Source organism: Crotalus tigris, unplaced genomic scaffold (assembly GCF_016545835.1).
Source record: "Crotalus tigris isolate CLP2741 ecotype Arizona unplaced genomic scaffold, ASM1654583v1 scf7180000019563.1149672, whole genome shotgun sequence".
Taxonomy (NCBI): domain Eukaryota; kingdom Metazoa; phylum Chordata; class Lepidosauria; order Squamata; family Viperidae; genus Crotalus; species Crotalus tigris.
In genome coordinates this window covers 476,028-703,351 of record NW_024097595.1, presented here as the reverse complement: position 1 = coordinate 703,351, position 227,324 = coordinate 476,028, and the positions used below count along the sequence as shown (strand labels likewise).

Genomic DNA, 227,324 nt, shown 5'->3' with positions numbered 1-227,324 from the left:
TTAGAATGAGTATCCCTATTTGTAGTCTCTGCTAATTAAAGGATGGCCAATGTCCACTGTGACTTAGGCAGTTTGCCTTGCCTATTTAAAGTTTTAAAAATGCAAATACGTAAAGCAATATTTGGGAGGTAGGGGATTTTGCAATCATATTGTTTTGTTGAGTTTTTAATGCATTGTTTAATCCAGTGATTACCTTGAAATACACAATTTCTATACCACTTGCCGTTATTGTAAATCTTGAAAAGGATTCCAGTCAGTTAAAATAACCATAAGAACAACTATGTCCACTACAGAACCCATGCTACTGGAAAAAAAAAGTGGCAACTGGCTAGGATGTCTGGCTAGGAACAACAGTTCTAATAGATAAAGAATAACCAGCCTATCAGTATTGAAACTGCAGACGGGAACAACAACATTCACATGTTCTGAACAACAGGCTAGGCAATCTTTCTATAGGAGACATGTTTGGAATATTGGAGATCTGGTTACACTCACAAAATGGCAGCCAGGAGAGTCTTGACTATCTACTAAATGACTTCAGGAAGTCTTCGACTTATGACTGATTGCTTAGCAACCGTTTGAAGTTACAACACCCTCCCCACAAAACTACTCATGATCCACTTTCCAAGTTAAAGTTCCAGTCCTGTGCGGTCACATGCAGAAAACCTGGGTGGATTTGCTGTTATAACTGACCGTAAGGATGCTATCTCCCTCCGTCCTGCCCTGCGAGGTCCCTACAGGATTGTTTCCTATCCCACTGGCTCTGACCCCCTCCTCCCTCCCCATCCACCGTCACCAGTCATGCACCATTTATTGCAACCAAAAGCATTGTTGCAGAGTGTTTCTTTGCAATACGCCATCTATTTAATAATTTTAATTTTAAAAAATCTTTTTAAAAATGAGGCAAAGAACCTGGCAAGCCCCAATGTGGTTTTGGGCGGCATATTAGCACCCCTAAATGATTCAGTAATATCAGCCAGCTATATAGGCATCCTTAGTTAAATATTGTAAATATTTAGTATAGTTTCATCATATGAATCACAATTTATTTGTGAATTTTTGTTTAGGTTAAATAACATGCTATGGCTGTCTCAGCATTTGTAGTACATGTACTACATCTAATTCCTAGGTATATAGCTTTTTTGTAATTATGAAATGAAGATATCATTACTAATTTAAAAATGCTGTGTTTCAGTCTTCTTGAAAACATCACAATCCACCCCCATTATTGCTATCTGGAGATTAAAGCAGAGTTCTATACATGAAAAACCAATGAAACTTAGTTATGAAAGATGGCCAGCTGTACATTCTTGGTACTTTTAATTACCTTCATATGTTCCCAGAACAGTCAGTTGACACGTACCAAACAATGCTTAAGGCCCAGAACTAAAAGCATAAATACAGTACATACTTTTATTTATTTTTTAAAACTTGAAAGTAGCCCAAACAAACATACGCAAAGTTTATTCTTAAAGCTGCCCCCAACCCCAATGTTTGCAACGGTGCCTTTTAACTTGCTTAATCACGTAGGGTTTTGTGACATGAATCTCTGGACTCCAGTATAAAACTGAATGGTTCAAAGTTCCTTTCTTATAAAAGATTAAAAAAGAGATATTTTCTCAAATGAATGGCTTTACCGTGGGAATTTATCAAATGGAAAAATGACTTCAAAACAACAGCAGCTTGATGTAGACAGATCTTTTAAAAGTTGTTCTTTTTGGGGGGACTATCCTTTTGGATTTGTTCTAATACAGCTATTATCCACTGTTATATTAAATGTTTAAAAAAGGCAATACCATTAAAAAAACACTTTTTATGACATGGATGTTACAGGACTGACCTTTCTCTTTCTCAGAATTATTAATGAAACTGTAATTAAAGTTACTTGATTCCACTAATGGCTGAACAGATTGCCAAAAGGACACAGTTACTAGAAATCTGGAGTAAAATTCCATCAACTCTCTTGATTCCACCCCCCAGGGTCTGCCTGTCTTTCTCCTATAATACCAGCCATAACTATTATCAATAGCGCCTTTGCCTGGATCATGTGAAGTTTCCTGGAGCCACTCAGAAGCCATAAAAAGAACAGCACTTCCTGATCTTGTTTGCTTCTGTAATTCCAGACTGCCTAGGATACTATTGAATTTGACTATGAATACAAAGCCTATCATGATCAGTAAAGGAACTGGTGTTTTCTATTGGTGGCAAATATGAAACTATAGTAGGAGATTCTTTTCTCTTTTCTAGTTTGAGTTCCATTCTTTACGTTTCAGTCATTATCTATCTAGGGAAATTGATTTGACTTATAGAGGAATACATGTGAATAAATAGGACACATGCAAGCAAATATAATAGGGCCATAATCAGGGAATGGAACTGTAAGATCCCAGTCCCTTACTTCAACTTGAGATACCATATCAATCTAATCAGATAACCCAAGCGGAGACTTCTTGATCAAGCAGCATTTTATTTGATCAAATTAAGCAGCTGGGTGGCCAACAATCTGGAACGCTGGCAGAGTTACATCCAGAAGTGCCACGCATTAAGAAAATTGGTAGCATTGCTTTATAAACTTTGTTAGCCAATGAAAATCAGACAACAGAGCCATTACATCATAAGAAAGACATCAATCATTCCTGTACACTCCCTTATTCCCTTCTTCAGTATATCCCATCCATGTACGTGTTTCCCAAGCTTGCATGAAATTTCTCTGGTGCAAAAGCTGATTACAAAAAGCAAGAAAGCAACAGTTAGACTAAACAATTTCCCTTTGTTCCAGAACCCTTCAGAACAAAACATACATTTTTCTTTTACATTTGAATTGTTGTATGGATAGAATGGAATCCTAGCATATATACAGGAAGAAGATTTTTTTCCTATTTCTACTGAACCCCCCAAATGTTGCTTGAACCCTGAATAAAGAATGCCTTTTTGGTGCTGCCTGATGTGATAGTTTCTAATGCATCAAGGAACTGACTCTCCCACTTATTACTAGTGGAATGGCTGCCAATAAGCAAAAGGAATATTTTAAATTAATATTTCAGAGCCTATGAATAGGTTCTTGTCAAAATGGCACAGGCCCACATAAGAGTCTTCACTCCGCTGCCTTACGGTAAGAAAGCAGCTTATTTAAGCATAGAAACCCATCATTCATATTATATTCTACAGGCTGGTCAAATATTTACCTGGATTTCATTTTTAAGCACTAGGTTTTGCTATTCCTTTTGCCAATTTCATTAAAATCAGATTATAAACCCACTCAGTGCCAAATGCTCAGCATCCCACTAGTAACTCAATCTGTGCTTCATTTCAGAAATTATTGGACCTTTTTTGGCAATATACAACATAAATATTAATTGATACTTTAAATGAGATGCACTGTGTTTTTCTAAGTACCTCACTTCTGTTAGTAAGAATAACCTGCATTATCTCAATCTTACACCAAAAGCACAGAACTTTTCAGAGTTGCTGGAAGTAATCTTGTGGATAATTAGCATGGACACTGCCCCACAGAAACCTTTGATTATTCCAACTTTAACCCTCTTGTGTCCATAATGGCAGCAGAATAGATGGAAAGTAGGACACCAGTGATCCCGCCTCTGTTCCACAACATGAAAGAAACAATTTGATAAATGAGGATCATCTGAGGGAAAAACTATTTCCAAATAGTTTCTGGAAACTGCGCTGAGAACCAAACAACTACTACAGACAGACTTCAGCAAGGAGATGGTATCTCTTGCGGTAAGTTGCCCATGTTCTAACTCAGTGGTGGTGAACCTATGGCACGCGTGCCAGAGGCGGCACTCAGAGCCCTCTCTGTGGGCATGTGCGCCATGCCCCAAAGATGGCAACTGTCCCTCTTCAACCAGCCGCCCGCTAAATGGCCAAGGTCCCACATGGCCCGATGCATTCCAGCACCCATGCGCTCGCTGGCCTCTGTGTGCAGGGGCTGATGTTGTCAGGCAGCAACTGCCCTGGCCTCTGCCTAACCTTTCTCTGTGACAATGGCACCCCCACCCTGCCTTGTATTGCCTCACCTCACCCCACAGGATGAGCCTCCTGCCCACCGCCCCACCTGCCAAAAATCCCCTGGATCTCCCCCAACCCTGCCCGGCCCCCACAGACGTCCCTCCCCACAAACAACATCGAGGTGATCACACCCACATTGGCCACACCCACCCAATCTGTCATGACCACCACAGCCACGCCCATCCAGTGGGCCACGCCCACCTGGCACCTGGTGATAAATAAGTGGGTTTGGGGTTGCAGTTTGGGCATTCGGTCTCTAAAAGGTTCGCCATCACTGTTCTAACCCATCCACAGGGACTATGGAAACACCAGTGATACTATCATTGTCTACAGTCTGCAGCTATTTCCACATATAAGGCAAGGTTGACCTTCCAGGACATCAAGGCAGAAGAAGTAGCTAAGTGCATAAAATGAACCTTATTGACCTGACTAGATCCGAAATGGATCAAGAACATGAAGAACAAGATGCCTGTTTCGCTGGATCAACAAAAGAAAAGGGAGAAAAGGAAAAGAAAAGGAAAACATAATTTAAAACAGGGGTAGTCAACCTTGGCTCTTTTATGACTCGTGGACTTCAACTCCCAGAATTCCTGAGCCATAAAAGAGCCAAGGTTGACTACCCCTGATTTAAAACATCAGATGCACCATTTCTTTTGTGGGCTTTTAAAAACTTGTTGCCCTAAATGTTATTCAGCCAGACTCCTCTTGACAATTTTTTAAAAGTTTCTAAATCAAGTTCTATTATTTCAAGAAAAAAATTGAAATATTGTTTTGGGGCCCATTGGGAACTGGGCCGCCCAAGTGGTGGGTGAGCACGTGAATCTCTATTTGGACCAGCGGCAATTGCGTGCACGAAACCATCCCCTCCCCCTTCCCTCCCCTACTGCTGCTGCTGCTGCTGGTCTGCAGAGCTAGAAAGATTAGGGACTGCTAGGCTATGGGACTGAATATTGTTAATTTGCCTATTTTTTTATCTTCCTTCTCTCTTATATCACAGGGAGTTGGAGGAAGCCAAATTGAGTCTTTTTTGAATACTTTCCTGGTCCCCCGGACTTAAAGCAATGTCTGCACTTGCTTGTTGTTTTAGTGGCTTTTGATGATTTTTCCAATATGATTTCTATGACTCCCTTTATATGACCAAATAATTCTCTCTCACACACATAAATATACAACAAGGAGGAAAAAAGATGGCCACATTGAGAAGGAGAAGAGAGGGAAGGCAAGGGGAGGAGGGAAGGGAAGGAAACAGGTGTTTGGGTCAGAAGGTTAAGTGACAGTTGGTTAAAATTGTTCTATATAAATTGGGGGGAGTTGGTTTTAACCAGTGCTTTTTTTATAAGAAAAGAGGTGCCGGAACTCACATCTTGTTAATCTTTTATTTAAAAAATTATATATTCAGTTCTTAGCAGGACCGGTGGTTGAAAAGTAATTAGTAATTTTTTTTTTGATTTGGGATCACACTTTTACACTAAAAATTTTAAAAAGATTTTCAATTCACCAATTTTTCTAAATAAAGAAATTATTTACCTTTTGCACGCAGTCAATTACCGTATTTTCTGGCGTATAAGGCAACCCGGCGTATAAGACGACCCCCGACTTCAGCACCGATTTCAACGCTTTCAAAAGTCGTCTTATACGCCGGAAAGTACGGTACTGTACACATACCCACACGTCAGTTGTGTAACAAAACATAATGGTCGCTGCCCACAGTAAGCACTCAGCATGCGACCACACGACCAATCACAAGCCGAGCAGCACCATCACAACCAAGGTGGACGAAGTACACATGCATCGGACTCGACACACAAGCAACCCGCATGCACCGTTTTAATTATTTTGCTGCTGACCTGCTACACTCGACAGGGCGATTCAAGTCCACGTGGACCAAACATCAAATTTTCAAAAGTAATTTTTAAAACTTGGAAAATCCATCGAAAAAAGGTGCCAGAACTACCTTCTGGTGTGTTCTATGACAAAAAAGCACTGGTTTTAACTTTGGTGATCAACTACCGGTATGTATCAGTCAGAGATCTCTAAATTGCTCTTCTGCCATCTCTAAGGTAACTAGCCATGAAACTATCAGCACTGTCAAATGACAGTTGAAGTCAATACAATTTAAATCAAGAAACTCCTTAGGAAATATAGATTGTTGCATTCATTAATACACTGGAGGAATTGAGACGATCATAAGCCACTTAAAAACAAATAATGCTGATTTTGTTTGCTAAAGTTTCCATGAAACTATCCAGAGGTTATGAAGAATGTAAACATCCGTTTCTGCTCAGGCTAATCAAAGTGAAGCTGATGGAAACCATCTGCCACACCAAATAAGATTAAGAAAGGCAAACTAACTCTTGCCTGCTCCAAATCTAAAGGCACTTGGATATCTTTATTTACAGTGCACATCACTCTGATTTTGAAGGAAGTGAGATAAAGTGGAGAATTAAGAAATATTATTAAATGGCTCAAGTAAGAATCTTGAAACTTTTATCAAAGGGATTACTTGCAAAATTGTAAAAAGGGATGGAATTTTGGAATGGTAAATATTTGCTCACTATAATATGATTGGTAAAACAAGATTGTCCTTAAGACAGACAGAGAACTGCTGGATGCAGAGATCAGTCTTACTGTCAAGCTATGAACCCTATTGCCTTTAGGACCACTGTGTGCTTCTAGCTTGCCAACAGAGTGGGGAGGGAAATGGGAAGAGCTTTGGATCCACAGGTGTTCTTATCATCGTGAGAAAGCCAGAGCTGTGGAAGAGTTGTTTTGGTTGTTTCTTCTTCTTGGGAGACATATTGGACAATGTGACTTGAACTGTCAAAAAGGAGAGGAGGAGATTCGTTCTTTTAATTACTTCTTTCCCACTTTTTCTTCAGAGCTAGCTTTCACTTTGAACCTACCAAAATGATTCTGCTCAATAAAATTACATTAGAAGGACTTAATGGTTCTGGTGTTTTTCTTAGTTGGGTATTTCAGCCGAAGGTTGACACATACAGTGGAAGAATCATAGAGTTGGTAGAAGCCCAATAAGCCAGGGAAATGCAAGAGATGGCATTGCTGTAAAATATTTACCAATAAAACATTCCAGCTGTTAATGTTAAAGCCCAGAGTCCCTTTGGATAGTGAGATGGGCAACATAGAAATTTAATAAATAAATAAATAGATCCAGGAAAAGAAGTTGGGTCCTAAGATCTTATAGGAAGAAATTCTTAGGGGAATAATGCTCAGCTTATAAAAAATTTACATTGCAAAAGAAATAAAGACACTGAATTCACAGATCCATTTTACTTTTATAGAACATTACAGAGCTTGAAGTTATTTTAACATTATAAATAAGAGTTTTTTTATCAGTCTCCTCTGGATTCCTAGTTCCATGAGCAACTTGATATAGTTCTGTCAAAGACTAAAACAAAAAAAAACACCACCCCTGAAATATCCATTATATAATATCATGTGCTATTGTATGATATAATGCTGATAGAAATGTTTAGCCCCCTCCCTTGTCAGTAATTTTAATTATTCCTGTGATTATGAGGTTAATCTGCTTTTCTTTTAGGAAAGCAGATTAGGAACTGGTTTTAGGGGATCAATTGCCAGAAACCTCTAAGAAGATTGCAGTAATACAGCCTTCAGCTATCATGTGATACTTCTCTATTAATTGGGGGATGGATTTTCATGTAATTTTAACTTTTGTATTTATGATACCTGCTGTATTTCTTTTTTATGAGTGTTTTTGATTGTAATTAAATACTCATCTACAATCTGCAGTAGGAATATTGTAATCACTTAGTGAAGATATCATTCATATAACCAAATCCTACAAATATTTCAGCATGGCATCTTGTTTCCCCTAAAATATGGATGGGCAATCCAGAGGCAGAATATTCTCCTCCTCTAAGGCAATGATGGTGAAACTTTTAGAGACCGAGTGCTCAAATTGCAACCCAAAACCCACTTATTTATCGCCGGGTGCCAGGTGGGTGTGGCCCATTGGGTGGGCATGGCTGTGGTGGTCATGGCAGATTGGGTGGGAGTGGCCAAGGTGGGTGTGATCACCTCAATGTTGCTTGTGGGGAGGGACGTCTGTGGGGGCTGGGCAGGGTTGGGGGAGATCCAGGGGGTCTCTGCCAGGTGGGGCGGTGAGCAGGAGGCTCATCCTGTGGGGTGAGGCAAGCAAGGCAAGGCAGGGTGGGGGTGCCATTGTCACAGGGAAAGGTGAGGCAGGGGCCGGGGTGGCTGCTGCCTGACAACATTGCCCCCTGTACACAGAGGCCAGCAAGCGCATGGGTGCTGGGATGCATCCGGCCATGTGGGACCTTGGCGAGTTAGCGGGTGGCTGGTTGAAGAGGGACGGTTGCCATCTCCGGGGCATGGCCTGTGTGCCCACGGAGAGGGCTCTGAGTGCTGCCTCTGGCACACGTGCCATAGGTTCGCCACCACTGCTCCAAGGTATTGGGGAGAAAAGTGCAACCTCCTTCATTTGCCTTTTACAGTCTGGAAGCAAAGAGAATGATGAAATTTAGATATCAATTTGCTTGCCACCAAAGATCTATTTATTTAATAGAGTTAAGATTTCGTAAAGCAAATAGAAAAATGAAATATATTAAAATATATGGCATTTTGTGTTCAATACAAAAAAGGTACTTAAGAACACAAAAATATGGCCCTTGATTGCAACTTTTTAAAGCAGCTTTGCTTTTCCCTTTAACTGTTGTGTGATCCTGGGAACAGATGTAGATCTTCAGTTGTGAATCCATGCTACAATCATACTCCTATGTACTCTGGAGCAGGTTTTTAGAAATCACATCCAAAGCACTGCAGAGACTCAGGTGGTTTACTTAGTTTACTTAGATTTAAGCATAATTTTGAAATTCAGCTATCTACCTTTTAAAATTACATCTTTTTCATTTTGATTAATACATGATTTGATGACATAATGGTTGAATGAGTTCGTGGGTGTGTTATTATACATACTATAAACATCTGTGCAGACAGCAACAGGAACATGTTTCTAAATAGTTTAAGTTAAAAAATACTGGGCAATACTTTAAAACAGGGGTGTCAAACTGCCGGCCCACGGGTCGGATGTATCACACTATAGCCGCGCCCACCCCATTGCCGGCAATGGCAAAACTGTCCCGATACGTTGCGCGATGTCATGTGACATCGCGAGTTTGACATATCTGCTGTAAAATTCTATAAATTACAGCTTCTGCATCTTTTATTTCTTGGAAGGAGACATACATACAATGAATAATATGTTTATGGTTATATATATATATATATATATATATATATATATATATATATATATAATTTTCTGACTTCATCTATGTTTATCCTGTGGCCATGACCACACATATGGAATTTGTCAAGCCATATAAAATAACATGAATCCCTAGGGCCAAAAAATGCTATAACAATTTCAATGGAGGTAATAGACAGACTAAAGATAAGGAAGTAAAATTAATTACATTTGTTTGACAGGATTAGGACCAAAGAAGTAAGTATTTTAGTCTCATTTGTAAGACCCTAAGAAAAAGATGCAGGCATGTCTTGATCAGAGGTTTGAAGCTGCAGGACACAGCTTGACAAACTCTGAGTTTATTGCTTCTTATATACTTGTTACATACATAGGCTTTACCATTAAATGCTGACATTTTACATTCATAAGTTTAACCATTAGATGCTGGCATAAAGTTTCTTCATTGGAAAATGTCTTCATGTAAGCAACTATTTTCTAGTAACACATTATATGGTCAAAGACCAGGTAAGAACAAATACAGGTAGATCAAAAGGAGAAAGAACTGACAAAGACAGGAAGAGATAGGAAGGAACTTAAGCATATTATCTGTTTAAGTAGGTGAGGCATTAAATCAAAAATAGATGACCTTCTGGCTGCTTCATTGGGACAAAGGGTATCAAAAGGTTATGAGGTTTGTGTGTGGGGGGGGGAAGCACGGCAGTTTGCTGCGCATGCATTTTTCCCCACACTCATTGCTAATTTTTGTGAAACAAGCTAAACAAATCTAATAAAAAAGTACATAGAGCAAGCCCCCAATTTATGAAATGCTGTAAAACTGTATAAAAATCTTTGTACTCATCAGATTAGGTGGTCAGCTGCTCCAGAGCCACATGCTGTTGTGGTTCTGCTCTTCAATAAACTAGAACCTTCTTTCTAAAGCAGTCTCCATTTTGTTTATTCCTGGCTTGGACTGGACCCTAAAGATTTTTTTTTTTAACTACCAAAAGTTGTATGTTAAAATCATACCCATTCCCACATATAAGAAGCCTTGGAGACTGTATAATTGTCTTGAGGATAATTAAACCAATAATTTCAAAGGATCAAACTACAGTCTGTAGATAGATTCTTAATAAAAGTGTTATTGTCTAGATTAGAGTGAATTAATGCGACTGGCTTGGGGGCTGAACAATGGCTACATTATGGGAATATAAGTTTTTGGGCAGACGCTTTATATGTTAACAGCAGGTATTAATTCTGCAGACATAATTCAGATCTGAGCTGCAGAAATCTTGACAACTTTTAGGTGACTACAGCAGGTTATTTTCTATGTCTCTTTGCTGCCATCTAATGCAGCGGTCCCCAACCCCCAGTCCATGGACCAGTACTGGGCTGTGGCATGCCAGCAACTGGTCCCCACAAACAAGCAAAGTTCCATCCATGAGATGCAGGCAGCATACAAAACCACGCCCCCTCCGCTCCACGGAAAAACTTCTCTCCACAGAACCGGTCCCTGGTGCCCAAAAGATTGGGGACCTCTGATCTAATGGATTCCTGAATGTTTGTAGCCTAGGTATGGAGGAAAGATAATGTACCCTTGAGTAAAATGTAAAACAGCTGAATAAGCTTCTTGGATGAGAAGCGAAACGTCTTCAAAGAAATACAAAAAAGTCCAGTTGCCTCTTGAAAAAGCGTCTTTGGGACCTTGAGTAAACTATTCCTGGCATTCATGTGGATATCTTGTATGATGGCCTGTACAAACTTTTAAGAACTAGAATGAGTTATGATTGCACTGACTGAGATGTTAGTGTTTGTTGCAATAGAAGGTTTCACCTCATATTTCTGAGCTCCCATTACTAGTGCAATACTGGGAAAGGTCTCATGCAGGCCAGAGGCTGGTCCACTTAGAGCAGTCTTTGTATCAAAAGAAAATTTTGCTGGTTCATTTAGGATAGCCTTTCCCACTGGGATATCCTTCAGATATGTAGATTTCAATTCCTAGAGCTCTTAGTCAATGGAATTTTGGATGTTGAAGGAAGAAAGCTTCCCATTATGTTCATATTTCCCAGAGATTAAAATTCATTAAAAATATTTTTCTAATTAAATATGTATATAGAATCATTTACATGCTGACTTGGGAAGTAGACCTCACTGAAATCAATGGCATTTTTGAGAAGATTACTAGTTGAAAAAGTTCTATTTCTTTCAAAAACAATTTTGCTGGAGTATTTAGAGTTCCATCTAAATACAGATCCTCTCTGCTAATCATTAAATAGTTGCTTTTTTCAAGCTTCCATGAGGCCAGGAGAAAAAGGTGATGCCACTTTAACAGTTGCTATTAATAAATGAATTTCTAAAAGTAGTGGCACTTTTTCTTTTGTCCCAAAATAAGGATTTAAGAGAAAGATTTATTGTCTTTTAGCCATCCTATGTTTTGAGAGAGAAACAGACTTAAGCATCCAAATAAATCAGGTACATTTGGACTGCTGTTGTATAGATAGTCCTTGACTTACAACTGTGATTGAGCTTGCAATTTCAGTCGTAAGTCATGATAGTCATTAATCATGTGACCCTGCTTGATTTTATTACCTTTTTTGTGGCAGTTGTTAAGTGAACACCATGGTCATTGAACAAACCATTGTTTGTTACGGGGTGGTTTTTTACTGGAAACAGGAAGTATGCTGGTTTATAGCAAAACATCGAAAATTGCAGTCATATGACTACAGGCCCTGCTAATGAACAGAAATGTGGGTCAGATGCCTACTACCAAAATGTGGTCACATGACAAAATGTGATAAAGGTGCTTACAAAATGCACCTTTATCATCCTGCATCTCATTATTTTCTCTGTGTGGGGAATAGAAATCTACACTTGAAGACTGGTGCTAGATTTTACAATATTAAAAGTTCACAAAAATAGCTGTGCTTATACTGTGCCAAGGAATACATTTCTTTGATTCGCTATTGATCTTACTCTCAACATTTTGCAATTTTACAAAGCAATGAACTCTTCTTCTTCCTGGCTTGGCAACACTTTCAGGCAACGGAATTTTATTTCCACGCTATTGTCAATAACTGGTGTTGAAGACAATCTGGCTGTAAATCTTCCTGGAAAAGGCATTTCTAAACTCAGCAGACTAATGTTGTTGAATCTCTTTGAAAACAAAGGAGTAGCTGGATCTGTTTAATGACTTGCTTTTCTTTCATACTCCTTAGTGCACAAAGCATATCGGCCTCAGGCAGTTTGCCTGTAAGGTGGAAATAGATTTTTCAGCATTCAGAAAGAGTTTTGTAGGACATGCACATACTATGTAGGGCTTCTTCAGCAAGTATTTAAATAGGGACTAATTTATCAATGGGAATCAAGCATGAAAAAAAGGATGATTATATACATGTTCATTCTTCACATAGCAGGAGAATGAAACCTATGATCACAGATGGCTCAAAACTCAACAAGAGCTACAATATTTACATTCTATTTGCTGCTCCTCTTCTTTGTTCTGAGGAACGGAATTCTTAAAAAAATTCTTATTCTGTATCATCCTTTCTGTCCACATTTTCATTTGATCAGTTGTATGTTGATTGTAAAAGCCTAAATCATCATAATTTAACATCATAGATGTTCAAGGATATATCCTGTATAAGTACTGCATATTTCTTGCTCTAGATACAGACAATATTTTGTACAAATTCATTGTTTCTTTTATTCACTTTAGATAAAATTTGTGGAAGCAAAAAAAACCTACCTTATTTTCCGGTGTATAAGGCGACTGGGCGTATAAGATGATCCCCGACTTTGGCGCCGATTTCCACGCTTTAGAAAGTCGTCTTATATGCCGGAAAATACGGTACTTAACTGTTTATTTGAATCTTGCATATTTTCAATTTCTAGTCAAAGCTTTGATGGAATACAGTATTCTGGCCTAGCTGTGCAGCCTGAGATGGAATTTTAGATATGGAATCCACCCCACCCTTCCTTTTTCTGAGAAGGATCAAGAACGTTACAATTGATTTTTTTTTAATTAAAGCAATAAGCTACCAGAAGAGCCTGAAATAAGAAGTTCAATTTTTAGTGCAATAATTTGACCCAGATTATTGAAACAGCTTTTTTCCAGCATTTTATATATTTGTGTATTTTGTTTTATGTTGGAGCATGTCATTAAATAATTTTAAAGGATTTTTGTAATGTTTATACCAACTATTTTTAAAACACACATTATCAAATGTATTTCTAAGATATTGGATATTTTAAAAAAACAGTTAATTCTGGAACTTCTTGCAAATCTTTTTAAACTGATGAATGTGAAGCATTTTGAGAGGATTAAATAATGTAGCAGAAAATACTTAACCAAACTGATTTATAGATATTATGTGCCTGCCATTTTTTAATCTTGGTGTTGAACCCATTTCTCATCTTTTATCCTGATGGCAAATTTTAACCTTTTGCCCAGATAAAGGTATATTTGAGGGTGAGAGTTCCTTCCCACTCTGCATTGCCAAAAAGATTATTTTAAAGGATGAGAAGACACCTCTGCCAAGAAAGTTGGAAAATAAATTTAATAAAAATAAACAATAAACTACCTTAGATTTAATTTCTTTTACATCTGTTATTTCTTTGCATCTGATCTGATGTTATCACGTGAAAATTCAAATATCAAAATAAGAAAACTTGTTCTGCTCTTAAACTGTTTTCCATAGAATTGTTGATTTTTTTTCCAGATGCAAAACTTGACTTCTAACAATCTGGATAAAAGTTATCTATTTAGTGCCAGAAGATTAAAAAAAGATGTCCGAGGAGTTTTTCAGCTTTAGAAGTAGATTTTTTTTTAGTCTTCACAACCTTTCATGACTCAATTTACCTACTCTTCAAGATTTCAGATCTAGAATTAATAACAAAATTTAGGCTACTGAGATGTAAGGGCAGCAAATTATGGTTTTCGAATACCGTATTTTCTGGTGTATAAGGCGACCTCCGACTTCGGTGCCGAGTTGCATGCCTAGAAAGTCATCTTATACGCTGGAAACTACCATAATTTCCGGCGTATAAGATGACTCGGTGTATAAGACGACCCCCGACTTCGGAGCCGATTTCAACGCTTTGGAAAGTCATCTTATACACCAGAAAATAACTTATCATTTCTCAGCTAGGATAGAGATCTTTCATTCTCTATAAAAGAGAGAGTTTCTCTTTTGAAATTTGCTGCTAAATCAAGAAATAAAATATCAGGGGCAACTGCTAGACAGCAATTGACTGAACTGTTGAACGTCTGGAATGGGGTGGTGGAGATGGGGTGGAGGAAGGCTATGCATTTGAAGGGTGTATGGCTGGAAATAAGGGAGGGAACGAACAGGAAGGCCCCAAGGCTTTTTGCCAAAAAATAATTGCTCATTATGAATATTTGAATGCATCTTTAGAACATCCTTATCATGAAGCTTTTATATTCTTGACATTTTCAAGCCAGCAGCTGCCTCGGAGGCAGCTTTGCCAGCGGAGACTTTTAATGTGGATGTTTCTTGCAAGGAAAAATACAAGCTGACCAGAAAGACTGGAATTTCAGCTTCCCCCTCCCCATTTCCTTGGATTTCTTCTCCCCCCCCTCCTGCTGCTGCAACTCTTTTAAACAAGACATTATTGGGTCAGTGCCTCATTTTACCCTTCCCAAGCCAGTGGCTTCTTTGGCTAGAGCAAGAAAAGGACACAGTTATCTGTAAGTACTATTTTTGGTTCTTTCTCTTTCTGATTCAGTAGCTTTGTCTAATAAATACAGTGGTGCAATGTCATATTTGGAGAACAACATAATGTCTTGTAAATGCTCAAGTTTCATAGAAGGCAGGAAGTTTTCCTAAACCAGATGCATGTTAACAGTATTTGGGATGGATGTAAAAATCTAATGGTGAGTGAGGAAAAACAATGTTCTAACATAATGCCATGAAAGTTGTGGCATCAATTCTCTTGCCTTAGTAGCTTGTGTTGTACAGTGAAACTCTATACACAACATGTTTTAAACCACCTACGTTTTGCCCTGACCCTGCCTCAAATTCTGTCTTTATAAAACTTGAAAAAAGGAAGTTTCTGATTTTTTTGGCTGTTCTCAGCATGGGAGAAACTGAGAAACATATTTTACACAATATGTTTAACATGCTGAGCAGTGCAGTATCTCATGCTTTTGATTAAAAATAGATTGCAAATCTTTTAGAGCCTTGGCAGTATATTTACTAGGAACAGTTTAATTTCCTAAGCAAATAAGCATGCTTCAAAAGGACGAATTTTGAATCCCAATCAAAAATATTTTTTGCAACTTATATAATAAAGGAAAGATTCAGTAATAACTGGCAAATAAATAGAATACTTCTCATTGAATTGACTGGCTTATACAATTAGCATAAGGTTATAAAAGAAAAATACCGTGAGTGGGGTTATAAATTGAATAAATAAATAAATAAGATGATGTTATATTTTTAAGATGCCAACTAAATCCAAGGTTTTAGGAAATAGCTTCCTACTCATTATTGAAATGAGCATGGTCTACAATCCAGCACACATGCTGCTTAATATATTAATGATTTTAATGAGATTTAGGTTGCAATCTTAAATTCGCTGATTAAAGAATAAATCTCATCAAACTCAGCAGGATCTACTTCTAACTTGCTTAGAACTGAATTACCCAATATCCCAACTGTGCAAAGGATTTCCCCCCGGATTGTAAAAAATTCTTTGTCTGTTTGAAGACCATTTTCGTCTATCATGGTGTTAACTTTTCATTCTTTATTTTCCAACCAAAAAAATCCTTGTTCTGAAAGGATTTTTTAAAATCTAGAAAATTAAAATATGTCCTTGGTATATTTAGTCAGCAGTGAGATATACAGTACCTTGTAGAATCCATCTGTAAGACCTGGAGTCTTCTGCTTAATCCATTTTTCTCTGTAAAGTGTTAACTAGCTTTTAGATTTGTGATTCTGTTTTAATGTTCCTCTACACTCATAAAGAAGACAGTAAATAAAGAAGTTGTAAGATCAAGTTGCCTTTGTCTTTGGGGAAGATATTTGGAAATAATGTTCAGTGTCCAGAATTCTTACAGAAGGAAAATAGTGATAAAACTTTTTGAGAGTGTGATTCACATTTTTTTCTGAGTGCCTTTCCAGAAATATTAAATTAGTTTTATCTCTGCAAATTTATCTGCTTTTCCAATAGTGGTACATATCAATAATTTTAAATTGTCAGTTTGACTGTCTTTTTCTCAGATGTGAGGAGGGATAGTTTCTTTTACCTCCCTCTTTGAATATTAAAAGAAAAAAAATTCTACCTCCAACAGAGAAGTGAAATATGCAGTTTTGCAGTTGCACCACCATAGTTACAGGGATAAAATGAAAATTGCTACTTGCTGCCCTGATATGGAACACATTCATTGGAATCAAGCAGCACATTTTTGCTTAAGTAAATAAATATTTAAACAAGAAGGGTAACGAAGTGAATATATATACAGCTAGCTGCCCTGAAATATTTTTTTAAAAAATATGTAAAAGGAAAAGGACAAAGAAGCCTAAGCCAAAATGCCGATGATAGTTCTATTTGTCTACTCCCCCCCATTATATCCTTTGTACTAGGAATCTGTGGGGAAGGGAGGGCAAGTGGCAGAAATGATGAATTCTGCATTGTGGTCTTGTGATACAAACTCACCTCAATAATGTCATGATGAAAATTTCATCATTTTGCTATACTTCTAGTTAGGAATGGATGCCTCAGGTGGGTGGGCTTCCAGGCTCAGCTCCTTCAAGGCTTTGGTTTTCAGCCCAGAGATCTCTCAGCCAGAACTAAGTTAGATAAGACAACAAAGCTGTGACTGAATCTGGATGTTCTGCTTCGGATACCACGAAGCATCCCCCCAGAAGGTAACAAGGAAAATAGGTTGTGAAGAGGATGTGTAGCATCCCAGACAATCCTGCGGACCTTGCTCAAGCATCACTTATATGCTATGTCCTGGATAGAAGGAAGTGAACTACCAATATTTTTTTCTGCCATCCTCATCACTCTGCACCGCCTTCCTGTCTGAAGCAGTAATACTTCCAAACTGATAGTAATGTAATATGACAGGATGCTCTTGATCGTCCCTCTATAGAAAGTGATAAGGACAGGAGAAGGAAGATGTACTTTTCTCATGTCGTGCAGAAAATGCAGGCAGTTACTGTGCCCGCTTCACCAGTGTCTCACTGTTGAGCGACCAAGCTACCCTACTCGTTCACTGCACACCCAGAAACATTCTTCTAACCACCACCATAGGTGAATCATTAATACACAGAGGTGTGTGGTTCAAGTCATAATATTGACCAGACAGGTTTCATTTTGTCTGGATGTAATAGGCTGCGAGAATGACCTTGGGAGACAGGAGAAGGGGTCACAACTAGACACTGATTAGACAAAAGAAATCTCAGCCCAAGGAATGAAGATAAGGAAGCTATTTCAGAAGGGACCTTCCCTAGTTATGTAGGAACTAAAGGCAGGGGGGGGGGAGTGCTTTCAGACTTGCAAGATTCTGTTACTTGTAACCTTATAATAAATTTTGTAAGTACTTAAGTTTTTGATTTTCTGACTATCTCAAAAAGCTGACAATAAGGTAAAAAAAAAAATCCTTGTCCTTTCTAGCCAGGTGTTAGTAATTCTCTTTTCACTTCCTATTAAACCCAATGTTAAGCCTTTATTCATGACAGTAGGCATGTCTGCAAAGATTCAGTGGCCTGTTGTTTGACAATGAGGGAGGAAGACTTCCAATGTTTTTTTAAAAACCTTCCTAATGAAATGTTTTGCTTAGATTACAACAGTCATAGTCATGCCTGTGGCAGGTTTTCAAAGGCTTCAGAAAAATTGGCTGAGAAGATGAATTGTCAGCTGTGTTTTTCTGATTTTTAGATAAACATTCACAGGTAAGATAAGAGGACGGATTTTTTTTTTAAAGAGAGTCTTGTATTTCAAAGAAGGCAAAACAACCTTTATAAAATGCTTTGGAAGTCATCTTGTTGCTCACTTTGTTCTTTTAAAGTTATGTTACACGATTGGTCTAAAGTTGTCTTTTTTAAAATGGTTTGCATCAAAGAAAAATAGCCCCTGTACAGGCTCATTCCTGTCTCTTCATCATACACTTTTTCAGCTGGGAGATCTGAGGAGATCTTTGCTTAGATTTCCTTGATTACAAATGCAATCCTCAAACTCTTGCTTGACCTGTTTCAATTCCTCATTAAATAAAAACCTGAACAGGCCCAAAGCTTGCCTTTTATACAGGAGCTCCAAAGGATTACTGTGAGAGTCACACAAAGCTCCTTTTCTTGTATGCTGAATGCTCAGCTTATGGCAATGGGAAAAGCATTGGGGTATGGCATGAAATGGAATGGGACCTCCATACCTGTAGCCTGGTAGATCGGGCAACTCAACAGGCAGTTCAACTCTTGTTCAAAGACTACATATACCCTGATGTAGGTTAAAAAGACAACATTAAGGAGAGTGATTAATGATTGGTAAATGAAGCTCTGCATCTGGAGAAACAGGGAAATCCTCCAATTGCTTTCCTTAACTTGTCCTTCACCAAATCTGAAAGGACATCATCACTTGATGTTCTTTCTTGAGGCGTAATACAGTTTGGGAGTCACATGAATGCAATTGATGATAGTATATATTTCTGCTGACTCAAGGATTAAATTATGGATTGGATTAAGGACTTTTAAATTCTATAGCTCTCAGTAGTATAAAAGGAGCATTTTTCATAAACAACACTGTTTTGTGCCCTTTAACGAAATGAAAAGTATTTCATAAACTGCATCAAATAAAACTCAAATTGTATTTGTGTATTGGACCATGCATATCTCTGATTCTATGCAGGGAAATGGTTATGAATAATTATTGCTTTATTATTTTTAAATCTTCACTTTATGTGGCACTTTGAAGTGTAAAACATATAGATCCCTGCTCTGCTCTGCTTGTACTGAAATCAGTTGACTGAAAACTGTGAAGGATAGGATAGTGATATTATGTTTATTGGTATTTCATTTCAACAAGAGTTTATTGTAACTCTTTCATTTTTCTTTTTAACTTTTTTTAAAAGAAAATTTCCAAAGAAGCAATGAGACAAAATAGGATGAGACAAAATTCCAGATTGTACAGTAACAACCTGCAAGCCTGGAACTACCTACACAATTAATAATTATGTTCAGGCAACAGTTAGTCATTAGAGTGTTTAATTGATTGATGATTGATTGATTTTCTGCCGTCAAGTTGTTTTCAACTCCTGGTGACTACATACTTTTTGTCCATGTTGATCCATTTCTAACATGGTTTTTCAGATCTTCCAACAATGTCATCGTCATTACTATAAAACTAAGTCCATCTAACCTTCTCTTTCCTTCCATCTTTCCCAACATTAGAGCCTTCTCTAGAGAGCTAGCTAGGTTTTTGTATAATGAGTTCAGGGTAGGATAAATTGATGCTAGCCATTTGTGTTTCAGGTGCAAACTCTGGATTGATCTGTTTTCTTCGCTGTTTATAGCATTCTCTGGATTTCAGAAGTGTCAGTATTCTTCCTATCTAGATATATCGATTTTGTTATTAGACAGACATTAAAGTGTTTCAAAGTCCATTTTATTCTGCTGGAATTTTAGGATGCACATAGCTTTTTGGAGGACAAACATGCTTTTTTCCCCTCTAAGGCACTCACCCTACCAAAAAATGGTTTCAACGGGCAGAATACCTGCACCAAATAATGGCTGAGAAGATAGGTACTTTCTTAAAGAAAAATGAAATATGCAATGTTGTGGGGAAACAATAATGAAACTTCTAGCTTCACTAAGTATAAAAACTTAGAATTGTTATTTTTTTCTTATGGTTGCCAACAAAAACATTTTAATTCTTTGATTTTCCCCCCCAAAGCGTGAGAAAGCTTATTCCTTAAAATCATATTTTCTATGCAGAACTGCTCATGTGGTATTATAACAGTAATTATAAATCACCTCATAAACCTAAACAAAATTTAAGAAATGCCCAGTTGCCAATTTACGATTTTATAAGATGCTATGTTGTTTTTTTCTTAAAATGAAAAAGGACTTTGCTTGAACTGAATATAAACATCTGTGTGCCATCAGAATAGTTTGGCTCCCTCATCATTATATAATTAAAAGATATCCCAAGGGTTCTGAAAAGTAGAAGCCAAAGATTAAATGAGAAAGGAGTATTAGGTATGTTTACCACCCTGAGTTACTGTATAAAAATAATAAAGATACTACATAAATAAAACAATATTTAACTGTTTCAGAAAATACTCATCTCTTCGTGTGTGCATTTTTTTCTCTTCCCATCTAGATTTTGGAAAAATACATTCACCATTCTGAAGGTTGGAATAGATCCAGACATTTATTAACCCGAGGATACTTTCAAAGACCTCCTGGTTTCGTTATGCAGAACATATCCTTAATAAAAACATACCAGACCCTGTAACCTGGAATGCTTGACTAAGTGTTGAAGTTTTTGCGTTGTTTAGGTTTTTGGAAAGGATTAAGAAAACACTTCATTGCACAAGGTGCTTTTTCTTTGGAAACACTATGGAAAACATTTGGGTTCTGTTGCTCTTTGCGCTGAATCTGAAAACCACCCGCTCCACCTTTGTCAGCATCAACCAGGGACTAAAAGTGATGAGAGGTCAGTCCGTCTTCCTGTCACAAAAGGACTTGCAGTTCTCTATCCCCAGAGAGAAGGATGCATGTAAAATAGAAGTGGTAATGAATGAGCCAATCACCCAGAGAGTTGGGAAACTGACCCCCCAGGTATGTGGATTTCATCTATAATTATGTGGCAATTATTTGATGAGATGAAATCTATTTGAAGCTGCTGTTATTTGAAAAGGTGGAATGCTGAGCTCTATCTAAATTCCTGTCTGGGAAGGACTTATATGGCTAATGAAAAGTGCAGGAAAACTTGAGAATGATAGCCATCCAGTAAAAACAACTATTAATCTAAAAAAGCATTCTACTTACATAATGAAATGTGTGGAGAAAGAGGTGCTGCCTAGGAAACCACAAGATAAGTTTCAGTATGGTCTTTGAGTATTCCAGATATAACACAGTCCAACTTAATGTACAGATCCAACATGAGATCCAGAAAAAGCAGAAATTCCTTCTTCTGTAGCCTAACATGGGAAAAATACAAAAGCATGTTAACATTTATCTCTATGAAAGGACATTTTATTTATTTATTTATTTATTTATTTATTTATTTATTTATTTATTTATTTTCCAAAGGACTCAGGGCGGCGTACAAAGTTAAAACAATGATAAAACAATATTCTCCCATTCTCCCATTTCAGGAATGGGAGAATATTATGAAGAGTTATTGCCACTTTAAAAGAAACCAGTAGAGGATTTGGGGGAGACAGTCAGATGGTATTTACAGTGATAAAGCTCCATGGAATTCAGAACTGAAACAGACTAAATTCAGAGCTATCTATTCTACTCTAAGTACTATAAATGAACATCACTTCCAAATGAAACTGTTTTGCAAGCTTTAGAAAGAGTCCTATGTTTATCCAAATGCTCTTCTCAGAACTCTAATGGAGGGAAGGAAAAGGATTCCCAGGGGACCACATGCTGGTAAAACAAACAAACTGTACGTGGGATATGCAGGAAAGCAAACACACTGAGCCACAGTGCTACAAATTTAAATCACATGTGGTCTTTTGCGATCTTTCAGCATTTATTTCTTCTATACTTACCACACACACACACACACACACACACACAGCTACATACCCAAGATGCAAGCATAGTAAGTATTGCGTTGTATTCATTGTAATGTCACCCATGAGCAACAATTCAAAAATTCTAGTGTGGATCCAGTGCTTTTTGTGAACAACTTATAGTAGGACTTTGATTTGATTTAATCCAGAAGTATATCCCTTAATCACAAACTTCATGTTTAATAAACAATGGCACCTAGAAGTATGACATCCTGCTCCCATATCCAATCCTGGCCATGCAATACTGTTCTGTTGTGAGTGGATTTATGTGCATCTATGCGTTATCTGTTTTTACAGATATTTGTTCATTATTGCACCTTGCTCATATCTGTTGGAAAAATAAGATGTGTGTGTGTGTGTGTGTGTGTGTGTGTGTATCATATTTCTTAATCTCTCATCTTCATCATAAAGTTGTTCCATTCTAGCAGCTGTCGCTATATAAAGAGACATTCTTGCAGTTCTCAATGAGTCACTCAGATTATTATTTGTTGCATGTTTGAAATGGTTAAAAAAAATAATAAATAGATCATGTGCTGAATTGAAAAGGAAAGACACATATTTGGGGAATCATCATGTGCTGTTATTTAAATGTGCCTATGTATTGCCATTGTTAAGGCCACACTTTCCTTACCAGGAAATCTGTGTTTGAATACAGGTAGTCCTCAACTTACAATAATGTGTTTAGTGACTGTTTGAAGTTACAATGACACTGAAGAAAAATGACCATTTTTCACACAACTGTCGCAGCATCCCCATGGTCCCATGGTCAGAATTCAGACGCATGGCAACTGGCTCATATCTATGACAGTTGCAGTGTCCCATGCATCATGTGATCACCTTTTGTGACTTTCTGACAAGCAAAGTCAATGGGAAAAGCCAGGTTCACTTAACAACGGGGTTTTGAACTTAACAACTGCAGTGCTTCGCTTAACAGCTGTGGCAAGAAAGGTCATAAAATGGGGCAAAACTCACCTAGCAACTATTTTACTTAGCAACAGAAATGTTGGGCTCAATTGTGGTCATAGGTCGAGGACCAACTGTATGTATATGTGTTTCAGGGATTTATATTTTGATTTTGAGATTTTAATTTTCCCAAGGCAACTCAAAAACATAACACAGACATGTCAAACACAAGGCCTGGGGGCCAGATGCGGCCTGCAAAGTGGTTTCATATGGCCCGTGAAGCCATCCTGGAAATAGTGAGGGAATGGCCCCCGCTGCCTTGGCCCTGGCCCAGGCCAGCCAGGAGGGAGCCAATGTACAATTTTGTGATGGCCATCTATGCTGAAAAGCATTCAGTCTTAGCTCCACAAGGCCGTCTGGAAACAGCGAGGAACCAGCCCCTGCCGTGTCGGCCCCGTCCCCTGGGTGCATGCTGGGGAGGTGTCACCCTTTGTGAGGAATGAAGAAATGCATCATCACCTGGAAGTGGTCCTGATCCCACCCCCTTCTGCCAGAGACCCTCAGATCTGTCCCACTCTTGCCCAGGCCCCCATAGGCACCATTGAAGCGAACGATGTAGAGCTGACCACGCCCACCGAGTAGGCCACACCCACTCCATTCACACCCACTCAGTAGGCCGCACCCACCCTGGCCACACCCATCCAGCCCCCCGAGGGCAACCACAATGCTGATGCGGCCCTCAATGAAATTGAGTTTGACACCCCTGACAACATTTGAATATAACCATGAAAATCAAGCAATATCACATATTTATATTTATTTATATAGGGAAAATCTTACCCTAAAAAACCTATTAATTTAAAAAGAAACCTTCTGACATCACATAATTTGAAGAAGGAAAGGTCTACTAGATCTCTGCAAGTTTAACATTTTATAGCTGTACTGCCTTTCATGCTGTAATACAAATAAATGTTACATTAAATATGAGTCCAGGATAAGACAGACTCTCTCTCTCTCTCTCTTTCTCTCTCTCTCTCTCTCTCTCTCTCTCTCTCTCTCTCTCTGTGTGTGTGTGTAAGCAAAATTAGATATTAATGCCTGAATTAGATATTAATGACTTTCCCAGCAGGTTTTTGGAAGCAGATGTCATCCAGGAAAGTTAATATTTATTTATCTCTAACATCCTAGTTGCCTTCATGTCACATGGGATTGCATGAAAAGCATGATTTATTTGCTTGACAGACAAATCTTTTTTTAAATAGAAAATTCTATGGGGTTCTTGTTTTAGAAAGGAACTCTTAAAGATGGTATACTTGAAGCAAGGCTAGCACCACAGTTTAATGGATGTCAACTGGTTTCCTACCTTCAGTTGGCCTGTTGCCCTCAGCACCTCAACAAACTCCTCTTCTATGGCACCAAAATTCTGTTCCTGCCCACTGATTCATCATTCACCAATCAGGTCTTGTGCTTGCAAGTGGCAGTGCTTATCAATATCAACAATGCTCGCTGCTGTAATACATGAGATTGGTCTTGGATAAAGCCAAGGTAGCCCTTGGTTTTTGACTGTACTAAACACTGACTATTTTTGATGACCTCAAAATAATATCAAATGAAGGTTATTCAACGAGAATTGAAACTGAACACACCTGATGGGCATCAGGCTGATGAAGGCAATGGAAGAAATTGTTCTTTTAACTAGTAAAAGCTGCATTGTAGAAGAGCCTTTCCTATGATCTCATTTCTGTCATTAAAGTGAGTAATGTGCTAGGGATGTGTGACAATTTAATTACATATTGTAATTGAAAAGTAGTTGAACTGGAAATAAAAGCATAGGCAGACATTAATTAAGAAAAGATTTAGCTGTCCTTTGTTTTACTTGTTAAATATATAGACAATTATGGATGCCTGTTTGTATAAAAGGAAAACATATTAGGTGGCATAAAACAGATGTTTCTTTTTAACAAAGCAGATTGTGTCTATTTTATAATTGCTGTCTGTTTTTGGTAACAGTCCTGTTGAGAAGAAAGCTTTCATTATTTAGCTCCCTTGTTATCAATTAAGAGGAAGAAGCAACGATGTCTGATAGAAAAAAATTATAATTTATGAATATCATGACTGTTATTCTCTGATGGATAAGCAAAAGCTGTATGGATGTAGCTTTTTGCATTAGAAGAGGCTGCATTCTCAAAGCTAGAAGTGGTTTGAAACAGGAGACTTTAATTGCTTTTATCTTTTCCCATCTTTCTGAAGTCATTTTCACACACCAGCTTTTAATATGGCTTTTTAAAAACCCTCTAAAAGTAATGTACGCTTATATTGATTGAGGTGCACATCTGGTTTCTTTCTATGATTTCCTGCATTAGCTTGAGGACACAGATGTATTTCTCAATGTCATGCATAGAGAGAAAAGGCATTGTTAATGGCTGGTTCTACCATTAAGCAGCATAAAGTTTGATGTCTTAGAGGAGAAATTTTGGAGCACCTTTAAATGGTAGTAAATAAGAGTTCAGTCTTAATTTGTATTAAGGATTTCAGTTTTTTTTATCTTAGGCACAAAAATGTTTGAGAGCCACACTTGAGTGTAGAAGACATAATAAGAAACGTCCAACATTCCAATTTAAGGTGACATCATTTTTAGAGCAACTATTACAATGTAGTTTATAAAAGCTTAGAGAAAAGATTTTGGATGCTCAAAGGCTTATTCTAGATTTCCCAACCTTCATTTTAATATGAATCTACGTAGTTTCCCCTCCCCCCCTCATCATTGTCAAGATGGCTACTTTTGCTTTTTCTAGTCTAAGAGAGGAATTCATTTATCAATCTTCAGATGTTTTGTGACTTTGCTGGCATTTGGGAGTCCTTAATTTGAATGAGTGAGGTTCTTTTTCTCCACCATCCACATAATTGGCAGAGCACCACATAATTTCAGAGCATTTTCGATAAGTCTTGATAGACATGATGGCGTAAAAAGCAAATGACCTAAACATGTTTGTAATTAATCAAAGTAAATTAAACATTAAAAGAAAAGCATGGAGAAGCAAAAGGAAAAACGTTCAACAATATTTTTATCAATATCAATATCTTTTAAATATCTTTAGCATAAGACCTTGCGGTAGTAAGTGAATTTTATATGTAAAATGTTGGGTTTGGTAATTATATTATTTCTCGAATATCTATATATTTGGAGGACTCAAAGTTCACCCCTTTAAGATTACAGTACTCTTTAGAAGGAATGCCTTTAAGTCGGTGTTGACTCCTGTTACTACAGTATTCTTCGCAAGATTTCAGAAGGGGTTTGCCATTGCCTGCTTCCTAAGGCTGAAAGGAAATGACTGGCCAAAGGTCAACCAGTTGTCTCTGTATCTAAGATGGGACTAGAACTCATAGTCACTGAGTTTCTAGCCTTTTGCCTTAATTACTACACCAAAATGGCTCTCCATTATGACATAAGGCAGGGGTAGGCAACCTTGGCTCTTTTATGACTTTTATAGCTGGCTCAGGAATTCTGGGAGTTGAAGTCCACGGAGTCATAAAAGAGCCAAGGTTGCCTACCCCTGACATAAGGAATGATAACCTACCTCCTTCAAGATGTTTATAAATTATAAAGGGGACAAACAGTTACTTGAAAAATGTTCACACATTCAGTGGGGAGCCACACTCACTTTTTTCCCTCACCAAATATACACAGTTTTAAAACATGTCTCTTTCTCCTATGACATGGAACTTACTAGAGGATTGATGGGATTTTCCTAAAACACGAATAAGTGATTTTTAAAATATCTGATTTCAAATTAGATTGGGATAATCTGACCATGAAAGAGAAATAGCTGAATTCAGGAGAATATTTTTTCTGTGACAAAGCAAAAGAAGTAATCTATAGTAGTCCTTCCACAATGACCAGTTATTAAAGTTCTGATTTTACAACTTTCTAAATAATACAACAAAATCAATATTCATTTTTGTACCTCAATTATATTGCTAGGTTCCTATCTTTGTCACACATGATTTAATTCTGAAAATCTCATCTATGTTGTAATACATCCTTCTCCGGATATGAATGCATAATGATAAAACAGAAATGTCTATAATACTATGTTCCTTCTTTAAACATATGCTTTATGTAACAGGTGTTTGATTGCCATTTTCTTCCCAATGAAGTCAAGTACACTCACAACGGATGCCCAATTCTTGATGAAGACTTTATCATGCTAAGGCTATATAGGTAAGCAACACCTGAGTAGTATATGAGTCAAGGATACATGAAATATATCTCCATCCTTCTGTAGAATTAATAAGGAAAATTAATATTATTCATAAGAAATCTGCTACTTTTCCCTCTACGTTCCAAAAAGATAAAATCTAAAGTTTTCATTTAATTTATTCTCACAATTTGGTCAACATTTATTTGGTTTTTGTCACTATTGATCAATCATTAGTTATTGTACATTTCACCTTTTGTACAGATGTTTCACTATTGCTTCCTGAATTCTGATTGTATGGTTTCCTTATCCTTTGCAGATTTACAGAAACTGAAACTTTCACAGAAACAGTCACTCTTCTTGTAAAGATTCTTGAACCAGATTGTAACATTATCAAGATGAGGTCCAGTGCTTTGGAAGTTCCTGACTTTCATGGCCTGTCTAACATAATTAATAAAAACACAATCACTTTGGATTACAACAGGAAGATAAACTTGGAATGCACTATAAGCTTGAATTCTTTAGAGACATTTCTGCCAGCCCACGGGCAACTTGTTCTTGGAGAAACCAAAGAAGAAGAACCTAGAGGAGATCAGCCACAGAGTTCCTCCCATACAACCAGTACGTCCTGCTTTAAAAATATATTGATTATCTCAATACTATCTGAATAGTATTGAGACCAAGTTGGTCTTATACCTCTGGTTAGTGCTTCCCTGAAAGCCACATTAAGTGCCAGATTGGGTCTTTGGAGTCTGCATGTGCCAGCATGTTTACATATACATGCATACGCTCAGATACAAACCTATCTCTCATGCATACACACATGCACTTTAACCAGCCCTCTATCCAGTCAAACCATGTTTGCCTTTCAAGCACAGAGATCTTCACACATACACAGCTACCCATAGTTTCTTTTCTTTTAGAAGTGAGAAGGCTTTTTGTCTTCTCTTCGCCCAGCATTTCAATACCCTGTGAAGTCTGGAACCATCAGTGGAGCTGCAGTGGGTCCACATCTGGATCTTTAGGGCTGTATATGAGCTGTAGCCACTTCTGTTATTGCTGTCTGAGGGTAGCCCTTTATTCAAAGGCGTCCTCCATTAAAAGGGTTATTTATTTTAAGTCCATTCAGAGTGAGAGGGAAAAGTAGTTTGCTCATTGATGGCATGTATTTCGATAATAAACAGAAGTTGTGAAAAGGTTGTTTTTTGTTTTAATTAAAATCCAAATCATCAATATTTTAGTCATTGCCTACCCACTGCAGGATGAAGGCCTCTTCCACATGTTTCCAACCAATATGGTCCTGAGCTTTCTTTGGCCAATTGGGCCTGCAATACTTGCTGATGTCATCGATCCATCTTGTTTTAGGTCTCTTTCGTGGACGCTTTTTATTCAAGTGGGATCCATTCTATGACTGCCTTGGTCCACCTGCCATCAGTTCTTGCTATGTGACCAGCCCATTTCCATTTCAATTCTTTCACTTTCTTGATGATATATACTTTCGTTCGTTCTCTAATCCACGTGCAGGTTTTTCTATGTTGTGTTATGATGCCAAGCATGTATCTTTCCATAGCTCTTTGCACCACTCGTAGCTTTTGGATCAATTGTGATTAAAGTCACTCATTAATTTAAAAATGTCCTGCTGCCTAAAGTTAATGCTGTGTGCACTAGACCACCTTTCTTTGGGAGAGAGGTCCATAATTAATGTACTTATAAATGAGTAGGGTACTCTAATATCATTTTCTCAATCAACCAATATGTTAATTAGATAGTGTACAGTTTATTTTCTTTTTAAAAGCAAAAATCCCTAAGTCTACTTCTTTGCACCAAGGCTGTGACAACCAAGGGAAACTAGGAAAGGCTAATATTCCTCTCCTAGCTGCATCCTTTAGATATATATTGACCCACAAAAAAGTAGAATAAACAAAAACTAGGGCCAAATAAGAATTTGAAAAATGAAGTGTTTAAGAGAGAATAAGACTATTCTCCCAATCTGCATACTGCCCAGATCAAGACTTTACTAGTTTACCCTAAAATCAATATAAAGGGGGAGTTTATCTGCGTATCACATAACATATGGTTTTAGTGTGATTTGGTTATTTAATAATTATGGAAACTACAAATGCTCAATGTACATGAAACATGAATAGAAATTGGCTCTTTTGACCTTGTGCCCAGCTTTGTTTTGCCAGACTTTGTAGCAATTGAAAGAGTCCCATGAACACTGCCCTGGAAGTGTGCCTGATAACAGTTCAGAGATATATATCCTATGGATAAACGAAAAAGGGTGGCGTTGTTGATTTAGACCTGTATTCCCAAGCTCAGAATTCTGTTCCTTAGACATATCTACACTGATTTTCAACCATAGGATGGATGAAACTGTCTGATTAAGATTTCTATTTCAGACCTGAAGCGTGTTCAGAATATCAGAGTGAGCTGTGATGAGTTTCTTCTGATGGGACTTAGATACCAACATTTGGACCCTCCTTCACCTAATATTGATTACATTCCCATCAGGCTGGATCTCACTGATACCAGAAGCAAGATTTTGTATAAGGTAAATGTCTCAGACGAAAGACCAAAATCAGACTTCTTACTTGTTCTGGCTCTCATAATTTAAAGCAGTCTCAAATCGTCTTCCACAAATGGCCTGGATTTTGGCTACTTAAAAAAAAATCATCTTAAATGATGATCTAGTATGTGTTATGATCTTAGCGGACATTATGGGTTAGGTAAAAGTAATTGTTCTCCCATATCGGAACCCAGCCCAACTTGGTTTTGGCCGAAAACCCCGTAAACCTGAAAAATCAGGATATCTCTGTCCAGCCCAGCAGCTTCTTTGATTTCTCTTGAGCTGTGCTACGCTCTGCAATTCTCTTTCTTTATTATATGGTTTTGTTGAGCATAGGCAAGAGACCAAATGAGTGAACATAAGATTATTCAGTGATCGTTATAAAGTTTTGTCCTGAAACATCTGATTGGCATGATGAGCCTATTTGGGAATAAAGAAAAAAAGTTAGTTTCAATCAGTGAAACAGCAGAAGGTCAGAGTGAAGAGAATGAGTTGGTAGTTTAGATTTAAACTCTTTAGAATATACATGTCAAACTTGCGACGTCATGTGATGTCGCGCAACGTATCGGAGCTTTCTCCCCATTGCCAGCAATGGGGTGGGTGCGGTTTCCTGGTGACATGTCCAGCCTGCGGGCCAGCAGTTTGACACCCCTACTTTAGACCTTTCCTGGCTCTGTGGACCATTATGTAGCTTCTTCCCCTAATGTGAGTCATGGAACCATCAGCTTTAGCCACTCACTTTTTAAATAGCAAAGGTAATACTAAATACAAATACGGTATCAATTAGCTGGTTTTGTTAGGACACAGCCTCTCTCTATAACTGTACATTTTCAGCAATGAAAAGATGGAAATATGTTTTTTAAAATCTCCTGGAGATCAGTGAGTGCTGTTGCTTGTTTGTTTTTACTATTGTCAATTTTTATTCCACAGATGGAAATAAACCAATTAGACAAGCTCATAAGAAATGCAAGAAATGCCTATTAATAATATTTTTTTAAAAAAAGTCATAAGCCCTAAATATAGAAACAATGTTTAAACCCTCTTAAGGGTATTTTTAAGTAGTGGACTACTGATCTTCTTTTTACGGTGGGCCTGTCTCCATCTGTCTCTTTGTTTCTATAATAGTCAGATCTGTTTATCATATTATTTTTCAATGACTGTGTGAGAATTCTTTCACTATTATATGACTGTGTTAATATATTGTGTTGATATTCAGTGTTTCCCTTCAGTTTGATCTCATCTAAATAAACGTTACATTTCTGCATTGAATAAACAATAGTCAGAATTGGAGATTTCTTATATTATTTAATGTTAAAAGAGTTATAAATATGAGGATTTCCTTTCTCACAAAGGAGGAATCTAATTTGTTGCTTCTTTTTTATTCCACAGTCTGAGTATGCTTGGATTCCTGTTCAGCTAAAAAATGCAGTTTCTAACCAGCCCCCACAACCTGCCTTTATGGCCATGCTCATCTTAGAAGCAGATCAGTTCATCCTGAGTCCTCTATCCACAGCCATATTGGATGCTGAAGACAGTGAAACACCCAAATCTTTGCTAGTTTTTAATATCACCAAGCCACCCCAGGAAGGTTTCATTACACACCTACAAGACCACACTAAAACTGTCTCGTCCTTCACGTGGGCCAGCCTGGATAATATGCTTATTGCATATCAACCTCCAAACAGCAGCCATACAGAGAGAAGAAACTATGAGGTAATTGAAAGGAAGCTGATGCTCCAGTGTGGCACCTTCCTTTGTATATTAAATCTTCCCTGTTCCTGAGTAAATAGTATAATATGTACAATAAAAGGAATCTATGAGGATTTCACTGTTTAGTACTGTTGTTCTGGGTAGCTAGGAGGCAAAGAAAGCATTTCATATAATAATGATAATAGTAGTAGTAGTAGTAATAGTAATAATAGTAATAGTAATAATAATAAAGTTGGAAGGGACCTTGGAGGTCATCTAGTCCAACTCCCTGCTCAGGCAGGTAACCCTATACCATTTCGGACAAATGGCTGTCCATTCTCTTCTTAAAATTTTCCAGTTTTGGAGCATTCACCGCTTCTGGAGGCAGGTTGTTCCATTGGTTAATTGTTCTAACTATCAGGAAGTTTCTCCTTAGTTCTAGGTTGCTTCTCTCCTTGATTAGTTTCCATCCGTTGCTTCTTGTCTTGCCTTCTGATGCTTTGTAGAATAGCTTGACTCCCTCTTCTTTGTGGCAGCCCCTGAGATATTGGAACACTGCTATCATGTCCCCCCTCGTCCTTCTCTTCATTAAACTAGACATACCTTCATTAAACTAGACATATCTTTTGCTCACAATGACTTTTAAGAGTTGCAAGTTGACAAATGTTAAATGATTATATTATGAAAAATCAGATGAACATCATGCATGTCTTTTGCGCCAACTCTGTATTTCACTGTCCCCCCCCCCTGATTTTTAACCAATAAACTAGAAGTATTATTTGCCTTTCTTCAGCAGCGTCCGGGTCTGCAGAAAAATCACGGCTCCCTCTTGTGGAAGTTAAAATTAACAACTTACACCTGAAACCTTAAATCTGGGTCTCCAAACCTGGCAACTACAAGACTTGTGGACTTCAACTCCCAGAATTTCCCAGGCAGTTGACGTCCACAAGTCTTAAAGTTGCCAAGTTTGGGAGACCCCTGCCTTAAATCATTGTGCTGATTTAGTAGAAAGAAAATAAAGGTACACTACTCTTTTCTTCCATTCAAAATGAGAGGCTGAAAGCTGCCGTTTGAAAGAATTTGGTCCCAAATTATTGGTGCCATAAATGTTACTGATTGTAAATTATTATATCTCTCTGTCTAGAATATTATTTAGCAGTTGTTAGATCTGCTCTCATCTTGAAGCCCATTTCTGTATATGGTCACTGAGAGTTGACACCTGATCAACAATCAGATCTGCCCAGCAGTAATGAGCCATGACCAATTTTGGTAATCTTAAAAAAGATTAGGCAAATTCATAGAGGAAATGCTCTTACTTGTACTAAACATAATTGCTGTAGATTGCTGTGGATTGCCTCTAGTATCAAAATCATAGACCTCAGCTGTATTTTCTTCAGGAAGGAGAATGGGATGGCATTATTTTGCTCTTGTCCTGACTACACAATTCCCATAACGTCCCATTAGCTGCTGTGGGGATAAAATTCTGAACTATCGTTTGCAGAGTGGAAAATAGCGTTTAGTAAACAGTTTATGTCTGTTTTATTTCATAGGTGGAATTTGAAGTTTATGATTTGTACTTTGAAAGAAGTGTGCCAATTACTCTTTACATCTCCGTGAGAACAGCAGACACAAATGCACCAAGGGTTTCATGGAACATGGGTGAGAATTATTTTTTTATGTCATAATATCTTTGATTTAAATGCAAAGAACACTTACAAGATCAAATTAAATAAACCATGGAGATTTCTAGCAGATCTAATCTCTCTTGGCTTTAGGGCAGGGGTGTCAAACTCAATTTCATTAAGGGCCGCATCAACATTGCGGTTGCCCTCGGGGGGGCGGGGGTGTGTGGCCAGGGTGGGTGCGGCCTACTGGTTGGGTGTGGATGGAGTGGGTGTGGCCTACTGGGTGGGCGTGGCCAGTTCTACATCATTCGCATCAAGGGTGCCTGTGGGGGCCTGGGCAGGAGTGGGACAGATCTGCGGGTCTCTAGCAGAAGCGGGTGGGACCAGGGCAAGCGCCAAGGCATGGTGCATTTCTTCATTCCTCACAAAGGGTGACACCTCCCCAGCATGCACTCAGGGGGTGAGGTCAACACGGCAGGGGCTGGTTCCTCGCTGTTTCTAGATGGCCTTGTGGAGCTAAGACTGAATGCGTTTCAGCATAGATGGCCACCACAAAATTGTACATTGGTTGCCAGCCGGCCTGGGCCAGGGTCAAGGCAGCGGGGGCCGTTCCCTCACTTTTTCCAAGATGTATTCACGGGCCACATGTAACCACTTCGCGGGCCGCATTCAGTCCCCGGGCCTTGTGTTTGACATATCTGCTTTAGGGGAAAGTAGTAAAATATACAGAAAAAAAAATGTGGTTTTAAGCAAATAATTAGCACTGAACACAAGGGAGTGAAAATATCTATGGAACAAGTCTGCTTGCTGTTCTACGTTAATATGTATTCCTAAGAAATCATATAGTCACAAAGGTGGAAAGTTGTTCAGGTAACTTCCTACTTAGCACAGGAAAGCATCCATAACAGATGACTGCCTAAGGATTCATTTGCACCTGGTGCTTAACTTGATAGAGATGTGCCCCACTGACCATTTACTAAGGGCATGTCCTCACAACGGCTCCTCCATCATGTGGGCAACTGCCACTGAAGTGAACTGAAGCTGGTCCAAGATTTTCTGGCATGAAAATAGTGTTTTCCACATTATCAGCATAAGACCTCCCATTGGGGCAATCCCAAGGGGGATGGAGAAGCAGAAGTAGTGATGAAAGAAAAAAATTCTATTTACATTTAATGGAACCCCATCATATTGATCTACTTTCTTTCTGTAACTGTCTGCCCTAGTGTAGGGGTAGACAACCTTGGCTCTTTTATGACTCATGGACTTCAACTGCCAGAATTCCTGAGCCAGTTGAAGTCCATGAGTCATAAAAGAGCCAAGGTTGTCTACCCCTGCCCTAGTGTATGCCTGATATCCAATGAAAGGGACCTGATCATCTCTCAGAGAAGTTAGTTTTATTGTCAAGCTATTTGTTAATAGTTTTTCCTGATATGCAATTAGAATCCAAGATCCACTTTGGTGTAATGGTTAAGGTTCTGGACTGCAGCAGCCCTGAGTTCTAATTTCCCTAATTCTGGGAGTTGAAGTTCATGCGCCTTAGAGTTGTCAAGATTGGAGACCTCTGTTTCACAATAAAGCACAGTGAAATCAAGTGATGTGGAATGTAAAACAGAGAAATGTTTCTTTAAATAGTAGTTTATAAATGTTTTTTTACGTTCCTATAAACAAATTATACTATGCATAAAAATATGGCCTATATTTTTGTTATACATCTATATACCTGTACCTGTTATTTTCTCATGTTAAATATTTCTCATGTTTGGTGCATATTAATTAACTCTGGCTGTATCATTGTTTCCCTTGTCTTTTTAAGGTCTTGATCTCCTGGAAGGTCAGTCTCGCCCCATAACATGGGAGCAGCTTCAGATTGTAGACAACGATGATATCAGCGGAGTTCGTTTAGTTCCTGTGGATGGGTTACAACATGGGCAGCTTACTGTAAGAGGTATCATCTTTTTTGTAAAGTCTGATTGCAGTAGTTGCAATCTGGTTCTCAGCACAGCCTCTGAAACAGGAAAAACCTATTTTTTTCCCTTGGGTCATCCTTGTTCACCCAAATGTTACTTTCACGGTGTGGACCAGAGAAGGGATCACCTTGTGTCCTACTTTCCATTTCTATTCTGTTGTCGTTATGGACACAAGAGGGCTAAAGCTGGAATAACCAAAGGCCCCTTCCTATGAGGCTGACCATGCTAATTATCCACAAGACTGCTTCTAGCAACTCTGAAACATTCTGTACTTTTGGTACAAGATGGAGATAATATAGATTATTCTAGTTAAGCTCTCTGCCCTTTTTATCTCTTGCCTGTTGTTCATTCTTTTTCCTGCTTTTTGTCCTGTTTTTGCCAGTTAACTGTTTTGGATGTTTCTGATGTTTCATAAATATATGTCCAGCTATATATTCTACTAGCTGAACTGAGTGGCTTCTGTGCTTGCTCTGATTTGAATGTGCAGAGTGAAACAAAATTGGAAAATGTGCATTAAAATTTTGCAGCATTTAGTATCGCCTCTTAAACGTGAGGTTTTGGAAATACCTTTCCTTCTGCCCCCTGGTTTTGCATTGTGACTAGTTATATTGGATAAGGAGCAAAAATCAGAAAAGGCTTGCCTTATTTCTATTTGTCCTTTTCTGCATTTATATTCTTGTTGTTGGTTGAACTTTTTTGCTTGCTCCATAGTGTAAGATTTCAATTTGGTTCTGTTCTCTTTGCCTCAATTTCCTACTTCCTGTTGGACTTCTGCTAGTGGTTGCTAGTGAGCTTAAATGGAAAGTGTTATTCTTTGCAGATGGGAGGGAGGGAGAGATTTTGCCTAAAAGGCAGAGATGTTGATGTGTATTGGGAGCAAAGAAGCAGAGTTCTCGGAATGTATGTATGTGTATGCCTATGTGTATATAGAAAGGAATGTATATAACCAGTGGTGGGATTCAGCCAGTTCGCACCACTTCAGCAGAACCGGTAGCTAACTTTTTGCTGCCCAGGCCCAGATATGGACTTCCGGAAGCAGTATCCACACAGAGAACCAGTTGTTCACATATTTGAATCCCACCACTGTATATAACATATACACTGCAGAGATAAACTGCAATGTAGATTGTCTACATTTGAAGTATGTTAGTTGAGACTAATTCAAAAGTAATACTAACAATATTTATTTAGTTGAAAAGCATTTGACATCAAACCCATTTTTGCCCCATTTTATGACCTTTCTTGCCACATTTGTTAAACGAATCAATGCAGTTGTTTAGTTAATAACAAGGTTGTTAAGTGAAACTGGCTTCCCCATTGACTTTGCTTATCAGAAGGTCGCAAAAGCTGATGGCATAACCCTGGGACACTGCAACTATCATAAATATGAGTTAGCTGCTAAGCATCTGAATTTTAATCACATGACCGTGGGGATGCTGGGGGGGGGATGATCATGTGAAAAAGGTCATAAGTCCCTTTTTTCAGTGCTGTTGTAACTTTAGTGTAACTGTCACTAAAGGAACTGCTGTAAATCGAGGACTACTGTACTATCTCTCTGCTGTAATGCACAGGCCTTACATTTGCATTCTAAAACTTCTAGGTTTGGTCCCCTAATAATTTTGTTTGTATTACTTGAAACATTTTAAACTGTTCATCAGCAAAATGTGAAAGCTTCCCTAGTTTCACTCACTCTTCTGAATCCATGTGGAAATAAGAGATGGATCCTTCCATATTCCCCGAATTCTAAGCAATTCAGTAGGATCTCATGAGCAAATTTTTGGAACACAGATGCTATTTTTCTCATTTCAGTAGCTATCGCACCATCTTTATAAAAAGGAGTGCATTTCCCAATGCAGATTCTAATATGAATTGTTCACTTTCTATTGCCTAACAGGAGGGAAAGGATTCATGTTCAATGTCTTGGATCTTAAGACTGGAGTGGTTCGTTACCATCATGATGACAGCGATTCCACCAAAGACTCCATTGTCTTTAGGATCTTTGATGGCCACCACAGTAGCCGCCACAGGTTTCCAATCAATATTCTGCCCAAAGATGACAGCCCCCCTTTTCTCATTAGTAATGTTGAAATAGAGGTCCGTGAAGGAGAAACGATCCTGATTCAAAGCTCAATGCTTCATGCATCTGATATGGACTCTAGCGATGACTACATACTCTTCAATATCACTAGATCACCACAAGCTGGAGAAATAATGAAAAAACCTAAAACAGATTTTGTTGGTAATATGCTCAGTGTATATGGGGTCTTTATTCCTTTTTCCTTTTCTTTACACAATATTTGAGTTCTGTTTTCATATATGTCTGGAAATTATTTTCAGCTACACATGAGAGTTCACACTTGTCCACCTTATTAGCTTTGGTGCTTATATTAGCTACTCTTGCTTAGAACTGTACAAATGCACTCTGAATCATAACTTCTATTATCAAAAAACCACCAACAGTAAATAACTTGAAATTTCAGGACCACATGCTTCTAAATGTCTTGGCTATGGGTTTATATTGTCACAAAATTATAACTTTCACTGAGATAGAATATGAATGAGAATTTGTGAAAAACAAGTGGTGCAATCTTATCAATTATTATCAGTTAATATTTGATTGAATTGACTTTATATTTAAATTTACCCATGGTTATAAATTCAGTCAAATTTTATTTTCATTTGATTCCATCTTTTTTTTTTTGTCCTAGTCCCATCTGGTTTTTTGGCATATTGCCTTTGGCATGCCATTCAAATTTTAAACGAATTCCTCAATAATAAAGGTGTGATATAAACAAACAAACAACCAAATTCGCCCCAGAAGTTCTATACTCATATATCTGTAGGGAGGAATAGAAAAGTTAAGATAGTGGCTATGACTGTGTGATCAAAGACCTACCCTTTTTTATGTGCAAACAATTGACTGCACAACTGAGTCACCATCTTTACTGTTTTGTCTCCTATCACTAAGAATGCCCCTGCATGAGGAACAAAGTAATTGATGTGTAAAGTTTAACACAAGAAATTTCTCCTAGAATATCAGCATGATGTTTACTTACAACAAATATCAGTTATATCCTTCCTGAATAAGTGGGAACAGTAATCAAATGATGGTTTAGAAGGCATTTTAATACCATTTAATACTATTTTAACACCAAAGAAATGTAAAGTCTTCCCTTGTGTACCTCAAAAAGTATTAAAGAAATTACCGTACTAATTTCAGAATTAATACAGAATTACTATGTCTAAGAGTTCATGCCAAAAATATTATAATATTAGTGATCTCTGCTAATCTAAGCTACAGACTTCTTTCTGTTATTTAATAGGTTATCCAGTCACTAAATTCCTTCAGAAAGATCTGTTTAATGGGATAATTTATTACCATCACTTAGGAGGAGAAATATTTGAAGATTCAGTTGAGTTGGTTCTGTGTGATAGCCATGATCCTCCCAATCTTTCAGAAATTCAGGTAAGATTTAGAATTTATTTTAAGGAATGAGAGAATGCAGTGACATTTCTCTATAATCAAAACACGTAGTGTTAAATTCACTTACAAATAAGCATGTTCCATTTGTAGAATGGAAATATACCTTGAGCTTTTTCTTACCCAGATAGATCAAATTCATGATTACATATTAATGTTGTTAGGTCCTTCCTTAGCTGTCTTGATAGACATGGCAAGGATAGATAAATACCTTTATTTCATACAATAATGACATTATTCCTTCTCCCCAGCTTTTGAATGTTTAATCTACAGTTTGTTTTGCATGTCTCACATTTTTTGCTGAATGCTAATTGGTTGTTTACCTAATCAGAATTCCTATCCTGGAAAAGACTAATTTCCAATATACTTCCCGCAGCATTATTTACTATTGATAGAAGGCGATGATGGAAGCTGTAACTCAGGCTTCAGTTAGATGCAATAGTAGTAATATATAGTATAGCAATACTAGTAGAGTATATAGCTGTCTTAGTGGCTGTTTCTTCTAGAACAGTGTTTCTCAACCTTGACAATTTTAAGGCATGTGGACTTCAACTCCCAGAATTCCACAGCCAGCAATGCTGGCTGTGGAATTCTGGGAGTTGAAGTCCACATGCCTTAAAATTGTCAAGGTTGAGAAACACTGTTCTAGAAGATGCCAGAACAAAAGTCTGAAAAAACATTTCAGAAAATGTCCTTGGACTTCTAAAATATAACACAGATTAACTTAAGCAAAATGTAAAGACTGACATTTCACAAGATTGCCAGCTCTTGCAAGATTTCAACCTGCCCATGTGATAATTTATGAGACCATGTGTAAAAATGCTGAAATCTCATTATATGTATATATATTTTAAAAAAATAGAGATAGTATCTAGGTAAATGCAGGATCTGATCATGCTTGAAAAATTTGACAATTCTTGTCCTTGAGGTGTGTGGTCCAACAAGTTGCTTAGATTCGTTTTAAATGCCATAATTATTTAATTGTAGTATTTTGGATGATCTCTCTTTAAAAAAAATCAGGGTATAGTAATTTTTCTCATTGTTATCCTAGATAATAAGAGTACACATAATTCCAGTGAATGATCAGCTGCCAAAAGAATCTCCAGGAGCAAACCGTCATTTGACTGTCAAGGAAACAGAGATTGTTTATTTAACAAAGAAACACCTTCATTACATAGACATGGAAACCCAGGACAGTGAGCTAATATACACCATAACATCTCCCCCATTCTTCTCCTTCGCACATTAGTAAGTCTCAGGGGATATACATTTAGTGACCATTTAAAGCAGTGGTTCTCAACCTTTTTAATGCCGCGACCCCCCAACCGGTCGTAAGTCGAGGACTACTCAACCGGTCGTAAGTCGAGGATTACTCAACTGGTGCAGCACCGTTTGCAGAATGGGACTTTTGGCGGGCTCAGCAGGCAGAGACAGCCTGGACAATTCCTATTGGCTTTTGAAAGCCAATAGAATTAGACTCTATTCAAGAGAGTCTATTCTATTGGCTTTCAAAAGCCAATAGAATAAAAGGGAGGAGCACAGCTAAAGAAAAGGGGGAAAAAATGGCGGACTGCATTGTTTGGCGACCCCCGTGAAATGGTCGTTCGACCCCAAATGGGGTCCCGACCCACAGGTTGAGAACCACTGATTTAAAGTTACAATGATACTGAAAAAAGTGACTTATGACCATCCCCACGGTCACGTAATCAAAATTCGGATGCATGTATTTATGATGGTCGCAGTGTTGCATGTGACCACCTTTTGCGACAAGCAAAGTCAGTAGGGGAAGCCAGATTCACTTAACAACTGTGTTATGAACTTAACAACTGCAGTGATTCACTTAACAACTGTGACAAGAAAGATCATAAAATGGGGCAAAACTCACTTATCAAGTGTCTTGCTTAGCAATAGAAATTTTGGACTCAGTTGTGGTTATGAGTTGAGGACTATCCGCACACATGTGTCTTTTCAGGCTTAGCTAGCTTTTGATGGCCAGCTGCGAGTATTGTCAAGGAAAGATTGGAAAGACTCCTGTTTCTCTGTTTCTTTTATATTATGTGTACCTTGACTGATGAGTTTCTCCATTTTTTTACATTTATTCAGGCCCTCCCTGCAGTCACTTATTCTACTTGCTTGGATGTGTGGAGATAGGGCTACATTACGCACACAATACTAGAGGCAGACTTCAATTTATATCTAAGCAGAAATTTGAAGACACTTCGAATATCTTTGACATGTATATGACAAAATATGACAAGCTGATCGATGACAATGAATATGGATCCAACAGGAATAAGTAGGAATAAATAAACAAACCTAAAATGGCCTCAGGGGGGCCACTTGAAAACACAATTCTGATTATTTGAATTGGGAAGCTTCAGATTATGCATATGGCTTTAAGAACTACTAAGTACTATAGGTAGCTTGCCATAACATCTCAGTATTATGGACATTATGCAGTTGTGGTTACATGTAGTCCTCGACTTATGCCTGGTCACTTAGTGGACCCCCTCCAAAACTACGTATGACCCAGTTCTAGTGTTCTGATAGCTGCCTACATCCCTACAGTTACATGACTGAATTTTGGATGCTTGACAATTGACTTACCTTTATGGACAACTGTTGCATTCCACGGTCACATGACCACGGTTTATTATAACCTTTTGTGAGTTTCTAGTCTTTTGGGCTGGTTTTTGGCAAAAAAAATACCCATAGGAATACAGTGAAATACTGTTGGCATTTGCTTATAAATCTGTTATAAAATCAGCTCTATATGTTATCCACGTACAAGTACTTACACAGACGTTCTATGGTCACAATGATTTTGCTATCAATTATAACAAGTAAAGAGGCAATTATAATGAATTTTCTGTCCTGTTTTGGACTAATTGTATTTCTTCTTTTGCTTTGCAAAACATTCTATGATTTTGTACACGCATATGACAGTACTTTTTTCTGCAGTCATACAGATGCTGGAAAATTATTCATGGTGGAGAGTATTCCTAAGCTCATCAAGGATCCTTCTATTCTATCACTAAGATCATTCACTCAGGTTTGTCATTAAATTTAAACTTTACCTGAAAATGTCTCGTCATGCATTACACCTACCTTATTTTAAAAGAGTCAATTGAAAACCAAGGTGCTCTGTGCATGATTAGAAACAGTTTTCACTATGTGGAAACTATGAAGGAAAAAACAGCCCAAAGTTAATTCTAGTTTTAAAGAATTCCCATGAGGTCAATCTTAATTTGAGCTAGGATGATTTAATGGGGTTTTTTTTCCTGCAGTCTGCAATGTTTTTAATAAAAATTTTGAAATCTATAATTTAAGGGTCTTTTATCTTCATTTCCTCATTCCTTTTTAATAATCAGCTTTCACAGCTGTATAATGATTGAAATATAAAACATGAATGTGGCTTATTGTAAAAATGTATGCACAAATAGATCAAAGCAGGGGTGAGCAACTATAGCAACTTTACGACCTGTGGATTTCAACTCCCAGAATTCCTAAGTCAGCATGGTTGCCTACCCGTGGATTACAGTGTAGTAAGATTGAAAGTATTTCCTTATTTAAAAAGCTAGTAGTGATGTAGATACAAAATGAAAGATTTTTAGGATATATAACAGATATTTATTTAACTATTTTGCATCTGTAGCATGCCATAAACCACATGAAAGTTGCCTATGTGCCACCCATGGAAGATATTGGTCCTGAACCTCAATATATCCAGTTTGCGTTTTCCATCAGCAGTCAACATGGCGGAACTTTGTATGGCAACTGTTTTAACATTACTGTTCTTCCAGTCGACAATCAGCCTCCAGAGGTATGTTTCTGATGCTAAAAAAAATAGAAGAAAATAGAGACTATAGGTAAGCCTCAACTTATAATCGGCCACTTAGTGATCATTTGAAGTTAGAATGGCCTTCTCAAGGAGTACTTGTAACCTGGTTCTGAAGTACTGACAGCCATGGCATCCTGGTGGTCACATGATCGCATGCTGGGCACTTAGCAACTAGCCTGCACATAGAGCCATTTGCAGCACTGTCACATGACACCAAAAAGATTATAAAGGGTCAGTCGGGTGGGTGATTTGATTTACGTCTATCATGACATCTGACCATGATGAGCAGACTTCATTAGGGTCATAAGTTGAGGCCTACCTGTGTATCACTTAGGTCTGAGTTTCAGTAGGTGTAGAAGCCAGGCATAGATTTTGTTCATTTATTTTCAGATGTGGATATTTTTTTTTCAAAACCATTTGCTCAGTGGTATTTTTGGTCTGATTTTAAAACTATAACTGTAATAGTAATAGTGATATTTCAGAATGGAATCACATTTTACAAAACATGCTATTCCCAGAGAAGGTGGGTGGGCAAAACATGTTTAGGAAAGGGAATAATGAATAGAAATAGGAAGCTTTAATACTTTCTGATGCTGTCAATCCTTCTTTGGAATTGTCAATTTTCCAATTTCTGAGCTAGGACAAAAAAAAAAACCTGTGAGAAAAGTCAGCAGGATTGTAAACGATTAAACTTTCCTTGTTCTATATTCTGCTTTTCAAGTTTCTTTATTGGTGTCAAGGGATGGAAAGCTTTTGTAAAATATAAACCTGCCTATGTTGTAGACCAGCGGTCTCCAACCTTTCCGTCTTGGTGAACTGGCAGAGATGGTGGCAATGGGGAGAGGGGATTGTTTCGCGGGCACGCATGCCACTTTCACAAATGCAGCTTCGTGTGAATGTGCGTGCTCGCTCACTACTTCTGTAGCCTGGTTTTGAATGGGCTGCAGCTCGGCATCGGGTCATGAACCAGCAGTTGGGGACCCTTGTTGTAGGCTATTGGGATTACATTATTTTTTTACTTTTCATATGATCTGATTTTTTTCCTCACTTAGAAACATTCACAATCTGTTAAAACAAGCATGCTTGAGGTGTAAATGGATAGAATTCATAATTCTCATTCACTTTCTTATGTGGAAATAAAGCTTTATTGGATTGAAAAGGATTAGTACAAGAAATAAGTAAAGCCCAAATGATGATTTGCTGGTTTCTTTACATTTTCAGAATTAGCATTGTCTTTCTCTGATTTTATGATGTCTGTATTTGGAAACAGAGAAATTATTCAGTGTATCTGGAATCAGAACAAAACAAATTTGAATCACAGAGCAATTGAGTTTGGAAGTGGCTTTTGCCCACTTCTGGGAATTTTTTGCTTTAAACTTCCCCAATGTCCTTGCTAAAACCAGCCATTATTTTTTAGAGTATTAGAATACTGCAAAACATTTCGAATTTTTAAGTTTTTGAGGACAAACAGAATATCTGTTTTGATTTCAGTGGGCTGTTCTTACTTCACTGGAAATGTTCTGATGCTCTTCTTGTGCTGTCAGGAGTATCCTGAGTTAAAAACAGCCCTGTTTCTAGCTCAGAAAATTTCAAATTTGAAAATCGCCTCTACTCAGCATCATTGGGGAAAAACACAGGCTATAAAACTGTTAACATATGCTCATAAGAATTATATTGCTGTAGAATGATTTAAATCAGTGGGTCAGGACCCCATTTGGGGTCGAACGACCATTTCACGGGGGTCGCCAAACAACGCAGTCTGCCATTTTTCCCCCCTTTTCCTTGGCTGTGCTACTCCCTTTTATTCTATTGGCTTTTGAAAGCCAATAGAATAGATTCTCTTGAATAGAGTCTAATTCTATTGGCTTTCAAAAGCCAATAGAAATTGTCCAGGCTGTCTCTGCCCTGCTGAGCCCGCCAAAAGTCCCATTCTGCAAACAGTGCTACACCAGTTGAGTAGTCCTCGACTTACGACCGGTTGAGTAGTCCTCGACTTACCACCGGTTGGGGGTCGCGGCATTAAAAAGGTTGAGAACCACTGATTTAAATGGAATAAAAATGATGGTTTGTGGAAGAGGAAGATTAATTGCACAAATCAAACACTCTTACCTTATAATTTTGTGCAATGGAGATAAAAGTTTTGTTAACTGAAAATAAATATAGTGGGTGCTGACTGGCTCATAGTGTTCATAGTTGTTGGGGTTTTTTTTTGCCTTTTGAGGGTGGTAGTAGTGAAGATGATAATGGGATCAGTTTCAGACATGGGAGGATTTGTGAATGGAACCAGCAGAAATGGAACTGACTTACCGTATGATTTTGAAATCCCAATAAATCTAGCCAAAGACAAGCACTCCTCGTGACAGGAATGTCACTTCCACGAGATAGATCATTTCCACAGGAGGGCTAAAACAACTTTAATTGAGTTTGGCTGTAGTAACAGAAAGTTGATAGTCTGATTGTATTGTAGTTCCTCCCCTTACTTATTAGGGAGGCATCTCTGTGAATTAAGAAGGCATCTGTCTGAACCACTTCCAAATGCTAACTGGATGTTCTGGGCTTAGAAATTGTTTCATTCTTTCTCACCATGTTAATGGAGCTTGCATATCTCCCTCAAGGCCATCTACCTCATCTCCTTCAATAAGAAAATATAATTTCAGAAAATTACGGTTTTTCATTTTGGGTACAAAGGCTGACCTTCTTCAAGTCTGACTTTGGCCAATTGAGAAAATATCGTGGAAAGTCTCTCCAGAATGTAAAACTTCTTCTTCTTTTTTTTTTTAGATGAGAGATTTCGAAGTCTGCAGAACTGGGTGCTATGAAAAAAAATACGCCTTAGTATTAAAGCATCAGCAAAAATATTGTTCTGAGAGGAAATGGCAACTCTTGTGTCTTTTCTTTTGTTTAGGTGCTTACACACAGCTTGAGAGTAGAAGAAGGGGGCCAGAGTACCATTACCAAAGGCCATATTTTGATTTCAGATGTGGACACCAAACTGGAAAACATACGTATACATCTCCTTAAGCTTCCCCTTCATGGAACTGTTGAATTAGATGAGAATCCCATGAATCAAAGAGATTGGCTGACCTATGAAGATTTACAGATGTCCAAAGTCAGGTGAGAGAACAAATGGCTTTTCTGCAAAGCTATCAGCCTGATTTCAAAATGATCTAATTTTGATGAAAAGTCACCTGTTATATTTGCTGGGAAGCAAATGTGTTTCAAGTCTTTCCCATCCTCTTCATATTAACTCTTTGCAAAATTAACTAGCATGTCTGAGAAAATGGATTCAGAATTGTCTCTTTCAATTCTATTTCGAATAGTTGATTCTGTATATATAACTGGAAGCCCAACCTTCCTATGGAGAGATATGAAGACGTATCGGAGTACAATCTCCATAATCTTCAGGGCAGCATGATCAATGTCCAATGAGAAAACATCAGTTATAATTGACCACAATTATAAAATAGTTTTGTTTGTGTGTGTGTGTGAGAGAGAGAGAGAGAGAGAGACAGAGAGAGAAAGACAGAGACACAGACAGACACACACACACGCGCGCACACACACACACACACACACAGAGGGAGGGAGGGAGGGAGAGAGAGAGAGAGAGAGAGAGAGAGATGTCAATATGGTGGGTTTGGCCATGTCATTAAAGTTCTATTCCTAAAAAAAAAATGGGGAGGCTTTGATTTTTACAGCTGTATCTGATATTTTTACTTTTTTGACATGCCTCCTCATGGATGCCTCTTAGTGAAGAATGGGATATATTAGCTCTTTTTAGAAATCACTGAATTTAGTGAAGTGTGCAGAATCTAGTGCATTACTGAAGCAGTTGGAGTGCCAATAGTTGCAGTAGCAACCTTCCAAATCTGGGTTTATCATTTGATTCCCATAGGTACCATCATAATGGTTCAGAGTTTCCACATGATCGTATTCTTTTTGAGGCTACAGATGGCATCAATTCCTTCGAATTCATCCTCCATGTGAAGGTCAGTGTAAGATTCCTCAAAACACCCGCCCAGTGGAAAAGTGAAATTGTCAGAGGGATTTTGCACTTGGTTTCAGCCACTGGGAATTCATAGACAGGAAGAGTTTTGTTCTTCACTTTAGAGGTTTATGTGACAGTATTTGTTAGGCAATAGATTTGATATGTAGGAATTGATAGACATCTGCACCTGTTCATCTTATCCCCTATTGTCAGGAATGAATTTCATTTAGAGTTAAATGATGAAGAAAATGCAATGTGTCAGAAAAAGTGATTTCAGCAAAAGCCCCTTAAGAAAACCAAGCCTGTACTGCATTTTATTTGGGTTAACATCCCTAGATTATTTACAGATTATCAGATTTTTCAAAAAGTTTGCTTTTTGTTGTAATATCAGGAAAATGTCAGGCCAAATATGTAGATTATGCTTTTTTTAGAGGTATGAATAAAAAATTCTACATACAGGTTAGTCCTCAACTTACAACCATTTGCTTAGTGACCATTCAAAGTTGCACAGTGCTTAAAAAAAAAGTGACTTACCACCAGTCATCAAAAATGGAATTGTTACAGCATCCCCATAATCGCACAATCAAAATTTGGACACTTTGGCAACAGGCATGTATTTACAATGGTTGCAGCATCCTGGGTCATGTGATTGCCGCTTGCGACCTTCCTAACCAACTTTCAACAACAAAGTCAGTGGGGGAAGCTGGATTCACTTAATCACTGTGTGATTCCTTTAACTTCAATGATCCACTTAACAACAGTGGCAAGAAAATCAGGAACAACTCACTTCACCATCTTGCCTAGCAACGAAAATTCTGGTCCCAATTATAAGTTGAGAACTAACTGTACCGTGGTGCAACCACATGTACTGTCCATCTAGGTGCTGTTCTTTTCTTCAGGTTGTTTTAATAAAAACACTTCAGGAGTAGATCGGTTTTCAAGTAGGAAGCAGGTAGTCTACCTCCTGGCTTGTGGGGACTTGCATCTTTGTAATACATGAATTGCACTGCACAGAGATCTGAGTTACAAAGATGAAGGAGAAGAGGCATTTCATTTGAGGTGCTCTTCACAGGGCCTATGTGCATACCCATCGTCACACCACATTGCTTTTGCCCTTTAAATCTGTGATCACTCATATATTTTGTTGTTGTTAGTTGCGAAGTCGTGTCTGACCCATCGCGACCCCATGGACAACGTTCCTCCAGGCCTTCCTGTCCTCTAGCATCTTCTGGAGTCCATTTAAGCTCACTCCTACTGCTTCAGTGACTCCATCCAGCCACCTCATTCTCTGTTGTCCCTTTCTTCTATTGCCCTCAATCTTTCCCAGCATTAGACTCTTCTCCAGTGAGTCCTTCCTTCTCATTAGGTGGCCAAAGTACTTGTATTTCACCTTTAGGATCTGGCCTTCTAAAGAGCAGTCAGGGCTGATCTCCTCTAGGATTGACCGGTTTGATTGCCTTGCAGTCCAGGAGACTCGCAGGAGTCTTCTCCAGCACCATAGTTCAAAGGCCTCAATTCTTGTGCTCAGCCTTTCTTATGGTCCAACTTTCACATCCATTCATTCATATATAGTATGTGGAAAATGCAATGAGTGGAGTAACAACGAACTGGAAAAAGAGGAAGGAACTACTTATCTTTTTATTGCTTTTCTTCCTCTCTTCCATTCTTAAAGCTTCTTTCTTTAGAGGGATTTTTTTTTAATTGCTAACATGTATGGATGACAAACAGTTATCCCATGGAATGCAATCTGCAAATTGTTTGGAAAACTTCAGATACTTTTACCCGAGAAGCTGATTGTTGCTTTCCACCTTGAGGTTTTGATTCTAGGATTGTTCATGTGTGAAGCATGTGATTCGCTCTTTATAATCACAACAGATGTGCTAGCTAAGTAATCTGAAAATTTCTTCCTCCTCTTTCTGCCCATTTCTTTCCATATTTTAAGAGGAATTAGTAGGAACATTAATAGGAATTTTTCAGATATTTGCCATAGCTGAGGCATGCTTGCTCACAGAGATTCGCTATAGGCCGACTTCTGCTTATGCATTGGACACTGCTTTTTCTTTCCTTCCTTCTCTTGAAACTCCCATTTATCTCTCAGAACTATACTTTGTTTCCCCCAATGTTCTAAAGTAGATCTCTAGACTGTACAGGGAGACAGGGAGGAATGACAAAGAGAGTCAGTTTGGTCTAGTACAGGGATAGGCAACCTTGGCTTTTTATGACTCGTGGACTTCAACTCCCAGAATTCCTGAGCCAGCTATGCTGGCTCAGTAATTCTGGGAGTTGAAGTCCACGAGTCATAAAAGAGCCAAGGTTGCCTACCCCTGGTCTAGTAGTTAAGGCATCAGGCTAAACTGTGAGTTTTAGTCTAGCCAGCTGGATGACTTTGGGCCAATCCATTTTTCTCAGCCCAACTCACCTCATAGGGTTGTTGTTCTGGGGAAAGTGGTAGGATGAAGATGTATTGGATATGTTCACTGCCTTGAGGTTTTTATAAAACTAATAAAGGTGGGATATAAAATGAATACATGATAACCTAACTAACTAGAAATTCCGTGGCACGTGATATAACTGGAAGCAACCCTCTGTTCATGCATAGGGGTGCTAGGAGTTTTAAATTGTGGATTTTTAATGTTGCAATCTGCCTGGAATCACTGTGTATGAGTTGGATGACTATATACATTTGTTTAAACAAATAAATAAATATTTTTTTCTAGGTAATTCCTGTAAATGATGAACCTCCGGTGATGAATGCTGACCTCATTCCCTTCATGCAGTGTCCAGAAGGACAGGCGGTGCCCATCACTTCAGAGAACCTCTATGCAACTGATAAAGATAGCGAAGACATGCAGCTGATGGTCATAGTTGCCCGATCTTCTAAGTATGGGGTTGTGAAGAGAGGCGGACTTATGATAGATCGCTTTCTCCAAGCTGATGTTGTTTCTGGAACAGTGACATATGAACATACAAGTAAGTACAAACTTGGGACTAATTGTAGAAGGCACAGAGAATGGCCTTGAATTACAATGGGAAGATCCATTACCAAGCCAATGATCAGACAAACATGGCTTGAGCACATTCCACAAGACAGACAGAAAATGCTTCAAACAGGATCTTCCCTAATTCACACAAAGATAAAGTGAAGGAGGAGGGAAGCATATTCAGGCATGCAAGATTCTGTTACTATAGCTGTTCTAATAAAAGTAATTTATTGGCATTGGTTTCTTAGCCTTGTCTATCCAATAGGACTGATACTATAAAGAGACCTGAATTTTACTGGTATCCTGAAAATTATTCCCCCTTGTGATTCCTTTTGAGTGGCACAAAAATGGCTGTGCTATGTCTGGAAATGGCCTTTCTCTGATTTCTTTTTGTTTTTATATAACGTTGCTACACTATAACTGAAAATCAATATATTGTGTTTTCCAAGGGGAAAAAAACCACAGAAAAACAAAGAAGACATTGAATGCTAAGCAAGACTGAACTGTGCTCAAGAAATATTTAATAGATTTATCTAGTGTCCAATTTATTACCTGTTAGCAGATTTTACCGCTAATTTACTTCTTCAAGAAAGTTTGCTTCTCTTATCAAAAGATGAACTTTTCCCTTAAAATATACTCTCTTTCACCAGAGGGATAGTTAGCAAAGAAATTTTTAAAAGTCTCTCCTTCATAATGATTGCCCCTGAAGAAGAAATTTAATCCCATAAGACAATAGGCAGAAATAAATTGAATAGTAACTATCTTTTTTGGCAGTTCTTGCTTATTCTTCCAGATGAAAGTTGCATGTAATCAATAATGGCTTAAAATATTGGTCAGGATGCACATGGCTTCTTTGGATTAATATGGCTAGACTTCAGGTGACAGATGCTGTAATTGATGCTGAATGATCATTAATTTTATTAACTAGAGTAATAATTTATTAAATTTATAGCTTCCAAAATATGACAGTCCCGTTTCACAATGAACTGCAGCATATATGGCCATTACATAATGTTCATGTGACGGATACCAGATATTTCTGTTATTGAAAATACAAGATACTTGAAATGAAAAGTATCAGACAATAGCAGTTAGGTGCAAAAAACATTTGATTTATATAAATAAATCTTCCATTTTGCTGGTGTATCACCTTTTTGAGCTATCAATATTATAACACAGAGAGAGTTTATGATACCTGTCTCCATGACATAAAAGCGGATGATATTAAATAATCAGACTTGTACATTCACTGATGACAAATGCTGGTGGGAGATAGTTGACCAAGAAGGTGATTTTGTATCTGGAGAAAGCATCCATATTTGCCACCAAATAACTCCTGTGAGTGGAGTTTTTCTCTCACATTTTAGAATTCTAATTCGCCTTGGGAATATGCATAAAGGGAAAAACTTGAAATCATTTGTGAAAGTGCCAGTTTAATTCAGTTGACAAGTTTCTTGTCTGACGTTCTTCCCTCATGAGTCCTGTTGAAGAATTGTTGGGTAAAAATCTCTCCAAATCACCCATCATGTATAAAGCTGACTGATCTGATTTAGTTCTCTCTACAACTGCTTTGTAACCATTCTGTTTAACAGTCGGAAGGGGTGTAGTTCACTAAAAAGAGTATTTCAGATCAGAAACTGCACTACTGAATCAGGCCTAGGAACTCAACAATGAAATTTGCTAATGAATTTAGATACAAACTTTCTCATGTATATAAGAGATTTGTTAAGTAGAATATTAACTCAAGAACTGAAGTGCTTTTCAAATCTATTTTTTTCTCTCCAAAGGATTGATGGAACATGTCTATAACGATACAATGGGACATCCAAAGTTTTTAAGTTTGACTATCTTTTGTTACAATAGCCCTTAGGAAAATGCTGAAATATTAAATTACTTTATACTCTTATATGAGACAACAATTGGTTACTCTCCAATTTCTCACCCCCAGAATATTTATTCTGTTTGTGTTAGATGGAAAAGATGTGTGCAGAATCTTTTGATAGTTTAGTGATTGTTAGATTCAGCACAAAAAATATAGATACTACACTATTGCTGCATCACAATTTTAGACATTTTTCTTAAACTTCTTTTCATTATTCATGATTTCATAATTATTGCTGAAAATAATTTTCATACATCCTCTTGATAGCCAATGCTGCAAAATATCATATACTTCATTTATATATCTTGTTTTTCCAGGTGGTGAGATTGGCCTAACTCCTATCTTTGATGTTCTTACATTTATTGTGTTGGATGATGAAATTGGTCCTGATGTAAAGGCCTGTTGTGATGATAAACCTCCATTTTTTCCTGTACCATATCATAAATCCTTTCCATTATATGATATTAATATTACAATATTTCCAGTTGACAACCAGCCACCATCCATTGCCACTGGTAAAATTTGTATTGCTTTTTATGTCTGTCTAATTGGGCATGATGATTGTGTAAACATGCGTAAAATTTAAGAGATAGTAAAATAGATAAACATTTTCTTCTTTCCACATTCATATTGCCACATTCTATCATTTAAAACTTAGACAGAATGTAGAAGATGGAGGACATCTTCATTTGTACTGTACCACTGGAGCAATAAAGCTTATGTAGAGTACCATTAATACAGGTAATCCTCGATTTACAACAGTTCACTTAGTGACTGTTCGGAGTTACAAAGGCACTAAAAAAGTGACTTATGACCACTTTTCACACTTATGACCATTTCAGCATCTCCAAAATCATTTGATCAAAATTCAGATCCTTGGTAACTGACTCATATTTATGACGGTTGCACTGTCCCAGGGTCATGTGATCACCTTTTGCAAACTTCTAACAAGCAAAGTCAATGGGGAAGCCAAATTCACTTAACAACCATATTACTAACTTAATAATTGCAGTGATTTACTTAACAACTATGGCAAGAAAGATCGTAAAATGGAGAAAAATTCAATTAACCACTGCCTTACTTAGCAACACAAATTTTGGGCTCCATTGTGATTGTAAGTCGAGGACTACCTATAAAAGCATTGTCCTCTTAGATAATGATATCATTAGTGATATGCCTAATAGGTGACTGAGCTACAGGACCTAGAAGGATACCAATAGTCAGTTATTCATTTCATAACACAATCCATATTTCTTATGCCACTGCAAGGCTGACCAATAGCCAGAATTACTGTACAATAAATGTGGGTTGTATTACAAGTTACAAAGAAAAATAATCATGACTCTACTCTAGGATTTGCTAAAATCTTTGGGGTTTTGCTTAGTGTACTGTCATTAAATTCCAATATGATTGTATGAATTGCATTTGAATGCAATTTTTTACAATAAATTTTTATTGAGTTTGTCCAAGATGGACTTCAGTTCCAGCAGATACTACAGGGATGTGATTTCTATTATAAAGTAGACCATCAATTCAGTTACTATGTAATCCAGATATAAATATAAATGCAACTCCTAGATCAGTGGTTCTCAACCTGTGGGTCGGGACCCCATTTGGGGTCGAACGACCATTTCATGGGGGTCGCCAAACAACGCAGTCCGCCATTTTTTCCCCCTTTTCCTTAGCTGTGCTACTCCCTTTTATTCTATTGGCTTTTGAAAGCCAATAGAATAGACTCTCTTGAATAAAGTCTAATTCTATTGGCTTTCAAAAGCCAATAGGAATTGTCCAGGCTGTCTTTGCCCTGCTGAGCCCACCAAAAGTCCCATTCTGCAAACGGTGCTGCACTAATTGAGTAGTCCTCAACTTACGACCGGTTGAGTAGTGCTCGACTTACGACCGGTTGGGGGGTCGCAGCATTAAAAAGGTTGAGAACCACTGTCCTAGATGAAAGTAAATTGACTTAGCCCTTCTCATGCAAATGTTGCAGAACTTTTTCAGTGCACATTCTGTTCTGCTTTCAGCACTCTTTTATTTAAGCGACTTAATGGAATTACGTGAAATTGCAAGCCTTGGTCTTTTCGGGATGGAGAAAACTAACTACAAAGAAGAACAAACAGCAGCCCAGAGTTGTAGGAATCAATCCCAGTTGCTATTTTTGTTGTTCAAAGTCTGTGTTCAAGTCAGTTTTGAAATGTGAGGTATGATATATAACCACAGTTGGAAGGGTAACATAAAAAACACAAGTTGGCAAGATAGGAAGCAGGAGGTTTGCAGACACCAGATAACTTTTATGTTTACACATCCCAGCTGCCTCCCCTAGCGTTGAAGAATGGCTTTCTGTTGTATTGGAAAAGTAGTAAGAAGTCCAGGATTTAAATGCTGTTTCACAGGGCAGATCTTCCTTCTGCTGCGTATGAACTTTCTTCTGTCCTGCTGAGTTACAACTCAGAAGCCAATTCCTAACAAAGGTTCAGTGTTTGGAGAGCTGAGATTTCTAACTATGCTGGACAAAACCCAAATAACAGAAAGAACTTTACTATTTCAGTTTGCAGGTGAGGCTACTTTTAAAAAATGCTTTCTGGGTAATGAAACTTCTCTACAATAATTAAGTTGCAAAAATAAAGGGGAAACATATTCCAAGAAGGTTGTTTTTTTTTTTTTTTAAAAAAAATTCAGTGTGGTTTTCACACAGACACAGATATAGACACACAAATATATTTAGAATATAAATAATCTGGAAAAAAAGCATTAAAAGTACATGAATCGCTTTTTGTTCTCTGAAATTAAATAGCCTATTACATATATTTAATATAGCAATTAAATGTAAAAAGATTAAACATTGGTTTAATTTTAACAACCAACTTTTAAATCAGTAAATGAAAACTGAACATATTTAGGATTTTACTTTAGAATCTATAGGGATAAAACTGAATTATACATATTGTTTTATTTTTAATAATTGTTTATTAAGTACCTAAACTTTACTAGGCATTAATTATAAATTCAAGACAAGATTCCCTACACAGGTTTCTCATTAAAAGTTTTTATATTGGGCATCTTAACTGGACTTTGAACAAAAATTGCATTTAAAAACAAAAGTTCTCTTGTGAACGAAATTATATGTGAGTCTTAAATACTATGACTATTTTTGCCGGAATGAGCTCTAGTGTTATGTAGTGGTCCCAATTAATATTTCTTTATTGCTCTTCCACATCTTGCAAAATAAAGCTGGTTTGCCAGTATTGTGCGCAAGCACACCACATTTCAACAACTCATGTATGGGCAAATTTGTGATTTGCTGTCTATCATCCAGGCAATGTTCTGAAAATGAAGGATTGTCCCAGCAGAGAAATTAAGCACTGATGCATGAAAAATGGTTCATTATGAGCAATTCATAATAGCTTTCAGGCAATTAATGCTGTGACAAACAGGGGTAACAACCCATCTTGAGCAACCCATAAACCATTCTGAATAGCTTATCAGCAAAATTGTTTTGTAAGTGTGTTTTTTTCTCTCCTTCCTTCTTCTCTTGCTGAGAAAGAAGAGTCATTGGTCTGACTGGAAAACAATGGTACCAAGTGGTTGAAGGAGAATTTTCCTCATTAATTACTAGTTATATTTTTTTTTTAGCCTAGAGTACCATGGGGATTTAATATGTTTAAATAACAGCAATCATCTCTTTTTTTCTTGGTCTCTCCTTCTCTTTTTTTTCAGGACTTGTGTTTGCTGTGCAGGAGGGTGCCTCAGCAGCTATTACAAGTAAACACTTGTATGCCACTGATCTAGACACCAATTCAGATGACTTACAGTTTGTTTTAACATCCCCTCCCCAGTTTGGGTACATAGAAAATATATTGCCATCGCCTGGTTTTGAGAAAAGCAATGCAGGAATAAGTATAGGTAGGTCTGTGCTACAGAGAAGGGCCACTTGTCTTTAAGTACAGGAAAGTTGGTACCTTCTTTGGGGTGTCATGCCATTATTGTATATGCTGATAGGTGCCTGTTGGGCTTGTTATCTATCATGTTCTTGTTAGTGGATTTCATTGTATTGTGCGGTGCGACTAATTGAAGGTGACTTCCCATGTTTATCTGATATTAATATTGGCTCCAGTAAATATAAAGAATTTTCTCTTATTTCTCTGTAACCTTTTCTTTGCATTGAATATGTTTTGTTTAGTTATCTGTACTGTTATTTTCGCTAAGGGTAGAAATATGCATTTTCATTACTTTTCATTTCCTCTCCAACATGCCTAGCTTCATTTCAAATGGAAAATGTGAGGAAGATGCATATTAACTATGTTCAGACCAGGCACAAGAGAATTGAACCAACTACAGACCAATTTATGCTGTATGTCACTGATGGAAAGCATCATTCAGTGGAGACTCCATTTTATGTGTTAATTCACCCAACCAATGATGAAGAACCGAAATTCATGGCAAGGAATTTTACAGTAAGGAAGGAAATGGTGTCCCAAGGACCATTTTTAACAAGGCAATATAGTGATCTTTGCTTTTACTGTCTCCTGTCAAATTTTTTCCATCTCTGATCTTATGTGCATGTATATGCAACCACGTCGAGCAAAATATTGTGTTATGTTTATCTTCACAATAATTTATTTATACCTCTTGCCTTTTTACCATCCTACATTTTGAGTTGTATCATTCACCTGCATCCAACACTTGCAGAGCTCTTTTATTTCTTGGTCCTTTTGCTACCCTGTGTGCACTTAAACTTCTATGAAGCGTTGTTCGTGTTGCTTTAATTTTGGGGAGGAGAGTATGGAAGACTAAATATTGCATCTCTACAACCTTCCTAATTGGCTGAGTTACAGAGGTTCAGTTATGTCGTGGGAACCCAGAAGTATGACACCAATCCCAGATGAGTGTAGATATTGCAGATGAGTTGTGAATGAAAATGTACTTTGTCAGTCTTTCCTTGCTTTTCTCATTCTTGTGCCAATTTCCACTTTCTCTTTCCTTTTACCTGTTTCAAGTCTGTTCTGTTAGTACATTTCTTTTTCTTTCTCTTTGTGTGTACGTGAAATGACATACAAAAAATGCTCAGGGGCGGGCAACCCTTTATGAAAAGTGCATTTTGTTCTTTTTCTAAATCTTGGAGCTCACTTGTATTAATTAAAAAGAAGAAAGCCTTTGTCACACTGAACAGTCTAATGGTAATTTACTGAGTGATATTTGATTGATCGGTAGACCTGAGAGTTTTATTTCTTCTCATTCATTTTGTGAAAGAGTTGACTTTTATCTTCTGTTGACTATTCAGGTGCAAGAGGGACAGATGAAAGAGCTGGATGCATCTTTAATCAATGCTGTTGATTTGGATGTACCAGAAGATATCCTCATGTTTACTGTCCTTCAACAGCCCCACCATGGGTTTCTTGTTAAGGGAGTATATGGCAACAATATTTTCCATTACAGGCAGGCAATTATTAGTCAACAGTATCATGAGATTCAGGTGGATGGTTTCTCCATGGAGGTTTTAAAAAATGGTAAGGGTTGGCCATGTTGGTTCTTTGAAACAATTTCCAAATAATGGGCAATAGAATACTAAATTAAAAATTAATAGATGAAACAGAATTCTATTAATAAAAGATTCGTCAGTTCATTAATTAAAATAGTCTATAAATAAAATAAATAGAGATCAAATCAGAATAAACCGTATGAAGGATTTTCAAGATTTTATCTATTGTGTAAATATTTAAGTCAAGCCAATTTTCTGTATTTTCAAACACAGTTGACTTAAGGAATGTTGGGTTCTAATTTGACAATATTTTGCCATTTAGTTGCCATATCGCCATATTGCAATATTAATTACAATAATTAATTTAGTAGCAGCAACAAATATGGCAATTTATTATGTGAGGCACTTATAAATTTATAAATCTAAATAAATTTCTCCTTTTCCTTTCTCCCCTCCTTTTCCTTGTTACCCGCTTATATTCTCTACCTTTTAGGGTTGAAGCTTGTGTATCTACACGATGACTCTGACAGCTTAGTTGATGACTTTTCAATCCAGCTGTCGGATGGGAAACATAAAGTGTCAAAAACCATTTCAGTTAAGGTTAACCCAGTTAATGACGAGAAGCCAGTGCTGAGCAGGTAAGCTACAGATACCTCTTCCAAACTGCTAAGTTTATACTGACCAAATGATTTCGGCACTGACCACATTTGGGATTAAAAGCTCATCTTTGGTAAATGCCCACATTAATGCTAGCAATGTTTTCCATGAAGTATTCCTCCTCACTGAAGAATATTTTGTAATGACTAGTATATCCAAGCAGGCAATTGTTACATATTATTCCAATGAAATAATATTGTTTGGACGGTTTTTGGGAAGCTGTTAAAAAAGCAATAACAATAAGGTGACCAACTTTTTTACAATGAAAAGGACACAAAAAAATTGAAGAAAAAAATATTGTAAATAAAAGAAACATTTTATTCATTGCAACAATAATACAGACAACTTGCATGTGCAAAGTTTGCCAGCCGGGTATTTTGGCGTGCTCAGCAGCAATTCCTATTGGCTTTCGAAAGCCAATAGCGGGAGTAGCACAGCTCATGCAAAAGTTGAAAACAAAACATCAAAAAAAGGTGCTGGAACGCCCTTTTGAGCGTTCTATGAGGGGGAAAAAAAAGCCCTGCAGATTAGTCTTCAAATATCGAAAAGGAGGACATGAAGGAGGACACTTTTTGAGGGAGGACAGAACTTACAAAAGGAGGACTGTCCTCCCTAAAGGAGGATGGCTGGTCACCTTAATAACAATGTTAGCATACCCTCTATTGGTCAGTCTATTCTTGGGCCAAGAATAGCTTTTTTTCCCCCCTGTTCATCCAAGGAGACAAAACGTACTTATATTGCTGTCTATACCAATCCTTCTTCAGCCTATTTGCAAAAAGATACTATAAATTGTGGAGAGGATGCAAATCAAACTTCTCCCCAACAAACCTTCAAAATCCTGCACTCTGGGTCATGTCTTCAGATGTAAATGCAGGAAGTTCCCCAAATCACTGACAGGAGAAGAGAATGGAAAGAAAGGATTGTGCAATTTCCCCCCCCCCCTTGGAGGTGAATGTGTTGGGCATTTCGAATAATGCCAGGCTGAAGCAGAGAACCAGGGCATTTATGAGAGATCTTCTCCCCCCCCCCCCCCCCCCCCGTTGCTTTCAAAGGCAAACATTTTGCTTGGGATTTGAGAGGGAAGGTGTGGTTGTTTTCCATACATTGCCTCTAATTGTTTTTTTTCTTTTATGTCATTCTCCTGACAAAAGAACAGTGTCCTTTATAATACAAAAGAGAAAGGATAATAACTGAACTTTTTGCATTAGTAGGAAGTTCACCAAGGGGTTGGTTTGAAATTTGAGGTAGTAGGTTTTTTTTTAAAAAAACAAAACTTCAAAACAATCTCCTTGTGTGCTTGCTACTGGCACAAAGGATCCCATTGTATCCTTGCTCCAACTGCCTCCTTCTTTTTATAATGTGGCGTGGTCACTACAAACAGAAGAGAGAAGGAAGAACAGGTGTCCTTCCACTGCTAACACAGATGGACACAGACTATATTGCATTAAAAAAAAAAAACTATTAGAAAACTAGGATGGCTCTCTGCCAAATTCCAAAGGGAGTTCAGATTCTATTTACCAACTGTTCTCTGTGCTTTATGTTTAGCCATGATAACTTGGGATGAATTCAAGGGACAACAAAAACCCTCTGCAGCTCTAATGTTGACTATTCCATCAGAACACCTAAAAAGGCCTTAGGGGAGCTTCCAACATTAAATCTGTACCTTTAAGCATTCATTGTGAATGGGCTCTTCTTATTGCCCCTTTCTTTCCAACTCCCTGTGTTACTTTCTTCACGCAGCAGAGGAATACCACTCACAGAGAAAAGAAAAGAGTATTTTCTAGACTGAACCCAACAGATAAAATGATACTAGTCCCTGATTAAGTTGGAAAAGTCACCTTATTGGAAAGATAGTTTTTTTTACTAGAAAGTACCTGATAGAATTTTGAGGGGGCTCCATGTAGAAAGAACCTCATGTTGAGATAGGAATCATATAATATTTTGGTCAGAATAGAGCTGGAAGAGACCTTGAAGGTCTTCTAGTACAACCCCCTGTTCCAGCAGGAGACCCTATACCTAATAATAATAATAATAATAATAATAATAATAATAATAATAATAATAATAATAATAATAATAATAAATAATGTTGGAAGGGACCTTGGAGGTCATCGAATCCAACCCCCTGCTCAGGCAGGAAACCCTACCATTTCAGACAAATGGCCATCCAGTCTCTTAAAAACTTCCAGTGTTGGAGCATTCACCACTTCTGGAGGCAGGTTGTTCCACTGGTTAATTGTTCTAACTGCCAGGAAGTTTCTCCTTAGTTCTAGGTTGCTTCTCTATTTGGTTAGTTTCCCTCTATTGCTTCTTGTTCTGCGTTCAGGTGCTTTGGAGAATAGCTTGACTCCCTCTTCTTTGTGGCAGCCCCTGAGATATTGGAACACTGCTATCATGTCCCCCTTGTCCTTCTCTTCGTTAAACTAGACATACCCAATTCCAGCAACCGTTCCTCATATGTTTTAGCCTCCAGTCCCCTAATCATCTTTGTTGCTCTTCTCTGTACTCTTTCTAGAGCAGTGATGGCGAACCTTTTAGAGATTGAGTGCCCAAACTGCAACCCAAAACCCGCTTATGCATCGTCGAGTGCCGGGTGGGTGTGGCCCATTGGCTGGGTATGGCCCATTGGCTGGGCATGGCTGCGGTGGTAATGGCAGACTGGGTGGGACTAAAAAGTTCAATCAATCAATTTCAACTTTGCAAGATCTTTTTTTTTCCCCACGAGAAGTTGAAATTGACTGATTGAACCTTTTTTTTTTGTACATGGTGGCGGAGGCCTAAAGCAAAAAAGTTTTATAAAACCCAGCTGAAGGCCTAGGACTGGAGCGATGATGCGTGTGCCCACAGAGAGGGCTTTGAGTGCTGCTTCTGGCACCCGTGCCATAGGTTTGCCACCACTGTTCTAGAGTCTCAGCATCTTTTTTACATCGTGGTGACCAAAACTGGATGCAGTATTCCAAGTGTGGCCTTACCAAGGCATTGTAAAGTGGTATTAATACTTCACGTGATCTTGATTCTTTCCCTCTGATAATTCAGCCCAGCACTGTGTTGGCTTTTTTGGCAGCTGCAGCACACTGCTGGCTCATATTTAAGTGATTGTCCACTAAGACTCTGAGATCCGTCTCACAGTTACTACTATTGAGCAAGGTACCCCCTTTCAGACAGGTGGCTGTCCAGTCTTTTCTTAAAAACCTCTAATGATGAAGCACCCACAACTTCAGAAGGCAAGTTGTTCCACTGGTCAATTGTTCTCACTGTTAGGAAGTTTCTCCTTAATTCCAGATTGCTTCTCTTCTTGATTAGTTTCCATCCACTGTTTCTTATCTTGCCTTCTGGTGCTTTGGAGAATAAGTTGACATCCCCCCCCCCTTCTTTGTGGCAACTCCTCATTAATTTTATAATATTAGATTTCTCAAATGGTGCTCAGAAGATGCATGACAAACACTACAATGCAATATTTGTGATGTTGAGCATGAAGTACCAACCTCATCATTAATAGAGAGGTATGACGTGATGAACTTTTATTTGACAATCTAAATGCTGGTGCTGCAGGCTTCAGTTGCTGGTTTGCAGGGATTTTTGTGTGTGTATGGGACTGCTAGTCTAGGTGCATCTGTCTATGAGCACAGTTGTGAGCCATCCTTCCAGTACATTTGATGGAGCTTAAAAAAAAAAATAGTCTTTTCCTTCCCCCAAACAAATAATGAAGCAGAAACGGGAGGCTTACCCTCTCCATCATTCATTTGATGGAGATCATCCATGGTAAATGTCATAATCCGATTTTATCGGATGATCTACCTCTTTATGATTGCAGGCCAAAAACAACACTGTGCCAAGCAAGCTTCAGCCTTGGGAAAAATCCCATTGGAAAAGCTGTAGCTAATGCATTCCTGTCTTAATGTAATAGAGTCTTAAAGGTGCAGACCCTTAGCAACATGTGGCAAGACATGGGAAATGCTGTAGTCCTTGAAGACTAATTAGCATAGGATACATATGCTTTTTTTCTTAAACAACAGATGCAGGAGGTTATTCAAGCTCACGAGCAATAAAATGTCCTATTCCGTTTATAATATGTATGGGACTTCCATCTTCCTTCTGGCCTCTCTCCTGGTCTTTTAACAGCAAACTAAAGCATAGAAAAACAGTAAAAAAAAATCTTCCCAGTATTTATCTCCATCTCTGAGCAATTTCATCAATTTTGTTTCTGTCTTGGGTACAGAGAAAAACACTGCCAATGCTGCAGTCCTATTGACATGCTAGCTCACTTGCTAACGTGGTTGCAGTTTTGCACTTGATTAGCTTGACTTGAAGGGGATGGAAGCTCTTTGTGAACAGGTTTGCCACCATCAATCTTTTCCGAAGCTTTTTCAAGCTAGAGCTAGAAAATAATCAGTTCTCCTAGCAGGCGAAATGTATGGATTTGTTTTCAAAATTAAGCCTTTTCAAATTCACAGAAGTACTTGTGACCCATAAGTACACAAATATGTTTATTTTTTTTATACCATGTGGCAGCACTTAATCAAATGAACTTGAATGAGAAATGCACCCATCTCCGTTGTAACTGAGTCCAAGCCACCACCTCTTGGCTTTTGTTTTGCCTGTCCCATCATCACAGCCTTTTCCAGAGAGCTGGTTCATCACATAATTTGTCCAAAGCACGATAATTTGATCTGTTTATATACTGTGTGTGTGTGTGTATATGTAAGTATTTCTGTATACCCCTCCCTACAAATATAGTCAGTATACAAAGAATAAAGAAAGCTACAGAATTGAAGCACAAAAAGATAAACTAATCAGAAAAAAGAAAAATTCATACAATGTCCTTTATTTATTTATTTAGTGTATGGCATATCATACATGGACTGTCAATATAAATTAACATACATTGTTATGAACATTTACATTATTCAGGCAAAACTAATTTAACCCTCAAGCTTACCACTAAATCTAGACTATATAAAAGCATAGTGTTTCATTTTTTTTCATTTTTAGAACAAGAAGAGTTCTCATCTTTTTTACCATTTATATAAGATTTCCTCCTTACCGTGCAACAGATCTACTAGAGCCGTGGTGGCGAACCTATGGCACGCGTGCCACAGGCGGCACACGGAGCCGTCTCTGGTGGCATGCGAGCCATTGCTGGGCCAAGCTGTTCCCACCTCCTCTCTGTGCATGTGCAGTTCTCCAGCACTGGAGATGGATAATCCACGCAGTGGGTTGAGACTGTATTCCTGGCCAATCAGATCAGTCAGCCAAAGTTGCCACGCCCCGTCTTGGACCATGATCCTTCAGTCTTGACTGATCTGGCCATGCAGAGACATCTACAACGTTTTGGCTCCTGGGCAGGTATAGTTCCTTTCCATTAGGGGGGATTTTTTCTAGTAGCTGAAATTGCTTAGTTTAAAAGTTAATTAGAGATAATTTAATTCTATTTAATTGACCACTCAAAAATTTCCTTGCTAAATTGTAAAACTCAGGAAGTCAGATTCCTACAGGGGAAACCACCCCCACTTAAAAGGGGGAAATCCCTAACTCCCCTCCCTAACCAACCCCAGCCACCTTTCAGCAGCCGGCAGCCGCCTTAAACAAACGGGGAGGCTCGGGCAACCCCTCGCGTTTAAAACAAACAAACAAACAAAAAAAAGACAGAAAGGCAAGCAGTTAGCGAGGGAAGCGGAGGACAAAGGGGACGCATGCTGGGAGGGAGATTGATTAAGGGAAACAGCTGGCGTGCGAAGGAGCAGTCTTTTCACTCCAGGCTGCTCAGGATTTTTTAAACGAGGCGCCATTGTCTGCACAGCTGGAAGCACGCGCAGCTCTTTGTTACAACCGCACGTGGCATAGGCAGCCTTGTTAACACATGCGCAGTAGTTTCCTGGCAGCGGCGGCCATATTTTTTGTCCAAACAGGGGAGTTAAAGTTCCTTAAGAAAGCTAGGTTCAGCCGCTGGAGTGAATTAATAGGCAAGCAGTACTGGGGTACTAAAGCATCTATTATTCATTCAGAGACATTCAAATCAGACACATAGCTACTGGTTCCAGGACTTGGTGTCTTCTACCTAAAGTAAATAAGAACCTTTCATAACTAACTGTGTTTAGTTGCCTTTGGCTCCTTCCAGACTTCGGGTCCCCCATTAGTGGCCCGTACGCCTCTGGATTTAGTGGTGGGTCCCAGGCATCCCCAGTCGCGTGCCTGTCCTTACCCACCATAGTCAAGCCGGGTTCCAGGCATTCCCATTAGCGTGCCTGTTCTTATCCGTGCACAGTGACTAACTCTGACAATTTGGCAGAGTCTGCTCCTGAGTTCCAGACGCCCCCAGTAGTGCGCCTGTCCTTACTCAAAGTTGGAGCTCTCCTACTACCTGGGTCCCCCCTATCGCGGCCCAGCGTTAGTGGAGAATGGAGGAAGCAATCATTCCCTCCACTGGAGCCCCGCCTTCATCCTCTGGAGCACCTGCTTCAGAGGATTCGGAATCCTCTGCAGCCCCTAGAAAGGCTGCAAGGAAGTCATCAAAGAAGGCTGACAAACAGGCAATCAGAAGACACCAAGCCCTAGAAAAAGAGTTCGACAGAGCCCAGAAAAGGGCCAGAATTGAAAATAGGCAGAATGGGGGAATAGGTCCTGATCTACCGCTGGGTCTCCCTTCATCCCCACGGGCCATTTGGTCATTAGGGAGCTCATCACAGTCCCAAACAGAGGGTGGGATAGGCGAATTCTCATCGCTCTCCCGATCCCCCTCCCCACGGAGGTTACAGGAAACCCCGAGGACCATGCTAACCACAGCACCTGCAGGGTCGCAGGCAATGGTCACTCCTCCTGCATTGACGGGGGATCTGCTAGCTACCCTAATAGCACAGGCAGTGGACCGTGCATTTGAGGCCAGGGCTCAAACTTCAAAAGCCAAGTCTCTAGGACTTAGAACGAGGCATCGGGAGGAAACGGAGGACCATCAGGACCTCTCCTCCGTCTCAGACTCGTCGGTCTCTGAGGAAGCTTACCTGGACCAGCCAGGTACGTCACAAGGGATTCAAATGTCTGAGGAGGAGGAGGACACCTCACCTCAAGGGCCGTCCTTCAGCGGCCTGTTTAACCCTTCTCTTTTTGTTACTATTCTGCGCAAGGCTGAGGCCACAGCCCATCTGGGGCATGGGACACCAGCGGAGCCTGTCACAGTTGACACGGAGGCTGAGCCGACGTTCGCCGAAAAGGTAACCACTCAACACCGCATACCATGCCCGACCATGTTCCTAAACACAATAAGGAAACAGTGGGCAGCGCCAACCTCCCTACCGCTTCCTAGCAATGCGGAGAGGAAGCTATTTAACGTAGCAAGGGAGCTAGAGGGAACATTGGAGGTGCCGGTGGTGGACGAACCCATAGGTCCCCTGATATCGGACACGGCCATATCAGGAGATTTTGCTGAGGCTCTTAAAGCCGAGGACCGAAAGAGTGAGTCCAACTACAGGAGAACGCACCAGGCAATAGCTTGGGCTACCAGGGCGTCTACCTCCGCGTCCTTTTTCACCAGAGCCACACTTTGTTGGCTCCGTGAGCTACAGGGCCGGGTTCCCATGGAAGATATACGCACTCATCAGGAACTCAGCAAAATGGTAGCGGCCACGGAATATGCGTCGGACGCAACACTTTTAGCGACCAAGTTTTCAGCCAAGGCAATGGCGGCAAACAACACGAGCAGGCGCATCCTCTGGCTAAAGAACTGGCAGGCGGATACCAAATCCAAGTGGAAATTGGCTTCGGCTCCGTACCAAGGGGCAAAGCTGTTTGGTGAGGCACTAACGCCATACCTGACAGAGAACAAGGACAAGCGCAAGGTCCTTAAACACATGCTTAAAAGGCAGGACAAGAGACCCGGCTCCTGGGGAAGGAAACAATCCTTTCGTACGGAAGCCAGGGTCAACTACTTTCAAAATTCCCAACCCTTCCAAGCTAGACAGGATAGGGAAAGACAGGGGGACAGACAGAACACAAGACATAGGCAAACACAGGGAAGACGGCCCTTTCGGGGGAACAACCGCCCCTTCCGCCGTACCAGATGACTCCCGCCCAGACCTTCCCATAGGGGGCAGACTAGCAGGGTTTGCTCCCCAGTGGGAAGAGACCACCACGGACGTATGGGTCAGGAACACCATACGTCATGGTCTATCTCTAGAATTTCTCTCAAAGCCCCCGAACCGCTTCCGCCCGTGCCCCTGTCCCACAAACCCAACAAAGAGAAGGCTCATGAACGAGGCCGTTCAGCACCTTCTAAACATACGGGCCGTAGAGCCGGTGCCTATGAACCAGAGAGACCAGGGGTTTTATTCTATCCTCTTCGTGGTCCCAAAACCCTCGGGGGGTTGGAGAGCCGTTTTGGATTTGAAAAGGCTAAATTTCTACATAAAATACCGCAAATTCAAAATGCAGACACTACGCTCCATCCTTGGAAGCGTAAGGAAAGGGGATTTTCTGGCATCGATCGACCTCACGGAGGCATACTTGCACATCCCTATCTCTCTGGCTCACCGCCGCTTTCTACGGTTTGCCTACAGGGGACACCATTTTCAATACAGGGCACTTCCATTTGGCCTGTCATCAGCGCCCAGGGTGTTCACCAAGATTCTGGCGGTTCTGGCAGCACAACTAAGAAACGTACCAGTCAGAGTCCAGTGCTACCTGGACGATATTCTAATCCAGTCATCGTCCGCCCAGCAGTCTCGGGCGGACCTAAAGTTAGTGATAAAAATGCTGCAGGACCACGGCTTCTCGGTGAACTTTCCAAAGAGCCATCTAACCCCAACTACGAGAATACTCCACCTGGGAGCGGTCATAGACACAAAGGAATGCAAGGTGTACCTATCACAGGAACGCCTCAGCAGCATAAAGAAAGCCGTAAAACAGGTAAGCCGCGGTCAGTCAGTGACGCTGGTCTGCCTCTCCCAGCTGCTAGGGAAGATGATATCGACCATAGCAATAGTTCCTTGGGCAAGGCTGCACTCAAGAGAACTGCAATGGTTCATGCTCCCGTTTCAGAGACAACAAATCAGTGCATCCCGGAAGAGGGTAGGCATACCTCTGAGAGTACGACACTCCCTCAGGTGGTGGCTATCTCCAGCTCTCCTCAGGGGGTCCCTCTTCAGGGAACCAGACAGAGTAGTAGTCACAACAGATGCGAGCTTATTCGGCTGGGGAGGCCACTTGGGGACCAAGTGGACACAGGGCCGCTGGTCAGCGGTGGATCTCCGACACAACATAAACTGGCTCGAGCTGCGGGCTATTCACCTAGCGTTAAGGCATTTTCACAGCAGCATAAAAGGCAGGCACGTACTGGTCCTGACGGACAACGTGACAGCCAAGGCCCACATAAACCGTCAGGGGGGCACACACTCTCGCTCGCTCTCGGCCGAGGCCCTCCTACTGGGGGCCTGGGCGGAACAAAATCTGGCCTCCATAAAGGCCGACCACATATCGGGGGAGGCAAACATCCAAGCAGATCTGTTGAGCAGATCAACAATAGATCACTCGGAGTGGCAACTACACCCGAGGATCTTCAGGGAGATCTGTCACCGCTTCGGGCTTCCCCAGGTGGACCTTTTTGCCTCTCCTTCCAATGCCCACCTAACTCGCTTCTTCTCCCGATTCCCATCCAAGGGAGCAGAGCAGACAGACGCGTTATGGAGCCCATGGCCAAGGGGGCTCCTGTACGCGTTTCCACCCTTACCTCTCCTTCCGGCGGTAGTATGCAAGATTCTGCGGGAAAGGGCCGAGGTAATCCTTGTGGCCCCTTATTGGCCAAGGAGACCTTGGTTTGCAGACTTGAGGAGTCTCTCCCGCACGAATCCATGGCGGATTCCTCCGGAGAGGATCTCCCTCAAGCAGGGGGAGATCTCCCACCCAGAGCCACAATGGCTACAACTAGCCGTCTGGCTCTTGAACGGTCAATTTTAGCCAAGGGGGCTTGCTCACAGGGTGTAATTAGGGTCATACAGGCATCAAGGCGCCCCTCCACGAACCATATCTACGAGGCCACGTGGAGAAGCTTCCAATCATGGTGCTCTAAACAGGAATTGTTACTCGAAGGGATCACAATTCCCAAGATCCTAGAATTTTTACTAGATGGCCTAGAGAGGGACCTCTCGCCAAACACACTGCGCAGGCAAATCGCCGCCCTCTCAACTATACTTTCTGCCAGCCCCGGTGAATCCTTGGGCAAGCATCCCTTAATACGATCCTTCCTCAAGGGGGCTGCAAACATCAGACCGCCAACCGTGCACAGGTATCCATCGTGGGAACTACCACGAGTACTACAAGCTCTTACCAGAGCGCCCTTCGAACCACTCAAAACATGTGACATTCGCTATCTGACCCATAAGGTAGCATTCTTGGTAGCCATCACGTCAGCTCGGCGGATATCCGAGTTAGCTTCTCTCTCAATGAGGAAGGACCTGTGCCATTTTCACAGGGACAAGGTAGTCCTAAGAATAGACCCTTCATTCATTCCAAAGGTCAACTCCCTTTTTCACAGATCACAGGAAATAGTCCTACCAGACTTCTGTCCAAACCCAGCTCATCCCCTGGACCAACAATGGCACACCTTGGACGTACGCAGGGCACTAAGACATTACATTTCACGCACAGCGGAATTCCGACGCTCAGAAGCGCTTTTCATATCCTTCCACCCTGCTACTAGGGGCCGGAAGGTCTCGTCCTCTACCATCGGTAGGTGGATTAGGGCATGCATCACGGGGGCATACCAGGCGGAGTCCTTGCAAGTCCCCAAGCATATCACAGCCCATTCCACAAGGAGTGCTGCCACCTCAGCAGCATGGGCCATGCAGGCTTCTATTGAAGAGGTATGCAGGGCAGCCACTTGGGCCTCGCCCTCTCCATTCATTCGTCATTACAAAATCGACAGGTACTCCTCTGCAGAGGCCTCCTTCGGTAGGAGGGTTCTCCAGCAGGTGCTAGACCAAAGTTGCACACGGGACCAGTCTATTCCCCAACCCAAGGGACAATAGGCTTTGGTATGTCCCACTGCGTGGATTATCCATCTCCAGTGCTGGAGAAGGGGCGTTGACTTACCTGAACGCCTTTTCTCAGCACGGAGATGGATAATCCACACCCGCCCTTATAGACTAGAATAATAGGGTATATTTAGTGGAGCCAAAACGTCTTATTGTCAGTCAATGGCTGCGCTCGAGTCAAGACTAAAGGATCATGGTCCAAGACGGGGCGTGGCAACTTTGGCTGACTGATCTGATTGGCCAGGAATACAGTCTCAACCCACTGCGTGGATTATCCATCTCCGTGCTGAGAAAAGGCGTTCAGGTAAGTCAATGCCCCCTTTCTGTGCATGCGCAGTCTGGGAATAGGGGAGAGGCTATAAAAAGAGCAACTTTTGGCAGAAGCAGCATTTGCTGCAGACAGCGAGAGAGTGAGCACAACTCAGAGCGGACAGCGAGCAAGCGAGTGAGTGAGCACAAGCCGACAGCTCGGTGGCCATGGCCACTTGGTGGCCACGCCCACCGGCACCCGGCAATGCATAAGTGGGTTTTGGGTTGCAGTTTGGGCACTCGGTCTCTAAAAGTTTCGCCACCACTGTACTAGAGCTAAAGCATTTCATGAAATGACAAATTCCATATTTTAGAAGCATAGTTAAACATCACATGTGCATTTTTGGTTATTACATTTTTCTTAAAAATTATATTAAAGTATACTCTGATTTCAAACCAAAATATATGAATTAAAGTATCCTAAAATTTCTTATACAGCTGGGGCAAAAAATAAATCTCACATCCTATCTGTTTAAAATATTATTTGAGCAGTCCACTAGATACGAAACAATACTTTCTAATTAATTTCATTCTTAAATCATAAGAACTATGTTTTACTTTAAATAGATTGAGATGATAATTTATTTAAAAAAATCACAAAAGAAACAGAAAAAGGCATGATTTAGTATGCCTCTATTTGTCTTCATAATTTTTGTGAATCAGTTCATAATTTAAAATCTCAATACATATCATGGAACCACAATACCACCACGGAGCCTTCTCTACTTATGCTGAAATTTTGTGCACATAGATATGTGTTCTCTTGAACATTTCAGTGATTATTTTCATTTTAAGCACACTTCCAAAGAATCTTTGTTTCTCTGTTGCAGAAAGGGTAAGATAGAGGTGAATATGGGGGAAGCACAGATAATTTCCAGTGCTGTTTTGTCAGCTGAAGATAAAGATACTCCTCGGGAACAAATTTATTATCTATTTGAAAGAATTCCAGAAAATGGACATCTTCAGCTCAAGGTTAGTTTTTCCTTTTCAACAAAAGCAAACAAAGTGTTGGAAAAAGAGATTCAAGTCTTCACTAAGAATGGGAGAGAGTGTAATCCTTCTGTTTCTTAAATATCTGTCATGGGACTAAAATACACTGCAGCGACTAATAGAATTTACAGGTTTTTTTTAAAAAAATAATCCATTGAAGGGTTCCCTGTTTATATTGGAAACGTGAGCATGAGATAATTTTGAAAATCCATCACAGCTTTAACATTTTTTTAATGATCAAAATGCTACTAATGTTGAATTTGAACAATGTTATACACTGCCAAGGAATATGGCAGGTTTTCTCAACCATCACTATTCTAAGAGTTTCCGTTCAAAAATTCAGGGGCGGCTCTAACCTGGAGCCACTTCAGCCTAGGAGACACAGCAGTTGTAGAGACACAGGACAAGCTTGGCAGCTGCTGTATATAGAAAGGAAATATAAGGCACCCTGATTTAATTAGGGAGAAGTGGGAAGTCTTAGAAAAGGAAAGAAAATTTGGCAGCCAATGATATTACAGTTGCAGCTTGACTTGTACCTTATTTCTTTTTTATATTATTCCAGTTATCTGCCTGCAGATATGCATAGGATGGGGTCATCATCCCTTTGTATACCTTTGAAACAAATATTGTTTTTTAAAAGACGAAATTTGCCCTTCTCTGCCTTCCAAGACTTTAGCAGAAGTAGAGATTATAGTTTACCCCTCCACCCTTGGCACTTATCACATTCTTGTCTCAGCTTCACAAGTTGATTTTACATAACCCAGTCTTCCAAAGTTCATACGGTAATCCCATAGTCAGTTTCGCAATGTTTATTGAATTGCACAGCATATTTAGCAGGCATGTCTGATTAGTTATGTCCTACAAATAAAGTTCTTAGTGCTGCCACTCTGATACAAATGGTAGTCATTGATGTATAAAAGCTAGACCTGCATAAAGCAGTCAGGAAAAAAGTGAATTTTTGAGAAATTTTGGTAGCCAGGGGATAAGCGTGTGTTTTGTGTGTTGGCTGACTTGTTGATGGGATAAGTGCCAAGTCGAAGAAGACTGGAGTTTGTTTTAGAGCAGTGGTTCTCAACCTTTTTAATGCCGCGACCCCCCAACCGGTCGTAAGTCGAGGACTACTCAACCGGTCGTAAGTCGAGGACTACTCAACTGGTGCATCACCGTTTGCAGAATGGGACTTTTGGCGGGCTCAGCAGGGCAGAGACAGCCTGGACAATTCCTATTGGCTTTTGAAAGCCAATAGAATTAGACTCTATTCAAAATGGCGGACTGCGTTGTTTGGCGACCCCTGTGAAATGGTCATTCGACCCCAAATGGGGTCCCAACCCACAGGTTGAGAACCACTGTTTTAGAGCTTGTGTTCAGCAGTAAAATCTTTTTAACAACTGCATCAATAATATAATACCAGAATTACTAGGAGATGGACAGCATATAATGTTAATAATAATACTCTAATATTGATGATGATAATAATAATAATACACCACATAATATCTCAAAGTCATGATTCAATTTTCCGTCCTAGGTAGATCATGATTGGGTGACACTGTACAAAGGGATGAAATGCAACCAGGAGAATATAGACATGAACACTGTGAGGTATATACACACTGGAGCTCTTGGAACAAACAGTGAAGACAGCTTCTCCTTTCATCTTTGGGATGGAAGCAACAGATCTCCAGAAGTGGTTTTTCCTGTTGCTGTTAAGGATGTGGAAAAGGGTAATTTTATTTTAGATCTTCACATAGTATATACAGTATTGACCTGGATAGACAGCAGGGGTTCTCAACCTTGGCAACTTTAAGACTTGTGGACTTCAACTTCCTCAGCCAGCTTTGCTGGCTGAGGAATTCTGGAAGTTGAAGTCCACAAGTCTTAAAGTTGCCAAGGTTGAGAACCCCTGAATAGAGGGTGGGAGTTGAAATGTAGTATATCTGGATGTTCCCCGGTGGGCAAAACTAACACATATGCATGTGCAATAAAACACTATCCTGATTGAGGAGGAGAGAAAGGATGTAGTCCAAGATATCTAGAAAGCATCAAATTGGGATAGGCCTGTGCATATGAATGTGTGGCAGAATATAGCAGATTTTATGCCCTAGTGAGCGGGTGATAAAAATTGTAACCTGATTCATGATATTGAGAAAGGCTGATACAAAATATTTGATAATGGTCCATATTTAAAATGTCTTATAGGAAACATTGCGCTGATTATGAGACCCCTCACTGTGTGGATGGGTGACAAAGGCCTCCTGATGACTGATGTCCTCCTTGCAGTTGATGGTACCAAGAAGCCAGAGGAGCTACACTATGTGATTACTTCCCCACCACAGTATGGACAGATAGAATATGTCAGCTATCCTGGAATTCCCATTACAAGTTTCAGCCAAATGGATATAGCAGGGCAGAAGGTCTGCTATGTCCACAGTAATAAAGCATCTTCCTCTAGAGATACATTCAGGTAAGCAGAGAAGAGTCTTGCTTTATAGAAAGTGTATTTAATTAGGCAGTATAAATGGTTGAGCAACAGAGGAAATTCAGATCCAGGTTGCAGAAATCCCAACAACCGTCCAATAGCAGCAGAGTATGAGTTTTCTGTATCTCTTTGCTGTCATCTGTTAATCATTCAAATTAGGACTAGTTCATCTTTACATAGCCATAAACAAAGCAATATGTTGGACTAGCAATGCAGTGCCTTCCAAATATCTTAGACCCCAGCTCCCATAATTCTTTGACGTAAACTCTGACAACTGTGTTTCATAGGAGTCTGGAGTCCAATACTGGAACAAAGTGATGCTTAAGAATCATATAAGCTGCTGCTGAATGCTCTTGGTCCTATACTTCATAGGCAGTTCTGCAAATATAGAATTCAGCTATTACAGACTCATTTCTGCACCATGCCGGTTGCTCTTACTGGTGACGTATTTCTGAGCTCAGATTAAAATATTGCTGTCTCGGGAGGCAGCACCACCAGCATCCTGGAAGATGGCAATGGGAAACCATTTCCATCCTGCTGGCAGAGAAATTACACGAAAATACCCTTTAAATTACTATGAGTTAAGTTTAACTTGAAAGAGACTTTGCACTGGGGAAAAAAAAACCTTTACAGCCTTAATCTTCAAAGGCTTAAAAGGCTTGGCTCTGAGTTACTTGACCTTCTTTCATCCATATCGCTTTAAATTCATAATCCAAAGCCCCACTTGTATCTCCATCTCTGTAAATTGGCAGTCATAGGATAACAACTATAATCCTATACCTGTCGGACTGATTATCACCTTATCGTGTGTGTTTGCATATTTGATTTCATCAAAACGTTGACAGTCATGGTGGGATTGGTGTCAGTTCATCACAAAAGGCCTGGATCTTGCACCGCAATGGTATAATCAGATTGTCCTCTTTGAATTCCCCTGTGGCTGGTCCAATCCTTTGAGTCTTTTACAAAAAACCTTGAAATCACATTATTGTTGATTACAGGCAGTCCTCAACTTACAACAGTTCGTTTAATGACTTTTCAAAGTTACAACAGGACTGAAAAAAAGTGACTTATGACCATTGTAGCATCGCCATGGTTATGTGAATAAAATTTGGATACTGGGCACCTGACTCGTATTTATGACGGTTGCAGTGTCCCAGGATCATGTCTGCGACCTTCTGACAAGCAAAATCAGTGGAGAAACCAGATTCACGTAACTGCATTACTAATTTAACAACTGTGGTGATTCACTTAACAAATGTGGCAAGAAAAATCATAAAATGGGGCAAAATTCACTTAACAAATTTCTTACTTAACAACATAAACTTTGGGCTCAATTGTGGTGGTAAGTCAAGAACCACCTGTACTTTCTCTTAAAAGTTTTATTCAGCTATTAAATGGAGTTTGTTTTAGCTTAGCATTGAACTAAACATTTAAAGTTGTTTTAATTTTACAGCTGCCTTTTATTGGGTATTCATTCTGAGGTTAATTTAATTTTGATGTTCCCTTGTTGTCATTGGTGTAAGCTTCATGGTGTAAGCTTCATGCTATCTTTGAAGCCAGTCTATACTCTAATTTTATTTAAATGAATACAAATTAGCTCCAAGTGTTAAATAACCCATGAAATAAGCTGTTGAGGGCAAGTTAAATGCACAAATGTTCAAATGTAAATCAAACATGAGTGTGAATAACTTTTAAATATATACTTTGAAAGTTTAAAAAAATATTTCTTTGGAACATTCTTTTTTTCCTCTATTCTTGCTTCTTATTATTTGCATTCTTCTAATAAGCATTCCCAGTATTCATCAGCATTCTTGGCCACACCTATATACCTTAAGTCTGGGTTTTCCTGAGGCTAGACATTGTATATTTCCTATAGGTCTCTCTTCCTGTGAGTTTTAAGAACAGCTTCTACTTTCTTCTCTACTCTGATAATATGTAAAGAGGGTAAGACTCTGCTAGCTTCTTATAAGGGCCATTAGGAAAGGAAGGTGACATAAATATAGAAAAGGAATAAAATTGCTCAAACAAAAGAAGACCGTTTAACTTCAGTTTAGTTCAATTGTCAGTATTTTCCATGTGCTGGTGGCAGTGAGGAAGATAATTATCCTTCCTTTTCGCCAAGAATTCAAGTTGCTGTCCCTCATATAGGGATCTCCCTTCCTGTTATCCCTGAACAAATCTGTGAGATTGGTTCTGCTGATAGCAAGTAACCATCTCATACCTCCCAGTAGGGTTCCCTGGCTGCAGATGGTCTTGACCCTGCATTCATCAGTTCCAGTCCTACACCATAACCCAGGGGTCTTCAAACTGGCCCTTTTATGACTTGTGGAATTCAACTCCCAGAATTCCTCAGCCAGCATGCCTGGCTGAGGAATCCTGGGAGTTGAAGTCCACAAGTCATAAAAGGGCCAAGTTTGAAGACCCCTGCCATAACCACATATAGTTTGATTCTCTCACTGAAGTCTGCAGGGTTTCTCAACCTTAGCAGCTTGAAAATGTGTGGACTTCAATTCCCAGAATTCCCCAGAATGTGTGATATATGAAAAAAAAGTAGGCAAATGTATTTGAGCATAGGTTTACCTTGCAGATGCAAGTGTTAGCTCAGTGTTTACAACCAGAAGAAAAATTGGAATAAAAAAGTGTAAAATTCAAAATGTTTGAACAATAAAATGTTATGAGGAAATGACATCCTGTGTTTCAGGGGTATATTGGGGCATGCATGACCTGCAGTAATGGATGGGGAAAAATGGCAACATAATGTTACTTGCAGATTGAAAAATCTAAATTATATGCTCAGGGTTTGTCAAAACATACTTTATTTAAGATTGTTCAATAGTTTTCAAAGACTGAGATTGAAATATTAATTGATTATTAACATATCAATCAGGTGTAGGTTTTGTGGTTAAAGCAGAATTGACCCTTGTTAAATACCTTTGTTGCATCTTAATTCAGGTGACACAATTAAGATGACATTTCTCAAATGCTAAAATTGTTTTTACATTGTTGTGAGACATATTCTCATTAACATGTTCAAAATATTCTAATATATTTGCAGTTGTGTATCTCATTGCCTAGCTGATTAAAAAGCATGGCAGCTAATTAATAAAACAAATCTGTATCTATTAACACTTTGGTATAAGTTTGCTCTTCTCAATTTTGATTTTTCTCTTTTTCATTAATTGGAAAACCTGATCTTATTCATATTCAAAATGCCAATTAAACACCTCCCCATTTAATTGAAATGGTAGATATTACATTTGTTTGCTTGAATACAGAAATGGGTTCCATACTGACCACAGATATGGATAGATATAGGCATATAGTTAAATTGTAGTGACATCATGTAGATTATATGCCTAGTGTATTAAAATCCAGGCCAGTTTAATTTTAACAAGACAATTTTAAGGAAAAGAAGATATAGATTCCATTTTAATCACTGTAAATGATGTTCCTGCCTGCTAGAATTTGGCGAGGTATTTGGTTATACGGTGAAATATAAATACCTCAATGGATTATTAAAAACTAAAACATCAAGAGCTGGTGATATTTAATTAAATGGGGGGATTAAATGATTAGATTTTTACCGTCCGTTAAGGCACTTTATTCCATCATAAACTTACAACATTGTCTGTTGCTGCTGGCCTGGAAGAAGGATTTGGCAGTGCTTGTTTAGGACAGATGACTTCAAGTGATTAGCAATCTGACATCAGATGCTGGCAGCAGGATGCTAAAAGAACATGCTAATGTCCTCCATTTTGACACGGTGGATCAGTTTTGTAATGAGCTGGCACCATCACTCCATTTTTCTGTTGTAAATACCACGGCAGATGGCAGGTTCTGTAGCCAACTCAATTGCCATGAACTCCAAAAGCATGATAATGGTGAAATCAGATCATACAACTTGCCTTCCCAACTAAGCTGGAGAGTTATTTTTCCTAAATTTCATCAGAATTATGAGAAGGTTGGTTGTTCCCTATTCCAGGGGGAAACACAGAGAAGACTCAGCATGAAATAAACAACATGTAGTAGATAGGAACCCAGCACATCCTTCAAAACCAACAACCTTGTTGTCTCGAAGAACCTAGCACAGATTGTTGTTTGCTTGGTATTTATTAATCTACTAAAATAGCAAAGCCCTTCATCTAGTCTCATATCGAAATTGCTCACTAAATCTCCTTCACTTTCTTAGGTTTGAACCCGGCACCTTTGTTGGCCTTTTCAAAGTACCAATAATAATTTAATATTAATATTTTTATTCTACTGGCTGGTTTTAACCCAAGAGACATTAAGGTAGCAGAAATTCCAGAGTCTGTGTAGAGAACTTGTGTCCACAGAAATGCATCCCACCAGACGGGATGGTCTTGAGGAATAATATACATTCCTGGAGCTATTATAGGGGCACTTCTGTTCTGTATTCTTATAGTTCTTTAATTTTAAGCAGGAGTTGAAGCAGACCGGAGATAGATTGTTTTTTTCATGGCACATCACTGATATATCCTTCAAATTTTCTTGGCAGCAATGTGAGGATGGTTTGCCATTTCTGTTTTATGTTTTTGCTTCTTCTTTTTTTTTTTAAACTTCTTTCTCTCTCTGGAGTTCTCCTGAAGTTCCTAGCCAGGCCTCATCCTGTTTAGTTTTCCAGGCTAAACAAAGTTAGCCAATTCCTGTTGCCTTCTAAAACAACTAAGGATACCTTCAATCAGAAAACCATTGCCAGTGAAGGAGAACGTTTGGTCTACTTGGTGTCGGTGGTCTTTGCTCTGAAACCCCCAACTATGCTTATAATCTTTATTATTCCAGATGAAAATCTGGTGTAACTAAACTGATTACAGAGAATCAGTTTTCGTCTTGGCACAAATACTAGGTCAGTGTGGGCAGCTGCTGTTTGATGGCACAGAGCCTACACACACGTTGGTCAATTCTTAAGCAGCAGTAAAAGTGCCAGTAGCTTTGATATCAGTATTGCTCTCATCGATAGATTCCAAACTCTTATTTAGTGGAACCACTCGACTGTAGGCATGTAAACTTAATGTATTGGCATATTCCTGACACAGGTGTTCAAGGATAGGCCTTCAGATTAAGAAACTTGAATTACATTTTTTCAAATATTTATTATTTTATGCGTGGCCTATGCTTGTGATATGATGATTTCCTGGCACTCTGATTCTGTTGTAGCGAGCTAAATGTACCAGCGATTGAATTTAGAATCAGCAACATATCTACAGTAGATTTAGAATTAACACATCTAATGGATTTTCTTATTTTTATTGTTATAAAAAACAGATTTATTTATTTAAATGTCCATCCTGATTTCTCTTTGTCTCATTATGGGGAATCTGTTGTTTCATCAAATGTTAGTATTCTTTTTAAGCCTACACTAAATGTAATACATATTTAACTATATATTTCTACAAACCTAAGGATTGTACTCTTTGTGTATGCACCGAGTCTGTGATATTTGAAAATTTACAATTTTTTAAATACATTTTTGTACATTACTTTAATGAATATGTGCAGATTTGATATTTTCCTAAAAATACCTTTTCCTATTTTTTAAAATTGACAATGCTGAAAAATTTGAAAAAGTGTGGATTTGGAATAGGTAGGTTGCAATTAAATATTCGTTGGAAAACATAAAGTTAGACCAATTTCCATTCAGGTGGGAATAAATACATTTATTCTGCCATTCTTACTTGGAACCAGTTTCCCAGACAATTAAAGGACTGTTACTTTATCAATGCTCAGAGAAGACATTTTGATTTTTCAGCAGAGTTTTTGGAATGTTAAATTGTACAGATAGTCCTTGACTTACAACAGTTTGCTTACCGACCATTCAAAGTGTGTGGTTTTGTGTGCTGCCTGCATTCCCACAGATGGGGCATTGCTTGTTTGTGTGGACCGGTTGCTGGCATGCTACGGCCCAGTCCCAGTCCATGGACTGGGGGCTGGGGACCCCTGGTTTATAACATAGTTCCATGAATTTTGTTTTGAACATTCAGAAGGCAGCCTAATAACATGAAGCAATTGCTAAATAAAATATTTAATAAAAATGTATAAATCAAATATTTAATAATTTACTACATTTACTAAAATTAGTAAAACATACATGCCATTGTAGCCCATTTCTACAACTTGTAGCCTGTTTCTAGAGTTTGAGTTTCAAATGTTGCGCTTGAAACGTGCCACAAGAGCCGTTCAGCCAGAAACTGGGACTTAGTAGACAGTAAGAGACAAGCTTTTCAGTAAAGGTGTCTGTTTCATTTCAGTAGATGGTGCAACAGGAACACATGCTGAAGGATGCCTTGCCTCTTTTTGCCAGATTCATCATCAGCAATGGGCTAAGAACTAAACATGGAGAATTTGAGATCATCTTGGGGACAGTGGATCGAAGTTTACCCAGCGTGGTCAAGAACAAGGGCCTGAGACTCTTTGAAGGCAGCACGGCAGTTCTTTCTCCAGATATTCTCCAACTTTCAGACCCAGATACACCACCACAAAATCTTTCTTTTCTCCTAACACAGTTCCCACAATACGGTCAAATCTATAACAGGGAAACTGGATTATGGCAGAAAAACTTCAGCCAACGAGATGTGGACAATCTGAATGTAGCCTATAAACATGGAGGAGGTGGTTCACAGATGGACAGGTTTTCATTTATGGCAACAGACGGAATAAATCAAGGATTTCTTGTAAATAACAAGCTGCAAGTAGACCCCTTGCCATTTATTATTCAGGCAAGTTCTACATAAACGTCTACATTCATGCATACAAACTTAATTCAATATACAGAAAGTGTGCAAACATAAGGTTTTTGCATTTATTTATTTAATAATGCTACAATGCAGCCCGTAGCAGTCAAGAGATACTAAGACTGAATATGCTTATGTTTAAAATAAAACAAGATTAATTTCAGTATGTTTTTTTCTCCGGTGCATTCAGACATTTTCAGAATCTTCAAATATAATTTGGATTACATGTGCTCGATTCCCTATATAATATTAAGTCTAATTCACAGCATGGATGTTGATTTTGATTATACAAGTGTTCAGTTTCACAAAGTAGTATTTACACATTACTTTTATTACAAACTAACCTTTGAACAGTAATAGAAATTATTTTTTTCCTACAGGTGGATAGCCCAGCAAACACAGCACCAGAAATTGTTCATCTTCATACAGCTTCGGATGTGGAACTTTTGCAGAATGGCAGCTATGGAATTTACATTACAATGCGGTCCTTGAAAGCAGCAGATTGTGATACTGAAGATGATCAAATTGTTTTTAAAATTTTACGAGGACCTCGGTATGGCTCCTTGCAAAATATAACAACAGGTATTGTGTCCTAATAACCTGTCTTATATCATCTCACTTGCGGGTATTACAGCTTATGTTTCATAAGGATGTAAGATTTTTTAAAAATGTTTTTATTCCACATTTTTTTAATATGAATAACTTAAGGTGGCAAACACACGCAGTACTCCTTTCTCATCCTATTGTGTTGTTCCCACAGCAACAATCCTGTGAGGTAAATAGGGCTGTGAGAGGGTGGCTGGCCCAGCTATCTTTCATGCCTAAGATGGGACTAGAAATCACAGTCTCCTGGTTTCTAGCCTAGTACCTTATCCTCTGGATCAAACTGGCTCTCTTATTCCTTCCCAGAATGTTAATATTATTTCCCTTCCCAGAAGGATAGTCTTACTGTGACTAATTAAAAACCATTTCACCATTCTTCCACTTCTTTTTACATAACTGATGTATTGTGAGAAGAAGAATGATAGAAGAAGCCTGGGAAAAATTAGAATTTGAGGATTGCTTCTGGATGCCAATAACATTCTTTGAATGAGTAATAATATAGCCACAAAAGCCAAGTCTGAGCGTGCTCATTGTAGATTTATTATGGAATGTGAAAGAAATAGACATCTTGGTCAGTAAAATATAGTTAAGATTCTACAGAAATGTATAACTCCAAGTTGTGTATCTATTTAGATTTTTTTAAAAAATAATTGGTGGGGTTTTTTCCCCCTATGGTTCTGTGCTATTTTGTAAATTGACAATATGTCTTATAAATGAGAGCTATTTTCCCCTACATACTTGCTTTTCCCCATTAATTCTCCTGGTCCCTTTATCCGTTCCATATTTGTTGTTCATGTTTACTGGAAAGAATCTCCTTCAACAGCAGCGGTGGTAGCACTAGCAATGGGATAGGTGGAGATAGAGTAGAAGCAAAGAGGCAAATCTGGGAAGGCAGGACAGATTTGATCATAACAGTTCCTACTTCTGCCAGGATTCCTGCCTCTCTGGGCTCTGTACAGAAGTGGCTTTGGGAACACCTTGGTCAATTCCTAGGAAAGTATTTTGAGAGGTCTTGCAAGAGTCCATCTACAGGTAGTCCTCAGTTAAAGACCATTCATTCAGCAACAATTCCAAGTTATGACAATGCCAAACATTGTCCTGGTCCTCAAACATCTGCCCATCCCAGCACCCCTGCAATTACATGATCATGATCCGATGGTTGGCAACCAGATTGCACTTACGACGGTTGCAATGTCCCGTGATCATGTGATTGCCATTTGTAACTTTCTCTGCCAGCCTCTCACAAGCAAAGTTAATGGAGAAGCCAGCAGTGAAGGCTGCACATCACTCTTGTAAGTTAGAGAGAGAGAGAGAGAGAGAGAGAGAGGGAGGGAGGGAGGGAGGGAGGGAGGGAGGGAGGGAGAGAGAGAGAGAGAGAGAGAGAGAGAGAGAGAGAGAGAGAGACAGAGAGAGAGAGAGAGAGAGAATCAGGAGGTTGTTGGTGTTTTAAGACAAAACATCCAGGCTAACTCCTTCCAGTTTGAAAGAAGTAATTGAAATATTGGTCAAATCCTTTAAGCCATTCTTTTCTGCTATTGACATTAAATTAACAACATCACATCATCCCCATCCTAGTGAATTGTATTTATTTCCTGATACGTTGGCAGCCACGACACATTTTTCAGTGATTTTTCAATTACCTGACCAAGTAACAATTGTCATCTCTAACAATTGACTGCACCAGGGTTGTTCAAACTGTGTTCTGTGGAAGCCTATAGTATGTTCCATAAGTGACTGGGGTGGGTGGGAGGGGGGAAGCAATTTTCTATCAGCAAACTTTAGTCTTTTGATCATGGTTTCTGGGATTTGTTTTGATTTTTGTCTTTTAACTAGCAATTTCCAGGGCTTGAAAATATTTGAAAACGCCTGGTCTAGACAAGTGTGGACACAACTTATTTTTAAAAGAATATTTTGATTTTTCTATATCTTCTTTATTTTATCAGGAGAAATTATTCAAGAACAATTCAGCCAGAAAGATTTAAATAGCAAAATAATATTTTATGTCATTGATCCTTACTGGGAGGAAAATTCAGATGACCTGGAATTTCAGGTTGCGGATCCTGAAGGACATTCTTCTCTCCCCCAAATGTAAGCTAAGATTTCCTTTCTCTAAACACTTACATCATTCCCAATAAGTACTGCTTGCTTCCTTAAGTCAGGTCGTGTAGGATCAGCTTTGAAACTGAACTAATGGAATTGCTGAGCCTTGCAGGTTTATACTGCAAAATCCACCACGAAAGCAGTGTTGTTGTTTTTTAAAATATCTGTTGTTGTTTTGTTGAAAGAAAACATTTAGTCCAGGAAATTGCTGCCATGTTGACTCTTAAATGATAGTAATACTTCAAATCCATTTAGATTTCACAGTGCACCCATATGCTTTGCCTGGGTTTACCCACTGCATTAAGGCATAATGTTGTTAACTTGGTTTGGCTTAATGCAATATGAACCTAGCTGCTGGGTTTATGACTTAATGTGATGTATGAACTTAGTCATTATCCTTAGGCATAAAGTTAGGCAAAGCTAAGAAATTGCCCTGTTCAAGATCTCCTGGCAGAGGTGAAATTCAGGCTGAGAAGTTCCTATTGCACAGATAAGGGTGCCTCTGCCCTGCTAGATGGCCCCAAATGATGAGTACGGACCACCAATAGCTTCTGGGTTGGCAGGAATAAATATTGCTTTCTATTCACTCCCTACCTACTGTGAATGAGACGTCTATTTTCATGGTCTATGTTGAAAGCAGAGTTTTGCCAGTCAAGTATTGTTCTTCAATTTTTCTCCTGTGTTTTGCTGTAGACCAGGGCTTTTCAACCTTTTCACCCATTGTACCACTTTTAGGATATGGCAACATCCGAGTACCACCAGTCACCTAGCAAGGTATCAAAAACTTGATGACCACAAAAAAAAAAAAAAAAGGAAAAAGGAAAAAAGTGATAAAGTACAGGTAGTCCTCGACTTACAACAGTTCGTCTAGTGACTGTTCAAAGTTACAATGGCATTGAAAAAAGTGCCCCCTAAGCCACAGCCGAGCAAGACACCTGCCTGCCCGCTTGCCTATCTGAGGTTTTCATTGTTGTGAGCATTTCTGTTCAGGATTGGCAGCGGGGGTGGGGTGGTTTTTGGTTTTTATTCCCCCCGTCTGCTGGGTGGTTGCAGCAGGTTTTGGTCACTTCACGTGACCCTGGGACACTGTGACCGTCATAAATATGAATCAGTTGCCAAGCATCTGAATGTAAATTACAACACCCTGGAGATGCTGCAACATTCCAGCTGATCAGTGCGCCTTCTGGGCTCAGCAGAAGTGCCAGGATCAGTGCTGCTTTCCAGTTGATTGGTGCTTCTTCAGGGCTCAGCAGAAGCGTCAGGATCAGCACCGAGCTCCAGCTGGAGCCTGGCGCTGATCCTGGCACTTCCGCTGAGCCCTGACACCCCTGCAGCTCCAGCCATCTCTTGCTCAGGCTTGTGCGGTGCTGCCACTGGGTCAGCTCATTCCCCTCCCCTGCTACCACTTTTCTAGGATGGTCGCGTACCACCTGCCAAGTGCCAATGTACCACTGGTTGAAAAGCCCTGCTATAGACAACCCTCTGCATTTGGATTGGCTACTGCACGGAGACCGGAATGCACTTGACCCTTATTTTCCCAGCTTTTCTTCGGGAAATTCTGCTGCAGCTTCTGTTGCAAGTTCTTCTGAGTGACACAGGGCTTCCTCCTTCTTCAATATGTAGGGTTGAAAGCGTATGGGGGGGGGGGAGTGTCTATTTCTCCCCAATCTTAGGAGCGCTGAGGACAATTCATCTCCTGAACTCAAGGCCATCATCTCTTTCTCTTATAAATATGCATTGAATTGGGGAAAAGTATCCACGTTTTTTTCATTATGTTTTCTTAGTGAAGGATTGACAGGCATTATGCTCATTGTGACGCAGAACAGCACAACTTTAATGATGACACTATGACACTGATAAACAGCGTTTCTACTTGTGAGGGGAACTTTGGCTGTAAATCACTCCTCAAAGGAAACATCCACTTGAAAATGGGGAAAAAACCATCTTTTGATGTACTTTCTGACAGCTAGAGGTCACTATAGTTCTGGGATTGTAACATGTCGCAAATCTATGCAACAATCCTTAGTAAGATTTTTCAAAATGACAAAGAGTGTAATTATATTTTGAAAGCTTCCCCCAGACCTGACCTTTTTCTCAACAGTGTTTCAATAACAGCTGTCAGCACATGCTCTTTCTTTTATCTAGCACTGAAATCTGCCTCCTGCACAAAATGATGTCTCTGAAGGTAGAAACAGTATTTTTTGGGAAATGTACCAGGGTCATTTACAGGTACCCCAGTTGCATTCTTCTATTCACATCAGCTGTGATGGACAATAGGTAGCCCTATAATGTTGTTTGAATCAATAGCTCACTTCATCAAATGCACAGAGTGACTAAACAGATGTAGCTCAATTTTAGCCGCTCCATGCATTTGATAAAGCAGGCAGTAGTATTTCACAAAGCCCATACTTTTCAATAAAAAGTAACAGACTCTTTTTAAAATCCTGCCTAATGTGACCAGCTTTTTTTCATTATTCTTTTTTTTTTTGCTTGTTAAAGTTTAAAATAATATGGGAAAAGCTCTGTAGGGTGTTACTTTTAATATAATTGGAACAGATTCCTTGGAGGGACAAAAATAGGTGACTTTAACTGAAACCTCTCTTCTATTTCTTTGCTATTTTGGTTTTGAGTGTAAAAAAGAACACCGTGGAATGGTAACAGTTGCTTCAGTGCCATTATACCTCTTTTCCAGCATTAATTATATTTATTTTTAAATAGAAGGTACTGTGGTACTTTCCCACTGAATTTCTGAAATCCTCCGATATGCTAGATGTAGAATGGACAAGTGGTTCAAATTGCAGCCTTTATATGAGGATAAAAATGACCTAGAACAGCATGTGGATTTCACTTTAATTATATTTAATGAGGGTACTTATATATGACATGTATCTCCATCATCTGTATTCTGTCCTTAGTCAAAAAAGTAAAATCCAATAAAAATTAGACATTCATTTTTTGCTGTTTTCTTCTTATGATCATATTGTACGATAGATTAGACTTAAACCACAGCAATAGTTGTCCTATGTACTTCATGACTCACAAGGATTTGGCCATACTGAGAGGAATTGCAGACCATGAACATCTGCAGGACATCAGGCTATGGAACACTTAAGCTACACATTCGGTTCTGCAAAAAGTAGTTACCTGCATTGTACTCGAAATGTCTAACAAGAGTCCTAAAGTTTCCCTCTGTTCTTACAGAATTGTAGACATTATGAAATGAAATTATGGATGGGAACAGAAGGAGAATTATTTTGTAACTTTAAAAAAGAAAAATGAAACTCACTGAGGATATCCTATTCCTCTGCCCCTTTATGTTGTATCTCCATCTTACTGGATTTTTACCCCACCTTTATTACTTTATAAATAACTCAATGCAGTGAACATACATAATGCTCCTTCTTCCTACTTTTCGCTATGACAACAACCCTGTGTGGTGGGTTGGGCCCAAAATCACCTAGCTGGCTTCCATGCCTAAGGTGGGACTAGAACTCACAGTCTCCTACTGTAGTTTCTAGACTAGCATCTTTAGCACTATATCAAATATGAGCCAGCAGTGTGCTGCAGCTGCCAAAAAGGCCAACACAGTGCTAGGCTGCATTAACAGAGGGATAGAATCAAGATCACGTGAATATTAATACCACTCTTCAATGTCTTGGTAAGGCCACACTTGGAATACTGCATCCAATTTTGGTCACCACAATGTAAAAAAGACATTGAGATTCTAGAAAGAGTACAGAGAAGAGCAACAAAGATGATTAGGGGACTGGAGGCTAAAACATATAAGGAACGGTTGCTAGAATTGGGTATGTCTAGTTTAACGAAGAAAAGGACAAGGGGGGACATGATAGCAGTATTCCAATATCTCAGGGGCTGCCACAAAGAAGAGGGAATTAAGCTATTTTCCAAAGCACCTGAAGGCAGGACAGGAAGCAACGGGTGGAAACTAATCAAGGAGAGAAGCAACCTAGAACTAAGGAGAAACTTCCTGACAGTGAGAACAAATAACAAGTGGGACAGCCTGCCTCCAGAAGCAGTAAATGCTCCAACACTGGAAGTTTTTAAGAAGAGACTGGACAGCCATTTGTCCGAAATGGTGTAGGGTTTCCTGCCTGAGCAGGGGGTTGGACTAGATGACCTCCAAGGTCCCTTCCAACTTTACTACTATTACTATTACTTTTGATTTACTCTTACTGAACTTTTGCCTTTCTGTCATTTTCCATATCTGTCAACCTAATACCAGATTAGGGAAGTCCTTCCAGATTGTTCCGAAGTCTTGCTATAAAAACCTGCAAGCCAGAAATTAATCATTTCTATTTGCACGTCATTAAACCACTAATCCTAAAATCATAGAAATAGCTGTCATCAGTCCAGGCAAAAGCACGTTTTTTTTCCTGCATGGTGTGATCCAGGTATAAAACTACAGTTAAAAACACAAACAAAGCTTAATTTTGATTAGTTCAACTATTTACCTCTCTTAAGACCAATCTTCTCTTTAAAACAGTGACACACAGCTAGAAAAAAATAAATTTGCATTAACAACAGAGACAAACAGCAGGGATTTGGGGGGGATTTTTATGAGATTTCCTTGTTATGTTTTCTTCCTCTCTTTTCCAATAGGTTGGAACTAAAATGGTGTAAAATTGCACTGCTGCAGGATGAGTATGAAGTGTGCGAAAATGAGGAGATGCTGTCTTTAAAAATTACACGATCAGGATACAAAGGAGATTCTGCTTTTGTGGCAGTGAAGGTAATTCATCACAAAGGATAATCATATTTAGGTTCAAAAGGACATGCAAATTAAGAATATGGCTGCTGGCTGGGATATTCTGGGACCTAAAGTCCACAAATCTTAAAGTTGTAAAGGTTGAACACTCCTGGCCTAAATATTTTCACAGGGGTGATTTTTTTTCCCAGAAAAAGAGCTGGAAGCCTAACATATCCCATGTGCCTCAACCTATCCCCTATTTCCCTGGTTCTCAACCTGTGATCTGAAGACCCCTGGAGGGGGCCGCCATGTCATCACAGAGGGTCTGCGAAGGCTTGAGGAAATGTTATGATTTAAATCTTGAGTTAAATTTTGGGTGTCTGTATCCATGAACCATGGCCACAAAAGATATTTAAAGGGGGTCCATGGTGAAGAAAAGCTTGAGAACTACTGCCCTATTTTAACAAAGAAACATAAAAGAAGACTGAAAAGTTCAACCCCCATTTTCGCCAATGACATCATCACCATTCCTTTGGTGTCCCATTATAATTTAAAAAAAATATGAAATAGATTGTGCCACTTCCTCCACCACCACCCCCTCACTCCCATCTCTCCTCTCTCTCTCCTTTTTGCCATGTGTCCTATCTTATACAAGACAAAAGGCTGGTATTTGAAGACCTCATACATTTGAAGGGCTGTCCAAGCTAAGAGATTGCTTGCTTATTTATTTGTTTGTTTGTGTTCATTCATTCATTCATTCATTCATTCAATTTATTTGCTAATCATCCGACTATTAAGCGACTCTGGGAGGCAGACTGCCATATCCACACTGTGTACTGTTCAGCAGCTCCTATCCTGAGTTCATGCCAATGGACAAAAGATAATTGAAGAAAATTTTATCCAGACCGAGATGAGGGCAAGCACTTGCATGATATTCAGTGTAGGCTACAGGCTATTTCATCCTCTTGGTAAGACCAAAAGGAAGACTTTGCTTTCAGTAGGAATCAGCGCAGTATCACTGATTTGCACATCTTCTTGCATCTCTTTCTTCAGCACAGGGGTATATACTGTTCTCTTCCAGTTTCTAAATTGTACAAATTTGTGTCCCATATTAATATGAGACTGCAAGCATTTTCATTGTACTGCAGAAGCAGCTTTCAACAATCACATGTGTATTTCATTCGCTTTTATGTTTGGTAGCTGATCTATTGCCTTAATCAGTGGAGTGGCTTGCCTCCAGAGGTTGTGAGTGCTTCAGCACTGGAGGTTTTTAAGAAGACATTGGACAACCATTTGTCTGAAATGGTATAGATCCCTTCCAGCTCTGTTATTCTGTTACAGTTCTAATAGAGTTGATTCCACTAGAACAGGGGTCTTCAAACTTGACCATTTTATGACTTGTGACTTCAACTCCCAGAATTCCTCAGCCAGGCACGCTGGCTGAGGAATTCTGGGAGTTGAAGTCCACAAGTCATAAAAGGGCCAAGTTTGAAAACCCCTGCACTAGAAAGTAATTGAACAGAATTCTATCTCTTCAAACTTTCTATTATTATGTTATTCTACTTGAGAAAAGTTATAGCATTTGTTTTCTTCTTTCTTAAGAACATTTATTTTTTCTATTACATTTTACTGTACTCTTGAGTATACTTAGGCTATTAAGATTTCTCTGATCCTCTTAAAAGTGTCTGTCCTTTACTTGTTGTTTTCTTCTATTAACATTCTTAATATTTCATCATCCTTTGCTGCTTAGTGTTGGAAGTCTAAATTCAGGCATCATGTCTTTCTGGTTACCTTCATTCTTTAATTGCATCGGAAAGCTACTTGAATATTTTCCTCCTTGGGAATTTTTTTTTCTACTTTAGTTTTCCCTTTGCTTCTTTCACATAGGTTAAATATACTGACTTTATTCCTTATATTGGATTTTATTTGTTGACTGTAACTCTTTTTGATCACATCTACTTCTTTTATTTTTTATTTTTACCAGACTGTTTAATAGCAGTAATTTATAATCTGATACACATGAAAATATCTTGGCTAGTTGGATTATGTTTCCTATTATATAGTTGATTTGATTCTGATGTTGCACATCCAGGTGTAGATTCTGCATTTATGTTGGATAAAGAAGGTGTTTGCAATAATGAAAGAATTCTATTTGCAAAATTATGTGATTCCAGGTTCTTCAGTTTACCAACTTTTACATTCAAGTCATCGGTTATTAGTGCTATATCCTTTTTTCTATTTTGCTTCTAACATCTACTGAATTTGCCATAGAATTCCTCAATGCCTTTTTTCATTGCATTGGAATAGCTACCTTTATTTGTATAACATAGATGCTCATGAAAATCCACTCATTCTATTATACATTATCATGACTGGATTACAGCCAAGCACATACCTAGCAATGCCCTTTTGTAGTATCAATATCACTATCACATGTACAAGGTAAGATCTGATTTAAAGTGCTCATTCTGAAGCTGTGCACTAATTCCTAATACGTCCAATATATTACATTTCAGATGCATGTTGATGATTTTAATACTGCTACCATCAGTGACCAGATTTTCCTGTGGCTTTTGTGTGTTCATTTCATCTCCTCCTTTAACCTAAGACTCTCATCTTCAGACATACCCATACAGTTCAGATCTATTTTTGCATAATGCAGAAGTGTTTGGCCATTGCCTTCATCTGCATTTAAGTTTCATGTTCTTGGTTTCAGGAAGTTTGGTGCCCCACATCTGCCTTTATCCCCTTGTGTATTACTCATAGAGTCTTTTTTAACATTGGAAAGAGTGACCCTACCACAACCTAGTACTTCCCTACCACAACCTACTACTTCCACTTGCATTTGTTTTAGGATCATCTGGTGTGCTTCCACCACATCAGATTGGTTATTTCTTGGGAAAGTAGAGTCTAGTAACCAAACTGCATACAAATCCTACATCTTTTTGTATTTTGCGTCAACATCATCATATGCATGTACAGAGGAACATGGCTTCGATTGCATGGCCACAATTGCCCTTTGGACTTTTTTGAATTCCACCGCACACACAACTGTTCTCAGTCTCTTATATTTATATACGTGAATCCCTGGTGTGTTAACATAATTGTTAACTTGCAGCAAATATTGCCCTATGCAGATTTCAGCCTAGAGCAAATATCTTCAAGGGCAGAAATTAGGCAGAAGGTTTTTTGATACAAGCTTTTATGACAAAAGGTCTAGCTCAGTGGTTCTCAACATGTGGGTCGGGACCCCATTTGGGGTCGAACGACCATTTCACGGGGGTCGCCAAACAACGCAGTCCGCCATTTTTCCCCCTTTTCCTTGGCTGTGCTACTCCCTTTTATTCTATTGGCTTTTGAAAGCCAATAGAATAGACTCTCTTGAATAGAGTCTAATTCTATTGCTTTCAAAAGCCAATAGGAATTGTCCAGGCTGTCTCTGCCCTGCTGAGCCCGCCAAAAGTCCCATTCTGCAAACGGTGCTGCACCAGTTGAGTAGTCCTCGACTTACGACCGGTTGAGTAGTCCTCAACTTACGACCGGTTGGGGGTCGCGGCATTAAAAAGGTTGAGAACCACTGGTCTAGCTCATTCTATTAAATGGAATAACCTTATTTTATACAAAGTATAACTATATTTTGTAGTTGGCTTTAATAATTCCCTATGAATCATCCATCCATGCATATTCTCTTATACAGAGCCGTAGCAGCACAATCGCTATGGGAATTGATGATATTTGCCAAAGCTGTCTTTTTTTGAAATCATGCACTTAAAGCAAAGGCTTCATTAAGTAAAATGCATTTTTCTCTCTCTCAATAAATTTAAATACACTAGGGATAGTTCTTTACAAATAGAATTCTTAATACTTTAAATTCCCATTTGTTTATTTATTTTGGCTCTACTCTATTCTTTCATTTGACTGCAGCTCATTTGACTCTCTGTAGTGAAAGATAACTGTTCCTTTTTCTTTCACTTGTGTCCCTATTCAAGGATTTAAACTAGAAATATCATGCTCAGACCTTGTGTACTAATTTGGTTGGTTGCTGAGAGCTAGCTACACATTCAGGCACAGAAGCTGATAATTAGTTAAATCCTAATGGCAGAAAACGTGGAATGATTATCGGACTTAGAGCTGCTCTTTTACAACTATGTTTTTCTGTCTTAGGTTAATGAACTGACTGCTTTATCAGGAAAGGATTTCATCCTGCCTCCTTCCAGACTTATTCAGTTTGATCCAGGTGAGATTTCATCACTGATTAAGCTGGTGGCCTAAAACCAAAGGCGGTAAATCAGGGGTCTTCAAACTTGGCCCTTTTATAACTCCCAGAATTCCTCAGCCATTTAAGTTCATTTAAAAAATATCTCATCCGGATCATAGAACCAAAACCCCAAATAAAAGGAACTGATGTGCTTTCTTTGCTTTCTTTTGCCTGTGTGCAAAAATGGTTACAGAGTGACTGAAAAATCACTTCTCTCATGACTGCTCTATTAGAGATAAGTGTTGGACTACGTCAGTCAACTCTGTGACAAGGAAATTGTCGCTCTAGGACGCTCTTTTCTGGAGGACTGCTACTGGCATGCGGGCTTTCCATACAAGAGGGGCATTTTGATTCAATAATGGCAGCCTTGGGAAACTGCAGTTCAAGTACTTACATCCCAATAGAAGAAGGAGATCTTAAAGATCTTAAGAAGGAAGCATCGTTCTTACTCCTTGGGCCAAAACTGTTGTCACCCTCGTCAATCCGAAGAAGCACAGATGTGGAAAAGAGTCATTTAGGCCATCCAGTCCAACCACTTAAGCACTGCAAGAGCTCAATGCCCTCGACAAATGTTTGAACAAATCCAGTCAGTTATTCTGGTACTTTGGTTCACTATTAAGCTGCTCTTACTCTTAGGAACGTATTTTAAAAGGCATTGACCAGAATTTGCCTTCCATATTCTTATCCTATCCTGTTGGCAAATCCCCTGTTCTTTTCCTAGATGAGAATCTGCAAATATATAACTCAGTAGCAATTAAGAGACTGCAGTGCATATTCCTTCTTTTCAAGACTTCTTAGACTTTCTGACCAAGTCTTTGGTAGAAGTAGCAACTCTTTGTATGTTTTAGTTTTTCTCAGACATTCTTTTGAGTGTGTGTATGTGTGTGTGTGTGTGTGTGTGTGTGTGTGTGTGTGTGTGTGCGTGCGTTGTATGGGATACTTATTGCTACTTACAGCTGAACAGATTACTTGGACTTTGCAATCAAGATACTGGCTTTGGTTCAAGGTGTTGACAGACATACCTGGAACTTGGAACAGAGCTCCTTGTGGTGGGTGATTGAAAATGACAATATTTCAAAACACGGCTTGGCTCCTTGCAATTAAGATTTCAAAATGAAGAGTTCTCTTAATTTCTTTTTAAAAATTTACATGAAGAGCCAATCCTCCCCTCCTGAACTACATGCTATTATCCCCCATCCATTTACCCTGTAGGAAACCAATCTTTGTTACTGTTTGAATGGAATCATCAGCACTTAGGAACAAATTTGATCTCTAGCGAGTGTTATTTCGGGAAGCCACAGGAGTCCAATCAATGGGCAGAAGCACAATAGAATTATACAAGCCAGTCTGTTATAGCTGTAGACATGTTAATTAATATATTTCTTCGACACCTAGGTTGATTGAAAAAGCAATTAAAGTGTAATTAAAATGTTTACTTCTGGTAGGAATGTCAACCAAGATGTGGAATATAGCAATTACCTATGATGGATTAGAGGAAGAGGATGAGGTCTTTGAAGTGACTCTGATCTCCCCTGTGAACGCTGTTCTTGGCACTCGGACAAAAGCAGTAGTGAGAATTTTGGACTCGGAAGGAGGTATTTTCTTTTGATCTTCCTAATGAAATCTGGGACAATCTTGGCTGAGTGAACTGCTTATTTTTCAACACACAAATGTTGCTGCTAGCACCTTTGGATCAAAATGCTTCGTTTTTGTTTTTTTTTTTCCTTAAAAGAAAGACAATAGCTTTGACAGTTACAGACCCCTTCTCTTCTGCTGAGGGAGGACAGCATGGGGGAATCAACAAACAACCAGAAAGAGCAGACACCACTATCATCCACCAAAAGATCTGGAATCTGACTGATAAACAGACGGAAGTTGTGGCTTATGGCTCCTTTTGCGGGACTTGCAATACCCTTTCCTCTCGTTCCCCCGTTAATCATAGGGCAGTTATGGGGTAATTCTGAGCGTGCCATTTTGGAAGGAAACGGCTAAATACCATTAAATAAATTGATTGACTGATTGATTTGTCAATCATACTTGGAACCCCCCATTATATAAACCACCCAGCATATAAATTTTAAAAGGGGCAAGCAATTTTAAAAAGTAATTCAAAAGCAGGGAAGAGCTTTCAGGGTATTAACCTGCCCCAGGGCTGTGTGTTCCTCTGGGCGCCTCAGAACCATTTTTTCACACCTTTCTGGAAGGCCAGGAGAGTTAGGGTCCACCTCACTTCGGGGGGGGGGGGGAGCGTTTCACAGGGCAGAGGCAAGGATAGAGAAGGCTCTTTTCCTGCACCCCACCATTCAGGATTCTTTGGCTGATGGGGGGAGGGGGGCAGTCCACAACATTCCTTCTCTGCCTGACTGGGTAGGACAGGCTAATGTAATGGGACAAAGATGGTTCTGTAGATAACATGCCATGTAGAGCTTTAAAAGTTTAACCAATACCTTGAATTGGACCCAGAAGCCAACTGGCACCCAATGGAGCTACACAGTAGAGGTGCCACGTGCACTATTCTTTGGGCACCCAAAATTGCTCCCATTTGGACTATTGCAATGTGGTCTACATAGGGCTACTTTTGAAAAGTGTCCAGAAACTTCAGCTGGTACAAATTGCTGCATTTTTGTACCAGCTAAAGCTTCTGGATACATTTCAAAGGTAGCCCCATGTAGCGCACATTGCAATAGTTCAAACGGGAGATGAGTGGAGCACAAATGACTGAGTGGAGAACTTCCCTCCCCAGGAAAGGGCGTCACTAGCTCAGAATATCAGTTGAGCAAAGGTCCTGGCAACAAAGTTTTAAACAATGTTGAGTTTAGATGTACTGCTCTATCACAGTATATATCTTGATATCATACATCCACCGAGATTAATTTTTGAACCACTCTGCATGGCTGCCTAGCTAGAGAAGCATGCCTACCCTTCTATCTTCAAAAGCATTAATAAGCACTATCAAAAAAAGAGCAAATGCAGCATTTAAAACTGATACAGATAGGTTCTCCCAATTCAAATAAATATATATTGTCTGTATAGAGGTGTGTTTAGAAATGATAAACATTTCAGCGCAGTGGGGGGAGCCTGTAACATTTAGTTGGGTATCCTGATATGGGTACCTGTTTTCCCCCCAACCTTTTCATTCCTTTTATACTAGTTTTAATTTTGTACACTGCCTCAGGCTGTTTGTGGCTTGAAAGTAATTTAAAATATTTAGATAAATAAAATCAAAACATAGTCCAACAATGATTTGGCAAGCCAATGTGAACAAGCACGGCTGACATCAAGAGTCAAACTTCCAAAGTTGTGAAGTTCTGTGACTCAAACAGATGGGAAGAATAGAACTGAGACTCCAGGAGGAAAGGCAAGATTAAAAAAGAAATTAAAAAGAGGTACGGTATTTGTGTGATTATACTGTTGCTAAAGTAGGATACGTTTTAATGTGGAATTTATGTGCACCAGCAGTTTTATCACTTTTTTTTTAATTTTGAGAAATTATATTTTCATCTCTCACATCAAACTTCTAAAATTGTTTTTCAGTTTTCAAATTAAGTAGAGAAATAAGGATTATTTAAAAGAACTAAGTGAATATCAGATGAACTATCACCCCGTTTTTAATGACAAGCTGGTCAACCATATCAATGTGACCAACTCTGCTTTTATTTATTATTTTTAAAAAAAGAAAGAAAGACTAACCATCTGCCATCTTGTTTTAGGTCAGTGCAATTCATTCCGTTCCACAAGCCAAAATCTTCAGAACTTATGGATGAAAGAAAGGCTGCTTCCAGGTTCCCCTTCATCTTCCAGGCACAGCACTGTTACTTTGGAAGAAATTCTGCTGCCCTCTTCCAAAGTGATGATAGCACAGAGACGGGACAAGCCACCCAAATTCAGCTCAGTGAATCCTGCAAGGAACTGGCTACGTGTCATCGGAAATAGCAAAATAGTAAGTGTGGCCTCATGAACAGAGGGGAAAGAAGCATTGATCCAAAGTTATATGCATTTTTTTCATGAAAAACCTCACCTGAGTTCATAACAATGAGACTGACTGCTGATCAGGCTGAAAAAAGGCATTTAAGATATGATGTAAGGTTAAAGTTACAGTTATAATGGACTCAACTGTCAGGACTTTGAATCTGGCTCATAAGTACTCTTTTGAGGGTCAGTTGTAACTTCAGATGCTTGCCAAGTAACTAGTGGTAAATCAAGGACTATATTGTCACTAGTGTGCAGGACCACCTATAGACATTTTGATGCCCTAAGCAAGTCATATCCTGGCACCTCCTGTGGTTTAACTCATTGCCTGAGTTTGCCCTCTTGTTTCTTTTTTTTCTTTGACTTAGGAGCCTTATGCTTAAGATTTTCCAGTCCCAATTTGTTTCTCAGATATTTTTACACCATGGCAGCTTAAATTCTCCATCTTCATTATGTATGTGTGTTTTTTTTCTGTAGAGTCAAGAGAGAAATTCTCCCTAGGAGTCAAAAATTCAGAGAATGATAATGCACAGATAAACTAAAGAAATCTTTTTTAAAAAATGTTCCATTCTGTTCGGATTGCAAAATATTTCCCCTTTTATATATTGATGTATTATGGCAAGAAAACATTCTTCAGATATAGGTATAAAGCTGATTTGTTTGCTTTTTATTGCTTCTTTTGGAATGGGAAATTGCTCCAACAATTGTAGAATGGAAAGCCAAGAGTACAAAAGAGATAAATTAGAATCAGGGAAAGAAAGTTAGGTAAAGTTGACTAATGTCAATTTGTTTATAATAAAAGATTTTAACTTTTGTGAGTGGATTTTGTATTTGTAATTCAAAAGATCTCTCCCTTTTCCCCAATTATTCAGCTGATAGGTATAGACTAAAGTTTTTTCTTATGTTCTAACTATGGTCAATACCACTAACTACCTTGGGAAAATATACAAATTACATTTTGCTTCTGTTATTCTGCTATATTTCTCCCTTTCCTTTCAGATTCATTCCTCTTCTATCTTTCGGAATGAGACAGATGAGTTTTTTAAAGTAAGAGCATTATTGAGTAATAGGTTCCTTATTTGTAATATTTATTTATAGTGCTGTTACATAGAATACTTGATGAATTCAGGATACACATCATTTTCTGTGATGTAAAAAGTGTTTAGTACAGATTTAATTCCATTTATTTTCAGGTTAGTTGGGTTAGAATTGGTGATGGAGACTATTTGAACTGTGTTAGTCAATGTTAGGTGTGAAATAGGGTGGAGTTGAACATGTAGGCCAGGGGTCTTCAAACCTGGCCCTTTTATGACTTGTGGACTTCAACTCCTGGTGAGTCCCTGGCTGAGGAATTCTGGGAGTTGAAGTCCACAAGTCATAAAAGGGCCAAGTTTGAAGATCCCTGATGTAGGCTGAATCTTAAGAGCAAAAATAAACAGAACTAAGTAAACAGAACTGCTGTTTTAATGCAAAATATGTTTGTGAGTGATGAGTGCAAGAATGCTCTCCATGCTCATTTTTCTATTTACCGTCATATATATAAACCTAATTCCCCAATAGGTTTCCCTAGCCAGAATATATTATTGGAAACAAATCATGTAAAAATAGAGAAAAAGAGACTGTGAGAATAGGAGGATCTATCAATTCACTTCGCATGCCTTGTTTGTTCTCAAAAATTACTGTCCATTTTATATAGGATTGGAGCAGCTCTATTTTAAATATTATTCCCACAGATATTGGGTCCTTTATATCTTTGACATCTGTATATCAAAACCATCTCTCTCTTTTTTTTTTTAGTTCTGTGAATTAAATGCCTTTGGAATTAACTGATATGAGACTCTCTTTTCTATCTCTTACAAAGTATCATGGGATGACAGGGCTGAAAATAGATGAAGGCAATTCATTGCCTAGAAAAACCAAGATGGGAACTGTATCTTTAAGAAGCCAAAGAGAGCCAAGAAAAAATGTACCTTCCTCCAAGAAAATGGAAGTTCTGCAAGCAGACTCCAGTATTTTGGTATGTTCCTGTTGAATTTGCACTTCTAATGGGGAAGATGTCACCGTCCAGAATTAAAGTTCCCAGCAGCTTTAGATTAGACCAGGGGTCTCCAAACTTGGCTGCTTTAAGACTTGTGGACTGAGGAATTCTGGGAGTTGAAGTCCACAAGTCTTAAAGCAGCTACCTTTGAAGAACCCTGGATTAGACTATCCAATGGTGAGGGATGGTGATACAGCTAGAGGAAGGTAGGGTTCCATCTCTAGCTTAAAGTTTAATTTCAGGTGAATTTTGAAACATTTTTAAAACCAGAAGTTTGAGCATTTCAGATTTATTGGATGTTTATTATTGTTAGTTACTTTATGACAGCAATAAAAATAGTAAAGCTATAGGAAATATTTGTGATGGAATGTAGTAAGCAAGTGGATCCCAGGAGGGAGGGGGTATATTCCTAAGAGGCAACTCAGCCCAGATCTTATGTGTGAAAAAAAGAGGGTAAAGACAGCCCTTCCCTAATAACTCCCAGAGTATATGGTATATATATGTAGATAGTAGAGTACTCAGTCTGGCAAGATTCTGTCTACAGATGTGAAAGCAATAAAGAACTCAGCTGGGAGAAATCACCATGTGCTATTCTTGGTTTGGGGGCCTGACAATAATGTGCATTTAATTCTGAAAGAGGTTTTTAAATGATGCATTTCTTCAATGATGTCCACTGATTTAACATCTATCAACAAAAATACATAAACAATAAGCAATAAACAATATAGAACGTTAATATTTCAAGTGTTTGTTTTCAGGACGACAGCCTTTCCTTTCCAAATAGATGCACACCAAACTTGAAGGGTCTCTTGTATTTTGAAGAAAACATACAGAAGATGTTTCTGTGCAATGGTACCGCTTGGACATCATGGAACTACTCAAACAAGGCAGGGATCTCTTTTTCCTGTGTGTGCATGGTTTTTTTTTTTAATTCACGACTGGCAAAAAAAAATTGGTTTATAGCTGATAAGGAATACAGAAAAGGGCAGAAAGAAATCTGGTTGTCCCTATGTTGGAAAGGGAACACCTTGTACTCAGGGCGCTTAACGTTTGAGAAGTGTAAATACCAGCAAAGCCAAATGGTATTGTAACAATTTGATCCCCACATCTGACTTTGAAGGGAGAAAAATGTAAACACACTCATTATCAGCATGCTTGAGAATGCTGCAATTTATGGAAACATGCAGTTTGTGGATCGAAGGCCATTCATTGAGACAACAAAAGTTATAACTCCAGGAAGATATATGTCATGAGGGAGCAGTTGTGGCACGCTATAAGGAAGATGGTCTAGCGCAGGGGTAGGCAACCTTTTGAGAAAAGATTACTACATACTTCAACTCTGTAACTCCAAATTTACATATTTTTTTAACCTTGCCTTTATTACTTTTTATAAATAATTCAAGGTGACAGACATACCTAATACTCCTTTTTCTTCCTATTTTCCCCACAACAACCCTGTGAAGTGTCTTAAGCCAAGAGACAGTGACTGACCAAAAGTTACCCAACCAACTTTCATGCCTAAACTTGGATTAGAACTCATAATCTCCTGTTTTCTAGCCTGGTTTCCTAACCGCTGGACCAGGGGTAGGCAACCTTGGCTCTTTTATGACTCGTGGACTTCAACTCCCAGAATTCCTAAGCCAGCCATGGTGAAGTCCACGAGTCATAAAAGAGCCAAGGTTGCCTACCCCTGGTCTAGCAAGTAAGGTTATTGTGGTAAGATATATTGAATGTACATTATGAGAACAAGCAAAGGCAGAAATAGTCGGGTATCTCCAGTGACTTAGTTATGAGCAGGTAGAAGGCATACATTATAATAAAAAAATCCTTCCCCACATGGTACAGGAAGGAAAATAAAAAATTGAGCTTTTGGATGGTATTGTACTGTATTCAGGAATACTTATTACTGCCAAGCAATAGGCAGCATTTGTGTTTCGTTTATATCCTGATGCCCTCAGAAATTCAAATAGTAGCCAAATTCATAATTTAGAAAAGAAATGACCCAATTTACCAACGTTCCTATCTTTCCCAAGTCCAGTTCTAAAAGGAGTCAAACATTTCCTTCAAGGTGGACAATTTAGCAAGTCATTCTGAACTAAAAAATGCTTTATTCTAGGATATTAAAATGAAAACCTGTCAGTCAGGATGGACCTATCATGATGGAAGATGCTATATCCTAATCACTGACCCAAAAGCCACATGGGCAATTGCTGCCCAAACGTGCAAGAAAAGGTAAGGAGAGCCTCATTTGTACATAGCTTTATTTATTTATTTGACATTTATCCCGCCTTTATTACTTTATTAGTAACTCAAGGCGGTGAACATACATAATGCTCCTTCCTTCCCTTATTTTGCCCACAACAACAAACAGTGAGGTGGGTTGGGCTGAGAGAGAATGACTGGCCCAAGGTTACCCAGCTGGTTATTCATGGCTAAGGCAGGACTAGAACTCATAGTTGCCTGGCTTCTAGACTTTTCATAATGACTAAAAGCAGTCAGCCCACTTTTTAAACTAACCATGGTTCGGCTTATCATTATTGGAAAACAGGATAAAACAATGGGGCATTTGGCAGTAGAATGTTTCAGAGGTATGTCTGAATCATCCAGGTCAGGGTTGAAGTGAAGAAGCTTCCTGGATGAGAAGCAAAATGTTTTCAAAGAAAAAAAGAAAGTTCAGTTGCCTTTTAGGATTTCAGAAGTATGTCAAATCTAAGTCTTCTAGCTGGAAGAAATGTTCTTGGGAGACTAGCTCAGTAAACTCTATTTTATTAGTGTATTAAACAAATAAGAAGAATCATTCCAGTTCAAAGTAAATGGATTTATGAGGAGATATTTTAAGGCAATAAAGTTTAGTCCTATCTATAAACTTTTCCTGTAGAAGAGGCATTTATAGACATATTACACACGCGCGCACACACAAACACACACATTTATACCTGCAAACAAAAATATTTTTCTTTTTAAATAATTACTTACTGAAGAGTTAAAAAAAAAACATAACCAAGCAAGAAAAATACGTATTCTAATCGCCTGAAAGTATTCAGCCAACTTGGGCTGAATTTATGGAAATTAAGTTTGAAACAGTGCAAACATCTTTGTACATGATTTAGACACTGTACAGTTAATCTTCACTTAACAACTGCTTGGAGTTACAGTGGACTCCCCAAAAGGTATTTATGACCTGGGTTTGAAGTTCTGATGGCCACATCCCTCCTTCACTCCTTCACACATACTTGGGTCCTTGGCAACTGGTCCATCTGTACACCTGTTTTCAGTGACCTGTGAACACATGATTACGTTTTTTTTTAATTTTTGCTGACTTCTGACATTTACTTCTGGTTTTTTTTGGGGGGGGAAATGTATTGGATAAAACATATTTACTTAATGACCACTGCATCTGCTTAACAATTGCCAAGAAAAGGTCATACAATTGGGCCTGGTCACATGCTGGCCTGCTTAACCAGTGCAATGACTTATGGCCATAATCCCAGGCGCAATTATGGTCCTAAGTCGAAGGCTATCTGTAGAACATGTTAAAATTTCAGCATGTTTAGATGAAATAAACTGTTGGTGCTTATATATAAAATGTATTTGTAGAGAGAGGGGCATGCAGAAAGCTTTTTCAAGATGCCCTTTCGAAAAGAATTCCTAAAACTCTTTTTAATGACTCCCAGTCTTGGTGTCTATGGTTAAACTGCAAGTAATTATTATATCTTGATGTGATGAGTGAGTGGTGTCAGGACATAGTGTTGAAGATGCTCTCCTCCTACTATGAAGGTTGAGAGTTCAATCCTAAGTAGCGACAGATGTTTCTCTATCAGGATGCAAAGAGAAAATATCTGTTCTGAACTCCTCATAGGCATCAGGAAGGGCATCTGGCTAGTAAAATCTCAACTCCATTTGGTTACCCTGACTCTATCCAAAATTAAAGGATTACAGGATTGTATAAAAATAATAATAATTGATGAGTAGCAGGTACTGTATCTCCCTTGAGTCTAAAAAAATGTCTTATTTCTAGGTACCATGGCCATTTAATTAGTGTGGCTTCCAAATCACACATGCACTGGCTCTGGAACTTCAGTGGAAAAAGACCTTTTTGGATAGGTATGTATTCTTACAACTGTCCGAAATTTCTCTTTGAAAGATGCAGAATTCTACAATACAAGGAATCCACCAGAGATAGTCCTTACCTCACAACCATTCATTTAGTGACCCTCACAAAGCTACACTTCCCAAAAAGGGATGTACAACTGGTCCTTGCACTTTACGACCAATGCAGCATTTCCCATGATTATGTGATCAACTCCCTTGCCTAGCCACAGAAATTCTGGTGTCAGTTGTGATCATAAGTCGAGGACTACCTGTAAGCATCCCTCACAGATGGCCATTTAGCGTCTAGCAAAGGAGAATGCACTACCTCCCTAGGCCATCTGTCCCATTGTGGGATAGCTCTTACCATTAGGGTTTTTTCATGAAGTTCAAGGAAAATCCGCTTCCTAGTCACTTAAATCCATTGTTTCTCTGTATCAACGCTGAACAATTTTGCCCATCTTCTAAACCAGAAGTCACCAACCTTTCTCAGTTGGCTTACCAGAAGGAAAGAGAGGGGGAAGCATTTTACACACACGCATGTGGGCACGGGGCCGTGAGCACACGTGTGACACAAACAGGGTGGGGCTAGTGCCTGCGTGACACTTGCTAACCCTGCCCTGTTCTTGTGCAGTGCAGTGCCCTGTTTCCACACCCTGGTGGAGTTCCATTTTTGCGTGGCGCGGCAGCATCCTGTTTTCACGCACCAAGGCACAGCAGCAGCCCATTTTTGCGCCCCGCATCCACAGCACTAGCACTGTGGGGGGGGATGTGCGCACACACATGCATGCACTGGCCAGCCTGTCCAGTGGCCAGCAGGCCATGGCCCACTACTGGGCCGCGGCCCACAGGTTGGGGACCCCTGTTTTCTCTCTGTAACCTTTTTTTTCAAATTACAGATATCCAATACACTAACCATTATTGGTATGTTTTTCCTTTCACGACTCTTATCATCTTGGTTGTTTTGCTTTGAACGTGCTCCAATAGCCTTCCTAAAAGCAGCGTGCATAATTTGGTATAGCATTTTAGGTGTGGTCTGACCAATGGACCATAAATTGTGACTAAATTCTATTGATACAGTAACAAGGATTAAATATTATTGTAATGTTTAGGTGTGTGATACTGCACATGCAAGTACACTTACAATAAAACATTTTCATAAGCAATACCTCTCAGTCCATCTAAGTCTTCCTGAGAGGTCGGGGAATGTAAATTCCTGGCTGTTCGGTTTTTTGACTTACACTTCTATCCTTGGGACACTTGGTAATTTGACCAAATCTACCAACTACTTCCATACTCCCACCAACACTGACAGGGCAAACCACTAGTATATAAAATGAGAGCAAACTCCCACTCCCTTCTAGCACTGATGATGTTACCTATTTTGGTAATGAAACATCTGCAAGAAAACCACCAAGGATCCCATACTTCAGTTTTTCTGGTGTTTTTCCTTTGTGTCCTAAAACAAGGGTCCCCAACCCCTGGTCCGTGGACCAGTACCGGGCCACGGCATGCCAGCAACCGGTCCACACAAACAAGCAAAGCCCCATCCATTGGATGCAGGCAGCTCACAAACCCACACACTCTCCAGTCCACAGAAAAAGTATTCTCCACAGAACTGGTCCCTGGTGCCCAAAAGATTGGGGACCTCTGTCCTAAAAGCTAATGGAAAGATGGCTGTCAGTTAGATGGTAGAAAAGCACCAATCAGAAAATAGGTATGATCACTTGCAGCAGTTCCTTGCAATTAAATCCTCAGACATTTCTCTAGTCTGAATACCAGCAGAATCTATTTTCACCACAAAATGTAATCTTCCTTGTTCATGGAACAAATTTATTGTCGGAAGAGAAAAAAAAAACATCTGGAAATTATTCGAAAATCTGTGACATGGAAGATCAGATAGAACCCCCCCCCCCAAAAAAAAACTTGGTTAAAATGCTTGAATCAGTTGTTCTCAGACGGTCTGCTTATACATGTAATGCATTATAGGTTTGAATGATCAACGAAACCCAGGTCAGCTGGAATGGATCAACAGAGAACGTGTTGCCTTCACAAACTGGAGAAGAGGCCCGCCTCGTCTTTCAAAGCAAAGGAGGAACTGCATTTTAGTACAACAGCAGGGAAAATGGCAAAGAAAAGAGTGCAGGAAGGGCAAAGCGTACAGTTACATGTGTTCCACAAAACTGTAAACAAAACGGATAGCTAGACCCCTTACTTGGCTTTCTATACGATAAAACTTTTATTTTCAGTCAGTCGGAAGTGTTGATGGAACTTATAAATGGGCAGTTGCTTGGCCCATTTGAAAAAAATCCCTACTTGAGAAAAGGGTTCAAATGGGATGCAGAAATTTTTTTTTTCTGCTTGCCGTCCTATCTGCTCTTGTTCTCCCGTGGTTTGTGATACAATGGCTATGTGTCAAGAATCAAATTCATTAGTTCCAGAACTCATTTCTGTCTCTTTCGAGAGATCCTGTATATGAAGAGGCTAAAAGGTTAATTGGAAAAAGCTCTGAATTGAGCATAGACGCTATATCATATGCTATTCACCATCTTTCTCAGATAAGACATGTCATCCCCCACAACTGTTACGGTTATTTAGGAATGCAGGCAAAATCCTGCTCTTCGTTTGGTCAAAGGAGGCTGGTTGCAGATACACTGAGCAAAAAAGTGAACATTGTGCCACTCCACAATGCTCATGCCCATTTTATAATATACCCGGATGTAAACTTCCAACAAATGTCAAACATTCCCTTAACAAAATTGCATTACGTTATTCTGTGATAAATTTCTATATGTCTATATTTGGGGCAAATGTAGGAGCCATTGTGGCACAATGGTTAGAATGCAGTATTGCAGGTGAACTCTGCCCACAACCAGGAGTTTGTTCCTGACCAGCTCAAGGTTGACTCGGCCTTCCATCCTTCCAAGGTTGGTAAAATGAGGATCCAGATGGCTGAGGGCAACATGCTGACATTTGTAAACCACTCAGGGAGTGCTGTAAAGCACTGTGGAATACAAGACTAAGTGCTATTGCTAAATGTCAAGTGAACTTTCCAATTCTCACGGTAACAAATTCAAATGTGTTCCCTTCAAAATTGACTATGAGTTATGAATATAAATTCTGAAGCATTATAAGATCTCCCTAGCCATCATTGCTAGCTGATTTCCCAACAGAAGCATTTTAACTTTTGCTACCATCCCTGATAAGCTCTAAGTTTTATTTGCATGTAAATTTCTCTGGCCTCTCTTTGATAATTTTCTTTCCTTCCCTCCATTAACATTGGAGACATTCTGAATGTCCATTCAACTTTTTGTGACTTTGTGATGTGTTGAGACTACAACCAACCTAGACAGGAATTCTGGATGCTGCAGTCCAACACCTTTTGAAGGTGCTAGACTGGGCCAGACAAACCTGAGAATTTATACACATTTCCCAATCCTCTTGTGTGGATGCTTGCTGGGAAGAACTGTACTGCAAATGGGAGGTAGAATTTGAAAATAAAATCCACTTGCACACAAAAAATATATAGGAAGAATATATGTGAAATTCGTACAGACTGGAATGTGCAAAGTACACTGGGTAATCTATTTGAGTTATTATAAAAGCCTGGAATTGAATAAATATTCTGACAAATTCTGAAAGGGGAAAATGAGATGTACTAACAAAAACAATTTTAAAAAACTCACTGCAGTTCACTTTGACACGCCAATAATCTCCTAATACACTCTTGTATGTAAATCTGAGACTGCTCGTTGGAAAACTAATGTTATTTTTCAAAGTCATGTTTTACCTTCCATTATTCCATATTGATAAATAAGTGAAAATATTTATAAGTATACCGATCCTTTATGGGCACATAGTTCCCCTTCCCCTTTTTAGTGGCACTGAAAATAGATTTTTTTCCTGTGCAATGTGTATTTGGAGGGATAGAATGAATCTAGATAAAATAATACCTTTACTGCTGTAGGTTTAGTTTTATTTGAACTTGAAGGATGCTGATCTACTTTTGTACCTTAAATGGCATGCATTATGTGCTGTTTTCTACTGTAATATCTAAATACAATGTATTAATAAAAATAGCATTGGAGATTGCTGAGAATGTATAATCAATTTTCCAGAAAAAACTTGGTGCTGTGATAATTGATCAAAGTATATCGCATCAAAACCTCAAGCTACCCATAGAAAAGGGAGGAGAGGCAATTTGCAACATAGGCATCATTGCTCCTATCTTTGCCTGGTCTCCTCCCACACACATTACACACACACACACTATGTGGCTTTTCCAGCATTGATTGTCCAGGTGCACGATTGCCATATTCAGTGACCCAAACAATTGCATAGAGTTGTTCTGTTTGTTTAAAAAAAAAAGGAGAAAAGGAAGTGTGGGGGGGGGGCGCGCAAGTGGGGAGGAATGAGAAGAAAGAAGACTGAGGACATTTCAAGTCATTACCATTTTTCTTCTGTAAATCAGTTCCAACATTTACAAGAGAGAACCAACAGAGGAGTTCTCTGCCTTAAATTTACAAGAATGCTTTTTCTTCCAGAATCCCGAAAATGCTTCCTTTCTGGGGCAGTGCAAGTCTCTCTTTTTGTTTTGCTGCTTGATTGTTTTGGGCTACAAGGGAACTTATTTACCTCTTTAATTCTTGAAGACAAGAAAAACAGTCTCTTCAACCATTACACCATCTCCTTGCAATGGGACAAGAGCAGTAAGCCTCATAGGATGGGTTTTTTGTAGGGATGAGAGTAGCAACATTTGTAAAACCTTCATCCTTTGCATCCTGAGTCTCAATGCAGACCAGTCTCCTCCCTCTCAGGATGGCTATTCAACAAAGAAAACAACAACTATGCAAATATATATTATGTTGGTTTATGTCTTCCAAGGATGTTTATTCATTTCAGTCCACATCCAGCAGAACCAGTTGCAGCAACTTAAATATCCAGATTGAAATCTATAACAAGGACTGAGACAGTCTTGTAAAACAATGCAATAGCTTTCTTTGAACTCACTGCTTACCAAGATTGTTATTATCTCTGTTTCCATGCCTGTATGTTTTATGTGTCCATGAGAATGGAGACGATCTCTTCTTGCATCCAGCTGTTGAAAAATATCATAATAAAATGAAGCATTTAAAGTGACTTTTTTTTAGCTTGTTAAAACCATGTGGTGTCCGACCTTCCCACTTTTAGAAAAAACAGTTATGTTTTTTACTTGCCATTATAGAACACGATGCATTTATTTTTTAAAGATGTAGGTTATAGGTCAAGCAACTAGGGGACTGATGGCCATTGCTGTTTTTAGTGTTTTAAATTGAGAAGAGTTATGAAATTATTAAAAATTACACCATAATATGGAAAGACATAGGATCCAATCCTTTCTGGTGAGGTTGTGATTTCAGCTTGAACAGCAATAACTTACAGCCAAACAATCATTGAAAGTTCATATATGAAGATACCATTGAGGCAGTGGTGGGATTCAAATATGTGAACAGCCAGTTCTCTGTGTGGATGCCGCTTCTGGAAGTCCATTCTGGGCCTGGACAACAAAAAAATTAGCTACTGGTTCTGCCGAACTGGTGCGAACTGGCTGAATCCCACCACTGCATTGAGGTCTATAAACATTCTGGATGCTGTTAGTGCAGCATGAGTAAGATACTTTTATCAGTGCTCTTTTCACTTATAAACAAAGTGAGATTTGAAAGGCACTCCTGCCAGATAGTTAACTTTCCTATTATACATGTCTAGTTGTTAACTTTGGCTTTCTAGAAAAGATGGAATATGAATACTCAGATTTTATTTTACAGAACCTTCATGGCAAACCCATTTCTACAGAAATGGATAAAATGAATTACTACAACTATGGTACACATGGAGTGCCATAGTAGTAGTACCATGTATAATACCAAGAGTTGACATGGATCTTTCCCTTTTAAACACAGTGTAAGATGGTTGACCCAAACCAATGGGAACATTTTTCTGGGAGTTATCTATGATTTACAAACAGTTCATGTGCAAACAAAGTTGAGAATAATACCTGCTTATCAGAAGGAAGACAATACTTAAAGTCTACACTCTGGGGACCTGCATGAACTAATATTTTCCCAATTTTTGTTACCTATTGTAAGACTTAAAAAGATCTACATATTAAAGAGTCTTGCAATAAGTACAGGTTGAACTAGAACATTTCCAAAATCCTAAGTGTTTTAATCATCTGAGTAGTGAGAAACTGGCTCATTATTTTATTTAATATTTGCATTTTTCAAAAGGTGCATCCTCTATTAGTTTTTACACTCTGTATTTTTTTTTTTTTTTAATCTATTTGGGTCCATTCCAAATGGCATATAACCTGACCAGATATAATCCAGCTGTTATTTTCAAATGATAAACTTTCATCTTACTAAGACATGAAATTTAATTCAAAGCTGTAATGTGTACCTACAAATATAGCATTCTCCATGTTATTGTATTGAATCCTTAATGCCCTATGCCGTGACTTGGGACCAAATGCATTAGCTAAATTAATGTCTATGAACTTTCCTCAATACTTAGACAACAACTAAACTTCTAATCCAAAAAATTCAAAATGACTCCTACTAGAGAAAACAGATGTAACTAGAAATACACATACCACAGCAGGACAAGTTAACTTTATCATTGTTAGAGGCTGTAGTTAATGAATGTTAATGGTGTCACTGATTAGCCGTCCTCTCTGCCTCTTCCCCCCTCCCCTACTCAACAGCTGGAAACAAGTATTTTAGGCTTCCTTTATAAATACAACAATCTTCCTGCTGCCTTTTTTTTTTAACAGAAGGGAGTTGAAGGAGAAAGGCAACCACGATGTTTTTACTATTGTTTCAGATATTGTTGGTTTCATGGCTTGGAAAAGCAGAGCAAAGAGAAGAAATGCAACAGAAAAACTCCCTACATATGCTCACTAAGTATTTAGGGGAATTTGAAAGAACTGTGAGGAAACCTGAGGGGCTAATGGTATCATTGGCAGAAATGAAAATCAAACAACAGGACTTGTCACAAGGACCTCCTTTTATTTCCCCAGATACAGTTAAGCAAGAAGTGGCTGATGATTTGGGAGGCTGGGCTTCTGCAAACATAACCCCATCCTCTGGGTATCCAAAACATCCACCTTCTCGCCCACAGACTAAGAGAGACGCAGCAGCAGCCTTCAGAAAAGATGCCAAAAAATTCTGGGACCTTTTTAAATTGAAGAGCAAGTCAAAATCTGAAGAGGTGATCCTTCCAATCAAGATGAGTGAGATTTACCAGGAGGTTTGCAACATGCTTCCTTTCTCTCAGGTAAATGTCACAAATATAATACTTTCCTACATTTTAATTAGAAATAGGCCCTGCTATACTGCTCAAGAGTTCAAGCTTAGAATAGCCCTACAAGATAAGCTATCTCCCCCAATTTATAGAAGAAAAGCTAAAATAAGGGCTGTAAAAATTTACACAGCCCCTATGTGAAAAAAATGTGGGTTTTTAATATATATATTTGTTGGTATCTGATAGCAAATGGATTTTTGCAGCCAAAACCTTGGAGTTTAATTGCAGTGAAAAGTGGTTTGCTGGTGTTCTTAGAAATTGTCTTATATTTGAAATATTACAAGTGTATTAAAAAAAACCAGAATATTGATAACTTTGGGCTGGAAATTTCTGTTAGAGGAGACTTCCAGTTTGTTCTACTGAAATTGCAAAAAGCTGAACATAGGTGTTTGACTCACATTCTGCTGGGGAAAATTTTCAGGGAATTCTTAGGCAATAACCTTGAGTAATTGGTAGAAATCTCTATATTTCAAAGAGCCTGCAAACAGATTTCCCCTTTAAATCTTTCTGCATTTCTAATAATCGTTAAAGCAGTAAAGTTGCGATTTATTAGTATCTAAAACACTTCTCAGACAATATTACCAGCTTGCACCTAAAGGTTGCAGGGACACATTAGTTTTTATATATCTGGCTATCTTATTCTACTATGGCAATTGTTTTAATAACAGTGTGTTTCCTTTCAGAGCATTACACATGAAAATTGTGACAAAGTGGTGATACAAAACAACCTGTGCTTTGGGAAATGCAGTTCTTTCCATGTTCCTGGTGCTGATGATCGCATGTATAGCTTTTGTTCCCACTGCTTGCCCACCAAATTCTCCATGAAGCAACTGAAGATGAACTGCACCATGGTTAACCTAGTAACCAAGAGGGTTATGATTATTGAAGAATGCAAGTGTGTAGTTCAGAATACAGAAGAAATGGAAGCAGGGTTTCTACACCCACCCCTGCATTCGAATGAGCCTTAGCACATATGAACCATCTGAAATAACTTGACTTTCAATTGAATCTATACTTGCTCAGAGCCAAGAATGCTGATAAATCCTTTTGTAATAGTTAGCATCTGCCTTGATAAAGACTGTTGTAGCTTATAGGAAACAGCACACTCCAAACATAATTGCAGCTTGAGAAGTCCATTAGCAACAATAATTTGAATAGGCTTCATCTTTTTTTAGGGGTATATTTGGGTATGTGTTTTATGTACATTTTAAAACAAAAGTATGATTCTGATAAATGTGGAACACACGACAGGACAGTAATAGACCTATTGGAGTGAACATTGAATAGTATGTTGCTTCTGCACCATAGGATTAAATGTGTAATATGAGTACTCTGTTTATCATCCACAATAAAACTGGAATTACTGCCTGCCTTATATACTTTGAATAAAAATGTTTTTCAATTTATGGACTGAAATTAGTGATCTCTTACAAAGTATGCAAAACATGTTTAGCTTCAAGGCTCAACATGTATTTTTCAAAATCAGTTTCACTAAATCATGTGCCTTTCTCATTTTTGAAGCTTTTTGGATATAACCTCACCTGCATTTTTGCTATAATAGGGAAATAGGGATGCCATAAGCAGTACAGTATGTCCTATAAAGCTTAAATTGTCTTTACCTCTCCATCTTTGTATATGCTGCCTCATATTTGAATTTCAAAGAGGCAAAAAAAAAAAAAAAATCCTTTGGGCTGCAGACTTCCATATTTTGTAGCCCAGCATTGATGGTTCCAAATGTGACATCAAGTTGATTAGAGATCTGAACAGCTCATTTAAAACAAAAAAACAAACACAATGACAATATTCTAGTATGTGGTGGTATTATAACCAAAAGAAAGTATGATATAATTATTAAATTTATATGCTGTCCAACTCTCAATAGTATTAAATATGTTGGAATTCAAGACCTATTAGAATTTTAATTTCCATCAATTCCTTTCTAATAGTTGATGTATACAATTAAACTTTAAATCTTTTTTTTCCAGCCTATTTAGTTCAGTAGAACTTTGAGCACAAAACTCTACAGTATTGCTGTACATCAATTCCAGTTCTAAGGAGAACTGTGAGTTTAAGGTTGCTGCCAATACTTTTTAAGGAGTACTGTAAAATTGCTACAATGTTCAAACTTCAACAGTTAAAAGGGTATATCAAATAAGAAAATATAAACATATTTTAGTTCGGTCTTTAGCAAACACCATACATGTTCAAGAATATCAAATTATTTCTCAGGTATTCAGTTCTCTGAGTACTGACCACAATTTCTAACCTCTTTCTGCCATCTACCTCAAAGGAAATTCTTTAGAGGAAGAATTTGCTGGATTAGGACTGAAGTGTGAATATGCACCATTTAGAAAGCAAGTGTAAAGAGAAAACAGCAGCTGTAGTAATTGTTAATTAGATTAATGCCTTAGCTGGGGGGGGGGTGAGTGTTTAATTAACCCAGCAATGATCAGCTGCATGTAATTAACACTGTATTCTGTTATATCAAGGATGTGTTAATTGGATCCGATTTTAAGAGTCAACTCCCATATTCAGAGCAAGTTGAGCCCAGGTGCTAACAAACCAAAAAAAAAAAAAAAAAAGGAAAGGCAAAAGATTGCTGCCCAGGGTTTCTGTACAATCCACATTTCACTTTACATAGGACACAGGCTGTTCTCAAAAGTAGCTTATGTATTTTGAGTTTTTAAAATTCAGTTTAAATATTCTGGATTTTCAAAGGTATTTCCTGCTGGAGGAGAAATAATTAACAGTTATTGCTATACTTACCTTACTTAAGTATAACTAATTGTCAGTCTCCAGAGTACTTTTTTTTCTGTTTTAAAAATCAGGTTAACTAACATAAATAGCTATTCTGGATCACAAATATCTCAGTAATGCCTCTAACAATTAACAAAGGATTGCATATTTATTGTTAGTACAGATTTTAGGGAGGGAGGGAGATGCAAAAACTTGAAAATACTGTGAGCAATATTTAAAATATCTGAAATGTTAATAAAGGCTAAAACACATTCTTGTAAGAAAATAAGAACGGGCTACCAATGGTTACAAAATACTCCATACAATGGAAGATCAGTTTCTAGCATCCAGGACAATTACGTAGGCTGTTTGTGTAAGATCAAAAGCTAAAATATTTACCTAATATTTAAAGTCCACATTGAATTGGGTTAATTGGTGAGGATTTCATGTGTGATGTGAACATGCTTTTTTTTGTCAAACTATTCATTTTATGCTTTAGTCTCTTTATTAGTTGTAAGTTATTCATATATGTGTGTGTACTCAGAAGTAACCCTTACTAGCTCAACAGTATTGGGAATTGAATTATAGCTTGACCACGGTCCTATAGATACCTTCTTCAAAGTACTTCATCTTTAAATAAACAGAATTCATTTCTAAGTAGACATGTACTGTCATACAACTGCAATATAAAATAACACCCAGTTTAGTGTAGGAGTTAAGGTGCTGAACTAGAGACCACAAAATCATGAGTTGTAGTCTTTGTTTAGATGTGAAAACCAACTGGATGACGTTGGCTTAGTTATTTCCTCACAGCTTAGCCCCACAGAGTTGTCATGAGGAAAATAGGAGAGGTGAGCATTATGTTCGCTTTCTGTTGCACAAATCCCAGGTAGAAGTAAAATAAAGATGCTAAAGTATTTGCTGTCAAACTTCCTACAGTATATAAGAAGCTAGCCAATTCAGAGCTAGTAGTTTTCGTTGAATGAATGAGTGAATGAATACATAGATATATTATCCTTTGTGAAGGTTTGTATTTCTCATACATCTTATTACCTAATAACCCAGGCTTGCTCTCCAAACTGATAAACCTGTATCAAGCCTATATTGCTAGAGATTGTGAGACCATGTAGCACAATGCTTTTTTTTCTCCCAATAAAAGGGTCCTGAATGCAATGAAAACCAGCAGGAAGAAATTTAAGATAGAACTTGTTTTCTCTTGTGTGTGTGTTTGTTTTACCTACAGTACATGCAATATTCCATTTGTATCAATGAACCCTACCTACCTACAAATTGCAGTGGTATAATTAAGTTATCGTCTTACTATAAGTTGTCATCTTACTATTCTGAGTACAAACTAGGCCTTTCAAGGAGGATTAAACACTACTGTTGGGCTGTTCAAAGGTAGCTTATTCTAAATCCAGAGGAACAAAATGTAAGCTGAAGCACCATTGGTGTGTGTGTTTTAAAGTATGAGGGTGTAGATCTGTGCCTTTCCCACTCATTTAATGTTGAAAATGAGGTTCAGTTCTCATCTCTGGAGTAGGAAGCTCATATATTTAGCCAAGGTAATCCATTGCTGTTAATCTTAAAACATTTGTGACGGATGTGAAGGAAAGGTGCAGCTTCTGGTTCAAGATGATGCTTAGAGGGTGACCCTGCCAGAATTTCTCATGAAGAATCAGGCTTGTAGACAACACCGTGTATCCTCTTCTCTGGTTGGCTGCATCCACAAGAGAGCATCAGCTGCTCAGGCACATGGCATGATTTTAGCCTGCTGATTTAATATTTACAGAGTGCCAATAAAAATTTTATGATGACAGCTGGTGATTCCTGTGGTAATTTATAAACAACAACATAACACAGACATCGGGGAGCCCCAAGAAAGATTTCTGCATGGCTGTGCAATATTTAGGAACCTCAGATGCAAGGATATTTATTTGCTGGTAAGATTTTTGAGTGAAGCAGTACAGAACCACTGCTGAAAGACAGCCCTTTGATACGATTCAAATTAAGGTTATAGAAATCAGTTCCAGTTATTCATATTCTCACATTTTCAGGATGATGTTCCAGATGGCTTGCAAATTATATAAACTGTAAATAAAATAGCCAAAACATTGAAAACAAAGACTTTTCTAGGATTAATCTCAAAAGAGCAGGCAGGTGACAGAAGATGGAAAGTCTGGGTTGGATAAGCTTTGAGGATTGTCTGCAAGGGCTTGGTAGAATTTGTATAGCTGATATATCTTGAAAAACCAGCTTTCTCAGCATTACAACTGTACTCAATTGTATTACCTTTGAACATGGCAGTCATTAAGCAAATGCATTGTTTTCTATTGTTTCTTCCTGTAAACTGGAAGTAAATGCAGGTTTCCACCAAACTGGAACTATTGTAAACTGCGGTCATGTGACCCCAGGGAGCTGCAAATGGCTGTAAATGTGTGATTGTGGAGTGCCCAAAATATGGTCACCTGACTGCATGGGGGAGGCTCAGGTATTATAATTTAGGAATAAGATTGTAAATTGCTTTGGGAAAGGAGGTCCATCATAATTTCAAACAGTCACTAAGTGATCAGTCATTAGTCAAGGACTTCATGAATAGGAGAAAGAAGCTAGGAATAAAACAGCTGATTAGTTGGAAAGGACAGATAATCCGTGACATCTTGGAGGCTATTTAATTTGAATAAAAAAAACCCCCAACCTATGACAATTTTGTTACAGGTAATCCACCATTTACTTAGTGACCAAATTTACAATGGCACTGAAAAATGTGATTTATGCATGTTTTTCATACTTTCAACCATTGCAGAATCTCCATGGTCACATGATCATTTGGACACTTGGCAACTGGCATGTATTTATGACGGTTGCAGTGTCCTGGGGTCATGTTGTCACCTTTTTGCAATCTTCTGACAAGCAGTCAATGGGAAAGCCAGATTTACTTAACAACCATGTTACTAACAACTTGACAAGAAAGGTCATAAAATGGGGCAAAACTCACTTAACAACTGTCTTGCTTAGCAATGGAAATTGCTAAGCAAACTGGATATACGTGTTATATTCAGTTTAGATTTTATTTCTTTAAAAATATTTCATAGTTGTATAATTCTTTTCCAAATATGATGCAAGCTGATAATCTTTAAGCTGTCTATTTCACCTATAACTTTTAGAATGTTAATGCAGAGCAGAAAAATCAGACTAGCTCAGAATGGGCATCCTGCCACTCTGACAGATTGGGGGGGGGGGTGTCTTCACAGCCAGGAGACTGAGTATGTGCATCAGTTGTGGGTGCTCAAGGCAGAATTCCCAGCTGATAGCGATGAAGCTGCCATCCATCCTGATCTGCCTATGGCAATTAACCATAATTGATTTTGCTCTGGGCAGAATTTGCTTCAAATATTTCCTTTTATAGAATCCAAACAAGATAATTTTTATAGAAGCCACACAAGATAATTCATTGGACTTGGACAATGTGCTAGAAATTATACTTGATGTAATTTTTACTTAAATGAAATCAAAATTAAGTCAAAAGTAATCCAACGTCTGCCAAGAAAACCAGAGAGCACCAAGGACCTCCCAATTTTGACTTTTGCTGTTTTTTGATATATTTTGATTTTGGTGTATGTACTTCTGTGTGTGTATATAATGTACATATGAGCTCTTTGTATCTTTGTATGTATCTATCAACTATCATATATATAGGTCTTTGGTTGTTCGGGTTTTCTCCCGCGTAAAATTGGAAGTGTCTTGGCAACGTTTCGACGAAGTCACATTCGTCATCTTTGCTGCTCAAAGCAAGAAGCTAAAAACACCAGCCTGAAGATGACGAATGTGACTTCGTCGAAACGTTGCCAAGACACTTCCAATTTTACGCGGGAGAAAACCCGAACAACCAAAGACCTATATACAAATACCCGCGAAAACCTCAGAAAAATATATATATATATATATATATATATATATATATATATATATATATATATATATATACACACACACACACACACACACACACACACACACACACACACACAATTATCTGAAGGTAGGCAATTTTCTTCCATTCTTTCAATATCTCTGTACATATGTGAATGGAGAAGAGTTGTAGGTTGTATTCATTGTGACTATTCCCAGAAGCATCTGTAGTAAACTGCAATGACAGCAAAATGGCTACATATACAGCGTCACCACAATGACACACAATGCCTCAATTACATGCTTGCATTCCAATGCCTAATGTATGCATGCAAATTGCAACATTGCTTGATGATGTTGTCACACATTACCATAATTTCACCCCTTCTCTTGTATGCCCATGACTTTCCAGGTAAACACTCTCTAGAGCTAAATCTGGTTCAAACTTCAAGGAAAAATCTATGTAATTTCCGTAGCAACAATATGGCTTGCCATTGACTATGCTCTGGGATTATCTGTTAGATAGATTTGGCTGAACCCTGCTTGGCTTTTTCTAGTTCAGATAAAATCATAGTTAAGTGCTATGACTTACTTTGAACAAATAATAAGCTACCTACCTTGCCTTTATTGTTGACATCCTGTTGCACCCATAATCAAAGTTATCAGTTTCTTCATTATTCAAATGGATTCTTAATTGTTGACTCAACCTTAAGTATGTTTACTCAGAAATAAGTCTTACTCACTTCAGAAAAGCATATTACCTGGTCATTTTGTTTGTGACTGAAGCGAGGATTTCATCTAGTGGTCATCTGGATTTTTTCGAGCCCAAATCTGGTAACTCTAATGAAGTAGACTTCTAGTTTGCAATAACACACTTGTTTAAAATTTTGAAATAGATCTTATTTAAATTTAATGTAATACTGTAGCTAAAATTCCACATAAAAATACCAATGCTTCTGCAGGAATTTTTTCCTAGATTTGCAACCTAAGAAGCGACAGCAAGTTCCATGCATAGCTTACTGACACCTTTATATCCTTTAACAGAGTAATGTATCGCCCCAAACATTCTGTATGTCTAGGACATCATTTTACTAAAACAGGTAAATAATAAGGAACCCAATTTCTGCACCACAAAGTTAATTCTAGTTTATGACTTATGACAACTCAGAGTAAAGGTAAAGCATGGAAGTATGTTCAACTTTTCATACCAAGAATTTATTTTACCGTTCCATATGGTTTTGTCCTTGAAGGCCATTCAGAAGTTTCAACTGGCCAGAATGCAGTGGCAGGAGTAGAGATAGGCATGCTTTAGCATGCTTATGTGACAACTCGGCTTTGTGAGTTGCACTAGCTGCCAGTTTGCTTTCAGATGCAATTCAGGATGCTGTTGATTGGTTGGCTATTTATTTTTCTTTGTATCCCACCTTTATTATGTTTACAAATAACTCAAGGCAGCAAATGTACTTAAAACCGCTTCATCATCTTATTTCCCCTACAACAGTGGTTCTCAACCTTTTTAATGCCGCGACCTCCAACCGGTCGTAAATCGAGGACTACCCAACCGGTCATAAGTCGAGGACTTTCCCTGCCCGGGAGCGCCGCACATGCGTGGTGCCGCCCTCTGCGCCAGCCGAGGCGTAGCTGGCAAGCGGCAGAGACGGCGCAGGCCAACCACCGGCTGGGCCACCAGCTGGCCCAGCCCAAGGGAGGTAAAGCACCCGTCAGGTCCCACGCGCGCCAGCAACCCTCCCTGCGCCCGCCGGCCTCCCACCTCCCACCCCTGGCTCTCTTTTACTTACATTTTTAGTAGCTGCTCAGCAGAGAGGGGTGGAAACTTCCAGACAGCTCGCCTTTGCTGCAGACAACTTGTAGTACCGTTTGCAGAATGGGACTTTTGGCGGGCTCAGCAGGGCAGAGACAGCCTGGACAATTCCTATTGGCTTTTAAAAGCCAATAGAATTAGACTCTATTCAAGAGAGTCTATTCTATTGGCTTTCAAAAGCCAATAGAATAAAAGGGAGTAGCACAGCTAAGGAAAAGGGCGAAAAAATGGCGAACTGCGTTGTTTGGCGACCCCCGTGAAATGGTCGTTCGACCCCAAATGGGGTCCCGACCCACAGGTTGAGAACCACTGCCCTACAATAACCTGAAGAGATGGATTGGGTTGAAAGAGAGTGACTGCCCAAAATCACCCAGCTGGCTTTCATGGCTAAGGGGATTTGAACTCACAGTGTCCAAGGTTTCTAACCTGGTGCCTTAACCACTAGATCAGTGGTTCTCAACCTGTGGGTCGGGACCCCATTTGGGGTCGAACGACCATTTCACGGGGGTCGCCAAACAACGCAGTCTGCCATTTTTTCCCCCTTTCCTTAGCTGTGCTACTCCCTTTTATTCTATTGGCTTTTGAAAGCCAATAGAATAGACTCTCTTGAATAGAGTCTAATTCTATTGGCTTTCAAAAGCCAATAGGAATTGTCCAGGCTGTCTCTGCCCTGCTGACCCGCCAAAAGTCCCATTCTGCAAACGGTGCTGCACCAGTTGAGTAGTCCTTGACTTACGACCGGTTGAGTAGTCCTCGACTTACGACCAGTTGGGGGTCGCGGCATTAAAAAGGTTGAGAACCACTGCACTAGATCAAACTGGCTGTCACCTATAAAGTTCTTCAGAACATGGGATCTGGCTATTTGAAAGATTATGTATCTCCAGTGGTACAGGTAGTCCTCAGTTTACAACAATTCATTTATTGACTGTTCAAAGTTACAATGGCACTGAAAAAAAGTGAATTATGACTGTTTTCACACTTATGACCGTTACAGTATCCCCATGGCCATGTGATCAAAATTCAGATGCTTAGTAACTAACTCATACAGTATTTATGATGGTTGTAATGTCCTGGAGTCATATGATCATTTTCTGCAACCTTTTGACAAGCAGCCAATGGGGAAGCCAGGTTCACTTAACTATGTTACAACTGCAGTGATTCATTTAGCAACTGTGGCAAGGTCGTAAAATGAATGGTTCAAGACCAACAGGGTTGATGTGCTCTGGTTCCCTCCAATTAAACACTGTCATCTTTCAGGATCTATATAGCTTCCCTTCTCTGTTGCAGCACCTGATCTCCAGATTGAGGTTCCCCCTGAAATCTGGGTGGCTTTGTTCCAGATGATATTCTGGATGGCCGTAAAGACATGACTTTTCTCCTGGAATCTGGAAACACCTGCTGGGTGCAGATACTAGGTTTGTGTGTTGGTCAGATTTTTTTTTTATGCAGTTCAGACCAGCCTGTTTTACTCAAGATTGTTATTTTGGTATTGTCGTGTTATGTTGAGCCACCCTCAGTCAGTCTGGCATTGGGTAATGCCCCAATTGAATACATTATTATTTCAGATCTACTACTTTAGAATTATACTGATGGCCACTGAGCAAAATTAATAAGGTATACCTATTCTGTTTGTTCTACCTTGAAAGGCAAAACATTGCAATTACATAGACATATATGATACAAGGCAGCCCTAAGCTGAATTTGTTAAAGTATTATATAAACTTGAGACTTCTGTTCAGTTTACTAAGCTATATGAACTCATACTGAAAGAATTGGTACCCAACTTCCGAAGTTCATATTCTATATATCTTTTGCCTGCTCAACTGGATGGCTGCCAGCAGAAACTCGTATTTCCCCTTTTTATTTTATGCAATGCTTTTTACTTAATACTGTATTGTAAAGCTTGTATTTCATGGCACTATATTAGGTAAAAAAAAAGATTTAGGTACATTGTTCTTTGATAGTACAGGTAGTCCTCGACTTACAACAATTCATTTAGTGATCGTTCAAAGTTACAACAGCACTGAAAAAAGTGACTTATATCTGTTTTCACACTTACGACCACGGCAGCATTCCCATGATCACGTGATCCAAATTCAGATGCTTGGCAACTGGCATGCATTTATGACAGTTGCAGTGTCCTGGGGACGTGCGATCAGCTTTTGTGAGGTTATGACAATCAAAACCAATGGGGAAGCCAGATTCACTTAATAACCGTTACTAACTTAACAACTGCCATGATTTACTTAACAACCATGGCAAGAAAGGTCGTAAAATGGGACAATACTCACTTAACAAATGTTTCACTTATAACAACAGACATTTTTGGGCTTAATTGTGGTCGTGAGCCTAGGACTACCTTGTAGAGGCTTTGGCTCTACTATCAACGCCCATACGCCTTTGCCACGAAGCGGCGCTTCCTTCCTCCTTTAGGCTCTAGACCGCGACTAAGAAAGCCGCAAGGTTTCCCACCCAACTCACTCTCGTCTGGGCGGAAATTAAGCGAAAGCAACAGGAAGCCGCCGGCTTTTATATATATATATATATATATATTAAAAAAAAAAAAAAGCACGGAAAAGCGAGCCGGGTACGAAGAGCCGAGCCGGCCTTTTTTTTTTTTCCAGCCGACCGGCGCGAGCCGTTGGCCGGACCTCTTGTTGCGCGTGCGCAGGACGGTAGCGGAAGCTGGCGGTGCGGCGCTGAATCTCGCGCGCGGAGTCCGCGGGGCCTCCCGTCGGTGAGTAAGCGACGCGAGAGTGACGCCAAGCGCCGGGAGGCAACGCGGTCGCTCGGATGGGGCTGGTGGGCAGCGGGAGGGACGGTGGGCGGCGGTGTGGAAAAGGAGGGAGCCGAATGAGCCAGGACCCTGCCTGTCTTGTCCGTTTCCCTTCCGCCTTTCCTGGCAGGAACGCTCCGCGCCTACTTTCCCTTGTCGCGAGGTGCTTCGGCGCAGCTCCTTGCAAAAAGCTTGGGGTTGCGGAGTGCTGGAGGAACAGCGGCTCCCTTCTATGGCCTGGCTTGCCTGCCAAGACTTTTCTTGCTTAGAAATGAGCAAGCGGGCGGTTCAGAAGGATGGTCCAGTTTGGAAGAGGTTCTTCGCAAAATGTGTGTGTGGGGGTGTATGTGTATGAAGGTACTGTAGTATTTGCCTGTGGCTCCTTAAAATGCCCCTATCCAGAATCGCAGGGATGTGATGAAAGCCTTGCCTGGTAGCTGTGAGATCTTGTCCAGCGGCATAGCTGCTTTAATGAGACAGTCCACATCCCCACACATGCATTGCCATTCTCTTCTGCTGTCCTTGATCCAACCAAGAAATCAGTCTGTTTGCGATAGTGGAGAATATCTGTAGCTGGGATGGAGGGTTAGGATGGAAGTTTGTTCTCTGACCCACAAGCTCGGAGAATGAACCCCCACTCTCAAATCAATCTGTCCTAAAATATGCAGATTGCCCCCCCCCCAAAGCACCCAGAAAGGGTCAACGTTGCTGTCAATACAGCTTACATGCATAAATTCCTAAGGGCTGTAAATGGGTTGCTTGACTTGACTGGAATTCCAGTCATGAACATCATTCACCACATGAAAAGCCTCTGCTGGTTCTATTAGTTTAATTTGGTTTTCCCCATAGACTGATTAAATTTTTATTTCTTGAAATGATGGGGCAACCAGTTCAACCTGTCAACCATTTAAGAAGAAGCAAAAAGAGTATTTTAATTTGGTGTTTAAAAAAGGATTTACCTGAAAAAGCCGAAAACTACCCAAGAACATTAAGTGAGGAACCATGGTTCCTCCCAGCGGTGGCCACCAGGAAAGAAATTCCCTGCGAGGCAGGGTATGGATGTACCATGGACAAATCCTTCCAGCTTTACTTCCAGTTATATATCTAAAGCCAGTATCAGCCCTTTAAGGTAGCCCAGCTTAGGAAACAGATTCCACAAGGACTACTAGAACCTTACTTTATTGTTGCAAAATATAATAACAGAATCTTGACAGCCTGATGAAGATTCTCTCTCCCTGCTCTTATACCAAAGTAAGGCAAGGCGACCTTGAAGTTTTTTTTCTCACTCCTTCCAGAGGGCTAAGCTAGTGTTTGCGTAACTGCTGTTGAATTTCTTCTTCAAGGGCAACTCCATGTTCCTCTTCACCAATGGCTAATCAGTTGGGCTTTGCACTCTATGTCAACTGGTGGATCTATGGCATGATTTTAAAAATTGACTATGAAAGTCAGGATCTGGTCCCCTTCATAGCCAAAAGAGGATCAAGAGGACAAGAGAATAAGTCAGGAGCTGGATGAAAAGGGGTAGTCTAACAGGAAACTGGCAGGATCAATTGGAGCCACAAGTTTGCCTACTCATCATTCAAATCTCCTCCTCCATGCATATCAACATAACCAGCATTGCTGTCATGCCATATCTGGAGGGAAGAGGGGAAACGCAGCTTCCAAAGCAGAACACCTAAAGCTGTCTCCAGGCTGCCTGGCTTGTGAGTGGAGAAAAAGGCAATGGCTTGTAGATTTCTAGTTTGGAAAGAGTTAGTGAATCTTTTTCATAGCAGGCATATTAAGCCAAAATTAATAGACATTTTGTCATGCAATCTTTAACCTTTTTCTTCTGTTTCAGATCTTAACAAAAGTTTATCATTTGTACATAATTCAATGTCAGTTTCTGTTTGGTTTTTCAATTCCAATTATCTTTTTATCCACATCAAACCTTTCTTTTAACTGAATGTATGAAAACGGTTGAAAACAATACTTCTTCAGTCAATTGTTGTCTTGACTTTATATAAAATTATCCCTCCTCCTGTATTAATAAGTCTTGATATGATAGGCAGGTTTCCTATCTGCTGTTTCGGATCTGGATGCTTTTAATAGAACCTTTGTATCAAAGAGTTGTTCTGCAAAGTCTAATTATATAAATTCCTAGATAGATATTGATTAGAATTATGGATCAGATAATGCCAGCCTGGCTTATTCTATAGCTTCCAAGAGCCAAGGATGTTAGTGGCTGATAGTTATATATATTAATCTTCCCATGTTTACTCTAGGAGTAACTAGATCATTTACTGATCATTTTATTGCAGAAAACTTGCTCCAGTTCTTAGCTATTGCCTCTCTAATAGCAAAGTGAAACTTTTGATAATTAAGTACAAAAATGCTGCATGACCACTAGATATGGCTAGATACACCCTCAGTGAAGTAATTTTTCTTCTCTTGGATGTTTTCAGAATGTTACTTGTTTTTATGCAATTTCTCATTTATTTGCTGAACTTTTCTTGACAAACAAAAACTTGCCTTATCTTTTTTGAATTTGAACATTTCCCATAGAGCGTTCTGTATCTGTACATGGAAATCAGAGCTTCAGTTAACACATTTTCTATAACTATGCATTTTTTGTTGGAGCAGATTCTGTAAAAAAAAAAACAACTATGCAGGAGTTGAGAATAAATATTTTGCACTACAGTTAATGTTTGCAATTTAACTAAATTTCTGAGCTGCTAAGAATCTCAGGCAAGAAGTGAAAAGCAAAAGGGGGAGAAGTAGAGGGAAAAAATAACTGATGTTCAAGCTAGTTTGCATATAATTTCAATTTTGAATAGAATATGGAGCAAACTGCCGACAAGCAGTGAGTCCTGTGATGTGCAGAGTATCATTGTGAAAATACTGTCAATTCAAATAAGAAATTATAACCATTCCTACATTATTTTGTTCTGATTACTTTGACAGATTAGGTGGAAATCAAGATAGTTACTCTCCTACAGAATGTTGCATTAGCTAAATTCTCTGCAAGTCATTTCTATAATACCCAGAATTCCCAGCCAGCAAGGTTAATATTTTTCTGGTTGAGAGTTATGGGAGATGTCATTTCAGCACATCCAGAACTCTAGAGTAGTTTTATTATAGAATGATTGGAATTACAACTGCACAGTAATTGTAATCGGTTATTTTCTGTTACCGATGAAAAATGGAAGAGTTCAGAAGAGTAAAAACAATATTTTGAAGGACTCTATCTCAAGGCTTTGAATACTTTTCAGCTGTTATTCAGCATGTACATCAGACCATTGAGTAAAATTATCAAAGATTAATTATTATTAATTTTCTTTCAAAATTGTTTCTTTTTTACATGTCACTTAGATGAGTCTGTAAAAGTGCTGAATCAGTACCTGGAACCAGTAATGGGCTGGATGAGAGCCAGGAGATTAAAGTTTAATTTCAACACATTGAAGATTCTGTAGGTAAGTGGCTTCTCTATTCGGAGAATTGAAATTTAACCTATTTTTTGTTGGGATCCATTTCATAGTTTTCAGGGAGGCACACTGTTCCAGTTTTGACCAATATTGTCTTATGACAGTGATGGCGAACCTTTTAGAGCAGTGGTTCTCAACCTGTGGGTCGGGACCCCATTTGGGGTCGAACGACCATTTCACAGGGGTCGCCAAACAAGGCTGTCCGCCATTTTTTCCCCCTTTTCTTTGGCCACACCTCTGGCACCTGGTGATGTATAAGTGGTTGGGGGTCACCACAACATGGGGAACTGTATTATGGGGTCGTGGCATTAGAAAGGTTGAGAACCACTGTTTTAGAGGCCAAGTGCCCAAACCACAATCCAAAACCCACTTATTTATCGTAAAGTGCCAGGGCATTGTGGTGCCCTCAGAGGGCATGGGGGTGGGGCCCACTGGATGGGCATGGCTGTGATTGTCATGGCAGACTGGGTGGGCATGGCTGTGATTGTCATGGCAGACTGGGTGGGCATGGCTGGGGTGGGCATGGCCACCTCGATGCTCATGGGGGAGATGCCTGTGGGGGCCAGGCAGGGTTGAGAGAGATCCAGGGGGTCTCTGGTGGGTGGGGCAGTGGGCAGGAAGCCCAGCATAGATGGGGAGGCATGCAATCCTAGCTGGGACTGGGGGGGCATGGTGCCGATGGGGATCCGGCTTTCCCTGCTCTGGGTGGCCTTTGGCTTGCTGGGTGTGGGCATGCTCTACCACCTCTACTCGAGCTTGCTAGCTTGCCGCTTTGCCTTCTTTGTGCTGGATGCAGCTGCCACCCCAGGTGGCAGCGGCAGCCTAACGGACCTGCACAAGTTGCTGGCAGCGGCAGTACACGTGCCGAAAGAGAGGGCTCCGAGTGCCGCCTCTGGCACGCGTGCCGTAGGTTCGCCACCACCGTCTTATGACATCCTGTCATGTACCTCTTAGGATAGTGGATCAATTACCTTCTCTTTTGGCTGGAAATGGGTTGACTGTGGTTATCCACAGCTTCAAAATAAACAGGACATGTCTTATGTGATATACAAAGCATGTGAAGCTCTCTTTGAAGATTTTGAAATTACACTTTATAGCTGAGCTGTTCCATTGCCTACTAAAATGTTGATTTCTGCACATAATTTAGAGTCTTTGTGTGGTTTTGAATTTGTTAATTTGAAAGACCGTACATTGAAGTAACAGATGGAATCTTATCAAAGAGCAATCCAATGGAATTAAGGAGAAATTTCTTGTCAGAGAGAACGGTCAGAGAAATGACTTGCCTCCATAAGATGTAGATGCTCCATCATGGAAGTTTTTAAGAAGAGCCTGGACAGCCATTTGTTTGGAATGGTATAGGGCAGTGTTTCTCAACCTTGGCAATTTTACGATGTGTGGACTTCAACTCCCAGAATTCTCTAGCTAGCGTTACTAGCTGGAGAATTTTGGGAGTCGAAATCCACACATCGTAAAGTTGCCAAGGTTGAGAAACACTGGTATAGGGTCTCCTGCTTGACCAGGGAGTTGCTCAAGGTCCCTTCCAACTGTTTTGTAATTCTGAAGTCATATTGGAGGAAGCCACACCATGAATGGCAGGACTGGGGATTTTAAAGACTTGGTCTTGTTGATAGAAATGCCCCATCTTTAAAACTGTTGTCTGAGAAAGGTTTGTCTGCATCTACCCTGTTGTCTTTCTGGGAACAAGACATCATTCTTCCCTCCTTCTGCCTGCTGCTTTTTTAATTATTTAATTATATGGTTTTCATTTTTGTGGAAGCAAATCTGGATTGAAAGGTTGCATAGATTTCCCTAAATATAAAAAGAAAAATCAAAGAAGTATAAAGTTACGGGTAGATTAGAAGTGGAGGCTTGAAAATCATTTAAATAAAGGATAAGAATTACAGTTTGGGTTGGGCCTGTGATTACAGATAGTCCTTGACTTACAACCGGTTGCTTAACAACTGTTTGAATTTATGACAGTTATGAAAAAAGTTACAACTTATACTCAAATATATGACTGCTATACCACATGATTGCATTTCAGATACGTGGCAACTGGCTTGCATTTATGACTGGTTGCCACATCCCACAGAACGTGTGATCAGCAAAAAATGTCAAAAAATGCCCATTGGATAAGCTGGAATTGGACTTAAGACCACATGCTTTGCTTAATGATAGTAGTGACTTGCTTTACAACCAGTCTCAGTTGTGATCGTGAGTCGAGGACTACCTGTATTTCAGTCCAACATAACTCCAGATTGGAGGCACTTCAAAAAATTCATAAATTTGCAGATATTATGATTAGGTGTTTTGATTGTTCACATTGCTAATCTAATTCTAATTGCAATTCTTTTCTTTAGGCTGATTTTCCCCTTCTAGTGTGGGACAAACTCATCAGATTATGTACAATGGGACTACGAATTCATTTTGTTGTTGACCCTCAGGGCTGGTTCTGTATGGGCCTAATAATCTTTGTCTGGTCTTACCATATTCTCTTCATTCCAAAAGTTATCCTTTTTCCACATTATGAAGAAGGACATATATCTGCAGCTGCTATACTATGTAAGTTAAGCTTGTCATTTTCTTCATTCTATCCAATTCTTACATAGAAATAGAGTAGGCATCTAGATACTTTCCGTGCGATTCTGCTTGATGGTTTGGTATTGCTTCTTCTTTAATATTTGTCTTTTATATGACAAGCATGAGGTAGAGTACCTTTGAACTTTCAAAAATGTATATACAATTCTTCTCCGTAAATTCCATAATACTGTTAATTAAAGTTTTTTGAATGGAAATGTATCTGTTTTTCAGGTTACTATCTAATTGCATTGTTCTGTATTGTCACATTGTTAAGAGCTTCAGTAGCAGATCCAGGGAGATTACCTGAAAGCCCAAAGATACCAATTACAGGTAAAGCTTATATCAACATGACTGAAGTTGTATGCTTTAAATTAAGTCACATGCCCAAAATCATGATCCATGTTTTGATCTGTTTCGTGGTTGGAAACTGTCTTGGCTGCCTAAGTCTATAAGGAATTGATACCATTGATCCTCTGAATCTCTCAGCATCTTTTCATATCCTCAGTCGTTTTATGCATTTTGACTTATATGCAGGTAGCCCTTGATTTACAACCTTTCCTTAATGACTGTTCAAAGTTACAACAGCACTGAAAAAAAGATGACTGGTTTTGACATGACTGTTGCAGCATCCCTATCATCACATGATCAAAATTTGGGCACTTAGAAACTGCATGTATTTATATTAGGTGCCCTGTCCTGGGATCACGTGATCACTATTTGTAACCTTTCCAGCGGGCTTCGGACAAGCAAAATCATTGAGGGAAGCCAGATTTGCTTAATGATGGCACGATTCACTTAACGGCTACAGTGATTTGCTCAACAGCTCTGGCAAAAGAAGATTGTAAACTGGGACAAAACTCATTTTAAAAACTGCCTTGCTTAGCAACAGAAATTTGGGATTGTGGTCGTACGTCAAGGACTACTATATACGCCATCCAGCGAATAACTGGCTGCTTTCAAGAAAGAGCTGAGTGAAGAACTTGATGGGATTCTAGAAAAGACCTTGAAAGGATATTGCTGAAATTGGAGCTTGCAAATGAGGCTGGGGGTAGTGGGGTGGGCAAGGTAGTTACATGCCGGCCAAGAATTCCCCAGCCCTGATTCCTATTTAGGGGATTGTGAAAAGATTTGGAGTGCTATGCAACTGTAATGTTTATCAATAATTTCCTTTGTTTATCTGTCTCCTGTTTTTTCTGTCAATGTTGATATTCAAGAAAGTAAGATAACCTTATGAAATAGTTCTAAAAATGAGGTCTTTTAAAAAACCAGAACATCCTAATAGTCTCAAAGCCCCTTGTAACAATTAGCCTAGAGAACAGCCATCTAAAGGGACAACATCTTCCTGTCACGCAAAAGCCACCTTCCAACTACAAAGAGAAGAAGTCGTCTTTAAAACGTAATTGCCGATACTATATTATAAAGTTGACTAGATGTCCCAGCACATGGGAATGAGAAAGCTAACCATTCCTTCTTGCTTTTCTCCATGCAGTGGAAGTTTCATTGCTGGATGATTGGGAAGTGGGGGAAAAAATGAGGAAAAGATGGTTAATTCTTTCTTCTATTGGCAACAGTGGACACTCATAACTATGGACAATATATTTGATGCAGGAGGGAGGGAGGGGGAGAGAGAGAGAGGGAGAGAGAGAGAGAGGGGGGGAGAGAGAGAGAGAGAGAGAGAGAGAGAGAGAGAGAGAGAGAAAGAATTAGGACTGAGATCCCTAGAGATATTTGAATCAAGTGTTGAAGCAACATTAAACAGAAGAGGCAGTATGTTATAATTAAGATAAATGTCTAGAGAAATTCCATGTGTTTATTGCATGCAAATGGAAGAAGCTTAGATTATATTGTTGAATTATATTAATATGATCTGGGGAAGGTTCCTTTTTTTGGGAGGGGGGAGTGCAAATATACCCAATACTCCAGAAGCAAAGATATCTCTTTGCTTCTTTAGCATTATACACACTTGTATGGTCAGATGCATTTATTCCCTGCTTTTAAATTACATTGTGGAACTCTCCTTCTGTTACTGGTGGATCTCTTATTAAAGAGTAACACCTTTGTGACATAGGCTTTATGAGAACAGACTGAAAATCAGTTTCCCATCTGGCATTATTGCTAGTTTAATGATCTCGAATATTAGATTTCCAAACTGCCAATGTGCAAGTATGTCATTTTTCACCAAGTTGAGAAATATGGCAACTCACAGAAAACTTAAAATCAATCTGTATAAATAAAATTAAAAAAATGGATTATTCACGATAAACGTAATTTTATGGAAGTACTAGGTATAACATACATATAAGAAATATTTGGCCACGTCAGTGTCATTTTGTTTAAATTTCTGTTTCAAAAATAGCTTTAACATTATTTTAGTGTGCTCAGCCTATCAAAATAAAACCATGCTGTTTTTTTTCATAAAGCAAATATGAATATCATAGCTTGCCTCTAAAGGGTTTTTTTGTGCGGAATTAAATGCATCCTTAAAAATAAAATTAATTTTAAAATATCTGCACAGATAAATATTGGGAGCAGTTAGACGCCCCTAAATACATTTGAATTTGAATGGGCTACGTACAAGTTCTAAAGATTTAATTTAAATTCTGAGGTTTACTTGGATATTATTTTCAGTGTACTTTTATTATGGCCCGTGATTCCAGTTTCAATCTCTAGATGGGAACATCCAATGGTTTTGATTTATTGCAGTAAGGGACATTTTTATATGCTTTCTTCTAAAATCCTGAACATTAGTCCCCACAAATACCACAAGTCTGTGGTTGCTCTTGAAGAGAAACAACTACTTAGCAACAGTTCCGTATTTCTGTTAATGTTATCTTTGTGTCTCTCTTTAGAAAAAAACTCTTGGGAATTATGTAACAAGTGTAACATGATGAGACCAAAGCGTTCCCATCACTGCAGTCGATGTGGGCACTGTGTTAGGAGAATGGATCATCACTGTCCATGGTAAGATGACTTGTCAAGTATGTCATCTAATGTCATCTTTTTTTAACTTCTAATTTAATTACAGTGACTCTGCAAGCTTTTCTAATAATCATAGACTTCTTAATTCTGTAGCATTATGATGTTTCAGGAACCAAAACGATATTAAAGTGAACGCTTAGTGACAGTTCAAAGTTACAGCGCAACTGAAAAAAAGTGACTTGACCATTTTTCACACTTATGACCTTTGCAGCATCCCCATGGTCACATGATTTATATTTGGATGCTTGACAATCGTGTTTATGACGATTGCAGTGTCCCGGGGGTCACGTGATCACCTTTTGCGACCTTCTGAAAAGCAAAGTCAATGGGGAAGCCAGATTCACTTAACAACCAAGTTACTAATTTAACAACTGCCGTGGTTCACATAACGCCTGTGGCAAGAAAAGTCATAAAATAGGGCAAAAATCACTTCACAAATTTCTCACTTAGCAATATAAATGTTGGGCTCACTTGGGGTCATAAATTGAGGACCGCCTGTACTAATTTTGTTTTTAAAAATATGAAATATTAATGTAGCACTGTAAAACCAAGGAACATTCCTATTATATTTCAAAAATAGTTCAGAAGCAAAAGAGTTCTTAACCTTACAAGTGCAACATTGGGACTTCTGAGAAAGAAATGGTGAACTGACTGAAGTTACGACAGTCTGAAAAAAGTGGTTTACGATCAGTCCTGGCACTTAGGATTGTCCCAGCATCCATGTGGTCATGGGTTCAGAATTTGGGTACTTGGCAACTGGCATGTATTTACAATGATTGCAGCATCCTGAGATCATGTGATCAACATTTACGATCTTCTCTTCCAGCAGGCAAACCCAGTTGGGGAAGCTGCAATTTGCTTAAAAGGTCTTGGCAAAAAAGATTGGAAAGTGAGGCACGACTTACTTAACAACCGCATTGCTTAGCACTAGAGTAGTTCCAATTGTGGTTGTGAGTTAAAGAGTGCTGGCGTGTGCTGTATAATCATCCTCTGACCTGATTACAAGAAAGATACTCATTCAAGAGCAAAAAGATGCAACTCTATAAAGATTCCCTGTGTGGTAAATTACTTTATCTTTGTGAAAGGTTATAGCTGGTAGAACTAGACCAATACAAATGATAAAGGCAAAGAGGAAAAATGCAAAGGAAAGTAATGGTAAATGTTTTTCTGTTGCCTTAGTTCTTTCGGTTACCATGGGAAACACGCTTCTCTCCTTGGAGGCCGCCAGGATTTTTGCCTCAACAGCTTTAGTGTGAATGTTACTCACTGTTAACATTCCTCTCTCTGTGTTTACACTGTTTTCTGCAGGATTAACAATTGTGTAGGTGAAGATAATCATTGGCTATTTTTGCAGTTATGCTTCTACACAGAACTTCTGAGTTCTTACACACTGCTACTTGATTTCTGCCACTATTACTACTTCGAACCACTAAGAAAAATTAATGCGGTAAGAGAATCTTCTGCTTGTCAGAGTAGGATAAAAATTGTGTGTTTACATATTTTGATAATTGAAATAATTGCTTTTGGAGCAGGGAGTCCACTATCTTACTTCCCTCCACCGATAGAACACTATTGCTACACTCTCAAATCTGGTGAGCATTTGGGAGGACAGGATAAGAGTCTGTGGGAATTATAGGATGGTTTGGAGCAGGGCTTGTCAAATTGTGGCCTTTAGGCCACACCCTGCCTGCCATCTGTATAAAAACAAGAATGGGTGGGTGGTAGGTGGCAGATTGCCAGGTCTGAGTCTCAGCTGAGCTTCCAGGTTAGTCCTGGGCAGCAGTAGCAGCCTATCAGCAGCCTCCTTGCTCTGGAGTCAGTGCTATCCTGTGGCTGCCATGCTCCTTGGCCTGCAGATCTTCCAACAGCACCCAGAGAGGTGGGGCAGCATCTGACCCTTTACAAAAACAATCCCCTACTGACCCCCGGAAAGTCTGCACAGAAGACAGTGGGAGGAAATGGGGAGGAAGCAGGCCAAGAGAGAAAAAAGTGAGTGCGTGGAGAAGAAGGGAGGTCTTGAGAAAGCTGCAAGAGAGGAAGAGAGGCAGTGAAAGGGTAGAAGAAAAGAGAAAATAAACTTTAGGAATTCAGCTTCAAAAATACTAGGTAGTCCTCGTTTAGCGATTGCCTCATTTAGCAATTGTTTGCAGTTATAACAGAGATGACAAAGTAACTTGTTTAGTGAGCACTTTGCTTAATAATCAAGTTGCCAGTCCCAGTTGAAGTCACTAAACAAGGTCAGTTGTGATGTCAGCTAAATTTGGGGGTGATCATTAATGTATAGAGTTGAGATTTTGATGTTCAGCATAACTGCATCATCCCGTTCTTTACTCTGTCCTTTGGTAACAAGTAACAGAAATAGTGAGGAAAACCTGTTTTATCAAGACAGAAATTCAGTATAGTCAATATTTCATCTTACACAATGTCAACTGCAGTAATAAATGCCCTGTCACATTTCATTCTTTCTCATTCTCTTTACACTAAGTGGTCTGAAGCATTATTACCTTCCTGATTGATTACAGGACCAGTTCAGCTTTTCTGTGATGCATCACAGCCACAACATCTCCATCATGCAACAATTGTCACAACTCTTGTTCGTTAGGCTGCACTGCAGATAGAATCAAACTATCGATTATTCTTTTGTCAGATTTTAAAATCTAAATAAAAGTAATATCTACCAGATGGTGACTCAGAAGATTTGTTTATGACAAACTTCAGCAAGATCCAGCCTGTAAAAACATTTAATGTGTTTAATGTATAAATATTAAAAATGAACTTCAGTATGCCCACATTACATTCAAAAGCTTGAATACTATAAAAGCTTTTCTTACTTATGAACTAAGAAATATTAGCTTAGTAGAATTGACTATAATTTGCACATTCTGCAGCAAAGAAGTATTCGGTAAAGGAGTAAAATAATATATCATTTGAAAGTCTGCAGATACTGCAGCTGTTTGTCCAGTAGGAGGAGTATTATCTCAAGATCTCTCTGGAAAGTAATTGTGTACAACATACAGATCTCTTGGTAATTGTTGGAATTCATTGCAAATGTCAAAATTTCATAAGCTTTCATAGGAAAACGCAAGAGTTGTTGAAAGACTTAGTTTTTGCAATTATTTTTGCTCAGTTTGTATTTTTAAAATGTATCAGTAGGAGAGGTTCAGGGTATGCATTGCGGTCTCCTGTAGTAAACAATCTGCAGTGGTAAAAAAAAATGAGCAGCAAAAAAAAAAAAAGTGTGAGAGAACAATCCACAATTGGCCAAAGAACCTTCAGTTTTGAATTTTGGAGGTACCCCTTTGTGTTTCCTGCTTATCAGAATAACAAGATTAAACTGTTATGTTTTCTTTTACAGGATGTCTTTGTGTTTAGACATGAGCTTGCCCTAACAAGAATATCAACATTCATGGGTTTAATTATGTTAGTTGGAATGACTGGACTCTTTTATACTCAGCTAACTGGTGTATTTAATGTAAGTGATTAATTCCTTTGAAATATTTTAATGCGTATATTTATGCAGTGCTGAAAGTATATAATCTGTTGTTGTTCTTTAGCTGTTCAGTTGTTTTCAAAACTTTGTAACCCAAAGCTTATCAATTTGTCTGTCAATAGCACCTTCTTTTGAGTTCTTGTGAAGCTCCCACTTGTGTTGTTATTATGCAACAGTATTATCTAAAACAGATATGTCAAACACAAGGCCCGGGGGCCGGATGCAGCCCGCGAAGTGGTTTCATGTGGCCCACGAAGCCATCCTGGAAACAGTGAGGGAACGGCCCTCCGCTGCCTTGGCCCTGGCCCAGGCCGGCCGGGAGCCAGTGTACAATTTTGTGGTGACCATCTATGCTGAAATGCATTCAGTCTTAGCTCCACAAGGCATCTGGAAACAGCGAGGAACCAGTCCCTGCCATGGCCCCGCCCCCTGGGTGCGTGCTGGGGAGGTGTCACCCTTTGTGAGGAATGAAGAAATGCACCATCGCCTGGAAGTGGCCAGCAAATGGCCCTCGCCTACTTCACATATCCGGCTTGATGGGCTCTGCCCTGGTCCCAACCCCTTTCTGCCAGAGACCCTCAGATCTGTCCCACTCCTGCCCAGGCCCCCACAGGCACCCTTGACACGAATGATGTAGAGCTGGCCATGCCCACCCAGTAGGCCACACCCACTCCATCCAGGCCCAACCAGTAGGCCACACCCACCCTGCTCCCCCCAACTGCCCCCCCCAGGGCAACCACAATGCTGATGTGGCCCTCAATGAAATTGAGTTTGACACCCCTGATCTAAAACATCTTGTTCTGGCCTTTAACTTTTCTAAGCATCAGGGTCTTCTCTAATAACTCTTGCCTACAATAAGTACTATAATCTTTACGTTTTTGCTTCATTGTAAGTGCTTCCCGGAAACAGTTTAGTTGAATTTCATTTTGTTAGATAGCACCCAATGTTCAAGTCTGTCAAGATCCTTCTGTATCTTAAGCCTATCTTCTGGAGTGTTGGCTATTCCTGCCAGCTTGGTGTCTGCAAATTTGATGAGTTCCCCATCTATCCCCTCGCCCAAATCAGCAAATGCTTATAAAAATAAAAACAATTGCTAAAACTAGTTGGATGGTCATATCTCTGAGCTCATACTGCGTAATTGGGTGGTAGTATTAAAAATCTCCTTCACTTGCAAGTATCATACATCTCTTGATACAGGCACCAAAAGAACTCAGGGATGTATGTAGTAAATACATGTTTGAAGATTTCATCTGTTAGTACCTTGGGCCCAAATTAGGTTGATGTTAAAGGGTCAAAACAGAGTTGGAAACCAAATAACAGTCATTTTGTTGGCAGTAATATGTTCATAGTGCTGAGTTCCAGTTATCAATCTCAGAACTTTAATATCGTTTGAAGTTTCTGGACCATTTTCAGAGGCAGCACTGCATTAATAGTAATTCAAATGTAAGTTTCCCAGAGGATGTATCATTGAAGCAGGATGATCCCCATCTAATTAAGATTGTGGCTGGCACAGAAGCTTATGCTAGAAGAAGCCATACTAATCTATAGGGGCATTTGTGCTCCTAATGATAATTATGGATCATGAGCACTTTTAAATTAAGAGCCCAGGCTTTGAGGAAGACGTTTTTCCTTGCAGGACAGGATGGACCATCTCAGTTCAAAATTAACTACCTAGTAATACTGTGTTGTCATAATTTAGTTTCAATTTATTAACATTTATGTAGTCTTATTATATGTGACAAAAAAATCAGTGTAGCTCATCCAGTGCGTTTTAGGAGTTTGATGCAAAGGATAAATAGTTGGCTACGCTGAAGGCATAATCTTAAATCTCTAGATCAGAAGATATCAAATTTGGTGGCCATTAACTTGTGCGCATCCTCCAGCCAAATAAAACTTTTTCACTATGCTCTGATATGGTTCCCTCTCTCTTTTTCCAGTCAGAATGGGAGTGTGATTTGGCAGTATTCCTGCTATCTTTCTCAAGCCAGACTAGTATACCCAAAACTGGACTGTTTCTAGAAGTACTGTAGTGTCTGGGATTCTGGCCTAACCCTAGTCCTAACACTTTTATACTTCCAGCAGCTGTTCCTGAAATATCCCCAACCTATTCTTGATTGCCACTCAAGTGAGTTAATCAGGATTAAAGCTATCTTGTCTAGTCTAACATTCTTTCCCATCCTAGTGTAAGTATGGCTGATTTGGTTTTCTTTTGGGGGAGCCACCATCACACTACAGTAGATTATGGCCCTGAGGCTGAGCTCCAGATAACCTAAGCACTGCATCTTTTTCTTTTTTCTTTTTTTTCTTTTGGTTAATCTGTGCCCATTGAGACCCCCCTGCCAAGTTTTAAGTGAAATGATTGGGGAAGCACTGATTGTGTTGAAAATTTGGTTGAGTGAAGTAATTTAACTCAAAGATTGTACAATAATACAACTAAGATCAACTAGCAGATTAACTATTAGGGTAATCAGACTAGTACCAATACCAGTGTTATAGTTAATATACACACTGTTTCCTTATTGATCTTTTATCTTGTGTTTCCTTGAACTTTTAATTACTATGTCATATCTGTTGAAGTTCCTTAATCTCTGTAACCATTTTTAGTCCTAATAAATAAGTATTTGTGCAAGATTTTTGGCCTGTGATAACTCCACATCTATGAAGTTCTATTTAAAATGGAACTTGTTCCCTAATAGAGAGAATTATAATTAGCTATCTAAGGATTACCTAGTTCAGCAGGAGTTGTTGAAAAAAGTAGATTACATATCTACAGTATGTAATCTGAATTTCATGTCTTGATCCTTTCCAAAGAAATCTTGTTTGAAAACTGGCCAGAACCAGTGGATGGAAGATGAAAGTATCTACAGCACTCATGATAGTTATGACTGGGCAATATTTCAAATTCAAAGGGGCATAGGTCTTTGGAATAGACTATGCAAAGACATTCAGGCATCATCTCCTTAAATGAACTTGGTCCTTCCCAGGATCACACACCTGCCCTTTGCAAATGCAAAGGTTTCCGAGAAAAGACATTTCAGTTGAAGATGTTGCTAACAGGTGCTTCATATGCATACAGAAGCCCTAGAGCAGGGGTAGGCTACCTCGGCTCTTTTATGACTCATGGACTTCAACTCCTAGAATTCCTGAGCCAGCCATGCTGAGGGGAAAGGGAGAGGTTTCCAAGCTGAGCCATACTGGCTCAGGAATTCTGGGAGTTGGTCCACAAGTCATAAAAGAGCCGAGGTTGCCTACCCCTTCCCTAGAGGATAAAGGAAGTTTAGCAAAGAGAAGAAATCCTGATCTTGTTATGAGGACATTTTGCTGTTTTTCTAGATGTACTTTTAAGAAAGGGAGTTTGGCCTGTCTGATCCATCCCTCTCACTGATAAGGTGATTCTGGGCAGATAAAACAAGCAGTAAAAAGATAACTATAGAAACAATTACAATTATGCTATATAAAAATTAGAACGAAGGAGACGAATGGCATGGGATTCCAGCGGTGAATGCCCCCCTCGGAGCCCCAAGCCAGTCAGCAAAACCAAGTTTTGATACCCATCCAGAAAGCCAGAAGGGTAGCAGCAGTTCTCATTTCTGGTGGTAGAATGTTCCGCAGGTCTGGGGTCACAGAGGAAAATGCTCTTCTTCACCCCACTAGCTGGAAATCCTTGGCCGACAAAGTCTGCAGCTGAAGTAGCCTTATGGCTACATATCACCTATCATTAGCCTGCATCCAGAGTTTAAAAATGCTGTATTCCTGATTTCTTTAAGCGTATTAGAAAGAAAATTAAGTCTTTAACATTTTAAAGCATTAACTAAAAAAGCCCCCCCCCTTCCTTCTTTGCCTCCATAACTTTTGTTAAAAATTTTTTTTCACTATTTGCCTGTGAGAAGATACTGTATATTTTAATGGAAAAAATAACATGCTTCATTGCTACATGCAAGGAGGCTTTTGGGGGGGGGGGTATTTCTGATTTATACTAAAAGACTTCTATGGAAGGAAAAAAAAAACACATGTTGTATTTGAAAGGAATCAGCCTTTCCCTGATAATCAGATCTGTGAAACACAGATCTGTAACTTGTAGGAAACTCTTCTCACCTTGTTTATAAAACAGTAATCATTTTCCCACTAAGACACTACTTGTGATCCCTAGTTGTGATCTGAACTTGGTTCTGGCAGTATATACATGTATAGTACATGTATATTTCCTATGATTGGGGTTGGTATTGTTAACCTCCTGTGACCTGTATTGTATGTATGCGGTGTCTTGTTGAAGGAGTGGTGGATTCTTTTTCAGTTGTTATAGCAGTGAGAAATTTGAAATGAGCTCATTTGCTTTTACATGAGTTAAACAGCTGTTACTGCAATGGTAATTTCTTGATATACTTATTTCCACAATTCCTATACAAAGCTTATCAGCATGGTTCTAATCACTTAGCTGCCAAATTAATTCTAATCACATATCTGCTGATTTTTTTTTTAAAATACAAATCAGTATTTTTAGGTTCTGTTGTTCTTTCACCCGCTTTTAGAGCTTAACTTATCCAAAGTCAACAATAATAAATTAATCTGAATTTAATGATAATTTAACATGCTAAACATGTATTTAATGTATTGTGCAATCAATTTGTATGGTTTATACAATATACTTTTTTTACTTAAAATGAATAAAATATTTAGTATTTTTCCTTTCCTTTTTATTTTCTGGCAATTTTGGAGGCAGAAACATTTTGGGTCAATTTATTTTTTTGACTAAATTTTACATTAGATTTTCATCTGGTAAGTCACTTATCTGGAGTGTTTTATATAAATGAAAAATCCAGGTTATCAGTAACTGCTGAAAATAACAGGATAATCGCTTAAGCAGTGATTCTCTGATGTCATTGTGGGAGGTTAGTAAAAGAGGATTACCATGACCCAGATAAAATAATTAGAAATTACTTGGACACTTACAAATGAATGATTTACTGTTCTAATCTCATTTCCAAAGTTAGAAAAGATCTGTCTCTCAGTATAATACTGCCAGATGTTTTTAGTTGAAATGCATCCTTTGAAGAGACTAATCTGAAGCCTAATTTTAAGGATTATCTTTGATTATTTTTATTTAAAATCTTAAAGAGGATCTGTTTTTATTTTCCATATGTTATTGCAAATAATTAACAGAGTTAACAGATTTTTTTTTTAAAAAAGAATGATAGTCTGGAGTGCATTGTATTTCAGATGTAGATCGTGATGTCTAGTTTGGTATTGTTTTTGGGTGCCTTTGAATTAGTCTTTTGGAATTCTTGAATGGCTCAACCAAAGCAAATTGATTTCTTTACACATTTTTATTAAAATAATGGTCAGTTGTACAAGTGTTCTATACAATGTTATACTTTCAAAATAGAAGGGTAGATCTGCATATGGGACATTTGCAGGCACTGCTGTAATTAGTGAATCCAATCTCCCTGTTATCCTTGGAAAAAGGAAAAGAATATTGTATTGTCTGACACCAGCCATTTTACAGCTGAATTTTGACAAGGCAAACTTGAAGTATGGGCTGGGGGTTGCATTTGCAGCCCACAGGTGGCCGATCTGTGAATGGTTACAATTATATGTCATTTGTACTATGATTACACTCTGGCCATAATTTTTCAGATATCCTAAAAATAAATACAATTTGTACTCTGAGGCTATCAGCAAACCTCATTTATGCTCTATTAATCCTCTAAGAATAAAGGAGGGCCTAGTAGAGGAAGCTTCTGAGAGACAAATTAAATAGGCCGCCAGGAAACTATTTTGTCACTGAATGGCAGCAACATGATTTCCTCCTCTTTAGGGAGAGAAGGATTAAACAGGGTCTAAAATAGATTCGGGAGCAGCCTCAGAAGTCTTCCATTTTCATTTCCTTTCTTAAACTCAACCCCTGTAAACCCAAATTGGGCTGAATAAGTGAGCTTTCTAGCTGATAAGGAGCAAATGGTAGTCTAGAGCAGAGATCCCCAACCTTTTGGGCACCAAGGACCGGTTCCGTGGAGAGAGGTTTTTCCGCGGACCGGAGGATGCATGTTTTGTGTGCTGTCTGCGTCCTGCAGATGAGGCTTTGCTTGTTTGTGTGGACCGGTTGCTGGCATGCCGTGGCCAGGTACTGGTCCAGAGACCGGGGGCTGCGGACCTTGGTCTAAAGGCCAATAAAATATTTCCCAACCTGTACCAGTAGCTATATGGTTTTCTCATATTGGAAAATTTAGTCTGTCCTTGCACCTGAATTGGTTGGTTGATTACTTTTACCTACTGCAATTGAGAGACCCATCAGGTGACAGTCATGCCATTAAAAAGCCAAAAGTAAGCGATCAGAAAAAGCTGTTACATATAGAATAGCCATCGTAGAAATGAGAAAAGGCAAAGGGGGTGATTTAAGAATGAAGGACCTCTTAATTCTATTTCATCTTATTTTCTGAAACCTAATAAAGTAGGAACTGAATGGATGTCAAAGGGAAAAGAATTGCCTAATATTGGTCCTGCAACAGAAAAACATTGTTGGGACTCAAACCACCTTCCCTACAGCTTCTCCTGCACATGAGATGGGTTAAAATTGATCAGGGAAGCTGGTTCTAGACTAATTTTTCTGCCTGTGTTATAAATTTGAAACTGTTGGTAAATTTTTCAGATGTCTCATTTTTTTTCTGACCTGAAGATACTATGGATTTGTTAGCATTCTTGTTATTTCATATGAGCTACTTTTATGAGTTATTTAAGATGCCCCTGAGCTACGATGCCTCCAGCTGTGATCTCCTTAGATGTACTGAGCTAAGTAGGGTCATTCCCGGTCAGTAGCTAGATGTACAGCTATGGGAGAAAGCTTAAACACTACAGGAAATGTTGGCAATTCAGAAAGTGAAACATTTCTTCTGAAGTGTTATTGAATCAATCAATGCCCTGAATAAGGCCTGCTGTTGCTTCCTCAGGTCAGGTCAGGTCAGGGTGGCAAATGTATGCATTTGTCCCTTCTTACAAGAACAGTTTTGACATCTAGATCTAGTCTGAAGGCAATTTTACAATAATGCTCTTTTCTTACTGGGTCAATTAATTTTTGTACAATTCTGAAGAATTGTGTTCTTTCCTAAAGTTTGTATTTTTTTTAATTGATTCACTTGATGCTTTGTTCTTCCCATAGGTTATGTCATACATGTGGAAAAAGCCATTCCATTCTTAAGAATCTAGACATCATAAGTAGAAATTTTCATTTTTTTGAGAATTTTTCCTTACCATTCATGATCAGCATTATGGTACATATTCATTCTAGAATTCTCACAATCCAGTGAAGGATGTAAACTGAAGAGGTAGTAAAAAGAACATTTGGTGTTTGTGAGATGTTCTTTGGGTGAATTTGGATGTTAAATGTTTGATATTGAAAACTTTTGACTTCAGGCTAGATGTCTAAGATACTTAAGGTTTGTTACACAAATATTTGAATATGCCCATGTTTGAATTGTAAGCCCAGTAAAAGATGCCTTGTGATTACGTTTCTTATGATTATGTGGACACAACCGAGCAGTTTACTTGGCAGTTTTAGAGAAGTGCTTTGCCATTGCCTTAATCTGAGGTATGTCTTTAAATTTTCTTGTCTAGATTATAGTCATACTGGTTCTCATTCAAATACAAAGTAATCCTATCCTGCTTAGTTTCCAAGTTGACACAGACAACCAGATGGCCATGGTTAAAAGACAGGGTTTTGTTTTTTTTTTTAAAAAAAGATAATGAAAATTCTTGAAATAAGAAACAGAGAAAACAATTTTGGTTGTTAATGCTGTATTAATATGATTATAGCATTCTGTATAAAGGAATATTTATACTGAAAGCAAGTCAACAATATTTATTTATTTATTTATTTATGAGACTTATATACAGCTTTAAGTGCAAGCACTCTCTAAGCGGTGTACACTAGTAAGCAATGTATATATCTGCAGTCTGCTTAAATTTTGTTTCTTTAAATAAATACTTTATTTTTATAAACATGAAAATAAAATAAGAATGTCTTTGTAAGTTCATTCATATTCAGCCTTTTCTGGATTTTTTTTACCATAGACATTTTTTGTGTTGTTTCTAAATTTATTTTCTCTTTAGCCTTCAGGTTATTTGAATTTAAATGATTATTTAAATTAATCAAATAATGTAACTTTCATGACTTTGTATGCTGAATCTTTAACAAAGCCCACTTCAAAATGAATGTTAGATTTCCCTTCTGCCTGGTAGGATATTTTGAATGTACTCTGACATAACCTTGACTTGGGGAGGTCATCCACAAGCCCATTTTCATTACCTAAGACACAAAGACAAGTATCTTGTTTCCTTGATGTGGCTGTATTGCTCAGGTTGAGGTTGCCGAACTGCATTCTTTCAAATCGAGGAGATTTTTAATTTAATTTAATTGTCCAGTTCAAATAATTAAATGAAGGAAGGATGAGATTAAATGGATTTGCTCTTATTTCGGTCTGACTTACAGTTCCCCCAAAAGGCATATGTGCTATATTATGCAAATTGATCTTTAAAAAAAAATACAGAATTATTTCTTTATTCAAAGTTTAAATTTAGGATATTTCTAAATTACGGAAAATACCTGAACTAACCCAGTCAAGGACTCACTATTCTCAATATAATATTTGCTAAAATAATGCATGGCACGCTATTTTGATAAAGTACAATAAATAAAAGAAATTATTTTGGCCACAGCTCTAAAGATCCTTTATAGTCAGACATTTGGAATATTGGATTTCATCATCTGACTAAGTAAGAAACTCACATGGAAACAGATTTGTACTTCTCTTGGGTGGTAAGATTACAGTAAAATTGTAGGAAAAATGTCAGCTTTGTTATCTATATTTGTACTTGTGTCTGTATGTGTGTGGATTACAGTTAAACTGTACAAACAGTGTTACCTTTGTTATCTTTATTTATGTCTGTGTGTGTAGGCACAGATAGAGAAATAAAGTACCTCACTGTCAATGATACATCAAAAAATATATATTGTAACATACATGCTCCTTCTATAGACTTTTGGAAAATAACAGCCTTTGTATGTTTATGATAAGAAATATTTAAGCTATTTTTTTTTCTTAAAATAGGACATTACAGGTATAGAAAAACTGGCCAACTGTTGTGAAGAAATGTGAGTATCATTTTGTTTTGTTAAAATCTTTATGGAGCTTGGCAGTAAAATGCACGTATGAGAAACACTTAAGGCACTAACGAGAGCTTAGCATACCTTGTTCACAGTGATTCACATGGTGCTTTAATTAAAAAAAAAAAAAAGAGGAAGTTCTATCTAGTTCAATCAAAACAATGCTTTCAAAGCATGGTCCAGAAAGGGGATTTGTTTTGTTTTGCTCTCTTTTGTTGGCAAACAGTCTGTTGACTATGAGGAACATCTTAGTTCTGCAAGTGCAAATGCAGTTTGTGTTTCTTAAAGTCTCAGCTGCTGCTGCTGCTGCTGCTGAAGGAAAAGGAAAGCTTTGCTTATGGCGGCTCAGATGCAATTCATCAGAGTCAAGTGATGGATCCCCAGCCAACCTGTATTGTTCTAGCTGACTGAAGTGCACCATGGGAGTGCTGTCTTTCACTAATAATGCTGTCGTCTGTAGATCAAGACCTCGAAAGCCATGGCAGCAGACCTTCTCAGAAGTTTTTGGCACTCGCTGGAAGATCCTGTGGTTTATTCCTTTCAGGCGAAGGCGTCCACTGCGCATTCCCTACCACTTTGCCAATCACGTCTAAACAGATGGAGGGTAGGCACAGATGGGTTCTCCATGCTGGATGTGTGTTGCAGGTTTTGTGATAATAGAACGATGGCACTCCTAAAGTCAATTAAAATCTACCCACCAATCTTAGACATCGCAACGTGCCCCAGGTCTTTTTTTTTTAAAAAAAAAATAATAATGAAGATTTTCATTCTGCCTAGGGATTAAGGCACACTTCTCTGTTTATGTTCAAAGTGTACTTACATTCAGATTAGCATCGCAGAGAAACCACTGCAGGTTCATAATAAAAAACAATGATTGATGTGCAAACGTTACTTTTGTTTTGATAATACAGTTGATTTTGATAGAAATTCTGTCATCTACACAGATCAACAGGTTTGGAAGTATCTTGACTGGTTTGAATTTCTTAATTTTTTAATTAGTCATACTAGCTGGATTATGTAGAAATGTCTGTTCTCCTATTCATCGGTTTTTAATGCCTCCAATGCCTTTTTATTTATGATGCATGATATTAAAATGCAGCTCGTCTCTAGAGAAGACTGGCGTTTTAACAGTGTATTTTTAAAAGAAAGAATCATGTTTGTTTCTGTCCTCATGTTTAAAAAAATATGTTGTGTAAAAACAAAACATAAAATCCATTGCTTTTTGAAAGAAAAATAGGTTATAAAATGTGCAATTCTCTCTTCTTTGTACATGCAATAATTAGCCTTAAGTGCTAGCTAGATGTGTCTTAGAAGTATATACTAAGTTTAAAAAAGCAAAGTTTATGCCATGATCCAGCCAAAGTTAAGCACCTTTTAAATCCTACTTATATTAGTGATACATTTAGTATTTTTTTTCATTCTCTCCCAAAAGAACAGGCAAACTGCTGTGTTGCAATTGGAATAATTGGCAGATCTGTTTTTCTGGGCTTAAGCTGCAGTCCTATACCTATATGTGATTTATTTTGAATAGATATGCATAGGATTCTACTAAGTGCCTAATTTTGGTACGATTGTGCCTATAAAATTTATCAACATTTACTATATCATATCTACTGAAAACATAATACAGTACTGTGTTGTTGTTTCTGTGTACTATGTTTCTTGTTTTGTACTGTCACCACTAGAAGGATTTAAAATTTAAAATTCATGCGTTCATAGATCGGGTAATATATGTTGGAGATATTTTAACAATAGTATTTATATAGTAAATATAGTTGTTACATTTAGCGTTATCTACTCTGCATTTCATTTGCTTGTCAGAAGGTTGCAAAAGGTGATCACATGAACCCGGGACCCTGAAACCGTCATAAATATGAACCAGTTGTCAAGCATCCAAATGTAAATCACATGACCATGGGGATGCTGCAACGGTCCCAAGTGTGAAAAAATGGTCATAATTCACTTTTTCAGTGCCATTGTAACTTTGAACTGTCACTAAATGAACTGTTGTAAATCGAGGACTACCTTTATTTGGAGCAGATACATTCTGGCTAGTGAGGCAGCCTCAGGAATAGATGCAGTTTCTTTTTTTTTTTTTTTTATTGAAATTTTTCAAAAGTTTTACAAATAAAAATCCACCCCCCCCTCCCCAACCACCCCACCCCCCCCCGACTTCCCAGAACTGAATATAGGATTATTTAACAAATATTTTAAAAATAACATTTGCAATTTATAAAATAATTAATAATAATAATAAAAATCACAGTAATAATATATATAATAATAATATACATAACATAAACTTTAAAATGAATAATATATACTAAAAAAGAAAAAAAAATAAAAAAAGAAGAGAGAGAGAGAAAGAAGAAAGAAGAAAGTAGACGAAGAATAAAGCATATATATATAAAAAAAAAAGAAAAAAATATATGAATAATAATACGTAAAAAATGTATATATATAAAAAAGAAAAAGAAGAAAGAAAGAAAGAAAAAACAATCATTACAAATTATAAAAAGGCTAAATAATATTTTTCCATATCCAGATTTTGTTGTATAAAATTTATCCATTTTTCCCATACCGCAAAAAATTTTTCTTGAGATTGCTCCTTTAAGAAAGCCGAAATCTTTGCCATTTCTGCCAAATACGAAACTTTATGAAACCATTCTTGTAAAGTAGGCAAAGATTCCTTCTTCCAATATTGTCCTATTAACAACCTAGCGGCTGTAATCAAATTTAACATCAATATAACCTCCTTAGCATCACAGTCAATAACAATACCTAGTAAAAATAATTGCGGAGTAAATTTTACCCTCCTTTTAAAAATTCTTTGAATATTCCACCATATCTTAATCCAAAAAGCTTTTATATGCTTACACGTCCACCAAATATGGTAATAGGTAGCATCCAAATATCCACATCTCCAGCATTTCGGCTGTAGATTAGGGTACATAATGGACATTTTCTTTGGGTCAAGGTGCCATCTATAAAACATCTTATAAAAATTCTCTCTTAAATTTTGCGCTTGTGTGAATTTAACATTTCTTATCCAAATAAGTTCCCAAGTATCCATTGAAATCGTTTCACCAATATTCTGTGCCCATTTAATCATACAATCTTTAACTAGTTCAAGTTCTGAATCTAATTCCACTAAAACCCCATAAACTCTCTTAATATGGGTTGGCCTTTGATCTCTTACTTGTTTTAAAAAAATTTCATCTTCTCTAAGCCAGCCCATTTTACAATCCATCTTCCATCTATCCACTATTTGTCTATATTGGAACCATGAATAAGTTAAGTTTTCATGTGTTAATTCTTCCAAAGATTTTAACTGCCAGTCTTGGCCATCCCATCTTAGTAACTGTACGTAAGAGACCTTGTCCATATTTACCCCTTTCCTTATACCTTCTATGGCATGCCGAGGTATAGCCCATAATGGTATTTTGAAGTCACTTTTATAATACTTTCTCCACACTCTTAGCAAAGAGTTTCTTATAATATGAGACTTAAAAACCCAATCCACTTTTTTATTAAATATTAAATAGGCATGCCATCCAAAAAGTAGGTCCCAGCCTTCCAAATGAAGTATTTCTGTATTTGTTAAATTCACCCAGTCGCTAATCAATGTCAATACTACAGCATCATAATACAATTTCATATTTGGTACCTTGAGTCCACCTCTCTCACGAAAATCTTGCATTATTTTAAGTTTCACCCTTGGTTTTTTCCCTGCCCAAACAAATTTATTAATACCTTTTTGCCATTCATCTAAATTACGTTCATTCTTTAAAATAGGTAACATTTGAAACAAAAAAATAAACTTTGGCAGGACATTCATTTTAATAACTGCAATTCTGCCCATAAGGGATAACTGTAAATTATTCCAGTTTTTTAAATCCTTCTGTACCTCCATCCACAGCTTTTCATAATTATTTTTATACAATTTTACATTAGAAGCAGATAATGTAACCCCCAAATATTTTACCTTATCAACAATTTCAAAGTCTGTTAAGTTAACTAGAGCCTGTTTATCACCATTAGTCATGTTTTTAGCTAATATTTTGGTCTTATTATTATTAATTTTAAAGCCAGAAACACGTCCATATTGTTGAATCAATTGTAATAATTTCACCACCGAAGAAACAGGTTGAGACAAAGTAACAACCAAGTCATCTGCAAAGGCTCTTAATTTATATTCTTTTTTATTAATTTCTATTCCTTTTATTTCTTGAGACTCCCGAATTTTAATCAACAAAATTTCCAGTGTTAAAACAAACAATAACGGAGACAACGGGCATCCCTGTCTTGTTCCTTTTTCTATTACAAAAGCCTCTGACAAACCCCCATTTACAATAATTTGAGCAGTCTGTTTTTGATATATATTGGATAATACTTGTAATATATTTTGTCCAAAATTCATCTCCTTGATTAAACACAGCATAAACTGCCAATTCACTTGGTCAAAGGCTTTTTCAGCATCCAAAAATATCAAGCCTGCAGAGACTTGGTTATTCTTTTCTAAATACTCTAATAAATTAATAATTTGTCTAACGTTATTCTTCATATACCTTCCAGTTATAAAACCCGATTGATCCCTATGTATAAACTGCTGCAAGATCCCCATAAGCCTGTTAGCTAAAATTTTTGCAAAAATTTTATAATCCACATTTAAAAGAGATATAGGCCTATAATTTTTAGGCAAAGTAAGATCTTGACTATCTTTTGGAATCAATGATATAAATGCATTACGCCAGGATGGAGGGATCTCTAACCCCTGTAATAAATTATTAAACAGTTCACACAACGGTTGAATCATCTCTTCTACTAAAGCTTTATAATAAATAGATGTCAACCCATCCGTACCCGGCGCTTTGCCCAATTTCAATTGTTTAATAGCTGTAACAATTTCTTCCTTAGTAATTAAACCGTTAATCTTTTTTTCCTGATCTTCTGTTAATTTAGGAAAGTTAACTTTGCCTAAATAATTATTTATATCTGTAATTTGAATATTAGTACCCTTATATAATTTTTGATAGTATTCTAAAAAAGATTTCTTAATCAATTCTTTCTGATAAACCAATTTACCATTATAATTTATTTTATCTATGTTCCTCTGTTTCTGTTTTTTTCTTAACTGATAAGCCAACCATCTCCCTGGTTTATTAGCATTACAAAATGTATTTTGTTTCATAAATAGCAAATTAGTTGCAGCTTGATCAGCCATCAGCATGTTAAATTGTGTTTTTAACAATTTTAAAGCTCCTTTAACCTTTTCATCTAAGGGATTTAAAATTAAAAGTTTCTCTTTTAATTTAATCTCCTCTTCCAAGTCTTTCCGTTTCTGAGTCTGTTTCTGTCTATGCAAATTATTCATTTTTATCAAAATACCACGCATGAAAGCTTTACTTGCATCCCAGACCATTGACATTGATGTTCCCTTGTTCATATTTAAAGTAAAATATTCCTTTAAACATTCCTTTAATTTATGAACATAGATGCAGTTTCTTTTGAGTTGCTAAGGAGTGTGTCCAGGTATGCTTCAAATCACCTTTTCCCTACAGATCTGGACTGGTGCATAGTTCTGTTCTAGAGCAGGGGTCTCCAATCCCCAATCCGTGGACCGGTACCGGGCCGCGGCATGCCAGCGTCCAGTCTGCACAAACAAGCAAAGCTCCATAAGCAAGATGCAGGCAGCACACAAAACCACACCTCCGCGGAAAAAGCTTTCTCCGTGTAACCAGTCCCTGATGCCCCAAAAGTTGGGGACCTCTGTTCTAGAGCATCAATATCAGTTTATGAGTAATAGCACACAGAATAATGATTGATGACAGATGTTAGTTCACATCATATATAAAACCAGAACAAATTATACTAAACCATTTCTGACAGATGTTGACACTGATTATACATGCATCTGTTAATATAACATTCTGTTCACTTGTTTCAAACAGCTCCCATATCCTCTTTGCTTATGTCTACTTTCCATTCATTCTGATTGGAGATTATCTTGTCTTCTAACACTTTTTCATAAAAGATAGGTCATCTTTCTGAAATTGGCTAACTTTTATTTCTTTCTGAAGATCCATTCTTTTTTTTTTATTGAAAGTTTTTTGAAATTTTACAGAAGAAAAAAAAAATCCCCTCCCCAAACCCTCCCAACCCACCCCCCCCAACCTTCCCAGAGCTGAATACAGGCTTAATTAAAACTTAAAAGAAAAAAATTTAAACACATGTAAACCATAAGCAATTAATTACAATAATTAAACAAATTATAAAATATTTTAAGACCAATATATAAAAAACAAAAAAAAATTTATATCTAAACGTACACTACCTATGTAAAATTTTCATTCAATCTCCATAATATCATACTTATATTATATAAAATCTATCCCTCTTTCTTTGTCACCAAACTCAAAAATACACATATAAACATTGATTATACCATTAAAACAGAATATTCTTTTAAATACTCCTTAAATTATTAAACTTAAACTTCTTATCTAGAATTTTCATTCAATCTCCATAATCTTCTCTCCTCTTTATAAATTATTCAGAAACTTTAAGACCAATATATAAAAAGCAAAAAAAAAAATTATGATTACAATCATTAAACAAATTATAAAATACTCAAAATGGTATCAAAAATGGTTTGTTCCACATTCGGAGCCTCTTTTATCATGCCTCTATCCCTCTCAAGCTTCCATCATCAATGATCAAGTCAGTCAGGCAACGTAAATGGGCATCTATCATCAACTTACAGATTCATACATTTATATGCACAAATAATACCAGTTCATATTTTCTGGCATATATTTTGCCTCATTCATTATTGGAACTACATCTTTTTTTTTTAACATATTCTTTAACTCAACGAGTATAAACCTCCTATATTCCCATCTGTTACCTCTTCTTCAGTGTTTCACAGACATACGACATATTTAGTTTTCTTTCTTATGTTTCAGTTGTTAATCCATGCATTTGGGCTTTTATTTCTTTAATGCTCCACATTGTGCTCCTCATCTTCTATTTGTCAAGATTATCCCCTGATGGGCCTAATAGGTAATCTCTGTTGTCCAACTTCGCTTTGCTTAGCTACTCTTTCACCCATCACCTTTTAATAAGAGAAGGCGTAAACTGTATTACTAGCTGTAATTTACCTATGCCACATGCAGCATTCCCTGCTAATGGAGTGTACAATTCTAGTCATGACCAGCCTGACCCAAGTCCAGCCAAAGTATTGTCTACGTCAGTGTTTCTCAACTTTGACAATTTTAAGGCATGTGGACTTCAACTCCCAGAATTCCACAGCCAGCAATGCTGGCTGTGGAATTCTGGGAGTTGAAGGCCACATGCCTTAAAATTGTCAAGGTTGAGAAACAGTGGTCTATGTATTCTGCGCAAGTTTCAATCTCTAATATAGAGACTTCCTTGGAACCAAGCACACAAAACCACACCTCCGCGGAAGGATGGGAGTCATGTATTATATAGTGAGACATACCGAGGATGTTATTAATTATAATAGCTGGGAAATATGTTTATTAACAAATAATTCACAGAGGGAACGTGAAATTCATTAATCTGAAGGGTATAATTATTTTGATGAAACTATTACAGCCCTCTAGACAACCAGTTTTGTCAAGAGACTGTGAGTTCTAGTCCTGCCCTAGGGCCAGTCTTTCTCTCTCAGCCAAGCTCATCTCAAAGGTGGTTGTTGTGGGGAGAATACAGTAGGACGAGGAAGGAATATTAGGTGTGTTCACTGCCTTGAATTATTTATAAAAATAATAAAGATGGGATATAAATAAATAAATACCACTTTATGTTTTACATAAACTCTGGAGCAGCCTTTGTTACATTTCACCTTGAGAACTTTGGCACATAGTGGGATATTGACTGAACTGAGTTTTAGGAAAATGTAAATAATTTATAGATAGAACCTTTCAGATTCATTCGAGATGACTTCATTGTCTCCCAAATGTCTTAAAAGTCACTCAGATATCTGGATCCATTTACAGCTTTTTAGTTTAATGACTCTTGAATGCATTCTTTTATGAACTGTTTCTACAGCTCCAATAAAACTTAACTCAGAAAAGCTAGTCTGTGGAGAATGTTCACTGATAATATTTATCTCGAAACTAAAATTGAAAACCGAGAAAGTATTGAAAGCTAAACATATATAAACAGACTATTTGTACTCTCTCATGCATTCTATACTGCATTGTTGTTTAAATGAGGCAAGAAAGGGTTACGAATATGTGTCTTTTCCAAAATCTAAAATTAATGCTATCTAGAATAAAATAAAGCTTCGTCCCATATTGTTTGTATAGTACTTGAGATATCTATCCTTATTTTGTTCTTGAACTGCCCTCTCTTGGTTGATTTGTGCAATTTCATTACTATTAAGAAAAGTAAGTAGTTGTATGCCTTATCTTTTCATACACACATAATGAGATTTGTAGGAGAAAAAAGTCAGTAGATCATGTGTGAGGGATGCAGCAAAATTATATACCACATTCTTTCCATATAGAAAAAGAGAAGATAATACAATAAGATTCTGTACTCTTAATCTGCCAATTAGCTGCTTGACTACTCATATTAAAATGGATCATAAAAATAATTATGTTCCTGTCTCCAAAAAAGCCTACATACTAAGGTGTGTCAGGGAAATAGATTTTTGTGCCTGTTAGGATAAACATCTAATGGTTGAATGGTTACATATATACTGTTTAAAAAGTTCAGTAAAATATTTTCATTGTAAATATTCTACATATTCTTTGAAATATTGACTGTCACATAATGCATGTAATATTGGTGGTTTAAAAAGAGTGTCAAAAATATCTTTTGATATATTGGCTTTTTTAATATCGATAGTACTGGGGATTTTCATAAACATTAAAATCCAGATTTAGGAAAATGTTTTCCCTAAACATATAAAATATAATGTTAGGATAATAAATTGAGAGATTAGTTGGGACTAAATATGTTTTAATATGAGTAGGACAGCTGCTTAATTTTCTTTCTTATTTTGCATCTGTTATATTTGTTCATAATCTCTTGATTTTGATGCATGAATTTAAACAACTGTTCAGAGAGATATTGTTCACAAAATGCTAAGTATTATCTGAGCAAATTATACAGTGTTTGGACATGTATTTTGCACCTAAATTATTTATAGATATTTCAGACTGCATTATTTGCTTAGATATATATTTTAGCATCTTAATTTAGGATCCCATCAAAATAGTTTGGAATAATTAGCAATAGTTTTGTTTCCTAAGGACTTAACTTGTAACTGCAATTCATCTCTTCATAAAAAGTTCTTAACCAGTGTTCTTATAAGATAACCATATAGCTATTAATATCTATAGTAAATACAGTATGTTAGAATCTCCATTGTTCAGAACTATTATTAAAAATCACAGTTTTAATTCACTGTTGCCCTTTCAAAAGATGGATTATAATTCTGCCTCTTGTGTGCTAAGTGGAGTATATTACCAAGATGTCAGTGAATAATCCACAAATAAAAAGAATGCTTAGAGGCTTTTTAATAACAACCGAATAATTATGAAGGCAAATTGGTAGGCTGATGGCAAAGTTCCCAGTGATCAGAGTGATATGGTTGGGTTTTATTGACTGATGGAGGTTTTAAGGACTAGCATACCGTTCTCCTCCTCGATTCCCACGTATATGGCTTACAATGTTCAGTCAACTATGGAGGTCAAAAGCATTCCAATCCTTAATGGGACCCACAGCCCATCTCGGCTGAACTTTCTGTGCATTCTGGCAGCCATCTGTGCAGCACAGGTGACTTGGCTCAGTTAGTCTACTGCCACTTCTGCCTGAATTGCAGTGTGTGTTGGGTGTATGTGTAGCCTCCATACTGTGCCATCTGCAAAGTTTCTTGGGATAAGTAGTTCCATTGTAATCCATCCATTGAATTTGTTTCTGAGATTCCAATGACAAAAAGTATTTGTTGAGCTATAATATTATTAATGTAAAATATAGAAAAAATGGTTGTGAGTGAAATGTGCAAGACGTTTGGACTTAAAATTCACGCTGATAACAGCTGTCGTTTTCCTAAATCATGGGACATATTTGTAAATAATAGAATCCTATTCTAACTTTGAAGGTTTAATGCTCTGTGCCAAGTGTAATTCTTATAAATAAAAGTCACTTGTTTATAGACCTATTCCCATATTTGTTCCTGCCATTTAGTAGACATCTTACTGTTAAAACTGAGAATTTTGCAAATTGACTTTGACCCCCCAAAATTAACCATTTATTTTTATCAACTAGGGAGCTTTGTATTAGGGTAACTTTTAACAACAGGATTTTCGTTTTGTATCACCAGTGTTCCCAGTGCAATTCTTGCATTTCTGGTTCAGTACAAGAATATGTTTAAAACTTCTGAGCAAACTCAAGACTTGATGCTGTGGCTATCAAAAGTCAGCTTAGCTGTGCTCTATTTTCCAAGGCATCCTGATCCTCCCTTACCTCTGCATAACGAGTACAACTTTACAAAGCCTCTATAGCAGGGGTCCTCAAACTTGGCCACTTGAAGACTTGTGGACATGGCTGGCTGGGGAATTCTGGGAGTTGAAGTCCACAAGTCTTCGAGTGGCCAAGTTTGAGGACCCCCTGCTCTATAGGTTACTATCAATTCAGTGATAGGATTTGAATTCTGTTAGGATACAACCTTTCCTTTATAATATGTCTTCAATCTGGTTTGGGCTGTTCAAAAGCCAACTCATCTATTTTATGGGGAGCTACTATTGACCACCTAAGGACGACATGTTTATTGAACGTGCAAGTCGATGCTGCTGTACCATCAGAAGACCTTTATGCTTAGGTTGCTACCCCATTTAAACAGCTTCCATCCAGGAGCTCTGGAGCAGACTTTTTCAAACTGTATTCCATGGAAACTTAATGAATTCCACGAGAGACTAAAAAACCCCACACTTGTACAAGGCCAATTTTCTATCACTAAGAGATTTGCCTAAGCCAGTGGTTCTCAACCTTTTTAATGCCGTGGCCCCCAACCGGTCATAAGTCGAGGACTACTCAACTGGTGCAGCAGGGCAGAGACAGCCTGGACAGTTCCTATTGGCTTTTGAAAGCCAATAGAATTAGACTCCATTCAAGAGAGTCTATTCTGTTGGCTTTCAAAAGCCAATAGAATAAAAGGGAGTAGCACAGCTAAGGAAAAGGGGAAAAAAATGGCAGACTGCGTTGTTTGGCGACCCCCATGAAATGGTCGTTCAAACCCAAATCGGGTCCCGACCCACAGGTTGAGAACCACTGGCCTAAGCCTACCAGAGGCACCTTTTTTGGGGGGTGGGTAATGATATCGGGAGTGAAAAGGCGATGTAATTATTCACCCATTTCCTGCAATAATTAGAAGTGGAAAATAGGAGTTGTGAACAGGATGCTTTATTTGCATTGTACTTCTGACGTTTGCCTTAGTTGCTGATCCCTTGTAACAGTAAAGCAAGAATAGTGTCCTTCAGTCTGATAAAAGTAAAATTTATAGGCGTTTCCTGAAATGTCATAGTTTAAAGGAAATGTGGATAGCAATAATTAAGATGATGAATGATTATTTTCAAAATAAATGTCTTTTTAAAATCTGGTAAGAATAATTATGTATTAAAAAATAAAAATAAAAAATCACCACCATCAGAACGTTCCACTGGCAAATGCTGCATCTGTGGAAGCAGGTACAGTAACAACTTTCCACTGTTAATATGGTAATATGTGATAGTATCCATTCCTTGAGTTCTAGGAGCTTTTAGACCTAGATATATTTCAGAAGACACATTTTCTTATGTGATCACTGCAAGTCGAATATAATCTACCAAATAAATTGCTTTTTATAATCATCATTCACTTAACCTTAATAAATGCAAGTTTCTTTAGAAAAGTTTCCTAAAGCAGTGGTTCTCAACCTTTCTAATGCCGCAACCCCATAATACAGTTCCCCATGTTGTGGTGACCCCCAACCACTTATACATCACCGGGTGCCAGGGGCGTGGCCAAAGAAAAGGGGAAAAAATGGCAGACAGCCTTGTTTGGTGACCCCTGTGAAATGGTCATTCGACCCCAAATGGGGTCCCGACCCACAGGTTGAGAACCACTGTCCTAAAGCATATATATATATATATATATCAGATAACAGTAGAAATTGCCTAAAAATACTGAGGTAAGGATATCCTTCCAATCACGACTCAGGTTTAGAAAGTCCAGCTCCCTGGTATTTATTTTTACACAATTCCTTGGACTTCTGTTTAATAATTTCTGAACATTAGAATATGGAGAGCTACTGACAGCTGTATATTGAGAAATGGAGGGGCATCAGTTGCACCATTACTTGAAGTATATTTTTTTATTTGCTATTCTAAAAAGCTTAACAGTTCTTCTGAACAATTTGCAGCCTAAATGCCATGATAACTATTGTTCTGTGATGACATATAAAAGATAAAGTTTTGTAACAGGAAGTTCAAATTTTTACTCCTCATCTAATTCCTCTACTATGTGATTTACACCTGTTGTATTTAGACTGTTTCTGAAATCATCAAAACTGTTTATATTCAACATTGTAAGGAAATTTGCTGCTTTCATTTAACTGTTGAACTATTGTGCGCAGACATGATTAGGAGAAGGGGAATTCTGGATAATAGATTATAAGGTTACTGTAATTATTATACAGTAATATCCTGAACAAAAATGTGTTTATTTTATAGATCTTATTTTTGTATTGGTGGTTATATTTAGATTACATTTATGATTTTTTTTAAAAAAATGGGTGATTTAATTTACTTCTGTACTGTATTTTTTGAAATCTTATTTATAAATAAAGTATTATGTGCTTGTATTCCCTTGAAGAGATATAATGCTGCTTACAAAATGTGTATATTTGAACAGTTTTCTAATATTTGAATTCAAATCTTAAATTCCTTACAAAATTCCTTATATAGTAAAACATGTTACACATTGGTTTTTATAGTTTAAATTAAAAAACCCTCTAAACAAAGTTGTAGTTCCATATGCAGAATATCATGAAATAAATCATCAGAACAATGATTTGTCACTTCTGTTTTTCATTATTGTTATAATTTTATTGGATGTAATAGATACTTCACAGATGATTAATATAAGTTTTTTCCCCCTCAATAACATGTGACTAACCAGTTTTGGGATCAAATACTAAAATAGAAAAATCTGCTGTGATCCAGCAAGGTTCATATATATGTTTTACTATATGTGGTATATTGTCTAGTGTGATAGCAAAGGTTTACTTAAGAAATGTGCACATCACTTTCAATAATGAAAAGTGGTTTCTTATGGAAGAGATTAAGTTAGAATATCTGATCTCTATTAATGGACATAACTTATTTTTATTATTTTTAGGTATTAAATGAGTGTGGATATATTCACTATTCCCATTTGTCTTTCTGAACCACATTTATGATTAATAATAATAATGATGATGATGATGGTGGTGGTGGTGGAACGGACCTTGGAGGTCATCTAGTCCAACCCCCTGCTCAGGCAGGAAACCCTATACCATTTCGGACAAATGGCTGTCCAGTTTCTTCTTAAAAACTTCCAGTGTTGGAGCATTCACCGCTTCTGGAGGCAGGTTATTCCACTGGTTAATTGTCCTAACTGTCAGGAGTGATCCTAGTTAACAGAATTGGGAGGCTGAAAATTAATTTTGAGGCGTTGTCTGATACCACATATGAGCAAAAGCATGATAACAGCATGGTAGGTTAGCCAGTTACTGATATGAATGGCAATTATATGAGCGTTCAAGGATCAGTGCAAAGAAAATTGGACTCTGTGGGCATCCAGCTGAGTAAACAGGCTTGAGGAGAGATAGAGGATATGTTGGTTTGAATTAAATACAAGGTGAATTTTAAAGCACACAGTTTTGATAATAAAAGCAATACATTTTCTGAGATCTTATTGTGTTCATTTTTATTTCTCTAAATAACTCCTTTGCTAAAATTTGATCTGTAATTAGATGTGACCTTAGGTTCAAGTCACACATACAATTCCACACATATATATATATATATATATATGTCAGGAGATTACAAAATCTCAGAGGCAACTATCTAATATCCTTTGATTTTTAGATTTTTGAAATGAAAATAAAGAAGCATTTGCTTTAATTATTTGTGCATTCAGGCATATACCCACAGAGAAGAGTCATGTCAATTTAATACCTTTGACATGACAGCCTATGAAACTTTCTATATTAGAAACATAGAACTTGGCAAATAATGAACAGAAGTGTCCTTTTAATTTAAGTAGCAATAACATAACATTGTAGAACGCTATGTCAATAAAGTAAAATGTTTATTTCAGCTCATATTCAATTTAATTTTGCTATGGACTTGAGTAAATATGTTTAGAATTGTGTGGAAAATTTCCAATCCTATGTATACTTTTGAGTATACCGTATTGGGGGTTAAATTGTTAGCATCTATAAATTGTTCTTTCATAGAACTTGGTCTATTAATGGGACCCCTTCTCAATGAATCTTCTGTATAGATTTTGAAATGAACATAAATTGGTTTTTATTCTACAGACTGACATACACCCATTGTGCTGTAATATTACTTACATAGCACTACTGACATAGAACTGTATGTGTTTATAAAGAACTCATGAAAACTATTAGGGCATTTTTATTGATTTGTTAGTTGCATGCTTTGGATTCACACCAACTCAGTATGTAACAGTAAGACAACAGAGAAGTAAAATTTCCAATCTAGTTCATTGAAGTTAAAATTCACCAATTGTTAGGTCTCTACATTATATCAGAGAAATGTTGTAAGTTAACTCTTGATCCAAGTTTGTTACCTCTGAAATTACTGATGAGAAATTTGTTTACACTAGACATTGTAGGAGGACAGTCATGCTTGTCTGTGGTAGAAGCCCATAGTGGAGAATGACACTGCATTTCCTCAGGTCATGTATGGGAAGCCCATATCTGCATACAAATAACACCCAATCTTATTTACCCAAGCAACAAAAAAATTACAGGGACAATGATATTTAATGGGAACAGACCTTACAACAAACCTATTTTGCCATCACATCTATACCAATAGCACCATCACAGGTCCCGACACATACATTAAATGATGACATATGGCATCATTGCCAGCAATATCCCTCTGAATTTTGGGTACTGCAAAGACAGAGGAGATAAACTTTGTGCAAAGATAAGTACGGTAATGGACCCAAGTTAGATGTAAAGGCAAAGTTTGACCAAAGAATTAAAGACAAAAGTAAAATCTGAGCATTTCAACCTTCTAAATCATAACTGAATACAACTATTGTGGATCTTAAAAATGACCATTTTGGGAAAATAACTTTTTTTTTTTTTATTGAATTTTTTCAGAAATTTTACAGATAAACATCCACCCCCCCTCCAAACCACCCCACCCTCCCCCCCCGACTTCCCAGAACTGAATATAGGATTATTTAACAAATTTTAAAAATAACGTTTACAATTTATAAGATAATTAATAATAATAATAAAAATCGTAATCATAATATATATAATAATAATATACATAACATAAGCTTTAAAGTGAATAATATATACTAAAAAAAAAAGAAAAAAAGAGGAAAAAAGGAAAAAGAAGAGAGAAAGAAAAAAAGAAAAAGGTAGACGAAAAATAAAACATATATAAAAAAGTATATGAATAATAATACATAAAGCGTAAAAAAAAAAAAGGAAGAAAGAAAGAAAAAAAAACCAATCATTACAAGTTATAGAAAAGCTAAATAATATTTTTCCATATCCAAATTATGTTGTATAAAATTTATCCATTTTTCCCATAAAAATGGGAAAATAACTTTTTATCGGCACCGCTGAGTGGGAAACTGCTGAACTTGCATACATCAGATTTCAGGCTCCCACCAAAAATCTCAATGGGCTATGAACACATTACAATTGCTAATTGTGAGGTGCCTTTAATCTGCTTTACATGTTATCTGCATAAATAAACTGTGCTTGCCTTTCCTGCCCTATACCAATTTAAAACCTACATTAGTCCAGCTATGTGCGTTGATCATGTGAGCTGCAGCTCATGAAAGCTTACGTCTTTTAGTTTAATAAAATTTGTTAGATGGAAAAGTTGCTACCAAACTCTTGATATTTAGTACACACTAAATCCCTTTGAGCTGCATAAATCTTAAGCCTGCTGTACATTTAAAGAGAACTCACCAACATATGAGAAAATTGGAGACTGTTTTTTTAAAAATAAAAATGGTTAAGCTAATTAACATTTGTAAAGTGAAAGGATTTAGATTATAAGGTTTGGAAATGGCTATGTGAATAGTTAAAAGGTGCAAAGATAAGTATGGTAATGGACACAAATTTGCAACTAATGATAAAAGACTTGCAACTAAAGCTTGAAATAATCTCAGTCATTATAGTGGAGTTGTATCAAATAAAGTTTAAAAAAGTTTTTAAAAAACCCTGCTTCTAATGGAAAGCCCTATTCTATTTCTTTTAAACTTATACTGCTGAAAAATAATAGGATCCTCTTCTGAGATATGTAATGATAGGTGGTTTTCCTAAACTTGCTTGAACAATGTAAGAGCAAGCTATGTAATGAAGTTAAAATTGAGAAGCCCTTAATGAATTTTATTACTTCCAGCTTAACTGGCTGGCCATATGTTTGAATACATCTTGAGGCCAATTACCTCCCCGAGTGTAGAAAATAACATGGTAGGGGAGATTTTCTTTGTCTCTTAAGTGCTCCCCTTAACATCAAAAAATAGTGTTCCAATTTGTGTCTTTCTCATATACGAAATATGGTATAATTATATGAACTGTATGTAATGCAATCCTGTGCATAATTACTGGGAATAAACATTGCATGGGATTGCATTGTAAATTAGAAAATAGTTTTATTGTTCAAAGAAGTTTCAAAGAGCTTTAGACTATCGACTAATTATTACTACCACATTTTCAACTTGCTTCTATTGCTAACATCACTGTTTGGTATCCCGTCCATCATGGCAGAGAAATAGAAGAACTCCTGATAATGATAATAATCTTTTACATACTGCTCCTTGGTATCTTGGGGGTAAGATGGACAGTTTGTTTCTGCCAGTGTTTAATGTTCTGGAGCAGTGTTTCTCAACCTTGACAATTTTAAGGCATGTGGACTTCAATTCCCAAAATTGTTCTGGAGGGTTAGTATGGTCAATTCTGGCATCAAGCCTCAAATGAAATCGGGATCAGGCTGGTAGTCTTGCGAGAGAACCAGCTAGCATTCTGAAACCAAGAGAAGATGCCTTTAGGACAGTAGCCATCTTACCTTCCTTATGTTCCAATGCCTGGAAGGAGAGACCAGCCATCTCAACTGCTTCAAGTCCTGAAGGGACCTGTAGGTGCACAAGCAGTCAAAATGAGTTCTCCTGGAGTTGTAGCCCTTTTTGAAAAGTAGGTGACAATTATGTTCAGGAAGGCCTTTGCACAAATTTATCCTGAGTGCTAAATCTACCTATTCCTGGTTTGAAAGGCTCTGCTGGGCTGTCCCTCAATAGTCCTACTTGGGCTATTGCAACATACTCCACTGTCCTTGAAGATCACCTGAAAGCTACAAACTGGTCCAGGATGCAGCAGCATTGCTAGTTACAGGTACGTCTATCTGATACCTCCACTCTGTGAGCTGCATTGGTTTCCTACAGGCTTTTGTGTGCCATTCAAGGTACTGGTTATCATTTATAAAGCCCTGCATAGCACAGGGAAGATAATCTATGGGACTGCCTTGCTCCGATGCTATCTGCATGTCCCAGATGTTCCAATAAGGTGGGTTTGCTTTGGGTCCTTTCCTTGAAGCAATGTTATTCCTGTGTTCCCTACTGCTGACATAGAGTAGCCCTTAAATTGGATCTTGGCTGCTTGCTTTGGTGTTTGGGCCAGGATGCTTGGAGTTTCCATCCAGAATAACAAAATAGGAGTTCCTGATTGCTGATCGGTTACTGTTTTTCACTTTTTGCAGGAATTATTTGGTTCTTTTACTTACTAAGGTGCCCATAATCACAATGTTTGAACTGGAGAGAAATATAAATGCGATAGAAGATGATGAGATAGATCAAAACATGTCAAACACAAGGCCCGGGGGCTGGATGCGGCCCGCAAAGTGGTTTCATGTGGCCTGCAAAGCCATCTTGGAAACAGTGAGGGATCGGCCCCCACTGCCTTGGCCCTGGCCCAGGCCAGCCGGGAGCTAATGTACAATTTTGTGGTGGCCATCTTGGCACTTGCCCTGATAGACCATACCTTGGCACTTGCCCAGTTCCACCCCCTTCTGCCAGAGACCCTCAGATCTGTCCCACTCCTGCCCAGGCCCCCACAGGCACCCTTGACGCGAATGATGTGGCCCACCCAGTAGGCCACACCCACTCCATCCACGCCCACCCACTAGGCTGCACCCACTCTGGCCACACCCACCCAGTCCTCCAAGGGCAATCGCAATGCTGATGCGGCCCTCAGTGAAATTGAGTTTGACACCCCTGAGATAGATAGATAGATAGATAGATAGATAGATAGATAGATAGATAGATAGATAGATAGATAGATAGATAGATAGATAGATAGATAGATAGTCACCTTACTCTCCTTTAAAGCAATATCTAGCAATTTTGGATCTGATTAGATTATTCAGGTTGCCTCAATCAGCATTACAATATTGACAACAATGAACTTGTCCAAAATGTTAATGTTCTTTTGCTGATCAGAGCTGCCTTTAGAAAACTGAGAAAAGAGAACATGACTATTTTTGTCAAGTTGCCTCGTAATCTCCCGTGTTTTACCTTCCAGAGATGTGGACTGAGAGGTGGGATCAGCTGCAGAAAATTACATTTCCCTGTCATAATTAAAAATAAAAGACAGGTTTAGAACCCTTAAACATTCTTCAAAAACAGAAATGGGAGAGTTTGTGTTTTCTACTTTTTAGATGTCCATGTAAATCATAGTTAGCGCCCTAGGTCACTGGAGAATTTATGATTATTTGTTTTTCAAAGAAGAAAAGCACATGCAGACCCCTAGCACATGCTGAATGATGTCCATTGCATAGGAAAGGAGGGAAATACTGATGAGGGGGGGGAAGATAAATGTTACTTTGATGAAGAGAAAGACAAGACTTTTATCTTAAGAAGGGGCATTGTGTTCTTCCAAACACAGGAACAATAGAGGCCTTATTCCCTTCACCCATGCACTGCCCTAACACTAAAGGTTCTGTAAAAGGAGTAGAGGAAGAGAGCTTTTGTACAGGAGAAATAAAGAACAATTCATAAGCACCGGGGACAGGAAGATTTGTTGGTTGACTGGAATTTGCCTTTCATTAAGGAAATGCAACCTGTTGGATTGGAGGTGATGAGGCACTAGGGTTGACTTTTGATGTAGAGTAGTTGTAGAAAGTAGAATTGTACATAGACATTAGCTTTAGCAGCCTACAATTCTATAGAAAAGATTGCCTATATTTACATAAAGGACAGAGTGAACAATTACTTAGGGCATGATTTCTTGAATGTTCAGGCATGAACTTTATGAAATTGGTTGTTCCCTGAATAGAATAGTTAATGCATGGAACGCTGCTTATAAAAACAAAGAGAGAGAAAAGCAAAGAATCATTTCGTTTGCAGATATTTCTGTAATTCAAGGAAAAAGAAGAGATGATTTCTTCTAGTTGCCTCTTCCTGGGAGTTTCTCCAACATTATCTCTTTTACAAGTCTGAAGCACTGGTAATCCTCTGGACCAATGTTTCTCAACCTGGACAATTTTAAGGCATGTGGACTTCAATTCCCAGAATTCCATAGCCAGCATTGCTGGCTGTGGAATTCTGGGAGTTGAAGTCCACATGCCTTAAAATTGTCGAGGTTGAGAAACACTGCCTGGACCAAATTTCTAAGAGTCAGAGAATCATAGGACTTGGAAGTGTTCTAGTTCAATACCCTGGCCAGGGCATGAGTTTATTCCATCCTGGACAATCTTTTCTTGAAAACCTCCAGCGATGGAGCACCAACAACTTTTGGAGGCAAGCTGTTCCACTGACTAATTGTCCTTACTGTCAGGAAATTTCTCTTTAGTCCCAGGTTGGATTGTCCTCTGATGAACTTCCATCCATTGCTGCCTCGGGTACTTCGGAGAATAAATTGACTCCCTCTTCTCTGTAACAGTCCTCCAAGTATTGGAAGATGGTTATCATGTCACTCCTAAGCCTTCTCCTTGTTGGGCTAAACATACTTAGTTTTATGGTTTAGTCTCCAGTCCCCTTACCATCTTTGTTGCTCTTCTCTGCATTCTTTTTAGGGCTTTAGCAACTTTTATGTATTGTAGTGATGGGAACTGGATGTAGTATTCCAAATGTGGTCTTATTAGTGCAATATAGAGAAGTACTATTGCTTCATATGAACTTGATGCTATACTTCTTTTGATGCAGCTTAGGACAATGTTGGCCTTTTTGGCAGCTGCAGCACATTGCTGATTCACACTTAAGCAATTACCTACCAGGACACCTCATCCCTCTCACAAGTACTATGACTGAGCCACAGACTGCAAAGAAAAAGAGGAATACTATAAAATTTCTTTCTCTTTTGACTAGGCAAAAGCCAACAGCTTTTGAACGCATTTGTGTCCAAAAAGCATGAGAACAGCAATACATAGTCTAATCAGTGAGTTAAAAACCAACAGTTAAAATAAAATAATGAATTTCTAGAGTCACAGGAAAAGATTAATTTCGTGTAATACATTTCTGAATAAACACTATGTCTAGACCCTGAAGATATGTAATATAAAACCATGTTATATCTAAGAACAATAATATCATGACACATTTAGATAAAATCTTCCTTAAACTGAGCTCAGCTCTTGGTAACTACATGAACATGATAATTTTATTTTTGCTTTCCTGGCAACAACTTGAGATTTTCTGATGGTGTCTTGTCAAAATAATATCAAGTACGTTCCTGTCTAGATTTTTTGAGGTCATCTACAGCCAGCTCACAAAATATTAACAACAACCCAAAAGGACCCAACAATTTTTAAGAAGCAAAAGATAATACCAGATAGTCCTAAACATACAACAGTTCATTTAGTGACTGTTTGAAGTTGCAAAGGCACTGAAAAAAAGTGACTTATTGTTGTTTTTCACATTTATAACGTCCCCATAGTCATGCGATCAAAATTTAGACACTTGGCAACTGGCATGTACCTATGACGGTTGCAGTGTCCCAGGGGCATGTGACCTTTTGTGACCTTCTGACAAATCAATGGGAAAGCCAGATTCACTTAACAACTGTGTTGCTAATTTAACAACTGCAGTGATTCACTTAACAACTGTGGCAAGAAAGGGCATAACATGGGGTAAAATTCACTTAATAACTGTTTCACTTAGCAACAGAAATTTTGGGCTCAGTTGTGATTGTAAGTTGAGGGCTACCTGTCTCTCTTCAACATGGCTTATAAAAAAAGTAAAGCAAACTGAACTATAAAACAGGTTCTACTCCCCAAAACTATTTAAAAGGGTCACTGTGTAACTCAAGAACACAGAATTTAAAATGTTTCTTGATAGCAATAATTGTACCAAAGATAGAATGTGGATCATATCCTATGAAAATGTTCGTGTATGTCTGTGTATGTATGCTCGTGTGTGTATGTATGTATACGCCGTTAGTCCTTGACTTTTTTTAGTGACCATTCAACATTACAACAGCGCTGAAAAAAGTGATTTAACAAATGGTCCTTGCATTAACAGCCGTCGTAATATCTCCATAACGGTTGCAGCATCCCAGGTTCATGTAATTGCCATTTGCAACCTTTCCAGCTGGCTTCTGACAAGCAAAGTCTGGGGGGGGGGGACCTGGGTTTGCTTAACAAATGTGTGATTCACTTAATTGCAGTGATTTATTTAACAATTTTGTCCAAAAAATTTATAAAATTGGACACAATTGACTTAATCATAGCCTTGCTTAGCAATGGAAATTCTGGTCCCAATTGTCATCATAAATCAAAGTGTTTGTGTCTGTCTGTGTGTTTGGTATACCTAGATATGTTGTGATGGGTATGTGTATGTGTAAAATCTCTCTTGTTGATCTTGACTCCTGGCGACTACATGGATACGCTGGTGTTAGTGTCTTCATAACCACATAGAAATGGTTTGCCACTGTCCCTTTCTTAGCCATTTTTTTCATCTTCCCACTCTAGTTCATCGCCCTGGGATTTTCAGACCAGTGTGACATCGAAATAGGAACTAGGCCAGGCTTGGTTTAGTTTTTTTGAGATCAGCCATGGTTGCCATCTATGGTGATAAGCTCTTGAAAAAGAGGGAAAGAAGTTACGCTTCAGCCAGTTGGTTGGATCAGGAGGAAGAGAAAAAGAATTAAGGAAGAAAAGCTTAGGAGTGACATTCAGAGATATACACCTAGAGTGGACATTTGAAAAATACACTCCAGTAGCTGAATTAGAAACCCAGTTACCTCCTGTAATGCAATCCACTTCTGGGTATCTATTCCCTAAGAAGCATTCTTATTTATGAACTTCAAAAATATTTGACCCTCGGTTTGGTTTAGATATTTTAATTTTATATTATGATAACTGGGAGGATTATATATTTCATTACATTTCCACCACTGCCACTGTCTTAATACGGTAAGTAATACTTTAAAGGGTTGCCTATTATTTAATTAATTTGGAAGGATGCCAACCATTATAAAGCACCTGCGATATTCAATCCTGCAGTGCATAGACACCATTTAGGAGTGATGTATGGTCTCTGTATCCAGGGTTTCCTGTTATGGAAATCATATTTCAGTTTGTAGGATGTTTTGGCATTCCAGCCCTGTGTTGTGATGACCTGTGTTGGTGTGTTGGCATAATCTGAGGTGGCAGGAGGGATTTAGCATGCAGTAATACCGGAAGGCTTGAGAAAAGTTCTTTTCTGTGTTGCTTGTCAGCAGTGTTGAAAAACTACATAATTGTCATTTTGTACTCAGAAGACTTAACCATAAAAAAAAAGAACAAAGTGGCATTCATTTAGTCCCACTTCCTTCCCCCGTCTCCCGACATAACTGCTTCGAAATATTTATGAAATGAGGCTTGCAAAATAAGCTGAGCTTTGTACTGCTTCCACTTAGAAGAATGTCCTTTTTTAACCAAGAAAACAAATTCTCATTCAAATAACTTGCCAAAAAAGAACAGCACTTATAACTCACCTCATGTCATGGCTCTTGGTTTCCAGCAGAATTTATTGCCATTCAGCTGAATGGATTGAGATGTTAATACGCAAATCTCAGCTTTGGTTGAAGCAGAGCAGAATAGAAAGCATAGTAACACCACTCATGTTATTATATACATATAAGGTGCATATAATCCTTGACTTCCCAACCTTAGTGAGGATTCAAGGTTACGATGGACCTGGGGCTACTTTTGACCTGGATTTTAAGTTCGTTGGTCCCCCTCCCTGTGATCATGTGACTGAACTTCTGGTGTGCAATGGCACGACTGCATTTATAGCAATTTGCAGTGTTTTGTGGTCATCTGATCGTGTTTTTACAATGGTTTTGCCCAAACCCAACACTTCCTTTTTCAGCAAAAGCATGCCCAAAGTGAACCATTGGTTTGCTTAACCACCACTACAAAAAAGCTCATAAAACCAGATTGGTCACGTAACTGACCCATTATACAACGGTCACAACTTAGGATTGTGATGGGCAGACCCCGTTAGGGTCATAACCCAAGAACGACCTGTACTTCAGGTGGGGCTGTCCTTGATATTAATCCCAAAAATATTGACTAATAAAGAATGCAGTGGCTAACTACTTAATGGAACTCCTTACAAACCTATCTTAGATACTGTATGTATAAAAGATCTCCACTGTCTACAAGGGGAAATTCCTCTGAAAAGGGCCCCAGTGGCATCAACATACCAAACACCAATGATCTTTGGAGGAGTCCTGCTTTGTATTTGCAACTGATGTTTACATAAATGGACTTTCCATGAGGTGGCATGTATTGAGGAAAGACATCTCCCACATGTTAGCCAAGCCCCACGACTAATGTACTTTAAGTGGTATTAGTTAGGAGGTCTAAAAAAACTAAAACCACTGCAAGACTCCTTTGAATAATATTTAATAGATGATAGTTACAGTAGGCTGCAATCTATCTGACAGAATTTCCTAAGAGACTACTAGTCTGTTCAGCTGTGACTGTCTAGGGCAGGGGCAGGCAACCTTGGCTCTTTTATGACTTGTGGACTTCAACTCCCAGAATTCCTCAGACAGCAAAGCGGTGGAGTTGTGGACTTCAACTTGTGGACTTCAACACCCCTCAGCTGGCTGAGGAATTCTGGGAGTCCACAAGTCATAAAAGAGCCAAGATTGCCTGATCTAGGGAAGAGTCAATAGGAAGTTTTTATGGATCTTCCTACCCAGGTTTTGAACTTAATAAAACGTTACGAACATCCCAGAGATACCAAGAAGTCTACAGCCATGCAGTTCTGATGGTGGGAAAATTGTTAAAGAGAAATTCCCTTTTTAAATTACAGGTAGTCCTCGATGTACGACAACTTATTTAGTGACTGTTCGAAGTTACAACAGCACTGAAAAAATGAATTATGACCATTTTTCACACTTACGACTGTTGTAGCATCTTCATGGTCATGTGATCCTAATTCAGACACTTGGGAACTGACTCACATTTATGACCACCACAGTGTCCAGGGGTCACATGATCCTCTTTTGCAACCTTCTGACTAGCAAAGTCAAAGGGGAAGCCAGATTCACTTAACAACTGTGTTACTAAATTAACAATTGCAGTGATTCACTTAACAACTGCGGCAAGAAAGGGCATAAAGCGTGGCAATGTTCACTGAACAACTGTTTCATTTAGCAATGAAAATTTTGGACTGAATTGTGGTCGTAAGTCAAGGACTCCCTACAGTGAAGCCAAATTGTATGAAAGGAGAAGTTCACATATTGAAAATAAGGACTTACATTTATTACATATAATCTGCCTTGGTGCAGTAAATTGCCTAGAGGTGGTTTGAAACAGATTATCTGGGCCAATTACTTCATTTGATAAAATAGGATTACATGTCCTATTACATGGTTGTAGGGGTGGTAGGGTGTCTCACCAGCAAATAGAAGATTGTCAATGTGTCTTTTAAAAATCTACCCTTTTATGTTGACTTTCCTGAGCTACTAACATTCTTTAATATTTTTATTTTAATATTTTTTATTTTTTTATAAATTCGAATGAATGTACGCTATTGTAAACTGTTTTGGAAATTTATCTAAGGATGGCAGCAAATTAATGCACTGCATTCAAAGTAAAAAAAAAAGCAGGCCACTATTGTGACTAACCCATGATTCGATCATTAAAATTGAGGCTGGAAGCAAGGAGGCTGTGAGTCCTGGCTTAGGGACAAAGTTAGTTGGGTAATCTTGGGCCAGACACGCTCTCTCAGCCCCAGGGAACAGGCAATGACAAACCATTTCTGAAATCTTGCCAAGAAAACTGTAAGGACTTGTCCAGGTAGTTGCCAGGACTCGTTGCAGCTTGAAGAGATGCAAAAAAAAAAAATGTTCTTGCATACATTCTTTCCTTCCCTGCCTCTTCATATTCCGTTATGACTCCAGCAAGCCATCATTTCTTGTTGCTTGTAATAGGGCTTACCTGCATACAATGGAACACCAATACAATATCTAGAAAAAGAGAAAACAAGCATAAAAATTGAGGGGAACAACATGCCTTTATTCAGGCAAAAAATAACATGCCTTTATTCAGGCACTTTGCTCTAGTGCAGTGTTTCCCAAACTTGACAATTTTAAGACATGTGGACTTCAACTCCCAGAATTCCACAGCCAGCGTTGCTGGCTGTGGAATTCTGGGAGTTGAAGTCCTCATGCCTTAAAATTATCAAGTTTGGGAAACACTGCTCTAGTGGTTAAGGTGGCAAGCTAAAAAGTAAGAGATTGTGACTTCAAGTCCTGCCTTAGCTATCAAAGCCAGCTCGGTGACTTTGGGCCAGTCACTCTCTCAGCCCAACTCACCTCACAGAGTTTTTGTTGTGAAGAAAATTGGAGGAGGAAGGTATGATGGATATGTTTGCTGCCTTGAGTTATTTGTAAAAAATAATAAAGGCGGGATATAAATAAATAAATGCCAAATGGATACATCAGCAATCTATACAAGAGTCTGGGGGAAGGATGGGTTTTTCAAGATTGTCTAAAGGCTTGCAGGGTTGAGGCAGTCTGACTGTCTGGGTAGGTACCATAGTGGATAAAGTACGCTTTCTAGTTCCTGTTAGAAGACACTGCACAACAGAGAGGATAGCCAGTGGATTTGGGACACATTCTGTAAGTTAGCCCATCTGAGGTAACTTGGTTCAAAAATTGTTGCCCTATGGTGCACACTTCCCGCCCGGTTAAAGGTCAGGACAACAAGAATTTTAGTAATGTATAGATAAGCATTTATCAGCATTTTCTTAACTAAATCTTACTTTAGCTCATTATGAAAGAGACAAAAAGATTCTAGCATAATAACATAGATCTGCGATACATATATAAAACGTGAACAGTGCTGACTAATTTACAATAATTTAAGTATTATCTATTATAAGCTTCCTTGGGTCTCTCTGTTTTTATTTCTGTTTGGAAAACAGTCTTTGAATGGGTGCATTGGGTTGATCTGATGTAACCAGTACGTGCTTACTTTTCATTTAATTTACTACTGTATCATTGAATATAGCGAGGCAAGTCATAACAAATCTTGGAAATAATTCATGCGTGTTAGAAAAGGGAGATTATATAATTTCCTCTTATTATGTCCTCCACTAAAATAAGATACATTTAGAATGAATTTGGGAAACCTTATTGGGGGGAAAATGGACACAAATGACTTACAGCCGTTTTCTGTCCTGTTCCTTCTTTACCTCAATATACCGGCCACACCTCCATTGTTCATGCCAATTTATTTCCTTCCATCCTACTATTTTTCCTGTCAGACAGTATGTGTTAAATTGTTCCCATATGTCCGGTATGTTAGTAAGGCGTGTAATCCTTGGCATCTTTATCTACAGCTGCTACCTATGTGTTTCTGTCTGTCCATATATTTTTATGTGTGCCTGTGGGTGTCTGTAAGAGAGAAAGGCGGGGGGGGCATATGTACACGGAGTGACATTTGAATGGTGAGGTCTAAAATTGTGTAAATTAAACATTTGCACCTATTCTGGAGTAAACCTTAATTTGGATCATTTTATAATGCCCCCTCCCTGTTTCTTCTCCTCTCTGAACTAATCACAGAGCATGTCAAACAATATACAAAGGAAAAGAAGGGCTGCATAACCCAGCAAAGCATTTAGCCACCCACTTGAAAAATGCTTAACTCTTGTACACATGATACGGAAAGAATGCTAGGGAGTTGTACCAATCCCTTCGGCTTCGTATGCATACTCTACCGTCAACACACACAACCTGAGCCTTGTCTTTGTAGCTGTGAGGATGGAGTTCTTACAAATAAAGGAGCTTTTCCCATGATGCTGTGTAATAAGGATTGGTGGCCAGCAAGCTACTAGGATGTTTTCTTGATTAGGTGTCTTATCTTGCATTGAGCTGCATCAGATGAAGGTCGCTGACAGCGTAATGGCAGGGAAAGCGTCGGACAGCTCCATAAAATGGCAGCTATGTTATGACATGTCAGCCAGGACGTGGTGGATGGTAAGTTGGCGCAATAACAGGAGTTTTTTTTCTTTCTTTCTCTGAAGATTTTTTTTAACTCCTCCTTCACTGCCGAAGTACACGTGCTATGAAGTTCACAGCCGGGCAAAAACTTTGAAGTGGCAGTTCAGCGACTCTGTGACTCGTTAAGCATTACAATATGTTAGATAAGGTTTCTCTTGTAGGGTAGAGGGGTCACAGACAGTCATATTAGACCTGCCACAACGACCGGGTTTAGACTCTTTTTGTTTTATTTAAACAAATTAGCATAAATTGTCGGTTTTACCCGATGCACAGACCATTGAGAAATTAGATCTAGAAGCAATCATGGGAAGTAGTGGCGTTGTCATAATAATTTTGACTGATTGTTCTTGAACTGATCCTAAAACAATCTACTTATTTCAATTTCAATTATATCTATATCTATATCTATATCTATCTATCTATCTATCTATCTATCTATCTATCTATCTATCTATCTATCTATCTATCTATCTGTCTATCTATCTCATCACATTGCAAACAGCCTATTAATCAGTGTTCCATTCTCCCCTATGCTTTCTTTAATTTGGAACCATTCTTCTTTTCAATGAATATGGTAACTGGAACAACTACTGATTAATATGCTGCTTGGCATAATTAAATTTAGTTAATGAGGGCTGTGCATGGTAAGTCAAATTCTTCTTTGTTTAGGCAAGTATGATGAAAATAAAAACAGAGACAAGGCTGAACCTAGATAAGCAGAACTTTTATGATGTTGTTCAAGTTTTCTTGAACAAAATCCTACGATTGAGAGCCAGCTGCTGAAGAAGAGAAGCTTGTTGTCTGTTTCTTCAGGGTTTTCGTGAAATTTTATTCATGCGTTCATTTTATTATCTAGACAATAGCCCCTCGTATGAAATAATTTTGCCTTAAATGAGGACATTTGGCTGGCAAATCTTCCATTGCAAATATTAATTTCATTTCTGGTCTGCTTTCTCTGTTCATTTATTTTTAACTCCTTTCATTTGTTCCTTGATTGCCTTTGCTTGTTTGTCTAGATAATTATTATGCTTGGTGCACAGGCTGCTTTTTTTTTTCCAGAATTAGTACAGGGCAGAGACAATAGGGACTTTATTCATGGCCGGTGGGTATGAGGAACACCACTGCATAGCTCGTCCCATTGCCAGTACGGGAGGCAGCTTCCTAATTCTTGGGTTATTCCTACACCACCCCACTTTCCAAGGACTTTATTCTTGTTTTATTTATTTTTCTTCCCAACGTGGATGTGACTCTGTGCTTTCTGAGTAGGTCATTTCTTAAGGGAGTATTTTCCTCCAAAGGATGCTTGGGTCATTTGTGTTGTGAATCTTTCATGCAAGGAGAGAAACTATTTCTACTTGTTGAACACTTGTTGGCTGAGTGATCTCATTAGTCGAGTTACACAAAGAGAGTCGGTGATTAAAAAGTGGCTTGGCTGAATCTGGGTTTTCAATTTGGCATTAGTGTTTGGTGAGAACAGATTGCTGTTTAGCGCTTGCAACAAAATTTGGTGCTTGGGGTGTGCATGGCTGCTAGTTAAATAAGCTGTTAAAGTAAGGAAACATTGTGTAGAGGCTAGTTTAGAAAATGTATGTTGTGACAGATTTAATTAAATTATTGCATCTTTATAGAGGTTTTTTTTTCCTTTTGAAGTAATATGCCTGAGTTTTACCAAAGGTTTTTAAGGACAGCTTTCCAGTAAGCTGGCATTGTTAAAAGAAAATCAATACTTTCACTGATGAGTGTTTTATTGAGAAGCATTCTTTAAAATACAGGCAATTAATGTAATCATACTACCATATTAAAATGATATTGAACAAAAGTGTTACTGAAAACTACAGCTTTTGTCTTTTCTTGATAAAAGATAGTGGTAAAATGCATAACAAATAAGTAATAAAGTGTATTTCAGAGATTTATTTACTAATTTCAGGAAAAAAATGTATGTATGCTAAGTTCTTCCTTCAGGAACTATTATTAATGTACTAAATTTTAGGTACTAAATATTTACTGTTTGGGGAATATAAATTAATGCCCTAGATTTTTTCAAAACAAACTCAAAAGTGCCCTAATTTTGTTTAGTATGTTTGATAGTTTGATTATTTATCTTTCAGGTAATGAACACTTTTATAAAAACTGAAATATTAAGTATACTATGTTGAAAGTAAACCTCATTTATTACTTCTGAGCATGGTGAAAATTAGATTGTAAAGCTGTGATTGTAATTTTAATTAAGTTCCATTCCATTTTAACTTATGTTAGATATTTAGAAACTCTAAATATGTTTAAAATAAGATGATGGAAGAGATTTGCTGTTTTGGTGCAATCCAATTGTATGGAGGAAAATTATAATTTAAATGTCTTTAAAGAGATGTTATGTATATTTGGGAATGTTGCATTAATAGATGTTTTAGTCATGTTCATTGTGTATTAATTGCACTTAATTAGCATTTAAGATTTTTAATGTTTTCATTCTTCTAATATGTTATGAACATTTACGTATTTTCCAAGATTACTAGGCATTTTTAGATAAGAACTGTATAATTTAGAAATATAGATTTCCTGTTTCTGTCTTTCCCCAGGCAGTCTTATTTCTCATGTTAGTCTTAATTTTAAAAGTTTATTGAAAAATTAAAATGAGCATTTACATAGAAAAGTTGCCTTCTGTGTAATTTCAGATTCATTAATTTATTTTCAGACTTCCAGTTTTACTAAATCTTTTTACTAAACTTTTGTTTACAATAATTTTATATTTATTTATAAAATAAAATTTATTTATGATAAATGCAATTAGAAATAAATGCATATATATAACAATAGACAGGTTGAATAAATGATTTTTGTTCATGCTTTCTTCATACAGGGAATTGATGGCATTATATTTGCATTTTTGAACCATTTTTAGTAACCCAGGATTTAAATGGTTGGGAGAAATTATTTGTTATCCCATTTAGTATGGTAGTCATTGGGTTGATGTACATTGTAATATAGAAAATTTTGAAGTTGCTTCTCCCTTAACTAGTGTGACAAATATGCTGGTTCAAATGAAAGGTAAATGCTTGATAATTATAGTTGTTTAAATACATAGCCTTTGGATGAAATCATGCAATTGTCTATAATAGCTGAGATCAACTTTAATACTTTTTGATTTTATAGACATATGCCTCTTACTTTGTTTTGCCCTGCTAATGCTATGCTATGATTTGATATGGTTGTTTGACTAATCAATGAACAATAAATAAACAATAGACTTGCCTTTGCCCATGCTTTCTAAATTGCTCTGCAATAAATGGCAGAGCAACTTGTTTTAGCTTTATTTCTTTTTTTGCTTTAAGTAACGGAGTATAAAATTATATTGGGATATTTGTATAACTTTAATATTGTATATATGGATATAATCCTTCCAAAGATCATCCTTGTTTGTCAGCAGTATAAATTAGAGAAGAAAATAATAATACACATGAATGTTCATTGCAGAATGCCTAAATCATGCTTCGCGATTTCAAAAATGGAGGTAAATCTTCTCTTCTTTCAGAGAAGATAAATTTATGATGCGACTTTTTGCAATTGTAACAAAGTTTTGCTTTGTTTTTCATTGTTTGTTGATCACCTCAATTATTAAATAAATCTTCAACTTTGTCTTCAAGTTATTTTATATTTGATATAAAATATTATTCTTAATTAAAAATATATATTTCCTTCTAGTTTCAAGGTATTTGGTGGGATGCAGAAGGTTGCATTGGATATGCATATTCCTTTCTGCAGAAAATTATAAATTCCTGCCAGAATTTCTTGGGATATATTACTGCCAGGAGAACCAAATTCAAGATTCAGGCCAGCATCATTTGTTGTCATGTAGTTCAAATACAGCTAAAGGACATATAGCATGTGACTCTAGCATTATAATTTACTGCTAATAACAACGAATATGATTTTTTCTTACGTTAATTATTGAAGAATTCCTGTATTTGGTCTCCTTGGGATTCAGTACAAATTGTCCATTCAAAAGGTAATTTATAGCTTGAAGAGTACATGTATAAATATGTTCACAAGCTCCTTGAACATATTCTCTTAGGCATCCTCATTTTGTAAGCAAAATGTTGTGTCACAAGGGAAACAATTCCTCCTTTTAAGATCATGGCACTATAGCCGTGCTGCATTTACATGCTACTATCAGAGTAGAAATAGACAACATTTGGAGGATAATAGCTACGTTGGAATATCAAGATCATCATGGCTAATAGCCAGGATGGACTGTCCAGATAAGGGAGAACATCAAAAGGTGGTTTGTCCATTCCTGGTCAATCCAAAGCACCAATTCTCCCAAAGGCAAGTTGGTGACGTTACTTCCTGCCATCTTCTCCAGCTTCAGGAGAGCCACCCCCCACTTCAGCTTATATTTTTATTGCTCAGGTGAGTACACGTGTAAACCCATAGTGAACTCTAGACACAGACCATTTTTATTCTTTAACAAAGACAGTGGGGTTTAGTTGAGGCCCAGAAATATTCTTGTTGATAAAAGACATATTGACAATTGGTTTGTTTTTGTGGTATCTCAGTATTAAGTTCATTTTTTTTTTAAAAAATGAACCCTATGGTTTTAAACCAATTCTTGTTGGACAGAGCAGGGTGCCTGTTGGGGCATAGAAAGATCTGCTCTGTTACTGCTAGAAAATATTGCATGACCTTTCCTACTTTAAACACAACTTTATATTCGGTAGTAGCTCTAAAATCACACTAGTGACAGTTGGACTGAGATGAAGTTGGGATTGATTTCATAAAAATATTGTGCACTTTGTGCAGCAGGTATCTATTGAATCAATAGTGTCGATGAAGATGTTAGCACGCTAGCATTGGGTGAAATGAAATGCCTTTGATGTTCATTATAAGGGTAATATGAAACCATGACTTTGAATTGAACTACTGTGAATTCGAGCAGAAGATTGTGTTGGTGTGCAAACAAGCACTCTAAATGTTTCTTTTTAGAGAACATCCTGGGGGAAAATGACTCAGAGATTATATATTATCACATAGACCAATGATTTTTTTTAAAGGTTTAAAGGTAATGCTCTTTGTGGATATTTTATGGTGAAAAGATTTGGCAGATGCACCATATTAGTTGCATATATTTGTAAAGTTTTTCAGAGCAATGAATATATTTTTCAGGCCTGAATAAAAGCAGCTTAATCATGAACCTTTTAAAAACCGTGTAATTAATAAGATAATAGTAATTTGTTCCCATTAGATACCATGTAATTTAGACACAATCCAGTGAATGACTCCATATTTTAAACTTTGCATTGCTTTCAAACGGCTCAAGTGCCATCACTGCACAACAGCCACCATTTTTGTTGATGAGATCTTTTTACTCCCACCATTACAAAGAAGGTTGTACGTAGTTGTCCATGTGCATCTTGTGGCCTTTCTCTCAAGACGGTTTCAGATGTCATCTCTGTGGCTTGCTTCTGAGGATCCTTTCTGCAGAGATTATTTATAACAGAGTTGGTGGAAGGATGCGATGTGGGAAAATTGGAATTCACACCCGTCAAATGGAAATCTTTTCTATTCTAAGTTGTGGTGCTATCAATCATTTGGGATAATGCCCCAAATATCAGCAAACATGACCAATTCTATGCCATATAGATTTTTATACAGTATAGAATGCAATAATGGCCTAAAATCTAGACTTTTCATACTTATTTCATCTGAATGAAAAATATTAGGTGAAAGTATTCAGGTAATTTAATAACCAAATTAAGTTATCTTTCTAAAAACACATTTTATTGCAACTTGGTGCAATCTCTCTGGCACTACCCTGAAGTTACTAATACATAGTAAGATATACAGTGCCAACAAGAGGCAACAACTTCCCTGTCTAAATCTGATCTGCACTAACCTTTCTCCATGCTGTTTAGACTCCTCTATTTTCTTATTTGCAACAGAAACACTTTTTTATATTTATTTATTTATTTATGAGACTTATATACCGCTTTAAGTGCAAGCACTCTCTAAGCGGTGTACACCAGTAAGCAATGTGTATATATATATATATATATATATATTTACATTGCCCCCAACAATCTGGGTCCTCATTTTACCTACCCCGGAAGGATGGAAGGCTGAGTCAACCTTGAGCCGGTGAGATTTGAACCGCTGACCTGCTGAACACAGTCAGCTAAAGTGGCCTGCAGTACTGCACTCTAACTGCTGCGCCACCTCGGCTCATATCCGAAATGTTTTTATTATTTGAGTTATAAATTTCAGTGGGCTGTCACTAATATCTGCTATACTGTATGTACCTTAGAACTGATTCATATTGTTAATTTTAACTCTAGAATTCTAAAGTTCTAGATCTATCATCCAGAAGGAAGAAAGTTGAGAATAAGCACATTGGATTTGCTGTTGTCTCCGATTTTGCCATTTTTTTTTTTTTTTTTTTGGAATGCAAAACAATTTTTTGGAACGTGGAGGATGTTCCAGTTATAAAGTGTGTCTACACAATTTCAAAAAGCAAGGTTTTGTGAAACAAGCAGAACATCAAAGAATAGAGTACTCTTTTTCAAAAATGTATTTTGTTCATAAGAAAAGTGACAAGAATAATGCCTGGAACTCATTAGCCACATTGCTATGACCAATAATTTAATATATAATTTATAATGACCAATAAGAAATTGACATACATTTTTTGGGATTTCACATTTTTATTTTGCAATCATTGGGAAGGATACCAGCTCTCTGAATTTATAGTCAGATTTTGACCATATAGTGAGGCACATACAATGTATACATGAATGTGTAATGGAATCTGATGGAGTGTATTACATTTTAATGTCTTGCTGTATTCACTTATGGAATATATTGCAGCGGAATCATTAAAACAAATTCTGCTCCATTTTTTTCCTAACATTTTAGTTGTTTCCAATTTGATAGCAAAATTCGGTCAAATGCCCTGCATTTGTAACTGTATAATTTTTGTCCACAGTGGTTTTAATTTTAAAGAAAGGATTTAAAATATAAGTACCACTTTACTTTTGAATATGCAGCCTTCATTCTTTCCTTCAAGGAAGTTCAATAGAAAATACTTTGTACAAGAAAACTTTAATGTGCCCACAACCTAAGATATTTCTCACATTTGAATATCTCCATTCATATATAATAGCCAAGGGAACTTTTTTGCCTGAAATTGATTGTTTAGTTTATTAGCATAATAATCTATATAGAAAATAACTATTGGAACATTTATCCTTAGAGCTTAGATTATTTAAACATGCTACTAACAGCCATGCACTGTTGCAAATTATGTTTTAGAAATACTGACTATATATTCATACAAGTCTTAAAACCACAGGTTAAGTTTGTGTTGCCAATTAAAATTATACATACTAGGAATATCAATGATATAAATGATGAGGATGTATGTTAGTTGTTCATGTATGTAAACTCCAAAGGGAATTTATTATTCCACAGATTTTTGAACTCCAGATTAGACATGAGGGATATAATCCTTCTTTGTGCTGGGTTATTAACAAAAAAGTAGATTAGTATATATCATTATGAGTTCTGCAAATAAATAGATGCTTGACTTTTAAATAGCACCACCTTTATTCTCAGCATGTAGAACGCAGTTCAAAAATTGGAAAGAAGTCAGGAATAAACTGCTGTTTAATTGAGACTGGCCAACAGTGAAGAAGAAGCAAACATCTGTTTTCTTCCTTCATAAACAATATTATAAAAATGCTTGTCAAAACCTGAGAAAGTAATATTTTTTCCCAGTAACTTGAATTGTAACGGCACCCTGCATGACCTATTGCTTTTTCTACACTGTATTTGTTATTAAATTTTGCAGGACTCATATTTCTTTATACCCTCGTCAGGCAAGATTCCCATTTCATGGGACAATTTTGAGTGAATGATACATTTAAGAGCAAAGGGATTGCTTTTTTAATAGAAGTTGGCACACAAAAATATGTCCTAATGTTACATTCTCATTTTCCTTACGGCGCTTAATATGTGGTTGATAATTTAGCAGCCTTTTATGATGATACACAGTACAGATTGATTTGCAATTTCAGTTTTCACTTGGACCTTGTAAGTCTAGACATACAATTCAGATGTATGTAGATGCACAATGGCTGCCTATTGGGTTGGGAGAGCATTTCATGTACTATTAGTGTCCTACATTTTCCTCATAATAATGAGCTGTCACGGTGCGCATTCTGGAGATGGGATTAGTGCATAGATGAATAAATAAACCTGTCCAGAAGAAAAATAATTAAATCAAGCAGAAAAATATTAACAAGTATGTTAATGAGCATCTAACATGAAACCAGGTCAGGATTCAACCAAGCTGTTGCACTGGCAAACAGCATGTGAAATTGTATTAAATAAATTGACAGACTTTTAAAATGACTATTCACTGAGATTACCTAAAGAATTATACTCACACATGAATACAAACATACACACACACACACACACACACACACACACCTCATATGGTTATGGAGAAATAATATTTTATCTAATGCTATTTTATACAAAATGCTTTTCAAAGAGCCAGTTTGATCTAGTGGTTAAAGCAACAGGCTAGAAAGCCAGAGACTGTGAGATTTGGTTCCGCCTTAGCCATGAAAGCCAGCTAGGTGATCTTGGCCAGGTTCGCTCTCTCAGCCCAACCCACCTAGCTGTTGTGGGGAAAATATGAGGAAGGTATGTTGGGCATTTTATTTATTTTAAAGTATTTGTTAAATTGATTGGTCATCCATCTTACCATAGGATAATTCTGCGTGGCTTAGTATACAAGTAAAATATTACAAAAATACAGTACATAACACTAGCTAAAAGATGGGGAGGCAGTAGGATGAACAGGGAGGGAGGGAGGATCTGTTATTAATTTATCAACCACCCCCAATGTGAAGCCCCCTCCCTTTGGAGCCCCAGGGCAACTGGCAGAGATCTTTACGGTCTTGTGGAAAGTCAGGAGAATTGGAGCTCTGGGAGGGGGAGGGGAAGATGTTCCAAAGGGCAGGCACAATGGCAGTGATGGCTCTTCTCTTGGATCCCCACCAGCTGGAATAGCCTGGCCGGAGGGGCCTGCAGAAGGCTCCTCTGGCGGCATGGGTGGGGCGAGTTAATCCAGGGGGATGAGACAGTGCTTAAAGTAAACCTGGACCCATGCCATGAAAGGTTTTAAAGGAGATCACCAACATTCTTGAACTGAACCCACTGGCAGCCAGTGCAGCTCACAAAGCAGTGGTGTTACATGGACCACTGCCTTGAGGCCACAAAAACTGCCAGCACCATCTCTAGCTTCTAAATGCTCTTCAAGGCTATCTCCATGTAGAGCATTTTGCAATAGTCCAAACATGAGATGACCAGGACTTGAATGATTGAGTGCAGGGATTCTAGGAGAGTTGCAACTGGCATACAACCCGAAGTTGTGAAAAGGCTCTCCTAGCCATAACTGCCACCTGCTCTTTGAGCAGGAGTCGCGAGTCCAGGAGAACCCCCAAGTTGTGGACTAAATCTGTCTGGGGTAGTGCCACCTCATCCTGTCTGGGGTAGTGCCACTAAAGATGTCAAAGTCCCAGATCTAGAGGACTTAAAGCCATTTGGTCTTGACGGAATTCAGTCAAAGCCTTTTGTCCCCCATCCAGGAACCATGAGAGGGCAGCTACAGCATCATTTAGGTCACCAGGAGTGGAAATATTGTTGAGTTGAGTATTATCTATGTACTGCAGTTACCTCAGCCCATGGTGATGAATGATCTCACCTTGCGGTTTCATGGAGATGTTAAAAAGGAGTGGAGAGAATACCAAGCTCCGCAACATGCCACAAACTAGCGGCTGTGAGCTGGATCTTATTAACCAGGGGTCTTCAAACTTGGCCCTTTTATGACTTGTGGACTTCAGCTCCCAGAATTCCTCAGCCAGCGTGCCTCTCCCTCCCAGAGTGAGGTCAGCTCCAATTCTCCTTTCCACAAGACCGTAAAGATCTCTGCCAGTTGCCCTGGGGCTCCAAAGGGAGGGGGCTTCACATTGGGGGTGGTTGATAAATTAATAACAGATCCTCCCTCCCTCCCTGTTCATTCAAGATCTCTGCCAGTTAGCCACAAGTCATAACAGATCCTCCCTCCCTCCCTGTTCATTCAAGATCTCTTCCAGTTAGCCACAAGTCATAAAAGGGCCAAGTTTGAAGAGCCCTCCTATTAACATTGATGGGGACTGGAGAAAAGAGAAAGGAGAAAGGACCCAACCAGTGCAAACCATACTGCTCAGCCAGATGAGTTCTCCGGCTCAAGTTTTTTATAAAAATAATGAAGGCCAGATACAAATAAATAACATAAACAAAAAATAAAAATAGATCCTAGAATGGGAGTCGAATGTATCCTGTATAATCTATATCGATGACATCCATTACTGACAAATATGAGGATTCTCATGACCGTGGCTGAATGGTCAATATTGTAGATATGGGCTAAGCTGTGTGATTTCTTTCCATGCAATAAGAGGAAATCAGTGTGCCTTTCCTAAAATGTTCACTACTACAACCTCTGCATTCCACAGAACAGTTGTAGGAAGAAATTTAAGATTTAGTAGTGGACCATCGAGTGATTATTGCTTTGTAACGGAAACAAAATTCAATTACATGAAATATTATACCCTCCCCTCATTGCCTTAGCCCACTTCAATCTATTTGTGGAAGTTATAAAAAGAAGAAGAAGCCTATTAGCAGAGGATCAACTCCCTTAGTAGGGGGAAGAAAGCATAATTTGTCTTAAATCCCTAATACAGGCCTTTTTTATAATTCATAAAAAAAGCCAAAACTAATGTAATCTTGATTATTTGGTTTCCATGCTCTGTCATGGAATTTTGTACAGCTGGCGCCTAAGAAACATCAGCGATCTGAATCTCAGGCCACTTCATGCAGATTTAAGTAAATTCAGAAGTCAAATTGGCATAATATTAACCGATCATGAATACCACTTGCATTATCACTTGCTGGGATGGTGCAGTGATTAGAATACAATATTGTAGGTTAACTCTGTTCACTGTAAGGAGTTCGATCCTGACAGGAGTCAAGGTTGACTCAGCCTTCCATCCTTCCGAGGTCAGTAAAAATGAGGACTCAGCTTGTTGGGGGCAAAATGCTGACTCTGTAAATTACTTAGAGAGAGCTGTAAAGCACTATTAAATGGTATATAAATCTAAGTACTATTGCTATTAATTAGAACATTGGGGCAAAATTGTTTTTCATACGGAAGAAAATTGAAAGATTAAGGATACAAGTTCTAGTTTTCTGAATGAAGGTGTCTAATAATATTGAAATAATAGAAAATGCTTCTAGCTCGGGTTTTAGATTTTGGCAGTGGTTTGCTCTCCAAACTTGTTTCATTTTAGTTTCTGAACGTTTCATTACCTGACTAGGTAAGATCATCAGCAGTATTTTCTTGTCCCATTTTCTTTAGCTTATAAAAATCTATTTATTATATTTACATTTATAAGCTAAGGAAAATAAAACAAGAAAATCTTGCTGATGGTGTTACCTAGTCTGGTAACAAAACATTCAGAAACTAAATTGAAACAAACTTGGAGAGGCAACCACTTCCAGTACCTAATAATAACCCCTTTTCAATCATTATTTTTTTGGGGGGGGGGGCTGAAAAATTGCACAGTAGCTGATTGAAAAGAACTGATGATACTACTCAAAGAATACCCTTATGAAAAACGGGAAAATTGAATTGGTCCTAATGATGGCTGTGATCTCCATGTCCATCTCCCACTACTTCCTTTGAGAATTCTTGGCTGCTTTCCTAAATTCCTTTGCAGACTTAATTATTGGGGTAGAGACAGTGCATCACCTGTTCGCTTACAGTAGCTTGGCAACACAAATAGGAAGGGGGGGGAATCTTTATTCTGCTTGCGGTGAATCAAAGCTATCCTGTGATTCTAAGACGGATGTTAACTCTCAAGTGTGAAAAAAAAATCTTCAAAATTCTCTCCCCTCTGATGTTGGGATGATAAAAGGCATGTGTGTATTTGTATTATTATTTACAGTCACCTCACCAATCTCTATGTAAATATATGCCACCATTCTTTGCCTTATTAGTGAGCTTAATTTATAAGCTTCTAACAAAGCATTGTATGGGAGGTTTTATCCATCCATTTCTATAACAGGATCAAGAAATCCACAACGTTTGTATACCCATTAGTTCCATTCTTCAAACCAACATATCCAGAAAAAAGCCTCTTATATCTTAATTTATTCCCAGTTGTCCAGCTGTAAGCCTTGCTATATGCAGAGATGTTCCTGTTAGGCGCACGCACACACACATATACAACCTCCCCCCACCTGCTTTGTACCAACTCCACTAGCAAACCACCGCCTCCTTTTAAAGCAGGGGTGTCAAACTCAATTTCATTGAGGGCCGCATCAGCATTGCAGTTGCCCTCAGGGGGCCAAGTGAGTGTGGCCAGGGTGGGTGCAGCCTACTGGGTGGGCATGGATGGAGTGGGTGTGGCCTACTGGGTGGGTGTGGCCAGTTCTACATCGTTCACGTCAAGGATTGGTTGGTTCTTTCCTGTTCCTTTCAGTTACGTGCCTCTCTTCATCCGTCCTACCTTCCTTTGGGGTGGATGGATAAGGGTCTCTATTGTTTCGGTAGTCTCTATGCTTCAATTCCTTCCCCCCGGGTTCGGGTAGCAGTATGCATTTCATATTCCTTTCACAATCATCGTTTACTTGATTGCTCCTTTTACGGTGGCTTTCTCTGCTTTCACTTTCTACACAACTCTCATCCGGATAATCTTGTAAGTTGTTGCGAATTGGTTGTGATCTAATGCTGGTCTGGGGTTGGGAAGTAAGTTGTTTAGTTACGGGGGGGGGTTGTCTAGCTGTCGTTGTGCTTAATTGTTTTGCGTAAGTCATACTGCGGGTAATTGGTCTGGAGGGGGGGTGGTAAGATCACATTCCCTTTGATTGCTCCAGTGTTTTTCTCCCGTTTTCTTTCTCTCTCCTACGTTGCTGGTGTCTGTGCATGTCCCACAGGGATCCTCAGGATTTACATCGTGAATCTCCCCCCTCCGTCTTCCCCTTCGTTCCAGTCTATTCTTTTCTTTCTCCCCAAAGACATTCACGGGTCCATCGTTAGTTGCACTTTGTAATTCACACTGTTTTATGCACGACATGCTACGGGTAACTAGTCCGGGGGGGGGCAGCAATAGTGAGACTACATTCCCCTTGGTTATTATAGCACTTTTCTCCCATTTTCATTTTCTTTCTTACGTTGCTGGTGTCTGCGCAAGTCTCATGGAGGTCTTCGGAGTTCGTAGGTGGGGGGTGTGATGATCCGGTCTTTTGCGCTCCGTCGTCCTCACGAGTCTCCCCCCTCCGTATTCCCCTCCATTCCAATCTATTCTTTTCTTTCTCCCTAGTGGCATTCCTGGATCTATCGTTAGTTACGCCTTGCAGCTCCCACTCCCCCCCCAGTATGGTTATCTCGGCTGGGCGAGGGGATCTTTCCTCTCTTTCCGAATCGGCTAGTGCGTTCCTTTCTATATGCGGATAGATCGTCGTATTCAGGAATTCCTCTCCCCTTTCACTGGCTGTATCTTCCTTTGCATTAGTCACAGTGCCTCGGATGTTCGTAGTATCGGGGTTCCAGATCTTAATTTTCACCATTTCTTTGGTTCTTTGGGGCTGCGGCAACCTTGCTGGTGTCACCGGGATATTCCACGATTGGCTTTCCTCCTTTGGATTGATCTGGATCAATTGGGGTATCTGCTCTTTCTCTTTGATGTTATTAAGGTTGTTACTGGGTCATCGGGGGTGTTGCCGTTGATTGCTTGCACTCCATGATCTTAAGGCTACATATGCTGGGCACAGGTCAACATGTCGGTTGATGGAATTACTATCTGAAAGCCATGCCTCCTTAAGTAGGCGGCCTCCCTTGGTGTTGTCACTCGCCAATATGCTAATCTCATTAAAGTTGAATCTATGGTCCCATTCAGCCATGTGTGCCCATATCTGGGAGTACTGATCTCCCCTTCTCACTGCTAGCTTATGCTCATGGACCCTGGTCTTAATTCGTTTAGCTGTCTCCCCAACATAATTGCACTGGCAGTCCATACAGTCGATCTTATAGACGGCTGCCGATCTTTCAATGTTGGGGAACGGGTCCTTAGGGCGCATTATAGCCGCTCGCAGTGTTTGATTTGGTCTATGGGCCACTTGGATTTGATATGGTGCCAAGATCCTTGCTGTGGCTTCTGAGACATTATGGATATAGGGGAGGGTAATCCGTGTAGTTGTCTGAGGTGTAGGTTCTTGGGGTGTGGGGTTACTCCGGGTTCCAGATGGTTTGCCAACTCGATTAACAAACTGGGCCGGGTACCCGTTACATTTACACACCTGGAAGAGATGATTTCTCTCTTCCCTCTTAGCTTTGGCGGTGCTGCAGTGTGACTCCACACGTTTAAACAGGGTCCTGACACAGCTGACTTTATGGGCTGTCGGATGGTTACTCTCGAAATGCAGGATCCTATCCGTGTATGTTGGTTTCCGGTACACCTTAGTAGTCAGACATCCGTCCAATTGGCGCTGTACCAGTACATCCAGAAACGCTAGACTGCCCTGATTTTCCTCTTCCATAGTGAACTGGATGTCTGGGTCCGAAACAATAGAGACCCTTATCCATCCACCCCAAAGGAAGGTAGGACGGATGAAGAGAGGCACGTAACTGAAAGGAACAGGAAAGAACCAACCAATCCTATGCAATTGAATCAAGCCGGCCCGGTAACGAGGTCGAAGAGCCGTGCGCAGGCTTTGATACACCTATAAAAGACTCTCACACTTCCTGACACATTAGCCCTGAGGATGCCGGCAGGTGACGGCGAAAGCTTGGTGCTTTTTAATTAAACTTTTATAGTTTTACCTTTACCCTGGTGGTCATTTTATTCTTTGCCATGAATATTCCCAGGGTTCATGTTTTTAATTTTCTTAATCATATATATATATATATATATATATATATATATATATATATATATATATATATATAAATAGTACAAAATGTTTACTTGGATCTTTAGTTATTAAAGCAGACAACATTTTCCAAGACTAGAAATGAATCACTTAAAATTGATGTTGATAAATGATAACAGGTTAAGAAAACTCCTTTTAAAATTCTTTTTAAAAACATTTAGATATAGGTAAATAATTTGAAAACTTAAAATTATGTTATGTTTTTTCCACTTCTAGCCTTTTACTTTTCAATAAACATTAACAAAACCTTATTTCCAGGTAGGAAATATTTTTATGGCATCCTTGCTGTTCTTTGTTTGCTTGCAGATGTTTTATTACCCAACTTGGTAACTTCATCACTGCAAGTGGGTGAAGGGTTTTCTCCCTGTTTATATACAGTAGCTTGCCTTATCAATATAGTTTTCTCCTTGGTTGTTTCTTTTAGCTTTCAGTTTTAGTCAGTGCTTTTTTTCTAAAAAAAAAAAAAAGGTGCCAGAACTCACACATGTCATACAACCCACCTTGCCTACCCTACAAGGTTCCATCCAAAAAAGGTGCCGGAATTCAGTTCTGGGCATTCTATGAGGGAAAAAAGCTCTGGTTTTAGTGCTAAAAATACCTTTAGTGGAAGTCCAGTGTAATTACTCCTCTAATTAATATGAAACCTGAACTAGCATCAGGTAAGCAGAGTAAAAACCTGCACAGTCAATTCTTCTCAGATTCCAATTCATGTAAAGGTCAGTCACAGTAATCAAATACTATAGTATGTTTTACTCTTCCATTCTCTTTAAAATGCTATTGATAATGCTCAGTGCTTTTTTTGTAAAAAAAAAAAAAAAAAAGTGCCGGAACTCACACACGTCATACAGTCCACCTTGCCTACCCTACAAGGTTCCATCCAAAAAAGGTGCCGGAACTCCATTCTGGGCATTCTATGACAAAAAAAAGCCCTGATAATGCTTAATGTTGTTCATAATGCTCAAATGTTAAACATGATGTATTTTAAAAACTGGTTTTTAAAATATTTATCTTTTTTTCAATGAACAGACCACTACAGCTGATCATTAATTAGCTTGAGCATGCCTGGCTGAGGAATTCTGGGAGTTGAAGTCCACAAGTCATAAAAGGGCCAAGTTTGAAGACCCCTGATCTAGAGGATAAATACATTTTGAAAATATGCTAGTCCCTTGCGTATAGTTCTTTACACCAAAACCTCGCATTTAAACTGAGAAGACCTCGAGAAAGATTTTGCACAGTGATTTTTAATATGATAGCAGAACTGTTGGCAAGAACTATATTCCTTCCATCTTAAGATTTCCCCACTGTTTGATCATGGAGGTGGCGCCTTTAGCGAAGTAAAACAGTTTTTCAGGAGTTAAGCACAGAATTACAGTTCTGTGTATTCACCATTTTTAATAATTTAAAAAAATGCGTGCAGATGAAAAATACAAGATTATACAGGGACCAGGGAAGTAAGTGGCAAATAAGAAATCTTAAATATGGTTATTTAGGGAAGAAACTAATAATTGGACACAGTGGGATTTCATCTCACAGAAATCTGTTTAGGATTACACTGTAAAGAATGCTGGTCTGGATTCATCCTTATTAAACCTATTTCTTATACTGATAAGATGATAATCTTCATCTTGTCTTTTTTTTTAAGAAAAAAAGAGAACAATTAGATCTTGCAGTAAGTATTATTCTATATCTGGTATTTAAATACTTAAGTAAATCTTAATGTTATGAGACTGGGTTTAATGAACTTTAAGGTCCTGTGGCTTAAATCTCAGGAATCTGAAGGAGCTTTGCGTGCTAAAAAAATATAATCTGCATGAAAAAAAATTGTTTATATTGATGGATTATACTTTTCAATGTCCATAGTTCCCAATGTATTAATTTTTTATTTATGATAGATCTTGACACCATGGTTAAATTTTTTTGAATGGGCAACTTTTGTTCGCTATGGTACTCCACAGGCAGAATGCCTACAACATGCTCTCAAAATTATAAAAATGCCTCCTGACCAAACATATTAATAATCTCTTGCTTATATCAATCAACTATTTAACAGAATCTCAGAAACAAGAACAACTGATTCAAAGTTTGCAGAATCAGATATAGATTAAACCTAGTTTCTCAGTTTATGATATGAATTCAACTGTTGTTTTACGCAATTGCTGAACAACTTGATGAAACTATTCTATCAAAAATGGTTGAAAAGGTTTCTTGTCAAATGCTTTACATAAAGATCCTCTCTTATGAAATGCCATCATTGTGACATCTCATCAAAGAAGTTCAATAGGCTTTTAGTGGGAAATTGTTAGGGAGTTTGATAATGAACATTCCAGGTAGTATTTGCCTATAAAAATATAAGTAATTAATTATGTACACAATACACATACACTTCCATACTTCAAGGATAGGAGGAAATACATGCTTATTAAAAGTATGCAAGAACCCATCTTACATCTGAAGTGAATTTAGATCTTCAGGGCCAGACATAACACATACCATAGTTTGCTAGTCTATCTGTTATCTTTCTGCACTGGGAAATCTTTCTGGAATCAAGGAGATACAAGGGAACTTTTGGTAACTATCTCATTACTAATTTAGTTAACCCTGCTTACATTTTAGTTGGGAAAATCATGTTGATTAGTGATGCATACTTTTAATTAGGTGTCTGGAACTGAGAAATGTGCTAAAGGAGCAACTATAGTCAAGCTGTGATTCAGTAAAGCTACACAATTGTTGTATTCTGTCCTGTTGCCTTCTGTCATGGTCCTGCCCAGAGGGAAACTTTCTCTCTGCCCCTCCTCCCTCAAGGGTACAATGTTTAGAAAAGCTTAGGACATCATATAATAAAAATAATCTTCATCAGGGACATTAAACAGAGAACAATTATCTCTGCTTTGGAAACTTAAAACATCTCATCCTTTCTGAAATTTCTAGTGTTCATTGTTAAAGCAATTCAGGGCTTTCTTTGGAGATCACTATCTCCCTTGAGAAAAAGCTATTCATACAGCAAGAGAAAAGAGGAACTGCAAGAAACAAAGGTATTAGTCATTACTGCTAATATATCACATGCCTCCTAGTTCAGATATCAGTCGATTTCGTAAGCAAGTTGTTCTGTGATAAAAATTGAAAGGGGTTCTTATTATTTGCCACAATGCTTTCTTATCCACATACTAGACAGCATGTAATTATCTTGTCCCTTCTTTATAATACAACAGGGCAAATGTGTAGTCATTGTCTGCATATATGTTCATATATATGCACACAATATAAACTGAAATATAGGTGTGAATTGTGACCTATTCTTCAAACAGGAAGTGGCAAAACTTAGCCTCCATAGATTCGTAACATTGGCCAGCTAGACCTGAAGTAGAATTTATGGAAAGGAACATTTAACCTCTTCATTTTGGGGGATGCAGTAGTGTGTCTTTCCAATGCCTGCAGAAGGGAAGACATAAAGCAGCTATGATATCATGAATGAGGAAATTCAGGCAGAATTTCTTTTGTACCCCAAAGTTTGCACATATATTTTTATTGCTTCTTCACAGATGAGGTAAATGCAACCCTTGGATGTTATTTATGGAGGTTTCTAGTAACTGGTATTATCTATTTTTCTTTCTTTCTTTCTTTCTTTCTTTCCTTCCTTCCTTCCTTCCTTCCTTCCTTCCGTCTTTCTTTCTTTCTTTCTTTCTTTCTTTCTTTTGTCATCTATCATCTATCTACCTATCTATCTTCTGTCATGTATCATCTATCACCTTTCTATGTAATCTGTCTTTCATAATTCTGAGCATTTATTTTTTCTTAGGTAGTTTCCCAACAACGTGGAAGATATGAGTCATAATGAACAAGTATTTGAGACTAGTATTCGCCTCTGAAGTATTTTGTGTATTTATAAAGCAGAATATATTTTCCAAAATGAAGCCCAAATACTGAATTCTCATCTTTGGTTGATTCAATTTGCATCGACATTACAATTTTTATGATGCAGTTTAAGAATTTCCTTGGCATTTTTTTTTTTTAAATCATTCTGTTTATTTTGATACGGGTGGATGAAATTCTGAGATTGAAGAAGTACTGCAAATGGTGACAATCAAATTCTTTGTGTCCTGTTTCTTCCCCTGATTTACTTTCCTTATATAGAATAGGATGCTGAGCTTTATAATAATTTACTAAATTTGATAGTCAGTTTTCTAATTATTAAAATTTAATTTAAAAAACATAGAAAAACCCTTATCCAGTCTGATTTTTAAATGCATACTACATGATTGAAAAAGTGACATTGAAAAAAAAATCTCCTCTTTGGGATATTCTCCCAGAAGTTAGAGAATGGTGGCCAGGGGGAAACCAGAGATTTTAATTCCAAACAGGAATTTAGTAGTGTACACCTCCTTCTGATATTACAGTTTAAATCAGAGTTTGAACAAGATGTTCTCCTGCACCTTCAAGATACTAGGTAGGATCTGGTCACATACGCAAAATGTATTAATTGGTTTAGTTCATCCAATCGGAATGTTTTTCTGACCGATCTAGTTTCTAGTCCTGCACATTTATTCTATTTATTCTGCCTTTGAAATCTGCCCTTCATTTCACCTAAATTGAAGAGGTGGTAAATGCAATATTTAGCAAGGTCATAGTGCTGTTAATGAGGGCTTGTAATACAAAAGTTAGAAAAATAAAAGAACACGGAATTACAATAACATTTGGTCTGGAAAATGCAGAAATTCATAGTAGGCCCATCAATATTGGTGAAGAGAAATGTTTTTTTATTGCTACCACCTGCTTTATGAAACAGGAATAGAGATTATACACATAATATATGTTACAGAATATACAATATTGGAAACAAACTTGCTACCTACTAAGAAAAAGATGATAGAGAAATGCAGTCAGCCAGGACATTTTTAGCTGCAGATTATATACAACTAATTAAAATTTATAGGTGTCAATTATACAGATTAAAATTAAAGAAAGATGATCGATGTGAATAAATCCAGAGGGTTAACTTATGGAAATACAAATGAGTAGTTATGGGAAGAAAGAAGAAAGATTGTGAAAACCAAAATGGGGGTAAAATCCCAAATTTTTGAACAGGAAAAAAAAAACCAGTTAAATTTCAGAATACAAAAACATGAGAGAAAAATTAGGTAAAATGATGGCAAATGCAGACTTCCACTTCAAACAAGAACAAGAACATAGAACAATATCTCAAATAAAAATGTTAAAAAATAGAATTAGATTAAAATGTGTATATCAGTGACAATAATATATAAATAACATTATATTAGGAAAATTGCTTGAAAAATTGTTCCTATTGGCCACTTTTATATCCTAAAAGCCATATGTATTCAGATTTTTTAAAAGGCTAGTAACAGACACAGAAATAAGTCAAACCTAAGATGAAAAACATTAAAAACAAGAAAGCATAATTAATTGGTTCATCTGTTCCTTTATTAGGGGAAGCTACGGTATCACCAATTAACAAGCCAACTTTCAAAGTCTAAATTTATCATTATTATTTTTCAGGCTCAAGTTGTTTGTCTTGATCTTTAAAATGGTAATAAGTTCAGGTCATATCTGAGGGATTAGCATGTCTTGAGATGAATTTCTTTGGATGCTAAGATCTCAAAGAAGACATAGAGGAAAATATGTTTTCCTGTGTCACATCTGAATGATAAAATGAACTTCCTTTAGAGCTGTGATTTGTATCATTCTCTCTGTTGTCAAAAATGAGAGCAAGTTAGAATTTAGAATTTTAATTGTTTTATTTAAAAACGAGTAATATGATTAACAGTATTATTGTAAGAGAAGAACAAGGAGAGCTGGGGGTGGAGTTAAGCATGTCATCAACTTAGACACATTACGTTAGGTCCAAATCTAACCATTCTTGAATTCCGTTGACCCCTATCTAGTGCCAATTTATTGTTGAACTTTAGTTAACTAGATTCGTGTATATATGAACAGGATTGTATCCTGTATGTTTTGTCTTATTAGAATTTTACTATTGATCTGGAGATAGGTGGCAGAAATAAACATGAAATGTACTGGCTTTCTTTTTTTTTTTTTTTTTAATTGAAAATTTTTAAGAGTTTTACAAATACACAACCCAAAAAAAAAATCAACCCTCACCCCGTCCCTCCCGAACCCACCCCTCCCTCCCCCCTCCCCGAACTTCCCAGAACTGAATATAGGCTTATCTAAAATTTTAAAATATCTAAACAAATTTTACATCTTATAATAATAGAATATATATAAACATTAATAAAAAAAAATACTTAAAAAAGAAAAAAAAGAAAGAAAGAAAAGAGAGAGAGAAAGAGAAAGAGAAGAAAGAAAAAAAAAGATAAAAAAAGAAAGAACAAGAAATGGAAAAAGAAAAGAAGAAACAATCTATACAAATTATAAAAAAGCTAAATGATATTTTTCCATATCCAAATTATATTGTATAAAATTTATCCATTTTTCCCATACAACAAAAAATTTCTCTTGAGATTGCTCCTTTAAAAAAGCAGAAATCTTTGCCATTTCCGCCAAATAAGAAACTTTATAAAACCACTCTTGCAAAGTAGGCAAAGAATCCTTCTTCCAATATTGTCCAACTAACAGCCTAGCGGCTGTAATCAAATTTAACATCAATATAACTTCCTTAGCATCACAATCAGTAATAATACCTAATAAAAATAATTGCAGGGTAAATTTTACCCTCCTTCTAAAAATTCTTTGAATATTCCACCATATCTTAATCCAAAAGGCTTTTATATTTTTACACGACCACCAGATATGAAAATAAGTAGCATCCAAACAACCACATCTCCAACATTTAGGCTGTAGATCAGGGTACATAATGGACATTTTCTTTGGATCAAGGTGCCATCTGTAAAACATTTTATAAAAATTCTCTCTTAAATTCTGTGCTTGTGTGAATTTAACATTCCTCACCCAAATGAGTTCCCAAGTATCCAGTGAAATTGATTCACCAATATTTTGAGCCCATTTAATCATACAATCTTTAATTAATTCAGATTCTGAGTCCATTTCCACTAAAACCCCATAAACCCTCTTAATATGGGTTGGTCTTTGATCCCTTACTTGTTTAATAAGATTTTCATCTTCTCTAAGCCATCCCATATTACAATCCGTCTTCCATCTATCCACTATTTGTCTATATTGAAACCATGAATAAGTAAAATTTTCATGTGTTAAATCTTCCAAAGATTTTAACTGCCAATTTTGACCATCCCATCTAAGTAGTTGTATATAAGAAACCGTATCCATCTTGACCCCTTTCTTTATTCCCTCTATCGCATGCCAAGGTATGGCCCATAATGGTATTTTAAAATCACTTCTATAATATTTCTTCCACACCCTAAGCAAAGAATACTGGCTTTCAATATAGACCATCTTTGATACCTAATGGCCTCCATTAGACAACTTTGAGAAAGAGGTTTTGTGACCTAAAGATCAGCCAATTTAAGCTGTTTGAGGCTATGCTGTGAGTCTTCCTCAATAGACTTTGCTTTTCTAAAACTAAATCAAGGAAGGTAAAATGCAGAGAGTAGTCAGGGCTGTGTTGTTGTTTTTTAAAGTTTTGCCACAAGTACACAGATTTATAAGAAATGAAGGATAGTGGTAAAGCTTTTGTGGTCCCTGTGTGCTTTGTTCGTGTGTATTCAACCTCTATTGTACACACAGCAAACTCTTCAGAAGATGGGGGAATGCCACAAAAGGGAGATATCTTTGTTTACTAAGTGAAAGATTAACAAGCAAATACTTTGGCTGAGATCACTCTTCTGAATTCCCTTAGAATAACTCCAGACAGTTTTATTTCATATTAGGAACAGTTATTATGTGGCAGCTTGGGAACAGCAGCTTGTTTCCAGAACTTAAGTAATAAGGAAAAAAGAAAGACATTTGATGATGATGATGATGACACTGCAATTCATGTAAAGTTATTTTCTATTTTCTAAGTATAGAAAGTGATAAAGTCTTCCTACTTAATATGTCTACTTTTCGTTATCCATGGTACCATGGATGGATGGATGGATGGAGAGAGAGGGAGAGAGAGAGAGAGAGAGAGAGTGTGCTCCAATAATTCCCTGCAAAGAAAGAACTGCAAAAAAAACCCCACAAAATACAAACATCTGCAAATAGAAGTAGAATGATTGTGGCAAAAGAGAGCAAAAGTAATACCAGTAATCCCACTTGAACACCGTCAACGTTGACAAACACTCCACCAGTCAATTGTAAAAGGCAGCTTTACTTTGAATAATTTACATCCTGCAAAGACACCATTGAACGTCAACATCCACCTATCCCTGGGCCTTGGGAAGAAATCTATATAAATACTTAAAAATGCCAGATCCAGTATAAACATCTGGCTCACTGTGCAACTGACAATAAAAAAAATAATTCATAATAAAAAGTAGTCACTATACCAATTAGATCTAACTTCCTACTTCTCTGAACATTGAGCAAAAAAGGCATTGAGCCTTCAGAATTTACCAGCTAGTAAATAGAGAGAGGGATCATATCAGTAAAAGATTTTGCTACTGTATAGTCCTCAGTTTGCTCTGTTTACTTGATCGGGTTCTTTGAGGCAAACTGAAATGGCTGAGACCAAAATAATGAGGCATATTTGAAAAGACCAAAGGAATTTTGCCTTCCCAGAAAAAAAAATAAGGGTATTACCAGAGTTTGATGAATTTCATATATAATTTTTAGAGAACGTAACTCAGAAAGGAGGGAACCAGACATATTTTGGTCACCAAGCTATTGAGCAAGACCAAATTAGAGATTGAGCATGGTTTGCATACAATGCTGAATAAAAGAGGAGAAGGATTTAATTAGGCCTTTCAGAATCAGGAGAGGAGCCATCTGTTTGTTACCTATCATCCACATGCTACTGATGGAGAAGAACAAAACAGTAGAGTGCTGTGGTCTTCTCAGATTATTTCCTAAAAAGATCTGGTTACCTATTTTTTTTTTCAAACAGGGTGCTGAATTAGAATGACTTTTGACCCGATGCAACAAAGATCTCTTTATACTCTTATCTTTACAGTGTTTTCCTAGTCTGCACGGAGGATGTTAGGTCAGAGATTTACAGTTTCTGGGGTCTGGTAGGCATCAATGAAATGTTGAGAACATGGAATTTTATCTCCTCTTATCAAATGGGAGATTTGCAAACTTTTGAACTGGTGGCCAAGAGTTGACATAGCCTGGGACAAAATTGTATGGGGCAGGAAGCTATCAAGGCTGTAGTGACATTGGAAAAACAGCTTTAAAAGGAAGATAGGTGAATTGAACTGCTGGGCCTTTGGCTGAAATAAAGTTTCTCTCCCTATTTCTTTGGATAGTATGATTTTTCTGTGGAAACTAGAGTTTATTACAGCTTGTTCTAACACTGCCAATTAGTCCTTGAAGCTTCTTTTCTTTGCAAAGAGTTCAACATATAAGTTGACCTTGCACATTCCAGGAAGGAAGCATGAAGCACCTTCATCTGGTGTCATTTCATCAAATTATCTTTCCGTATGAGAAGCAAAGGACAGAAGCAGCTGAGGGGCCCTCAGCTGGTATCTTTTAGTATTGCAAAAGATTCCAACCTGAATATAGAGTGGATTTATTGAAACATAACAAAGCAAAGTTATGCTAACCTACATTCTATATTTAAACTATTCTTTTACAGAGTATAAAAAAGAGCAGTTGAATTATGGTCTTCATTTTAGATTTCTCTACCACGGCAAAATACAGATGGCTCAAATACATAAAAATGAAATGTTCTTTTGCTTGTTCTCTTATGCTACTGAAATATTACCTCCTCTTAATTTTTAAAAGATGCAGCCTAAATGTATAGCCCTGTGCATCCTTCCAAAAAGTATTCACAGAATTGTTCCTTCAAAGACTTTTTATTAAGGCAGTTTCTTGTACAATTAAACAGGAATACAGGAGGGATTTTTTTCTTCTAATATGTTGTTTTAAAGAGGAAAAAAACCCCTCTTACTGATTTGGTTATTATTGTACAAATTTCCAAAGTCTTCATTTCACACATAACATGTATCCTTGACTTCTCCCATGTTTTCGTCATCTTCAGGCTGGTGTTTTCAGCTTCGTGCTTCGAGCAGCAATGTGCTTCGAGCAGCAATGTGCTTCGAGCAATGTGCTTCGAGCAGCAATGTGCTTCGAGCAGCACCATTGCTGCTAGAAGCACGAAGCTGAAAACACCAGCCTGAAGATGACGAATGGGACTTCGTTGAAACGTCGCCAAGACACTTCCAATTTTACGCGGGAGAAAACCCGAACAACCAAAGACCTACATACAAACACCGGCGAAAACCTCAGAATATATATATATATATATATATATATATATATATATATATATATACACACACACTTTAGATTTTTGTGGTATTACCTATACTTATGCAAATTAATGAATAGATTAAAACCTGCTGTATGATACATTTAATGCAGTTGTTAAAACAATGGAGCCTTTTTTCAAACAGCCTATTTTCCATGTGCGATTTCCATGGTTCATTATACTACTAGTCCCCTCCTTGTATCATTGTTCCTTTGTTTCATCTGGCACATTCTCACTATTACAACAACTCATACGTAGAATGTGATAAAAGAATGTTTATTTAGATACAAAAATCATACACCAAAATGGAAAATGAAATCTATGACAAAGGAATAGTTATAGTTGTCCAAATAAACTAGAAAAGATCTTATTTTCCATTGTATGCTTTACAAATACAGGAGTAAACTAATAATAGTGTTTCCACGGTAGGTGGCTTAGAAGAGAGCTTTTATAATTAAGTCTCCGGACCATATGTTTCTGTTGAAATTAAAGTGCTTAGTTCCAAATGAGTCAGCTTCATTCAAGCATCTTAGTTCAAGAGTAGGTGATTAGATCTTAAGCTGAAAACCTATTAGTAGGTAAGCATTTACATGGCAATATTAAAGGAATACTGCAATTATAGTGCAATTGCGGACAGATACTTTATATCCGGGCCTAGAAACCTCATTATTGTTTCATATTTTGGACACTGAAAATCTAAGATAACTTTTCAGGCCTGATCACATTCTTAATCGTTTGAATTGGATTATCACTCTGCTCATAAATCATTCTGATAATAAGAACCAAGGATCAAACTGTATACTACAGAGTAATATGAGAGATATAGCAAAATGTTTTTCAAGGAAGGCATTATTCTGCACCCCTTAGTCATCTAACATGGGTATTACTTCCAGAGGAAAACAATTATCTGCAGCCATAAGTTGGATTTAGAGGGTCATGATTTGTTCTAACAATTAGGTAAGATTACATCTTTGGAGTTAATGGCTTTTTGATGCATTGCTCCATCTAAAACCCTATTCCCAGTTTGGTTACAAAAACTCCAACAGAGTTTTCTTTATTTTAATTTCCTGCTAGGCCAGAAGTCTGCTTTTATCCCAGTAGAAGCAAATTGGAAAGTCGGGCTTTGCATTTTCAGAACTGAGGAAAGATGGGAGGGTTACATTTGAGGTCTTTCCTTGAAGTATCTGATACTTCAAAATCTACTGGGCATTAATACAGCCTGTAATCTGTGTCTTGCTGCATATTCTAATTTACAAATTGCATAGCCATGCAAGACCTAATTTTGGGATTCTTTCCAAGTCCCCTTCTGTTTGTACCATTTTAGCATATAAATAGTTTTAGAAAAATCAATAGCTTCCATGAATTTTTATGTTATTTTGTTTAATCTTATTAAAGAGTCTAGCTAGGAATCATTTTAACAAAGATAGGCAGACAATCCAGCCAAGTCCATGGATGATGCTAAATTATTCAGGGTGGTTGAAGCCAAAAGTCATTGTGAAATGTTCTAGAAGGATCTCCCTAAATTGGATGAATGATCAACCAAATTTAAATAAGTGTAAAGTGAGTGCATTGGGGCAAAAGCCTTCATGTATACTCCAATGGGGTCTAAGCTGCCTGTAACTAAGCAAGAAAAAGAACTTGACATCGTAATCGATCACTCAATTAAGATGTGAACTCACTGTGCATTAGTTGTGAAGAGGCAAATTCCATGCTAAGGATCATTAGCAAAGGGAATGAAAGCGACAACACTACATAGTAATGCCCCTTATAAAACTTTGTTGTTTGTCCACATCAGGAATACTGTGTGAAGCTTTAGCTGTTGTATAATAGAAGTTTAAAAGAGCAGAAAAAGAACAACCAAGATGACCAGGAGCTTAAACACTTTTCTTATGAGACAAGATGAAATTTGGGGTTCTTTAGATTAGAAAAAAAAATGTTTAGGAAAACCATGATAGAGGTGTATTATTTCATGCATAGCAGGGAGAATGTAGACAGAAAAAGGTTTTCTTCTCAAAACATGAATGGAAGGAGATTTAGAACAGAAAAAATAAAACACTTCTTCACAGAGTGCAACTTGGATAGCTTTAAAAGGAGACTGAATTTATTTATGGAGGGCAATTCTGTTAAGGCCTACAGGTCTTGAATATCAATGTTATTTCAAGTGAGGGGTCCTTGGTGCTCTCTGAGCTTGGTTGTTTTCTTGTAGATGTTTCATTACCCAAACTAGGTAACATCATCAGTGCTACTAACTTTTGAATGCTACTAGCACTGATGATGTTATCAAGTTTGGCTAATGCAACATCTGTAAGAAAATAACCAAGCTCAGAGAACACCAAGGACCATTCATTTCAACCCTGGGCTATACATACAGTAGTGGCCAAAATTGTGGAAACCTTTTGGGAAAAGTGCATTTTTGAGGTTTGATGGCTAATAACACCACTTATTTTGGAGTAGTACCATAAAATTATATGTCGATGGAAAGATAATTTAATCAAGAATGTAATGCAACATAGTTTGTTCAATTATCTGTACTGTATTCTATGAAAAGTTATAGCCAAATAACCAGAAAAAGGAAGCACAACTTGCTTAGGTTGATATCAGGTAGCTTTCCTTCATCTGATTGTAGCCAATGAGCATGAGTGTTTAGAGAGCCAATCAGGTGTCATCTTGTGTTTGGCAATGAGCCAATCAGATCACAGTAGGATTCAGTTATTGATGCCATGTATTGAAGCTCAGAGGAGGACATTTGTCAGTGTGTTATGTGATTGCTATCAATTTGGTTGGGTTTTTTTTTCTTTCATTTAGTGAGCTTGTAAAACATAATAAAATTAAAGTAATGGTGCAAAGAGTTGACTGGTTGCCCAGAAAGCAATGTAAAATAGTATTATTAAGTGAACAGGGCTACAGTTATAAAGAAATTAGAAGAAAAATTGGTGGAAACTTAACCAAAGGTGGCATTTCTCCTGTACGCTTTTCCCAAAAGGTTTCCACAATTTTGGCCACTACTGTATTCTCCTTTATTGGTTATTTCAAGTCTCAAGGCAGTGTGCCTCCATGTTACAAAGAATAGTGGTGGAAGCCATGCAAGATCTCCATCTCTTGCTTCCAAGCATCCCCATACACATCACAGATTTTTTTTTTTTTTTTGCTCTTAAACTTTTAAATTATGTGGGTCCTTCCTTCTTTTTTGATGGACTGATATAACTTTTTGGATTTGTTATATATGTATGTGGTTTTTTTTTTAAATTAAATTAGTCTAGCCAGCATATTATAATCAGGCTTAAGTTTTGGTCCAAAACCACCAGTGCATATGCATTCAATTTAATGTATACATACATAATCAGAAAATACATGAGATCACTGTTTTTTAACCTTGGCAATTTTAAAAGAGATGGACTTTAACTCCCAGGATTCTCCGGCCTGTTAAGCTGGCTGGGGAATTCGGGTAGATGAAGTCTGCATCTCTTAAAGTTGGCAAGATTGAGAAACACTGCATTGGATTATTCATTAAAGGTCCTAGATCAGCAACCCTATTATATTTCAAAGCAGCATTCAGGGCTCTCTGAAAAACTAAATGTTCTATAGCTTGACGTGTATGTAAGAGTTATTCTACTTAAAGGCAGGGCTGGTTCTACTATCTTATATCATTAATGCAGCAGATGCCATACTAAATAAAGGTTACTAATATAGTAATGGAAAAAAGCATACAGTGCTCTGTGTTGTTTTAAATAATTCAATAAAATCTGATATTCCAAGATAAACATTATGTTGGGAAAGCAGGATTTTCACGCTTTCATGCCCATCAAATATTTTGATCATTTTGCTGAGGAGGTTTGAAAATGGATTCTTAAGAGTAAGAGTTGAGCAAGGCTACTACACTTAATAGCTGAATGCTGCATAATGGATCAGATGTGTTTAAGAGACGCTCTCTGTAAATACAACTTGATGTAACATATGTATTATTAATGGGCTTTTGAAAAGCGCTGCCAAGATACAGGTCTGATGACACAAAGGAAGAGTTAAAAAAAACCATGACTCTTTGCTTCCTCTGTACTTAGTGATAGCAATAGTCCGACACTTATGTGGTATCCAACACTTGTGTGGTATAACCGAGTCCTGTCTTCCTAGTCTGCCATTCAGTGTCATCTTAAGTGTCTCAATTTCTGTCTTCCTGTCATATAGCATCACAGTCTGGTTTAGAAGTATCACTGCTTCAGACAGGAAGGCGGTGCAGAGAGTGGTGATGATGGCAGAAAAGATTATTGGCAGTTCCCTCCCTCCCATCCAGGACATAGCACATAAGCGTTGCTTGAGCAGGGCCCGTAAAATTGTCTGGAACACTATACATCCTCTTCACGACCTGTTTTCCTTGTTACCTTCTGGGAGGAGGCTCCGTGGTATACAAAGCAGAACATCCAGATTCAGTCACAGTTTTGTTCCATACAGTATTAACCTTGTGAACTCTAAAGTTTCCTCCTGCCGTTACGTATTCAAGATGGACAGTGATTAATATTCATATGTTACTTGTATGTAAGGGTGTAGGGCTATACATATGTTGTATATAGGATGTTTAAATGTGTGTTTGAGAGCAAGCAACTAAATTGTGCCATTGTGTCCACAGTAAAAAATGACAATAAAGTTTATCTATCTAATTTAAATATTTCTTCTTCTTCTTCTTCTTCTTCTTCTTCTTCTTCTTCTTCTTCTTCTTCTTCTTCTTCTTCTTCTACTACTACTACTACTACTACTACTACTACTACTACTACTACTACTTCTACTTCTACTTCTACTTCTCCTCCTCCTCCTCCTTCTTCTTCTTCCTCTTCTCCTTTTTCTTCTCCTTCTCCTTCTCCTTCTTGTTTCCTCCTCCTCCTCTTCCTTCTTCTTCTTTCACGTTTTTCCCACACTATGGCAGGATCCACTGTTGGCAAAGCCATCTCCATTTGGTTCAATCCAGAGTGTCTTGAGGGATTACACCCATGCATTTCATGTCACATTAATCTAGAGTTAAATGTATATGCTTTTGAATTAAACTGAACTTATTCTCAATGATGTTTGCTCAGTATGTAAATTCTCCCCATCCATGATCCATTTTAGTACTTTGGATAACAGGAGATGTAATATTTCAAAAGCAGGATGGAAGATTTCTTAAATTTAGATACTGTGCATCTTTTTCTGTTCAGAGTGGTTTAAGTTTGTGACAGAAGCTAGCTACAGATGTAGGTTTAATTGATTTTTTTTTTGCTGAATGCATAAGTCACCCTGTAGCATAGTGCAGAAGTTACTAACCGCTTATTATATTAAGATGACCTCATACTACCATACTATACTTTTAAAAGGTATTCCATGTTTTAAGGCATTTATATCTTCACTAGAGAAATGGATCACAAGCTGTCCCAAACAACATATTGGATCTTGCTTGGGGCTTGAAATGGTTCTACAATATATTTACAAGATGCTCGTCTGGGTAGCTTATTTTTGGATGTGGTTTATTTGTTTGCTCCCATCCAATCTTGATTAAGCTCCTCTATGGCTCTGTGGCTTCATCTAGGTCTAAGAGAATAAGAAACAGGTCCATAACATTCTATACTGATGATTGCATCTAAATCCCTGGGTGAACTCAGTGAACTATCGAACATATATTAAATAGGAATAAGATAGACCAGGGGTCTCCAACCTTGGCAACTTTAAGACTTGTGGACTTCAACCCCCAGAATTCCTCAGCCAGCCATTCTGGCTGGGGAATTCTGAGAACTAAAGTCAAGTCTTAAAATTGCCAAAGTTGGACATTCCTGAGATAGACCATTGTGGGGTCTTACAGCATAAATGCCCATAAATCAACTAGAAATCTCCTAACAGTATTATGAAAACACTTATAGAGAGATGAAGTTAGATACAGAGGTCATGCAGATCACGTGAGCAGCGTCAGCTGACGGATGCCATTGCCACGGCTTTTGAGAGGGCGCTTGTTCGGAACCGGGATGTCTTCTGCCACCTCATCCTCTTCCGCCTCTGATGACACAGAGGTTTTCTCCAGAGCCAGAGTGACCAAGGCAGTGGCGATACTGCTGCTTTGGGAGCGCGTCTGCTCCCTTGAAGAGATTCACTCCACTGCTCTGGACTATAATCGTCTTAGGCCAATGCATTGTAAAGGCCAACTGTCAGATTTGTACTGTTGGCTGTGATATCAAGTTATAGCAGTTTTCAAAATAGCCCATAATTGTTGCAGGCCTGTTTGAAACTTGCATGATTGATGCTACACTAAATTAAATTGAAGGGCATTATTTGTTTTAATAAAATGGTATGGTTTCACTTCATTATAGTTGGCTATTATTGCAAATCAATTTTGTTATACCCCAAATCATCTCTGTTGGAATCTTTGTGAAACATTTAGCATGTTTCCTGGTTCAATTTGACATTTATTCTTGCTACGTCTTTATTTTACAATGGCCCATTTTCTTCTCTGAAACATATGTAGAATTCTCATTAGCAAAACTGACACATTCCTATCAAAACTTCTAAAAGGGAAACAGTGATTGCTGTAATTGTGAAATGTGTGAGACTCATATAGCATAATTAAGAGAGTGCACTGTTATTATCTAGTCTCTATCTGTGAAGTGTTTCTCTGGGTTAAAACCATTTCTAGTTTTAAATAAAGCATCGGGTTTGATATACTGTATAGTCCCTACATCTTAATTAGAACAGTTGTGTTGGTTGATCATCTTTTTGCGGCTGTTGTTAAAAAGATGTTTCAACAAGCACTTTGTTGGATCAGCTGACACTACAGTGCAGTTATGATAACCTGCATCTCCAAGACTCTTGGCTGGCTGAGGAATTCTGGGAGTTGGAGTCCACAAGTCATAAAGTGGCCAAGGTGAGGAACCTCTGGCTTAGCATATCTCTAGATTTAGAAAACAATGGATCAAAACATGCTCAGTTCCTAAGAGCGGACCTCGATCATCCCAAAGTGGTTCCACATTTCGTGAATGTTTAAAGTTCTTCTCATAACTGGGAAGAAGGATGTTTTCTGGAGCTCCTTCAGCTAGCGGGAAAGGACTTGTTCACTTCAAGATTTGAGGAAAAGTTACGAAGGCAGCATTGAATTGGCTGAAAGAAGAGTCACCTTAAGGCAGACATGTCAAACACAAAGCCCAGGGGCCGGATGCGGCCCGCAAAGTGGTTTCATGTGGCCTGCGAAGCCATCCTGGAAACAATGAGGAAACGGCCCCCACTGCCTTGGCCCTGGCCCAGGCCGGCCGGGAGCCAATGTACAATTTTGTGGTAGCCATCTATGCTGAAACGCATTCAATCTTAGCTCCAGAAGGCTGTCTAGAAACAGTGAGGAGCCAGCCTCTGCTGTGTCAGTCCCGCCCCCTGGGTGCATGCTGGGGAGGTGTCACCCTTTGTGAGGAATGAAGAAATGGACCACGCCTTGGCGCTTGCCCCGATCCCAGCCCCTTCTGCCAGAGACCCTCAGATCTGTCCCACTCCTTCCCAGGCCCCCACAGGCACCCTTGACGCAAATGATGTAGAGCTGGCCATGCCCATCCAGTAGGCCACACCCACTCCATCCACGCCCACCCAGTAGGCCGCACCCACCCTGGCCACACCCACCTGGCTCCCTGAGGGCAACCTCAATGAAATTGAGTTTGACACCCCTGCATTAAGGTGCAAGGAGAGTTTGGATGCCAAGTAAAAGCCAAGTAAGAGAACAGCTCTATATTTTGCCTGAATAATTATAATTATATATAATCTCATTATGCCTATATAATTATTATTAGACACCAAACTTTCTCATCTGAAGGAAACCAAATGCTCCTTTGATATGTTGACCGTATCTCACTGATCACTTAAGACTGTTAATGCTCCATGTGTGACAGAGTATTACTGTCACTGTTACTCTTTAGCAGGAATGTCAAATGTCCATACAATTTTATTTATTTTTATTAATTTTATATACCATCCATCTCACTGTCAAGCTACTCTTTAGAGTTAGAGTTGTCTTTGTAATGTCAAAAAGAATGAAAGGCTAGAACAGGAATCTTCAAACTTGGCCCTTTTATGACTTGTGGACTTCAACTCCCAGAATTCCTCAGCCAGCGTGCCCTTGGTGCCCTCTGAACTTGGTTGTTTTGTTGCAGAGGTTTCATTTTTCCAAACTAGATAGCATTGACAGTGCTCTTATTAATTTGCTTCCTTATTTCCCATGGGTTTTCCTCCAAATCTATTTTTTGTATTTTTGCCCTTTTTATTTCATGCAAAGATTTTATTTATTTTTATATAATTGCCCACCTTGGGTGGCAATTAAAGGAACAAATACCAGATAATCAAAATAATTAAGAACAAAATGTTGTGTATAGGTTTAATATTAATATATTATTATATATTAATATATTAATTTATTAGTGTGTTCAACATGTAACCTATTATTTAAAATAATAGTTTTAAAATAGTCAAAAGAATAACATTCCTTACCTACCTTTTTCTATTGAGAGTTGTTACTAAACAGTTATTAAAACAGTTTTTCTCAATCATCAATGTTATGTTTTTCTTAAAACTGTAAAGTCGCAAAGATTGTGTTTCAGTTTCATATTTTTTCTTAGTCTACTCATGGGGTCAAACCTGTTCTTAGCATAATGCCCTGCACATTTTTGTATCCCTGGGAAGCCTTAACAATTTTGCTCCCTTCCTTATTGCTCATTGGTTCCTCTAAAATTTAAAAAAACAACAATCCAGGGAAATGAAGTCAATCTCATTTGGAGCTGAGAAGATATTCAAAGACAAATTTGCATATGCTTTCGCCAGTAGGTGGCACTAACAACATAGACGTCATCATTTAGTCTACATGAGAAAAAAAGTGATAGGGTTCTCAGCTCTGGTATAGCTCGCCGTGATCGTATAGTGGTTAGTACTCTGCGTTGTGGCCGCAGCAACCTCGGTTCGAATCCGAGTCACGGCAGATGGTGACGAGGAGTGAGGAGCAAGTTTTTAATCCTACTTTGTTAGTTTAAGAGTTTCCTAATTTTAAAAAGTTATTAAAAAAGAAAGTTACAGAAATTGTTTCAGAGAATGTGGAGAAGGGTGAGACATGAATATTTGTAACTATCTCTGGTTACAAAATAGCAACAGTTCTGCAAATATTCAGTCAAATTGTTTATTATTCACGTGTAAAATAATTGCTGATTTCAAAAAATTTACTTTTACCGGGTGCATTATGGTCTACTTCTAATATGCCTATTAACTCCCAAGTGTTTCTGAAGAGATCAACGGAGCACGTGGGTTTTGAAATACACAAAATAAACCTTTTGAATTTCGTCGGTTTTTGCTTTAACCGCTTTGAGATAGTTGTAGGCTATTTTGTAACCAGAGATAGTAACTTTTAAGTGCGCAGGAAGGGGATGGTATGACTCACCCTTCTCCGAACCCCGTTCTCTGAAATACTTTTTGTATCTTTCTTTTTTAATAACTTTTTAAAATTAGGAAACTCTTAAACAAGCTATGGAAAGGCACATATGTGTTGCAGACAACATCTGTGTGTGTGTGTGTGTGTGTGTGGGTGAGAGAGAGAGAGAGAGAGAGAGAGAGAGAGAAAGACTTGCAAATTTAGAGGTGAAATTATTTGCTCCAGAAGATAGTTTAGAAAAACAAAGGCAGGAAAAATAAAATGTCTTATTTTTTTAAAAAAAAAAGAAAAATAAAAGCTCTCCTTCTGGTTCCTTTTGCCGTGACTCGGATTCGAACCGAGGTTGCTGCGGCCACAACGCAGAGTACTAACCACTATACGATCACGGCAAGCTATTGGAGAAACTGCTTGCATGTGTTTGATTTGCACCCCCTCTCTAGCAGAGCTGTGAGACTACTGCCCTCTAGCGTCAACCAATATGACTGAAACATCATCCCAATTGTTCACTTGTTTTTATTTTATTTCATTTTTTATTACTTTCATTACTTTTATCTTACTATAAGGATTTTTTGACACATATTGACACATATTACAGTGCACACGAATATAACTTTGTTATTATTATTTTTTAATAAAATGCATTACATTATAATTCTATATGATTTTCATTTGCTCTTTCAGAGGGAGATTGGGAATAGGGCTTTAAAATATGAATTCCATAACATCAGACATCTACAAATGGATTTTTTAAAAAAAACAGGGCGTGCATAGTGCAAATAAAAATAATTAAAGGAAGAACAGGGACGCTCCTTTAGGTCTTGGAGATATTAAGAAAGGTTCCATTTCAATAGTTCAGGAAGGTTTCAAAGGACAAGGTTCTGAGTTTTTAAATCTGGTGAGGCAAGTTTGCTAGTAAATTTACATTTAGAAAGAAATGTAAGTCTAGAAAGTTAAATACAAAAAAAAAGTTCAATTCAAGTCATGATCACATCAAGTGTGCTTATCTATGTAATAATATTCTTCCCTGACCAAATCAGAGAATGCCTGGACAAGTCCCTGCAGTTTTCTTGGCAAGGTGTTTCAAAGGCGTTTTTTGCCATTGCCTCCTCCCCAGGGCTGTGAGAAAGTGACTGGCCCAAGGCCACCCAACTGGCTTTGTGCCTAAGATGGGACAAGAACTCACTGTCTCCCAATTACCAGCCTGGTGCAATTTCTAGCCTCCAGCCCAGTGGTTCTCAACCTTTCTAATTCCGCGACCCCACAACCGGCCATAAGTCGAGGACTACCTGTATTTCCCTGCCTGGGAGCGCCACGCATGCATGGTGCCACCCCCTGCGCCGGTCGAGGCATAGCTGGCAAGGGGCAGCGATGGTGCAGGGCGACCACCAGCTGGGCCACCAGCTGGCCAAGCCCAGGGAGGTAAAGCACCAGCCGGGCCCCATGCACGCCAGCAACCCTCCCTGCACTCGCCGGCCTCTCACCTCCCACCCCTGGCCCTCTTTTACTTACTTTTAGTAGTTCCTCAGCAGGGAAGGAAGCTTTTCTTGCAGCACCGTTTGCAGACTGAGGCTTTTGGCGGTCTCAGCAGGGCAGAGACAGCCTGGACAATTCCTATTGGCTTTTGAAAGCCAATAGAATTAGACTCTATTCAAGAGAGTCTATTCTATTGGCTTTCGAACACCAATAGAATAGAGTCTCTTGAATAGAGTCTATTCTATTGGCTTTCAAAAGCCAATAGAATAAGAGGGAGTAGCACAGCTAAAGAAAAGGGGAAAAATGGGGGAAAAAATGGCAGACAGCCTTGTTTGGCGACCCCCGTGAAATGGTCGTTCGACCCCAAATGGGGTCGCGACCCATAGGTTGAGAACCGCTGCTCCAGCCTAAATATAATTTATTATATCATTGTTGTATTATATACATTGTATTATATATTATAGAAGAACTGATGGCAGGTGAACCAAGGCAGTCATAAAATGGATCCCACTTGACTAAAAAGCGTCCACAAAAGAGATCTAAAACAAGATGGACTGATGACATCAGCAAGTATTGTGGGCCCAATTGGCAAAAGAAAACTCGGGACCTTCATCTTGCAGTGGACAGACAATGGCTAGAATGGTGATGATGATGATGACGACACACACACACACACACACATACACACACACAAACAGAGGGAGCAAATCCAGACTCTGGGTGTCAGATTCAGCTGCAGATTTAATATCTGGAACATGGTCACTTATGGAGACTTATCACCTTAGCATCGTTTTATTCTTCATGTCAAGGAGACTGGGAAGCACTGATAAAACATTTCAGAACTTTTCTCCCTACATCTCCTTTTACACTCACTTCTAAAATTGGTAAGGCAAAGGAGATGTTCTCCTTTCATGTTCTCCATACTAGAGAGGATCAAATCAACTGGGCCAACTGGATTAGCAGCCTCGTCATACAATTATTCGGGAACTACAGGAAAACCTAAAAGATTCAGAGAGCTTTATTTCTGAGGATCTGTTCATGGCTAGGAAAAAAGGGGGAAAAAAGGAATAAGTGGAGAACGGAAATAGAAACCACAGGCAGGCTAAGTCACCATGTTTTTCAACAAAAAGAAAGGGAAGCTGAAAATAATGTTTTGATTTCAATCAAGAAAATACTGACAAGTAGATAAAGAGGGGAAAGAGGGCAGAAGAGTTTAAAGGGCTATCAAAAACCACAGCCGAGAAAATAAAGAATAAGTGGAATGCAGAAAGAAAGGATGCCAGGTAGAAAATATCAGAAAAGGATCAGAAAAGGAAAGTGATCCTGAAGGAAAACATAAGCAAAGGGAAGGAAGGGCAAAGAATATAATTTCCTGCATTTTTTCAGCAAACCAAGGATCATCATCTGTCTGTATTCAGGTTGCCAGAAACTGTAATGTGTGGGGAAAAGGTTGACGTTTAAGGGGCTTAATGTCATAATCGGTACAAAATACACATAGTCCTCAATTTACAACCATTTGTTTAGTGACCAAAGTTATAACAGCACTGACAAAAAGTGACTTATGACTATCTTATACACTCATGATCATTGCAGTGCCGCATGGTCACGTGATCAGAATTAGGACACTTGGCATAACTAGGCCTGTATTTATGAGGGTTGCAGAGTCCCAGGGTCACATGTGACCTTCTAACAAGCCAAGGCAGTGGGAGGAAGCCAGGTTCACTTAACAATCGTGACAAGCTGCAGTAATTCACTTAACAACGATGACAAGAAAGGCTGTGAAATGGGCAAAATTCATTTAACAAGTGTCTCGCTTAGTAATGGAAATTTTGGCCTCAATTGGGGTTATTAGTCAAGGACTATCTGTATATCCCAGGGGTAGGCAACCTTGGCTCTTTTATGACTCGTGGACTTCAACTCCCAGAATTCCTGAGCCAGCCATGCTGAAGGGAAAGGGAGAGGTTTCTAAGCTGAGCCATGCTGGCTCAGGAATTCTGGGAGTTGAAGTCCACGAGTCATAAAAGAGCCAAGGTTGCCTACCCCTGGAATTTCCTTATACGCATATGCCCACGGTGAGTAGCAAAATGCTTCATGAATGCCACTGCTTACCTAAAATTCAGATTCCTGTGTTCTGCCTTTGGGTGAATTTATAGACCCGTGAGATGTTGTATTTATTTATTTATTTTGGCAGAAATCAAAGTCAAATCCATGACTTTCATTTTTCAAATCCAGCTCAAAACTGACTGCTAACATGCCAGCTTTGTTTATTCTTTCCTTAGATGCAGCAACTATAGTGGTGTACCCTTTTGAATGTTCAATATTTATGCATAAATATGATAAAAACATGATCTGTTCTCCACACACATCCTAAGAAAATAAAGACAGCCCCACTTAAGCTTTGGATCATTTTCTTCAATAAATAAATGAACAAGTATAATGTGTTTGGCTTATTTGCTTAATTGGGCTCTCTTCATTTAGTTTTAGGACCTGAGTGGAGAATAGATCATGGTTAGTTTGTATTTATGCAGAATTGCTGAAAATTTAAAAGGGCTCACAAACTTTTAAGCATCCATCCATCCATCTGCTAGACTGCAACAGTTTAAAAACTTTTGGTAACATGCAAAACATCAGTACAATATAATAAACACATGGAGAAAATATGTAATCAAAACATCCACAGTAATAATAATAATAGTAGTTCAGAATAAAAGTCCATTCTAAAGACAACTGCAACTGACATAAAATCATCATAATAGCCTCCACCCATTAAACTACAAAAGGTGTCTGGAATAGTTCCATTTTTAACATATCCTTAAATCCATCAATCTATGGACAAGTCTAATCTCTCTGAGGAGACTGTTTGGGGCACAAGACCCAAGGAGTACAGTCTCCATTTATAAAGCAATTAGGAATGAGCACTACCAGGATTAACATGACTGTCATCATGTTTATGGGAAAGGGAAAAGTGTCTTTTCATAGGCCCAAAAGTAGCTGGCCTAAACTTGCCATTATCCATTTTAGCAGTTCCTTTACACAACAATAAACTCACAACTTGGGAGCTCTCTGAGAGATCACTCAGAGTAGTCTTTTCCAAATCTCAATATAGGTAGTCCTCTATTTAAGACTACAACTGAGGCAAACATTTCCGTTGATAAGCAAATTTTGCCTTATTTTATTACCTTTCTTTTGCCACAATTGTTAAGCATCTTGTCTGCTAGTATTCTAATTTCTTTTTGCATTTTATAAGTAACTGATCTGGTCAAATCTATATTTTCTCCAACATTGATTTTTTTTTTTTTGTATTTTACAATTTATATTGTCTTTTTTTAAAAAAAGGAAAGTTTGATTTTGTTGACCTCTTGTGAGATTGAGAAAAAAAAGCTGGAACCTCTAAAATGTATGCATGTGTGCTACCTGATCAAAGTATTATAGTATTGAAAATATTTCTACTTTTTCTTTGCATTTTGATATTTTAACCACCAACAGGCAATATAATGTGTGAGAACTATACAGTATCTCTTTCATACATTAGGCTTCTAGAAAGCTGTCAGGTGGGCCACTCCCTGGAACATAGATTATAGCAGCAGGAATTAAGTAGTCATTACTTCACAATAGGCTAGAGCAGGGCTTTTCATAAAAGCCATGGTACATTGGCACCTGGCAGGTGGTACGCAGCCCTGCCCAGCCCAGCCAAGTGTAGCAAGGGAAGGAACAAGCCAAAGTGGTGCAGTGCAGGACTTGCCATGAGAGAGTCCTCAGGAGCTGCAGGTGGCTGGGGCGAGGCAAAGAGCCCAGGATTGGCACTTCTGGCTCACCCGAAAGAGAAAGGAAGAGGAGGGGGGCAGAGGCAGGATAGGCTATAAAAGGAGGCAGTTTGAGTGGGAGAGGGAGAAAAAAAAGACACAGCCTTGGGAAGATGAGTCAGCTGGAGCTGCACCAAAGGGAAAAGAAGGAGGAGGGGGGGAAAGAGGAGAGGAGACCAAAAAGGCTGGCCAGGAGCCAATCTACAACTTCTGTGGCAGCCTCCATGCCGGGCATGTACATAGGTGGCAGTAACAAACAGGCAAGAAACGCAGCAAGGGAGGAGTCGCCCTCCACGAGGAATGAAGAAAGGCAGCATTGACTGGAGGTGAGACACAGATGAAGAAAGGAGATGGCAATGAGAAAGAGGGAGGTAGAAAGCAGAAGGGAGAGAGGGAAATGGAAAGGAAGGAAGTATTGGAAGAAAAAGCTGGGGGCTTGCTTTCCAGCCGGGAGGCTGTACCTTTAAGAGAAAAGAAAAAAAAAATGAAGCGCCGCCATTTGAAATAGGTGAGAGGAAATCAGCTGCTCCGGCAGCTCAAGAGGATATTGGCAGAAGCGAAGTGCCATTTCAGCAGTTCAGTTCTGGAACAGCTGAACAACAAACCGGGAGAATGGAAGGATTCTTGTGATTTTGTGACTTTGAATTGGCTGATGTCTGATGTCCTGTGTTGGATTTTGGGTTCTAATTCTATTGCTCTGCTATTGTTAGCTGTACGTTTTGCTGCAAGGGATTTTGAAATATTTTTGTCCTGAATGGATTTTGCCTGTAGCATTCGTTTACTTATGAATGGAGCCATTTGGGGAGGCTGCCTTAGCCAGCAGCCAGTACTTGCTACATTTTTTCCCCTTAAGTACGGCTGCCTGCTCCTTAACTTTCTAGCCAGCAGCTAATTCTTAAAGGGTAATGCCCCTTTTTAAGCTAGTTCCTCAACGGCTTGTCTTTTCTGTCTCTGGAGGTTTTTCCTTGTTTGATAAATATACGGAAGAGGGAAAATATGGGGGGAGGTGTCAAATTCTTCCTTCAGAAGGAAGGAGATGGGAATGAGAAAGAGGGAGGCAGGGAATGAGGAAGGGAGGGAAACAGGAAGGAAGAGAGGAGGGAGAGAGATTGGAATGAAAGGGAGGGAGGATCTGAAGGAAGTCCCGCCTTAGCACTTGGCCACCAGCAGCCCTGCCATTGACTTTGCTTGTCAAAAGGTTGCAAAAGGGGATCAACATGACCCTTGGACATGTGACCATCATAAATATGAATCAGTCACCAAGCATCCAAATATAAATCACATGACCCTGGGGATGTTGCAATGGTCGTAAGTGTGAAAAATGGTCATAAGTCAATTCAGTGCCATTGTAACTTTGAACAATCACTAAGCCAATTGTTGTAAGTCGAGGATTACCTGTACTTTATCACTTTTTTCCTTTCCTTTTCTTTTCTTTTGTCATCACATTTTTGACACCTTGCTAGTTGGCACTCGAATATTGCCATATCCTAAAAGGGGTAGTACAATCGGTGAAAAGGTTGAAAAGACCTGGGACAGAGGACCTGCATGTGAAGACTCAGAGGACTTTAGAGAGAAGAGGATTGATTCCAGTTTTCCAGCTACATGGGCTTAGCCTTCTGCTATGTTATGCTGGTTGTGAACTGTGACATTTACTAGCCCTACATACCAAAATAGAAAAAGCTATCCTCAAGCTAATCCTGATGGGAGATGTTACCGTTTTCAAGATAGCATTGTGAACTTACCCTAAAGAGGGCAATGACATTTGAAAAGAATGATCATACCATCAGTGTAAAACATTTTTACACTAATCAGACTAATTTCATTTCCTCTTTTTAATAAGAATTTTTAAAATATAGCATGCAGATACTATAAATTAGTGGGCTGGGTAAAAGTGGTCTTTCTTTGGGTAATGACATATGAACCCATTACCCAATCACAACAGGGATATTTAAATCAGTTTTTTTTCCCTAATAAACAGTAAAAAGGAGTTTCTGATAAGCTGTTTGGGATAATGAAGGAAAAAGTTGGGGAAGCACTGCTATAAATGATGGCTGTTTTCATTAGCACTTAAATAGTTCTCCTTTTTAACAGTGAAAATTGAAAAGGTGATAAAACTTGAGAATATATTATGTGATACATTATGCGATAAATCTGAGAGTATATTATGTGAATATAATTCAAAGAGCAAGCTGTATAAATAACGCAGTTCTCTCATTTTATATCATACCCAAATTAGCTGCATCTCAAATATACCGTATATGCCAGCCTACAAGGCGACCCGACGTATAAGACGACCCCCGTCTTTATCGCCGGGCCGCATTCCTAGAACGTTGTCTTATACACTGGAAACTACCAGTATTTCCGGCGTATAAAACGACTCGGCGTATAAGACGACCCCCGTCTTTGGCGCCAATTTCAGCGCTCACGGAAGTCGCCTTATATGCCGGCATTTACGGTACATGAACTGGAAAGCCTCGACACCTGATTTTGGTTTCTTTGTCTCCTGATTTTTGGGGAGGTGCTCAGCAAGCTGCAAAAAGTCTCTTTCTGCTATTTAAATGAAACTGGGAGTAAAGATTTGAATGCCAATTTTTATTCTGCTCGTTTTTTTGTACATCCATTTTCTCAGTATTAAAAAATAAATAGCATGATTTCTTCACAAGGGTGGAAGTTGTCAGTGGAAAAATAAATCAGCTCAAAACTGGATTAGAGATGGCACATCCTTCAACAACAGGCATGTAGGATTAAAGCAGACAGCCATTCTACTCTGGCTGGAAATCTTGTACTTTATACATAGATCTGATTCATATCACGGTTGGCCAAAATCACAGGCATCTGTTTCAAATTAAAAACAGTTAAGCCATCTTAAGTTAATCATACCTTGAAGAAACATTGTAGAATAAGTGAATCAAATGAGCTTGGGTTTTGTTTGGCCTTATACATTTTTCTTTGGAAACTTAAAACTCACATTTGAACAACGCTGAGGGTTCTTTTTTCACTATATCTGAATAAAAATTATGAGTGCATTTCATAAGACAGGAGAAGATTGAACTCAGGTTATTAGATCTGGTTTGAAGAGTTCAAGATAATATTAGGATGTTTCATGGCTAGGCCAAATGAAGAGGTTTGGTTTTAGCATTTTTATGACGGGGTCCTTCAACGGTTAAAGACGCTGAGCTTTAAGTGGACAGCTGAAAGCATGGGTTTGAAGTCATGCACCCCACGCTATGGGGTGAGCTCCCGTTCCTTGCCCCAGCTCCTGCCCACCTAACAGTTTGAAAGCATGCAAATGCAAGTAGATCAATAGGTACCACTTTCATGGGAAGATAGCAGTGTTCCATGCACCTTTGCCGTATAGCCACCTTGGCCACAGAACCATGGAAATTGTCTTTGGACAATTCTGGATCCCTCAGGCAAAAAACAGAGAGGAGCACCGTGCCTTATAATTAAGGTGACCATCTTTTTTTACAATGAAAAGGAGGACACAAATAAATTGAAGAAAAAAATATTGTAAATAAAAGAAACATTTTATTCATTGCAACAATAATACAGAATACACTATAATATGATAAATGCATAATAAAAACATTTGTTACAATAACATTTTATATTGTAATTATGCTTACATGCCGCGCCCCCGCCCGTAGCTGCTCCACCAATATTGCTGTTCCGCCATGTAGAGTGGGCCCCGTAGCTCCCAAAGCACCAGCTGCGCCGGCTCCGGTCCCGAGGGGCAGCCTGCCGTCAACACACCCCACCTGCAGCCGCCCTGCCAGCACCACTGCCCACCATGCGCAGCCCTGTGTAGAGCGGCTCTCACAGCACAGGGGACAGCTGGCCACCATCGCCCCTCACACCCCCGCCTGCAGCAGCCCTGCCGTCCCTGCCTCTTGTGCCCACAGCCATTATTGTCCTAGCAGGGCTGAAGATCAAGAGAAAGTTACTGTGGCATCGCCGCTCCAGTCTCCTCCAGGTATCTTCGGGACTAACTAGGAGATGGTGTAGTTGGGTAGCAGGGAGGGATGCAAAATTCCTGCTAATTTGCCTTTGCTGCAGACAACTTACATATGCAAAATTTGCCGGCCGGGTGTTTTGGTGCGCTCAGCAGCAATTCCTATTGGCTTTCAAAAGCCAATAGAGGGAGTAGCACAGCTCATGCAAAAGTTGAAAAGAAAACCATCAGAAAAAGGTGCAGAACGCCATTCTGAGTGTTCTATGAGAAAAAAAAAGCCCTGCTGATTAGTCTTCAAATATCGAAAAGGAGGACATGTAGGAGGACGGTTGGTCACCTTATATAATTGGACATGACGGACAGGGAAACCTTTCCCTTTACACTTCAGATGACCAATTTTGACATGGCTAGTTTTCTGACAATTATATTTCACAACACTGTGTTAATGCTCATGTGCACAAATAGCAGATCCAAAATATGTGTTTCAATCCCAATAAAAGAGTACTGGGAATCATAGACCCACAAGCTTTCCTCTGCTGTTTTAACTGAGCGTGCACAGGCTGTACTATGAACACAATTGCTGGGACAAGGTCCGTTTTCATATGAAGAGAGAAAATATCAAATAAATAACTGACACGTTATTTTATTTTATTAAATAAAAACAAGCAGCATCACTACTGATTCTGCTCCAAATATCCAATGGCCACACTACATCGTTGGAGTTGCAGCACAGTTCTAGTTTACATTGTTACTGCTTATTCTGCCTCTTTCTAAGGTCATATTCCCATGATCTTCCCTGTAGTGATTATAGCATTTCACTTATTGACCTAAAGATCATTAAGGTCTTGTCTACTTCAGATAAGAAGCAACAATAACAAAAACCGTCTTAGAAGTTATTCCTATTTGCATGAAAACTAGAACCAGATGATAAATTAGATTAGCATTCTACTCGTTACCAAGTCTGAAAGCTACAGCAATTTATGGAATATTTATTAAATATGACAACAGAAGGAGAATCACTAAAAGTTCTAACTAAACTATGTCATCAAATCTGGAGAACTGACATAGTGGCCATCTGTCTGGAAAAAACTTTATTTATATATCAGTACCCAAGAAAGAGGAACTCATAGATTGTGCAAACTATACCCCAATATTCTGAATTTCACATGCTGGTAAAATAAATAATGCTTAGGATCATCCCACAGAAATTAGATCCCTACAAGAAAGGGAAATACCAGATGCTCAGGCTGATTTTAAAAAGAAAAAAAAAAGGGAGTATTGTTGATATACTGTGGAGAATTAAGACAAGCCAAGGAATGCCAAAAAGAGGTCAACATTGGCTATAGGAAAGTCTTAAATTGTAGTGACCATGTCAAGTTATGGAACATCCATAAACTGATGTCAATCCCAGAATATCTCATTGTCTTCATGCAAAATCTAAACAGAGAATTGGAAGTCAGAGATCCCATTATAATGAGAATATGAGAATAACTTTGGAAGGAGGGGGTGGGTTGGGAAGAGATGTTGCCTAAGGAACAACCAGACAGAAGGAGAAGAAGCACAAATCTGAGTAATAGGCAGAAAAAGAAAATTAAACAAGGATCCACCCTAACATATCAGGTGATTAAAAAGAGACAGTGGGAGATTTGTATTTTCAGACTGTGTTTCCTATCTGGTCTATTTTGGAGACTGACACACAAAGAATATGGCTAAAACAGTCTGGCTCCAGGTTGACAATGGCCTAAGGCAATACTCTATACTCTCTCCATACTGATTCAATCTGTATGCTTCATATAAAATGAAGGAAGCTAGACTGGGAAAAGATGAACATGATTTTAAATTGGAAGAAGAAATATCAATAATGCGCATTGCGCCAGTAACACTAATCAGATATCTGAAAATGCAAATGATCCAGGCATGAAATTCAAGGAGCACTGTGCAAAAAAAAAAAAGAAGATTAAATATAAAGAAAACCAACCTAAGGACAACAGATATAGGAACCAGATTGGAAATGTAATGAAGATATTGAACAGATAGGTAACTTCTGCCTTTTAGGATCAATAATCAACTCTAGAGAAACCAACAGTCAAAAAAATACACCATTGAGCAGCACTTGATAGACGAGCAATGAAGACCTTAGAAAAGATGTAGTGATATGTCTATGCCTACAAAAATCAGAACTGTGCAGGTAATTATTTTCCTTGGGACACTGTTATGGATATGAACACCAGACTCGTGGTTCTATGTTCTGAGACAAACTTTTGTATCTGGGAAAGAGTTTTGTTTCAAGCTGGGAACAAATCAAATCCAAATGATGAGTATTCCATCAGAATATTCTAAGTTGATTGCATTCTGACAGAATAAAACTTGACCCAATGATAGGAAACTGTAGGATTTCCCTATGTGTTTCTTATTATTTTATTTATTTTTTATTTTTAAAATTTATAAGCCGCCCCACTCCCGAAGGACTCTGGGCGGCTAACAATAAAAAACACATAAAACATAACAACAATACAAAAACAATCATCCAGGGGTAAGGTTTTATAAACCCCAGGCCTGCCGGAAAAGCCAGGTCTTAAGTAGCTTACAGAAGACCAACAGGATGGGAGCGGTCCTAATCTCCGGGGGGAGCTGATTCCAAAGCGTGGGCGCCATCACAGAGAAGGCCCTCCTCCACGGCCCCGCCAAATGGCACTGCTTGGCTGACGGGGCCTGAAGGAGGCCCAGCCTGTGGGATCTAACCGGACGTAGGGAACTATGAGGTAGTAGGCGATCTCGCAAATAGCCTGGCCCTGAGCCATATAGGGCTTTAAAGGTAATGACCAACACCTTGAATTGGACCTGGAGACCAATAGGCAATCAGTGCAGCTCACGGAGAATAGGTGTAACGTGGGTGTATCGAGGAACACCCACTATCACTCGCGCGGCTGCATTCTGGACCAACTGTAGTCTCTGAATACTTTTCAAGGGTAGCCCCATGTACAGCGCGTTCCAGTAGTCCAAACGTGAGGTGACAAGGGCGTGAGTGACTGTAAGGAGAGCCTCCCGGTCCAGGTAGGGTCGCAACTGGTGCAACAGGCGAACTTGTGCAAAGGTCCTCCCAGCCACAGCCATTAATTGATGTTCCAAATTCAGCTGTGGATCAAGGAGGACACCCAAGTTGTGAACCTGCTCCGAAGGGGGTATATTTTCCCCCGCAAGAGTCAACACTGGACAGTCGACATGATCCTTGGGAGGCAACATCCAACATCTTGATTCCTCCCCCCCCTCGCCGCCAAAAAAAGTTCTACAAGAGTAAATGAAGTAGCTGCCCAAGTGGACTGCTGTCAGCTTGTCAACATGGAGAAAAAACAGGCAAACAGCTTATTTTGAACACATATTTGATGTTTTTTAACAAAATTAAAACATCAAATTGAAGCACACTGAACCAGAATAACCTTTCCCATTCCTTCAGTCCTCATTGAAGTAAACTCCTTGCAGATTCATCCAACACACAAAGGATGCAAAAGAGCTAATCATACTCACCTATGTTTCCCTTACTGCTTATTAAAGCAATTAGCATGCAGAGCAAATTTAAAAGCTACAGACACTATAAGGGTAGTTCTTGACTCACAACCACAATTAGGACCAGAATTTCTGTTGCTAAGCAGTGCAGTTGTTAAGTGAGTCACACTTGATTTTATGTCCTTTTTTGCCATAGTTAAGCAAATCACAGCAGTTAAGTGAACTATTCAGTCATTAAGCAAATCCAGCTTCCCCTCATTGATTTTGCTTTGTTGGAAGCGGGCTGGGGAGATTGCAAATGGTGATCATGTGATCCAGGATTCTGTGATCCAGGATTCTGCAATCATCCCAATGATGCCAGTTGTCAAGTGTCTGAATTTTAATTATATGACCTTAGGGTTCTTGTGATGGTCATAAGCAGGGGTCTTCAAACTTGGCCCTTTTATGACTTGTGGGTTTTAACTCCCAGAATTCCTCAGCCGGGCATGCCGGCTGAGGAATTCTGGGAGTTGAAGTCCACAAGTCATAAAAGGGCCAAGTTTGAAGACCCCTGGTCATAAGTGAAAGAATGGGTTGTAAGTCTTTTTTTTTTCCCCAGAGCTGTTGTAACTTTGAACAATCACTAAATGAATGTTTGTAAGTCAAGGACAAGCTATATATCCGAAAAGAACAAGAGAAGTACAAACTCTTTTCTTTTTTCTTTTCTTTTCTTAACAAGAGACCTTGCTAATGATAACACATTTGGAAGCCAAAACTGGAGAATATGCACCAAGGGCAACATTGATAGTATATCTCCATAATAGGAGTTTAACCAAATTTAAGCAGGATTGACTCTCTTACATGCAGCACATTACACACCAAGGCAAACTTAGACATTTGGAACAAGGTTTCTAGAAGAAAAGTTCTGAGACCAATTAAAAATAACAGCTGATAACAGTTAAATGGTAACTAGCAACAATCCTTAATGTTCATTATAAAAGTATAAATATATAAATTGTGGTTCGTGGTTGGGGATGCAAATGGAAGGGAAAGAGAAAAATACGTCATTTAAAAGTTTTCCCACAATACTTTTTATTTACACTTAGTAGTAAATTTATTTTTGTTCTTTTAGCTTTATATTTAATTATCTTAATAATTAAAAACTTTAAAAAAAATCTAAAGACATATGAGAATCATGGCATGGTGTACACTACCGCCACAAACCCCAGTACGAACAAACTGTCCAACAGAGCAGAAAACCTAAGAGGAATCATGCAGAAAGACTCAAGAGAATAAAATGTCATGGCCCTCATCCGAACCCAGTTTGAAGGAGGAAGAGTTGGAGCCAGGGCCATCTGACAGAGATGGCACATCTCCTTTGGCATGTTTGGAGAGGTCAGGGGCTGAGGGCAATGCTTCCCAGCCCCCCCCCCAGGCATTGGGGGAGGCGGAGAGCTGCCTGCCTTCACAGACACAGGGGAGGATCGGCTACTGCCAGGCAGTGGTGCTGATAGGCAGCAGATCCCCTCTGATGAGGAACAGCTGCCTTCTTCACTTGATCCAAAGGCATGGAGAGTAGAGAAGGGCTGCAAGGCTACTCGGGAGAAAGTTGCCCCAAGTCTCCTCATAAGGAACACCTGGAGTGGAAAGAGTTAAGGAGAAACCGTGGGGAGTTAGTCTTTGCCAGGAACAATTGCTTGTTTTAGCTTACACTCCTCCAGCTTTGATTTATGCCTTTTGCCTTGCCTTGCCTTGCCTTAGCCTTGCCTTGCCTTAGCCATAGCCTTAGCCTTGCCTTAGCCTTGCCTTAACCTTAGCCTTGCCTTAGCCTTGCCTTAGCCTTGCTCTTAGTCTTAGCCTTAGCCTTTGCTTTGCCTTGCCTTGCCTTGCCTTTGCCTTAGCCTTCACCTTTGCCTTCGTCTTCGCCTTCGCCTTCGCCTTCGCCTTCGCCTTAGGCTTGCTTTAGCCTTAGCCTTGCTTTAGCTTTGCCTTCACTTAGCCTCAGCCTAGCCTTAGCCTTGCCTTAGCCTTAGCCTTAGCCTTAGCCTTTGCTTTGCTTTACCTTTGCCTTAGCCTTAGCCTTAGCCTTAGCCTTAGCTTTGCCTTGCCTTAGCCTTGCCTTAACCTTAGCCTTAACCTTAGCCTTAGTCTTAGCCTTGCCTGAGCCTGAGCCTGAGCCTGAGCCTGAGCCTGAGCCTGAGCCTGAGCCTGAGCCTGAGCCTGAGCCTTAGTCTTGCCCTTAGCCTTGCCTTAGCCTTAGCCTTCGCCTTAGGCTTGCTTTAGCCTTAGCCTTGCCTTAGCTTTGCCTTGCCTTAGCCTTGCCTTGCCTTAGCCTTAGCCTTAGCCTTAGCCTCGCCTTAGCCTTAGCCTTAGCCTTCGCCTTCGCCTTCGTCTTAGCCTTGCCTTAGTCTTAGCCTTGCCTTAGCTTTGCCTTGCCTTAGCCTTAGCCTTGCCTTAGCCTTAGCCTTAGCCTTAGCCTTGCCTTGCCTTGCCTTGCCTTAGCCTTAGCCTTAGCCTTGCCTTAGCCTTAACCTTAGTCTTAGTCTTAGCCTTAGTCTTAGCCTTGCCTTCGCCTTGCCTTGCATTAGCCTTCGCCTTGCCTTGCATTAGCCTTCGCCTTGCCTTAGCCTTAGCCTTAGCCTTAGCCTTGCCTTAGCCTTAGCTTTAGCCTTAGCCTTGTCTTAGCCTTGCCTTAGCTTTGTCTTGCCTTAGCCTTGCCTTAACCTTGCCTTAGCCTTAGCCTTAGCCTTGCCTTGCATTAGCCTTGTCTTGCCTTGCCTTAGCCTTCGCCTTGCCTTAGCCTTAGCCTTAGCCTTAGCTTTAGCCTTGTCTTAGCCTTAGCCTTGCCTTAGCTTTGTCTTGCCTTAGCCTTGCCTTAGTCTTAGCCTTAGCCTTAGCTTCAGCCTTAGCCTTGCCTTAGCCTTAGCCTTGGCTTAGCTTTCCCTTGCATTAGCCTTGCCTTGCCTTAGCCTTAGCCTTAGCCTTGCCTTAACCTTAGCCTTAGCCTTAGCCTTAGCATTGCCTTAACCTTAGCCTTAGCCTTAGCCTTAGCCTTAGCTTTAGCCTTGCCCTTAGCCTTAGCCTTAGCCTTAGCTTTAGCCTTGCCCTTAGCCTTGCCCTTGCCTTAGCCTTAGCCTTAGCTTTAGCTTTAGCCTTCGCCTTCGCCTTAGCTTTACCCTTAGCCTTGCCTTAGCCTTAGCCTTAGCCTTAGCCTTGTCTTGCATTAGCCTTGCCTTGCCTTAGCCTTAGCCTTAGCCTTAGCCTTAGCCTTGCCTTAGCCTTAGCCTTAGCCTTAGCTTTAGCCTTAGCCTTGCCTTAGCCTTAGCCTTAATCTTAGCCTTAGCCATAGCCTTGCCTTAGCCTTGCCTTGCCTTAGCCTTGCCTTGCCTTAGCCTTAGCCTTGCCTTAGCCTTAGCCTTAGCCTTAGCCTTGCCTTAGCCTTAGCCTTAGCCTTAGCCTTGCCTGAGCCTTAGCCTTAGCCTTTGCCCTGCCTTACCTTTGCCTTTGCCTTAGCCTTTGCCTTAGCCTTAGCCTTGCCTTAGTTTTTCCTTGCCTTAGCCTTGCCTTGCCTTAGTCTTAGCCTTAGCCTTGCCTTGCCTTAGCCTTAGCCTTGCCTTAGCCTTGCCTTGCCTTAGCCTTTGCCTTGCCTTAGCCTTAGCTTTAGCCTTAGCCTTGCCTTGCATTAGCCTTGCCTTAGCCTTAGCCTTAGCCTTGCCTTAACCTTAGCCTTGCCTTAGCCTTGCCTTGCCTTGCCTTAGCCTTAGCCTTGCCTTGCATTAGCCTTGCCTTTTCTTAGCCTTAGCCTTGCCTTAGCCTTAGCCTTGCCTTAGCCTTGCCTTAGCCTTGCCTTGCCCTAGCCTTTGCCTTGCCTTAGCCTTAGCCTTAGCCTTAGCCTTTGCTTTAGCCTTAGCCTTGCCTTAGCCTTGCCTTGCCTTGCCTTAGCCTTGCCTTGCATTAGCCTTGCCTTTTCTTAGCCTTAGCCTTGCCTTAGCCTTGCCTTGCCTTAGCCTTAGCCTTAGCCTTAGCCTTTGCTTTGCCTTGCCTTAGCCTTAGCCTTGCCTTGCCTTGCCTTGCCTTGTCTTAGCCTTAGCCTTGCCTTAGCCTTAGCCTTAGCCTTAGCCTTTCCTTAGCCTTAGCCTTGCCTTGCCTTAGCCTTAACCTTAGCCTTAATGACTGCTTATCGCCTTTTGCTTTGTCTAGCCATGCGGACTGCCTTTTGTCTTGGATCTTCCCCTTGTCTTATGGACTCCTCTTTGCCTTTTGCTTTGCCTTTAGAACTGCCTTGGCTTTGCCTTGAGGACTGCCTTTTGTCTTGTGCCTGAACGTTACCTTTTGAACTATAGTTTGCCCAGTGGACTCGCTTAGCCGGGTGGACTGAACTTGGAACCCTGGACCTTGCCCTGAGAGCATGCCCTGAGCGCATCCTTCTTTGTAATATAGGGGCTGTTTGGAGACCTGAGGGTGGCTGCCTCCAGGCTAACATGGGGTGTTACAGATTGTTGGAGGGCTGTAAGAGCAATAAAGCTCTTCCACCTGTTTCCCAAGGTCATTCCAATGTACATCAAAACCTGGACATATTGCTTAACTGCTCATATTCTCTGCTCAACATTTCCTCCTCATTCCATCTAGTACCAAGAAATATAATTAGGATCAGATGCTAGATTGAATAAGCTGGGGAAAAAAAACTTTTCTAAAAGCAACTCAACCATAAGCTAGAAAAGAACAACCCGATGTTAAAATCCAGAATAGTCAAACAGGTCAGTTTGGATCCAAGGCTGGAAGAAAAGTGTTTCCTTTCTCACCTAGGACCCTGGGAAACAGCAGGTTGTAGGTAGATCTTCTGCTTTCTTAGATTTATTTTTGATTTCGTGTATTTACAATGTTAATCCATTTCTTTCATATGTAACTATTTCATGCATCGTTTGATGTCAGCACACCAAGAGATATTTTATAACTTTTTTTCCTCTTTTTTTTTTTAGAGAAAAACTAATTTGGGAAACCACAGAAATATTTTTTTTATTTTATTTTTTGTCTCTCTCTAGGCCAGGGGTAGGCAACCTTGGCTCTTTTATGACTTGTGGACCAACTCCCAGAATTCCTGAACCAGCATGGCTCAGCTTGGAAACCTCTCCCTTTCCCCTCAGCGTGTCTGGCTCAGGAATTCTGGGAGTTGAAGAGCCAAGGTTGCCTACCCCTGCTCTAAGCCTTTTCTTCTTCAGGCACATAGATTTTATGAAAGTAGAATGTAAGCATGAATCTAACACTGGCATTACCTTTTTCTACCACAAGGAGAAGAAAAGTCGGCCTCTGGGAAAGTCTCGCTTGATGTTAGATATTGCACATAGAAGCCACTAGGTGGCTGGCTTGACAAATGTTGGAATATTGTACTGGCAGCTTTCAAGCTACAGAATGAAACTGATGATACCCTATAGCAGTGATGGTGAACCTTTTAGACACCGAGTGCCCAAAACCTGCCCCACCCCCACTCCACCCCTGCCCCGTACCCACCCACTCATAGGGCCACCCACCACCTCCATGGCCCACCACAGTTCGCCCAGGCAGCCCAGCAGCATCATGGTGGCCACGCCCTCCAGCCGTGCCCCGCAGCATCATCTGTTTGCAACAGGGCGCAAGGGTGGAGTCTTGTCCCCACTGCCCGGCTGCCATGTCCTTGGCTGTGCTGCTCCAGGCAGGCCATGCCTGGGGGTGACTCTCCTCCGGGGGGGCTGCTGGTGTGGAGGGGGCTGTGGGGGGAGGCGGGGCTGGGGCAATGGAATGTGTGCCCACAGAGAGGGCTCCGAGTGCCGCCTCTGGCACTCGTGCCATAGGTTCGCCACCACTGCCCTATAGAATTGTGCCAGCTGTGTGTGTATGTGTGTTATGTTTTGTTTTGTCTTGTTTTGTTGGTTTAAAAAATAAAAATTTATTGGGGAAAAAAAAAGAATTGTGCCAGCAGTTGCCTTCAGAGGCTTTAATCCTTCAGAAAATCTTCCTTATGAACATCATCAGGTCAATAAGGATCTTCATTTATCGTGATATTTAAAATACATGAGCAGTTTGTTCCTCATCTATCATCCCCTCAATAACATCTTTTGGACTCAGCAAGTCCATAGAGTCAAACATCATTATTAACACTATTGATATTGTAGCTACTAATTTCTGGCTGTATTCTTCAAAGGTCTTCTTTAACATTTTCAAAGTTGTTATGTTTCTTGTAATTTTGTAAGTCCCAATACTAACTGACATTAAAAGCAGGCTTTACCTCTACCCTGCTATTTGAATCTTTAGTTCCCTCTAGTGTCCAGCTTCTAGAACAGGGGTTCTCAACCTTGGCAACTTTAAGACTTGTGGACTTCAACTCCCAGAATTCCTCAGCCAGCATGTGGACTTCAACTTCCAGAATTCCTCAGCCAGCATGTGGACTTCAACTTCCAGAATTCCTCAGCCAGCTTTGCTGGCTGAGGAATTCTGGGAGTTGAAGTCCACAAGTCTTAAAGTTGCCAAGGTTGAGAACCCCTGTTCTAGAATTATAAAGTCACTTATCTTTGTTAAGATTTAGAGTAGCCAAGCTAGCTAAAATAGATCTGGTTCCTAGGAGAAACTCTTTATTCTTTATAATTAATTCCAAAATCTTACAACAAAAGTCAATATTCAAAATTTATCTGGATTCTTATTCCATTTATAACTTTCTCAGATCAAAATCTGATTTAGTTTTTTGCTGTTTATTCAAATTGCTTGAAATTCATAAACTTATCATTAATATCGCTTTTGTTCAGAGTTGGAGATAAACTCACCTGGCGACTTCTCCAACGTGTCCTTCCAAAGGTCTCTAAAAAAATGGTTTAAGATGGTTAATAAACATTTTTTTTAAAGTGATTAAAGTGAAGTTCGTGAACATAGTGTTGTTTAAAAGGTCCTACTGCATTTACACACAACTTGCTAAACCCTTCATCTTCAAATCTGTAAAAAGCTGTTCTGCAGTTCTCTTGTGAGGAACAGTGTCTGGAGCACATGTGGGCAATCTCCCACCTTCTCCTTCTCCTTATAAGCTTTTACCCAGAGCAGAACTCTGGATGGCGGTTGGATAGAAACAAAAAGATGCAGAGATCTCTAACTCTATGCTGCCATTTAGTGATCACCAGGATTTTGACTACTGAGATCTAATAGATCTAGCTGCTATCTAATTTTTTGTTAGATCAATTTGTAGAAATTAGATCACAGATGTTGAATTTCAAATGATCTGTAGATATTATATTTCAAAGTTTATAGGACAGGAAATATCTCTTTTGCAAATCACTTGAAATCAAAGAACATAATGTACCTCTTACAACAGAGATTTCTCGCCTTAAAATAATATTTCATCAAATGTAATTAATTAAAGGGTCTTTTCCTTCTACCAACCTTTATTTGCTTTTGATAACAGAGTGCCCAGTACTTCCAAACTCATATCTAATTGCTTGTTGCTAAAGATTGAGCAGTTTCACTATCCTGCAGTACATAACCTAAGCTAAACAACTACAGCAGCTTCGTGAGAGTCACTCCATCCAGTCATCACCACTCAAGTGGTAACTAATATTCAAGTAGAGCTTCTGCTTGAATTGAAAGTCAAGACATAATTTATGTTGGGGGTTTCCATAGCACCGTATATTGCTGCCCCAATTAAGAGGGAGACAGAGCAGTGTGTGTATGTGATATAACTCAAAGTTCCATGATGTTTTCTCAAAATAATAAAATTCCTGTAAAGAATAATAAAATTACTTACCACAAATAGTCTTGCTGTTCTCTTTGTAGCAAAATTCTACATTATTGTTACATCTCTAATTTTTCAACAGTGCTGTAGGATGCTTAGAAATAATAATTGCATTTTTCCCCTTTACATCTCCAGAATGCAAGAAACATGGTCTCCAACATCACCACCTTTGCTGCCCTCACACTTATCTTCTAATGGAATTTTGTGTGTTTGTACTTTCAGCAATAACATGATACCTGCCAGCTGTAGCACGTTATTGCTCATGCTCACTGCTAGAAAATCCTGCTCAAAAACCTTGACTGTCTGCCAGAAGGCAGTATTGCTTCCATGTGGTGCTTTAAATACACAAGAAATGTGATGGTTACAGAAAGTGATTGTTCCTGCCTGCAACACAGCCTTTTTTTTACTGCCACAAATGTTGAGTGTAAAGCTACATGGTCATCCTAAGATCTCTGATTATTTGCCTTTAGCAACTATTTCTGCATAAATGTTTAGTTATTATCTTTCCATTCAACATTTTTCCTGTATTCCCAGGCTTCATGCCATATTCTTAGGAATAGGGGGGAGTATAAATAATTTTATAATCATATGGCAACAGAAGAGAACAGCACAAAGAAAAGAAAGTTTATCTCATATTTGCCTATTTTATAAATTATTCAGAGCAGTGTTGGCTGGGGAATTCTGGGAGTGGATGACCACATCTTTTATTGTTGCCAAGTTTGAAAAACACTGATTTAGACCAGGTTCAGTCAAGATGCAGGACCGGGTACAAAATGGAACTGGCATTGTAGGTGCTGCTGGATAATCTTTGTTGGGGCCTACATATAAGGTGACCAACTTTTTTACAACAAAAAGGAGGACACGAATAAATTGAAGAAAAAAATATCGTAAATCAAAGAAACATTGTATTTATTGCAACAATAATACAGAATACACTATAATATGATCAATGCATAATAAAAACATTTGTAACAATAATATTTTATATTGTAATTATGCTTACATGCCTATTAATTATTTAATGAGTACTTTTCCATTGAATGAATATTTTTTGTCAATGTATCATCTAACAATATATTGGAAATATCTGAACAAGAAATATCCTTCATACTGAATGTTACGGCAAGTGCTGCAGCTAGAGTATCAACATTCAATCTCGATTTCTCACTTGTCCAAAAATCTACACGGCTGGACTGTGCGGGAATGGGTGGCGGAGGCAGGTGTTGTGAGCCAGGCACTCCAGAATGGCCACGTAGATGCGCAGAGTGAGGTGGTGGCAGCGCAGGTCAGCACTGCGTAGACCACCAGCTGGCGTGGCCCATGGAAGGTCAACTGCCTGCCGCGCCCCCGCCCACAGCTGCCCCGCCAGCACCGCTGCCCTGCCGTGGAGAGCCGGCCCCGCGGCTCACAAAGCACCAGCCGAGCCAGCTCCGGCCCTGACCCCCTCCCCAGCACCACCGCCCACCCTGCGCATCCCCGTAGAACCAGCCCCACGGCTCGCAAAGGCAAAGCACCAGCCGCGCAAGCTCCGGCCCTGCAGCCACCACCACCTCAGCTGCCCCCCAGCACCACCTCCCACCCTGCACATCCCCACAGAGCCGGCCCCATGGCTCGCAAAGGCAAAGCACCAGCTGCTCCGGCTCCGGCCCTGCAGCTGTCCCCCCCAGCCGCCCCCCAGCACCACTGCCCATCCTGTGCATCCCCGTAGAGCCGGCCCCGTGGCTCGCAAAGCACCAGCTGCGCTGGCTCCGGCCCTGCAGCCACCCCCTCAGCACCACCGCCTACCCTGTGCATCCCCGTGTAGAACCGAACAGGGAAGATCAAGAGAAACTTACTGCTCCAGTCTTCTCCAGCTATCTGCAGAACTAAGTAAGAGATGGTGTAGTGGGTAGCAGTGAGGGGTGCAAAGTTCCTGCAACTTGCACCTGCAAAGTTTGCCACCTGTGTGTTTTGGCGCGTTCAGCAGCAATTCCTATTGGTTTTCGAAAGCCAATAGGGGGAGTAGCACAGCTCAGGCAAAAGTTGAAAAAAACCATCAAAAAAGGGCATTCTGGGGCGTTCTATGAGGAAAAAAAAGCCCTGCAGATAAGTCTTCAAATATAGAAAAAGAGGACATTTAGGAGGACATTTTCGAGGGAGGACAGAACTCATAAAAGGAGGACTGTCCTCCCAAAAAGAGGACGGTATATGGAAAAGGAGGACATTTAGGAGGACACTTTTTGAGGGAGGACAGAACTCAAAAAAGGAGGACTGTCCTCCCAAAAGGAGGACGGTTGGTCACCTTACTACATAGGAATAGTGTATCCCTACTGGTCCTACTTCGGTTCTCAGCAGTCTTTGTTACTCAGCTCTGGTAACCTTCTGGACTGTCTACAAGAAATGATTGTTGGGAGACAAATGTTTTACAGAAATTCCACCTGAGTAATAATTTCAGATGAGGTGATTGAGGAAGAGAAGTCAATTCCGTAAATGAAGTGTCTCAGAAATTAGTTCTCTTGCTTAATCGTAAATGAAGTGTCTCAGAAATTAGTTCTCTTGCTTAATCGTTAAATGTATACAATGTGTTATGTGCATGAGTGTGTGTATGTGTCTATCCATCTATAGTGAACAAGCATAATTGTGTACTTTAATGCCTAATTTCATATTTAACTATATAATTTCAATTTCTACCACTTTCTTTATAAAACACAAATGCTTTGCTGCTCGTATCTTCCTCATCCCACGTTTCCTTATCCACAGGCTTCAAAAGGCTAACAGCTTCCCCTCTGAATGCCCTCTTGCCCAGAGTTCCAGCAGTTGAACCATGTGCCATTTTCTAGAATTCAGGACTGCATTTTCTTTTTGATGGAACTTTTGGGTGGGTTCTTCTTCAGCTTCAGTTGACTTAGGTTCTTCTCCCTGATTGTGGATCTTCTGGCCAGTTGACGCTTCCTCTGCTCCACACCTGTCCAGGTGCTTCTCCCTCCAGGGGCATCTCCTGCCAAACCTAACCTCTTCCTTTCTTCACTCTCTACTGCCTGTGGCTTCTCTTCTAGTTCTTTCTTTTGAAACTTACGTGCAAGCTTGCAAATGATATTTAGGAGTTTTAAATTTGGGCCTCTTTCTTTCCAAGCACCCACATGCCTAAGCTGGGTACCTATCAGTCAGATCAATGCAGAGGGGGGGAAAAGCTTGACAGTCACAGATAACATTTTTCAGATTCAGGTAAGTTCTTCCTTCCACAACACAACACATAGGAGTGTATTACAGTAGAGGTGCTGTTAATGCTGACATAAATCCCTTCTTCAATTGGTTGCAGAGTATAAATCTGATATAAAGGGATAAATAAAGCTTCGCCCCAGGAAAGTTTGCTTCAAAGGTACAAGCTGATATGAACCTAGTCATGTTAAAAATAAAATTCACCATCATATACCAGAAGGAATATTTACACCACCAT

General features: G+C 38.6%; 4 protein-coding genes and 2 non-coding genes across 27 annotated transcripts in view; 5 read left to right on the top strand and 1 right to left on the bottom strand.

Moving 5' to 3' along the window:
* The first annotated feature begins 14,483 nt into the window (after positions 1–14,483).
* FREM1 (FRAS1 related extracellular matrix 1) lies at positions 14,484–104,709 on the top strand. Of its 9 annotated transcripts, XM_039363685.1 has the most exons (37): positions 14,484–14,981; positions 20,615–21,075; positions 27,074–27,168; positions 27,465–27,766; positions 29,548–29,699; positions 31,104–31,427; positions 32,954–33,062; positions 34,842–34,973; positions 36,890–37,234; positions 38,319–38,461; positions 39,528–39,724; positions 41,438–41,528; positions 42,132–42,299; positions 45,223–45,431; positions 46,213–46,306; positions 49,023–49,275; positions 51,486–51,683; positions 54,886–55,071; positions 55,426–55,622; positions 56,450–56,675; positions 57,141–57,285; positions 69,465–69,606; positions 71,153–71,348; positions 71,824–72,088; positions 78,423–78,837; positions 79,233–79,434; positions 81,399–81,543; positions 86,176–86,305; positions 90,428–90,500; positions 91,967–92,116; positions 94,232–94,461; positions 95,490–95,537; positions 96,352–96,507; positions 97,287–97,415; positions 98,645–98,760; positions 100,547–100,632; positions 102,607–104,709. In XM_039363685.1, exons 2-37 carry the CDS (start codon positions 20,854–20,856, stop codon positions 102,804–102,806), a joined length of 6,471 nt encoding a protein of 2,156 aa, XP_039219619.1. In that variant the 5' UTR covers positions 14,484–14,981; positions 20,615–20,853; the 3' UTR covers positions 102,807–104,709. The 9 variants fall into 9 exon arrangements, 8 of the variants coding, with proteins under 8 accessions (XP_039219619.1, XP_039219620.1, XP_039219621.1 ...); XM_039363686.1 differs by lacking the exon at positions 95,490–95,537; XM_039363687.1 differs by lacking the exons at positions 95,490–95,537; positions 96,352–96,507; positions 97,287–97,415; ... (1 more) ...; positions 100,547–100,632; positions 102,607–104,709 and adding an exon at positions 94,968–95,389.
* A 2,555-nt stretch (positions 104,710–107,264) lies between these two features.
* On the top strand, positions 107,265–109,200 carry CER1 (cerberus 1, DAN family BMP antagonist). The gene is made up of 2 exons (XM_039363694.1): positions 107,265–107,928; positions 108,639–109,200. Exons 1-2 carry the CDS (start codon positions 107,455–107,457, stop codon positions 108,921–108,923), a joined length of 759 nt encoding a protein of 252 aa, XP_039219628.1. The 5' UTR covers positions 107,265–107,454; the 3' UTR covers positions 108,924–109,200.
* A 9,738-nt stretch (positions 109,201–118,938) lies between these two features.
* ZDHHC21 (zinc finger DHHC-type palmitoyltransferase 21) lies at positions 118,939–143,023 on the top strand. 5 transcript variants are annotated; one of them, XM_039363680.1, is made up of 9 exons: positions 118,939–119,162; positions 122,553–122,653; positions 125,026–125,227; positions 125,477–125,575; positions 128,095–128,206; positions 129,533–129,671; positions 131,580–131,696; positions 140,816–140,859; positions 141,332–141,464. In XM_039363680.1, exons 3-9 carry the CDS (start codon positions 125,074–125,076, stop codon positions 141,462–141,464), a joined length of 798 nt encoding a protein of 265 aa, XP_039219614.1. In that variant the 5' UTR covers positions 118,939–119,162; positions 122,553–122,653; positions 125,026–125,073. The 5 variants fall into 5 exon arrangements, with proteins under 5 accessions (XP_039219614.1, XP_039219617.1, XP_039219615.1 ...); XM_039363683.1 differs by lacking the exon at positions 118,939–119,162 and adding an exon at positions 119,209–119,530; XM_039363681.1 differs by lacking the exon at positions 118,939–119,162 and adding an exon at positions 119,209–119,558.
* Positions 143,024–167,687: 24,664 nt separating this feature from the next.
* Positions 167,688–227,324, top strand: part of NFIB (nuclear factor I B) — a 335,263-nt gene continuing 275,626 nt past the window's right edge. For 2 of the 10 annotated variants that reach the window (XM_039363702.1, XM_039363700.1), the window contains exon 1: positions 167,884–168,619. In XM_039363702.1, coding sequence (XP_039219636.1) covers positions 168,524–168,619 — 96 coding nt within the window. In that variant the 5' untranslated portion in view covers positions 167,884–168,523. Of the gene's footprint in view, positions 168,620–227,324 lie in introns of all 10 variants that reach the window. The other 8 variants (XM_039363708.1, XM_039363696.1, XM_039363695.1 and 5 more) reach the window with 8 other exon arrangements.
* On the top strand, positions 202,912–202,983 carry TRNAH-GUG. Its single transcript has one exon. It is a non-coding gene; the product is annotated as a tRNA-His (tRNA).
* Positions 203,745–203,816, bottom strand: TRNAH-GUG. Its single transcript has one exon. It is a non-coding gene; the product is annotated as a tRNA-His (tRNA).

Excerpts from the sequence above, each read along its gene's own strand:
- FREM1 (XM_039363685.1), top strand. The coding sequence starts at position 20,854 with ATGGAAAACATTTGGGTTCTGTTGCTCTTTGCGCTGAATCTGAAAACC. Across the intron at positions 39,725-41,437 it reads TTCTTCTCCTTCGCACATTA|TCATACAGATGCTGGAAAAT; the intron begins GTAAGTCTCAGG and ends TTTTTTCTGCAG. Across the intron at positions 94,462-95,489 it reads TCATCGGAAATAGCAAAATA|ATTCATTCCTCTTCTATCTT; the intron begins GTAAGTGTGGCC and ends CTTTCCTTTCAG.
- CER1 (XM_039363694.1), top strand. The coding sequence starts at position 107,455 with ATGTTTTTACTATTGTTTCAGATATTGTTGGTTTCATGGCTTGGAAAA. Across the intron at positions 107,929-108,638 it reads ACATGCTTCCTTTCTCTCAG|AGCATTACACATGAAAATTG; the intron begins GTAAATGTCACA and ends GTTTCCTTTCAG.
- ZDHHC21 (XM_039363684.1), top strand. The coding sequence starts at position 125,074 with ATGGGACTACGAATTCATTTTGTTGTTGACCCTCAGGGCTGGTTCTGT. Across the intron at positions 125,228-125,476 it reads ATCTGCAGCTGCTATACTAT|GTTACTATCTAATTGCATTG; the intron begins GTAAGTTAAGCT and ends TCTGTTTTTCAG. Across the intron at positions 125,576-128,094 it reads CCCAAAGATACCAATTACAG|AAAAAAACTCTTGGGAATTA; the intron begins GTAAAGCTTATA and ends GTCTCTCTTTAG.